This window comes from Salvia hispanica, chromosome 3 (genome assembly GCF_023119035.1).
Source record: "Salvia hispanica cultivar TCC Black 2014 chromosome 3, UniMelb_Shisp_WGS_1.0, whole genome shotgun sequence".
Taxonomy (NCBI): Eukaryota; Viridiplantae; Streptophyta; class Magnoliopsida; order Lamiales; family Lamiaceae; genus Salvia; species Salvia hispanica.
Genome location: NC_062967.1, coordinates 25,791,293 through 26,074,791, shown reverse-complemented (window position 1 = coordinate 26,074,791; position 283,499 = coordinate 25,791,293). Strand labels below are relative to the sequence as shown.

Here is a 283,499-nt window from a genome sequence, read left to right as displayed (position 1 = left end):
GCGTTGAGAAACCGAAGGAGAAAATCAAAATCGCGTTTGGATGACAAATTCCCATTATGCCGGATGACAAATAAATTTCATGTGGCAAAATCTGGACCACTCATTTAATAGAAATGAGTGGCTGATATTGCATCTCATTTCTCATTTATCCTAAAAAATCTCATTTGATCACCACCCTGGAGCAGGAAATTACAATAGGAATTCAATTATCGTTGTTAAGATTCACAATTTATAGTAACTTAAACTGATTTCCAATTCGAAACACATAAAAAACATCTAGCAGCATAATTTTCATGAAACTGCTTCAACCTCTTCCTCACATGAACACGCAAAAATGGTGCAGCAGGCTCGCGGCCTTGTAGCGGACCCCGTTGGCGATCTGGTCGGCGTGAACCGAGATGATGTCGATCATGAAGCCTTGCTTGTGACGCGCCACTCCCGCACTCGAAAGCATCATCGAGATCCTCCCCCTGCTCAAGTTCCCCTCCTTGAACCTCGGCCACTTGGTCCAGAACGTGAACCTTTTCTTGCTCTCCACTCTAAAAGTAATTGTCTCCACTTCAAACCTGATGAAGAATTGGTCGTTCTCGTCTTCGTTGATGCTAGGGTTTGTTTCGTAAATTTCCAGATTTTCGACGTTAAAAGCGAAAGTGGCGCAGTAGTCGTCGGCGTAGCAGATATCCATGGAGGATTTTGGTGTTGGATTGTGATATCAATGGCGAGTTAATGAAGAATGACAGAGCTTTGATAATAGGTTAGGGAGAAGTAATGCTGGTATTTATAGAAGGAAAATCGGTTTGTTAAGGGTTTGAACTAAAATAGGAATTATTTCTATTGCCTTTTGCTACACAAGCTTGAGCTAATTTGGGAATAAAAATTTAGTGGCCCGCTGCCATCAATCCAATTATGAAATTGTGATTAAATCATTGCGTCTGACTGTCAGGCACCGCAAGTCTCTCGACGAGTGGCTCTACCCACTAGCAACGAAAAATTACCATGTCTGCCCCCTCCGTTTCCCTCCGGTGTCGCCCCGAACAACGAAAAAAATAGTCATATTCGTACTAAATCAAGCTAATACTATATATTCCGCCCCCTCCGTTTCCGGATCCTAGATCCGCCAATTGACTGAGTTACTCACTGGAGCGACTGAGTTGGGAAATTTGAAGTGGTTTAGGGTTGCTACTGCTTACTAGTGATTATCACTGAGAAGAGAGTCGTCCCCGAGAGAAATTAAGAAAGAGGGAGAAGAGAGTCGTCCCCGTCTCCATAAAATTGGGCAAGAAGCAATAAAGTTGGTCGGTCATTTAAATTTCCCGAATAAATTGCACTCTCAATTAGTAGCAGTAGCAATCGAACTGGAGCTCTTTCCTTCTTCTGCAACGCCAATAAACTCTTCATCCACGATGGACGGAAATCTGCCGAAAATTGTTTATTTCCTTTGGTATAACTTTTAATTGTGATAAAAGATTTAGGAACGGCGAAGAAGAACAGAGTATAGTAAATTTTTATTTCTGTAGAGGGACAATTGCAGTAGAAATTTAGGCATAAACTTTGAAGAGGAAGAAGAAGATGAATTGCAGCAGAAATTTAGGCGTAAACTTTGAAGAGGAAGAAGAAGATGAGCAGAGGAGAGAGATAATTTCATGAAAAGAAGTGGTGACGTGGAAGGGGGGCGCTCATCTATCCCTCACCACTAGTCCCTCAGCATATCAATTCTTCGATTATAGGTTACTTATCAGGGGATGTGCTTAAAAAGCAATATACTTCCAAACTCGTGCGACCACATAGCACGTAACATGCAATATTGTAATCACAATATACAATATACATTTATGAAGTTGTAGATGGATTTTTGTAGATTGCATTTTAGTTATAGACAGAGTACACTTTTTATTATTGAGTTTTGCAGTTTAACATAGAATGTTTAATTTGCATTATATATATAGACGAATTGCATTTGTATATAGTTTATTTTGCATTGTAGACAATTTATGTCTAAAATGCAAAACTCAACAATAAAATATGCAATTTGTTTATAACTAAAATGCAATCTGTGTAAATCCATTTACAACTTCCACAAATGTATATTCCATATTTGTGTTTACAATGTTGCATGTTACAGTGTAATGTGGCAGCATGAGGTTGGAAGTATATTGTGACTCTAATTAAGGATACGCATTAGTGCTCCCCTGTATCAGTTAACAATCGGTGCATCAAATGGATAAAAAGTCATTTTACTTTTTTTTTTATTAGGCATTTTACAATGCACATTGGACATTGCATAGTCCAAAACTTCTTTAATTAATTCTTTTAATCCTATCTTTAAACTTCTTAGCTCGGCTTCTAGTGACGAGTTCAACGAGAACTTTGACTGACTTTTGAATTGACTATTCATGAGTTGTATCATCTCATCTTCGATGCTTTCTCTTAATTAAATTCAACCCACCACCATTGCTATAACCAACATCTATTAGCTCTCTAAGTCTCTAACACGACCGAGGTTGTCCACTTGTTTGACATTAATAGACTTGTGAGGGTGTCCCAAATCTATGAATATCCACTCATTTAGCAACTGGTCAATGTTTGTTGTCCTTGGATGGATTGATGACTACGATGATAAGATGGTTGTTGAAACCAAGAATATTTATGGCCATTAGCATTAGGTTGATTGAACCAAGGCCAAGGGAATATCCGCCATTCATGATTTCTTTCTTATGCCTTGTTACACCAATGGCCGATTCTTATTGTCGACACAGTTTCACCATGGTCTTTGATTCACGTAAAATCTTATCAGTGTGAGAGTCAAATCCTAATCTCCAGCAGTTGTTTCATAAAATACTTAAGAGCATCCGCAGCGGTCAAGAGGACGGTGCTCGTCCGTCCGCTGATGGAGCTTGTCCGTCCGTACCGCTGAGCAGCACACATGGCGACGCCTAATTCGCCAACGGCATAGCCGTTGGCTTTTAAAAAAAAAAAAAATTTAAAAATGCGAAATTAATTGATAAAAATGATTTTAAATAAAAAAAAATATTTTCCCACTTCTCAAAAAAAATATATCCGTTTTCTTCCCACTTTTAATTTATTTTTCAATTTTTTTTTTCCCTATTTTTATATTTTCTAGGATTTTAATTATGTATTTTTATTATTTAGTATTTTAATTATGTAATTTTTATTTTTTAGGATTTTAATTATGTAATTTTTATTTTTAATGCATTTTTATAATATAGAAATGTTTTTAATAATTGAAGTATTTAAATTGAATAATAGAATGGTAGGACCCTTGAGCTTGTCCTTAGCTAAGAGCACAGATGTGGGTGTTGTGCTCTTAGCTAAGGACAAGGAGTAAAAGTGGATCCGGGCCACGAATAGAAATTCACTTACACCTACTCAATCAAATAATTAAGTTCAAACATGTATGAACTGCATTAATATTTGGTTCCATAAAAATAATATTTTTTCTTTATGATCTATCCTACAAAACTTGTTACACTTTAATTTTAGGCAAGTTTTTCTCTATTAAGAGGTGGCCTATATTTTTCTCCACTTGAAATATTACAATTATATTTTTTTTACTTTCATTGACTGAAATAAAAAAAAGCAGGACTCTTACATGTGGAAGGAGGAGGATAACATGACAATACTTTTTAAAAAAATAATAAAAAATGGTAATTTTAAAGGAAGAAGTCTAGTCTATATTTTAGTGTAAAAATATGGAAAAAAAAATACTAGAGTATTTCGTTGTTGAATAGCAATAGCTCATGGAAAATGTAAGGAAAAGTCTGCGTCAACAAGCAGATTATAATATATACTCCTACATATATGGAGACTCACAGTTTATATCGCAATTGAACGATATCGATGGAATCCTCAAGCCCTAACACTTCAACCTCAAAGAGCAGCCTTATCTCTCATGAAGAAGACGCACACATATTATCATTCCGCCGAAGAAACAAGTTCCTAATCCTCTCACTACTCTTCTTAATCATCTTATTAACACTATCCTTATCCGCCTTAATCATCCACCTCATGCGTCTGCGCCCTAACTATTCCTCCCCTCACAACCAGCCTCACATCAATCAAGCGATGAGTGCATTTTGCTCCGCCAATTCCGACGCTCCGGCGTGTTTTCGCGCCGTTCAGCCCCTCATCCGCCACAAATTAGTCTCAGATCCGAATCAGATCTTCGGTCTCTCTCTCCAAGCAGCAGCCGAAGATCTCCGGCGCTTGATCGGTTCAATTGCGTTCAGCAACTGCTCCGAATGGCTGCGCGATGCGCTGGACCAGATCCGGCGCCCGCTGGCCGTGATCGAGGCCGATCCGTTCGTGCAGACGAGGACCGCCGAGCAGAGGGCGGAGATGATGAAGCGGATTGCGGCGGCGGAGGAGGATGTGGACACGTGTTTGGATGATTTGGGGAAAATTGGAGAGGTGGCGGACCTGGTGAAGGTGAAGGTGTACTTGAACGGCGCCGGGGATTTTCTGATCGACTACGCGAGGGCGGTGCGGGGATTGCTGATTTTGGAGGCGTATAACGATGATTGGTGGAGGACGATAATTATGAATGATTATGTGTTTTTGAGTGTGTTCCAGTGGGTTTTTGTTGTTGGATTGTTTTGCGCTCTATTTAGAATTAAGCCTCGCCCTAAATTTTGATGGTTTATTTTGAAACGTATTATGCATTTCATTTTAGTATGAGAAGAATGTACTTCGAATTGATCTCTCTATTATTATTTGTTACTCCCTCCATTTTACTATATGAGGCATAACTTTTGGAAAATGACTCGACTATGAAGAAACTTCCTAAAATAGTAAAATGACTCAATTATAGTAAAACGGAAGGAGTCTTATTAAAGGTTAGGTATAATTTTATTATTAATTCAAGTGATTTTTTCTTTAAAAAATAATTTCATTTTCATATTATTAATATTATATTGTACTATCACATATCACATATTCTATTTCAGTATTATCTTATCTAATGAATTAAATGTTACCTATATTATTAGAGGGAACATCTTTTTTGGTCCACGAACTTTGCCAAAGTATCATTTTAGGTCCGTGAACTTTGAAAATATCATTTCAGGTCCATCAACTATGGGTTAATATCATTTGAAGTACTTTTTTACTATTTTCAAATTTTTCTAAACAAAAATACCCTTGATACCTTAAAGGGTATATATTTTTAATAAACTTATCCTATACTCAATATTTTTTTATAAATATCTTTGCTATATATTTTTGATGAATTTCCTAAATATAATTTGACCTTCAATATTATCACTTAATTTTGTGACATGCAAGAAAAGATCCTTAATTAAATTTTTTATTATTAGAGAAAAGTTCTTTATTCAATTTTAAAATTCTTTAATATAAAAAATTAAAGAAGCAATTTTACTTGCATGTCACATAATTAAGTGCTAATATTGAAGGTCAAATTATATTTAGAAAATTAAAATCAAAAATATATTGTAAAGATATTTATAAAAAATATGGGTATATGATAAGTTTATTAAAAATATATACCCTTTAAGGTATCGAGGGTATTTTCGTCCAGAAAAATTTGGAAATAGTAAAAAAGTACTTCAAATGATATTAACCCATAGTTGATGGACCTGAAATGATATTTTCTAAGTTCACGGACCATCCAAAGTTCGTGGACTAAAAAAGATGTTCCCTCGTGTTATTATGTCTTAGCCTCTTCAATTTGAATTTCTGAAAATGACTTTGAAATATGTCTAGTATAAAATTGATGTATTTTCAATGTTAGTTGTGCTTAATTATTCTGAAATGTTTTCCGACTCATTTTGTAGTATTTAATATTTTATCCATCTATTAAAAATAATTTTATTGGTGGAAAACTTGAATTTTAATACTAAGTTAGTAAATTACCGAGAGAGAACTAGATAAAATGGATAAAGTATAGTAATAAAATGGATATGAGAGGAAAAATGTGGATAAAAAAGAGAAAAGATGAATATGAGTATAGTAATAATAAAAGAAAATTTGATACATTGCTTTGTAAAAGAAGAGAGTATGAGCTACTACTACTCCCTGTATTCCATAGATGTCAAATTTTTCTTTTTAATTCTCTCACTTAATTACAAAACTAAGGGCCGAATCCATAATTACTTCAAAGTAAATGGTCTTTCCGTAAATATTAAAAGTTGTAACCTATATAAATCTAAAATTCATTCTTCGTTGTAGAAGTATTTAGTGAAGTTTCCTATTGGTTAATTATAGCTTGAACAAGTTAAACATATATCAAAGCAAAGCAGGGTTGGTATGAAATTTAAGAAAATCATGTTTAGTAGATTAAACGAAGATAAAATAGAATATGTATAGTAGCGTTTAACACAATGAATGAAATATACTAGAGCAATGTACGTCCAGTTTGATATATACACACAATTAACATAAAAATAATTGGATAAACTCAATTCGCAACAATTATGGATAAAGAAGCCCAATTGAAAAAAGGGCCGAAACCCTATAATTTAAGATAATGGGGAAAAAAAAGTTGGATAAATATATAATCCTCGATATTTTGTGATCGCTCCATTTGCCAAAACCCTAGACCCCAAAGCTCGGCGAAATGTCAGCTGCCGCCGCCCGCCCCCTCGTCACCGTGCAGTCGTTGGAGAGCGACATGGCCACCGACGCCAACTCCCTTCCCCTCCCCGACGTCATGAAGGCGGCGATCCGGCCGGATATCGTCACCTTCGTCCACGGCCAGATCTCGAAGAACGCCCGCCAGCCCTACGCCGTCTCCAAGCGCGCCGGCCACCAGACCTCCGCCGAATCCTGGGGAACCGGCCGCGCCGTCTCGCGTATCCCCCGCGTCGCCGGCGGCGGAACGCACCGCGCCGGCCAGGGAGCCTTCGGCAACATGTGCCGCGGCGGCCGCATGTTCGCGCCGACCAAGATCTGGCGCCGCTGGCACCGGCAGGTCAACGTCACGCAGAAGCGCCACGCCGTCGTGTCGGCGATCGCCGCGTCCGCAGTTCCGTCGCTCGTGTTGGCTCGCGGCCACAAAATTGAGGAGGTTCCGGAGCTGCCGCTGGTCGTCTCCGACGCCGCCGAGGCTGTGGAGAAGACCAGCGCCGCGCTGAAGGTTTTGAAGCAGATCGGAGCTCATCCAGATGCGGAAAAGGCCAAGGATAGCCAGGCAATTAGGGCTGGAAAGGGCAAAGCTCGTAACCGCAGATACGTTTCCAGAAAAGGTCCGCTTGTTGTGTACGGAAACGAAGGGGCAAAACTCGTCAAAGCTTTCAGAAACATTCCCGGAGTTGAGATTGCTCACGTTTCTCGCCTCAATTTACTGAAATTGGCACCAGGAGGACACATCGGAAGGTTTATCATCTGGACTAAGTCTGCGTTCCAGCAGCTCGATGCTATTTACGGAACCTTTGACAAGGTTTGTGAGAAGAAGAACGGATATGTTCTTCCGAGGGCGAAGATGATCAATGCTGATCTAGCTAGGATCATCAATTCCGATGAGGTTCAGTCTGTAGTGGCACCAATCAAGGAGGAGGTAAAGAGGGCGCCACTGAAGAAGAATCCTCTGAAAAATTTGGGCGTAATGCTCAAGCTGAACCCTTACGCCAAGGCTGCTAAGAGGATGGCACTTTTGGCTGAGGCGCAGAGGGTTAAGGCCAAACAGGATATGATTGACAAGAAGCGGAAACCGATCACTAAGGTAAATCCAATTCTGTGTTTCCATAATTTATATCATAATATTAAATATTTCATCCAGAAACTTGCTATGCTTTTGTCAGTTTTTCAATGAAGCATGATTCTGATCATTTCCTTGCTATATCATCTTTATGCTACATTCTGTTTTGCTATATGCTATTATTTCTGTTTGCCTTCATTTGTTTTAGATATAGCATATTGTTTCTGGTTCTGGGAGTTGGAGATGTGTGTTACAGTTTAGGCGTGTTATCAATTTGATATCACCTTTATTACTTTGTCAAGTATCATTTCTGTTTGCCTTGTTTTAGCGTTAGCATATTGTAGCTTGGTTTGGAGATGTGTTTCAGCTTAGGTTTGTTGTCAGTTTGATATTCACCTTGAAGGAAATATTAGTACTCCATTTGTTTGCTACTTATTTCTGCCTACGTTATTCATTTGTAGTTGTTGTAGTAAATTGTGTCTGGGTCATGCATATTGTAGTAAATTGTAGGAGATGTTTTTCAGCTTATGCTTGATAATATGACATGTAGGTTCCTCTCGTGAATTTTATCACTACATCCGACATCTGAATTTGGTTGCTTGTGGTTTAAGATTGTGATTTCTGTACTAAGTCAGCCTCTATACTCTTCCGTTTTTAGTACTAATTTTCAGAGGCTTTATTGTTTCTAATTGAATGTTTTCTTCAGTGATTGCTTAGTTCTTGTTTGTAGAAGTATAAATCTGAGATCCGGGGTTTATTATTATGGCCCCTTTCTGATTTTGTTGATCATTCTTCTTGCACAAGTTAATCATATTTTAAGCAAAGCATCCTTGATGCAACCTGCCCAGTAACTTACTGTTGTATCTTACTCATTCGGTCATTTGTCTCTTGCAGGAGGAAGCTTCGGCGATCAACTCAGCTTCCAAATCCTGGTACAAGACCATGATATCAGACAGTGACTACACCGAATTCGAGAACTTCACAAAGTGGTTGGGTGCATCTCAGTAATCGAAATATTAATTTCAGTCTGTTATAGTCTTTATGTTAATCTTGAACTCAGTTACTTTCGGGCCCTTGCTGGACATGAATTTGATTGTGTGGGATAAGGATGACTTCTGTAGTAATTGTTCTAGCTCAAGTTCAGTTCTTTATTCCCTTTTTAGTTTGAAAAATTTTGGTTTACATTATTTCAAGTATTTTTACCTTATTACTTACTATCGTGTGATTACTATTATTTGCATCCTTTTATCCTGAATTTTACTAATATTATTATTGCATTCTACTATTGAATTGAATTTTTATGATTTGATAGAGAACTTTAATGTCTGTATTTGTATTAATTTTTATACATACGAATTCAATAATTCATTTTGTAGTAAGATATACAACTATTATACGGAAATAATAATATCCCCTTCGCCTCACAAAAGATTACATTCTTTTCTTTTTAGTTTGTCGATGTCATATTTTCTTTTTTGAAAAAAAATTTCTTTCAAAATAGAGATTTAGATTATAATTTAGAATTTTTTCAAAAATAATTAAATTATTACTAAAAATGAAATGAAATGAATAACATGCTAGAATTAACCTAGAAAAATACCATCCAAACACAATTCTACATAGATGAAAGTTGAATACTATACTCAACTACAACGAATTATAAGTGAAATTAAAATTGTGCAGTGATCATTCGAAATTGAAAATTGGAATATGAGAAAGAGGTTATAAAATTTGAAGTTAGCTCTAGGAACTAAGCCTCCTGTTCTCGGTCTCGGCTACTCAAAGACTTGCAGTCGCAAAACACCGCCTGCGATAGCGACTTACGAAACCGACGAATACGAGAGCTGGCGCTCACTGGCAAGCATGAGCTGCTGACGGCGGCAACCCGAAGAGAGAGGAATTGGATGAACTGAATGAGAGAGAGAAAGAGAGCGCGGGGATGGAGCAGTTGGCGTCGCATGCCGGTGACCGTCCAAGGCAGGCCGAGGCGCTGTCGTTGGCGAAGGCGTCACAATTTTGGGATTCTCTTATTTTTTAAAAAATTTATAATTCTAATTTAAATCTCTAATCCGGTCAAAATTAATTAAACAACTGTGATTGTTACTTTTAAACGGTGCTACTCCAAAAGAACTAAATCCGGTTCATTTTCGAATATATTGGACAGGATAATTCAAAATGTAAAGACCAAAATTATAAAATTAAGGACTACAAAACAACATTTCAAGCTCCCCCTTCTTACATAAATTGATTTGCACTTTGTCAACGTAAATTCAATTTGAGACAACAAAGTTGATTATGAGATAGATAAAAATTAGAGTAAAGACCAAAACTGGTTCTATATACAGTGATGGACGCTAAAATTTTTACTTTGGGAGGGTCCACTTCTAAGATATTTTTTAAATGTCGGTGTTGCCAAAAGTTTCGACATTATAAAGATGTGAAGAAGATGACTAATGAGATAAAAATAATTAAATGATATGAAAACTAGAGAAATTAGATAAAGTATATGACAAAAATAAAAAAATGAACATATGTTCAAAATCAATTTACTCTTAAATATATTTCAAATTTCGTTTAATAGTAAAAATGAATTGAAACTCCATATAGGGACTAAAATAGAAAAGAGAAACCTAAGGAGGGAGTATGAGATAACAATAAATTTTAAAAAAAAATAAAAAATGGTAATTTTCGAGGAAGAAGTCTGGTCTATATTTTAGTGTAAAAATTTGAAAATAAATAGTTTTTGAATAACTCATGGAAAGTGAAAAGAGGAAGAAGTCTGCGTCAACAACAATATTAATGTATACATATATGGATAATATCGCAGTTGATCGACATCGATGGAATCCTCAAGCCCAAACACTTCAAATTCAAAGAGCAGCCTCATCTCTCATGAAGAAGACGCAAACATATTATCATTCCGCCGAAGAAACAAGATCCTAATCCTTTCACTACTCTTCCTAATCATCTTATTAACACTAACCTTATCCTTCTTATTCATCCGCTTCGTGCGCCCTAACGATTCCTCGCCTCATGATAACCCTCGCATCAATCAAGCGCTGAGAGCATTTTGCTACGCCAATTCCGACGCTCCGCCGTGTTATGGCGCCGTTCAGCCCCTCATCCGCCACAAACTAGTCTCAGACCCGAATCAGATCTTCGGTCTCTCTCTCCAAGCAGCAGCAGTCGATCTCCGGCGCTTGATCGGTTCAATTGCGCACAGCAACTGCTCCCAATCGCTGCGCGATGCGCTGGACCAGATCCGGCGCCCTCTGGCCGCGATCGAGGCCGATCCGTTCGTGCAGACGAGGACCGACGAGCAGAGGGCGGAGATGATGAAGCGGATCGCGGCGGCGGAGGAGGATGTGGACACGTGTTTGGATGATTTGGGAAAAATTGGAGCGGCGGCGGAGCTGGTGAAGGTGAAGGTGTACTTGAACGGCGCCGGAGATTTTCTGATCGACTACGCGAGGGCGGTGCGGATGGCCGCGCGATTGCAGATGTTGGAGGCGTATAACGATGATCGGTGGAGGAGGATAATCATGACTGATTATGTGTTTCTGGGTGTATGCCAATGGGTTTTTGTTGTTGGATTGTTTTGCGCTTTCTTTAGTATTAAGCCTCGTCCTTAATTTTGACTAATTTCAATTTTGAAATGTGAATTTGTATTAGTATGTGAATTTTAATTGTTCTCTTCAAATTATTGGAAATTAAGCAGGGAGAGTGTATATATATCATATATGTAATCATGTTGTCAAGAATGTAATCTAAATCATATACTCCTATTTGTGATTATACTAATTTTATTTTTTATGAAAGTTTTATTCTTAAATACTTGGTGTATGTAACAATCTATTTTTAGCTTGTAGTATCTATTATATCAAGATTATATTGTAGCATTTCGAAATTAACTATCTCATCTACTTTATTATAACTAATTTAATCTTAAAAAAATTTAACTTAATTTAATATACATTATAATTATCTCACTGTTATTTTACCTATCAAAATGAATGCCAATTGCCAACTATGTACTGACTACTGATAGTTTACCTAGTCTCTGCTTGCATGGGATTTCGAGACCTTCGCCTCTCCCATTTCCATTTATGTTGTGTCAAAGTGACACTGATAAACACTTTGATTGAAAGATACTTTCTTCCCCATTGAATGCTGATAAACACTTTGATTGAAAGATACTTTCTTCCCCATTGAATGCTGATAAACACTTTGATTGAAAGATACTTTCTTCCCCATTGAATGATCTTCATTTGTGTTGACATGTGTTTTAAAAAGAGCAATGATAAACAATCAAATTTTGTACAACCAAAATAAAGTTATATTAATAATTTGATGTATTAGTTATATATTAAAATTATAAATATAGTAAGTGGATAAGTTAAAAAGACTTATTAGCCTTTAACCTCATTTTTTATATTTATATTTGAATTTTCTTTCTATTATTTTTAAAATTTGAATTAAAGTAGGCACTAGTTACATATATAATTCTAAAAAAATAAAAAAATTATAAAAAATCATAAATATATAACCACAATATTATGCACTTTCCATGTACTATATATGTATCTAATATTTTAATTAAATTCATAAATAAATCTATTTTTTTGTCAAATAAATAAAAATTTAGTTGTACAAAATTTGGTCACATAGATTTATTGTTTAAAATACTCCCTCGGCCCCATAAAGATTGTCTCATTTTTTCATTTTCGTCCGTCCCACAAAGTTTGTCCCATTTCACTTTTACCATTTTTGGTAGTGGACCTCATATTCCACCAACTCATTCCTATTCACATTTTATTATAAAACTAATACTTTAAAAGTAGGACTCACACCCCACCAACTTTTTCAACTCCCTTTTCATTACATTTCTTAAAACCCGTACTGGGTCAAAATGGAACTATCTTTATGGAGGTGAGGATCCGGTGCTGTGGTTAAAACCACAACACCCCATACTGTGCCATAAAACACATAAATTCACTAATGAAACGACATCAATCATTTAATATTCAATTCATCCTACCACCCATACCCCCACTACACCCCTTACCCCTACCCCACGTTTTCTATTAATTCATTTACATTACATTTTGTTTGGAATATATACTTAAAGGTGTGTACTACTAAATTCTTTAATTCTTTATTAAGATTTCTTTATTTTACATTATGTTAAATATAATTTATTTTTGTCTTTATCTTTTTAATTATAAGTCATTTTGATATTTAATTTAGATTTTGTTATTAAAAATATAAAAGATATTCCTTAAAAAATATTAAAAGAAAACAAAAAAGTGTATGTAGTGGTTTAACAGAAATTTACTTCTTTTCCTTAATATTTTACTTACTTTTAAATCAAATGCATGTTATTGAAACTCAATCAATAAATAGTCAATTTACAAAAAGAATTAATAAATATGAAATATTAGTGTAACTAAATATATCTAAAAATATTATAATTATAAAAAGAATTCTCAATAGAATTTGTTACCTAAAAAATAAATGAATTAAAAGAAATAGTTCATCCCAAGTTTCCTGCCAAATTATTAAAAGAATAATGTTAACTGTTAAGTGGAGATTAAAAAAATTGTTTATCAACTTACGGTGAGAGATTAATAGAAAACGTGGGGTAGGGGTAGGGGGTGTAGTGTTGGAATGGGGGTGGGGGGTGGGGGGTGGGGGTGGTAGGATGAATTGAATATTAAATGATCGATGTTGTTTCATTAGTGAATTTATGCGTTTTATGGCACAACATGGGGTGCTGTGGTTTTAACCACAACACGACGGGGGGAGTATAAAAAAGTAAATCGAAAAAATTAATAGTATCTTACTTTTATACTTTCGTCATCTTTAAAAATTATTTCCTTCGTTTCTTATAAATACAACTCTTTTCTTTTTAGTCCGTTTTTTAAAAAGAGCAACTTTCAAGCTTTCTATTTTTAGAAATCTTTACATCCTTATATATCAATTTATTTACCACTTATACCACTATAATTAACAACTTATACCACTACAATTAACAACTTTAAGTGAGCCTCATAATCCACTAATATTAATTCCATTACTTTTTTTTCTTTCTCTCTTACTTTACCAAATTTTTTTCCTCTCTTTTACTTTACCAATTTTTTTTTCTCTCTTACTTTACCAATTTTTCTCTTTCTCTCTCTCACACACTTTGCCAAATTTTGTATTAAAACCCGTGTCATTTCAAATGTCCCTATTTTTAAAAAACAGAGGGAGTAAATAATTTTTGAAACAATACGAATTTTAATACATAATTAGTAAAGTAAAGAAAGAAAAAGTGATTGGATTGTTGTTAATAGAGAATGAGACCCACCTCATTAGAGTGAAACTTTTATTTAAATAGGATTGGTCTAATTTTAAAGAACCTCTTATAATAGTAAATACAGGCTATTATTAAGCTTCAAAGGAAATATAATATTATTGGTTATATATAGTGTATTAATAAAATGCAAACTCTATATTGTTATTTATAGACATTTTCTAAAGATACAGAAAATAATTTTGAATTTGTACAATCTTTAGAATTTGCATTTGATTAATCTAATTGATTATATAAAGAAATGTGACTTAAATGACTTAATAGTATTTGCGATTTATTTGTCACTTATAATAAAAAAGAAAGATTTATTTGTCACTTATAATAAGGGCATCCACAATGGGACGGACTATACGATACCCTAAGCTCCGCCCTATGCACCGCCACATCAGCATTTTATCCTCCGCCTCTTCCACCTGCAATGAGGCGGATTATAGCCCGCCCTAAGCATTTTACTTATTATTTGAATATTTAAACACTACAAAAATTCATTAATCCTATTTTTTATGTTTGCAAATATATCAATTAGTAAGAATAAAAATATAAAAACACCACAAATTAAAGACATGTCCTATTGTCAGTATTTATTTATTTTTTATTTTTTTTATGCTCACAAATATGGAAATCGTCGGAATTCATTATTGAATTTAGAGAGAAATTGAGACGGGGAAGAGAGTAAAGTGAAATGTGTGAAATGAAGTAAAAAAATTGGTGATATATATAGAAGAAAATATAAAAAGAAAAAAGAAAAATGTGGCCATAGTCCGTCCCCCCTGCAATGGGGCGGACTATAGGCCGGACTATGCAAAAATGTGTGCATAGTCCGCGGACTAAGGAATGGGCTTAGAGCGGGTTGCTGCAATGGAGGACTAAGGGGCGGACGATGCATCGTCCGTCGCATCGTCTGCCCCATTATGGATGCTCTAAAAAAGAAAAAATAATAAAAAATACTCCTATGAAATAGTCCAACCAAACACGGCCCACGTCAAAATTAATGAAAAAATATTATTTTAATTAAAAACCAATAATGCATTGAAGGCAGCCATTCTTGACAATCAAATGATACCTTGTGACACGAAATTGCCTCAAGTCTTCCAATCTAATTATTGTATACGTACCATTAATTAATGGTGTGGGTGCCACATCCACTCCGACAGTTGACTTAAAGCTAGCCAAACAAACTTTCCACACGATTTACCAAAAATTCTTTATCCATTTTTAAATCCTTAAATAACCAAAAAAAAAAAAAAAAAATTATCCCCACAAACATGACCGATGAAACAAGCCTGAGCATCTCCACGCAAGAAACCCCTCTTCTCCAAAACAATCCATCACGTGAAGATTCACAACCACACCCCAAAATCAAGAACCTCAAACCCAAAATCTTCTTCCTTTTACGCATCCTTGTCGTCCTCATCCTCGCCATCCTCATCCTCTACTTCATCTATAGCAAGAACCCGAAAAGGCCCTCACCCCTCAGCCCCTACGAATCGGGCCTCTCCGATTTCTACTGCCACCTCACTCCCCACCCCAAACTATGCCGCCGCTCCATGTCCTCCGTCACCAACGCCACGGCCCTCCAGCCCGGCCCGTCCCTCCTCTTCGCGACATCCCTTCAACTCGTCATCACCCAGCTCAACCACACCACAGTTTCAATATCCAGAACCCTCAACGCTTCTCGGGCCGGGCCGGGCCTGTCCACGTGTCAGACTCTGATACGAGACTCGCTGAGCCGGCTCAATGGATCATCGGCAGGGCTTGAATATTTCGCTTACGTGGAGTTCAACGAATTGATCGAGGATGAAGCTGTCCAAGGCGTGATCGAGAGTAACAGTGATGACTGTTTATTGGCGTTGCGTGGGATTGAGGGAGTGGAGGAAGTGAAATTGGGAGTGGAGGAAGGAAGGAAGCTGTGGGACAACTTCATCTCGCTTTTCCATAACAGAGTGGATGTGATTAATGATTTTTACACTCGTTTTATTTATGAAGAAGATGAGGGATATAATTATGTTTTCAGTTACTTTTTTGGTTATAATAGGTTCTACTGGTATGGCATTGATTATGTGTTTTTGGTATGTTTGTACAGCGTGATGTACTTGTTCACAGCGTTGCTCTACTTCTTGTTCTGGCAATAGCTTCAAGTCTTGGCTTTTGAGGTGGGAAGAAATAGTACTTATATACTCCATTTTCTTGTTAATGTTCATGTCCATTTTTTTTAAAGGAGCTTAATTTCATACTAAGATGCTGATAAGTGATTAGTGCCTATATAATATGGAGAATACAACTAATTAATCTCGGAAGTGAGCTCCTGATTCCCATCCATTCGTAAAGATCCATTTTTGGTGTCTGGTTATAGTAAATTTTTTAATTAATTACTATCCACAGGCGGGCACAAACTAGAGAAAATACTCTTTGACTTCGTCAACGCATACACATATGCCTAAATATGCATAGGAAAATTAAATTAAATATTTTTTCAAAAAAAATTAATAATTAAGATGATTATTTCATTTTAAACATGGTTATTAAAGAGTAACTTTTTTAGAATTACATAATGTTACCGTTACTATGCTATATAATTAAAAGTAAAAAACTGTTGGTCAAAGAAAGATTACAATCACACATTGTGATTGGTTAGGAACATTGTGAATTGGGTTGGTGCCGAGAACACTAGCAAATTTTTCTAAGGTTGCCTAATAGGAATAACATAATGTACCACACAAAGATTATGCAAAATGAAGGAAGGCAATGTATGAGCTGACAGTTGCATTAAAAGAGGAGCAAATGCAGCAGACAAAGTCAACTAAAATCCTTATATATATCGTGATAATTAGTTATAGTCAATCCATTCTAACTAAAATAATATCACTAACTTAATCTTAAATGGAGTAATATCTTTTACTATTATTTTATTTAGGAAACTGAATGCCACTATAGAGAATACATGAACTTCAAACAATGGAGACCAATCAAATTGATAGCCATAAAACTCCTTTTGGTATAATTTAAATGAATGTAATTGCGTTCAAATTATCCTGAATAAAAAGCAGTTAGCCATTCTTGAACGCGCGTGTCCAATGTATCCAATGTTTCATTAAGTCTACTAAATTACTACTCCTAATTAATTTGTGTATTTACTGGTGTGCTACATCGCCTAAACACATTTCACACGTTTTACCAACAAATTCTTTTTGCATTTATACTTTTATTGACGACATAAATACCCAAACAAACCACCCAAATAAGCTAAAAACAAGACACATTATTCCCACAAACATGACTCAAGAAACAACCTTGAGCATCTCCACACAAGAAACACCCCTTCTCCAAAACAATCCATCACATTCACAACCCCCAAAATCAAGAACCTCAAACCCAAAATCCTCTTCCTTCTACGCATCCTCGTCGTCCTCATCCTCGCCATCCTCATCCTCTACTACATCTACAACAAGAACCGGAAAAAACCCGAACGGCCCAGCCCTTACGCTTCGGGCCTCTCCGATTTCTACTGCCATCTCACTCCCCACCCCAAACTATGCCGCCACTCCATGTCCGCCACGGCCCACCAGCTCGGCCCGACCCTCCTCTTAGCCACGTCCCTTCAACTCCTCATCACCCAGCTCAACCACACCGCCGCTTCCCTAGCCGAGCCCGGGCTCTCCACGTGCCAAACTCTGATAGGCGGCTCATTGAGTCGCCTCAATGCGTCGTTCGGATCTATATGGCTCGAGCGTCTAGCCATCAGTGATGAAGTTGAAAGTGTGATCAAGAATAGTAGTAGCAATTGTTTATTGGCGTTGAGGGAGATTGATGGAGTGGAGGAAGTGAGAATGGGAGTGGAGAAAGGAAGGAAGCTCTTGGTTAATTACATCTCGCTTTTCAACAAGAGGCAGCTTGTTTTTGATGATTTTTATTCTAGTTTTAATTATTTGGATGATGAGGGTTATAATTATATTTATAGTTATTTTTTCAGTTTAAGTAGGAATCACTTGTATGGTCTTGATTATGGGTTTTTGGTTTGTTTGTATAGTGTGATGTACTTGTTCATTGTGTTGTTATACTTCTTGTTCTGGCAATAGCAATTCATGTCAGCTTCAAGTCTGGCTTTTGAATCAAGAAATGGGGTGGGGAGAAATATATTTTCCTTGTTAACGTTAGTTTATATAAGAACATTTTATTTGTTTTTCGAATATTAACGGTGCAGTCTCGCATATAGTTCATGGATACCTTAATTTTACTACTTGAATTCTGACATAAAGGAAAATGTGATCGTTTCTTTAATAATAATGACAAAAGCACTCTTCATAGTCCACTAAAATCTTATAGTACTACTACTACTACTACTACTTTTAACCTTTACTTAAATTTTTAATATTTTTCTCGAATTCTTTTTTTAATAATGTCAATCCACGCCAACCCTGGCAACTATTCTTTGACCATTCCACTCCAAGAAACTTCTGGGTAGAGTCTCTCACTCGATATATTTTCTTATTTCATTAAATATTTTTCAAAAGAATTAAAATATGATAAATGTAGCTATTTAACAAAAAGAAGTTTGCCTCTATGTGGACAGTTGGAAATTAGATATGTGGTCGTGACTCGTGCATGTAAAGAAAGGTTATTTCTATCTGAAATTAAGGGGATGCTAAAATAGCTCAATAACTTTTGTTTATAAACTGATTTTGATAATTTGTTCATTTTTCATTGGAAAAACTATTTTTAAAATTTTAAATTTCGTGTATTTACTTTGGATGATAGATATGAGAAGTCAAGAGAGAGTTATAATCTAACTACTTTTGGACTTTTGGAGTGTATATAATTTTTTGATAGATTGTTTGATTTGCAATTTTATAATTACATGAATACAGTTTGAGTCTGAGATCATTTTAAGAACTCATCAAAAATTGTGATTTGTTAAATAAACATATTTAAGATTAATATGAAAATATTTTTCTTGACCTAACATGCAAAGTAAACTGACCTTGGGGTTATGGTAGAGTAGATAAAGGACCCAGTCAACCCACTATCTCATTTATACACGTACTTGTAGAAAATAACAAAGTGGATAGGCCAGTAGCAAAAGCCAAAATTTTCAATGATCGGAGTCCACACTGCAATACTTTCACTTTTATGCATCCCTAATTAAGTGGTTATGAGGAAATTGGTTGACGTTGACCAACTTTACAAATCTCAATCAGTCACTCAATCAAATCTAGTACTCCCTCCGTTGTTCCATAGTAGTTGAGACATTTCTTTTCGGCACGGAGATTAAAAAAAAGTTGTGTTAGACGAGTTAAGTAAATGAAGAATAGAGTAGGAAATGAAAAAAGTAGAGAGATGTAGAGAGAATAAAATAAGAGAGAGTAAAGTAGGTGAGAAGAAATGTTTTGACTTTTACCAAAAAATGAAATGACTCTACTATTATGGAACGTACCAAAATATCAAAATGACTCTATTACTATAGAACGGACTACGGAGGGTGTAGTTAGTAGTACTACTACTTTTACTTCCTCTATGTCTAAATTAAATTGAGTTATATTTTTTTTAATATCTTAAATTGAGTATTTTTTATAAAAAAATAAAATTTTTAATCACTATTATTGTATTTCATAACATATTTTACCATCTATTTATCTTTCGTACTTTATTCCTCTTTTCTATTTTCTAAACAATTTCTTAATCTTTATGTTCAATAGTTTTAACTCAATTTCAGAAATAGAGGAAGAGGGTCGATAGATAAAATTGTGCCAATTTCAGAAAAATACCACATTGACCCACGTCTATGAGTAGGCCTGAAAATTTAATCCGTAGGTTTTGGGTATTCCCGACCCAGTCCCAATACCCGACGGGTTTTGGGTACCCGAAACCCGAAATTATGGGTTCGGGTAAGGGTTTGGGTAGTTAATGTTAGGATTTTTCGGATTTAGGGTACCCGACTAATACCCGATTAATTATGTATTTGTAGATCTCATGCCCGATCGTCCGAGATCGAGCTCGGGCGTCGTCGGGCATCCATTGCAAATGTCGGGCACGCCCGAGGACAACCGAACATTCGGCCGCGACCGATCTCTTGCCCGATCCATCGGGCGTGAGATCGGGCGCCCATTGCAACAAAACGCCTGAGCCCGATCTTTTAAAAAAAATTATAAAAAAATTGATTTTTAATTATAAAAACCGATTTTTAATTCTAAAAAATCAATTTTTAAATTAAAAAATCATTTTTTAACTTGAAATAAAAAAACTATAATTTCACAACGATCCATATTAAAAGACGGATCCGTGAATTAGTGAAAGAATATATTTTGTAGAATATAATCCTTCACACTATATGAGCAAGTTTTGCATTACTTGAGTAAACCTTTTATAGATAGGTTTTCAACTCCAACTTTCATTGTGATTTCGATGTGGGACAAATGGTAGTTTTATAGATAGGTTTTCAACTCCAAATTTCTTTGTGATTTCGATGTGGGACAATTAGTTTTACACTTAAAAGAGAGTTTTTTGTTGCTTTACGTAAAAATTTGTTTGATTACAATACATAATCTATGTTTAGCCTAATGGTAAATGTATCTTGTAAAACTATAGAGGTTGTGTGTTCAAGCCCCAAACTCAACATATTCTTTTTACTTCGACCTTTATACTTTTTCCATTTTATTCGATTAATGTAAGTGTTTTATTTAAATTTATTGTGTTCTATAATAGTGTATTTATATTTTTCTATTTTTTATTTGATTAAAATTAAATATGAAATTTATAAATTCTTTTTTTTTAAAATTAAGTAATGCATAATTTTCATTTAATTTAGTATTTAATTTTTCTATTTATAATATGTGAAAATAAAAATAACATTGAAATTGAAATGAAAAATGGATAAGAGATAGAGCATCCACTAGGGCTCCACCATTGCAGAAAGATAGGACATGCTGATGTGGCAACCACTAGGGCTCTCACTAGGCCTCCCACTAGGGCATCCATTGTGGATGCTCTTAGTTTACTAGTTGGATTATGTTTGGTTCATGTTACATTCGTGTTATCTTTACATTCGTGTTCGGTTCATGTTATATTATTTATGTTCTTACTTGTTATCTTTTGAAAATATATAGTTAATTAGTTATGCTTTCTCCATTTTATTTAAATGTTCATTTAATGTCTTAAAAAATTATTTTAATCTCTTTTATGTTTCAAATTGCAAAAAAAAATTTATTTTAAAATTAAGTAGTATCTATTTGTCTAATGTCTATTTTATATAATATAGAATTACAGTCAATAAATAGTATAAATATTGTGTTATTTTTAACAATTTCTATTCTCATCACAATTTAATTTATATAAAAGAATAAATTTTAAATATAACAATTTCGGGTTTATGGGTACCCGAAACTGGGTTCGGGTACCCGCATCGGATATTAGGATACCCTAATTCACATACGAGTCGGATATTAGATATGTCCAGTTTCGGGTACCCGCATCGGATATTAGGATACCCTAATTCACATACGAGTCGGATATTAGATATGATATTTTTGAGATTTCGGGTTCGAGTACCCGAATTTTTGGGTTCGGGTACCGTTACACTCCTATCTATGAGTCAAGTAAATTTATTCACTTTCTATTTTCTAAGTGAAATTGATTACTTCTTCCACTATGATTACGAATCCATTTTAAATTTTACCATCTTAAAAAAATATTCCATTTGTCTTATTTTAAACGGTGTGTTTTCTATTGGATAAAATATTTTATGTATTTTTATTTTGTAAGTTGAGTAGAGAGAATAAAATTGAGACAATGACATTTCTACAGTGACATTTCTACATTAAGAAATGTGTCAATTATGAATAAGATCTCTATAAAAGAAAATGTGGAGTATCACTTAAAGTGAAAGAAATGAATATGAAAACATGTGATTTTAAAAAGTAAGTTAAAGATGATATACATTATTTCACTTTTATAAATTTCTTTTATACTAAATTAAATAAAAATTAAATCAATAAAATGTAAAATATACTTATCATTTACTCCATCCATCCCACATAATTTTATCCAGTATTCCATTTTGGGCCGTCCCACATAATTTTAGGCCATTCGCAACGCTGTCTCTTATCCGTCTCTTAACCGTCTCATCTCTTAACTATTCATGGGCCCCACTGTACTTTTCAGCTCATCCTGCATCCCTTTATCTCTTAACCATCTCTTAACTATTCATTCAATTTCATTTTTTATTTTTAATTCCAACAAATTCAATTAATAAAAACACACTTCATTAAATAAAATAAATATTACAATTTAAAAGCCTAAAAAATAAAAAAAAATACATAATTTAAAATTCTAAAAAATAAAAAAAATACATAATTAAAATACTCTAAATTAAACTATAAAAACTACTCCGCCGGCGAATCATCATCCCCCGAAGTCGGCGGTGCACCCAAGTTCCCTATACCAAGTTGAGCTTTCATATACTCAATTCCGGCCATATGGGCTGAAACTTGGGCAAGAGTCATTTTTGAAAGGTCAGCCATCGTGGCGACCAGGTACATGGACATTAAGGTGTTCGTGCCCATGCCCGTGCCGGAGCCCGAGCCCTCGCCCGCCTGGCTTGATTCGCCGCGGCCCCTCCCTCTCCCCCTCGCTCTAGCCGCCTTCGCCGCCTTGTTCCCTTGCGGCCGACGTCGTGTACCGGAAGAAGACCCCCCTGCATCATCGGTTGGCGTGCCCTCACGTGAGGTGTTGCCTTCGCCGCATCACTAGACGAGTAGTGGCCACGTGCCGTGTGCTTCGTGCGTTTCACGCCCGACTCGACACCGCCCGCCCAGCGCCCTCTCGAGAATATGGCTCAGCAGCTCCATTCACGATCAGTCGCCTCTTACAGCAGCACGTATATCGCGCAAAAAAATTTGACATCTTTGTCGGTATCGGTCCCAATGACCGCGGAGCATCTTCACGTTACGAGCAACGGTCTTCTTCGGCCTTCGTGCATTTGTAAACTTCAGTGACCTTTTGCCAAAAACACTTGTTAGTTTTGTTGATTAAAACTGACGACGGGATCGTACGAGACAGCTGATCCAAGCGTCGTCCTGAGAGCCAGCGTCTCGTCTTGGTTGTATGGATGACGAGTGCCGCCTCCCACAACCCCGGAGCCGCTGGAGTTTCCATCGCCGGACATTTTTTCAACAATTTGAGAGTAGTGTTTGTGTGTAAAATAGAAGAAGAATGAGAGTGTTTGAGTGTAAAATGGTGAATGGAGTATGAAGTATATTTATAGAATAATAAAAGATTTTTTTTTAAAAAAAAAATTCAAATTTTTTCATTTTTTTAAAATTCGTGTCGGGCAAAATGTGTAAAATTATGAGGGACGGAGGGAGTAATAAAATTGAAATGAGATTTTTATAAATGAAGAACACGAAATATTAATAAAAAAAAATCCTAATGGTAACGAGGAAGGAGGAGTAGAATTTAAGGTGCCATTAAATTTAGGTGAACATGAAATGGCATGCGAAATTTCTTAACATCTTCAATACTAATAATATTATCTTCTACTACTGTCATTTTCTCTCACCCATTCTTCCCAACTCTATCTCTCACTCATCAATGGAAGAAGGGAAAAGCACTCAACAGCAATTGGAGTTAGCAGCATACCGCAATAGATACAATAGACTCCTCCTCGCATTCAAATTGTTCTTCATCTCCCTAACCCTAATCACACTCGCCATAATCACCTACTTAATCAAATCAGAGTCCTCTGCATCCTCAGCTTCACATCAAATCCACAATCCAATCGCCGCTAACGAATCCGAAGCGTTCAATCTCAGCCTCCAAAGCGCCGCGCAACAGCTGGAACGCGCCGCTTCCTTAACCAATTCGGCCTCGTGCCGCCAAAGGCTGCAGATCGGAACGCTCAATCTCCGGGAGGCGATCCGGATTTGGCCGAATCCGAGTGGAAAGCAGCGCGTTCAGATGGAGAATTGGATCGTCGCGGCGGAGGAAAGCATCGAATCGTGCCTTGATGGTGATCAATCGGACGACGGGGTGAGGGCGGCGCTGATCGGGGCGGCGGCGGATCTGAGAGACAGGGGCAGCGACAAAATGTGGAGCGGGTTGTGGAAAAGTGTGGGTGATGTGATTCTGGAGAATATGATCGTTGTGTGTGCTTGTGGTTTGCAGATGCTATTCATATTTTTCTTGTATTGGACTATAGTTAAATCCCCTTGATATTTTAATATACGTTGTAGGAATATATTTTGATTTTCGAGAAAAAGCCCTTTCGCTTTTTACCTGCGTAACTGCGTTACTATGTTTACGGTATAATTGTACATCCATCACATCCACAACACCAATACCATAAACCCTTCGGCCTTCGCTACTCCAAACAACATCAGTCCACACAAATTCCGACATCTTCACCGCCTCCCTCGTAGAAGCTACCGAGCAGCTTCAAGACGTGATATCCTTGATTCTGTCGAGCTACTACGTTGGCGTGGAAGAGCTGTGCAACATGTGATGATGGACTCGAGCGAAGGCGTGAGATGAGCCAGATCGTTGCGGCTGAGGGATTTATCGACTCGTGCCTTGTTGATCTGGACAAGGTCGAATCCAAGGCTGCCGGTGAAGTTAGAGCTAAGCTGCTTCTAGCTAAGGTGTACCTCAGCGGCAGAGGAGCCTTTCTCACCACCTACCATGAAGAGATTTGGAACAGAGTAGCATCTCTACTTGGGACATAATTTTGGGAAATCTCATATGGAGTATATATTGTTTGACGTGGGCTGCAGTTGTTTTTTTGGTTGTATATATGTTCCAGAAACTTTTAAATTTCAATAATGATAGTAGACGTTGTTAATTACTAAAAGTTACAGTATAATAGTGCAAAAAGATTGTGAGAACGAACAACAAAGTATCACACCCCTTTCTTTATTTTTTGTGAATGAAATTTACAGGCAATGTGACGTTGAAGTGTCACACTCCTTTCTTGATTTACATAACGCACATAGCGCATAGCAATATGACATTAGTGGCATGTTAATCTGTCTCTTTTATTTGTTTTCGTGATATTGATTCATAACAAGTTGTTGCATTTGTGAGAAGGGCTTGACCATCATAGCATAATCTAAGTCAAAGAATCTGTTCATGGAATTCAAGACATGACAAGTCACAAATTCGATATCATGAAATTCACCAAAAAGAATAACTAATGCAGCTCAAATATCACTGATCATAGCCCCCGTTGCACTTAGTCACTACTAGAAGCCAAGCCAAGAAGTTCAGGAGAGTTTGAATAAATTAATTTAAAAAATGTTAACTTAAGTATGCATAGACCTACTGAACATGCCGGTTTAAGTACATGCAAGTGGGCTATAAATGGAAGATAAATGAAGAGAATAATTTTAGAGCATACAAATATCTGAGGAGGGCAGGTGCTGGCGGTGTCCTGCGAGACAGTCTCGTTAAGTGGATCACATGATTTGAAATAAAGTGTGGACTATGCGGCATTGAAAGGGTAGAGCTCTGGGGAATTCGAACTGGGCTTAGAGTTGCTTGGGGAGAGATTTACCGCCCTTCAGTTGATGTGATTAGAAATGAAGTTAATGCAACATCCTCTGAGAGACTTAATCCATGCGATACATCATATGATGCAATTAGACTGGGAGTGCAATATCAAATACATACCGAGAGAAAAAGAATCAGGTAGCTGTCTGGTTTGCTAAAGAAGCAGATTTTCTTTTATTTCAATTTCCATCTATAAAGGTAGTTAAACTGCTTTTAGGAGATGTAATTAGTGTTTCTTTTCTTAAATTTGTTAGACATTCGTAATTTAATTTAAAGGGCCACGACCCTCTTTAGCACAAAAAAAAGGAAGAGGATTTCGAAAATTACATATATTGAAAAATCCCATTAAATTTTGATATTTTATTTGTTTCCTAGTAGAGTACTTATTTAAAGTTCTTGTAGATATCACAGTTCGGTGGCTATAACTAACCTTATAAAAAATGTTTAAATAATTACTAATATCACAATAACGAGAGGGAACATATTTTTAGGTCCACCAACTTTGCCAAAGTATTATTTTAGATCCGTGAATTTTGAAAATATCATTTTAGGTCCGTGAACTACAAGTTAATATCATTTGAGGTGTTTTGAACTTTTTCCGGACGAAAATGCCTTTAAGGCCTTCAAATGGCAATTTGGACAATTCTTTCGCTACTCATCTTGCGTCAAAGACCTAGAGTTCAACAATTTTTTTACTATTTAATTCAGTTACCATCCAAATTGAATTTAAATATAATTAAAATATGCCGTCAAAAATATGTGTTAGTTTTTCAATTATTAGATGACTAATTATTTAATGATAGTGAATAGGGACTTGATACTTTATTTTATTTTTTCAATCTAAACTGCATTTTAATAACTTGCTATAGGTGATGAGTGAATTCTATTTAGGTTATTTGTTTTGAAATTAGATAACTTGGATTGTCATTCAAAATCAATTAACATCTAAATTGAATTTAAATATAAAAATTTGTCGTTAAAAATTGTTGGATTCTATGTCTCTGACGCAAGATGATTGGCGAAAGAATTATCCGAATTGACCTTTAAAGGTCTTAAAGGCATTTTCATCCTAAAAAAATTCAAAAGACCTCAAGTGATATTAATCCATAGTTGATGGACCTAAAATGATATTTTCAAAGTTTATGAACCTAAAATGATACTTTGATAAAGTTCGTGTAATATTCCCTCCAATAACAAAATAAAAAATTAGTTAGCAGGTAACACGTCTTCAAAATAATTTGTCAGTTCCCAACAAAAAAAAATCCCCTATTTGCAAAACAAACTTCGCCATTAACGAAATTCCCTCTTGAAACCATAAGCATGGAGTCGATCAACTTCGCCAAAGGCTACGGCAAAGTCAACCCCACTGAAGAATCCAACCACATCCCCCCACCAAACCGCCGCCGCCGCCGCATCATCATCGCCGCCCTCCTCACCCTCCTCATCGCCTCTCTCACCACCCTCCTCATCCGCCGCTCCGCCTCCAAATCCAACCCCTCTCAACTCGCCTCCAACTCGGCCGATTCCCTCAAAACCGTCTGCTCCGTAACTCGCTATCCCGACTCATGCCTCTCCTCGATTTCCCCCCTCAATTCGCCGCCCTCGACCGATCCGCTCCGCTTCTTCAACCTCTCCCTCCACGCCAGCCTGCTCGAGGTCACGACCCTCAAATCGCAGCTGATTCCGGAGGCGGCGATGAAGGACTGCGCCGAGCTGTTCGACGACGCGGCGAGTCAACTCGGGAACTCGGCCGAGTCAATCTGCGTGGGGCCAGGTGAGGAGGTGCTGGCGGAGAGGAGGGTCAGCGATTTGCAGACGTGGATAAGCGCGTCGTTGACGGATCTCGACACGTGTCTTGATGAGCTGGCGGAGATGGGATCATCGACGGCTGTGGGGGAGTGGAAGGGGAAGGTGCAGAGGGCTATGGAGTACATCAGCAACACCTTAGCGATTCTCAACAATATACAACGCCTTTTTCAGAAATTTGGTCTCAAGATGCCTTGATTCGTTTATTGACACTGCCAATTCGTCTTTTTCTTCTTTTTTTTTTCCTTTTACGTTGTTTTTTTGTTGGTTTTTTTTTTATATTGTAAATTACTGTATCAAAATGTATTTTTATTCATTGGTCATACTCTGTAAAATTACATATGTATTAAAAGGGGAGTGATCGGTTGTTAACTTATCATTTAATTGTTAATTATAATTAAATTAAGGTTATAAGATTTTAGAAAACGTGTGGTTTATAATTTGCCACATGTAATTTTTATTTTTATTAATAGAATAAAAAAAGATGAAAAAAAAACTTCAAATTAGGATTTTTGATGAAAATGTTAATATAGAGTTTCGAATATATCAACACAATGCTTTGAGAATGTCAACACAATGCTTTAAGAATGTTAATTCATTGCTTATATTGACATTCTACATGTATTATATTGACATATTTTATATAGTATATTGACATTTCTGCTTGTACGAAAAAATTAAAAATTTTCGTTTTTTTTTTCAAATTTTGACGTCGGAATATATGCATGTAGGATATCGTTGGAATCCTTATGAAATTATCTTTAATTTGATATACATTATATGAATTTAAAGTTTTGGGATTTCTTTTAAAAGTTAGTTATAACTAAATATGTAGTTAATTGACATTAATACCCTTATTGATATTTTTTGGAATTAATCCTATAGTTTATTGACGTTTTTCGTTGATCGTATTGACATTTAGGGATTAATGATCTAAACCCTTAATTTGAATATCTAATGGCTATTATTTAATTGTAGTTAGCAAGTAAGTTATGAGTTAACAATATAACAATCTCATGTATCAAAATGTATTTTTATTCACTGATTACTCAGTAAAATTATACTGTGAATTGTTTCCAACTATATTTAACATGGTTTACCTCCCTCCACAAAAATAGTCTAACTTGGACCAATTGAGTTTTAATGAGAAATTGATAAAGCGAATAAAATAAATTCTCTGTACTATTTTTTTTGGAAATTAAGAAATGATAGAATGAAACTTATCTTTTCCTCCACGCAGAGGCCAAGAGTGTATTATATTGAGACAAATAGGGAATAAATTTAACTATGTTGTACATTTCTTTAAAGCAATAATATGAAATCATAGTTTTTTTATGTATCTAGAAAAGATCATCACATACAATTTGATGTTTACATGCAAATGAATTTTTATTATAGTAATCCATATATTATGGCACGAATAATTATTCAAGCTTTTAAAAAATTATAATGAAAAATAAGAGAAGCATAGTAGCGAAGAGAAGGCACAGACATATGGTAAATAAATTAATGCTTTTGGGATTCTTAAATCCATTTGTTATATAATCTTATGATTGATTTATGTGAAAAAAAAAAGGAAAAGAAAAAAAAAAGGAAAAGAAAAAAAAAAGGAAAAATTGCCATTTAATGTGAAAATTGGCAATTTTCTATTCTGCTTCTTTTCTTTAGGGCTACTTATTGGGCTATAAGTTTGGCAACCAGGGCAAACGATCCAAATACTTAAACCCAACAACCAATTATCCTAAAATTTAGAAGAAAATGCTACATATGGACATTCTTGTTTATTCTGTTGAATGATTCTGGTTCCTCTTTTGACTATTCAATTTATTTATAGTTGTTGCATATTAATTTGTTTATCAACTTGATGTTTTTGTGGCTTTCGACATATGAAGTTTGGAGATTTTGGATAGATGCTTGACAACTCATGTTGTTGGTCAAGAAAAGATTCATCAATTGATTACGTTTAATTGTGGAAAGTTTCTATTCTAGAGAGAATTTGGAAATAGAAGACGTGCGAAGAAAAATGAAGAAAATCGTGGAAGAGAAGCCGGAAAGAAATTTAATATAGGATCTTAGAAGAGAAGCCGAAAGAAATTTAATATAGGATCTTAGAAGAGAGGAAAGTGTATGTACAACTAAATTGTCACTCAATGTAAGACGCTCAACATATTAATTCTCTTTAAATGTAATGTCTCATTACGGGCATCACAATGTTTTAACACATTAAATAAAGAATGTTGAAGCAATATATAGTTCAAAAAATGTCAATAATAATTGTTTGTCCTATGTGGATGATATATTGATGTGTTTGTCCTATGTGGATGATAATTACACATAGAATTAGTCTACATACTTATATTAACTCATGACAAATGAATGCAGTTAGTTGAAAATGTTTCAAAGTGTAGTATTGATGCACAAATGTATTGTTCTAATACTCATCCTCTCAACATAAAACAATCACAAACATACAAGAGTATAGATTCCAATCCAATATTAAAGATAGGAGAAATAGATAAGGCTAATTCAACTTTTTAGGTTAAATTGATACTAATAGATGAGGCCGATGTAATACTTTTTAGTAAATTGATAGTATAAGATCAATGCAATACAACTTTTTAGGGTAAATTCATACTAATAGATAAGGCCGATGCAATACTTTTTAGACTAAATCGATAGAAATTATAAATTTTGGTCAAATGGTTCGCCCCATAATTAATTTTGTAAAATCAAATTAAAAATATTCTCATTTCGAAAGTTAGAAAAATTTGTCATATAAAATTTGAGAAAAATATAAAAATACATACTAATTTGTATAGTTATAGGAAGGAGCTTAATTAACGATTTTTATGTGGACTATTGATAATATGTATTTCTAGGATTCTTAGAATCAAACAAAACAATGTGATTAACAAGTCATGGAGAACGACGGACAGAAGCTTTACACTCTGCTGGCCATAGCCAGCTGCATTACATTATCTTCTTATTGTCTTATCCTAATTTTCTTAATTACTTTTGTAATAAAATGTCATTTTCATTATTTATTATAATTGCAAGGATCGCTTTCTTTCTTCAAATAATGCGAATTAATATTGAAATTTCTATATCGGGGGGTAGTATTTTATTTTTGTCAGATTATTAAAAACTCACAACACTGTTTTGAATTAAATGTTTACTATAAAAAGGAAAATGAAATGATTCAGGAGTATTAATTTTTCAGATGAAATAATTACCAATAGACTTATTATCAACACGTATAGTTCAGCCATTAAATGGCGAACCCAATTCGACAACTAAGAAAACAGTGACAAATTAAAAATATTTTGAATTGCCAAAGGTGAAACCTTTTTCGCTCCCTTGTTTTTTTTCCCCCTTCAATCTCTCCTATTCCTGAAGAACAAGTGAGTGAGGCATAAATCTTGGAAGAATTAGCGAAGAATTGTAAAGGGTCGGTCTTGATTCTTGAAAATTTTGTTGCAGTTGATGGTGACGAGTATTGGGATTATGGATGGTGCGTATTTCGTGGGGAGGAATGAGATTCTTGCGTGGATCAACGCTAGGCTTCACCTCAGTCTCTCTCGTGTTGAAGAGGTAACAATAAAATAATCCAATTTTGTTAACTTTTCCCCCCTTTTGGAATTTCAAAATCTTGCATGTGTTCTTGTTTTATGCTTAGCTCTGTTTGATTCTTCAACTTTCTGAAGAGTATAAACTGTGAATTTCATGTTTTATGCGCGAAATGAGAGATCGTTGTGAAAATTTGTCTGTGTGCTTGTAAGGAGGATATATTTCTCAAGAAAAATGGTGGTCTGTTGTTTCCTCTGAATTTTGTAAGATAGAAACAATTCAAGAAAATATGAACTCACCTGCTGATGTGTAAGTGCTTATGTCAAACTTTCTTAGTGTTTCCTTATGTTTTGTAGCATACAAAAAAAATTCAGAAGTATTTGAGCTTCATTAATTTTCTGGTGGCTATATGTGTGGATGGTGAATTTAAACCTTGTAAGTGGAGAAGAAGGACCTTTTAGTGGATCATCAGTATATTTTGGTCCCTTAAGCATAATGTTCGAATGAATTTGATGATTTGTGAGACTATTACTTTAACACATCCTAAGAAGAATAGGAACTAGGAACTTGTATCGGTGATTATGCAAATTCGCTATGAGAATATAGAGTATTGATGCCTTTAATTTTGTGAAAATACTCAATGATGTGGTGTTAGATTTTGGCTTTCAATGAGCATGACTGCAAATATTGGAGTTACGTGAAGACATATATTTGTCTTTTTTAGTTGGTTGCTTCAATTCCCCTTTTATGCTTTCGTGACTTAATCTTTTCACTGAGAACCAAGAGTGATCTGTGTCTGGATAAGTAGCTTGAGTTCTTCATGGTGACTGGTGTGGAAGTAATTTTAGTTGATAAAGTTTCAGCTATCCTTCGTTCGAGTATGATCATGAGGATTTAGCTCCTGTAATATGTTCAATACTTGATTACCCTCTTCTTGTTTTCATTTTCTTTCCAGTTTTGCTTCGTTTCTTGTTTGTGATGGCCTTTTTATGCTGTTCAAGGGCAACATGGCACATCATCTGCCATTTCATTCCTTTCTTTGCTTCCTGAGCATAACGGATTCGCTAATTTGTGTTGACATTTTTACTGTAGGCGGCATCTGGGGCGGTGCAATGTCAGATGATGGATATGGCACATCCCGGAGTAGTTCCCATGCACAAGGTGGTGATAACTTAATTGTGCATATTTTCTTGTTAAATAATGTAATGATTCTTGCATTACTAACATCTGTCTTTTGTAGGTCAATTTCGATGCTAAGACCGAATATGATATGATCCAAAACTACAAAGTACTTCAAGATGTTTTTAACAAACTCAAAATTACCAAGGTGAGTCTTCATATCACATTCAACTCTATACATCCCTTTAGCATGCTAAGATATACCATTCCAACTAAAATGAGCTTGACCAAAATGCTGCTTTGATGTTGCTGATTGTTCTTGCAAATATTCCGGATAAACCCCACAAAAATGTGTTTCAGATGGCTTTCTTTGAGAGTTTTTTAGTTCTGTAAACAAATCAAAATACGGTCAATTATGGTTTGTGCAGCATATCGAGGTCAACAAACTTGTCAAAGGGAGGCCGCTGGACAACTTGGAGTTCCTGCAATGGCTAAAACGTTACTGTGATTCTATCAACGGTGGACTCATGAATGAGTAAATACTCTTTTACATACTTGGTAGTTGAACTATTTTGTTTTTCGGTATCTTGATAGTATAACTTTGTATCATAAACGCACAAATCATGATGCAGGAATTATGATCCGGTAGAGCGCAGAAGCAAAGGCGGAAAGGAAAGAAACCCCAAGGCTTCTCAAAAGAACTCCAAGTCTTTGCAAACAAATAATTCTCTGAGTTCTTCCGCATCATCCAATGGAGTGATTGGCAATAAGATTTCCGGTATATCTTGGACCTCCACGATTCAAACATTTCTTCAGTAGTGCTAGCGTTGTCATGACATCCTTCTCGTTTTCAGTTTCAGGCACGAAACAAGGGAAATCAGGCGATGGGGCTGATGCTTCGTTGGAGCTTCAGAGATTGAAAAACGAGGTAACATTTCTAAGAAACGCAGCATTATTTGTGAGCTGGAACGTATTTTGATCCATGCATGATGTCCAGGTTACGGATCTGAAGCTCTCTGTCGATTCATTGGAGAAAGAAAGGGATTTTTACTTTGCAAAGTTGAGGGACATTGAGTTACTTTGCCAGACACCGGAGTTGGATAATTTTCCGGTAAGAACTTTTTTTGATCACTTGATTTAGTTTGTTGCAAGTTGTGGATTGTTACAAATGTTTTGAACACGAACTGTTGCAGATGGTCGTGGCGGTGAAGAAGATACTATATTCCGCGGATGAGAGCGATTCGGCTCTTGCTGAAGCTCAACAAATTGTGTCCCAGTCAATCATCAATCACCAGGAAATTGATTTTGAGTGATCACTCAATTCCAACTCAATATCTCCTCTGCAACTCTCTTCAGAATCTATAGTTTGTCTTGCTATGGCAGTACTTGCTAATTAGATCTTTATACTTCACAAGACAATATTTCATTTTTGTACCCTAATATTGAATCAATTAACTGCAAATATGGAAACCAAATACAGTATATTGCAGTCATTTATGTATTGGTATAATGTCTTTATGTATCGTAAAATAATAGTAACAAAAATAAATAGAATGTATTTGCGAGGATTTTTAAAAGAACTTAAAAAGAAAATATAACATTCAACTGTTAGGCTATTAATCATTAATTAAGTAGTGGTAGTAATTAAGCTACACTTCATCGTTTAATTTTCAGCTTATTGTCATTTTTGTATAAAAATAACTCTTTTTACAAAATTTTCATAATTTTGTATTAAATTAATTAAAATCTATTTTTAAATTAAAATCGAGTAAAAGTTTTTGATTCATTTACAATCCTAATTTTTGTAATAAAATATCATATTTCTTTGTACTAAATGGGCATTTGGTCTAGTGGTATGATTCTCGCTTAGGGTGCGAGAGGTCCCGAGTTCAATTCTCGGAATGCCCCACTTTATTTTCTTTTTCTTTTTCTTTTTTTTTTTTTATGAAAGGCCAATTATGGCATCAAATTCACTTATATACTCCAACTTACTTACTTTTCTACACCAATAAATAATCATATTTATGAAAAACTACTTTCTTCTTTTTTCTTACACCCAAACACATTGCTTCACGCAACAGCAAATTATAGTACACACCAACAATAAAACAGAGCCTTCTCAATTATCAACAACTAAGTAGCTACATTAGAAGAGTAACATACAGTCAGGATATTACAGATAATAGTAGTATTTCACAAGCCATAACAAAATATCCATCTCCTCCTCTTCTCGGGAAAACAAGACGACGAAACTACCAACCCCGGCCATCTCAGTACCTGTAATCATCTTCGTAGCTTTCGCTATGGAAAGCGTAGTTATTAGTCCTTGGAGTGGTTTCCCTAGCCTGCCCCGAAATGGAAAACCATCATAAAATTGTTCATAATTCCCAGATATCTTTACAACAAAGATTTACGCAAATGGAGTAAAAAGTTGCATATACCTTCTGCATCATCTTTTCAAACGCATCGGATCCGTTTTCACTGATGTACTTCTCTGCTGCAGTGAGGATGTCGTCGGGCTTGCTGAAGACGTCTTTCTTTCTTGGAACGTACCAGATGTTAACTGACTTCTGCCGAGTGACAAGGTAAGGCCTTACATAGTGTTCGTAGACATAGGCAGCTCCACTGAAGTAGGGAATCACCAGCCAGCAGGTGAAGATTAGCTTTGCGTATGACCAGAATGGGAACCTAGAATGAACAAACACGGATGATTAGAAAAATCAACCACGGTTCTATCATGACTTTCAATGTATTAAACTAATCGCTATTCACATCTGGACCGGATTTTAGTCCAAATACTAGGAAAGATGAAGAAAAAATGATGATGGAGATGATGCACATAGCAATTTCTTATTCGATCTCAGGAAACATTATACTTCTACATGATTTGTTGACAGACCTCAAGCTCACATCTAACTAGCTTCAAAGTATTGATCTTGGAGCTAAAACTAGTCCAACGGCATTCAAAATACGATCTCCCATGAACATCTATCGTAATCTCACACAATTAAATGACATAGACTTCCTCCCCATCTCTGAGGAAACATTAAACACCTACATGGTTTGTTGAGAGAGCTCAAGCTCACATTTAACCAGCATCAAACTATTCCAACAGCATTCGAAATACGATCTCCACAATAATCTCAAAGAGGGAATTTCGAAACGAGTATATCATAATAACAGTAGGAGGTCAAGCTATGTCAATCCAAGCCACTAACATCAACATATAGCTAACCTAGAAATCATACGAAACAAAAATCATGTTTCAAAGACTTACCATTCAATAACTTTAGCAAAAGTGAGCTCAAAGAGAGTAATCATAGAGTAAAGAACCCAATAAGTTAGCCATTGCTGATCATCAATAGCCGATTTCGTCTCAATTGCCCTAATCGACGCATATCTGCTCAAAATCGATAATTAATCAGCACAATGCGAAGTAAAACACAATCCAAAATACAGAGAAATGAACATTTCACAGAAATTGAGCACAAAAACATCACAATTGGAGACGATTTAACCACATAAACAAAATTAATTAACAAGAACTTACAGAGGATACAGCAGAGTAACCACAGGCCTGCATAATCATCAGAAACAGAAATATTAATCGATCATCTTTGCCTACCAACACCGCGAAAACCTAGAAAAAGAGGGGAAACATAAAATTGGGGGAGAAGATGGTACTACCCAGCAAGGATGTCTATATTAGTGATGAGCAATTTGAAGAGGCTAGCGGCGCCAGATCCTCCAGATCCACCCATTGATGAAGCTGAAACGAGAGAGGAAAAGATGAATTGGAAAGGGGAGTGTGGTGTGGAAGCTTCGTTGCGTGTTGAATATTGAAATGTTGGGCCTAAAATAGCACTGAACAGTTCACTTACAGAGAGAGAGAATATATAAAAGTGAGTAAAAGAGTGGAGAGAGAGCGACAAAAGGCGATGGACAAGTGTTTGTCGGAAGCCAAGCCACGGAGGAGGTCGGAGGTCGGAGGTCGGTCACTGCCCACTCACCAAAGATTACGACACTTATATTTATAAATTTCAATTATTATGCCAAAAAAAATGTTTTTCTGTGTTAACAAAAGGCAAAAACTACTCCATATTCAAGAAAATTTAATATTCTTGACTTGTATACGTAAAATAATATACAATGAAAAATAAATTATAAAGTTTGAGATTTTCATATTATCTTATTCTTCTCTTTTTTCGGCAAATTAGATGTTAATGTGGTCACGAATTTAAAACAAAATGTTATCCCTTCGTCCCATAAAAATTGTCTCATTTTTCTATTTCCGTCCTCCTATAAAATTTTGTCTCATTTCACTTTTTACTATTTTTAGTAGTGGACCACATATTCACTAACTCATTTCTACTCATATTTTATTATAAAACTACTCCATCCGTTCCATTCAAAATGGTTATCTTTCCTTTTTTATTTATCCCAATTAAGATGGTCACTTTCCAATCTTAGAAATAACCTCATCTCTCTTATCTACTCATTAAAATATTCAACTACATTTTCCCTCACTACTTTATTCCACCTAACAACACATTCTAAAATCTCAAGTCACTCAAAAATGTGGTCATCTTGAGTGGGACGGAGGGAATAATATATAAAAGTAGGACTCACATTCCATTAACTTTTTCAACTCATTTTTCATTACACTTCTTAAAACTCGTGCTCGGTCAAAGTGAGAAAATTTTTATAGGACGGAGGGAGTACTTCAAACTCAATTAGATGTTGTTTTGCCAACGTCGTGTTCTCTTCGTGTCTTAAACCAGCTGTCACACCAACTTACAATTCGTCGGAAAATGGAAGGTTAAGGTAATTGTGAAAATCTCAAACTTCGTAATTTATTTTTTTGATTTTTAAAAAGTGTTGAATGGACCAAAATTTAATCATTGTGACTTATTTATAAATTTACGCTTAAAAGTTTTAGTACTCCCTCAATAAACCTTCGGTAGTATCCAGCCAAACCTAGGAAACTCCGAATCTCATTAGGTGTTGAAGGTGATTTCCATTGCTGTACCGTCTCGACCTTCGCAGGATCCACACGAATTCCTTCTGCTGTCACAATATGTCCAAGGAAATTCACCTCGTTAAGCCAGAACTCGCACTTGTTAAACTTAGCATAGAGTTTCTTGGCTCTTAACGTCTCTAAGGTGATTCTCAGATGTTCTTCGTGCTATTTCTCATTCTTGGAGTTTATGAAGACTAGTACGAATTTATCCAAGGCTTTTTTTACTAGTTGTGAAGTACTCTCTCCGTCCGCCATTAGGAGTCTCGTTGACCATTTTAATCTGTTAGTCCATTATTAGGAGTTTCGGTTGACCATTTTAGTCCATCCGCCATTAGGAGTCTCGATTGACTTTTATCATAAATGGTAGATAACCTCACATTCAACTAATTCATTCTTCTAATATTTTATTATAAAATTAATATATAAAAAAAGTCTCGCATTACACTATATTTTTTCCACCAAATTTCTTTTGTATTTTTTAAAATTCGTGTCGAACTCGAATGAGACTTCTAACGGCAGACCGAGGGACTACTATAAACAAATGAATCACAAGGGGATTTTTTGTATGTTTTGTATTTTTGTGTGCAATGATGAATGCATGTCTTTGATTAGATCTATCTCCAACCAATTACACCAAACTCAAATATATTTTTGAGTATACATCACACCAAAAACTAGTTTTTTTTACAAAATTTTTACAGTAACACCATATTTGGTGTTGTTTCACAAAAACACCAAAAATGGATTTGAGTTTGATGTATGATTAGAAAAAATTTCTATATAAAAGTTCATTTATAGTGTATAATTGGAGATGACCTTAGAAATTTAGAATACCGTCCACTATGCAGTAACAAAATAACAATAGATACGAATTTATCAAACCTATTCTAGTGTAATTTGCAGAGTGTATGAATATTACTCGTAATAACAGCTGTGTAAGAAAGAAACACGATGGAATTAGAATAAATTAAGGAATCCGACTAATTATCGATTGAAACAACAAAACTCACACCGCAAAACGACGCAGTTTGGGCATAAAAAATCCAGACAATCAACCATTAATGGACGAAACATCACGGAGTGTACAATGCAGCAAGAGCTTCGCAGCAGCTTAGGAAGCAACTCCACTCTCTTTTTAACTCCCGCTGCAGGCCTTCTTCCATGGGACTTCCCGAAAACCACCACCACTTTTCGGAAAACCCAAGTTTTCTAACTCAATTCCGATGAGGAACGGAGACGGCCGCCGTCCCGACATGGTGATCGACATCGGGAAGCCGGTGAAGCTGACCGGCGGGCTGGAGTTCTCCGCCCTTACGTACACGGTGATCAAGAAGGCAAAGGACCTCTCCGGCCAGTGGGAGAAGAAGGAGGTTGATCTACTCCATGAGATCACCGGCTACGCCCCGAAAGGCTGCATCACCGCCGTCATGGGCCCCAGCGGCGCCGGTAAGTCCACCTTCCTCGACGCCCTGGCCGGGCGGATTGCGAGCGGGAGCTTGATCGGGAGGGTCTCGTTGGATGGCGCCGACGTTAGCCCTAGCTTGATCAAGCGGACGTCCGCTTACATCATGCAGGAGGACCGCCTCTTCCCGATGCTCACGGTCTACGAGACACTCATGTTCGCTGCCGACTTCCGCCTCGGGTCCATTTCCCGAGACGAAAAGCGGCAGCGCGTGGAGGATTTGATACAACAACTTGGTTTATCTGTAATTACTGTTTGCTGAAAATTTAACTGACTCAGCAGTATATATGGTACGGTGTACTGATTGATATGTTTTGTTTGCTTTGGTGCAGTCTTCGAGGAATACCTACATAGGCGACGAGGGGACGAGGGGGGTTTCGGGCGGGGAGAGGCGGCGCGTGTCGATCGGGGTCGACATCATCCACAAGCCATCTCTGCTTTTCCTGGACGAGCCGACTTCGGGGCTCGACTCGACAAGCGCGCACAGCGTGATCGAGAAGGTGCACGACATAGCGCGGTCCGGGAGCACCGTGATCCTGACGATCCACCAGCCGTCGTCGCGTATTCAGCTCTTCTTGGACCACATGATCATCCTTGCCCGAGGGCAGCTCGTGTACCAGGGCCCGCCGAAAGACGTCGGGCCCCATCTCGAACGGATGGACCGCCAGCTCCCCAAGGGCGAAAATGCCATTGAGTACTTCATCGACGTGGTGCAAGAGTACGATCAGTCGGCCTTCGGAGTCGAGGCCGTGGCGGAGTTCGCGCTTACTGGAGTTAAGCCGCCGCCACTTTCCGGGGGGCACGGAGCTTATCCGCCCCCCGCTTCGACCTGGCCTCCGGTAGTGCACGAGGGGCACGGAAAGAAGACTAATAACAAACGCCTTCATTTGCAAACCGGAACAAATGATAGTTTTGATCATAGTGTGAGAAGCCCTTGGAATAATAACACATCAAGATCATGGAGTAATAGCCAATCAATGATTTACACACCCACCAGAAATTATGCTGATAGAAATCGAGCCAGGTAAACTTCGTGATTTAATATTCCAATTTCGACTTATACGAGACTAATAAATATACCATACCACAGTGCATCTCCGGGCGGATACTACACGAGCTCGAGCGACATCCTACAACACACACCAACGCCGCGCAGCAGCGACTACACCGTCAACGAGGACGACTACATAACTCACAGTAGCATCCACCCGGAAGGCCAAGGAGGGGGCGGTCCCCTCCTCGGCCCCAAGTTCGCCAACTCGTTAATCCCGGAGACATGGATATTGATGCGGCGCAACTTCATCAGCATCCGTCGCACGCCGGAACTGTTCCTGTCCCGGCTCGTCGTCCTGACGGTGATGGGGATTATGATGGCGACGATGTTCTGGAAACCGAAGCATGACCAGCAGGGCATCACCAACACCCTGAGCTTCTTCATCTTCACCGTCTGCCTCTTCTTCTTCTCCTCGAACGACGCCGTCCCGGCCTTCATCCAGGAGCGTTTCATCTTCGTCCGCGAGAGCTCCCACAACGCCTACCGCGCCTCCTCCTACACCGTCGCCGGCCTCATCACCTACCTCCCCTTCCTCGCCCTGCAGGCCGGCGTCTACGCCGCCATCGTCTGGTTCCCGCTCAAGCTCGACGGTCCGTTCGTCTACTTCCTCCTCGTGCTCTACATGTCGCTGCTGTCCACCAACTCGTTCGTTGTCTTCGTCAGCTCCGTCGTGCCAAACTACATCCTCGGGTACGCAGCCGTCATCGCGTTCACGGCGCTCTTCTTCCTCTTCTGTGGCTACTTCCTCGACAACGACGCCATCCCGGGCTACTGGAAGTGGATGCACTACGTCTCCACCATGACCTACCCCTACGAGGGGCTGCTCATGAACGAGTACCGGACCAGCAACGATTTCGGCGGGATCGCCGGTGACACGATCTTGAAGTCGCTCGGGATCAAAACCGACGACGGTTTGAAGTGGCAGAAGGTGTATTGGATGGCAGGGTGGGCTGTTGTTTATAGGGTGCTTTTCTATATTGTTCTGCGTTTCTTCTCTAAGAACCAAAGATCTTAGAGCTATTTCAAATATGCATCTATTGAAGCAATTTATAAAAGTTCATTTGTATAAGTTCTCTATAATAAACTTCATACATTTATTTTTAAAATGAAGCACTAAATCATCATACACAGAGAGCACAGCACAGGCTTCAAACTTCAACAAAAAGTAGCTATATTTCATTTTGTCAATAACAGAAACCAAATCCACCAATCATAGGGCTACATCATGCCATAGTCGACGACCTAAAACGACAACTTCGAGCTTATACAAGGAAGGTATGTGGAGGTACCAACAGAAAGAAAACGTATGGTGATAAAGCCGAATTTCTACTACCTATCTACTACTCTCGGGAAACTATAAAGCCTTCCGCGAAACTATTATAGAAACAAGAAAAACTCCCATGGCCTTGAATTTTCTCGGCCCACTGTCTCAGGCTTCAGTATCTTCCTCTTCGTCGTCATCTTCAGAACCATCGCTGCCCTGCAGGAATATCAAAGATTGTTCTAGAATGAGAAAAGGTTCGATTATATGAAACGATTCAAACCAGAAAATTATCCGAAATGAGGTGTCATTTCATAGCAAGTTCAATGTCTCACATTGCATTGTAAAATAAGCTACACAAATGTGGAGTAGTTTATGCATTTACCTCATCATCTTCGTCATCATCCATTTCAAGATCCTCTTCAGCCTCCTACATAAAATAGAAATAAGCTATATTGAATAACAAGGTATTTATATATGAATAAAATGATTATATCCTACATTTCGAAATCATAGGAAACTGAACTTTCTAGAAATAAATGGAATGCAAGCAAAAAGAGATAGGAGTAATAAATTGCGAAATTTACATTGTTAAAATACGCAAGAGGATTGGGCCACAAATCATCCTTGATTATATCTGCCACCTATTATGAAAGATGAGTAAAAAAATTATCAGCTTGACGAAAAAACTTAAGTGGAAGTACTCGTTTAAACATAAGCCATGATTCGGCATAATTACCTCATCACTAAGTTCGTACATGTCACCTTTAAACTCAGACTCAGTAAACCAGGAAAAGAAGCTACAGGAATTAGAACTGAAGTAAGTAATCATTGCTTCAATAGGATCAGTGAGAGATAATGCCAGACAATTACTAAAGTAGGAGAACAACTTATTCAGAGAAAGAGTACGTATAAGTATCATTATCAAGATGGCACACACGATGAGCTAAACTAAGATGCAAAGAACCTTCCCATGGCAGTAAGGTAATACACAGCCTTTGGCCTCCTTGTTAATGTGGCAATAGAGACCATACTCGTTTACCATATAATATGTGTGTGAGAGAGGGAGGAAGGGGTGGAGGGAAACAAACCTTTCCTCAGCAAGAGATCGCTTGCTTCCTTTCTTCTCCTCAGAAGTACCATTAGGCATGCCCTTCAGAATCCAAATATGCATAGGGAATTTTCAACACACTATACAAAAACATAATCACCTCAAACAACCATTGAGTAAAACTTACCATGCCTTCTTTCCATTTTATATTAGTTGCGGTGATTTTCGTCACCCCCTCCTCTAGGAACCTGAAGGTCTTTGTGAGCTTGGTATCTTCAAAATGTGGATTGGGTTTGAACATCTGAGCAGATATATTTATAAGATTCCAGCATGTTTCCACACTTAACTCTCTTCTAAGGTGGGAGAAAAAGAAAAACTCACGAATGTGATGGAGTAACCGGATTTCACATCTTTGAAATCTTCCACTTCAATATTATCCAGATATTTGAAAATCTAACACAAGAGAAGGTCATAACAGTGAGAAAGATCATATCAAATATTTGTATTAAGTACAGCTAATGCTTAAGAAACATATCCCCTGTGAATGAAGAATACATCAGAAGTTGAAATAATAAGCTCCTCTATTGTCAAACCACACCCATGTTTGAGTCACCATAGAGACAGAGTTCAAATAAGAACAAAAAATGGCTTTTCTTTATCATATTTCTAAATGAATAAATTTATGTTGTCATGTTAAAAGCTTAAACCGAGAGGAGCTCTCTAAAAATTTCCAATTTAGGAAATGTATGATTACTCAGGGAAATCCCAAAACATGAAGTGAAACAGTTGGATGTGGACAGGGGACAAATATGATGCTATCTTCTTCGACAAAGCAAAGGTAGAGATTGGTACCTTTTGGTCTTCTTCAGTCAAGAGTTCAGTGAGGGCAGGATGACTCATAAACTGAAAGATATAAACGTAAGTCAGAACGAAAGTAAGTAGTCGCAAGCCTTCTAGTACCACATAAAATCTCTAAGATAATTAGCTAATAGTACTATAAATTATAAGTACTTACTGCAGTCGACCAGAAATCAGGGATTGACTTGATGACATCATTTCGCTTATCATAGACAGGCTTCCGAATGGCGTTGAACTGCTGCTCCAGCTCCAATACCTTTTCACTTGCTTCTTCATTAATCTAAAAGCAGAACAACAGAAAATACCTTGGTTCATTAGCATCACATCCAGCTCTAATTCTTCCCCACCAAACACTCTCCCCCACTATACAGCTCTCATCATGACAAGAGGCAAATCAACAAACTTACTTTGTGAACCTAATTTGTAGCTAAATATTTGTGAAAAAACACATACAGAGACAATGCAGGTTCAAAGCTAATTTTATTCATTCATTACCTAAAACTAAGTGAACAATTCATCATATTATATGTTAAGGATTTGCAACAATTACAATGGCTTAAGGGTTTCCACCATCAGAAAAATAAATTTGCAACTTGAAGTAAACATCAAAGAAAGTAGAAATACCTTTTCGAGATCCTCTTGAATTGACTGAAGCTTTTCAACACATTGAACGAGCTTTTCATCTATGACCTCCATCCCGTTCCTTTCTTCCTCCACCTCTTCCGATCTCTGCTTCTTTCCCTTCTCTGCTCCCATTTTTGTTCAAATTCAGAAGAATACACCTCAAAATTTTATGTTTTCGGTGTTTTCGACTGCTGTATGGGACCTTTGCTTAAACCCTAAATAAACCCTTCGTGCTGCCCACTGCGATAAAAGGGTTAAGCTGTGCCTCAAATTGCCTAGGGTTTGGGGGGCAAGAAGTGTAATTACAGAAAGTAAAGGGGTATAGCAAAAACTATTTACTTATCTTCTTTATTCTGTCCTTAAACAACATTGGCAGAATAAAAGTCAAATATGGTCCTAAACATATAATGATTTTATGATTTTGGTCCTATACATTATTTTTTGAATTATTACATCCCTGGGCAAAATCAGTTCATTTTGTATGGCTCCGTTGACCGTTACTTTTAGACGGAACCGTCCAAAATGGACTGATTTTGGCACGAGTTGAAATGTTTAGGATGCAAAAATTCAAAACATAATATCTGAGACCAAAATTGCAAAATGATCATATGTTCAGGCCAGTTTTAGTATTTACTCTTGTGAATATTTATTTGTGCCTTTATTTGGTTGATTTTCTTAGGCCTCTCTTGGTATGGTGGAATGGAATGGAATGGAGTGAGGAAAGAAATGACATTCCTACCTCCATTCCATTCCTTTGCTTGGTAAATATTTTTGTTAGAAATCACCATTCCTTTTGGAATGGTCATTCCATTCCACATGGAAATACCCATTCCATCCATTTAGCTAAGGAATGGTCATTCCATTCCATTCCATTTTCCTTCTTTCTTATTTTAAATTTTAACAAAATTATATAAAATTATTTTAATAATTGAAAAATCCACACACACTACACACAACATTTCACGCACTACACATCTCACACATTTCACAAACTACACATATTTTACACACTTCCACGCACTACACACACTACACATTTTCACACACTACACACATTTCAATCACATTTCACACACTATATATACTACACACATTTGACACACTACACGTATTTCTCACAATGAAGTAGAGGGAGAATCTTGGTAGAAACTCACGTTCCTTCCACCCCTCACAGAAGAAGAGTTCTCACAATCTACCACTCTGCAATTCAATAATCCCGTATGTTTTTTTGTTATATAGGTTCTGATTTTTTCCATATTGATTTGGTTGTCTTGAATAAATGTGTTATACCGCATTAGCGTAAAAGAAGATGTTTACTGTGAAGTTTAGAGTTCAAAGCAATAATCTTGTTTTTGAGTGACAATTCGTCCTCTAAAATGGAACTAAGGGTGTCTCCAACGGCGCCCTTTCCGTTCGCCCGTCGGGGACGGGTGACCTGACGGGCGCCATAGTGGGCGGGAAGGGCGCCCACGCCCGTCCCGAGTGCCCCTGCGATGGCCTCGCTCCTCCCGTCGACGGGCGAGTGGGACGGGCGCCACTGTGGCGAAGGTCGCCCGTCCCACTCGGACGTCCGACATTTTAATTTAATTTTTTTAAAAAAAACTCTATAAATAGGGCTCCTCCAATGTCATTTCATTCACACCACTTGTGTTGACAAGTTTATCTCTCTAACCTCTTTTTTCAATTATCTATAATGGCGAGTAGTCGAATGGGAGGGGCGAGTGGGAGGGGCGCCGCCAGAGACACCCTAACTAGAGCATTGAACATTTGACTGAACCACAATGGAATATTTTAAAAGTAAACAATCTCAAGCAGCGGCGGAACTACGTAGGGCCAAGCCCCCGCGCCGGCGGGGGCTTGGCCGGAACCGGAACCCTACCCCGCCTTATACCTCCCTTCTCCCACCGATCTCCGCCCCAATCAAGCCCTGCACTTGGACCGTCTAGATTTCAGGGAAACCGCCGCTGCGCTCTGTGAAATTGATTAATTGTGGGAGAAGATGAGACTTAATTGGGCTTATAAGTTTTTGGGCCATTTATATAATTGTTGGGCTGATTTTTAATTTTTGGAATAAAAATGCATTTGACTTAAGCATGTTCAAATAAAAATTTGAGGGGTATGTAAATGTTTATAATTTTATCAAATAAAATAATCTGAAGTGCATCAATACTGTGCAGTACGTTTTTTATAAGTTTTATATGCCCAAATACCTCCTAATTTACTTGGATTAAGATAATTTGTTTGATAGAATTAGAATTATATTATGCAAGTATCCTAATTTACTTGGTCCTTGGATTAAGATCATTGGTTTGGTAGAATTAGAATTATATTATGCAAGTAGTAGTTAATAAATTTATTAGCATGTGAAACTTGTTAAGGCATATTTGTAAAATAGTGAAACTTGTTAAGGCATATTTGTAAAAGAATAAATTTATTAGTATGTGAAACTTGTTAAGGTATATTTGTAAAATAGTGAAACTTGTTAAGGCATATTTGTAAAAGAATGGGAGATGAATGAATGAATAATATAGTAATTGAATATATTGAGAAACAAATTTTCAAAAAAATCAGAATGGAATTATTTTTAGGTGATTTCAAGACATAGCGATTTATCGAAAACAGTTACTCCCTCTGCCAGCCATTAGAAGTCTTTGTCCATTTTTATTATAAATGGTATGTACTCCTCATTTTCTACTAACTCATTCCACTCACATTCTATTATAAAACTAATACGTAAAAATGAGTCTCACATTCTACTACTCTATTTTTTTTTCATCCACTTTCTTTTACATTTCTTAAATAAAGTTAAATACTTTAATAATGTTATTATTATTTTAAAATTTTCAGCCCCGGCTTATTTAATTTCCTGGTTCCGCCACTGATCTCAAGGCTTCACGCTTATATACAGTGATTTCCAAGATTGAAAGCATGGCATGCGAGTACTAAAGCATGGGAAATGAGTGTCACATACCAAATTCAGTCCCAAACATAACAGGAACAAAAGATAGGCTAACCTTTCCAATCAAAACAGATTTTGCCGCATGTGTAGTGTGTGAAATGTGTATAATGTGTGTAGTATGTGAAATGTGTGGTGCTTTTTTTTGGTAGAATCAACATATTAATTATTCATATTTCATTCCATTCCATTTCTATATTAATCTGTAGTTATCAAACATAGGAATGGAATTAATCAAAGAATAACAATTTCATTCCTTTTACATTCTTGTGCTTGGTAAGCACAAGAATGGACATTCCATTCCATCATACCAAAGAGCCCCTTAGTATCTAAATTCCATTAATGAGAAAATCTGAGCATACAGAATCCGTAAGCCACAAAGGATAATAAACATGCCAAAACAAAATGCAGAAACAGAGTTACAACTCTATTAAATAATAAAATTAAATCTTCATCAATTATAGGAGAGTAGAAGAAAATAAAGTACTACTACTATTAAACAAAATCAAGACCGGTTTTGAACAAATATAAAACGTCATTTTGTGTTTCAATTTCTGATTAATGCACACAAATTAACTTTGAGGTATCATGTTACATGAACTAATTATGTACCAATAACATTGTAGAAAATAATGCTAATGTAAATCTTTTATCTTTTCAAGTATGAAATCCATCACTAAATACGAAATATTTCGTGATTAAACTTTTAGAAAAAATATTTTGTGAATACAAAATACATAAAAAAATATACCCATGAGTAGTGGCGGAGCTAGACATTTTACGTTGAAATCTACTAAAATTGCCTAACCTACTTACGAACATTTCTTTTTAATTTAAAACAAAAATCAATAATAGTACTTCTAGTATTTGAAATCAGATATTTACAGTATAATTTCTTGATATTAATCTTACACGAAAGAGAAACAACAAAAACATAGATATGAATTAGTTCAATAGGGACGTTTTTTGTGACATAGTAGTAATAGATTCGATCTCGAACAGATCCGAGCTGGCATCACTCGCCACGTCATCATCATCATAAGGTTTTGGAATGGCGTCCCACGTTAGGATCGCCTGCAGTTTCCTCTCCATACCCTTGCAGACTGTTTCTCCCTTGGCCTTGATTAATGTTGTTGCATAAACTTGGATGGAGTTTCTGGATTCTTCTAGATCTTTCTCATTAGTCTCCTCCATTCTACTTTGCGGCCGAGGATGCTTTATGCGAACGTCTTTCTTGTCGAAGCAAGTGAATCCGAAGATCATTCTCCTTCCAACGATGGCCCTTTTGGGTTCGCGAGAAAACGAGCCGACTCCATAGCTGGTGTTTGAGGTTGTGATGGCCTTTTGAGTTTCAAAACACTAATGAGGATTTCTTTAGCTGAGATTTTATCATCCATCTCACTTTCTACAAGTGGTAGAGTCTTCTCTAAATAATTAAAGGGAGATGAATAGAATAAAAACACAATAATATAATAGGAGTACTCACTACTTTGTCCTTTAAATAGAGGTGTATGCAATAATTGGAGAATTGTGTAGCTAAGTTTGGTCACACACACACTAGCATGTCGTGCAAGTAACACACGCATAATTTATTGTTGTCATCTTAGGAATGCATAATTCAAGCTAATCTCTAAGAGTTTGCAAATGAACAAGTGGTTGCAAAACAAGATTTAAATTCATCCACCCCCTTGTTATACTACATTTATTATAGAAAGCTCCAAACACGTACTCGCAAATGAGTTCCGTATACATGTAGGCTACTGCTAAGCCCTTACGGTTTTGTTTGAGACACTTCCCAAATGCCTTCGTTGAGATAACTCCTATAATTGCTTACCACTTTCACTTATTCTCCGATGTGGATGTTGCACCCCAACATGCTCTCACCACTTCATATTTATTTATTTATTTATTTTTCTTTGATTTTGTGGGAGACTTATTTGAAATTGGGTGTATTAAAGAGGCTTAATTAAATTGTGGGGACGATTCTTGTCGACTATGACTATCAAAGTACTGTCACATATACGATAATTGATTGGGGCTACTGATTACGAGACCCAACTATAATTCCATACTTTATTTAATTGGAGCTGTGAAATGGTCCTTGATTTGATTTTTCATGGCTAGTGTCGTGTGACTCCACACGTCTTTGTTTGATTCTTGTTGCATAATGCATAATTTAGAAGCTATGCATAGCTCACAAAAGTAGATACATTTCGTTATTGCCCTATTCCTATGATAATAATTATGCACACGCTACCTAATCCTTCACTTAATACTAAGATATTGTGTGTGTGTGTGTGTGTGTGTGAAAGGAGAACAAACTAAATTGACAAAACATATTCAAATTTTTAAATAAAATTTTGCAGTTGATAAGCTTAAGAGAAGCTTAGATCTTAATGCTACAAAAAAGTAAGTTTCAGAGAAAACAGGGGACATGCCTTCTTTTTTCTTCAGCTCACTTTGGGAAACTAGCAAGTGCAAAGAAAGCTATAGCTTCTTGTAGCTAATTTCTCTTCGACTATTTCTTCCAGAGCACGATATCCATGAAACACGGCCCACCAGATCTTCACAGAACATTTAGTTCATTTGGTCCATGCTGTACCCTCCCACTTATCTCCAAGCACAGGCCGGTGGTAACGCCTTTGCTTAAAGTTCTTTCCTTGGGAGTTTTTCTAGGACCTGGGTCGATGAATATTGGTTGAACTTTGAGATGCGGATTTGGTTTGATGCGGATATCTTCTTTTTCAGGTGGCCGGAGTAATATACTGTTTTGCATTTCTTCAGAAGCTTCATCCTCGTTCATAAGCACCTGCAGTCAAAGAAGTAGCACTTCAACATTTTTGCTTGGTCTTTTTCGTATTGATATGAGCTTAAGAGCTAATGGATATGCAGCACCGTGGAATGTGGATGGATAACATAATCAAAATAAAGGATATGCAAACCTTGCGCCCGAGCAGATCAAAGGTCATGACTACTTTACTTCGCTTGGATCGTTCAGCTTCTTCTATCTCCTCCCTTTTCTTTCTCAGAAGTTCCTTCTCCTGAGAGTAAAGTAGTAGCATACAACATTAATGATGTTAATTAAAATTAATTAAGTCATTCCAATATGTCTCTAGATAAATATTGTAGATAAAAACCTCATTCGAGAGCCAAGTATTTCCTTCCATCTCGTAGTAGTCACTCTGGTCATCTATTACCGTGGTACGTGCTGCTGCATTTCGGTCATATTCAACTAGCCTTTTAGCATATGCTTCAGCAGCTGCCTCAGCATCGGTTAAAACAATAAGTCCTTCATCCAAACCAGCATATGTGCTTCCCTCCCTCAGCACAAGGGCACCGCAAAAATTGCAAGGCCCCTCGCCCTCCTGCTCACACACTATCTTTCCACAAGATATACAATTGCTGACCAACCCATGACGGCGGGCTTGGCATGTGCATGGCTTCCCCTTCTGAAACACAATAGATCCTTTCGCAGCCTCAGCCAGAGAAATAACTTTTCCAGATTTTTTCTTTCTCGAACTACCTTGATTCACAGGTTTTTCATTTGTGGACGCCGCATGTTTAGATTGATTGTCCTGACTTGTGGAAGGCTTCGCCTCTTTTGGTGCTCTTTGTGCTTTTTTAGATGTGACAGAGGGACCTTCATCTGGACGTGGTTTGACATAGGCATGTAAACTGGAAGTTGGAGTGTCTTTGCTGGTATCGTACACATTTCTGTGACCTCTTCGTTTTAAGTACTCATCAGTTACACTCTTCCCAGCTTCCTCTCCAATGATATTCTGCAAAAAAAATTATAGATTACGATAATGTTGAACTACAGCTACAGCCTACGAATATAGCAATTAAAAATAATACTCCTACTATAACTTGGAAAGTAACAAATGGAAACATGAAGGTCATATTGTGATAAGAGACAATGGAAACATTGTAAAAGCAACTACTCTGGTGCAAAACAAACAATTTATACTATTCTGATAAACAAATGTAGTTGTAAGGGAGGATGTACTGGATAGTAATATTCAAACCTCGACCCTTTTGAATCAAAATCAAGGATAATAGATATTCATAGGGCCGTTCGGGTTGTCATGTTTACTTGTGACTAAAGACCATGTCTATTCTTATCTCTAGTTCTGTTGGCTTTTCTCAAAAGCTCAACCTGTATCTTCCCGTCGTCCCAGTGCCAAGATTACATTGTATCTAACTAATATTCATCCCACCTCCACCTTTGTGAATAATGTAATCCTACACAAACCCCATATTGTATCTCACTAGTATCTTGTCTAACAAATTGAACGCCACCATAGATGATAAAGCTGTAGTACTCATGCTACTATGGCATCAGTCTAAATTAAATGAAACTAGGCACTTCTGCAAGTATCCAACCACTACTCTCATCATATGGAACACCTAATGCACATAGCCTGTAAAGATGCATGATCTCAATAAGGTGAAACAAATATAAGTATGCAGACTGAATGCAACCTCTTGACAAAATCTACATAAAGCAACATAATTCAACGTTTACTACTAGCATAATCAAGGAGTAATACACGAACACCTTCATCATTAGGAAACATCTGATTGCTCAATACTATTCCAATCCAATTTTGCATACAACTCATCAAACATCTAAATACGCTTACACAGCCTAATCACACAAAATTCAGAAAATACTAAATCCCTAGCAACAAAGAAGAAGATTCCGCATCAACACAGGAACTGGAAGGCATAATCAGAAAAAGGAAAGATGAGGATTGAAGTAAAATTGGGCGTACATCAAGGTATTCCTTTGCATCGAGTGGAGGAGCCATCTCACAGTAGGAAACGAGGCCTGATATGATTTCGCCATCTAATTGGATACCGGTCTCAATTTTCTGGCACAGCTCCGTCAACGCCTTCTCCAACCACTGCCCCGTCGTCTCCACCCCCATTTTCCCCCTTTCTCTCTCGAATAAGGGAGGCTTTTTTCTCTCTCTGGGTTTTACGATCTAAGGGCTTGTTTGGATATCTGTATTTGTAATCGGAAGTGTATTTAATCACTTTTTTTAATCAATACTAATTTTTGTATTTCACCTTTTTAAATAAAAAAAATTATATATTTCAATTCTCATGGAGTAATTTTGAAGACACAAGAACAATAGCCTATACTTCTCTTCACTTCAGAACCATGAGCATGTCTCAGCTCCTTCTTAGGTTCGTTCCGTCTCAACCATCCACGTCCGATCGCATCACGAGCATAGTTCACACGTAGCTCCAACCGGCCTCCTTCCTCCTCACTCCCATCGCTTCTCTAACCTTCAACGCGTGATCCCATTCGCCCGCCTCTGCATAGATGTTCGACACTGAAATGTAGGTTCCGACATCATTAGGCTGCGATTCAAGAATCTTCTCAGCAGCCACCTTCCCTAGCTCGTGATCACCGTGCACTTTGCAAGCAGCGAGCAAAGTCTCCCACACTAAAACGGCCGGTTCCACAGGCATGCTGTCGATAAACCTCTTGGCCTCTTCTAGCCGCCCTGCTCGGCCAAGAAGATCCACCATGCACGCGTAATGCTTCTGACCAGGCTTGATCCCGTGGTCTCTGATCATCGATTGCAAATGGAAATGCCCTTCGTCTACTAAACCAGCGTGGCTACAAGCTGATAGCACACCAACGAAAGTGACACCATCAGGCTCTACTCCTGATCTCTTCATACGGTCAAAGAGCTGCAACGCCTCTGATCCTTTTCCATTGTTAGCGTAGCTTGCTATCATTGTCGTCCAGCCAACCAAATCGAGGTCTGTAATCTGCTGAAATGCCTTGTGACAGTCGCTGATGCTCCCGGATTTTGAGTACATCATCACAAGTGAACTTCCCACCGATGCATCTGTTTCAAAACCAACTTTAATGGTATATCCGTGAAGCTGTTCGCCTAATTCACTTGAAATAGCAAGAGCCCCCAAAATCGACGAACATGTGTAGGCGTCAGAGTTCACACCGGACATAAGCAAGTTGCGGAAAATCTCAAGAGCCTCCTCAACTTGTCCATATCGAGAGTATCCTGAAATCAAGGACGACCACAGTGCTTGATCTTTGATATGCGTCCTATCAAAAACAATCCTAGCTGAATCGAGATCACCACATTTTGTGTACATGTTCACTAGTGCAGAATCAACGATGGCCTGCTCACCACCAGACCAAAACCGAAGAGCAAAGGCGTGAACTTCTCTACCCAACTTCAAGGAACGAAGAGCAGAGCATGAATTCAGAACAGCAGCTAAAATCCTGTCATCGGGTTCGAATCCCATCTCTTGAAACAACCGAATAGCCTTATCTGCATATCCGTTTTCAGCTAAACCAATAATCATAGAGGTCCACGAAACATTATCTTTCCTCTCAAGTTGCTCAAAAGCCTTTAGAGAGTCCTCCAACTTGCGACATTTCGAATACATTGTCAGAATCGAACTGCCTACGCTGACTTCAGACAACATACCGAGTTTTAAAGAGTAACTATGCACCTGTCTCCCCAAAGCTAAACTATCTATCAAGCTTATGACACTAGAAACAATGTACATATTAGGATTAGTACCATTTTCTAACATATCTTGAAAAAAATTGATTGCTTTGTCGTAACTCCCACTTTGAACAAACGCAGATATCATGTTAGCCCAAACACCTACTTCCTTCATCTTCCCATTCTCTACAAAAACTTTCTCAGATAAATAAACCGCTCCTATTCTCGAATATGTACTTATAAGAGATGATTCGACTATAGGATCAATATTAAGCCCAACCTTAAAAGTCCAGCAATGGATCTGTAATGTTCCTTTAAACATATCGGGGTTTGTACACGCTGAAAGCACATTCGGAACAGTGAAACTGCTTAGTTCCTCTCCCGATTTCCTCATCTCATTGAGGACAGAAAAAGCAGAAACACAATCACCCTGCTTCGCAAAGCCGGAGATGATGACATTCCAAGAAACAACATTGAGCATTTTCATTAGTTTAAACTGCTTCACAGCATCAAGCATAGCTCCGGATTTAGCATAAAGATCGACAATGGCAGTTCCGACATAAACATCACCACCAACACCGCGCTTGATGACACACCCATGGATGCATTTCCCCAACTCTAGCTCCTCTACTGCAGCACAAGCAGTTAAAGCACTAGAAAATGTAAAAGAGTTCGGGGAAATACTGCTACGACGGCACATCTCCGCGAAAACATCCAACGCAACCAAATGGTCATTGCTCTTGACTGCGCCTGACACGACATGATTCCAACAAACGACATTCTCACAGTTATCAACATCATGTAACACCCTCAAAGCATCATCAAGATAACCACACTTGGCGAACAAATCTATCGTTGCAGCCCTCACGTACCCGTTAGATACGAACCCGTTTTTCCAAACGAGCCCGTAAACCTGTAAACCAATGGCTGCATTTCCCACATAGCCACAAGCAGAAAGAACACTGCCATAAGTGAACTCATCCATATCCGCGCCAACATTATGAATTTGACAAAAAAGCCTCCAAGAATAACCGTAAAGAGAATTCTTGTTACACCCCAAAATCATCGAATTCAATGTGACCGAGTTCCTCAGAGGAATTTCATCGAACAGCTTGAATGCACAGTCCATGCGACTGCATTCCGAGTAGGAAATGATCAGACTGTTGGCGGCGTAGAGATTTGAGCTTAATTCGTGGGTTTTGAAGAGAAGGGCGTGTGCTGCTTTGGCTTGTGCGAGTGTTAGATCCTTCAAATTTGTTGGGTTGCTGAGCAAGAGACGAGTGTCAAGCTCGATTCGACCACTACCTTCCAGTAGAGCGGCAGAGGAGCTGTATTTGCGGAATAGAAACAATATTTTCTTGCTGAGCATGATGATCTCTCGTGGAAATTTGGAGTGAAGCGCCATTAGTTTCAGTTTTCGGCTCTAGACAGAAGATGAACTAATTAGTTAAAAATAATATATTCACATTCAGTCAAGATGGCCGAGCGGTCTAAGGCGCCAGTTTCAGGTACTGGTCCGAAAGGGCGTGGGTTCAAATCCCACTCTTGACATTTCTTATTTTTTTTTTAACTATTTCTTGACATTTGTTATTTAAAGGTTTTTTTACGATTTGCTCAATTCGGGTTTAGCTTCGAGCCTAAGCCTAGATTGATTACATATTTTGTAATACGCTCCCTATATATAAGGTGATATATCATTGAGAAAAGATAATCAAGTCATCATCACAATGTAGACTTCAAACCTTTCATGATTCTGTCAATTAGCTTAACATTACTTATTTAATCCATCACTCATGTTAATTTACTATAAAATTTTTAATGTGTCGAGACTGTGTGATATGGGTTGATATGATTCGATTATATTTATAATGTTTGTAAAAGTATAACTACATAGTTATTTTATTTCTATGCAAATAAATTAGGGAGTATACAACTAGGGGCACTTGTATGGCCAATTGCGACATCGTTAGTGATTACAATTCAAAATATGGGAAAAATAAATGGCATCCAATCCCAATCATTCGTCAATTATACAAGTGTGCATGTTTAATTTTGATGTAACATCTATATACACGTGTCGCCTATTCGTTTGCCAGAATGCACCCTATTTGCTAATGCTCTTAATTGCATAAGAAACAGCGGATTATAACCACTACTGTAACGAAACATGAGGACTTAGTAGGTTTGACTCTGGAAACACAATTATCAACATTGAATGTCATTAATTATATGACCAAGTCAACCCCTGCTAGTAACACAGGTTATTTTAAACTATAGTACATAGGTTATTTTAAATAAAAATCTAATTAATTATAGAAATGAGTCATTCACCCTTTTCAAAAATTATATAAGATAAAGATCAATTATTATTAAGTTTATGTGGGATACAAATGCTGGTTTGCAACATGCTCTTGCACGTTTGCAACGTAATGCACATCGAAATTTAACACATGCAACAAAGAGATCCACGTTGACTTGGTCCTGAAAGGGTTATCCAAGAAGACACATATGAGACATTATTATTACCAAGTTGACACGTCTCAAGAATATACAAATGAGATAGTATCATTACTAAGTCTACACATATCAAGTGTGCTAAGACATGTCTTCAACTTTATGAAATTCAATAAGAATTATATAGTCGCTCGCATCTCAAACTATGAAAAGAGATTTTACTATCCATATAATGATACTCATTGATTTCTTTAAATTGTGACAATTATTTTTAAACATAAGCGACTATATATAATGCTTAAATATGACAATTTATTGGTAATGGTTCTCACCATAAAGCTCCCCAAGCCAAAATTCTACTTCACCTCTATTTCGTAAAAATAGAAATTTTTTTCTTTTAAGTCCATTTCCTAAAAATACAAAACTCTCTACATTAGAAAATGGACCTCAGAATCCACTAACACTAATTCAATTATTTTTGTTTCTTCTCTTACTTTATTAATTTTACATTAATACTCGTGTCGTTTCAAATTTTTTTTTAAGAAATAGAGAGTATACTATTTATTAATCAGAGGTAAAATTTTCACATTATCATCAAATTAAATATTTATCAAGCCAGTTCAATTTGATTTAATTAATTGAAACCATTCTTAAATTACAAGCAAACCCATATTAATTAAGATAAATCGTTTTTATTAGTGGGCCTTGGACAGATGTTAGCCCAATCATTTGTCTTCTTGTCTACGTGTTAATGGACAATAAATGTGCTTCCACGTGGTGTACGCTCAGCCTCACATGTAGTACTCCTGAGCCCAATGGGCCTACTTTCTTGACATTCGGGGCACCGCAAAACCGAATTTAATTCAAATGAGATATACAAATATGCTTCATTGTCACACTGTACTATCCCTTTCAATTTACTGTTTTTTTTGTCTCATCGAAAAGAAAAAAGAATGTTCATTATATAATTATTTAATGGTGTGTCATAATAAAACTTTTTACTATAATAATTATAACTTTATATTATAAGATCAAATTTGAACTTGGTTATATCGAAAGATTTTAGTCATTTGAAAGATTTCTCCACGGAACAAATTAAACTACAAGAAGTGTAAACATTAATTTAATTATGGCTATAAGCATTATTTTACTTACATTCGGATTTGGAAAGTTTTTTATCATTAACAGGGATGCAAAATGATGAATAGTTTATCATACACGTTTCTACTTATATTTTCTCCCTCAGGATGAAGATATAGACCGTTGTAAATTGTAATTATATTGTAACGCTATGAAATAAGATTTAAATATTATGAGAGCGAAGACATCTTAATTGAAACTCACTATATTTTATGGTACAAAAGTTAAATTTTGACACAAGGAGTTTCCTTTAAGTATATTCACACAATTATTTATTTATTGTAAATATAATTTAATTGACCAGTTAGTATCGTTTAAAATAAATTAATTTTTTTTGCCAATTTATGGTTATACATATTAATTCTACTTCAAAATTAAGTAACAAATTTGACGTCAGGAGCTATGTACATTCTCAGAATAATTTATTGTGACAATTGTGAAGATAACAAAAAAATGTATGTATGCGTCACATGGTTTGACAATATATATAGATTGAGTTTCAGATGCTATAAAATGGTCTACACACGCCCCACAAAATATAATTATTTAAGAATTATATTTGACACAAATGTCGCTTTATATTAATAAAACAACACATCCTATCTATATTGAAATAATTTAGTTCAAAGATATAGTGTGAAGATGTGATAAAATAGAAGAATAAGGAAGAAATGGCCAAAATAGAGAGTTATTTGAAAGCCTCCAAGAATGACACATGGTTTTAAAACTTTATCTATAAAATTCTCATTTGAATTGAACACTTCTTCACTGATCTCACCACACTCATCACTTGGTCACAACAAATTTAGTCTCATGTTTGACTTATAGTCTTATTATAACAAAACTATACAATAAATTATGCATATTTTTTTTGTCTCTTTTAGTACTTTTATGATGAAATATATCAATAAAATATCACACAAGGATAATCTATTTTTTTCAATATTTTTTCTTCTGAACTTTGTATCCGATTCATTCTCAATTGTTGCAAAACACCTCGTTTTTATAATTGCAATTACAACACAATTTTTAAATGTTTCCACCAAACCAAGTACTCCATAATTTTCTTTAATTAAAATGGTTTAAATAGGTTTTGCTAAGTAGCCGAACTACCGAATTTGATTCACGTGCTAATTCGAAATAATAATTATATAACAAGATCTTAATTAAATATATAAAAAAACAAATGTGAAGTTTAATTCTACTTCCATTGCAAGCTTGCGATTAGAAGCCGGATACGACTCTAATTAAGAATAATTATTATGTTCCTTTAATAAGACACACAATAAGTCGAGAAGTCATAATGTGTAATTGATTATATATGGTAGCAAAGCCATATGAAAGTAATTGAGGATAAAAAAGGTTATAGTTAATTGGTATGTATGGGAATATTTTTTAAGAGGTTAAATTTCTTTTAAGGATAAATGTTTGATTTTAATAATTTTATAAATTAAAAATAAGATAAATATAATGTGTAAAATTCAGTCAAACTTTAGCATTAGTTCTTTAATATTTTTTAAAGAATTCTTTACTAATTTTTTGAATATGCATGATTCTGATCGTTTGTCATTTGTCAGCATAGCATGTAGACAAAATTATATCGTCTATGGTCAAATATTATCTAACAAAGTACTAAATAGATAAAATAAAATACTATTTTCGAATAATATTTTAGTAAGGATCCGTTGGCCACGATGAATCGGCTGAAATTCCGGCCCTAATGAGAACTAAACTAATTGTGCCCGAACACGAACTATATATACTGTGCAGAAGCTTGTAATTTTCAGGCACGGCAATGATTGACCTACGCAGAGTTGAAGGTCGAAGATTATAACGTCATGGCGCACAACCCATTAGCTTGAACCTCCCTCGTTGCACTTGCCAACTTATCCTCATACCTTGAAATCACAAATTTATGCACTGCATGGGCAGACGCAGAAAAAAAAAATACCGTTAGGAGCTGTGATTCTAAATTTTGTTCTGAAATTATATTTTTGGGTGTTTTAAGTTATTTGTACGGCTTTTATACAATAATTTACATGAAACTTGGATATATTTCAAAAATATATAAAAGCAAAATGTTCAAAAAATATTTTTATTGAGGGCTTTAGCCCCACCCGACTTTCACATGGGTCCGCTCATGATGCATTGTATAGTTCTGTTGCTAAGATTCAATTCTCAGTATCAGTCGATTCTCAGTACAAAGAGACTTCTCTTTTCTGCTGTGTGTGTAGACTTTGTTTGAATTTGTTGTGTGTTGCGAATTCAATACCTTTGCTAAAAGAGATAGGCAAACTTGATTTCAACATGGAGTTTTTCTATTTGTCAACTAGTTTTTAGTTTTTGTTAGCTTCTTGTTTCGACTTTGGTTTTATGCATAGATTTTTTTGTTGTTTGTATTGTCCGAAATTTAATTGCAAAATAAAAATTGTAATCATGTGAAAAATTAGAAGTATGTGTCTACATAATTAAATGTTTGAGTAACTTTATAAATAAATAAACTGACTTCAATGGACGGTCCCAATTTTAGTACCCATCTCAGTATTATTGAAGAATCCCCGGTGACGAAAATTGACAAGCAAACCACCTACAAGATTGGCCACGGTTTTGACTAAGTCTTATATTAACAAGTAGATAATTATTAATCAATACATGAATGGTCGTTTTCTACTTCACAAATTTCATTCCTATCACACCGTATATTTCTGAATCTACCTAAAGTTGTTCTAGATTAATTTCAATTTTGTCATATTCTACTGTATAGGGATTATATCTGAAAGTGAGCTAACACCAATTTGACAACATAATTCGATTTGAAGCCAAGCAATTATTTTTCCAGTAATATTTTCTAATTTAGTGATGTAATAAAAGAGTGAAAACATCTTAAAAAGAACCCCTAAGGTTATTTTAAATTTTTGTAATGAGTTGAGGGCCTTTTGGTTCTAAAAAAGTGAAAAAATGACTCCATATGTGATTATACTCTAAGTTTAGAAATTAAATTTTAAATAAGGGATCGTACGTATTTGAGCAAACTCAATAATTTATGGACTCTATCGAAGTTCATTCAAAATAAAAAGAAAAAAGGATTACGGGAGATCCTCATTGATTAACATGTATAGGGTTAGGGTTCATTCTCTTCCGTTGAGCCCCAAAATTCAATTAAAGTTATGAAATCTCTGTGTTAAGTCGTGTTAATTATTGCACTACTTTTTTTTGGACGTGATTATGGTTTAGTTTCAAAGCGATAAATGGTCATTAATCTCAAATAAATGCAATAAAAGACTTTAATTGATTTTTAATTATGCGGACCATGCTCAAGTGAGTTGAGTGAGCCAAATTAAGCCAAAGACTTTTTCATTTTTTTCATTTTTATCTTGAATTGATTATCAGATTACATATGAAACATATACTAGGCATACTTGCCTATGCTCTAGCATAAGCACACAGGTCAACCCGAGTGGCCGAACCTGACCAGTCTGGGTCAGACCCTTCTTATTAGTAAATTTTATTCGCTAACACAAACACTTATACATAGGAATAATTATATGGAGTATATAACAATCAATTTTATTTATAACGTACAACGATAACTCAATTATACAACCATTACTTTAATTTGTCACGGGCATTACTTCTGAAAAATAGGCCATGCATCTAAATCATAGAATGTGTTTGAGTCGGGAACGGGACGAGTTCTGCCCGACTCAACCGACACACACAACCGTACCGGAGTGTTTGTCAACCTTTATTAGTACTCATATATAGCCATAATTTTCTCCGGAAGTAATTAAATGAAGAATATTGGTACAATTTGATATCTTCTTCCATTATATTCAAGAGGCCTATAACCTCACTAAAAGTGATACACTCACTCTTCATTAGTCCAAATGGTTGAAAAAAATGGTTCAATATTTATTTCAGATGACATCCACATTTTGGACTAATTAATTTCCACTACTTTTCTGAAAAATTGAAAAATGATGAATCTATCTTTAAAGAGCGATCCCGCCTATGATTTAGGGATGTACACATTAAAAAACTATTCACTCCAACCCAATAATTTCTCCTTCGTATCAAATCAATAATGAACAATCCATTTATTACAACAAAGTTATGTGATTTCGTATTCTTATTAATTCATTTTTAATTTTTAATTTTTTACATTGATTGCCACGCGGTTTTATGAGGGGCGCAGTGATTAATGGATACCCTTAACCACAAGAGAGAGAAGCTGACTTTTTGCAAGCAAAGGAGTAAATGATCTTTGCTGTCCTCTTTTGACTATTTCGAAGATTAAATAGCCTTTTTTTTTTTTTTTTTTTTTTCTCATAGTCAGCCTATGCAGTCATTCTCTATATATTTCCTAAGACAAATCTCTTCCCCTCAGTTAGACTCTTGTCTCTACACTCTCTCTCTGCAATTTCAACACCTAAAAAAAGAAAAAAAAAAAGGAAAAAACCCTTTTTTTCTTTTTTCTTCTTAAACACACACAAATACACTGATTTTGTGTAGTTTTAGTATTGAAATGGGGAGGCCACCTTGCTGTGATAAAGTGGGAATGAAGAAAGGGCCATGGACTCCCGAGGAAGACATCGTCCTCGTCTCGTACATTCAACAACACGGTCCGGGAAATTGGAGGGCTGTTCCTGCTAACACAGGTACTAATCTGATCAAATAAGTTGATCCAATTTTTGTCAAATCTTGTTTAATTTTTTTTGGAGTTGTTGAAATCATTTAATGTTGAGTAATATATCAAAGTGTAATTATTTGTAGCGCCTTTAGCCTTTGCATATGTGCTGGATAGAAATAAGCTCTAATATATGTACTTTCTCTACCATTTGGTTATATTAATTTATAATGAGATGTTGGAATTAGGGTTTTACCTTAATTAATTTAGATGGTTTGCAAATTAGGAAGAAATGGCCTTGATATCATCTAATATGACTGACTTAGTTGCCTATTCTGAACCATAAAATTCTTTATGGTTAGTTTAAATTAAAGATATGCATGCCTACACGAGATTTTGCCATTTCTGTTGGTGACAGTATGTAACTTTATGAGCTGGGATATTAATGAATTATCTTCTGAGTATGAATTTTGGATTTTGATTTCTTTTTTTCTAATGATCAACATCTATCTTTCGTTTTCCTAGTTACCATTGTCTCTCTACATAAGAAGCTTAACAAATTGTCAACTTTTAAAATTCAATCTCAAAGTAAATTAAATTACATCTCCTTTACCATATTTTTGGTAATTTATCTCAGCTTTACACTAACACAAATTCTCTTTTACATACTGGCAACTGCATTTAATTTCTTCATTAGATTCCTAATTTCCTTCTCCGATCTTAAAAAAACAAAAGTAGAAAAAGAAAAGATCAAAAGGCAGTTAGTTTCGAGAAATGGGGTGGGAGTATTTAAGACACAATTTACGTTATGTGACGCGAGTTTTTTTTAAAAATATCTTTTTACGAGAATCAATAATATTTATTTATTGATAATTGAAACCTTCGACTATTAAACTAAAAAGAAATATCTTTCCACATGTGTGAGTCGACCAAATTAGTACTTAAATGGCATCATTCCTTATATATTTACTTGTGCTCACATCGACCAAACTAAAATAACCACGATTTAGGATGAAAAAAAATATAGATGCATTTACTTGTCTTGAAATTCTTTGAAAAATAATCTCGATTTAGGATGCAAAATTTTTAAACCGAAGACAAATTTGTTAATATTTTCTTTTCTTGAGCGCTTCCATTGCATCCTCTAATTTTAGAATGATATATTTAGAAACAAAAATTAATATTTTGTTGCAATAAAAATATTTATAATCATTTTTTCGGTGATTGATAAATTCTAGTATAACTCAAATCCGAAGGCCGTTGACTTATAATTCATTACATTTTGAAATTTTAAAGTCAACAACAGTGACGTTTAATTTGTGCTCACATCAATTAACACAGTTGTTTCATAGGTTGACTTACACAACTAAGAAATTTTTGTAAACGTGAAACGACTTAGTCATGGATTTTCGTAGTTCTAGAATTGAATACACGCATGTATGTATAGATGTGCGTTAGGTAATGTGATCAAATATTGCAAACTCTAAATATTATACAAACTCCAAATTATGATCTGCACCGTTAAAAAATATCAACAAATGATAAAATAATTGCAATAAAAAATGTCAACACAATGTCAACAGTTGATGTTGTGTTGAAATTGTGTTGACATTAAAATCTTGACATTTACACTGTGTTGACGTTATATTGATACTATGTTGAAAAATTTGGAATTTGTATAATATATGAGTTTGCATTTTATTACTACCCTGTGTGTTAGAGTATAACTAAATCCTTGACACTAAACAAAGATAGTAGTACATAAAATGTTAGTAATATCGAAACAGTATGTGTGTTAGAGTATAACTAAATCCTTGACACTAAACAAAGATAGTAGTACATAAAATGTTAGTAATATCGAAACAGTATTAAGATAGAGAAAATAATTATAAGTGTAAAATTTAAGGTGGTAAATCTGTCTCCACTAAATCATAGTAATAAAAAAAATTATTATGCTAAAATTTGATCATCACAGTATCATAACTTTCTCATCACAATTTACACATGATTATCATTATTTTTATATAAATAACACATCAAAGTATAAACATATATACAAGCATAACACTTTTCATGATTTCGATTTTAATATATACACTCCTACATGTATATATGATACAATAAAAGTCTATTTTTCTATAATACTAAGACATAATTTTCGTGAAGAACTATGATGATAAGAATTCATTAATTTGTTGAAAAATTTCATTGTCTTGAATTAGCATCCATCCCCCTAGGAACAATATTTCATATATATAGTACTACTTAATTCTTCCATGTTCTATAGTAAATTCACATGGTTCATAATTCCTATTTTAAAATCGAAAATAAAAACATCCGAGAGAGTGATTAATCACCGTAAATTTTCAAGATCTAAAAATGAAAAATGATCTAAGTATTTAATTTTAAATTAGTGTGTATTTTAGCCAATCTCTTGAGTCTAAATTAAAACTTATCGATCATCGCTATATATTCATTACTTCATAAAAAAAATTGTCAATCACAAATTCAAAATACAATGTTAATCAAAACAAACACATCTTAGCCACCTAAATCTCAAAGAGTTAGTTGAAACAAAATTATTAAAAAACTAAGGTGCAATTAATTAAACCAAAGTAACAAACGACAATGCTTTAAATTACTGTTCCATGCAGGAGTCTATGAAGTCAAAGGTAGTGAAATCACAAGTCATCTATTCCCATCCACAAATATTTTATTTATTCTAAATTTCAAATGAAAACTCAACAATTAAATACCAGGTCAAGAACCAAATCTGCATTGGAAATATTGCAATTGCCATTCTTAAATGCACATGCAAAAAAGGTTTGACTTCTCTCAAATTTTTTACAACCTAAACTCCTCTGTCCAAACACATGAAACCCTCACCCTAAAAGCAACAAAAAAAGTCCAATTCCCCTCATGAATTCTAACATCATCATCAACTATCAAGGCAAGAAAAAAATACCCTCCTTTAATATTTGGTTGTTATTATATATAGCTTGCATCCATTAATAAGTTATTACAGAGAAGAAAGTCATGGGATTGGCATCTACATAGGAAGTTTCCTTTCTATTTCAGACATAAACATTTATGACTGTGATGGATCAAACATGGAGAGTGCAATTAAGCTGGCATGGAGGTGGTCATGAGAGCCCATTTCTCCCACAGATGTAGAATCAAAAATGGAAAGCTAAATGTATAATACTAATATATGTCACCTCTAATATAATTTGCATCATGTTTGTTTATATGATAAAGATATGTTAATTAATTATGGGCATGGACCATCAAGATATATAGCCAGCTAGTTGCAATCTCAAAATTGATTGAGACCAAAATTACAATGACTATATCTGGTCAAAGTTTAATTAGTCTCTTATCTTCTTCTTCTTATCATTAATATTAGGGGTGACTGAGAATATAAAATAAGTAAAAGAAAAATTACAATATAATAGGAAGCTAGGCATTGTCTATTGTTATTTTACAATAGTGAACAACTCATATGTGAATGTCTGAATGTCTCGTCAAACGAGTCAACCGAGAGAGGATACTGGCAGACCAAAAGCTCAAGAACACCCTCAACAGCCTTGTCAAAACTTTCCAAGGAAAAGTATTCTATTGTTTCATTCTTCAAATTTTGTTTAATAATTTGTGTGCTTGAGGAAAATACTACTCCATCTTTGTAGTCCACTTTCGTCATTTTGGTCCATCCCAAAGTCCACTTTAATTTTTTTATAACTTTTATTTTTTATGGCGGCACCACGCACTATTCATTTTCCACTAACAATACTTCGATTACTTTTTTCTTTTGATCTATTTCCTAATTTATTAACTTCGCATTAAACCCGTGTCATTTCCAAATTCTCTAAATATAAGAGACAAATGGAGTATATACATGCATTATGAGGGTGCATGCTCGAGTGAAAGGGTCCATAAATAAAAATAATACTCCGTACAGACTCATTCATCACATATTTGATGGATTAATTAATAATTTTGAGTTATCCTTATATTCAAAAGGCGATTCTCTCGCCCCAAGCCCCCATACTCCGACCCGACTGAATAGTGAGGAGGTCTATCACGGTTTGATCTCAATCTGCTCCTGGACCCAAAAGCTATATAATACCCCAGGGTGTCGCTTTGTGCGAAATGACTAATTTAGCCATGCACATTTATGTAATTAACATGTGTAGATTGATCTAATTTTCTCATAGTAATTTTTAGGTAAGACTGATCCAGCTGGTTTCTTTTTTCTAAGTTGAACCACAATTGACAACATCATGTGCATTGAAGGAGGGTCTCCCATTTTTTTATGTATCAAAACTGTTTCCAGTATTTATTTAGGTCATGTGATTCTGAAATATTTATTATATACATGTTGAAAAAGTCTTTGGCAGAGACAACAGAGGTCGGCTGTGCACCCAAATTCGAAAGGATAAAACCCTTTAATATAGAATTATTTTTAAAAATTCTAAAGTCGTTAAGCTTCGAATAAAACTCGTTAGCCTTCATAAATATTGTTGGTAAGTAAATATAAAATGTATCCATACTATACGGTATAATTCAATCACGCAAACATTTCCAAGGTTAGATCTCAAATTATATTGATCAAGTAAAAATTTTGAAAGAAAAAAAGGCATACCAAATTCGAAGAAATATTGGTTAGATGGTATTTGTGAGTTTTGGCTTTTGAGGAGATCTTTGTTTATATGACTGTAGGACCCATGTTCCCATAACTTTCCATCCGCTTTTCTTTACATTTTTTATAACCCGAATAAGACATTTAATCCCAGACAGAAGAAGGGAGTACAAGCCATCTCTTTAATCAACACAAAGCAATCCAAGAATCAGGAACTGAACAGTGGCATGACATTGAATGGCATATAGCATAACTTTCTTCTACTTAGCTAATTCCTGTGAAATTAGAGTTTCTACAGCATATGAACAAAGTTATCCAGTTTCAACAAAAATGTGGTTAGGACTAAACTAATGCAAGGAACAATCTCATTAGCAGAAAAGAGCTGTAGACTGTAGTCAACCTAAACTTGGAGCTATGCGAAATAATGGTGACGACTACTTTATACATGTACCGATTCTGAATATGATTACCTCGTTCAACACCTCACCGATGGTTAATATTCTGGTAAACCCCCCTCTCTTGCAGAGCTATCCATGTATTGCTTTATCGCTTTACGGTTTGTCTCAAAGACAAAGCTCAATCCCCTAACCTGGAATATAGAAATAGGAAGTCGTGTTCTTCCCCATTATACGCAAGATGGAACAATGAGCCTAATGACGATTAGAATGTGATATATACCTCGATGAGACAGCCAGAAATAAGGCCTAGGCTCTGCCCAGGGGAAACTTCTTTTCCATTCACGTAAACTGGAGTTCTTCCGAGGTTCGTTAAATGGAAAGTTCCATACATGTCCATCTTCATCGTGGCCTACCCAAAAAAAAGAAAAAAAACAACAATTATGATTTCTACTCACATAACGTAAGTTTTAAGGGTTAGTATACCTGTCTTCGAGAAATTTTTCCACCATTTTTTTCTCTTCCCAAGTCGATATCAACTTTATTATCATCTGTTGCCCTTCCCATTAACACCTGAAAACCGTATGATTCATATGTAAAGCAAAATCCAGACAGTAGATTGTACATAAAATACCTCAAAATTCACAATATTTCCATTACTTATAACTTTATATGTGTTCTAATTCATGAGTTAACATCAACGAGCAAAGTGTCAAATCCAAGTTGGCTCGTTTAACTTAACAAACCTCAATAAACAAGCTCGAACAAGCTTTAAAAAATCAAGCTCTGAGTCTCACGAAAAACTTGGCCCATCTACAGACCTAAATGTGGTGTTTATGTTGTTTGTGCTTTAGTATAGAGCCCTTTTAGTTTGTACCTTAACAGCCACAGCTGAGCCCCTTACAATTTAAACGATGACCTGACCTAATAATAGTGTTATCAAATAGCAGATATGGCGGTGCCATGGCGTTTGGTGGTGGAAACGCCATAGCACCATGGCGCTGCCATAGCACCGCCATATCCATCATTTGACAACATTGCGTGTGCACTGCATTTAGGAATGGGGCATTATGCTAGAAACATGGAGGTTAGAGTTGTATTTTATGCTTTATTAATTGTTTTAAGAGTTTTAGATGTTATATTTTTATTATTTTCTAATTTTTGAATTATATATAAATATATAAGTATTATTTTATTTATTTAATTATTGACTGCCATATCCGCCATACTAATACGCCATATCCCTGTGGCGGTTTTTAGGCAAACCGCCATAAACCGCCTACAAGATTGATAACATTGCCTAATATTTGCTTAATGACAAGGCAGAGGTTTGAACTCCACCTCATAGCATTGATACATAATAAAAGAAAACAACAGAGAAAGCTCGTTCCAGATTTTTATATATTGCAGGCAGCACGGTTCTCTACTGGCTGAGTAATCATGAAACTGCTTGTATTGGCAGAGGTAAGCAGCATTTTGATGAAAAATTTTAAACTTGGATGAGAAGACATACCTCAGGTTTCTTTATTAAATGTCTTGAGCACCAGCCATATAAAACTGCAAAGGCGCCCTGGGCCGTAATGGCTCTCTGTCTGAAAGCATCAGCTGACTGCTCCAGCCTTATGATTGTTCGCTTGGTTTCTTCAAGTTGATATCTCTGGACTGCAAGGGTTTCATTGTGCATAATGTGAAATACTAGAAAACAATCGCTAAAAGCCAAATAGCTAGGGAGTTGGAAGCCAAGTTCTTTTCTGGTACCAACTGAGACTAGGTAGATGTGAAAATAGAAGGTTAAGCTTTCTACAAGCACCTCTAGCGAAACACATTTAAGATTATAATTACAAACATATAATCAACTTAAAGTGTAGTTATCTAAGAGCAACCTTTTGACTGAGAGTTTGGAACAATTACAAGTCAATATGTAGGAAAGTGGATAAATACCTTCAGGATTGGTGTATAAATCTAAGTCATCTGGATCTAAATCCATACCTAGGATCTGCAGGAAATAATCAAGCAGATGCTGAAATTAATGAAAACAAAGCAGAGGAAACTAACAAATTACGATAACACAGATGTTATACCATTGCTTCCACATCAGAAAAATATGGCACGTCAGATTCATTTTCAGACAAAAGCTCCTCATGATCTGACAGAAGGTTTTGACGAATATCCAAATTACTTTCATGCTCGTCTCTGCGAGGGTTGAGGGGTGTATGGCCAATATTCTTACCATGTCCCATCTCTGTCGGACCTCCCTTAACTCCATTGATTACATTGTTGGTATTCACACTTGCTAAACTGACATTATTTGGGTTGTCACTGTTCCAAGCTTCTCTAGGTGCTGCATGCTGGACACTACTTTCAGGCAACTCAAATTTAACTCGATGATCTTTTCGGCATCTTAAGCCCGCATCTGATGGATGGAATTGTCCCATCCTGCCAGAAGGAAGAGATGAATATGTGTGGGTGTTTTTCATCACAACGTGTCCTCCATTTGCATTGCTAGTGCTTGAGAAATTCTTAACCGATGAGGACCCTAAATAGCTAGGGTCATGTAATGCCCAGTGAGACCCCGAGGAATCAGTTGGAGAAGGGAAGCGATAGGGAAGAAAAACATCATCATTGCTAGGAATATCTGGGTCTTCGGTGTTTAATGTGCACCAAATGACTCCATTACAATATTCAGGGCCTACTTTTAGGGTAACTCCAGAGGCTGACACTTGAACATCCGCAACTTCCTGCTGATCATGGAGGTCCTCGTTATATGACCCTCCATCACGTGTATCACTTCTATCACCTAAATGTCCATCTGCAACCACTGCAGCCTCGCCTAGACCTGAACCAGACAAATCACACTGACTGGAAGAATCCAATAGAAGCGAACTCAAACCATCAAGATAAGATTTTTCTATATCCTCTTTTCCATCATTGTCCATGTAGAGTAGCCCTTCATCATTAGAAAGGTCAAACAGTTCCTCAAGGTAGTCTTGTGTTCTAGAAGTCAAATCTATCGCGCCATCACGAGAGAGTGGAGTTTCAAATTCAAGGTTTGAGGGGCCATCACCATATCCTAATGCATCTGACTCATTTGCAGTCTGGGGAACCAGAAACGCATCACTTAGCTGCAGGTCTGCATCTGCAATTTCAGTGAGCAGTTCTGCTGCAGAAATGTCATGGGAACTATTCGTAGTTGGCATGTGAGGCAAAGGAGGTGAACACCCAAAACTGCGAAATGACGGGTCACCAAATTCTGTACACGCACTTGCCTGGTTCACTAAACCCTCAGCTTCAAACAAGTTACAAGGAGGCAAATCTTCTGATTGGACGAATCCAGGAATCTCACTGCAATCACCAGTTAATGAGATATTCTCTTCATATCGATAGGGAAGGTCGTTTGACACATTTTCCCCACCAAGGTCTTCTTGCTCATGATTTTGAACACCACTGAAAGCAGGCATAATACCATTTCCAGTGGACTCAGCAGCATGCGGCCTAAATTCAGCTGAGGGATGAGGCGTGATGCTATAACCCGGGCCTTGAGCTCCGAGAATGGTTGAAGCTGAATTGCCAACTTTGCAATCTGCATACGAGAATTCATTACCATCTCTAAAGTTAGAATAACCAGGCCCGGGAGCAAGATTGCTATCCATCATATACAGCGGTTCAATGCAGATTCTTTTACGCATGGCATAGTAATGTTTCCGGACACTTTCAGCTCTTCTCTTCACTGAACTGCAAGCTACATCTTTTACTCCGTCAAACTTATTAGGTCTCAATTGATTTATTACAGCAGAACGTTCAAGCTCAAACATGTGTGCTGATGCCTCTTCAGAAACAAGAGGATCATAGAGAATAGATACCCAGCGATCTTGCAGCTCATGTACAGTATATCGCCGAGAGAATTGCACAGCACCTTTAGCTAGAGATTCCAAAGAAGCACCAGCCTAGAGTCAAAAGAAGAAACAGAGGAATAGATGGAAATTCAAGGTCACCATTCTAGGGCATTTAAGTACAAATGATTGGGTTATGAAGGATATTCGAACATGATTTATAACATGAAAAGTAGCAAATAATCTCCCAAAAAGATACTCAAATTTCATTGCAAAAATCAACACCAAGCAGACAAACAATGAACCAAGAACACATAAAAAAGCAAAATTAAAGCTTTTCAGGCGTGGCATTATACATAAATCTAGATAGAATTATTTACGATATAGGAGAAAAATCACATGAGCAAATCAAAATTTGAACTCCATAAAAGATGAGCACTTTTCTAATTCCATCTTAAACAACTCGAAATCAGTAAAATCATCCAAAACAGCAGATGAAATTTAACGAAATAACTTAGTCAGGCAAAAAAGAAGATGAAAATTGAAGGTAATTGGAGATGTACCTCAACGGATTGTTTGAGCAAAACGTCGTCTTCGGGAATCCAATTTGGAGGCGGAGCCATAGCTCCCTTCTTCCCCTCCGCTTCACTACTTCAGTTACTGCTTGTTATTTTATGGAGTATTCCATTTTTCTTCCTTATAATTAATGTCGATATATATGAATAATGAATTGTTTTTTGGGCTGTCGGCCCATTTTGTTACTATTATTATTAATTATTTTCAGAGATTTTGGTCTCTAAAATCATAAATTTTGGCCAAAATTAGGTACTTCCACAAACTTAAAGAAAATTGTGATGCGCTAAGACGCCTAAGAAAATTGCCACCTGTTCTTCGATGCCCAAACATTTCCCTATTTTCAAACCTCCCCGTTCACGAAACGCGACACAACTTCCCAAACGTGTTGCGATCCATTCTTAAGTTATCTATGCAATCCACATCAGTGACATGTACGAGTCTTTCCAAGTGTATCAACTGCTGAGGGACCTTACTTATCAAGCTGTACTGCCTCGCCTGTTCAACGATTCTACGCCTAGCACGTTTTGTGCGGGCTCTGATGTAGCGATGTACGATAATTGTGCTCTCTACCCGGTATAATAGCATGATGTCTTCGAGCATCATCAGTATTTGAGTGGAATTAATAGGAGTTCTCATTGTGGCTATGGCTTAATGGTCGGCTAAAACGTGGTGAGCAGATCATCAATTAAAAGGCTTCCACTAATCAGTCAATGTGATACATATGCAAACCCCCTCACAAAAAAGCACCATTGGTACACAATATTCATTAAAAATTTTGGAGAATTGTAGAAAAAAAATACAAAAGTGGGTGTAAATCAGGCTCCTATTCCGGAAGACATAATATCACAACACCACACATAATCAACTTAGCACACCAAGGAGGCGGGTTATAAATACCAATTGAAGCTAAAATGCCCACCAAACTTGTCACCAAGAAAGGGCAGTATGTACCTTTGTAAGTGATCCGAATTATGCTCTCCTCTAGATGCTGCCGAGTTGAGATTTTCCAGCCACCTGAAAACATACCAACATCCCTAGTGACGGATAAAATAGATAACTCTCGACGTTGCAGACGATGAGATCCAGCAATTAGTACCCGATTCAACCCAAACTCGAAATAAACAAAAAAAAACCCCTTTTACATACCGATCGCCGACTTATTGCTTCAAGTTGATGAAACCCGTCGCTTCGGCTCGGAAATTTTTTACCAGTAGCGGAATGCTTGGAAGCAGACTGAGAGCTAAGACACCACCGTTGCACCGCTGGCTAGGGCTTCCAGAGATTTCAAATTTGTGGAAGTGCAAAATGTGTGGTGAGAAAGGAGGGAAAGAATAATTACACGGGTTAATTTTGGAATTGCAGTGATAATATTTTGTGTTTTTTTATTTCCAAATTTTAATAAGTCGGCGTTTATTTAGAATTGAAAATTGACATTTAGGCTTCAAACAGTGCACTACATATTTAAAACAGAAACACCGAATGGCTGAAACTTAAAATGTCAAAAAGCCATTTTTGACCATATCGGAAACACCGAACGCACCCTTAAAATAGTCGCAAAAACTATCAACTTATGTTTTATAGTCAATTTCCCATGAAATGTCTTTTAAGTTCATGATTTTTGTGACAAACTTTTAAGTTCATGGAAGATATCAAATTATGTCAAAGTTTATGATATTATGGATTAATTAATTTTACTAAGCCTCATATTTAAATAATGAGAAAAGATAAATTTACATAAACTGGATACACAGAGTACCATTTATTTTAGTTCTACTTTTAGGATATAATTTATGACTAATTTATCTGTACTATATAATTTGGATATTTTTTAATAGTATCATTTTAGGGAAACAGTCATTGACTGATAATTAATTAATTATAATAGTATTAACTAACACACTATATAGTTGAATTTGTTAGTATTAAAAGATACTACCTCCGTCCACGAAAATTTGTCCCATTTTTCCATTTCCGTCTGTCTCCCAAAATTTGTCCCATTTCACTTTTACCATTTTCGATAGTGAACCTCATATTCCACTAAATCATTCCTACTCACATTTTATTATAAACCTAATATATAAAAGTAGGACCCACAACCCACTAACTTTTTCAACTCACTTTCTATTACATTTCTTAAAACCCGTGTCCCGATCAAATCGGGACGAAATTTCGTGAACGGAGGTAGTAATTAATTTTTTTTTTTTAAACTGTACTCTGTGAAGAAGAAAAAAAATGAAATATTATTTCAAAATAAACAGTCCACATAAATTGCAATAACGTTTTCCATAAACTCCAATTTTTTTTTTAAAATAAAGCTATTGGTCAATAATATCATAAACTTTGGCCTAATTTTCTAGTATTTCTAATGAACTTAAAATTTGATCTCTAAAATTTTAAGAACTTATAAATTGTGGAGTAATGAATTTCGCATGAGTTTAGTAAAAAAATATGATTTTATGGGAAATTAACTACAAGAAGTATGTTTATAATTTTTGCGATAAACTTTAATGTTCATGGAAAATATACCAAAATTCAGCCAAAAATTTAGAAATATTTTAGGGACCAATATTCCTTATTATTATTAATATTTTTATCTGCGTTATTTTACGAACAATTATAAATCATAAATTATAAAGTATAGGTAACACACGATTCGGATTTATTCGGTTGTGGAATACACCAATCCAAATTGATTCGAAAATAAAATATTTAGAAAACAGACAATTCAATTCGAACAACATCCACGGATTCAACATTTAAATTTCAGTTTCCTTTAGTTTGGTGGGGTTTCCTACATTCAAATTAATTTGTCATATTTTGATCACTTCTTCCACCTAAAAAAAGTTTAAAATAATAGATTTCTTTCAGTAATGAAGTATTTTTGAAATTGCGTTTAGTACTAATGTAGATGTAACAAAAATAAAAACTTAATAAATGAATTAAAATATGAGCTACCAAAATAGAGTTGTCAAATGGATGTGGTCGACCAAAATAGGGCGGACTGAAATAGAGGCTATCAGACCAGAATAAAATCTAGGGGTGGAGAAAAATACCAAAACACCTCATTACCGTAACGAAAAATATATAAAATATCGATTTTTTGGTACATAGCAATTTCCGGTACGATGACCGTATCAATTTTCATACATACTATGGGATGCCGAATTTTTGGTTTATACAATATTAACCACAAAAATCACTTGGAAGCTCCCCGGACATCTTACACTATTTGAGGCCACTTCCCATCAAACATTAATTTAGAGCTAATATTCTGAATTTCCTATTTTGTCATACTCAAAAGATTGGTCGAAGAATGTGCTATTCTTAGGACCACTCCAAGTTTACTACTACAATGGTGGGCTGGATTTGCCAAATTTAGTATAATGGTAGGCAAGATTTTTATTGCCCTCGTTGATTTCATAATCTATGACTCCAATCTGTTACGTCTGACATGGCTAGACCTAAATTAATAACTGTGCATAGCTTCGAATGTGAAAACCACTTTATGATTTTGAAACGATGTAAACCAAAGGAAATCATATTACTATCATATTATGAACCGAAATCAATGGAGTATAACTTATTTGAATATGGGTAATTAATATAAAAATAATATACTACTGCGAAACTCATATCATGTACTCCATTTAAAATTCTGTTAGTCTTCCTTTAAAAAAATGCAGTTTCTATTTTTAAAAGATTTTTTCATCCTAGTAAGGTAAAACTCATTTTTCATTTTGCAATACTTTAATAACTGTTATAGAATATGAGTTATCCTACATTAGTTATGTCACATAATCTAGCTAGCTTAGTCTTTTCTTTACTATGTCTATATATTTTACCATATTCCTACTCCTTTTGTCCCGCAAAATACATGCTCTTTCTTTTTTAGTAAAAATATGCATTTTCTAGTTTTGGTAACTATTTTCCCTCTAATGAGGTAGGACCCATTTTTTTTAATAATTTTTTCTCTCTATTTCTCTCTTAATTTACCAATTTTTCATTAAAACTCGTGCATAACCCATAGTGTATATTCTTTTAGGACGGGGGGAGTATATTTTAGTTGTTCTATATGGTATTAGAATGGATTCAAATTTATCTCTAGAAAATTAGGGTTCCCAAAAAAATAAATAAAAAAATTTCTATTTTTCTCTTACTTTATCAATTATGCATTAAAACTTAAGTTACTTTAAAACATCATATTTTAAAGGATAGAAAGAGTATAAGCCAATTATAAATCTAAGTGGTATTTATCTTCTCTTCTAGACCATGACTAAGCAAAGTACCAACTTCATTGCACATCTCTAGTTAAGGTAGAAAATTAGAAAATCATATCAACGCCGTCCCGCTTAAGATGACATGTTTTCCTTTTTAGTTTGTCTCAACTAAGATGACACATTTCCTTTTTTGGAAACTTTCTCTCTCCAATTAATACACTCAACCACTTTTTCTCACTCCTATTAAAATATTCATCTTTCTTTATCTCTCTACTTTAATATTTGCACCCACATTTTCTCTCCCCAATTAAACACTTAAAACAATAACTCCTAAATCCTGTGCCGGCTAAGTAATGTGTCATCTTAGCCGAGATGGAGGGAGTAGAAACAATAGTATGATAGGAAAGATAAATAAACAAAACACGATAAGCACACATATTTTAGTTCATATAATTTCAAGATAGATGCTATCAAACAACGAAAGCTCCAATAAACTGCGAGTCACGTTCCATCGCCTTCAACATTTCGGGTGCCAAGCAAACCTCGACGTCGATGCCGCCACCTTCCGGCGCAGGAAAGAGAGTCATCTTCCCATCAGACTTCTGCCCAGGCCCACTTCTTACCGCAACCGGTTTCCCCAACCCAAAATCACATCCGTACACATTGTGCCGCGGCGAACTTGGTATGATCAAAGAGTAATAAGTCCCTCTCCGCAGCAGCGTCGGACATTTCTCCCAATCTTCCATGATTTTGAGTATCGCCTCCTTACTATGCTGCGCCACAAGCTCATTGATCCTCGCCGCCACGTGGCCGATTCCCTTCCCCACCAGCTCGGCGGCGCTCATCGTCATCATAGCATTAATCGCTGCGCCCCCGAAATAGCCATCCGGCAGCGGGATTCGTGGCCTCGAACCAACCAGCGTATCCAACGGCTCTTCCCGGCCGCTCAGATCGTCGAGGCTGATCCCCGGATGCCGTTGGCGGGAAGCGCCCCGCCAGAGATGAGCTGACATTGCTTGCAGAGATGAGATTTTGTCGGTGGGGCTTCGGAATTGGCCTTGGCTTTGAGATGGGATAGGGTTTGTTTGCTGAAATGGAAGACCCTCTGGAGGAGAGGGGGAAGTGGTGGAACGGAGCTGCTTTTCTCCAGCGGCGGGAGACGGAGGGGGCGAACATTGCTGGTGTTGGCAAATGAAACAAAAATAATCTATATCGCCAATTCATTTTATCGTTGTATTGGACTATGAGCTGAATTTAACTAATCCAACATTAACATACATAGCTAATAAAATATATGTAGGCTGATAAATGAAACAAAAATGACTATTCCCTGCGTCTCATTAAATACGCAACATTTGAAAATCAACACAGAATTTTGTGTGTTAATGAAGAGAGAACAAAGTAAAAGAAATAAAAAATAGAGATAGATTTGTTTACATTTTAGAAAACGTTTCATTTTTAATGGGACAGAGGGAGTACTACTCCCTCCGCTCCGTAGTAGTGAAGGCGTTCTTTTCGGCACGTGATTTAAGAAAAATTAGGTCAAGTGAGTTAAGTAAAGAGAGAATAAAGTAGGAAATGATAAATTTAGAGAGATAAAAAAGGTAGAGAGATGAAGAGGAAATAAAGTAAGAGACAGTAAAGTAAGTGAGAAGAAATGTGTTGACTTTTTACTAAAAAGGGAAATGACTTTACTACTATGGAACGTATCAGAATGCCAAAATGACTCTACTACTATAGAACGGATGGAGTATTTTAGAATCTCCTTAATTTAAAGTGTCACTCACTTTTTTCTATTTTAAGTAGTGGACCATGAATTCTGCGTCATGTTCCATCGCCTGCAACGTCTGCGCCTCCAAGCAAACTTCGACGTTGATGCCGCCTTTTTCCGGAGCAGGAAAGAGAGTCAACTTCCCATCAAACTTCTGCCCGGCCCCACTCCTAACCGCAACCGGTTTCCCCCACCCAAAATCATTTCCGTACACATTGTGCCGCGGCGAACTTGATATGACGAAAGAGTAAGCCCCTCTCCGCAGCAGCGTCGGACAATTCTCCCAATCTTCCATTATTTTGAGTATCGCCTCCTTATTATGCTGCGCCACCAGCTCATTAATCCTCGCTGCCACGTGCCCGATTCCCTTCCCCACCAGCTCGGCGGCGCTCATGTTCAATTTAGCATTAATCACAGCGCCCCCGAAATAGCCATCCGGCAATGGGACTCGCGCCCTTGTGCCGACTGCCAGCACCAGTGGATCTTCGCGGCCGCTCAGATCGTCGAGGCTGATCCCGGAATACCGGTGGCGGGAAACGGCGCGCCAGATATGAGCTGAAATTGCTTGCAGAGATGAGATTTTGTCGGTGCTGGCTTCGGAATTGGCCTTGGCTTTGAGATTGGATAGGGTTTGTTTGCTGAAATGGAACACCCTTTGGAGGAGAGGGGGAAGTGGTGGAACGGAGCTGCTTTTCTCCAACGGCGCAAGACGGAGGGGGCGAACATTGCTGGTGTAGGAAAAGAAACAAAAATAACTGTAATAACAACTAAAATCAATATGATATAGATTTTCTCGGTCCCATTGAAATAGGCTAATTGAATTAAAATAATATAGTGTATGATAAATCCATAAATAAAAATTAAAAGAGAATGAGAAAACGTTTTCATAAATGGGTATGAATTATTTCAGTAGGACAAACCAAAAGAGTAATTAAGCCTTTTTTTTATGGAACGAAGGGAAGTATAAATCTAATATCACCAATTGAATTTAAGGATGAAACTCTATGAATTTTTATCATGGTATTAGTGTAGTCGTCGACTATAACCTAAATTTAACTGATCCAGACACTAACACAACAATATATTTCGACTAACAAAATCAAACAAAATTAACAACGTAGGGGTAAGCATTTGGGGTTCGGTTCGGTTTTTTGGTCAAACCGAATCAAAACCGAAAAACTGAATTTAGTTCAAAACCCAAACCGAACCGAACCGAACCCGAAAAACTGAAAACCGAACTTCAAAAACCTAACAAAACCGAATAAGCCGAAAACCCGAAAAACCAAAAAAAAAGCATATATATATATATGTAATTTATCTATTTTATATATACTAAATTACTAATATATTATATTTAGTACTTGAATATATTAAAAGAATATGTATACTATATAGTATAATATATTATATTAAATTAATAGAATATATTTATATATATATAATACTCCGGCACGAGAGTTTATGCAGTGTTGTTTTGTGAGTTAATGAAGAGAGAGTAAAGTAATAGAGAAGAAAAAGTAGAGATAGTGTTGTTTCCATTTTAGGAAACGTTTCATTTTTATTCGGATAACCTAAAAAGGAAACGTTTCATTTCTAATTAGACAGAAATGAGACAGATGGAGTATTATTTAAAATATAGTAGTAATTTGGTTTTTCGGTTTTATTTTTTCTGCCCGAACCGGAAAACCAAAAATTTTGTATTTTCAAAACTGAATCTAACTGAAACATCGAAAAAACCGAACCGAATTTCAAAATTTCGGTTTGGTTCGGTTCGGATATTCGGTTTTCGATATTTTTCTCACCTTACGGCTACGAACCTTATTTAATTGAACCAACATTATATCTAGACTGAAACTGAAACTAGAACTTTAAATCCACAGAGCTAATAATATATATGGGCCGGCAAATGAAACAAAAATAACTACCAGCGTTCGAAAACTGGGGTTTTCGAAACGGTGTTGGAACCGCGGGATATCTCTGACCAAGAGTTGAAAAAATGCCAAAAAGAGACACCGTCGACGACGACATGGTTGGCGGTTAAGGCTATGAAGACGCCGTCGATGAGCTCCGTGACTTGCACCGCCAGCAAAGGCTTCGAAATGCCCTCCGAATTTGGGGAGCCTATCCCTGCGAAGAGAGAAGTTACTATTTTAGGAATGTATTTTGGTTCCAAGATGTCCGACACCGATGTCGCTGCGGCGATGGCGTGGACGAACTTGACTCCGGCATTGTTGCAGTTGAGGAAGTAGCTGATCGTGCCGTCGTCGTGGGCGGTGGTGGAAAGGCGGCCGGCGAGCGGAGGGAAGAAGTCGAGAGCGCGGGAGAGTGAGGCTTTGAGATGAGGGATTAGGGTGTGTTTGGATTGAGGGTTTTTAAAGAGAATCCCTTTTTGAATGGGATCGAGTGAGAGCCATTGCAAATCCCATAGAGTTAGGTCTAATCTTGAAATGGGATTTGTGTTATTTCCTTCCATCCTAATAACACATGACGATATTACATTAACATTTGCCATTTTCTCTGCAACTTCCAATTCTTTTCTCATGTGCTCAATTTCAAACGTTTATAGCTAATGAAAGAAAGATAAATGAATACTTGACGGGTCTAGCCAAGTTTCTATCAAAGTAGTTGTTGGCAATTGAAACTAAAATATAGTAGCGTATAACTATCTCATATCGGTGTCAAGAGAAAACTGAAACTAGTATATAAATCTCATGAATTACTCCTCCTATCACTAATTAATTTTAGGATGGAATCCATGGATTTCTATCAATAGTGCATCAAAATTTTGATAATTTTGAACATGTGAAAAATGATACTACTAGATTATATGAGAGTTATTAATTAAGTGATGATTTGTGTCGGTTGTTGCACTAATTACGTTTTATTACGAAAACGTAGTATACCAAAATATATGCTGTCAGATGTTTCTCTTTATGATCCATTCAAAATGAATTTCATGTTCATTTTCCTTTGTTCTTAATTTTTTATAATCACGTCATTTCACTTAATTTTAATCGTTAACTTTAACTGTGCCTTATCTTACTATTTAATGACAATTTTAAAGTTAAGCTAGATAGTACCATATAAAGTTTTAATTCATTAAAGATACAAATATTTCAGTTTTCTGTGTAATATTTCTCAAAAGTTACAGCCATAAAAATTTAATTTTTAAATTTCAAGTCTGTTTCATTCAACAAGTCACGTCAATATTTCGATGAGGAAATTGGCCCCTATGATTTTTGTGAAAATCTTTACGTGTCATTCTTTTAATCAATCTTGACTGTTCATAAATTACTTCTATATCCTTTAAAAATATGATGTTTGGAAGGCCACACTTTTAAAGTATACAAGGAGTACATGATACAGAATTTTTTTGGCTGTGAAATATACGAATCCAAATTCATGACTCGAAAATAAAAAATTTAGAGAACAGAAATTTCAATTCGATTATTCGAACAAAAGAATCGGATTAAATTTCAATTTAGTTTAGTGTACTGTGGTTCCTGCATTCAGATTTCCCATATTTTAATCACTTCCCCCTGAAACAAAGTTTAAAAAAATAGACTTTTCTTTCGATATTGAAATACTTTTGGAATCACGATTGAAAATATAAAAAAGTTGTCAATACTGAATTAGACAAACTTTATTCCTAAATCACTATCCCAGATTAAAAAGAAAATAGGGCCCTAAGCCCATTTGAATAGAACTTTATTTGTCTCAAATGCAGCCGATGGAATCGAATAAATAGTTTAGCATTTTGGGCCACTTTCATACGGCCCAAATTTGGGTTTATTATCTATATAATTAAGATGTTTGATTTTATTCCGGAGTCTTTCAAAGATTCAAAAAACTAAAAACTAACCCTTAATATCATATTGGAATGACCAACTCCATCTTCATGCATGTGTATGCATTCCTTCATAAATATTGATTAAAAATCATACCAATCAAAGGATTGCGAATGCGACCATTCCATTCTATTTCATCATGTTCTCATTTCATTTCATTATGTTCCTACGGAATATGATCAAATGCAAACTCTAAATATTATACAAACTCCAAACTATGATCTGGATCGTTAGAAAATATCAACAGATAATAAAACAATAGCAACAAAAAATGTCAATACAATGTCAACGGTTGATGTTGTATTGAAATTGGGTTGACATCAAAATCTTTAAATTTTACACTATATTGATATTGTATTGACGTTATGTTGATACTGTGTTGAAAAGTTTTGAATTTATATAATATATGAGTTTGTATTTATCACTATCCCACATTAAAGTTATTAACCGTGCCTTTATAGCATACAAACTAGCATGAAATTGATACCGAGAAGATATAGCTTAATTACCAAAATATATAGATGGTGGAGTTAATTGAAATTAAAGTGATATAACCCATATAATAATTAAAACTTGAAATCATGATTAGGATATTGAAGTCAAATTATATTAGATTACAAAGCACGTGATGATTGATGAAGATAGATGGTTAGTTGAAGTATTCAAATCCCCGCATTCTAAATGATTGATTTTAGTCATAAATAATACGAAGGCACATGATATACAAGTATACAACCACAATTTTTTTATCTACATTCTTAAATAACGTGCCAAAATGAAATGCCAAATAAAAAAAGAATGGATGTTGTGTCAAACCTAGGGAAACTTTATTTTTAAAATTTTATAAACAAAATAAAAAAATTAAATTTTTAGATTAGTCGCAGACTCATGCGCAAACAACATGGATGATAGGGACGGATCTATAGTAGACACACAAGGGGCAAATACCCCACCTTAAAAAAATCATCTATACTATTTTGATCATAATTTTAAAATTTTTGGAAATATCTCTTATATTTGCCCCTTCTCTAATCCTAAAAATATCTTCATGTGTATTTTTTTCCATCTATATAGAAATTCTGACTCCGTCCGTGATGGACGATGTTGATTCTCCTAAGAGAGAGAGAGTGCATCTCATCGGTTCCTGGCGTGCTTCCTTGCACATTTATACTTTGTCGTGTGTTAACACGTCATGATCTGTTCTCATGCCTCTGTATGCGCACGACGTTTAGTGCGTCGTGCCGTGGTACATTACAATCGTCATGGCCTATTGACTACTATCTCAAGCCTCCCTATCCGCACGACGTATAGTGCATCGTGTCGTGGTACATTACTAATGCCTAATATCCTAACATATCTCTATGAAAGTGTGTTAATATTGGTATGTGGCCAATAGACAATGGGTATGTCTTTCCAAGTCAGATAACATTTTTTACGTAGCCTTTTGTCGTAGGGTTATAATATATTGATAGGGTAATATAGGGGGTGCGGTTGTTGAGAAACATAATGTGGAATCTATGTATATTTAAATCAATTCAATCATTCTTGTCCCAAGTCTCAATCAGCTTTTTTTATTGCTTTTTAATATGAATCCAATTACTTATTTGTATTGGCCTCTCCCTTTGAAAATTCCTGGCCAATGGTTTTTGTTAATATTCATTTTTCCTTTCTTATAAAGTATATGGGCTGATATTGTTAATATCAAGTGTGATACTATCATCAATGATAAACAAACTACGTGGGGTCGACCGATTCCATCGTTGGTTGTAATACTATCACCAACGATAAACAAACTAGGTGGGGTCGACCAATTCCATCATTGGCCAACCAGTGCGGGAAAACTTTAATAATCGACCTTTTAAGTTCAGTCTGATGCAAGTCTACTTGAACCCAATCTTTCATCATTTTTTTGGGATATAAGAAGAGAATGGAGGTTCAAACAATTTTATGTTTAGTTGAAGGAAAAGAAGATCGTTCATTCTCTTATTTTGTTTATTTCATTAGTTAAATGGGCTAAATATTTCGGCCCTAATTTATTAAAATTATTTGGGCACTTGAACTAAAATATCAGTGGATTTATTTACTTAAATAATCTGGATTGGTAATAGATTTATTTTAAATTAAAGTATGAAACTTTTATATAGTAGTATCTTTTAAGATTTTACTTTATTTAGTAATTTTTAAAATTTGATCATATAGTTAATACTCCTAAGACATAAAATAAACATGGAGTAACTTTTAGTATTAAAATTTTTCAGATATTTAAATTGAAATCTCTTAATAAAAGTACGCCTCACTCACCTTGCATATAAAAGATGATTCAATACATCATAATGTAAAAAAGTTGCAGAGGCACACGTGAACAAGTTGCAATGTACAACTCAAGTACAATTGAAAAATGCCAATTTAGGGCAGTGAATATGTAGTCAAGGGATGGTCGATCGTGACTTACTTTTTGAGCTGAAATCTCTGCATTTTACTCAACTTTCATCCCCTACCTACGTGTCACATTTTATCAGTTCATAGTTTAACTGATATGATCATTCACAAAAGGATATTATGTCTATAAAACTAAAATTCGAATTGTACAGTAATAACATTAAAGGATAATATGTCTATAAGTTTACTAATATGTTAATATCATATAAATAAACAAATAATTTTATCATAAATAGTATTTGAAATATAACAGTAAATCAAAAATTATAAACCTAAAAGCATCATAAAAATAACCATCTATTTCACTCTTATTAGCATCTTGAAGATCATTTTTTTAATGATGATCACTCGTGATTCCCAACATGACAACTTAAATTCAGACATATCAGTTGAAAAAGAAGAAGCGTTTAATCAACTATAAGTTAGCATTTCATCATCGTCAAAGTCATTTTCGGTACTACTGTAAGTTTATTTTATTAAAAAAATTATTTGTTTTCATAAAAATGGTGTCACGGTCGAATACACTATTATAAAGTTGAAGTGCCATACAGAATATCTTTGAATAAAAAATTCAAGATCTAAACTATAAAAAAATGCATGTCTGAATTCGTTGACTTCTTTATCGAGGCATTATTCATGTTTTAATAAATCTGACAATTGGTTCTACCTAGATTGTGAATTTTGAGAAGGCTTAGGTGGGGTCACGCGATCCCTGTCTCTTATCTGTCTTTTAACCGTTTCATCTCTTCACTATTTATGGACTCCACTATACTTTTCACATCATCTCTTAACTAAGAGACAACACTTGCATCCCTCCATCTCTTAACCATCTCATCCCTCAACTATTCATTCAATTTTCATTTTTTATTTTTAATTCCAACAATAGAATAGATGTTCGGCGACGGACCGAGAGTACCCAAAAAGTTGTACATACTCGCCCAATCGTCAAACGAGTTCAAGTCGAACCCGCTGGACCGTCGCAAGCCACCGCCACCGCCGCCGCCGGAGTTTCCATCGCCGAACATTTTTTCAACAATTGGAGAGAAAAGAATAGATAAGTGTAGTGTTTGTGTGTAAAATGGAGAATGAAAGAGGAATGGAGTATTTATAGAATAATAAAAGAAAAAAAAAATTGAAAAAATTCGACCGTTGCTGTAACGGTCATTTGACCGTTAAAATTTGTTTTTTCGAAAATTTGATTTAAAAAAATAAAATAAAATTATGACGTCATTCTTACGACGCCCACTCGCGGGCCGGCGAGTGGGCGTGACGCCGCGCGCCAGCGTGCGTCACGTGACGCCGCGTGGCGAGCCAGCTCGAGGCCGGCCTCTTCCGCGCGCGATGCGCGACGAGATGGCTCGTCTGATCGAGACGAGATGCATGCCGCATCGCCGTCTCGTTGCCAGCTCGTCTCGTCGAGACGAGACCGAGCCAGCATCGAGCCGCGATGCGGATGCTCTTACTGTCCAAAAATGATTAATCAATAGTAGTACTCCGTATTTGATTTGATTGGTGATCGGATCAGCGGATTAGGTAGGGATGTCAATATAGCCCGAAACTCATGGGTCGACCCGAATTACCCGGTAAAATCATAGGGTTAGGACCAAAAAATCACAACCCATATTCAGAAGCAGGCTACACGGGCTAACCCCGTTCGGGTCGGCAGATTATGTGGGCTGGCCCGAGTGGGTTGCGGGTTAGCCCACGGGGTTGAGCATTTAATATAAAAATATAATTAAAATTTTGGATTATATACTTATAGGAGTGCGTTAAAATGACAACATCTCTTAAAGTAATATCATTCCACCATTCTTAGCCAATCATTTGTACACGTGGACGAATAATGTGGCAATCATAAAAAATGCTCAAGGGTAAATTTTTTCGGCCAACAATATCTAATACACTAGACAACAATTTACAAGATTTTTTCTCGACCAACAATATCCAATTGTCTAGCGTTTATACTATTGTTGTGTAGCGTTTATAATATTAGTGGATATGTGGTGTCATGGTGTCACTTTAAGAGGTGTTGTCATTTTAAAATAAGGGAATGGATCCCCTGCTGTGCTTTTACCACAGCAGGGTGTGCTGTGCACTCACAACTCATTATTATATTTATAAAATCAAATATTAAAATACTAAGTATATTACATTTTAATATTGTGTTGTGAGTGCACAGCACACTCTGCTGTGGTGGGAGCACAACAGGTACTCCATTCCCTTAAAATAAACCTATACTTATATGAAGTATATTTGGTAATATCATTATTAAATACTACAACATTGATATGAAGAATATATGGTAATTATGTCTTCTCTCTCAAATTCAAAGTTAGGGTTATATGAAATGCATGATTTCTAGTTAATTGTAGTTAGATGCATGTGTGCTATTAATTAAACGATATGCTTATCTATTTTGTTTCAATTTTAAATTGCTATTATTTTTTTATTTTGATCACTTTGATAATACTTTACTATTTGCGACGATCAACTTTTTAATAATTTAGAATATTGGATTGGATAGAAAGTAACATATAAGATTACTATTGACCCGAATTGCCTGTGGGTTAGCTTGAAACCAGTGGCGGACACATGATTTTTCTAGTGGGGGGTCCAAATTATTGTTAACAATTGTCGCATATGGTATTATTGGCGTCACCGAAATAATTAAGAAATAGATTTATTTTAAAATAAAAAATCTAATTTTCAAATTAAATTTACTAATATTAATATATGAACTCTAAAGAATTACTCCCTTCGTTCCATGTTAATAGATGCATATATTTTCGGCATAGAGATTACTAAATACATATTTAATATGTGAAGTGGAAATACTAAAGTAAGAGAAATGGAGAGAGAATAAAGTAAGAGAGGTGAAAAAGTATGAGATAGAATGCATTGCATTTTGCAAAATAAGAAATTACTTTATTATGTTGGAAGGTCCCAAAAAAGAAAATATTAATCTATTTACATGAAACGGAGAGAGTATTATTTTTATTTTAAGTTATAAATATCATTACTTAATATTTATACAAATGATGAAGTAAAAAAATTTATTAGCATCAAAAACCCACAAACAATGTCCTACTATAAATTCGAACATTAGACCTCATGTTTCCAAGTTACAGTAGCCAACCAACTCTTCTACATCATGGGTTAGTATTTTCTTCTATGAATATATCATACATAGTAATAATGAAAATAGTTGGGGGTTCCAAGGATCCCCCATGACACCACTTATGTCCGCCCCTGCTTGAAACCCAAAGATTTAGGGTAAGGGCCGAAAATTTATAACCTGAAAAATTCACAGCCCAAATAACCCGTACCCAAATAGCCCGAAAATCCGAGTGGATTGACCCGAACCCGAGCGGTTTAGCCCAATTGGAATTGGGTTCTATTTATGGGTTTGTATGGAAATCAAATCCATAATCCATGGTCAACCTAAATACAATAATCCCGTCTTTAATTAATTGGCATCATTTAACTTAGTACGGATTTTATAAAATGTTTGAAAGTTGATGGAAAAAGGTAATGCAAGTGTATTCTACTTTAATATGTTAATAGTAGTCTAACAAAATAAGAGTGAAATAAGTTAGTAGAACGTGAAGTCTATTACCAAAAGTAGTAAAAAGTAAAAGTGTCAATTAATTAGGAACAAATGAAAAAAGAAAATTAGTGGCAATTATTAGGGGACGAGGGAGTATACTCTTTTCATTATAATTGAAATGTCTCACTTAATTATAAGATGACACGATATTTTAAAAGTTAATGTTTAATATGTTTAAATAAAAAGAGAAAATGAAGTTGAATATATTAATTAGAATTATTGTCCAAATGGATATATGTTAAAAAGTAAAACTGCAGTATATATTAAATTATTAGTCTTTTTTAGATATGATACTCCTGATTAGTTCAGTTATATTACGTACGTTTGAGGGCTGTCACATGGATATTAAGAACTTAAAGTTTGTTCTTGGCTAAAGGTATCTGGATCTCGAACATTTTCAATTTGTTCTTGCTAAAGGTCTTTATTCTATTTGGTGTGCATTTGTTTATTGCATTTTTTACACGCAAAATATATTCATATATGAACAGAAAATATTCACACATATAGCGGCGAAATCAGGATTTTTATATTGGGGGCTTAAATTATTGTTAACGTTTGTTGATATTTTTGGTGTCGCCATAGTTAGAAGTATCTTGAACATATGAGAGAAACATGGATCATAAGGAATAAATATTTATTTCTTTTTTCCATTGACTGAACAAGTACAATCTTATTTTTTCTAATTATTTACATCATAGAATAAAATCAATGTAAATGATAAATAAAACAATAAAAATATATTAAAAATGAAGAGTAGATCTTTAAATTTGAGTTTAATACTAATATACATATATTTACACTTACAAATCTAAAGAATAAATTTTTATTACTACTAGATAACAAATTACACTACAAAAATTTCGCGATTTAGCAACGGAATTTAGCAGCGGACTCTGATCTGACACTATTAGTATCAGAATTTGTAACGGAATGTCCGTTGCAATCATTAGTAGCGGATTTAGTAGCGGATTTTCATTAATATTTGGCAGTTGAACAATGCGCCACATTTAGTGGCGGATCATGCCTGCTAGTAATTAGTAGCCGACAATCCGTTACTAATAATTATTTATTTATTAATAAAAATCTAAATTACGAAATTTGATGAATATAGCAACGCATTTACATCCGCTAGAAAATTGTAGCAGACATATCCGCTGCTATTATTAATTATTATGTATTAAAAAAATAAAAATTTTGAAGATAAATATTAGCAACGGATTCCTATCCGTTAGTAGGTTACAGCGGGAAAATATCCGCTACTATTCCGCTGCTAGAATAATACCCCTTAATTTTAAATTTAATTGAATTATTTATGAATTATTACTACGTTATATTTTTTGAATTATATTAGTATGTTTTACTTAAATTTATGAAACTAAAACGACAATAAAATATAAAATGGAACTGAAAAATCAAACATCCAACACTGAGAATCGAACTTTATAGGCAGCCAAATTCATGGGGAACCATGGGCACCCTTGCCCCATATGTGGCTTCGCCACTGCGTACATAGACATTTTATTATGTATGTAAGTGTAATACTCTCTTCGTCATATTCTAAGTGGAACATTGCTTATTCGGCACGAGATTTTATGTGATAGTTTTATGAATTACTCCATCCTCTCCCACTTTAGGATTTCCATTTGAATTCGGCACGGATTTTAAGAAATATAAAAGAAAGTTGGTGAAAAAGATTGTGGAATGTGGATCCTACTTTTTTATATTACACCCCTCGTTCCATAGTAATGGAGGCGTTTCTTTTCGACACGGAGATTAAGAAAAATTGTGTTGGGTGAGTTAAGTAAAGGGAGAATAAAGTGGAAAACGAAAAAGGTAAAGAGATAAAAAGAGCAAAAAGTAAGAGAGAGTAAAGAGGTGTGGAAAAATGTGTTGACTTTTACTAAAAAGGGAAATGACTCTATTATTATGGAACGTACCTAAATGACAAAATGACTCTATTACTATGGAACGGGGGGAATAGTTTATAATAAAATGTGAGTCAAAAAAAGGTTAGTAGAATGTGGGGCCTATTATCATTTATGGAATATTTCAACCGAGACTCCTAAAGTGGGACACCTTAAGATGATAAACCGGGACCCCTAAAGTGATGAGCCGGAGGGTGTGAATAGAAAGAAAATAAAATAAGTGAGAGAAAATGATAGAGCATGAGATTTACTATATTTTAAGAAATGTGTCAATTAGAGTAAGACAATTTAAAAGTAAAAATTTGTCACTTAGAATGAGACGAGAGAATAACTATTATTTATACTATTCACGACTTATGTCACACGGCAAGAGCAAAATAGTGACAAAAGCTACTATTTTCGCATTCTTATGTAAAATGAATTATGATGACGCGTTAATTAACTCCATTATTAATTTCTTGGAATGAAGAATAAATGTTTGGCCGTCACGTCTGTTTTGTTGCCGGATTGCACTTTCAATGGAGAATGTTAGAATGAAATGTAACGTAATATTGCTGATATATATATATATATAGGGGTGCGAGCATATCATAACTCATATTTATGTGATAACCTAATAATCCTATCATTTTATGGGTCAAAAGTATCATTTTTACTAAAAATGATATTTATATACGGTAAAATGATATTTTTTCAGCATGCATAAAATGATACTCCCTCCGTCCGCCATTAGGAGTCCCATTCATGGGCGGCACGGGTTTTAAGAAATGTTATGAAAAGTGGGTGAAAAAAAGTTAGTGGAATATGGGTCCCACTTATATATATTAGTTTGAAATGAAATGTGAGTGGAATGAGTTAGTGGAAGGTGGGACCCTATTACCATTTATGGTAAAAGTGAACCGGGACTCTTATTCGCGGACGGACTAAAATGGAAAAACGGGACTCCTATTCGCGGACGGAGGGAGTACTTTTATTCCGTAAAATGATATTCTGTTCCATAAAATGATATTTTTCGTACATAAAATGAGAGTTATTAGGTTATCACCATAAATATGAGTTATGATATGATCACATCCATATATATATATATATATATATATATAACCCCAATTTGCGTGATAACCCTATAATTAAATCTCCACCACACATTTTTAAAATATGTGGTCTAGATTTAATCTAACAAAACTATCATTTTATCAAATAAAACTATCATTTTCGGATATATTAAGGGCAAAATTGTCATTTCATTTTAAAATTTGGTGGGAAAGAAGAAAACTTGACTCAAACGCCCCATTCAATTTCTCTCACACTCAAACCCTGCATCAATTTCTCTCACAATCAAACCCTCTGAATCGCGTTTCAAAGCCTTTGAATCGAAGGAAAAATCATCCGATTCTGGAAAATGTCGAAGGAAAACGATCAAGCATCATCGAAGAAAGGTTGGATGAAGTTTATTACTTATTTCACTTTTGATTTTGCTCGATTTATCATTTTGCTGGAGATTTTCTCGATTTTTTTTAGATTCTGTAGTTTTTTAGTGTAGATATTTCTTATATTTATACAATATCATTCATGCATAACAATATTGAGAACAATCTATATATTTAGATTTACATTTTGTTGTGTGTGCTGCTGGCGTGTGTTTTTCTGTGTTTGTGTGTGTGTTTTGCTTTGTTTATGTGTGTTTTGCTGTGTGTGTGTGTTGCTATGTGTTTGGATGATCTGTTTAAATGTAGAAATTGTGCTTTTGCTTGATAAAATGATACTTTGGGTGCATAAAATGATAGTTTCTGAAAATGATAAAATGATACTTTGTGACTGGTGTTTTGTTCTACTTAAGTGACAAGTTATGCCCTCTCTGCTTTTTTTGAACTCATTGAAATTTAGAAAATGATAGTTTCAGAAGATAAAATGATAATTGCCCTTGATAAAATGATAGTTTCAAGATAAAATGATAGTTTCATGGGATAAAATGATAGTTTCAGATTATAAAATGATAGTTGATAAAATGATAATTGCCCTTGATAAAATGATAGTTTCAAGATAAAATGATAGTTTCATGGGATAAAATGATAGTTTCATGGGATAATATGATACTTTATGTTTGTGTGTGTGTGTGTCCTGAGGCTACTGCTGTTGTGTTTGTGTGTGTTGTTGTGTGTGTCTCTGTGTTTTTGTGTGTGTGTGTGTTGCTATGTGTTTGGATGATCTGTTTAAATGTAGAAATTGTTTTTTTGCTTGATAAAATGATACTTTGGGTGCATAAAATGATAGTTTCTGAAAATGATAAAATGATAATTTGTGAATACTTTGACTTTATATAATTACATAAACTGTTTAACACACTGAAATCTTTTGTTTATTAGTTAAGAACATTCGTGATGTTGAATTCTTCTTTCTAGATTTTTCTGCTTCCTGAATATTTTGGTGCTTATTGCTTCCGCAGCCTTCGAAGAGTCCTGCGGCTCAAACGAGAAAGAAGTCCGCCACAAAGCGGAAGAAAACAGAAGTTGTTGTCGCTGACAATGAACAGCCAGCGCCTGCTGTTAATGGCGCCCAGGAAGATGCCGCCTAACAGGCATGAAGTGCGTAGATGGTGAAGCCAAGCGCAAGCATGATAGGATCTCTAACTGAAACTCAGCGCTTGTTTTAATTACCATACTTCAGCATAGATTTTGTTGGTAGACATTTACTTATGTAGGCTTTAAACATTATTTTGCCATTGTTTGTGGTTCAATTTGAACTAGATTAGACTTTTCATTTGTAGGTCTGTGCAATGTGAAGAGAACTCTTCTGTATTGTTCAATTGAAATTATTTTGGAAGCCTTCTTCAAAGATAGTTTGTCATAGAAGTTTCCTTGTAGATGTAAACCGTTGTAGAAACTCTATTCCAAGGTTGCTCATTATGATCAGCCAGAAAAGTATCGTAATCCATTAAGTATCATGTTATCAGCCAAAAGTATTCATTTTATCAACTACTATGACTATCATTTTTATCATGATATGATCACATCTATATATATATATATATATATATATATATATATATATATATATATATATATATACTAATTGTTGTTCCAAGTTAGTTTATGCATTTTTTATATATGAGATTGAAAATTTTGATGTTTAAAAGTTAGAATTCAGAGAGAATAAATAGGAGAGATACTAAAGTGGGAGACAAGCAATGAAAGGGATATATTTTTTTTCATAAAAATTATTCAACTATCTTAGAACGAAAAGAAATATATAACTCAACTTACTTGGAACTAAGAGAGTACATATTTATTCTATCTTTAGCCATTGAAAGCCAAGTTTGTATTGGTTACAAATTAAATACTACTCATTCCGTCCATTAAATAATTGTCATGCATGGGACGTCAGACGTCACATACAATTTAAAAATCAATATATTTTTCTTTTCATTTTTAACAAGTGGATCTTCAGTAAATCATCATACTATAAAAGTGAGATTCACGTTTCACTAATTTAATCCATTCATTTTTTTCACCGAACCAAACAATTTTTTAAAATCTACACTATATTATAACTAATCTTTAAAACGTACGTGAACCAAGGGAGTAGTTAATGGTGAAGCTATGTGAATGGAATCAACCACACCACACAAGCTTCTCTATTCCCCCATGTCGGTCCTACATGGCTCACATGTGGTATAAAAAACACCCCAAGTAAGGTAACTTTGAAGTGGTCGGAACCTTACTAATTAGAAATTGAAATTTACCTCCTCAAATAGGACTACCATTGAGTACCAACATATAACCCAAATTACTACTTGTTCATATATTTGACGATTATATCATACTTGTCTGCCATTATCCTATTGTGTGTCTTCTTTCCCACCTTTCACTCATGGACCAATTGAATATTTAGCCAATGGATGCGTACCTTCAAAATATTAAACAATTTATTTGAATAAACAAAAAGAGTATATAGATTAATAATCGAAAGATCGCTCTAATCTATAGAGGCGCTGGTGTAATTCGAATTCGAGACATTTGACTTTAATAATACAAATTTATTCGAAAACCACTAATCCAAAAGTATATACTGTATATTAATAACTAAACATGAGTATCGCTCAAATTTATAGAGATGTTGGTGTAATTTGAACTCGAGACATTTGACTTTAATAATACAGTACATGGTTGTGGACATCCCTAAGGAGCTAGCTAGACTATACTCCTACATTATATTCTTAATGACACATTCGGTCACATTTCCTTAAACAGAACAAATATGAGTCAGATAAAATTAGATAAAATATGGGATCAGTGAGCTAGCTATATAGGTAACTAGACAAAAATTTTGATGACATGATTTGAAGGCCATGTTCAACTTGTCATTAAGGACCCACAAATTTAGAATTAGATGCCATTTTAAAGGCTAAATCAATCACTTTAAACACATCCAAAGCAAAATTATGCTTTCCCATCAAGAATTAGATTGTTGGCCTAATTCACCTTTTCAAGGCAGTTGGGAGATCATTTCTCAAGACCCTTCTACTCATTTCTTCAATCCATTTTCTTCCTTAATAATTTTGATTTGAATAAGTGCTCATTGACTACATTATATGCAAATAATTCAGACAATACCCCTCATGTCTTACAAAGAAAATTAAACAAAAGATATTAATATTGTTGACCTAAATTTCATGATTTGCTGTGGGAAAAAAGAAAATTGAAATGACACTCTGTATGTACGTGGCGTTTTGTTAGTGGATAAAATTTCTATGGGCAGAATCTTTATTAAACTCAATAGTGATAAATCTATTGCCACAACAAAGGGTATATATTTAAAGTAATAATAATTAAAAAAAAAATGGCAACTGCCCCAACCTTCACTTTTCAAGTGGGAAAAATAGGATCTTTGCCCATATAAATATACCCTCTTGCTAGGGTTAGGTTAAGGTGCTCTCACTTCAAATTAGTATTTTTGGCATTTTACCTTTATCTTCATCCCCTCCCTTGATTCCATTGTTGAAACCAAATTCTTCCCCAATTTAATCTACAAAGATCCAATTTTTTTTTTTTTTTTTTGAATTTTAATCAATTTTTTCCAAACAATTCTTGAAATTAGGGTTCTAGAAAAATGAAGAAGAGGCAAGTGGTGATGAGAAAAGAATCGGTTCGTCGAAGCTCAAGCAATCAAGTGAGATACGGCGAATGCCAGAAGAACCATGCAGCGAATATCGGGGGATATGCGGTGGATGGGTGCCGGGAGTTCATGGCAGGCGGCGCAGAAGGGACGGCCGCTGCCCTCAGCTGCGCCGCCTGCGGCTGCCACAGGAACTTCCACCGCCGCGAGGTCGACCGCGAAGACAGCTCCTCCCCTTCTTGATCCATTATTTTGATTTTCAAGATTCAAGAAAATCAACCTGCCTTAATTAAACGGTCTGTTTTTTTTTTTCCTTCCAAAAATATATTGGAAACTGGGATTGTTGTAATTATACAATTTTACTCGGAAATTTGACCAATTAAATATTTGATCAAAGTCAATTCTCTTAAGTTGAGCTTTAATTTATTCAATTCCAATCAGTGCTATCATAAAGAAATTCAGAAATTTAAGCTTTGATTTATTCAATTCTCTGTTTATTTTAGTTGTAAATCGATAGTGTTATTTATTTATCTATCAGTTTTTTACTAATTAAATGTGATAGAAGTTTTGTAGTAGTTGATAAGTATTCCGTCTCTGCTGCTCATTTTTTGCTGTTTTTTTATTCATTAGTTATAGAGAGCAAATAAAATAAGGGCAAAAATAGAGAGCTAAAATGGACTATCTTCAGACAATAATCAATCTAAGTGATGAAGATCTCAGACAGAGGATCCAACATGGAAATTTACAAAATTGAATTGCTATTAATTAAAAACAGGTGTGATAGGCTGTTGTTGAACAGGCTGCATATATCAATGGAATCATCCAGTTAAGAGGAAGAATAAAATAGGGTGATCGGATTTGGATCTTTTTGGGAGAGTGAGGAACCAAAAGACAGGATATGTAAGAATTCCAACTGTTCAACTAGTTGTTTTTTCATTTTTTTTTCACCAAACAAATAGGAAGGAAGCTTTATATAATTAATTTGATATTGTTATTATTGTTTTTCTTGATTAATCAACAAGATAAGGCCCACGTATCCAGTCATGTTTCCTGTCGATAATGCAGATTTCCAATTTGTTTACTCACGTAAAGTTGACTAAAGTTGAAGTATTTAATTAATATAACTCCTAGTAGAGATCATCTTCTTAATTTTTTTCACTAGTGGGACTTATAATAGATATAGAGATAGGTACATATATTTTATTGAAATGGGAGACAATAGGTGGATTCAAATCAATTACTTTTTTTTCACATAAAATAATGAAATTGATTATGTTGTAAACCCTTCGTGAAGATCCACTGGTGTGAGATATATACTTATTTAATATGGTGCATTCGAAATTAATGGTACTTTAAGCACCCGTTTGATTTTTCACTATTTTTCATGATTAGAAACTATGTTTATCTTTATCTTCTCATGTCCCGTTGCCCAAGAAAATTTTGGCATATCTTATATTGTATCTTGTCTAACAAACTGAGTCATCCAAGAATACTTAGATTTGTAAATGAGCGGATATTCACGAATTACTTGAATCACCTTCAAATATGAATCCGTAGGAGTGTTTTGTTTGGTGAGACAAAAGAAAATATGAATCAAACTCAAGGATAATTTATTTAGTTTGTTAGTTTTCGAATTCGAGCAAACCATACATCTTACGATGAAACATTATACTAATGCACGGTTGATTTCTCTAAAGATCTTATGCAGAATGACATAAACTTGTAATATGTTCATATGATTTCTCTAAGGCACGGATCCTTATAAATTTAATAATTCATTCTGATTCAACTAAAAAATAATCAAAATTCAAAAGTAGTGATAAATTTTTACAAAGAAAATATTTACCATTAATTAAACAGATTTGATTACTTATAATTAATTACCACAAACACGTGCCGATTTTTTAAAAAATAGATAGCAACTAGGTATCATTAATAATGCTTAAAATAGAACAGTTCTTCTCAAAGGTTTTGATGATGAATGAAAAGCTCGATATATATGTAGAGAGATCTCAAATAAAAATAATTTTTGTTTCATGTAAAATCTGGTCCTTGAATAGGCGTTTAAGTTTGATAGTACTTATTTGATAAATGTTTATTTGCATAAATATTTTTAATCAATAGTTGCGAATTTCGAGAAACAGACATAAAAATTTTTATTAGGGTATCTTGCAGTGGAGAACTCTTTAAAAAGAAGCAATAAAAACTAGAAGACAAAGTTCATCACATTATTAAAATAAACCGTCTGTCGGAATGAACTAGAAAGTCTTTAAATTCAAGCAAAAGTTTTATAGAAAGAGACTTACTTTTTCACAAAATTACCGCAGTTAGAAAGGTAATTTTTCAATTGGGTGAGCATTCGGGTTTCAGTTCGGTTTCAGTTAGAAAGGTAATTTTGCCAAAACCGAACCAAACCCGTAAAACTAAATTTAGTTCAAAATCCAAACCGAACTGAACCGAAAAACCGAAAATCGAACTTCAAAAACCGAACAAAATCGAAAAACCGAAAAAAATAGTATATATTAATATATATATATATAATTTATTTTATTTTATATATACTAATAAAATATAAATATATATAATATAAAATTAATAGAATATATATAATACATATTATATAAAATATATTAAAAGAATATAAATTATATATATGATATAATATATTAAATTAATAGAATAAATATAAATAATATTATATTTAAAATATTCGATTTTTCGTTTTTTTCCCCCAAAACCGAACCGAACCGAAAAATCGAAATTTTTTGTATATTTAAAACCGAACCGAAAAACCGAAAAAACCGAACCGAATTTTAAAATTTCGGTTTAGTTCGGTTCGGATATTCGATTTTTTTTCTCACCCCTACAGTGCAGTCAAGTTTTCTTATTTGTTTTTGTATTATTTTTGGAGGAATCAAATTTCTTATATAAAACTGATGCAGTCCTTCATTTTAAACAACAATGTATATGTGCATAGTTTGGCTAAGTTTAACGAAAAATTTGAAGAGGTTTAGTTGGGAAATTTGTGACTAACAAAAGTTTGTGATTTTTGTTGGCAATTAGTTGACCTTAAACAAACATAGTAGCCTTGAGGTAGAATATATTAATGAGATGATAATCAATCCACATGTTCTTAATGTGAAATTCATAGGGATGAGCGACGAATATTACAAAGAAATCACCAATATATAAATACGAAATTACAATATGCAATCAAACTCACCATAGCACTAAGAAGCTTGTGATATATATATGGAACTTTCTCGCATTACCCACTTTCACAAATTTCATCATGGAATCAACCATAAGTTCCTAGCATAAAGAGAAAATCCGATGATGTATAAATGTGGGAAAAAAAAATACAAAATTAATAGTGAGTCATATGAAATAAATTTAAAAGTAAAAAATAGGTGGAAAGTTTTTAACTAAATGGGAACTTTGAGAATAAAATACTTATCCGGTGGTTTGCTAAGTCTAATTGGGTTAGAATTCGGTGTCCACTCTACTCCTCAAAGAGCGTAATGAATGAAGAATATCTTGACAATAATGATTGAAATGAAAATTGATGAAACGTCGTTATTGTGTGGTGGAGACTAAGATTCATAAGGCAATGATCCAGAATGCGCCTCAGTTGATTAGAGCCTATTTATGTTATAGACAAACCTCATATATACCACAATTCACTTTTCAATATTCCAAACCACAAATGTTCACTTACAATTTATGTCAATATTCACTATTTACTATTTCATGTCAATATTCACAAATTTATACCACAACACTTACAATTTATACCCTTGATCATATCACAATTTACTATTCCTTTTGACCATGAAATAATATCCATATTTGTCATTTTGGTTCATCCACAAAATAATATCTATATTACGTTTTCCATTTTTTATAAATGGACTTCATTTTCCACTAACTCATTACACTCACATTCTATTATAAAACCAAAATGAGACTTTAAATCGTGGACGGAGGGAGTATATTTATTTATCATATATCATTTATCAATTTTCAGTTATTCTCCAATTTCACATCTTATAATTTTCGTAACATAGAACCTAAATAGTTAAAAGTTCATCTACTATTAAATAGCATAATTTCAAATTCTTGATATTACATTAAATAAATGTAAAATGAACTCCAATTATAAAATGTATTAATGCATGACCAAATTTATTTATCAAAATCTTATTGAGGGCAACTGTAAGAGCTTGTTATCCTCGAAACTGGAACTGTCATTTTCTCCGTAGGGAACCATCGAAATTTTGAAATGAAGATGAATTGTAAATCGGCGTAAAATATAAACTAAAATAATAAAAAAAATGTTTTTTAATATAAAATATTGGTTTGCGATTAAAAAAAATGATTGAAATTATTGGACATAAAAAAAATTATAAATCCCAAAGATACTTTTAGATAAAAAAAGGTTGGGGAAAATAGTAAATCTCCAATGTCATGTATTACAAGTAAATAACAAGAAAGAGTGTCTTGTTTCATTTCACGGCGTAGATGATAATTAATGTGCCATGTCACCATTAAATTAGTAAAAAATTAAAAATTCATATACTCCCCCGTCCTCTATTAAGAGTCACTCTTTGACCGAGCACGAGTTTTAAGAAATATAAAAAAAATTGGTGGAATGTGGGACCCATTTATATTGGTTTTATAATAAAATGTAAGTGAATTGAGTTAGTGGAATGTGAGACTTACTTACTATTTATGGTAAAAATGAAGTGTGACTCTTAATTGAGGACAGACCAATATGAAAAAATGTGACTCTTAATGGAGGACGGGGGAAGTACTATTTAGAAATAGATTATCAATGTCGAAATGATATAATATCGTGAGTTGTCGATCGCTGCAAACTTCATATAGAGATCGATCATATATATTCTCTACATATATTGAGAGCTTTCACATCGAATACCCAAACCATGTGACTCAATTATTGATCCAATTCCCAATGTAACTAAACTATTTACAACTACCATGTTGAAAACAACATTTTAATTTCCATCGTTTATTTATCTTCAATATATATTACTCCACTACTCCATAGTCTCCTACAAAATAAAGTTATTTGGCTAGAAAATCTGATCAGGTTTTGATCCATATGACGAAAGTAAATCTACAATCAAAAGATATTTATTATCCATATGAGCATGTCTAAAACTCTTTTATTTTAGATATAATAGTATAATTCTAGCATATAATAATTCTATTTAAAGTATTTGAACTTTAGTAAGATCCTCGAATGGAATTGAATCAGAGCCCAATCATAAAAGGGCTGAGTTTTGCATAATTTGGGCCCAATTCATAAATTATCTAGTTCCATTTTGTATAGTTACTAGTTAGATTTGGTCAGATTATGAAAATTTCTAGGCCATGTTGAAGTTGAGATGGTTATTCGATTGACCGGCTATACTCAAATCGATTAAGTTGGTTAATCGATCCGAGTTATAATTCGATTCACTAATTAATCGAAAAATTACTGCAAATATAATTTTTAAACTAGTTTTAAATCTTCTCCTGGGCCTTAGGTCCATACGAATTAGGCCCCATTTACAGATTTTGAAAATAGTCACAAAATTTATTGACTCAAACAAGATCCAAAGAGACTGGCTGTTTAGGCTGTGAGTTCTTAATTTAGTGTGTACAGTCTTTTGATTTGCCCTTATAGTGCTTATTTCAGATGTGATTTTTCAATATATTTTGGTGGAAATCAAACACACAATACTAAAAAAAAATCAAACTCTGTATTCATTTTTAGGATTGACTACATATTAACAAGAAACATAAACAACCATTGAAAGCTAAAAGATATAACTAAACTGTTTGAAGTATATATGGTTAGAGCCTAAAACTATACTTTGCTTCTTGCTCTTTCTAGCCTCAATTTTGCAGGTCAAAACTCATTGATGTGAAACAAATAAAACAATCAAAACAAAACAAACCTATACTTGAAAACTCAAAAGAAGCAAATATTAAGGCTGTTCATCTCCCACCACTATTTCGTTGTGAATGGGATCCTCTCCGCGTCGAACTCTTCTCTTCTGAGACTCGTTCGGGTCAACAACCATCGCAGGGGAAGGCGCGATATCCAATTGCGTGCTCGTGTCTTGCAATGCATCATCACCACCCCTTCTTAGAGCAAGATCCACCCTTCTCAGCCCCGAGACAGTTTCCACATCGACAGACAGAAACGCAACGAAGAAGACTGCAACGACGGCCACTCTGTAGATCAAGCAGCCCATTTCTTGCAGGGTGAGGCTCAAGGGGGATTTGTTGTTGTTGAGACAATATATGTTGTCATTATTATATGTGTTGTGAGGTTAAATAAAGAAATAAAGTAGAAAAAAGGGAAGGCCTAAGACATGAAGAGAAGTTGGATTCACCCCAATCATAAGCAAATATCTAAGGCTGTTTTAGAAGACTGACATGTTTGAATAAAAGTTAGTTGGAATGAAGCCAAGAATATGTGGATTTGTTTTAGACCAACGCTCAATCAATCCCTTTTATTATGCCTCTTCCGATTTTCCATGTCATATATCGCGCTCTTGTATTTTCCACGTTGGATATTCTTCATCCCCTATAAAGGGAGTTGTGGAATGGCTGCAAGAATTGAGACAGAAGCCATTGAAAGCAAAGATTTGTACAGTTGGAATAAAGTGGGAATAACCAAAAATGCCAAGTGAATTTTGCTTTATTTGTTGCTCTTATTTGATTTTGCACTTTAGAATTCTAAGCTCTCCTCTCTATGCACAGTCTTGTGTTTAATGAGTGTCTCTTTATGCTTTTCTTTTGCTTCTTCTTTAGTTAGATTATTCAGTTTCAATTTTAAACCCTCCATTTCAAATTTCTTTAGGGATGAAATTACTCTTCTATAAATGGAAATATAAAAAGTTGGATTGTAGTAATTGCTTTCGTGCATGTAAAACTTTCAAGTTTTAAAATGGAGGGGTAGGATTCATTTCATCTAAATAAGATAGCATAGATAATAAAATTTACACTTTTATTGTTTTATATAAAGGGTAATTATACAAGTTTCCTTAGCTTGCAAGTTTATGGGATAAGCGGTAGGATTGTTTTAATTTTTTTTCCACATTAAATGTTATGGTATTTGAGTACTATTGGTATAGAGTAGTCGTCGTAAGTTTTATGTCTCACATATGTGACATATGATAGAATCCTAAATAGAATTAGATTTTTAATATAATACATTAATTGGTATTAGATACATTTTTCCCTAATTAATTAACTGTCAATTGTATATATTGATTTATGTAAGACGTTTCCTAATTAGTCATTAAGTTTGACTAAATATATGTTCCTCTACTAATAAGGAAAATGAAGAATATATTAACATAATTATAAGTATATGTATGCGTTATCATTAAGAGAAAGGAATAGTATTTTATTCCTCTGATTATTAAGGGAAGAAAAGGACGCATATATATAATTATGGTTTGATATATTATTGGCTAACAAAATCAAATCAAATTATTATGTTCAATTATTTAATATGATTTTGGTATTACTTGGTCAAAAAGAAACGTCCTAATTAAAAAGCCACTTTGATGGAAAGAGCTTTAAGGTTCTAAAATTAGGGTTTGTCCTCTCTCTACCCTATAAATACAAGTGTGGTGATCCCATCAAATCACACACATTACAGAGAACACATAAACGAGGGAAAGAGAGAGAAACAAATCCTTGGAGTTTGCAGCTGCGCTACTACGCCAAAGAAAGTCCGAGGAAGTTCTATCCGTGTCCGAGGAAGTTCTATCTTTCTTCCCCAATCGCTTCCGCTATGGATCATAAAGGTAAGTTTTCGATCCATTATGTTTATGATTAATGCGTGAAATACATGTTGTTCGAAGATCTTGCTTTATTTATATTCAATTATGTATTCTTGAATATATGATAATAAAATAATGTCCAACAATCGTTTCTAGTGTTATTAATGGTGGTACACAATCGATGTACGCAGTAATTAGGATTTTTATAATAATGTTTTTTCTTTTATCTCTCTCTATCATATCTTATAAAACCAGGTTGGTGTACACTTACATCCAAAATGAAAACAGAGCATTTTTTTGGTTCAAAAATGTTGAGTTTCGTCTCTTAAAAAAAAGATTTGTATGAAATTCTCAAGTTGTTGATATTTATGGGATAAGAAGTATTTCTCAAAAGTAAAATGTAACGAGAACTACGAAGGCCGAGCCCAAAATAAACTCGTAACTTTTGAGCCCAATATCACATTGTTATTGGGCGTAGCCCATCTGACCATCAGGCCTTTATCTTTTTAAAAAAACAAGCCCATAGTATCAATTTTATATTGCTCTGGAGGCCATTAACAACCTCGTTTCTTATCCATCTCTTAACTATCTTTTACCTATAATATTCATGGGCTCACACCACTTTTTATCTCTTATTCAAGAGACAACACCTGCTACCACTTTTAACTATCTCTTCTCTTTACTATTTATGAGTCGACCGTTTCATTTCATCAATTTAAAATGCAACTAATTAAATTGTTTATTAAAAATACGTAATGAAGAGAATGTGCTCCACATCATTAGTAATGTAGTGTAATTGTATAAATTGTAGTAAATAAAATGATGTGTATGAGTAATGTGTTATTTAAATATTCTAAAATTAGAAAGTCCATACTTTTCAGGGACAGATGGAGTATATTATTTTGACGCGTTAGGTTTTGGGTTAATTAATTAAACAAGACAGAAATAAATAAACATATAAAAGAAAGCATAAAAACAAATAATACAAAGCAGAAGAAATATATAGAGATTTGGTTTCAAGTTACAATGACGTAGTAATAATGTAATAATTAGTCTCACAAACCATTTACCTTTATGTCTCTCCAAAATTATGCAATAGAATAAGGTCTCTCTCGAGTGTACCTACCAGTTGGCCATTAAGGTATCCCCTCTTTCGAGTACATTTGGTAAGCCCCTCATACCAAAGCCCGCATTAAGGTATCAATCCCCTCTTTCAAATATAACTCCTATAACTTTCGAGTGCACCTACCCAGTTAGCCATTAAGTTGCCAATCCCCTTTTTTCCGTCCATCTCCAATTAATTGACACCTTTACTTTTGACTACTTTTGGTGATAAACTCCACATTCTACCATCCATTCCTCTCACATTTTATTACAAAATTAATATTCCTCCGTTCTCTCATAGTTGAGTCACTTTTCCATGTTGAGAAGTTTCCTCATAATTGGGTCATTCTTCCATGTTGAGAAGTTTCATTTTTCCATTTTGAGAAATTTATTCATAGTTTAATCATTTTCATATATAGTACTAATAATTAACATTTTTTCTCACTCTTACTTTACTCTGTCTGACTTTATTCTTTCTACTTTTTTCATTTTCTACTCTATTATTTTTACTTTTTTTCTCTCTCTTACTTTTTTATTTATCTACTTAACACACTAAACATCTATTTCTTAAACTTCGTGTAGAAGTTCCGCTTCAACTATAAGGGAACAAGATAATATATAAAAGTAGGACACACATCCCACTAACTATTTCCACCCATTTTCACTATATTTCTTAAAATCCGTGCCAAGTCAGTTAGTGCCAACTAATCAGGGATGGAGGCAGTGGCGGATACATGTAAGAACAAAGGTGTACGAATGTATCCCAAAACTGCAAGTGACCTAGTGGTAAAATGCTCTTGTTTCGTAGTGACAACCCAGGTTTGATTCCCTCAAGGCGCGGTTTTGGCTGTTATTTGTTCTAGCGCATTTTTTTGCTATTATTTGTTCAGCTTTCTAATGTTTGAATAAATATAACTATTTATTGCTTGTTCTCTCATTTGTTTCATACGCAAAAAATCATATACAGTGGAATATAACCTTTATTTTTTGTGTATTATTTGATTTAAATATTTAAAATTTTCTTCAAACTAAAATGAATTCTTATATAAATATTTAAGAACCTCTATTTTTTATAATTTAAAATTTTCTAAGTAATGATAGCGGAGAATGAGTCTCGTCCCAGTAAAAATGCACATATCATGAATTCGAATATTTACTTGCTAGGTGTTGTTCCATTTGAGGTCGTTGGTAGATTTATGCATTAGTTATGGACCTATGGTACAATGAAATATTAAAGATGGAATAAAACAGGCGGACATAAATATTCTTTTTCATTAACTGAATAAATTAGCAACAAACCAAAAATCTACTTTTACAAATTATTTTCCACCTAAGATATTATTCTTAATTTGGGATGAAGTTGACTATCACACAACAACCGAATTAATGGTGGCCAAAATTTAATACAAATGACTTTTATATATCCACAATCTTCAAGAGTACTCCCTCTGTCCCCTATTAGGAGTCACTCTTTGACCGGACACGAGTTTTAAGAAATGTAAAGAAAAATTGGTTGAAAAAGTTAGTGGAATGTGAGACCCATTTTTTTATATTGGTTTTATAATAAAATGTGAGTGAATTGAGTTAGTGGAATGTGGGACCTACTTACTATTTATGGTAAAAATGAAGTGTGACTCTTAATTGGTGACGGACCGAAATGGAAAAGTGTGATTCTTAATTGGGGATGGAGGAAGTAATAAACAGAGATAAAAAGTGGTTGAAGTTTTATTAGTATAAAATAGGATTCACTTTGTAAAAGAAAGAAATTTATCATAAATAGATATTACCTCATAATAGACTAGTTTTGTAGACGGAGGCAGTGGAAACAAATTTTGATGGAAAGACTAAAAATGAAAAAATATGTCTATTTTTTCTGGCCAGATATAGTATAATAGAGATGTAGTGTAAACACTCAATTTCCAAGCCTGCCTTCACAATGAAATCAAATGCAGAGTGATGCAAATCGGCGTGAAGACTAAAGGGGAAAAGGGAGGGCGGTGCGAAGACCTCCACCAAGATTGAAGAATGTGTCACTGTGAATAATTAACAACATAAATCTCAAAAAGGCAAAAAAAAAAAAAAAACGAAAAAAGAATACAGCTAACAAAGACCTGTTTATTTTGTCTTCGCTCCAAATTTAAATTGTGATTGGGTTTCATAAATACTATTTACAAAATTGAATGCATGTTAATTCTAACTATTCTTTGCTTTTTATATTAAGTTGAAATTAAAGTTACCCTTAAAATTAAATATCATGATTTTGAGTTACATAGTGTCTTATGCCTTTCGCCTACCATGCACACGGGTTTCTTTTAATATTTTACCTCAATGTGCAAAGTTAACAGTTTATCCTTTACCTATATTTAAAGTCATTTTAATTTAATTTGAGCTTTTTTCTAAGAAAAACCCATCGAAAATTAATTTAGTCCTCAGGGCTTGTTTGGTTAGGTGGTTTGTGAATTACATGATACTCATATCAGTATGATTTTCTTAGCTTGGTCCCAAAACTAGGAGCTTGAAAAGGAATATTGAATTGTTTGATATATCATGGCATCTGTTATGTTGGATATGCTAGACGAAATGACGTATATAGCCCCCCGTGTTCACTTCTAGTCCTTATCTTTGTCGCCTCCCATAAATACATTGTTGGGTCATAGTTGCGATTTGAATGAGCAAAAAAGTGGACCGGTAGCTCTCTATCCCGCATGCAACCAGTGAGTGTCCATATAACCATCATCGATCTCCACAATTCTGGGAATGTCGCTGACCAACATGTATCGTATTTACCACAAGTGATACAGTTTTCGTCGATACAAATATGGTGATGGGAGGATTCAATACGACCGTGACTAACCACTTACTATGTATGAACAATTAAAATTGACGTATATAGCCCCTAACACATGAAAATTGGTTGTGCAATTGTAAAAATATTCTAAAATACATTAGTTCAAATTCAAAATCTGAAATCTTCACACAAGAATCCTAACACATGACAAGATCCCATTTGTAAATTTATTATGAATATATGAAAACGACTTGGGCACGCATGTTATTAAGTAGTAATAAATGATACACTCAAATCTTATGCATACGACATATAATCCCAAATTATCCCAAAGGTTAATAATTCATAGGAAATTAATAATAACCACACAACATTGACCTCTATAAATAGTTACTGAATTTTAAACATTTCACAAGTATCTCACACTTATAAACAGAATAAAGATGGCCATTGTTTGGAGAAAGAGTTCAGTTGTGGAGGAAGACCTCATGCTGGCGCCTGGTTGGCGATTCGATCCAACCGACGAAGAGCTGGTCCAGTTCTATCTGTCAAAAATAGTGGGCTCCGAACCTCTCCCGGCTAAGGTCATGAAGGAGATTGATGCTCACCACTTCTACCAGCACCATCCCAAGAATCTTGGTAAGGAGTTCGATTCATTCGTTCATTTATCATATTCAGAATCATATATACCTCTAATCATTTTGAATTCTTCGCAGTGCATGGCTCGGAGTGGCTATTCATGGAATATTTCTTGATCCATGGAGATGAATATTTCCATGGAAAAATCGACAAGATGAAACTTGTTGGCGAAGGCAATGTCGGATACTGGCGTTCTCTAGGAAAAGAAGAGGAAATCGTGGACGAGAATAGAAATGTTATCGCCTTCAAGTTCCATTCTACCTTTTTCTCTCCCAAATCCAAAAGAACAAACTGGAGAATGGACCTCTACCGTTTGCCTATGCCCAACAATCAGGAGGTTTTCCATCTACTAATTATATTAACTAGGAAATAAATAAAACCAAAAATATAACTCTTCCAATACTGCATCATAGTAACTATATTAGCATAATTCTATTAACTTTTTAAAAATTTTGTTCTTCAATTTGAATTCAGGATTCAAGTAGAGAAGAATGGGTGGTGGCAAGGATCCAAGGAGAACAACAATTTTAAAGGTTGACAAATAATATATATTAATTCTTTGTTTCAATTTAGTAACAAGTTGTTGTTACTAATGAACAAAATTTTGTGTTGACAATAATAACAAACCCCATCCCTACATTAAAGGGTTTTATTTTCACCGAGTACACTGTTTATTTTCTTGATTTTACAATACTAGTAATAAGATTCTCCGAACCACCTTTATAAAATTTAAATAATGAAAATTATTCCTGAGTAGTGGAGTATTAGATATTGTACTAGACAATTCTATAGAATTTTCCACTCCTTTTGTTAGCCATTAATCATCTCAATTTGCCATTTCTGTCTATCGTGAAAAATGGTCTCTTTTGCTTCAATACAATATTAATTCCTTGTTTCAATGGAGTATACACCAATGTTTATAGTGTATGGAAAAAAGTTTAGTGAAGATAATAACAAACCCTATCCCCACAATAAAGGGTTTTACTTTCACTTAGTACTCTATTTTTTTTACATTAGTGATAAGATTCTCTATAATTACATTTAGATAAATATACATAATTGTACGTACACAATTAAACTTTTTTAAATATTTTACTTTGAAAATTGCTTTATAAACATTAACTGATTTAAAATAAATTTCATACAATCATTTCGCAAAACTTCAAAAAAAAATATTAAAGTTTTAACTTAAATATTTATATATTTAAAAAAAATCTTTACTAAATATTGTATAATTAATTCGAATCAAGCTCGAAATCATGTTACGATTGACATAAAATTTCTATTTCACTTCTTTCTTATTGCTACATATAATACAATAAATAAATAAAAATTAATTTTTGATTAATTTATATACATTTATCTTTTCTCTTAATTAAAAAATGATCCTATACTTAACTAATTAAAGTTAATCTTGCCATCAAAACTCATCCCAAATCGCAAATTGGCTCAATCTCTTGGATGATTGAGCCATCACTAGCAGTCACCTAAAAAGATAGGCTCTTTCCGATGTCTATTTGTAATCGTTGTCATGAAAGTTTGGTGTCATTTTTATCAGGTGAACTGACTTTGTATTGCCAAATTATATCCTTGAAATTTAACTAATTGATGAGTGTGAACTTGTAAGATTTGATTAATATTGACATTTGATGGAATTTAAATAATTGGATTCTGCCTTTGTTCAAGTTAGTAATGTAGTAGTAATATTTAAACAGAATTAAATAGGCCTCTTTTTTTATTAATTGAAAATGAAATAATATATTTGCTATATTAAATAATACTAATAGATATGATAAGTATAAAATATTTACTTGGCTTTTCAATCTCGTCTTCACTCGGTCCTGTTCTTAGCTCCTAACAGCCACAATCTTGATGTCATGCATACAAGTGAAAAATATTTGTGTGAGTATTTGCGGCACATTGTTGGATTTAGACAGCAAGGGCCGTCACTCTGTACTTACCAAGCAATGTGCGACAGTTCACTGAGCAAAGAAAATTTACGAGCTATATGCGAACAACAATAAAAGTTAAAATTACGATATGATTTTTAATAAGGTATACTTATCGAGCAAAAATGTGTTTGTTGAGGTACTGAATCCACGCGTACTCGGTAAACACCCCAATGCCCGAGCAAGAGTAGGAGATCACACTCACAATAAGGGCTATAATAAAAATTTGATAATATTTTTTCTGTTACCGTTAACAAAACAAGTCACAATAAAGAATTTTAAATACAAAATAATTTTTGCTTTAAATCAAAATTTTGAAAAGACAAAATAAGCATGTTCATACATAAATTCTTAAATATCTACTAAAATTAATGGATGAAGTTCTTTAAAGAGAAAATTAGAGAAATATTAAAATGATGAATAATTGGTCATCTATATGCGTGTTGTTATTAATAGTGTGGGGCTCATAAATCCAATTTATATTGCAAAAGCGTATGTAAAAAAATAAATAATAAGGATGTTTCGGACCGTAGGAAAACTGACGTATAATTGGTAAAGTAGGATAGATGAAGAAGAGGATAATTAAATATAGTGTTAGTGGATAATGAAATTTACATTATTATTAGTGTTTAATGATGGGCTTGTGGTATAAGTTGTACTCCCTCCGTATTAAAAAAAAATAGAAACATTTGAAATAGCACGAGTTTTAATGCATAATTGGTAAAGTACGTAAGAAAAATTGGTTAACTAAGAAAGATGAAAAGAAAAATGAGTAAAGTAAGAGAGAGAAAGAGAAAAAATAGTGAACGTAGAGTTAGTGGATTGCGGGGTCCATGTCCTAAATAGAAAGATTTTAAAGTTTCTATTTTTAAGGAACGACCTCAACCCCTTGACAATGAAAAGTAGCCACATACTCGCCAGAAACTGAAACCCCCGAACTCCTTCCCCTCCCCCCAAAGATTGAACACGAAGCCGAAGTACTTCGCCTATCATCCCCCGAACCCCCCAACCCTGTCGGCCCCAACCAACTCAAAATCGCAACATTTGAGTCCAAATCCCAAAATTTTGAGTTCCGCTATGGGAAGAATCCTTTTTGCAGCTCCAAAATGTTGACTTTTAGTAAAAAGGGGAAACCCATACCAACGGCAAAGGAAATAGGCCTCGTAGTGTTAAATAAATCAAACCCCCAAACTAGACCCCGAAAGCTTCCCGGCTTCCCCCGTACCATCTTTGATTTGAATTTTTCATTCTATTCATGGGATCGCAGCTAGAATTCGTCTTTGAAGCGTTTAGAAGATCCTGGGCATATTTTTTTGGGAAACGAACACTCCATCTTCCCTTGTTTAAATTTTCCCAACCCGAAAATAATTAAGCAAACCCAAAATCGTCATCTCAAACATATTCATCATACTCTTTTTAAAAAAAGAGTTGAAGACCCCATATATATTATATCATCAACATATAAAAAACCGGAGCAAGCTCCCGTTATTTCCCCTTCTTTCATACGTAGGCTCGTTAGCATTCGTTCAAATCCTCCGGAAAACGAATCCAACCCCACCACGCTCGGGCCCTTTAAGCCATATAAAGCTTTCTTCAACCCTAGACCTTAATTCCATGCCCAACAACGAATCCTTTTTCCGACATAGATTCCTCCTCCGTCTGGTTCGAAAGCAGATTTGACATAAAGTTGATAGATAGGCCACTTAAGATGTGCGCCAAACCCAAAGAACTTTCTCACGGTTTGGCGAGCACCGGAGAAACGTTTCCTCATAGTCGATGCCCCTTCCGCTAGCCCTTGACAAAAAAACAGCCTTGTGTTTGCACCCCCATCGCATTATCGCCTTGAACCCCCCTTAAGAATTGCCTCTTTTTTTCCCGGGCAAGTTTTCCCCGCCCCAAGTTCCTTTTTTTAAATTTTTCCCAATCCCCCATTCATTGCATCCCTTCTCTTCTCCGAAGATCATGGAACCGATTTGGACCCGCAACCTAAGAGCAAAAGTACATCTTTCAAAAAATTCGTTAGAGACCTATAGCCTCGTGGAGGGGGTGTTTCAAAGATGAACAACTACTTAATGAAGGTGGTGTATTTAATTTTGGGAGGATTTATGGGGCTGGTATAGGCGTATTTGGAGGAGTAGTATTTGGTGAGTTTATGGGGTTTTTTTGTGGTGTCGGAGGGTCGGCAACACGGAAACCATCACTGTGCCCAAAGGGGAAGAGAGTTTTGGGTATCTTGCTTTCTCCCAATCCCAGCCGCATCTTCATGAAAAACAACGTCTCGGAAAATCTTTTCCACTAAGAGGTTTATATTTTTTCTTTAGTTTGAGAAAGTACCCAAATGAAGATACACTTTTGATTTCCGTCTTTTGGGAGTGTTGAGAGCTCACCAAAGCATAAGCTACGCATCCAAAAAACCCTTTTGATTGCTCACCGCGGCTTCTACCTCCCCAAACTTCATATGGTGTCGATTTTTAACATTTTTTTAGGAGATAAATTCGAAGAATACCGGCGGAAAAAAACCCCCGCCCAGGAGTTGGGGAGATGCTTCGCCTTCAACATGCTTTCGCCATCTCTACAACGGTGCGATTTTTTTCCCCTCCCCACACCATTCCCCCGGGGATATGGTGTTGTCAATCTGCATTCCATTAGTCTCAAAAATGATTAAATTTTAGAGCAAAAATCCCCCCCCTTTTTCTCAAGAACCTTGATCTCTTTCACTTTGTTTCTCCACCATACCGAAATTCTTGAAGTTCTCAAAGACTTGGTTTTTTTTTCATAAAAAAAACCCAAATCATGCGACTATAATCATCGGGTTTTAAAAAATCCCTTCAAACGACTCGTTTTAAAACCCGCCAAATCAGATGAATGAGCTCAAGACAATTAGAAGCTCTCCCCGATACACCCAGGAAAGGATTTCCCTCCTTTTCCCCTAGATACATCCTTCACATAAACAAAATCATCAATTTTGGCCCCATGAACCATACCTTTCTCACAAGAAGCTTTAAACCATTGGTGTTGAGATGCCCAAAGTAAAAGCCCCTTTTGCCCTTGGGGAGAAACAAAGGGATTTTTCCACATTTTATATTAGGGAAAAATTTATTTCCCCCCATGCAAACCCTTTTAAAAAGATTTTCCCATTTTTTTTTTTTGATGACATAAAGATCTCAAAAACCCCAAAAATCCTAGATATCAATTGCCCAACACTCATAAATTATGTGCCAAATGTGGAATAAAATAGAATCATAAATGAGTTTGGTGTTACCATATCCTTTCCCCTGATTTCCCCCTAAATTGAAAAGATTTGTATCACAGCCACTTGAATCTTGGGGAAATTTATAGCTCTTTTTAAAATCTCCTTGTTGGAACACATGTGATTGACAACCCATCCCCCCAAAAACATCATTGGACATCCCGCCTTCCCCAAACCCCATGAATAACTTGTTATCATTGCCTCTTCTTACGAATGTTGTTTTTTCCTTGACCAACAACGCTTTCACGGCCCATATTTGCCGCAATTATGACCCGAATTTTGGGTCTTGCGCCTTGCGTCCACCAAAATATTGCTTTGCATCGATCGCCGCCACGATTCGCCTTGGGCCCCGCCCCCGCCTCGGGAAAACCCCCTGCCTCGTCCTCTTTCCGTAGAGAACTCCTTGATTGGGAATTCCCCTTTTACTTGGCTTTTTCATCGGGCTTTTCAAACGATCGGTTAATCCGACCATGAGCTTTAAGGTCCCTGTTCTTAAATGAAAAAAAGATGGTCCTTTGATTTTCAATTCCTACAACATGATCAAACTTTGAGTCAACCCGGCACCTTCTCACGATGGTTATCCCGTGATCTTATTCCAAAAACGCTTTATTTTGCCATTGCCCTCGACAAACTAGATGCCACAAATGTTGGAAACAGAGAGTAGAGTAAAGCAAGAAGAAGGAAATAAACGTAGCCTTTGTGTATTAGAAGAATGACTCAAAAGACTTATTTATTCCATTGAAATGAGGTGCTATTTATAGGCACTCTACACAATAAAATTGCAACTGCTAAACTGAATATAGCTAAGAAATAGGACCACTACGAAAACAGAAAATAGCTAAACATTAGGAATTTTGAAAACTAACAAAGACTAAGTCTAGATAAGTCTTGAGCTGTGAATTAATGAGTCAACGATCTTCATTCAACATAGGATGGAGGGAATTGACGGTGAAATTGGTTAAAAATAATGGTGGCCAATTTTGCTTTTGATAAGGGGCATGTTTTAAAATTCGGCAGATCACTTGTTCTTTTGTACTGCACCACATTTATCTTCATCCACATTCTCTATTCCTATACACATTTGAGCACAAAAGAAAATGGAAAAGTTGCAGAAAAAATGGCAAATTTGATGTAATATCCTCATGTGTTATTAGGATGGAAGGAAGTAAAACAAATCCCATTTCAAGATTAGACCTAACTCCATTGGATTTGCAGCTTCTCTCACTCGACCCCATTCAGAAAGGGATTCTCTTTCAAAACCCACAATCCAAACAAGCCCTAATCCCTCACCTCAAAGCCTCACTCTCCCGCGCTCTCGGCTTCTTCCCTCCGCTCGCCGGCCGCCTCGCCACCACCACCCACGACGACGGCACGATCAGCTACTTCCTCAGCTGCAACAACGCCGGAGTCGAGTTCGTTCATGCAATCGCCGCCGCGACACCGATGTCGGACATCTTGGAACCAAAATACATACCTAAAATAGTAACTTGTCTCTTCGCAGATATCGGCTCCCCCAATTCCGAGGGCGTTTCGAAGCCTTTGCTGGCGGTGCAGGTCACGGAGCTCATCGACGGCCTCTTCATAGCCTTCACTGCCAACCATGTAGCCATCGACGGTGTCTCTTTCTGGCATTTCTTCAACTCTTGGTCGGAGATATCCCGCGGTTCTGACACCATTTCCAAAACCCCAGTTTTCGAGCACAGGTAAGTCATACTCCATCCGTTTCCTAAAAATAGAAACTTTGGAAAGACATGGATTTTAATTCAAAATTAGTAAAATAAGAGAGATAGCAGCATAATTTTTTGTTTTATTTACCATTTCCACTTTACTATTTATACTCCATCCGTCTCTAATAATTCGTCACCATTTGACCTGACACGAATTTTAAGAAATGTAATAGAAAGTGAGTTGAAAAAATTGGTGGCATATGGGTCCTACTTTTATATACCATCTCCGTCCATCAAAATTTGTCCCACTTTGACCAGGCACGGATTTTAAGAAATGTAATGAAAAGTGAGTTGAAAAAGTTAGTGGATTATGAGTCCTACTTTTATATATTAGTTTTATAATAAAATGTGAGTAGAAATGAGTTAGTGGAATATGAGGTCCACTGTCAAAAATGGTAAAAGTGAAATGAGACAAATTTTGGGGGACAGACGAAAATGAAAAAATGAGACAAATTTTGGTGGACGGAGGTAGTATTAGTTTTATAATAAAATGTGAGTATGAATGAGTTAGTTGAACATAGGGACTCACTACCAAAAATGGTAAAAGTGAAATGTGACAAATTTTTAGGGACGGACGGAAAATGAAATAAGTACTAACACATTTTCAGGGACGGATGGAGCAGTAGTATATATATTTTGGCTCAAAATTAAAGATTTTATAGGTATGCTGGACCAATTAAATTCAGCTTTCAGTTTCAATTCAGATATATTATCGGATCGGTTAAATTTATAGTCAACAACTTACTCTTATACACAATTATAGAATTTCATAAGGTTAGCATGATAGAAATTCATTGGATATCATCATCTTAATAAAAGGAGAGATTCAATTCATTAGATTTATGAATCATCTTAATAAAAGGAGAGATTCAATTCATTAGATTTATGAAGTGTAATTTTGTTATATTTATTTTTGTTTCTTTTGCCAACACCGAGCAGTTTTCGTAATGGCCTCCTCCGTTTCCCCTGCAGTTTTTGTAATGGCCTCTCCTGGAGAGGGTCTTCCATTTCAGCAGACAAAGCCTATCCAATCTCAAAGCCAAGGCCAATTCCGAAGCCGGCACCGACAAAATCTCGTCTCTGCAAGCAATGTCAGCTCATCTCTGGCGGGGCGCTTCCCGCCAACGCTATTCCGGGATCAGCCTCGACCGGGAAGATCAGCTGGTGATGCTGGTTGGTTTAAGGCCACGAACGCGGCGATTGGTGCGAAAATGTGGATGAGCGCCGCCGAGCTGGTGCAGAAGGGAATCGGGCACGTGGCCGCGAGGATCAATGAGCTGGTGGCGCGGCAAACGAAGGAGGCGATAGCTGAAATTATGGAAGATTGGGTGAATTCTACGGCGCTGCAGCGGAGAGGCCGGACTTCCTCCTCTATTGTGATAACCAGCTCGCCGCGGCACAATGTGTACGGAAATGATTTCGGGTGGGGGAAACCGGTTGCAGTGACGCAGAATTTATGCACGCTTTCGATGATTGACACCACGATTAATGGATTAGTAAAACTCGTTCAAATAATATTTTTGGGCGTGATAATTTAGAATAGAGTGTTAAGTGGATGATGAATAAAGTAAGACTGAATAAAATAAGAGCGGTGAAGAGAACAAAGAGACCATATTACATTTTGCCAAAAGTAAAAATGATTCAATTATCTTGAAACTCCTCAAAATTACGAACGACCAATTAACAAGGAATCGAAGTGAGTTTTTTTTTATAGTGATACAAGTACCACTGATTATGAGCTTGGCCTTGTGATTTCAATTTCACATTAGTAGTATACTCCCTCCGTCCGCCATTAGAAGTCTCGGTTTACAATTTAGTTTGTCCTATATAAGAAGTCTCGATTCACTTTTACTAAAAATGGTAGGTAGACCTTACATTCCACTAACTCATTCAAATTATATTTTATTATAATACTAATACTCATATATTCCCCTATCTTTTTCATCAACTTTCCTTTATATTTTTAATAATTCGTGTTGAACTCAAATGAGACTCCTAATGGCAGATGAAGGGAATATATATTTTTGAACATGTATATTATATATTTTTTCAATCATGTATATCTATCCATATTTATAATAAATTATACATCCTCGGTTCCTAAAAATAGAATTTTTTTTCTTTTTACTTAGTTTTCTAAAAATAGTTATCATTTAATGAAATAGACTCTATAATCCACTGACAATAATATGACAATAATTTCAGTTCTTTTTCTCTTTTTCACTTTCTTACGTTATTCATATTTTTTATCCCTCTTTTATTTTATTAATTTTAAATTAAAACTGATGCTATTTCTAAAGTTTTTATTTTTATGAAATAGTATTGACATTTCCTGTTGATATAATATGATTTCTTTGCACCATTAGGTGTGACGGATTCGATAGCCATAGATGTTTTAGGGAATATTTAGCCATATGGAGTACTTTTGAATTTATAAATATTCAGTGAACAACTAGTTCCATGTAAAAGATAATTCACCTTTAAAAGTTTAGTGGACATCTCATTGCTACTTGAGCCGAAACCCAAATTTCAGTTCTTATTTTTGCGAGCCGATATAATTTAGCTCACGCAGTCAGTGACATTTAGTTCAAATCCAGATATATTGTTAGATCATTAACTTTTCAGGTTCAATCCAGATATATTGCTAACTCAATTAAATTTAGTTTACAGTTTCAATTTAGATATATCGTTGGATTGGTTAAATTTAAGTCCAAGGCCCAAAAAGGCCCAAAACTTTGAAGCCCAAATTCTTTTTAACTCACTTTACGTGTCTGGACTTCTCTCCACATAATAATGCCCCAGATTGTTAGATCATGTAAAAATAAAAGATGAAACATCAAATTCTGACCCAATTAAACAATGCACATATCATAAATTTGAATATTTCTTACATTTGAGGATTGAGGTGGCTTGTAAAATTATGCATTAATTATCATCCGGTGAAATATTGAAGATGGAATTATTGAATTGTATTGGGGAGAAGTATCAATTGTATTGAATGAATAATTATGTTTACAGTGATCACCCTTTATAGAGGGGATTGAGTAGTGAGCAAGAAATACACAATATACACCTAAAAATATACACACTCTATATGGAAATAAATCACATGATATCCTCCTAATTTAATCGTATATTCTAACACTCCCCCTCAAGTTAAGTAACGGGATTTCCAAAACTTAACTTGCCCAATGCTTCTGCAAAATTCTTGGATCCCACTGCCTTTGTCAGGATGTCTGCCAATTGATTTTGAGATCGAACAAATGGAAACTCAACAATTCCATCTTCAATTTTTTCCTTTATAAAGTGTCTATCGACTTCCACATGTTTTGTCCGGTCATGTTGGACGGGGTTCTCAGAGATACTTATCGCGGCCTTGTTATCACAGAATATCTCTCTATGACTTCATCAAATATGTCTATATTAGTAGTCACGGGAATCTCGGTAAGATTGTTTACCTCGGATACCGAAGAGGATGATCTTTGGGTGGACACTTGATTCCACAGTGAGTAGTGGTTGAGCAAGCTCGGCGACGGATGTAGGCTGGCTCGGGTGGCCCATCGGCGAGTATGATTATGGGACACGGGTAACCAACTTAGCATGTCATCGGTTATAAGATCATTTATTCCCTCTCCCCAGGTAAGTTGGGTGTTATAGAAGATTCGGTTTCGAGAAAGGTGCGGTTCATTGTGGTTATAACTTGTCGGGTTTTGGATCATAACATCGATATCCCTTCGATTGAACCCATACCGATAAAGACACATTTAATAGCGCATGGGGACGGTTTCGATCGCTCATGTTTCGGGACATGAACGAAGACGAGCAACCAAATATCGAGGTCAAGGGACGGTGAAGGTGGGACTTTTGTTAGGGTGGACAAAACTTGGAGGGATTTTTCGGTCGAAGTATTTTTGTTGGTAGACGGTTTAAAAGGTAGACGAAGTGGCGTGCTTCGGACCGAGAAAAAATTTGGGACTTTTGAATCAAAGAGAATCGCTCTAGTCATTTCGAGAATGATACGATTTTACGCTCGGCTACCCGTTTTGCTCGGGAGTGTAGGCACATGAAGTTTGGTGCACTAGACCCTTTTCCACACAAAATTCTTTCATCCTAGAGTTGACATACTCTCCCCATTATCGGATCGTAGAATCTTTATTTTTTGTGTTAAAGCGAGTAAGAATCATAGTATAAAACTTTGTAAACTTAGAGAAGACATCAGACTTATTTTTTAAAAAATACACCCATGCCATACGTGTGCAATCATCAATGAACGACACAAAATATCGAAATCCATTTCCCCCAAGAACAGGTGAAGGTCCCCAAACATCCGAATGAATCAAAGAAAAAACAGAATCAACTCTAATATTACTGGGTTTAAATGATTGTCTGTGGCTCGAGATAATGACGGAACATAAAGACAATTTGAAATTTTCAGAGTAGGTGAAATCTGAACAGTTCCCGCCCCTTCAACAATTGCAAGATCTCCCCCAGTAGTCTCAACATGTGTTCGTTTTGTTCGAAATAATTCCCCAAAGTCAGATCTATCATATGTCATTGTATCAGTTGCCCCACAATCGAATATCCAACCCCTATCATCTTCTACACAATTGTCCTTAGCTAGACATGCAGTTCCTATTTCAGATTCATCAAATTCCTTTTCTAAAATAGAAAAACGATTTTTACACATAACTGGAGGGTTATTATGTAAATAATTAAATTTCTGTGGGCCAATTTCATATTTGGTGGGTTTTTTGGGGTCAATTCTCGGCTCCTTAGGTTTTTGGGGGTCAAATTGTTGTTTCAACAAAGTAGGGAGCTGATCTTCAATTAAATGGGGTCTTTTACATGATAAAGGCAAAGTTTGTGGGTCTAGGGATAAATCCCCAAACCCAATACCTCCAAATTGGGCAAAGTGAGCCTTCGCAGCTTCATCCTTCTTCCCCTCCGCTTGTCCCGTCGCCCACCAGCTGCCAGCAGCTGCCGGTGCATCAGCCGGTCTGCCGCCGTCGACCTCAGCGCCGGCGGTCTCATGGTTGCCCGCTGGGGCGATTAATCGGTCACCCCCTTCATCTCCTTCTCTTCCAATCGCCGACCTCCCCTTCGCCGTCTGGTTTCTATTGAGTTTGTGGCCATCTTCCCACCACTCCGGGTAGCCGATCACTTGAAAGCAGGTCTCTTTTGTGTGTTTCGTCATTCCACACACGGTGCAAAAAAGTTTCGATTTGTCTACGGTTCGCCGATTGGAGGGGTTGTTCCGGTGTGGTGGTAGCGGCTGCTGTTGTCCTCGGCTCGGCGGCGTTGGCGGTGGCCTGGATTGTCGATTGAATTGAAGCGGCGCTCCTGTTCTAGCTCCGAAACCCGCCCCGATTCCTGAATCTGGGGTTGGTTTCCATACTCCAATTCTTCCTTCTTCTTGTTTTACAATACTGAGTGCATCCTCTGCGGTCGGTTCAGGTCTCTCCTTCAAAATCTCTCTCCGGAGAGCATCATATCTATCATCCAATCCCCTCAAAAATTGGTACAAGCGCTTTACCTCTGTTTCCTTTCTGTATGTTTTAACTGCTTCGTCACAACATTGGTAAGGGCATGGTTTTCGGGAATCCATTGCCACCCACAAATTTTGGAGTTCACTCCAGTATGCTTCAAGTGAATCGCCCCCTTGAGAGCATCTGTCGAGTCTGAGGTCAAGGTCATAGACCTGAACTGGATCGGCTCGCACCCCAAACGTCGTAGCAAGGCTCCGCCACATCGCCTTTGCGGTCTGGTGTTGAGCGAATTGCACAACGAGTCGTTCCTCCATGTTTTGGATGAGCCAGGAGAACACTGTGAAATCTGCCGTCTGCCATTCTTGGAATTTTGGATCTTCTGGTTTTGGGGGATCCTTCTCCCCCTCAAGGTGGTCAAGCTTCTCTCGACTGCCAATATTGACCCGCATCAGCTTTGACCAAACTGGGAAGTTTTTCCCGTCTAGTTTGATTCCGATTGATATTGATTCGACTGGTTTTGTCATTGGAAACCTATAGTTCCAACAACCGTTTTTTGATTTTTGGATTTAGGATCGAACTCTTGCTCGTGATACCATATTGAATTGTATTGGGGAGAAGTATCAATTGTATTGAATGAATAATTATGTTTACAGTGATCATGATCACCCTTTATAGAGGGGATTGAGTAGTGAGCAAGAAATACACAATATACACCTAAAAATATACACACTCTATATGGAAATAAATCACATGATATCCTCCTAATTTAATCGTATATTCTAACAGGAATAAAGCATATCGAGGAGATAACTATACTTTTTGAAAGATTGAATAAAGCATTAGCAACACATCAAAAATCTACTGTTACAGATTATTTTCCACCTCAAATATTTTTAATATGGAGTTGACTATCACACACAACTGAAATGGTGGGCAATATTCAATACACATGATCTTTTATATATCCAAAATCTTCCAAAACTAATAAAAAATGATTGAGATAAAAAAGTTATTGAAATGTTAGTAGTAGAATATAAGACCAGTGTTGACAAGGAAATGTAACATAAATTTATAGAGACTAATTTAGTAGACATACTAAATGGAAAATATAACTATTTTTTTGGATAGATATAATATAATTGAGATGTAGTGTAGGCAGCAATTTCTAATCTCGCCTTCACAGTGAAATCAAATGCAGCGTGACGATTAAGAGGAAAAGAGGATGTAGCGCGAATACATCGACTAAAAGGTGAGATGCAGCTGTGAATACAACTAATGAAAACCTATTTATTTGGTCTTTCACTCCACAAAGTTAAGTTGGGATTGGGTTTTATAGATACTATTTTACAAAATTGAATGCATATTAATTCTACCTATTCTTTGCTTTTTAATTAATTATTGATTTTGTGTTATCTATTGTTATATCCCTTTAACCTACCAGCACATATTCATTTTAGAGTGAACTACAAAAATGGTTCTTGGACTATGGGTTTATCTCGCCCATAGTCCCTGGACTTTAAAAATATCGTCAGTAGTCCCTGGACTAAGGGTTTATCTCGAAATTGGTCCTTTTGGCTTTTTTTGGTACGAAAATACCCTTTGATATTATTTTGGGGGTTTGGGCAATTTGGTCCTTTTACACTTTTAACATTTTAAATCTGATATTATTTCAGTTTATGTACTAACTTTGATATTATTTCAAATTTATCATCCTTTTTCCCTTTTGTCATCCTTCACTTTGTTTCTTTATTTCAATATTAGATTTAATTTTACAAAATTTTAAATTTTAATTTTTAAATTTCAATAATTTTTTTTAATTATAAAAATTATTAAATAACAAAAATTAATAGTTATAATCAATAGTTGATAGTGTATAATACTATGTAATCAATAAGGTATGACAACGCCTTAGTTTTAATCAATATTTAATACAATAGCTTTAATCATAAATAGATTATATAACACAATTTTTTCTGAAATAAATATGCATCTAATATAAGACTAATATAATTTTCGTTTATTAATTTGAAAATAATCAAAATTTACTAGAAAATTTCAACAAAAATACTCATATATAAAATTTTTAGTAGGATAAAATTTTTAGTCAACTTCATAATATTTAATAACAAGCAATTATAACAACCGAACGGAGGCTAAATAGAATAACTCTTATTTTTCCATCATGATTAATATTATTTTCCTGTACTTCTTCAATTCAATTGAATATTATATTGAATAACAAAAATTAATAGTTTTTAATCAATATTTATAGTGTCCATGAATTAATAGTTTTCATTAAAAAAATTTATTGATATTTAAAAATCTAAATATTAAATTTAATTTTATAGAATTAAATCTAATATTGAAATAAAGAAACAAAGTGAAGGATGACAAAAGGGAAAAAGGATGATAAATTTGAAATAATATCAAAGTTAGTACATAACTAAAATAATACCAGATTTAAAATGTTAAAAATGTAAAAAGACCAAATTGCCCAAACCCCAAAATAATATCAAAGGGTATTTTCGTACCAAAAAAAGCCAAAAGGACCAATTTCGAGATAAACCCTTAGTCCAGGGACTACTGGCGATATTTTTAAAGTCCAGGGACTATGAGCGAGATAAACCCATAGTCCAGGGACCATTTTTGTAGTTCACTCTTCATTTTAATATTTTGACTCAATGCAAAAGTTAACTGATTTATCCTTTGTTATATTGTTATATTAGTGCAAAGGATAGTGATAAAATGCAAACTCCAAATATTGTACAAACTTCAATCCTCAACTTAGTATCAACACAGTATAATATTTCAAGATTTTGATGTCAACACAGTGTCAAGACAATGTCAACACAACCGTTGATATTTTCTAACGGTCTAGATCATTTTTTAGAGTTTGTACAATATATAGAGTTTGCATTTGATCACATCCCTTAGCACTTAGGGCTAGACAAAATGACATATATAGCCCCCGTCAAATTTTATTTACTTATGTGCCGACTTCCAACCCTAATTTTTGTCGCCTCCCATAAACACACGGTTGATTCATTCTTGCAATTTGAATGAGCATAATAGAGGACCAGTAGCTCCCTTTCCCGCATACAACCAGTCAGTGCCCATATAGCCATAATCGATCTCCTCCACTTCCAGGACTATCGCCAACCAATATCGTATTTATTACCCACAAGTGATACAATTTTTATCGATACAAATATGGCATCCTGGTGATGCGTGGACTGAATACGATCTTTACTCAACCACTTGTTCTAAACAATTAAAACTAGGATTAATTCAACGACGGAATATTAAATCCTCAAAATTATGCAGACGAGAAAAAGTGCGATTTCATGCATTCTGCAACTTACCATACAAACCCTTAATCAGACACTTGTTTTAGTGAAGTCTATACCGAAAATATGCCGTGCATTTGTAAAAACTCTAGATATACATATTTTCAAATCAAAATCTAAAATCTTAACACAAGGCACACACATACACTAGAAATATGCCGTCCATTCTTTTTTCTACTTATTTTAGATTTTAACAAAATTATATACAATATATTATATCATATGAGTATTATATTTCAATCCAATATCATCTCAATTTTATAATTTTTAAATTTTATAGTAGAACTAAATTATTAGAATTTATAATAATTGAAAAAAAAAATTCAAACACCACACATGCACACACATAAACTCTGCATGCGCACACACTGCACACACACATTTACCACACTTTGTGTGCGCGCACACATATACACACACACACTAAACACAGACAGCATGCACACTCACAAATTGCACACACACACACACACACACACACCTCCCTTTCCCCCATGCAACTAGTGAGTGCCCATATATCCATAATCGATCTCCTCACTTCCGAGACTATCGCCAACCAACATGTATCGTATTTTTTACCCACAAGTGATAAGTACAAATTTTATCGATACAAATATGGCATCCTAGTGATGCGTGGAGTCAATAAAGATCTTTACTCAACCACTTACTCTAAACAATTAAAATAGGATTAATTCAACGACGGAATGACGAGAAAAGGCGCGATTTCATGCATTCTGCAACTAACCATACGAACCCTTAATCAGACACTTGTTTTAGTGAAGTCTATACCGAAAATATGTCGTGCATTTGTAAAAACTCCAGAAATACATATTTTCAAATCAAAATCTAAAATCTTAACACAAGGCATCTAACACATTATAGGATCCTATTTGTTAATTTATTATGAATATACAAAATTTAAAATAGTAAATAGGATTTGAGTAGTATATAGGATTTGAGTAGTAATAAAATAGTAAATAGGATTTGTCAACGATCATGTATCGTATTTCTTACCCACACGGCGATGCATTCTTCACTTACACAAATATGGTATCCATGGTGATGCGATGATTGAATACGATCGTACTCACACACTTACTCTGAACAATAAAATTTAACATATATAGCCCCTATCAGTTTTTATTTTCCCATTGTCCCCTTCCAACCCTAATCTTTGTCGCCTAATTCTCGCTCTTTAAAGAAGCATAATAGAGGGTTGGTAGCTCCATTCCCCGCACATTCAGTCGGTGAGTGTCCATATAGTCATCATCGATATCCTCACTCTCAGGATATCCTCAGGCTTCCGGCCGGTTGGCAATTCGATCCAACTGAGGTAGAGTTGATCCAGTTCTATCTCTCAAAAATAGTGGGCCGTGAACCCCTCCCGGCTAGAGTCATGGAGGAGATTGATGCTCACCATATCTACGAGAACCTTCCCAGGAATCTTGGTATGGATTTCGATTCAATCATTCATTTATCATATTCAGAATCATATATACCTCTCTAATCATTTTAAATTCTTCGCAGTTCATGGCTTGATGCGGGTATTTGGGGAGTACTGTTTAATCCTTGGAGATGAATATTTCCATGGAAGAATCGAAAACATGAAACTTGTCGGAGAAGGAAATGTTGGATCATGGAGAACTCTTGGAAGAGAAGAGGAAATCTTGGACAAGAATAGAAACGTTATCGCCTTCAAGTCTGCCTTTTTTCTCTCCCAACTCCATATTACAAATTGGAGAATGGAGCTCTACCGTTTGCCTGTGCTCAACAATCATGAGGTACTATATTAACATTTTTTCATTTAATTTTTTTTATTTTTTTTTATTTATTTTCTTTTTAAATTTGTGTTCGGGTAGAGAAGAGTGGGTGGTCGGGCGGATCTAGCCTTGTAGCAAATGGGGCAAATTGGAATTAAAATGGAACTATAGCGACTGTATTAACAACGCGGATTACACAATGTCGAAGCACACCCTACAAGTTGTGACGTCGTTGAAGAGGTTCGTGCTTAGAGCCGTCGTCTCCTGCGCATACCCTTGTCAATACATGCGTGTATACACGTGCGTATAATAATAGAACCATTTTCAGTTACACTTTATGCAGAAAAATTCCTTTTCCATTGAAAACAAAAAATTAAACAACTTTACAAAATTTCCAAAAAACTAAGTATGTTTTTAGAACTACGTGTTTAGTCCCTGAATATTACACCGGATTGTTAGATCAAGTAAAATTAAAATGATGAAACATCAAATATTAAATAATAGATGCACATATCACGAACATTTGAAGTAGATTTATGCGTTAATTATGGGGCGGTGAAATATTAAAGATGGAATAAAGCAGGAGGAGATAACTACTCTTTTTCAACCACTGAATAAAGAATTTTCTAAACACCAAAAAACTACTTTTACATATTATTTTCCACCAAAATATTCTTAATTTGAGATGCAGATGACTATCACACAATAACCGAAATGGAGGCCAAAATTCAATACAGATGACCTTTAACATGTCCACAATCTTCCAAGACTACACGCAAATATTTTGGTAGGCTAGATGACCTTTCATAGAATTCCATCCGTTATCTATCCTACCAAACATGTGCTTATAATATAGAAAGTGATTGAGATAAAGAGTTGTTTAAGTGTTATTAGTGGAATTTGGGACCACCTTATTAAAGAGTGAAATTTTTCATAAATAGATAGAGACTAATTTTGCGAGCATGTAGAAATGAAAAACATGACTACATGTTGTGGACACAAATAGTATAATAGACTAAAGAGGAAAAAGGGGCACAAAGACCTCGACTGAAAAGCGAGAATGAAGAGTGCAAGATTGTGAATACAACTAAAAGAGACTTGTTTAATATATTTTGTCTTTCCCTCCAAAATGTTAAGTTGGGACTCACTTTTAATTTTGTAGATGTTGTTTACAAAATTGGATGAATGTTCAATCTATTCTTTTGACTATTATATAAAGTCGAAATTGGATGAATGAATGGTCATGCTTGGTATTATGGAATGGAATGCAGGAATGAAATGGTTTTCCTGCTTCCAAGCGCACACACATCACGCAGTATTGAGTCGTAACCTTCCACCTCCTAGCACATACTAACAAAACCTCAAGCCAAAATGTTAAAGGTTCCAAATTCGGTTGAATTTAATCCCATTTGTTCCTACCTATTTTTCATTAGGAATCACCGTTCCTTTGAAAATTACTGTTCTATTCTCAATGGAAATATTCGTTCCTTCTATTTAGCCAAATAAGGATCATTCTATTCCATTCTCTTTTCTGTTTATTTCAGATTTAACAAAATTATAAAACGTATTATACCATATGAGTAATATATTTGAATCCAATATCATCTCAATTTTTTAATTTTTAAATTTTATAGTAAAACTAAAATATTAGAATTTGTAATAATTGAAAAAAAAAATTCAAACACTGCACACACACTCTGCATGCACACACACTGCACACACACATTTATCACACTTTGCGTGCGCACACACACACATATACACACACACTAAACACAGACAGCACACACACTCACAAACTGCACATACACACACACACTGCACACACACTTATTAATGAAATCAATCAAGGATTTTGGGTGTTTGGTTAAAAAACTAGTTTCAGACGGATTTTGCATTGTTTGACATATCATGGTATCCGTTAGATATGCTAGTCCAAAATTACATACTAGTAATATAGCCCCCTCCAATTTTATTGATTCACGTGTCCCCTTATTGATTAATTGTTTGAAGGAGCGCAATAGAGGTCTGCTAGCTCCCCTTCCCGCACGTTCAGTCGATGAGTGTCGCAATAGTCATAGTCAATCTCGTCACTTTCAGGACGGCCACCAGCAAAAAACAAGTATTGTATTCACTACCCACAAGCGGTACATTCTTTATTGATACAAATATGGAATCCATGTACGATCGTTACTCAACCACTTAGTAAGGAGTAGTAATTAATGATACACTCACATATCATATAAACATCCCGAATTATCCCAACGGTTAACAACTCATAGTAATAACCACACGGCATTGACCTCCATAAATAGTGGCTGAATTTCGAACATTTCATGTATCTCACTATAAACTGAATAAAGATGGCCATTGTTTGGAGAAAGAGTTAAAACATGACTACATGTTGTAGACAGAAATACTATAATAGCCCAAAGAGGAAAAAGGGATGCGGCACGAAGACCTCGACCGAAAGGCAAGAATGAAGATTGTAACATTGTGAATACAACTAACGGAGACCTGTTTATTTTGTCTTTCGCTCCAAAAAGTTATGTTGGTACTGAGTTTTTATTTCCCTCTTATTTTACCAATTTTAAATTAAAACTCATGATATTTCTAAAATTTTCATTTTTATGAAACGGAAGTAGCATTGACATTTTCTGTAACATGATATGATTTCTTTACACCATTAGGTGAAGGATTCGATAGCCATAGATGTTTTAGGGAAAATTTAGTCATACTTTTTTTAATTTATAAATATTCAGTGAACAGTTCCATTTAAAAGAGAATTCACCTTTAAAAGTTAAGTGGACATCTCATTGCTATTTGAGCCGATACCCAAATTTCAGTTTTTATTTTTGCGATCTGATCTGAAAATCCAAATTCTACTAAAAGAAATTCGAAAATCAAATAATCAAAAATCAGAAATGAGAAATTCATAAATATATAAAATATTCTTAAAAACCAAAAATCATAAAATCTAAAAACAAAATATTATACTGGTAGTACTTTGTAACATTATATGTATATATATACCCTTGTCACAGAATGAGTTTATTGCTTAGCTTTCATTGGTTTAATATACACTAAAGCGCAATCAATGAATCAATAATGACCCAAGTAAAATAATTGTTTTCACATAGTTTGCACAAACGATTATTCAGCATTAATATGAATATTCAAAAGGCCCAAAACTTTAATGCCCGAATTCTTTTTTCTCACTTTACATGTCTGGACTTCTCTCCACATAATAATGCCCTAGATTATTAGATCATGTAAAATTAAAAGATGAAACATCAAATAATGACCCAATTAAACAATGCACAAATCATGAATTTGAATATTTACATGCTTGGTGTTCTTACATTTGAGGATTGAGGTGGTTGGTAAAATTATGCATTAATTATCATTCGGTAAAATTATGCATTAACTATTCTTTTTCAATGATTAAATAAAGCATTAGCAACAAACCAAAAATCTACTGTTATAGATTATTGTCCACCTAAACTATTTTTAATATGGAGTTGACTTTCACATAACAATTGAAATGGTGGGGAATATTCAACACAAATGACCTTTTATATATCCAAAATCTTCCAAAACTAATAAAAAATGATTGAGATAAAAAATTATTGAAATGTTATTAATAGAACATAAGACCAGTGTTGAAAAGGAAATGTAACATAAATTTATAGAGACTAATTTTTGTAGACACACTAAATGGAAAATATCACTATTTTTTATGGATAGATGTAGTGTAGAGTGTAGACACCCAATTTCCAAGCTAGCCTTCACAGTTAAATCAAACGCGGTGTGACGATTCAGAGGAAAAGAGGATGTAATGAAAACCTATTTATTTGGTTTTTCACTCCACAAAGTTAAGTTGGGATTGCCGGATTGGGTTTTATAGATACTATTATTTTACAAAATTGAATGCATATTAATTCTACCTATTCTTTGCTTTTTAATTAATTATTGATTTTGTGTTATCTATTGTTATATCCCTTTAACCTACCATGCACATATTCCTTTTAATATTTTACCTCAATGCAAAAGTTAACTAATTTATTCTTTGTTATATTAATTATTAGCACAAAGGATAGTGATAAAATGCAAAACTCCAGATTTTGTACAAACTCCAAACTCCTCAACATAGTATCAACACAGTGTAATATTTTAAGATTTTGATGTCAATACAGTATCAACACAATGTCAATACAATGTCAACACGATGTCAACACAACATCAACCGTTGACACTGTGTTGATAATTTATGTTGCTATTATTTTATAATCTGTTGATATTTTCTAACGGTTCAGATGATAGATTTTGATCCCTTAGCACAAAAAGTCATTTTAATTTAGTTAGGGCTAGACAAAATGACATATATAGCCCTCGTCAAACAATTACCTATGTGCCGACTTCCAACCCTAATTTTTGTCGCCTTCTATAAATACACTGTTCGTTCATTCTTGCGATTTGAATGAGCATAATAGAAGACCGGTATCTCCCTTTCCTGTATGCAACTAGTGAGTGCCCATATATCCATAATCAATCTCCTCACTTCCGGGACTATCGCCAACCAACATGTATCATATTTATTACCCACAAGTGATAAGTACAATTTTTATCGATACAAATATGGCATCCTGGTGATGCGTGGATTCAATAAGATACATATTTTCAAATCAAAATCAAAAATCTTAACACAAGGCATCTAACACATGACAGGATCCTATTTGTAAATTTATTATGAATATACGAAATTTAAAATAGTAAATAGGATTTGAGTAGTAATAAAATCCCATCGGTTGACAATCCATAGTATTAATAACCAATACACGGCATTGGCCTCTATAAATAGTGGCTGGATTTTATACATTTCATATATCTCACATTCTCACTTATAAACTGAATTAAAATGGCCATCGTTTGGAGAGAGAGTTCCGTTGTGGAGGAAGACCTCAGGATGGCGCCCGGTTTGCAATTCGATCCAACGGAAGATGAACTGATCCAGTTCTATCTGTCTAAAATAGTGGCCTCCGAACCTCTCCCCGTTAAGGTAATGAAGGAGATCGATGCTCAACACTTCTACCAGCATCATCCCAAGAATCTAGGTACGGATTTCGATTAATTCATTCATTTATCATATTCAGAATCATATATATATCTCTAATCATTTTGAATTCTTTGCAGTTGATGGCTCAGAGAATCTTTCAAGACAATATTTCTTAGTTCATGGAGATGAATATTTCCATGGAAGAATCGACAAGGTGAAACTTGTCGGTGAAGGCAATGTCGGATCCTGGAGTTCTTTAGGAAAAGAAGAAGAAGTAGTCGATGACAATGGAAACGTAATCGGCTTCAAAATCCATTCTACATTTTTATCATCCAAATCCAAGAAAACAAATTGGAGAATGAAGCTCTACCGTTTGCCTCTGCCCAACAATAATGAGGTACCATATTATTATTAACATTTTTCATTTAATTCATAATTATATTTTTAAAATTTTCTTCTTAAATTTGTATTCAGGATTCCAGTGGAGAAAAATGGGTGATAGCAAGGATCCGAGGAGCACAACAATTTTAAAGGGTTGACAATAATATACAATATCAATTCTTTGTTTCAATATAGTATACACCAATGTTTAGAGTGTAGTGAGCATTTGTTTCTACTGTAATGAACAAAGTAATAACCAACCCTATCCATACAATAAAGAGGATTTTTCATTTTCACCGATTACACTGTTTATTTTGATTTCTTGATTTTTACATAAATAAGATTCTCCGAACCACCTCTAAAATTCAATTAATTCATTAAATTTAACTAATAAAAATTACTCTGGAATACATGGATATTCTACTACACAGTTCTAGAGAATTCTACTACTCCTTCCGTCCATCTTTAATCATCTCAATTTTACATTTTTTTATCTCATTTACTTCAATACAATATTAATTCCTTGTTCCAATATAGTATACAGCAATGTTTCTAGTGTACTTGAAAAAAGTTTCATGAAGATAATAACAAACCCTATCCCTACAATAAAGGGTTTTACTTTCACTGAGTATATTGTTTATAATTTTTATTTCAAAATACTTTAATTTTGATAGATTAGGAGTAGTACTTTGCATAAAATAATTTAGAAATTATTACTATTAATTAAGTAAATTAAATAACAAATGACATACAATATCTAATACTCTCTCGTAACGGGGTTTGTGATCAATTGAGATTTTTTAGCCTAACTGAGAATTGAAAACGAGACACATTTTATTAAAGAAAATTTTATAATAGATCAAAGTATATTAATTTTGGTGGACATACCAAAATAGCGAATATGACTATTTTTCGTAGATGTAGGTAGTATAATAGAGATGTCATGTAGACACTCAATTTCCAAGCTCACGTTCTTAATGAAATCAAACGCAAAGTGACGTAAAACGGCTTGAAGACTAAAGAGGAAAATTGGACGCGTTCCGAAGACCTCAGCCAAAAGGCGGGAGTGAAGATTGTGAAACTATGAATACACCTAATGAAAACCTGTTTATTTTGTCTTTCACTCGAAAAAGTTGAGTTGGGATTGAGTTTTATAAATGTTGTTAGAGAAATTGAAATTGAAATTGAAATTGAAATTCTACCTTTTCTTTGCTTATCATATGAAATTGAAATTGATATTCCCCTCAAAATTAAATCAAGTAATTTTCAGTTATATCTTGTCTTATCTCTTCATCCTATCATGCGCATATGGTTCTTTTAATATTTTACCTCAATGATTTATCTTTGTTCTATAAAGTCATTTTAGTTGTGTAAGAGTCAGTATAGCCAGTGCCTAAAGAAAGCTATGTGGATCTAGTTTATGGTGTTTTGATTCTAAACCAAGATAATTAAGGCTAGCTTAATTACATCATACAAGGAGAGTGTCACAAATCAACTGGATCCTTGGTATATTCTAATTAGTCTGCCTTAATTTCCTCTGGATAGCAAAAAATTTCTTCCATTATTTCCAACATTAAATAGAATTTTCTATTTAGCTAAAATGGTAATATTTGTTATATATGAACCCGCTCGGTTCACAAGATTATATTTCATGATTAAATATGTATTATGTTAGGTTCATGAGATTTAATATCACAATTTAACTTATACGAATACTAATCATAGTCACCCCCTCCAAACTATCCACAACTTAACTGTAGATGGATTATCATATGATAATTAGTTATTGCACCGAACGTCACCTATATATACAAGAAAGTTATTGGTGGTTGAGTTAGGGCTCGATGACCAGTGGTTGTGCATCACTGCACCATCAAATATCAATAATCAAACAATCCCAGCTCCAGAAACTGCGATATCCATATGTTCCACCTACGTACAAAATGAGTACCATTTTCAGTTATTCGATTAAATTTATGTACTCCCTCAATCTTTTAAAATAGAAATTCTAAAACGGCACGGGTGTCAATCCACAAGTATTAAAGTAAGAGAAAGATATTATAAAAAGATAAAAAATGATAATAGAGAATGAGTCTCACCTGTTTAAAGATGGAATAAAGTAGGAAGAGATAACTATTCTTTTCCAAAGATTAAATAAATCATTAGCAACACACCAAAAATCTACTTTTACAGTTTATTTTACAGTTTATTTTCCAACTAAAATATTCTTACTGTGGGATGCTGTTGACTATCTCAAAACAACTTTAAGGGCCAATATTCAATATAAAAAAAATAAAAATAAAAAGTTACTTGAAGTGTTATTAATAGCAAATAGGACCCATGTTATAAGAGAATGAATTTTATCATAAATATATAGAGACTAACTTTAGTGGACATATCAAAATGGAAAATATGACTATTTTTCGTGGATAGATATAATATACTAATTGAGATGTAGGGTAGTTCTCAATTTCCAAGCCCGCCTTCATAGTAAAGAGGAACATGGGACGCGGCGCGAAGATCTCAACCGAAGGGTGAGAATGAAAAGTGTGAAAATGTGAATACAACTAATAAAGACCAATTTATTTTGTCTTTCGCTCTGAAAAGTTAAGTTGGGATGGGGTTTCATAAATGCTCTTTACAAATTGAATGCATATTAATTCTACCTATTCATGGCTTATTATAGGAAATTGAAATTAAAGTTCTTATCTCTTTAACCTACCATGCACATGGGTTTCTTTTAATATTTTACCCCAATGCCAAAGTTACCGATGCATCCTTTGTTCACTATATAAATTCATTTTAGTTTAGTTAAGGCTAGTTTGGTTTGGTGGTTTGTGAATTACATGATACTCACATTACTATGTTTTCCTTAGGGCTATGGAAAGTATTGTTGGGTGTTTGTTTACAAAACAAGAAGCTTGAAATGGAATTTTGTTCTCTTTTATACATCATGGCATCAATTGGATATGCTAGACAAAATGACATATATAACCCCTGTCAAATTTTATTTACCTAATCTTTGTCGTCACCCATGAATACACTATTGGCTCATTCTCGCAATTTGAATGAGCAGAGTAGAGGACCGATAGCTCCCTTTCTCGCATGCAATCAGTGAGTGTACATATACCCATCATCTATCTCCTCACTTACGGGACTGTCGCTGACCAACATGTATCGTATTTATTACCACATGTGATACAATTTTCGTGGATACAAATGTGGCATCCATTGTGATGCGAGGATTTAATACGGTTGTTACTTAACTACTTACTCTAAACAATTAAAATTGATGTATATAGCCCCAGCCAAATTTCATTTACCCATGTGTCGCTTCCAACCCTAATCTTTATCGCCTCCCATAAATACATTGTTGGCTCATTTCCGTCATTTAGAGGATCGATGTCTTCTTTTCCCCGCATGCAGCTGCTGAGTGTCCTTGTAGTCATCTACGAACATTTATCGTATTTCTTGCCCACAAGGCGATACATTCTTCACTTACACATATATGGCATCCATGGTGATGTGATGATTGAATACGATCGCTACTCGCACACTTACTCTAAACAATAAAAATTGACATATATAGCCCTTATCAGTTTTTATTTTCCCATTGTACCCTTCCAACCCTAATCTTTGTCGCCTCGTTCCCGCTATTTAAAGAAGCATAATAGAGGGTTGGTAGCTCCCTTCCCCGCACGTTCAGTCGGTGAGTGTCCCTATAGTCATCATCGATATCCTCAGTCTCAGGAATGCTCCGGCCAACATGTAAGGTATTAATAACCCGCTAGCGATACAATTTTCATTGATACAAACACGGCATCCATGGCGATGCGAGGATTGAATACGACCGTAACTCAACCAATTACTCAAAAATTAAAATGGATGTAGAATAGGATTAATTCGGTGGAATACTAAACCCTCATATAAGAAAAAACACAGTTTCTTCCATTCTACAACTAACCAAACAAGCTCTTAGTCAGATATCTATGAAAATCAAACCAAAAATCAGGCCGTGTATTTGTAAAAATTCCAAATAAATCTCTTTTACAAATCAAAATAAAAAATCTTCACACAAGACTCCTACATAATTCATAAATCATCCTACATTATCCCAACGGACCAGTATTAATAACCACATGCCAATGGCCCTCTATAAATAATGGATGAATATCGAAAATTTCATATATCTCAGTCTCACTTATAAACTGACGAAAGATGGCAAATTTTTGGAGAGGGAGTTCAGTTGTGGAGGAGCCGACAGGTTGGCGATTCGATCCAACCGAGGTAGAGCTGATCCAGTTCTATCTCTCAAAAATAGTGGACCGTGAACCTCTCCCGGCTAGAGTCATGGAGGAGATTGATGCTCATCACTTCTACGAGAACCATCCTAGGAATCTTGGTACGGATTTCGATTCAATCATTCATTTATCATATTCAGAATCATATATACCTCTAATCAGTTTAATTTCTTCGCAGTTCATGGCACGGTGCCCCTATTTGGGGAATACTTTTTAATCCTTGGAGATGAATATTTCCATGGAAGAATCGACAACACGAAACTTGTCGGAGAAGGAAATGTTGGATCATGGAGAACTCTAGGAAGAGAAGAGGAAATCTTGGACGAGAACAGAAACGTTATCGCCTTCAAGATCCGTTCTACCTTTTTCTCTCCCAGATCGGAAGGAACAAATTGGAGAATGGAGCTCTACCGTTTGCCTCTGCCAAACAATCATGAGGTACTTTATTACTAATATTTTTCATTTAATTTATAATTTATTTTATTAATTTTCTTCTTAAATTTGTGTTCAGGATTCAAGTAGAGAAGAGTGGGTGGTCGCAAGGATCAGAAGAGCCCAGCAATTTTAAACCATAGTTTAGTGTTTGACAAAAATCTACAATATAAATTCTTTGCTTCAATTTACTGTAATGAACAAAGTTTTGTGTTGACAATTATAACAAACCCTATCTGCCATTAATTGTCCCAAACCACTTTTAAATTTTCAAATTTTTTTATAAAATTTAACTGATGAAAATTATTCTTCTAGAGAATTCTACTACAGCCCCATCCGTCATTAATTGTCCCAATTTGCCATTTTTGGTAGTCCATCAATAATTATCTCATCTGCTGTAATACAATATTAATTGCTTGTCTCAGTATAGTATACACCAATTTTTCTAGTGTAGTGAGGAGTTGTTTGTTACTATAATTTACAAAGTTCAGTGAAGATAATAACAAACCCTATAAAAACTTTTACATTAGTACACTGCTTTTTTAACTTAAATGATACTAAGATTTTCTACACTTAACTAATTAAAATTATTCTTGCCCTCTAACATCTTTCCGATGTCTATTTGTATTTTGTAATCGTCGCCATGAAAGGTTGCTATAGATATTTATCGTGTTAACTGACTTTGTATTGCCAAAATATATACTACTCCCTCCGTCCATGAAAATTCGTCCCGGTAATTAAGTTTTAAATATGTATGGGAGTCCTATTTTATACTGTAGTTGTACTACACTATACACAGATGATTTTCTTTCAAATTATTTTAATTTTATAGTTAGGATTGGGTTTTATAAATGTTGTTTACGAAACTGAATGCACATTGCTTATTATACGCAGTAGAAATAAAGTTCCCCTCAAAATTAAATCTCGTGATTTTGATTTATATCTTGTCTAATCCCTTTATCCTATCATGCACATGTTTCTTTTAACATTTTAGCTCAATGCCCAAGTTACTGATTTATCCTTTGTTCTATAAAGTCATTTTAGTTTAATATGAGTCAGTAAAGCCAGTGCCAAAAGAAAGCCAATATGGATTGGGGTCTAAGCCAAGATATTAGGGCTAGTTTGGTAAGTTCGCATGTGAATTACATGAAACTACTAGTATGATTTTCTTAAAACTATACTCCCTCTGTCCCATTTAAAATGAAACGTTTTTCTTTTTTGACTGTCCCATTAAAAATGATACGTTTCCTAAAATGAAAACAACTTTCTCTCTACTTTTTCATCTCTCTTACTTTACTCTCTTTTTATTAACTCACAAAACAATACTACATAAAATCCCGTGCCAATTCCCAAATGTTTCATTTTAAGTGGGACGGAGGGAGTATATATATGGAAATTAATGTCGGGTGTTTGGCTACAAAACTAGGAGCTTCAAAAGGAATTTTGCATTGTTTGATATATCATCATTATTCATTAATGGAATTATTTGGAAATGCTAGACGAAATGACATATATAGTCCCCGTTAAAAACTAAATCATTTCGCCTTCCATAAGTACATTGTTGGCGCGTTCTCTTGATTTGAAGAAGCAGAATAGAGGGCAATTGCCTTTCCCTCGTGCAACCAATGACTGTACTGATAGTCATCATCGATCTCCTCACTTTCGGGACTGACACAAGCCAATAGGTATCGTATTTATTATCCACAAGCGATACAGTCTTCATCGATACGAGGACTAAAAGCAAAGTTTCTCAACCACTTACTTTGAACAATTAAAGTTGACATATATAGCCCCTGTCAATTTTTATTTACCCGTGTCTCTTTCCAGCCCTAATCCTTGTCGTCTCCCATAAATACATTGTTGGCCTATTACCATGATTTAAGGAGTATTTATTACCCACGAGTGATACATTCTTCATCAATACAAATATGGCATCCATGATGATGCAAGGATTGAATACAATCGTTACTCAACCACTTACTCAGAACAATTAAAATGGATGCAGTATAGGATTAATTCAACAACGAAATATTAAACCTCGAAAATTGTGAAAATAACCAAACAAGCCCTTAATCAGACACACTTGATTTACGCAATGGATCACGAGTGCAGTGAGGAGTTATTACTATAAAGATAATAAAGCCTTATTGTTATTCACCAAGTACAATATTTATTTTACTTAGCTTACATAAATGATATTGATACCTCAAATATGAAAATTGATCCCATACTTAACTAATCAAAATTATGTTTGCCCTCAAAACTCATCCCAAATTGCCAATTGGATGGAACCACATCAGTCTCTTGAATGACTGAGCCATCACTAGCGGTCACCTCAAAAGAGAGCCACTTTCCGAGTAGGCTCTCAGTGACCTCCCAGTTTTGGCCCCAGTTCCGGTTCATCGGAACCCAGTCAGATGAGCCGGAGCATCGGACCCTCACGGACGTGACATCCCCAACGCCCCCGACGTTGTACACGAGGACGATCGTCCAGTAGTTGTTCCCACCCATCACAAACTTGACCCCGCCCTTTTTCCAGCACTTGACGCGGCGGTACAAGACCGGGACGACCCCGGCCTTGTACTCCGCGATCTTGAGGTACATCGGCCGGGCTAGGTCGAAATGCTTCTGAGGAGGATTGAACCATATGTCATGGTCCTTGGTGTAGTCCGGAGGGCAGAAGTTGGTGGCGGTCACGCGGATCGTGCCACTCTTGCAGGCCTGCGGGGCGTTCACGCACATGATTTGGAAGCACGCCCCGCAGGCCGCCCCGCCGTTGAAGAGGGCGGCGCTTAGAGCCGTCGTCTCCTCGTTGTACCCATGCTCGATTACGTTCGTGTATCCACATGCCGCACCTATGTACCATAACAGAATCATTTTTAGTCATTCAATCACGATGTTTTTGACTAAGTTTTCAAAACTGCAAAATAAACCAGATTTTGACCAAACTTTATAAGTTTTTTATAATTTAAACTTTATAAGTTTTTTATAATTTAAACATAAATTTACTAAAATACCCATTCCATCAATGGCATCGGATGGGCCGTAGAAGGTTGCACGGGCGGACTCCCATCCACTATTGGCATTTGCAACACCAAAAATTACTGAAATAGCTACTAAACTATACAACATCGTTCCACCAAAAGCCATCATCAAACTAATATCACAATGTTATATTGAAATATTACTTATGTTTCTTGAGACGTTAAGCTTGTCTATTTATAATCGTCGTCATGAAATTTTGCTATAATTATTATCATCTTGTTGACTGACTTTGTATTGCCAAAATATATATAAGTACATAAAAGGAAACGACATTTGATGGAATTTAAGAGAATTTGCATTTGCTGAAACAATTTCTATCCTTACGAATTATTTGCTATTTCAAGAATAATACTAGCAAAGTACATCGAAGGATTTCAAGAACAATTTTCTATTTTTAAACAATTTAATGATTAGTGTGACATGTGCTTGAATAATTGGATTACAATATCTAAAAGTAAAACTATTTTTTTTGTTATCATTTTATATATAGTTTTCATGTGGGTTACACGCATATCAGTATACATCAAATTGCATTAAATTTTATTTGCATCATTATAGAGATTGGTTATTACTTTCAACAAATTTATTTTTATTTATAATAATATAAGCACGCTGTATTCAAAACATAAAATCTAAAGTGTATAGTATAAAATTCATTTGCATTTTATCAATTCATTAATTTGTGTCATTTACATGCCTTGAAAAGGCTAGCTTAATCAGTAAATTTTCTATTTAGCTAATAATGAGCTAGCTAGGAGCTCTCTCGATGAGACGATGACCACTGAGTGCACTATCATTCCCAGCTCCATAACCTGCAAGATCGATCGTTCAATTCAAATTTGAAAGAGAACAAATTAAGACAATGACAAAGGACAAAGAAAATGTTACATTGAAAATTTAGAACCAATAACATCAAGGTTAAATGTAAGTTGAATAAACGTACTTGTCTCAGAGAATATCCAGTGGCGTAAACAAGTGCAATGCTGTATAAAGCAGTTACATGCTTGCGGAGTGTTGACAAACACGATATATTGAAGCACACGCCCCAGAGACCGCACCATCGTTAAAGAGGGCAGTGCTTGGAGGAGTTACTAATATCTCTTTCCCGAACCTTTGCTCGAATACAAAAGGAGTACCATTTTCAGTTATTCGATGAAATTTATAATAGTACTACTCCATAACTTATTAACTTAATTGGTCGTAAATAGTCATAGTGTTATTGTGATATACTCCCTCCGTCCCAATAAATATGAAACATTTGATTATTGGCACGGGATTTTATGCAGTGTTGTTTTGTGAGTTAATGAAGAGAGAGTAAAGTATGAGAGAGGGAAAAGTAGAGAGGGTGTTGTTTCCATTTTAGGTAACGTTTCATTTTTAGTGGGACTGTAGGGATCAAACCAACAGGTTGAGCTATTTTTGCAAGAAAAAATTGCAAGAACACAGGAAGCAAGACAGAAACACACAACCTTACACACCAGAAAGCACAGAGACATACACCAGCAATACAAGAACAGACCAAGAGCTTTCACACAATAGAAAGGGACTCAAATCCTTGACTGTCACGAGTAAGACTGGCCAAGACTATCGCAGCTCGCAATCACTCATTACTGGAGGGCGCAGGGGGTCACTTAGGCAGTGCAAGATGCTTGGTGGTCAAGTAACTTGAGATCACAGATCACAGAGCACAAGAACCAGCGGAAGCAACACAGAGAAAAGACAGAGAAAGGAAGCACGGAAGTCCTAAGTCCTTGTCAGAGACTGTCTACCAGAAACAAAAGCTCAAGCCTATATTTGGCACTAAACAGAAAACATAAACAAGAAGGATAAAGCCAATTTACCAGAGTGAATCCCCTCTCGAAGGAGGATTCCACTTGCCCACCTCCTTAAGCGATCGGCATGCTAGACTAATCCCCCCGTGGCTCTGATACCACTGTAGGGATCAGATTAGTCTAGATTCACTAATTACCGAGACCTCTTTGTTCTTGTACAAGAGAGCTCAGCCAAACTCTCACCCACGCGGCTGATTTACACAAGTAATATAAACTAAGATTACAACGAATCTAGTTCTAACTATTACTAGGTCTTGAAGCTGTCAACCTAGCTCCACTGGTACTCGCTTGCACCTGCACACTCAAGAACCAAGTTAGTAACACTAAGAAAGATCCTCTCGGATCTGAACACTAGAACTCAACTAAGAACAGAGAGTAAAACAAGAGATCGAAGAATCTTGGCTCAGAACCCGCCACAACAACACTGATCTATTCTTCCAGAACTAGATGCAAGGGAGCACCAATGGATTGGATAGAGTTAACCCTCAGACCACCAAAGCCTCCACTAATGAAACCCCTCACACCAGATCCAGTTCCACCGAACAAATTTCCACACACGGCCTTCTAGTTCTCACAAACCCTAGTTCCACTCCAGTAACAAGCAATCGTTGAGATTGCTTCACACCAGCACTCACAAAAGATCTACCACTCAAAGAACCATGAAAGATCACCAAGAGATGGCCGGAAGATCATCGGAGAAGAAGGGAGAGAAGAGAGAAAAGCTCTGAGTCGAAGAGTAGAGAGAGATAGAGTGAAGATGAATAAAATGAGAACGGCTTACCACACCCATTCTCACTTAACACACACAACCCAACATCCAACAGCTGGAAGGCATCAACAAGTAAGAGGGGCACGTGGCAGCATCTGGTGTGAGGAGGTAAGTTATTGGGCTTAGCCCAATTAATACCATCCGGGCTTAACAAATAACACAGCCCAAATAAGAGTCCATCCAAAAAATCTAACAGGGACAATCCAAAAAGGAAAACGTTTCATATCTAATGGGACAGAGAGAGTATTTAAGAAGATATTTCACAGTTTCTCTTGACCAAGGATATTTTAAAACTACAAAATAAAATTAAACCAAACTTATATTTGACAAATTTCCAAAAAAATTTATAATTTCTTGATATTAGTTAGGCATGTGATTAAAGTTTTAGCTAGAAACAAATTCCAAATTCTCGTCATATAATTAATACTCCAATATAATAATATTTTGAAATTAATAAAATTAATTCTCATTCCATCACCGTATGAAATGCCATGTAACTAATATCTCAGCAAGGGATAAGTAAAATATATATGTAAAAATTTAGATATTCTGTTCAAGTTTAGGTAATTTTTTAAAAAATCAGTTATCCATATATAACTACTCATTTAACCGAAATAGCTAATGAAAGTATGAAATAAAAATTTAAATTAAATATTAAATATTAGTATAAAATTAGAGTACTTTTTTGTTTTCAACTATTAATTGGGCCAATCTATCAACCCAAATAAGAGATCATAAATAAAAGCCCAAAAAATGTATAAATTAAATCCTGCTTATCCTCCATACTCTATGATTCAACAAGAAATAAAGGTCTCAAATCTACCCACAATCAAGTAGTGATTAGAATACTTCACAGCGCCACATGGGGTTTTTAGAGATGTTTTAGATGTTTTTAGGCAGTTAAGTCTTTAGTTCTCTTACTAGTTTGATCTTCATATTTTATCCCAAATGTGTGGAAATTAAGAAAAGAGTAAGTATGTGTTACAAAAGAAAGTTTTATTGAAGATATATACACATCACATAGGGACAAACCAAAATCTAAAATTGTCCATAATTTATTATCATCCACCGGCACAAATTAAAATAAGTGAATATATAATTAAATACGTCTCCCTCAGAGGAGACTTGTAACTAATCATTATCAATTTTGAATGTTTAAATTTGAGTAGCCCAATTAAAATTTAGGAAATATATTTAAACTACTTGCTTACTACTAATATTTTAAAGTAATACAAAGTAGCATGACTTTACACCGAAAGAGGTTAAGGGAAAAAGTTGTTGGCATCACTTTTCTTTTCTTTCTCTTTATTTATCTTCTTTAAATATTGAAGATATTATACGAGGTGTTAAATAAGTCTAATCGTGATTTACACGTGTAATCCAAATAATATTCTGCCTTTCATAAACCAAGTCACATTTCTAGTCTCAATTCATAAGAGACTCGAGGTTTATTTGCTTGGCGAACAACAGAAAAATATATCGATCGTAACTGAGATTTCTAAATTTTGTTTTAAAGTTTATATTTGATTAATTTAAATAATTTGTAGGAATTTTTATACTATAATTTATATTAAATTTGAATAAATTTTTAAAACAATTAATAGAAAAAAAATCATTGAGGACTTAAGTCCTTCTCCCAATACACTTGGATCCGCTCATGGCTGGTTCAATGGGCCGCAGACCGTGTCACTGTCTGCACACATGGTCCAAACTTGGATCCACAATGGACAGTGGCAGCATCAGAAATTTTGAATATGATCGAACGAGATAATATTTAATTCTAAAGATGACACAAAATTCTTTTATTAGGAATATTAGTAGGAGTAATTAATTATGGAGACTTCTAAGATTTAGATATTTGAGAAATCATTCAATTAGTAAGATAGATTTTTGATATCTAATTATTTCTTTAAAATCATCCATTGCTGCAAATAATATAAAATAAAACGATATTAATATTAATAATTTTACGATCCCCAAAATTCTTTTATTAGGAATATTAGTAGGAGTAATTAATTATGGAGACTTCTAAGATTTAGATATTTGAGAAATCATTCAATTAGTAAGATAGATTTTTGATATCTAATTATTTCTTTAAAATCATCCATTGCTGCAAATAATATAAAATAAAACGATATTAATATTAATAATTTTACGATCCCCAAAATTCTTTTATTAGGAATATTAGTAGGAGTAATTAATTATGGAGACTTCTAAGATTTAGATATTTGAGAAATCATTCAATTAGTAAGATAGATTTTTGATATCTAATTATTTCTTTAAAATCATCCATTGCTGCAAATAATATAAAATAAAACGATATTAATATTAATAACTTTACGATCCCCAAAAGGTACTCCATTTTTTAAAAATTTAATTCAAGCATTGCATAAAAAAAGACTTTACGTTCGAACTTTATGCGTGTATTATATTGTTTTTAAATTATTTTTTTTCTACAATTTAAAAGCTATTTGTCGATGTAGCATTATATTATTGAATTTAATATCAGTGTTAGTTATCATACGTGTTTATGCACCGCCCTCCAATAGCGACTTTTGTCCACTTCACAAAATTTTAATTCCACGAAATAGACTTTATATATTCAATGTTGATTGTTGACCCTTCACATAAAGAAAAATAGACATTTTAATTAGTTATGTGGATTCGACATATGATTAATTTTTTATAAGGGCAAATATAATTTTAAGATTTTATGAAAAAAGTGACTGGTGAGTCCACAGCTTAGATAGAAAAGCTTTTTCCCAATTAATAAATATATGAATATAGAGTCCCATTATCTACAAATTCACTCTTAAAGATCGAATCACCGAACCCTACCAAATTAGGGCTTTTAGATCTAGTTTTTTATGGATAAGATACAGAAATTTATAAATTATTTTCGGTCTTTATAGGCCATTTCTAACCATAAAAGATGTGATTGCACATCACATAATAATCTAATTAACTTTATCAAGTAAATTATTGTGTTAAAATAAATAAAATATCTGAAACAGGACAAATAAAGTTGGGTGACCATCAGTTGAATTGTTGCAGCTCCTGCTATTTAAACTCAATGTATTTTCGATATAGTATATGTAAATTGTACTATTGTAGTAATACCAAAGATCTTATACTTTTGTTTTTTTTTAGTTGGGTGACCATCAGTTGAATTGTTGCAGCTCCTACTACCCAAACTCGATGTATTTTCGATATTATATTATGTAAATTGTACTATTGTAGTAATACCAAGATCTTATACTTTTTTTTTTAATTACCAAAGGTATCCACTGGCGGGTCGGCTGATTTGTAGGCACCGGGTATCTACCGGCGGGCCCAGTGACTATACACTGGCTTGATTTGTAGGCACCTCAATGGGTGGGACAGCTGGCCCAAGGATTTAAAGCTGCTCCATACCCAAAGGCAGGGATCGATCCCCTGACCATTTGATTAAAGATGGACGAGTCTCATGCCACTCGACCACACCTTTGGGTTATCTTATACTCCCTCCGTCCCGCGTTACTTGCACTAGTTTCCTTTTTGGGCGTCCCAAGTTATTTGCACTCTTTCCTTTTTTTAACAAAAGACAAAACATCTAATCAATCTTTTTTTATTCTATCATTTACTTTACCTCTCTCTTATCTTTCCTACTTTTTTCATCTCTCCTATTTATTTAATATAATTTCTTAACCTCTGTGCCCAAAAGTAAACGTGCGACTAACCCAGGACGGAGGGAGTACTTTTATTTATAACTAGTCTGAATAAAAATTCTAAATGAAGATCTCTTTCTATAGAATATCTGTGCATAATAAATGCAATATCTTTTCGGAATTTTTTTAATTCATTTTTATGGCTTTATTTATTTATATATTTTTTTTCATTCGCTTTAGTCACCTAACCTATGTCTGCGCCAACATGTTAGTAGTACAGTTGTACACATGATATTTTTAAAACTAATTATTTATTTAAAAATGGAAATATCAACTTTGGAAATATAAGTATTTAATTAAGTAATATTCAGACAGGAATGAACCAATAATAATAAGTGGGGTTGAAAGCTTTAAAAACAATTTAACACTGCCATGTGCATATATGACGAATGGTGTTGCTTATTGCATTTTCTCACTCTTATTATTAAATATTATATTTCTTTTCTTTTTTATTTTTGTTTTTGTTTTTTTCTTCTAAAATAAAATGTATTCTTTTCCAAAAATTATATAATTAAATTCGCTATCGCATGTCATTTTTTAGTTTTTGACTTCTATCGAATTATTTCGGATATACAATGCCCAAAATTATCTAGAAAATAAAATTAATGACTAATACCCAACTATATTTTCTATTCAATTAATAAATTGAGAGTTCAAACCACACATACACAACCATGTACTATTAATTAAAGCTACCTATTCGACAGGAACCTAAATCTATCGTGTATGTGAAAATTATATTTATAATATCCTATTATTACAAAGGGTACAATTTAAATAAATATATGTAGATTTTTTTAATTGGATGCGACCAATTCGGTTTAGACAGACATCAGATTTATGCAGAAAAGGTAGGGGAAAAAGTTAAGAGAAAAAGTTTAAAAATCGGCCTAAAACAAAAGTACAAAGCGATAAATAGAAAAATTAAAAGATGCCTTGAAATATCATTAATAATCTGGGCCGTCAAAAGTCTCGCAGCTTTTTGATGATTGGCCAAGATTCAGTTTCTCAATCACCTGAAAAAATCCAAATATAAAACCCAATCCACTTTCAACTAATCATGTCCTTCCACGTCATCGGCAGTTAAGGGTTTAACGGAAATCACGTTCACCCATAATCAAAGGTAGCACCAAAATTTCCGTGCATCTATTAGTTCAGACTTCAGTGGGGCCTGTTTCGTATTAAAACAAATGAATGCACAATATGGGATACTATTTGGCGGAATATACCCAAACTGGCTCATCTTTGTGAAGACGATCAAACATGCGGTCGGACCAAAGAAGTCCTACTTTGCGAGCCGTCAGGAGGCAGCGTGCAAGGATGTTGAGCGGGCATTTGGTGTGCTCCAGAGTCGATGGGCGATGGTGAATGGTCCTTCACGGATGTGGTATATTCCCAACATCGGCGACATCGAAAGTGAAGGTGACGAACTGACTTAGTGGACCAACGAATATGATACGGGTACCGGTCTAAGCCACGGCGTGGCCAGCGCGAATGTGAACATGGGGGTACCTCATGGAGAGGTTGAGCGGTTGCGCGCATTTGCCAACATGCGGCAAAGAGATGTCCATATTCGACTTCAGGAGGATATCATCGAAGAGGTTTGGACGCGGAGGGGTGGACGTTGATGTGGTTAATTTTTTTGATTGACTATGTAATTTATTTTTTCGAATAATGTATGTTTTTTTTAATGAAATATTCGCTTTTCCCCGTTCGTATTCGTGTCGAAATTTTAATTCCGTAAATTTTTAATTCCGTAAATTGAATAATTGTAAATTTAATTTTATTGTGGGAAGTCCTAGTGAAATGGGAAGTCCTAGTGATGACGTGACAGGAATTTTTTGTGGGAAGTCCTAGTGGGAAGGGCGCCACCGGAGATGCTCTAAGTTGAATAAAAAATTTTGGACATGTATATTACTCCCTCCGTCCCACTTTAGGAGTCCCGGTTGAGTTCGACACGAATTTTTAGAAATATAAAGAAAAGTTGGTGAAAAAGATAGTGGGATGTGAGTCCTACTTTTATATATTAGTATTAGTATTATAATAAAATGTGAGTGGAAAAAGGTGAGTGGAATATGGGGCCTATTACCAACTATGGAATATTCCAACCGAGACTCCTAAAGTGGGACACTCAAAAGTAGTAAACCGAGACTCCTAAAGTGGGACGGGAGGAGTAAAAAATTTTGTTAAAAGTGGAAGAGACGAATATTGTAGGAAAGATAAATAAAGAGTAAATTAAATGATGAAATAAAATTACAGTACGATTTTTGTTTTATTGTCAAAAAATGAAATGACTTAATTTAATTGGGACATCCCAAAAAAACGGACTCAATTTAGTTGGAAAGGGGGGAATGTATTTTAATAAACTCTGATTTTTTTTACTAATAATTTTGAAGAATAAAATTTAACATGATTGTGCAATCAAACAAAATGTCATTATGACACTATTATAGAAGGGCAAATTGCCAGATAAATTATACTTCGTCTCATTATAGTTGGAACGTTTCGTATTTTACTGTATTTTCGAATTAAGTGAAGAGATAATAAAGTAAGAGAAAAAGAAAGTAAAGAAGCTGATATTTGCGGAGGGAATAAAGTTTGTCAAATTCATGTGTCCCAAATTACGTGTTGATATGGCAGCCGGCTTTTCACAAATGGATAAAACGTTGTTCCGAACCTAGTTAGACGTTGTTGTTATGCCCAAAGTTATTTTATCCACATGTTTAACCATGTGCCACATCAGCCCATACTAATCAGATACTCCCCTCGTCCCGCAATAATAGTCATATTTTGTCATTTCTGTCTGTGCTAGAATAGAGTGATATTTTACTTTTAACCATAAATGGTAAGTAGAGCTCACATTCCACCAACTTATTCCATTCATTTTCCAAATATTTCATTAACTTATTCAATCCAATTTTTTATATTTCTTAAAATTTGTGCCCAAATCATACTACACCTTTTGTAGCGTAGAGGGAGTAATATTTTCAAATTTTTAAAAATGTAGGACATTCCTGAAATAATCTTTCCTAACTTATTTCACAATTCTTCCTCTGTATAACGTTTTTAAATCAAAACTTTAAAAATAATTTTTTTTTTTAATTGTGATCTATTTCTCACGATTAAAGTGAATGAATGGACGCATATATAAACTATAGATTATAATGAAATCTAATACTACTCCCTCCGTTCATCATTAGAAGTCTCAGTTTATCACTTTAGACCTTTTGTCATTAGGAATTTTGGTTCACTTTTACTATAAATAGTAGGTAGACCACACGTTCCACCAATTTATCCAAATTCTATTATAAACTTAATATATAAAAATGAGTCATATTCATTATTTTTATCCACATACTTTATTTTATACTCCCTTCGTTCCCTCATAGTTGAGGCGGAACTTTTCAGTACGGAGTTTAAGAAATGAATGTTGAGTGTGTTAAATAAATAGATAAAAAAGTAAGAAAGAGAAAAGGGTAGAGAAAATAAAGTAAAAAGTGAATAAAGTAGAGAGAATAAAGTAAGAGAGAGTAAAGTAAGAAAGAGAAAAAAGTTACTATATATGGAAATGACTCAACTATGAGGGAACTTCCCAAAATGGAAAAATGACTCAACTATGAAGGAACGGAAGGAATACATTTCTTAAAACGCGTATTGAACATAAAAGAAACTTCTAATGGCGGACAGATGGAGTATTAAAAACTCCATAAAAGTAGCATTGACAATAACCCAAAATTATGGGGCACAAATGAAACCATAAATTTATCTGGGCCCACCTCAAAAAACTTGTGGCTCAGAAACAAGATATGTAATGACGTGGCATCAACATCGTTAAAATCCCACTTGAGCGCAGATTAAATTCAATTTTTCTACAAAGATATCAAAATCATTCCATTCAGCCTTGCCAACGAAGCTTTTTTTCCTTTTCACACAATCTTTTTTCGAATTACTCTTCATTTTATTCATTTCTCACTCCCAGATTAATACCAAACACAAAATGAAGATGCTCAAGGAGCCGGAGATAAAGCTGTTCGGCCGGAAGATCTACTTCCCCGACAACGCCGCCGCCGGAGAGTGCTCCGGCGAGAGCACTGATTGCGATCGCTTATTGGAAAATAGCAGAGATGAAGCTGAAACCAAAAAGCAGGAGCAGAGAGATGAGGTAGATTTTTCAAAGACTTTCCTTTTCTGGAATTGTGAATCTGGATTTTTTTGGGGGGTTCTTTAGTTCATGTTTGGTTTGATTTGGAAATTGAAAGATGCTTATTTATTTACTTTTTTTTGTGTAATTTTTAATTGCAAAATGATCTATGTTTATTTTTTTTCAGTTTGATTTGATAAGATTTGGTAATTGAAAGATGTTTATTTATTTAGTTTTTTTTTTGTGTCATTTTTAATTGCAAAATGATCCATGAATTTCGATTTGAGATAGTCAAATCGTCTAATTTTTGCTCTTAATTTCCTGTTTTAGCATTTCCCTTTGACTATTCCCTGTTTAAAAGATTTAAAGCAAATTGACATTTTAGAAGTATTGATACCCTTTCTCTGCTCTGTTTTCCTTTAACCATTGGTTTGTAGAAAAGGGGATGTTAGTTCTTGTCGGGGTGCAAATCATATCCCAAATCGAGGAATAAATAAAACTGCAAATAATATATAAAAAGTCTACTCCAACTCTATTAGTATGACTGTATGATGCCTTTCGGGAAGCATATGAAAGAATAAAATTGTGAGATTTGTTAATTCCAAAGCGAACAATATCAAACTAACTAATGTATAGTTAATATGAATTGTTTCTTGGAAAATTTAGGAGGTAGCAGAAGGAGAAACAAGTGCTGAAAATTCGGAATCACAGATTACGGATGCTCCATCAGAGTCCGAGAAGGGCCCGAAAGCACCCCCAGCCGACGAAGACAGCAAGTCGGAAAAAGAGAAGAAGAGCGAGACAACCAATTCGGAGCAAAAAACACTAAAGAAGCCGGACAAAATCATCCCGTGCCCACGGTGCAACAGCATGGACACCAAGTTTTGCTACTACAACAACTACAACGTCAACCAGCCGCGCCACTTCTGCAAGAGCTGCCAGAGGTACTGGACGGCCGGGGGCACAATGCGGAACGTCCCAGTGGGCGCCGGCCGACGCAAGACCAAGAACTTCCGCCACCTCACCATCTCTGAAGCTCTCCACGCGGACGGATTCCACGGCCTCAAATTCAAGCCGAATGGAACCGTCCTCTGCTTCGCCCAGGACTCGCCCCAAATGCCCTCTGCTGAGAAAAAGAGCGAAGAAAGTACTAATGCGCCGCGGAATCCGGCCATGGATGGTTTCCATCACCGCACGAATGGATTCCCATGGCCGTTTCCGTGGAATCCGGCCGCTCTCCCTCCAATGCAGATGCCAATGCCAATGCCAATGCCGATGCCGATGCCATACTATTTATGGAATTCCGGAAATTGGAATTTGGCAACGGCTAGCCCTGAGTCGCCGTTGGGGAAGCATTCGAGGAGCGGGGAGGTTGTGGAGCCGGAAGGGCAGAGGAAGAAGAGCTCGGTTGTGGTGCCAAAGACGCTGAGGATGGATGATCCGGAAGAGGCTGCTAGGAGCTCTATATGGTCGACGCTCGGGATCAAGTACGATGCCGTTAGTAGGGAAGGACTTTTCAAGTCCTTGCAAGCCAAGGGCGGCGACAAGAAACCGGGGATGGCTGCAGCAGCGTCGCCGCTGATGCAAGCCAATCCGGCGGCTCTGTCGCGGTCCCTGGCGTTCCAAGAGGGTGCTTGATTTGTTGTTGTAGCTTTGGTGAATGTAGATAAGTTTTGTACAAGTTGTATAGTAGTATGAATTATAGAACTTAGATGCTTGTAATCATACTCATTAACCGCTTTCAATCTAGTTTGAATGTGCCGAAACGGTGAAATGAGATATTATATGTGCGGATGTATATAGTAGTAGTACCTCTTATAGTTGGAAATTTTCAATTTTAATTTTCCAAAAACTATTTGCTTGCGACCATCACAAAGGGCATTCACAATAAGAACCAGAAAATTGACCATAACTCATTAATCACATGACACATAAATATTTTTAATTTCTACCACAACAGCTACAATAACCCAGTCATAAAGTAGGATAAGTATTTAACGATAGAATAATATATTAAAATTAAAAAAGAAAAAAAAAATTTGACCTCGCTGGAATGGAGCGCAATAGCGTCGGAAATCCCACCGCAAGCAGTCGGCGCCCGGTGCTCCCCCATTTCCTACTTGCGATAGAGCCCCAAAAACTGTCACACTCGGCGGGCTGGTGTTGGGCACTATTGTGGATACCTTAAGTAAGAATACGAGTGTAATAAGCTAATAGTACTAAATTTTTATAATGCGGCAATTATAACATTGGGAAATTAAAAATGACCAAAAAGAAAATCTATAGATTGAATATATATGGTCAACTTATAATAAAATTATACAATTGTCATCTCCAACTGTGTACGTTTTTAAACAATGAACATTTGGCCACTTACTTGCATCTGTCTTTTATTTGAGATGGTAAGATTAAATGTTATTTTAAGCAGGTGACTAAATTCTTACAGAGGCTAATATAAGATTGAGTTTGCTAGATCTAAACATGGGATCTTTGCATTGCTTGGCTTAGATTTAAAGAAATATTGGTGTGAACTCTAGTAATACCTCATACCATCATATTATTTAGAAACAACATATGATATGGACTTTATAGATAATAATTAATAGATTTAGATTTTTGTCTCAAAAAAGAAAAGAAAAATAGAGTATGATAAGACAGCAAAAGTATGTGTACAATATAATCTTGACCAGGAACTGAGATATTTTGTGAGTGCAAATGCTAGCCACATCTATACTATTATTAATACATTAATTAGTTGTCACCCCATTAATGGCTTTTGCCTATTTCCAACTTTCTTTTTGCCTTTTTGTGCCCTCTCACTTTTTCTCCCATTTATCACAATTTTCCTTGTCACACGTACCAAATTTAGCCTTTTCTATATCAACCGATTTCATCCACATGTTACAAAGTGAGTTATCGATTTATGAATTGGATTTGGGATATTATAATCTTCATATCTGAAGATCCGTTGTAGTTATCTATTGAAAGGTTCTGGTCAATTTCATTATGGTTCGGGGTTTTTTTGTTGAGAGGATTTTTAATTATAAGTATTATTTTGTTTAATAATATTTAATAGTAATTAATGTAAAATAATACTCTCTCCGTCCGCGAATAAGAGTCTCATTTATTTTCGGTACAGATTTTAAGAAATGTTAAGAAAAGTGAGTGGAAGAAAGTTAGTGGAATAGATGTCTCACTTGTATATAATAATTTTAAATGATATGTGAGTGGAATGAGTTGGTGGAATGTGAGGCTCTTTAGCATTTATAATAATTATGAACCAGGATTCCTATTCGCGGACCGACCAAAATGGAAAAATGAGACTCCTATTCGCGGACAAAGGGAGTAGTAATTTTCTTTGAAAATAAAAATATATCAATCATATAAATGAAAAATAAATATTAATAGTAAAAAAAACAAGATATAAAACTCAAAATATTGTAACTCAATTTTACATTTAAATATTTTTATGATACTAAATATATAAATCAAAACGAACGACGTTAAACATGCATCAAACGAGAGTGATATTCAGATAAAAAGCTTATATAGAATGTAGCGTATCATTCTTCGTATTTAAAATATATGTCTAAGTTAGTGGTAGAAAAGAATATCACTTGGCATAGATTATATTGAATTATTTGGTAATGTCACGGTCGGCCAAGAAACCTTCTTTTTGCACATATAAAGTTTCTAAGTTGTGTCACATAATGCAGACGAGTAAAAAGTCAGTCTCCCACTTCAACATTTCTTTTCTTTTTCTAGAGCACCACCAATAATTTACATCAAATCTATATTTATTTTAAATAAAATATTGTTAATAATAATTTTACTTCACTTATTTACACTAAATTTAAATTTTAAATATAATCCCCTATTCATCTTTTTGTAACTTTTCAGGTATACTTATATATTTTATTTAAATTACATGTTAATCAACAACATTTTACGATTGCTAAATTTTATTTAAATTTTTCTAATTGAAACGTTGTTTTCCTTTGCTAATCGTATGTGACGTCAATAGTATACAAAAATGAAAAGAAAAAGATAAATGAAATGAAATGCTTTTAAAGTAGTGGACCTTTGATTGATTTGATTCCACTACTAGGGATATATAAAAAATTGACCACTTCAAATCAAATTAATTAAACTATTCAAGGTTATATAATATTCCTCCGTCCCCTTTGTAATTGGTGCATTTTTGTTGGGCAAAGAGATTAATGAAAGAGTATTTAGTTAATAAAATGGAGAGATAATAAAATAAATGAAAGAATAAAGTAGATAAATAAAAATAAGATAAAGTGTGAAAAATATTAGTAAATAAATAATTAAAAAAATAAAGTAAGAATATTAAGTGTGTTATTTTTTAATATAAAAAATTATACAACTATAATAAAACAGTCTGAAAATAAATATGATTAAATATATCAAGACAGAGGGAGTAACAAATTTAAGCTATCAACTCACGAAGCCTTGTGACGACCATAATTTAAGGTTTCACTTAGAGATGATACGCAGTGCAAAATATATTGAATGTTTTAGATTTGACTTTTTTTATTTATTGTATGGCTGAAATTTATGTTTGAATTAGATCCAGCAAGACTGACTATGTATGTGTGTGATGATAATCGTTTGTTACATACTATCATAGAAAATATGTCAACTTTCTATTTTTGAAAATGGTAAATTGTCATTAATACATTCCGTTACGCCTTTGTTTGTTATTGATTGTCACGCTTTAATTTGTTACGCCTTTGTTTGTTTAGAACAGATTATAAGACTTAAGAAATAACGACGGACGGAGAAAATACTATTTCTTTCTCTTTATTACAACTATTATTTTAATTGCATGGCCTATATCATTCGATTCAAATATCTTTTCTCTCTATTCAATACATTACCCCAAATTTCCTAAAATGTCGTACCAATATTTATGTGTGAATGGAAGGAATATTATAACTACACAGAAAGTCAACCATAACAACTTTTATTAGATTTTTCTTCTTCTTTTCTTTTATAAAAGTGGCGTGAAGGTGCCTTAAGAAAAGGCACAATGACAGAAAATAAATTATATGTGGATGATAAAGTCTCATTGAGGGAGAAAGTGCAGATAAAAAGGCTATCACTTTCTATAAAAAAAAAAAAGAAATATATGATAAATTAAAGAGAAGTTGCCTCTATACCGGAAACCACCATCAACAACCTAAAAAGTCAAATCCCATTTGCTCAAACTAAACAAAAATCTAACAAGATTTTGGTATCTATCTAATCGATTTACTTTCCCATTCTAGATTAACAATTTCAGTAGAGTAGACAATTGGAGTAATAAATCAAGAATGCTCTTTGTCGCATTTTGCTTTCTCCATATAAGAAAACCGTAGTTCTCTTTTTTACATGAAAAAAACCATGGCACATTTATTTATCATGAAAAAATATTGGGAGATATGATTCATGGAAATAGAAATATGATTCTTATAAATTAGTATTTATCATTTGAATAAAAAATGTTAAGTAAACTTTTCCAATTCAAAACTTATAATATTGATTGGTTATATTAAAGGGTTTTTGGCTTTTTAAACCAAAACCTTTCCCCGAATTCCGGTTTTTCCCATGAACTATGAGATTTGTTTTTAAAACCACGAACTTTCATTTCGTTAGGATTTTCCCCTGGCGGGTCAACGACGAAACCCGGGTTGTCTACATGTCAATTTTAATCCTATTTGTCACTAAATTCATTACTTGGATACTATTTGGCACAATAATACATACAATCACAATTATTACATAACAAATGACAACTTTTGAATAAACAAAGCACAATTTTAACATTTTGAATTATGCTATTCGGGTCGGAAATGTGCTATTCGGGTCGGGTTGGGAAAATCCTAACGAAATGAAAGTTCGTGGTTTTAAAAACAAATCTCATAGTTCATGGGAAAAACCAGAATTCGGGAAAAGATTTTGGTTTAAAAAGCCAAAAACCCTAAATTAAATTATAAATTGATATAGAGTAAAGACCAAAACTGTGTCTGAACAAATGTCTATTTTATGATTTTGGTCCTATACTTTATCTTTTGAATTTTTGCATCCTTAACATTTCAACTCGGATCACAATTGGTCCTACACTAACAATTCCGTCAATTTTTAAACGGTTCTAACCCGATTTTGACCGATTTTTAAACGGTTTTAACCCGAATGGGACTGTTAAAACCATTGATAAGGTTAATTTCATGCATTGGTTATAGGGATAAATTTTGTGATTTCCTGGGTCTAACAAGGTTTTGTAAGCCAGGTGTGTAGAGAAATCGTCAGCCCCAGGAAGAAGACGAAGATTGCCTGGAAAAAGAAGCTGGCGAGAAAAATGAGCGGAAGAAGGAAGAGTTACTAGACTGAGGAACATCCAATTGGAGGGCAAAATGGGAATCACAAGAATAGTCTAGAAGCTCTGCCTCCTATAAATAAGAGCACGTGATCAACATGAAGATATCTCTAATTCCATTTTCGGCTCTTAGCTTAGTTTTTCCACTTTTCTCTACACACACTTGAGGGGAATCATTCTGGGGAGTTCACGTTTCAGATTTGGTTGTGGTGTAACACCGTCTCTACGGAGGCGAAGATTCAATTGTTTACTGCTTTTCTGTTTACATTCCGTATTTCCCCGAGTCTTCGTTGTTCGAAGCTCGGATGTGCTTTGTTATTGTCCCGTTGGATATTTCGTATTTTGCTATGGAGATTTCTATTTTGGTTTCAGTTATGGTATTATCTTTTTATTCGTTTGCTTTGGTGGATATTGTTGGTTGATTTGAGTTTGGAGTTTGAATTGCATGGAGATTTGTAGTTGATCGGTTGAATCTAGTTAAATCTGTGAAGATCGTAGATGGAAATGGTGTTTGATTGTTGTGGATGGCTTGGATCCGGAGTGGATGAAGCATCCAACGTATAGATCTGTCGCATTTGCATGGTTATGATGTTTTGAATTCTATTTTCGTGCTTGCCTCGTCTAGTAGTCATGGATCTGTGTTAGTTTTAGTCGTTCTTTGTGTCCATCGGTTTAATTTCGTCTGTCCTGTTTTGATCTTTGTTTGCTATGTTTTTCGCCGGTTGTTTCGTGATAAAAGTTAGAGAAGATGATGTCGCTGTTAGTTAATCCTTAGGTTAGTTAATTTGCAGCTTTTCCAGTCGTACTATGCCGTTTTAGGAAATGGTCCCCACGTTTCTCTTTTCCCTTGTCTAGGTTAGCTTAGGAAGTTGTTTACCCAGTCAAGTAGTCATTTCAAATACTTTTAGTCATTATGCATGTCCCTGCCTAGATCTAGCTGTTAGAGTAGAATATTTCATTTACCAAGTCTAGGAATTAAATCTCAACCCCGAAAATTGCGTGGCAGCAGCCAAAAATAGTTTCCAGGTCTTTGAACATGTTTACTTGCACATCTGTCTCTGTGGATTCGATCCCTGGTTTCCTGTACTAACTTTTTTTAGCTATAGCGGGTTGAGGGTTTTGAAGGGCGAAGGAAGTGATTGTGTGCCCAACGACAGGTTACCCAAGGATTCTCTGAGTTCCTAGACCCGGTGTCAAGTGGATTCTCTGGATCGGAAAATTTAATTTTAAACACACCTCGCTGACTCTTCGACCACTCTTCAACCATCAAAATCGGGTTAAAACAGTTTAAAATTTGACGGAATTATTAGTGTAGGACCAATTGTGATTCGAGTTGAAATGTTCAGGATGCAAAAATTCAAAAGATAAAGTATAGGACCAAAATCGTAAGATGGGCATATGTTCAAGACCAGTTTTGGCATTTACTCATTGATATAACAATAATTAGATCTAGCACTGGGAACTCGGTCGGACCGACATCACGATTAACCGAGACCAAAAGTAACCGAGATAGAAGCACCGGAACCGAAACCGAATTGGCCTCGGTTCGGTTCGGTTCCTAACTGAATAGGGTCGATTTGGTTCCAGTTAATCGAACCGGAACCGAACTTTAAAAAAAATAAATTATGCGGTTCATTATCGATCCTTGGACATTGCATACGAAACATTCTCACCCTAGCCACCACTTGCAATACATTGCAATTTTGGTTTTTCAATTTGTAGAAAGAATATGTACATCGTGTTTTGAATCTGAGTTTATAATTCATATTTTATAATTGACAATACCAATTTGTGGGAATAAATCGATCTCGACATTAAATTATAATCAACTAAAATTAGATAATAGTTATTGATAATAGTTAGTAGTAAATTACGGAATCTTAGTCTAACTTAAGTTTTCAATCTTATAAAAACATAAATGTAAATTATTATATTTTTAATTAATTCTAATATGATTAAATGAATTTTGATCAACTCAGATTTTAAGCAGCTATGTCAATACGGTATTGTACTAATCTTTTATAAAAATGAATAAAAGAAAAAGATTAGTTTTTAATAAAAATAATTATATAAACATGAAATTAATCGGTTCTCTCGGTTCTAACCGATCGGAACCGAACTGAACCGATAACCGATCGATGCCTTGCTGCCGGAATCGAACCGATTTTCGGTCATCGGTTAACCGAGATTCAACATTTTCGGTTCGGTCATCGGTTAACCGAATAACCGATGACCGAATTCCGAGACCTAAGTAGATCGTACTACAACGTAAACTGTGATTCATAATTTCAAAAATGACATTAAAATTAACTTAATAAAGTTATTAATCAATAACATAATAAAAATAATAATATGTAATACGGTGTGCCACTATAGAATTTATATTAGAAGATTTTTATGATCGTGATTGGGCCATAATATATATTTGTTGTGTTCATATAATGTCAAATGGGCCATCAAGTAAAAAAAAACTACTAGTATTTGGGCAGACTACACATCTTTGGACAGTGAAATCAGCCCAAATTCTTGGTACTCGGGTAGTAATTTTAGTATTCAATATTCACAGTAAATTTCCCTCAATTTATAAACAAAACATTAATTTTGTATTCTTTCCTTGGTTTTATAATAAAAAATAAAAAAGATTAGGTCCGTACGCGCATCTAGTGAAGGCAGGTTCGGTTATCGTTTTAACTGCCGAAATCATAGTACAACCTGTTGTCTGCTTCTCCTTCTCCTTAGACTTCTCCCTCTTTCTCTCTCTCATTGCATCCCTCCCTTCAAATCATTCACTCCTCCTCCTTCCCCTGTTTTCCCCTTTTTTATTTTCCTCAACCATTACAGCTTGCATCATTCGGATATTCCATTTTTAGGTCATTTTTCCATTTGCATTTTTCTGCATAATGTTTCCCTAATGCCACCAATGCCGAAATGGGGATGAGACTGTCTCACACTGCCCTCTATATTTTGATTTGTTTCTTTATTTTCTGATCCTTTATTTGTGAATATACAGGATTTGCACTTGTGTGGAGGATTGTGCATCAAGGTGCTTGCTTCTTTTTATGTACTATTAGGAAACATTGCTTTTTTATAATCTCAAATGTGTGATTTTGATTCTCACAATGTGAAACTCATGTAATGTTAATCTCCATTTTGATGTTTTTTACTTATTGGTTGTAGGATGGGAAGGGTAAAGCTGAAGATTCAGAGATTAGAGACTCTGAATAGCCGGCAGGTTACGTATGGAAAACGAAGGGCTGGAATCTTGAAAAAAGCCCAAGAAATTTCTGTTTTATGTGACATTCCCATTGTACTTATCATGTTCTCTCCATCTGGGAAGCCATCTATATTCTGCGGCCAACGAAGGTATTACATCTTTAAACGAGGTTATCATTCGTTTATTCTGTAACAAGGTTGATGTAGAATAATAAGATCTTGTAGTATTTGAGACTGCATGTTTTTAGACAATCAGGAACCTGCTGCTTCTTGTGTACATTCCATCGAACTGGCTTTAGCATGGCCATTTCGTGATTCGTCTTCTTTTTGGTTTCAGCAACATCGATGAAATGATAGCAAAATACGCGCAGCTTACACCAAAAGAGAGGGCAAAGAGGTACTGATAATTGTTGCACATGGTTATCTGTCAATTCTTTTATAGGCCTATCATAATAACTCGGTTTCGTTTCCTTCTTCTTAAATTCAAACAGGAGGTTGGAGAGCCTTGAAGTAAGTATTATACGAACCATGCATGTTTAGCTTTATGTTGTTCTTGAAATGTAAGTGAAGATGTTATGATGTGATAGACTTTAAAAAGAAACTTTAAGAAGCTTGACCAAGATGTTGATATAGAAGAGTTTCTTGATACAAGGTAAACTATTTCCTCTGTGGACAATTTTAACTGCTTAAGCCCTATGTATTTTCTGATATTTTTTTCGTTTTCTGATTTTCGTTTGGCAGTACTCCGTCTATTGAGGTACACTCGCTAGCCATAAGCCATATGAGAGTTGAGTTGATTCAACTCTTGAAATGCCTAATGTGTTCTAATACTTGTTAGGAAATGCAAAACCGAGTAATGTCTCTTCGACTTCAACTCGATGAAGCACGTGAAAGAGTAAGGTAAAAAATCATGATTCAAATCAATGTCTATGATTTTCATTCTAAGCTGTCATGATCTAGATAACAAGTTGGCTCTTTGTTGAATTGCTTGTAGATATTTGAAGTGTTTCATTTGTATTCAGATGGTGGAGTAATCCAGACACTATTGAAGACGTCGAACACCTGAATCAGATGGAAGATTCTCTCCGGGAATCGCTGAACAGGACTCAAGCAACTAAGGTACCTAAGTATGTTCAAGAAGTTGAAGCTCCATCAAAACACAAGGTCAAATAGAGTCGAAAAAGTAGACGCTAACGCAAAGCATGTAGGCGAACTGTGATGAATATAAGCTCACTGATATCATTTTCCTTCAACAGGAGAAGTTTTTTAAGGAACCACTCATTCAGTTTGATTGCACAAGCCAAGTGTGTGGAGACTTTGGCAGAGTTTACGAGCAAGAACTTCCCAAACCGCAGTTCCCAAACACCATGCCTTTTCCCTTAGCCACAACCAGTGATCGGGACTGCGCGAACCAGTCGTGGCTTCCTGGTGGAGAGGCTCAACACATGATGCTACCGGGGGAGCCCCAATTCTTGGGAAGCCGGTAACCTTATCTTTGTTTTATCACACTTGTTTTTTCACATAAGTCCATGTTTATAGACTTATCTTGATGTAACTTCACTTAAATTTGTGTAACCAGAGATATGGAATGCTCGAGAGATGCATCCTTCCCGACCTGCTCGGGCTACTTTGCTGATGTGAAAGAGCAGGAGCTTGAGAATTCAAGACAGATGAAAACTGAAAGACTAGAAGAGGGCTTGACAGTTGATGATTACACATATTCTGCTAACTTGAGGCTTCCTCTAAGCGATCAATATCCCTATAATTCGTTTGGAAATATAAGTTTTCCGGACTTGATGGAGACCGGAAAGGATGCAAACTTTCAACTGAGTAGCTTGGACTACCAGATAAACGGGAATTTCGACCTTCCAAGATCTGTCTGCAACAACTTCCCACCTAGTTTGGTTCCTGCAGCTGGCTCGTGCGCCATTTCCATGCTAAACGATCACTCTTATCCTCAGGTGAGGACGTCTCGACTTTGTGATGTGTAAGAAAATTTCAAATTGTGACTAACTAATTAGCTAGCTAACTTGATGCAAACACTTGTGATTTTTTGCAGCCTCCAAACTGATCTAGTGGCTCACTCGAAGTCTGGTTCGTACACAGCTTGCTCGAGTTTGCTGGAGTTGAGAAACTATATACATAATACATGTAGCTGAGTTCATCAAGCAAAGAGGATTATGAACAAGTTGGTGCATAGAGAATTTTGGTTTAGTTTTGTAGGAATGCAGAGATAAGGAAGGTGCATGTGTTTGTGGAGTTTTTTCATTGATGATGAGTGAGAATGAGATAAATGTAGCACTATGTATCAAATTTTAGACATATACAGCTTAAATTTCAGACAAAATCCACCTCACCCCATATATTAAATCCTTAAGTCTTGATTTTAGCTCTTGAATGTCTGTTTGATTGTGTTGTGCCATGGGTCTGAAAGGTCCTTTTCCGGTGACGTTGTGCTGGATGATGAACGCCAAGAAGGCCTTTCATCATCGAAAATCTCGATATATTGAAAATTTCTAATTCCCAAATATATCTCGTAGGATGACTTTCGAAAATTGATTAACAGATGGATTCATTAAAATTACTATAATTCTTAAAGTAAATGTGTGATACATGCTTGATTTTTATAGGCAAAACACATTCTACTTTGATTGTTTATTTCAATAGATCCTTATACAATTTTTTCGTTTCAGTAAGTCCTTGTACTTTTATATTCGATATATTTCAATCCTTATTTAACGAAACCGTTAAACTTTTCCGTTATAAAATAACGCATCATATATTAATTATTTGAATATATTCCACCTAATATTCTAGTTAGAAAATATAAACAAAACATAAATAAAAAAAAAAGATAAAAACAAAAAACAAAAAGACTAAAGAATTCTAAACGAAATGAATATTGGGAACAAGAAATTTCGTAAGAGAAATAATTATTACGGCTAATTTATTCAAAGAATGTTCAAGTGTAGGTAGGGTTATGGTAAATTATCAATTCTTTTGTAAAAATATGGTGGAGATTATATGCGTACGTTATATTGTTAATCAAATATTTAGTTCCAATGATATATAAATCTGGAATTCTTTTTACCATGGAATTCTAAGTTTTTTCTCGTTTTTATCTCTTTCTTCATGTTAATGACAGTCGCAGAATTGACCGTCAACCTAGGGCTGCTCCGGCTCCGACCTCACGCTATGGATGCTTCGTCGACATGGAAGAGAGAAGAGAAAGAGAATTAGAAGAATAAGGGGGAGGTGAAATAGTTTCACTAAAGAGAATAAGCTTCTTGAAAAAATGAAAAAGAAGAGAAGAGAGGATAATGGAGAAGAAGTCTCTAATTTTGATTAGTAAACATAAATTATGTAAACAAAATGTAAACATAAATTATAACCACAAACATTAATTTGATATATATGTATATGCACACACCTAAAAAAATTTACTAATAAATTGAAGATTAATTATTACCTCAGAGATAGAATCAACTTCAATTAAGAGGAACATTATTTGGAGTTGGTTAGCGGATGCAACATGGCATTTTAGTAAGGAACTCATTAAGCAATTCCGGAAAAAAATCATCTTCAAAATAGAGTTCAGTAAGCTTCGGTGTATTGCTAAGTTGCACGGAGCATCCACGGCTCAAGCTATACAACGTCAAAGAAATGAGGCTAATAGCATCACGGATCACAATGGAGTCAACTCTGAACTCAGACAAGTACAAATGCTTCAGTTTATAGTGTGGCCAACAATTGAGACATTTTTCAACTCTACGGGATAACCCAATTTCAAGGATTCAAGAGCAGTGCAATTGGAGAGCAAAAGCTCGAAGTCTTGATCAGTCATTCTAGCGTTAGATAGTTGCAAATCTCTAAGGCATTCAAATCCATTATTCGTTTTTGGAAGTCTAAGAAATAGGCCCTCGTAATCAATATCATGGTAACTACTTAAATGAATTGTTTCGGCTTTCTTAGATAGGGAAAACTCGAACCACTTCTCAAAATTGCCACCTGCATTCGTGCTCAATTTGAACTCTTTAATCCAAGTGCCTCTGTGTGAATTCAAGACATGGTCAACTAATTTTGAGTAAGTTGAATCCGGATCATCCCAACATTTATATATGGAGAAATTGAGATGAGTGACGTAGGTGTGTATTAGAAATGGGCCACTCACCCCTTAAAAGGCCTCATAAGGGGGAGGTTAACACGCCCCCTCATGTGTGGGCCGGAATGACACATCGGACTTCCACATCACATGGGTAGGCAAGAGAAGAGACAAAGAGATAAACCATCATCGACTTGGGCCCTGCTCTTATACCATATTAGAAATGGGCCACTCATCCCTTAAAAGGCATCATAAGGGGAGGGTTATCCACACTTATATAGAGAAGCTAGGACCATCACCAAACCGATGTGGGACAAGGGTTTGGAGAATTTAACAGTGTGGAGATGTCACCAAGATTTTGAAAATATACAAGTAGAAGTAGCTTCTTGGAGCGTGAGTCGACATATTATAGATATCAGAGTATCACTAGCTAGGCAAGTTGCTAATTCAATCTTCATCCACCATCTTCAAATCACATATTATAATTACTTTGTGTATCAATATCACTAGACATGAGTATAAATCTTCATCAATTGATTCATCTAAAGATCATGCATAACATAAGCAGTGTAATCTACATCAAAAATTGAAATATCACCCTTTTTTTTTATAGTTTTACTAAATTTGGGCCGAGCTTTAGAAATTGTTGGGATTTAAAGCAATCTCAACTATTTAAGTCTATTGATTTGAATAGATTTATTTCTCTTTGATACTGAATGAATTTATACGCGTTGGTTCACTAAAATAAGGGAGGTAAACATGCTTACAATGGAAAGAATAATTCAACTAAATTAACACATATTCAATAAGGTAAAATATTATGTATGATCTCCTGTGATATTCTGTGCAATCTTCTGCTCCCTCCGTTCCATAGTAATAGGGGCGTTTTTCCATTTCCGTCCATTCCATAGTAATAGAGTCATTTCCTTTTTTTAGTAACAGTCAACACATTTTACTCTCTCTTACTTTTTTCTTTCTTCATCTCTCTACCTTTTCCATTTTCCACTTTATTTTCTCTTTACTTAACTCACCTAACACAATTTTTCTTAATCTCCGTGCCGAAAAGTTTTGCCTCCATTACTATGGAACGGAGGGAGTACTTTATTCAACACTCCTCTTCTAGTTATATAACACGATTTTCAAATTCCCGATACTTAACTTACGCAAGAACATCTAGAAAATTCTTCGTGCGCACTACCTTCTTCATTCTTCTTCTTTGTTTAAGTATATACTACCAATCTATTTTGGCTATGAATCAATAGCAACGCAACAGCGGAACAATAAATTTAAAGGAAGGTATGAAAAATTATTAATAATAAATATAAATAATACAAATAATGTCGAAACAATTGCTGCATTTTGAAATAAAACAAGTTAACAATATTTTGAAAGTATGCTAGTACAAGTCGCTTCTTGAAGGGTCAGTCAAGAGATAATATATCAGAATATCTCTCGCTTCTTGAAGGGTCAGTCGAGAGATTATATATCAGAATATCTCTCAGTAATTTGCTTATTCTATCCTTTTCAAAAATAACACAAAATGATATCACTAGAGATATGTATAAATCTTCATCTAAACCAAATCTCTGTAATAGCATTTCACAAATTCAGTTTTAGTGTTTCTACTTCTACTATAACACATTTCCTCTTGGAAAACTGAATTAGCTTGATTAAGAAAGGAAACAATTTGAAAAATTGAAGGTCTGAAAAAAGTATTAAAAATAAATAGTACAGTAACAATTTCAAAACTGTAGTTGCATTTTGAAATAAACAAGGAGTAGAAAACACACTACAACAGTTACATAGTAACTAAAATACTAGCAGATGTAATATGTCGAAAATCACGGCGTGCACGAGCTAATGCCTCTTCATCAGTAGCCACCACAGTCACTTTTTTAAGAGATCTAGCATTATCAATTAGATATAAACTGAAAGCCAACTGTGATGGAGTACCCGAATATCGTGTTATTTCCAAATACTCCGGAGGCAACTCGCATCTAGGTCCATCATATGTTTTTAACATGTTTCTTTTATGAGGCCGCGGCATAGGTGGTAGCTGCAACACAAATTATAAACATGAGTCAAATTAATGTAATGACTAATTAATACATCAACATTTATCATATACCCAAATTAATGCGTACCTGTATCACAAGTTTGTCTAAACAGCTACATGCTTCAACAGAACGAACCAAATTGGGTGACAAATTCAGCCAGGGACAATCAAATATTTCATAAATGCTCAACCGTAGATATTTTACATTTACCAGACCAACCCATGAAAAATTCTCAAACCTCTGCAAATTAAAATCACAAACATTAATATATATGTATATACACACACCTAAATAGATATAATAAATTGAAAGATAAATTATTACCTGAGACATGTTACTAATTTCAATTGAAAGGTGCATTATTTGGAGTTGGTCGCGCACGCAAGATGGCATTCCAGTAAGGAGCTTATAAAGCAATTTTAGAAAAATATCATCTCCAACATAGAGTCCAGTAAGGTTCGGAGTATTATTAATTTGCACGGAGCATTCACTGTGCAAGCCATACATCGTCAAAGAAACGAGGCTAATAGCATCACGAATCACAATGGAGTCAACTCTCGAGTAAGACAAGTCCAAATGCTTCAGTTTATTGTGGCCGACAATTGAGACATTTTTCATGTCGATAGGAAACTCAAATTTCAAGGATTCAAGAGCGATGCAATTGGAGAGCAAAAGCTCAAAATCTTGCTCGGTCATTCTAGAGTGATATAGATACAAATCTTTAAGGCATTCAAATCCATTATTTGTGTTTGGAAGTCTAAGAAATAGGGCCTTGTAATCAATACGATGGTAACCACGTAAATGAATTGATTCGGCTTTCTTAGACAGGGCAAACTCAAACCACCTCTCAAAATTGCGACCTTTAGACATTAACAAACTGAACTCTTTTATCTTAGTGCCTCTATGTGAATTCAAGACATGGTCGACCATTTTAGAGTAAATTGAGTCGGTGCCAACCCCATATCTATATCTTTGGAAAATGAGACTAGTGACGTAAGTATGGAGATACCGCCAACGAGTTGAAAGTATGCAAGTAGAAGTGGCTTCCTTGAGAGTGAGACGAGAGATTATAGATATCAGAAGATCGCTGGACAAGTTGCTGATTCTATCTTCATCCACCATCTACAATTCAAATATTATAATTACTCTGTCAATCGATATCACTAGACATGCGTATAAATCTTCATTAATTTTTTATTCATCAAAAGATGATAAAATATTAATTAAAAGATCTACATACATACAAAACTGAAACACTATCATACACTAATACATACCTTCAGAGCTGTAGATTATCCAATAAATAAAGGGAAAATAAGTGATACGGCGAAGCAACGGCGGAGGCAGCAGGAGACTTCCCGACGGCGAGCAGAAGACCTATTCCATTTCCACCCTATTCCTTTTCAGTATATTTTGGGACAACTCATACTACATTAATGCCGAGCATTTGTAATTGTTGGGATTTAAATTATTTAAAGGCCTGGGCTTGGTTTATTTCCTAGCGCTGGGTTTATTTTTATTTACAGATTGGGGTGACCTGATTGACATCCCTAAGTACTCCCTCCGTCCCACTTTAGCAGTCCCATTGATTTTTCTGTCATTTTTTTATAAAAATGATAAAAAAATAGTTAAAGTGGAGAAATGGTAAAGTAAGAAAGACAATAATGTAGATAAGATTGTTCTCTATATTATTCTCTCTCTTAATTTACCATTTCTCCTCTTTAACTATTTTTTATCATTTTTACAAAAAAGAGGGCAGAAAAGTCAATGAGATGCTAAAGCGGGACGGAGGGAATACTATTCAGCAATGATTTCAGTTATTTAATACAAATGTGTTACAAGTATATCTTGTAATTTAGTTTTAAGAAATATATATATATATATATATATATATATATATATATATATATATATATATATATATATATATATATAGGGATGTGATCATATCCATAAGTGAAATTCTGTCAAAAATCAAAGCAAATCTCAACCATTGGATCCTGTAATGTAACCGTTAGATTAATGCCACGTGTCACCTAATAATGTAGATCGTGTAGTCTAATAATGTAGCTCGGCTAATAATGTAACACGTTGTAGTCTAATAATGTAGATTGTGCAGTCTAATAATGTAGCCTAGTTAATAATGTAACGCTTTTAGTGTAATAATGTATCTCGGGTATTATGATCACAACCATCGAATCTGAGGATCCAAGGGCTGAGATTTGCTTTGATTTTTGACCGAATTTGCCTTATGGACCATAGTGCGCCCCTATATATATATAGAGAGAGAGAGAGTTGTGATCAATGTCGAACCAATTTTAAAGACCGAACTAGAGACCAAATCTAGGCCATTAGATCTAGTTTTTTTGAAGAGATGTGCTGCTGCGAAAAATTTTTCTGCTTCATTACTAGTCCATTTTACTTCATTGTATAGGTTTATTACTTCATTCTGTACCTAATACCTTGAACCTACAACATGTTTTTACTTGCTTCCAGTAGGTTTTGAAATGATTCAACATATGTTTCATTCAAATTCATTGACGTGGGTTTTTGCTTGATTAACATTTAAAAATGCAATTTATTCAAGTGAGTTTATTACTTCATTCAGAAACGTTATTACTTCATTGGATAAGATTTTTACTTCATTCCAGTAGGACTTCAAATGCTTCTACACATACTTCATTCCAATAATTTATTACATTATTCCATGTGTTTATTAAACCAATATTAGTGCCATGGCGGTGGTGATAGATATTGTAGAGAGAAAGAACGGCACGCGACGGCGAAACCACATTTACGTACTGGAATGAAGTAAAAACCTACTGGAATGAAGTAAAAACCTACTAGAATGAAGTAAAAACCTACTAGAATGAAGTAATATATTCTGGAACGAAGTTAAATCTTCGTAACATGTTAGTATGACTTATTTACCTTCGGATGAATTAAAATAGGCTCGTGATGAAGGCGAAAATAATTTATAAATTTCTGTATCTTATCCATAAAAAAACTAGATCTAAAAGCCCTAATTTGGTAGGGTTCGGTGGTTCGGTCTTTAAGAGTGGATTTGTGGATAATGGGACTCTCTCTATATATATATATAGGGACGTGTTCAGATCAATAAGTGAAATTCTGTCAAAAATTAAAACAAATCTCAGTCATTGGATCTTGTAATGTAACCGTTAGATTATTGCCACGTGTCATCTAGTAATGTAGATTACTAGTCAAATAATGTAACTTAGCTAATAATGTACTATTTTAGTACAATAATGTAGCATTTTAGTCTAATAATGATAATGTAGCATTTTGGGCTAATAATGTAACTTATCATATCCATCCAATTTCAGGATCCAAGGGCTGAGATTTGTTTTGATTTTTAACAGAATTTCACTTATTGACCATAATGCGCCCCTATATATATATATATATTTTGGCTATGGCATGTATACTAATTGAATTCGAATCCAAATGAGGCAATATATATCATACTCGAACTAGTGTACACAAATGAAAATGGATTGGGTGCCTCCCTAAAGTTGGCCAGTGAAATGTCCCTATAAGGTGGTCATCTTCTCAATACACATATGTTCGCATATGATAGTTTCTAAAAGCGTATAAGTCAATTTTGGTTCTTTACATATGGAATATGGATGATTTAAGATTTTTGTCCGAAATATTCACTTTTTGAACATCGGATTCAAAACATATGAAAACGTTGTCGATTTAGTAGTTTTACTCTTTTTATAATTAATGAGGCGTTATTTTTATTTTTTTTATATTTACATGTTATGTTCATATTTTTCAACTAGGATATTAGGTGGAATATATTTAAATAATTAATATATGATATGTTATTTTATAACGGAAAGGTTAACGGTTCAGTCAAATAAGGATTGGAATATATCAAATATAAAAGTACAAGAACTTATTAAAACGAAAATATTGTATAAGAATCTATTGAAATAAACAATCAAAGTATGAGTACCATGTGTTTTGCCATTTTTATAAAATGGGTTGATATAATGGTGGTATAGTTATTGAAAATGTAATAGGCAATTTTAAGGAAATTGACTAGAATAGTAAAATGGAAAATGTTTGATGGAATCGAAGGAATAAGCAAAGTAATTAATTTATAAATGTATATGAATTTGATAGATATACTACTAAAAATTAAGAAATTTTATTGAAAGCTTCAAAAGTTCAAATATTCAATGTCACAAAAAGTTTTGGGCCAAATTTATTTAAGTTGCATTTTTGTAGCCCAAATTTGGTGGCCCAACCCTAGCTATACCGAAGCGCCGAAATTTCACGAATTTAGATACAATCATCTATATATACGGCCCCTAAATTCATTGTCCTACATCATAAACCCTAATTCCCAATTTGTAAACCCTAGCAAAATCTTGATTCGCCGTTTCCATTCTTGGGCAATTGCTTTTTTCCAAAATCATCTTCTTAATTTTCGATTTCAGATCCTTTTCGTAGATCTGATGTAAGCGATTGGTTTTATTTGATTTAAGTTTGATGCAAGTGATGACTTTGAAAATCTATCTTACTCCGAATCGGAGAAAGATGATACTTTTAAACGGAAATCAGAATCTCTGATGCATTTTTTTCGTTTTTTGAAGTTATTTTGTTAGAAATTGATAAGTTTGTTGGAATGCCCTTGCGCCGATGATGGTGTTAAATATACTTTGAGTGAATTCTTCATTATGAAAAAAACTTATACAGCTGAGGCTTTGAGGCATTTATTTTTCATTTTAAATCAGAGATTTATTTCCTTTTTGATGTGAATTTGAAGCAAGTGATGATAAAAAAGACAGGGACATCAGAACTCCTTTATGGAGTGGAGATGACTTAGTCTAATGGGAATCTCTCTGATGCTTAAAATTTTCTGTTTTTTACTTTGTCTAATTAGATTGCTCTTGTGATCATCTACTGTCAAAATTAATTTTTGTTTGTCGTTATTATATGATGATTTAGTAAGATATGAAGATGGAAGCAAGTGATGATAGAAAAGACAGGGACATCAGAATTCCTTTTGGAGTAATGATAGACTTAGTCTAATGGGAATCTCTCTGATGCTCAAAATTCTTTAGTTTTTGTAACTTAATTGTCAAATTCGATTAATGTTTATTAAGTTTTGAATGGGATGGCCTATGATGCATAACATTGTTTATTATTGAGTTTTACAACTTTGATTGTTTCTATGAATCATCGTAGCTGAGGCCTAATTGGTTCTTATAAGTTCTTTTATTCGTAGATTGTTTTTTTGTTGTGTGAAGTAAAAAGGATATTAGAAGGTTTGCCAATGATGCATTTTCTATAAATATATTACCAGAATGAGGATGTTGATATTTTGAATTGTCACTACCTCTGAGGCAAATCATCAATTTATCATGTTTTAATGAAAATGGTGCAATTGTGTTGAGTGAATTTGACGTGATCAAGTTTATAACCATCAAAAGAATCAGTCACCCGATTTAATGTTGTGGTGGTAATACTCATTATAGGATTTCACTGGACCATGATAATGTTCAATCTATGTTTAGTTAAAGTGTTTACAGATTATGGACAATATGTTTGGTTAAAGTGTTTACAGATTATGAAGGGCAGCACCAGAATCACTAAAAAAAGCACGAAAAACGTGGTCCCTCACTGTTGCATTGGTGCAGCTTCTAAAGAAGGGCAGCACTTGGATATTGAGGGCATCACACATTTCCTTGTAATTTGGAGAAAAGGGGAATTAGGGTTCATTTCAGTAAATTGACATATCTGTTCAAGATTAGGCAATAGTCAGTAATCAATAATAGGATTAAAAAAAAGAGAGATTAAAGATTGTACCTTTGGATGCAAATTATCAGTTCAAGACGGCAATTATCAATAATCAATGATTGGAATTGAAAAAAAAGGATTAAAGATTGTACCTTTGGATGCAAAGTTCTACAACCTCCACAAGCAGGGTAGTAGAAACCTAATACAAGTTATCTCTCACCACCATACAACAATGAATCAACAAGTTCTTGAGCTGATTCAGTCTCTTATCATATTCTGATGTGGAATTATATCCCACCATCTCACAGCCTAAAATCATTAATGCTCATCAAAACTGACAATTTTCACAAAGCTAAATGCAATACACAAATTAGGAGATAGATACTTACATTGACAAAATTGATAGCAGGTTTCTGATCTAACAAATGAAGGGTTTTGCCTAAACATTCTCTGGGATTTGATGACTCCTTAAAATGAAGAGTCTGAATTGAAGAACAAACCCTAAAACACCCATAAACAGAGCATCCAGCCTTCAAACAACAAGACATATCTCCAAGATTTCAACTTTTTATTTCAACAAACGGACCCTTCTTGATTAAACGAGCAAACAAGAAAGCCCACCTAGAAAATCAAGAGTAATTTGCTAGGAACCAAGGGGAAGAAAATAGGCTGTTTGTTGAGTAGAAATAGGTGTCTGTGGTTTTGTCTTTGTTGAAACATCTTTAAGAGGAGCATAAAAATAATCCAAAATGTATTGCAAAAGGGTGTAGTGTGGGGCAAGAGATTTACCCTTATCCAGATTATTTCTGCAAGTTGTGGTTTTTGATTCATTTAAGGAAATTAAGGTTGCCTAAATCTATGATACTGAATTATGGATAGAGGGGAAAGTGATGATTAATTCGGATAATGTGATAATAAAATGGGATGGTGCTGAGCTTATGGAGGCTTGTTTATAGGATTGATTCTCTTCTTGATTTCATGATTTTGTTTTGGGATCAGCTAGCCTGCAGATCTTTTTTTATTCTACTACATTTTCTATTTTGAGTCATATTTTAATATTGGAGTTTATAAGTTGTTTGCTAATAAATGCATGATAGTAATTCAGTTTATTTTCTTGCAAAATAGGAGTAAAATAATTTCCTTGGAAATGAGACCTTTTTTCTTAAAAATAATGAGACAACGGATAATGTAATTGTGGGTCCCACCAATGCCCGAAAGTGGTTCAAGAAAAAGAAAATGATTTGTGTACGAAAGAAAAGTGGTGATTTACTACACAGTGATAGAACATGTCCAACGCTATTTTGAAGTATAGAAATACGAAAAAACATAAATAAAAATATAAAAAATTGGGTTTTATTTTATAGATTTTCTATATTTACGTACATAACTTACTACACACATACATAATGCAATACGTGTATGAGCTTGAATGTGTGCAGTGTGTGTGATTGTGTGCAGTGTGTGAGTGTGTGTGTAAGTGCATCCAGTGTGTGTGATTGTGTGCAGTGTGTGAATGTGTGTGTAAGTTCGTGCAATATGTGTGTGATTGTGTGCAGTGTGTGATTGATGTATGTGTAAGTGTGTGCAATGTGTGTGCAGTGCGTGTGAATGTGTGTGCCAGTGTGTGTGATTGTGTGTGTAAGTTCGTGCAATATGTGTGTGATTGTGTGCAGTGTGTGATTAATGTATGTGTAAGTGTGTGCAATGTGTGTGCAGTGCGTGTGAATGTGTGTGCACTATGTGTGAATATGTGCAGTGCGTGTGTAATTTAATAAATAATTTGGAATCCCACTATTTTTTATATGGAATTCAAATTTTTTAATATGATGATTTAGATTGTAATTCAATTCCTAATCCAAGAATTTATACGATACCAAACACTTGATTTGGAATTGAAACTACAATTTTAATTCCGCACATCCAATTCCATGTACCAAACGGAACATTATAAGATTAAGTTCAATTTCAATAAAATATTATAATTATTTTTTCATTATATATTTTTTAAAGTTTATAGTATTAAAATTTGTGTCACTTCTTATTAACACTATTTTTAAGGATAAAATGAATATTAATTTTATAGTAATAAATATTTATATCAATAAATTAATTAAATATCAGAATTAAATACCATTAATAGGAAATTATAAATGGTAAATACGACTGTTTTAGCGCATTTTCGTTTCAATAACTCTCCACACTCGTTTAATTCATATTTAAACAAAATATGGCGTTTAACAATTGAAATCACCAAGTTCTAATATTATGTAACATTTAAACTATATAGCAATCGTATCTGGCATAATTATTGATATATAGTCGTTAATTGGGACATAGTGGTTAAAGAAATAAATTAAATTTCATAAACAAGTATGCCAACTCGAATCCAGTGTTGTGGGCTCCAAACAAGGTGAGTTAATAGTTTATACAATCTGTCACGTGTGATCCGATTCATCCAATTTAATTTGACACAATTAATTAGGGGTTAGTTTTCGATTTCAGCACAAGTTTTCACTAAATTTGGAATTGTGAGAGAGACTTTTCAATCATAATGTAATTTTTGGGTGGTAATGAAGATGTTATTAAGCTAGTTTTATTTATTTCATATTCCATTAAAAATATGCAATTGGAAAAGCAAGGATAAAAATACCTGCATATCTTTTCCATTATGAAAATAAGTAATTTTTATAGCACTTAATGGTGTATAATTACGAAAAAAAAAATCATGTTATATCTAAAGCATTCAAAAAATTATAATATAATTAAAAATTTCTCATAATATTGATTAGTTTTACCATTTTGAATCGTCTACCAAAACTAAATCAGTTTCTAAATATAGAAAGTTTTAAACAATTAAATACTAGTATTAATAAAATGGATCCCACAATGTACTAACATTACTTTTACCACATTTTCCCTTTTCTCTCTTACTTTACTAATTGTGTATTAAAATTCGTGTCATTCACAACTAAGTCTATTTTTGTGGACGAAGATAGTATTTTTTTTCTCAAATTTAATTACTGATCTCTCTAAAATTGAATGCGACCTAAACTATTTATCTACATTTTAGCAGTAGATAAATATATATTAATTGTTCTGTGAGTTTCGGGTCCATGAGCGAGTACTCTTTTATGGAGTATAAAATTAACTAATGATCTATTTTATTAATAATTAATAAAATATATTAATTGTTCTATATATTGCATTTTAATTATTAATAAAATAGATCATTAGTTAATTTTATACTCCATAAAAGAATACTCGCTCATGGACCCAAACCTCACGGAACAATTAATATATACTATTTATCTATTGCTGAAAAGTAGATAAATAGTTTAGGTCGCATTCAATTTGAGAGAGATTGATAAAATTAATTTATTTGATCAAACAATGACGCACACTTTGGTATGGATTTCCTAACTTTCTCTATCAAAAGTTGTACAATGAATTGTTCATTTGTCGCATACACCTAAATATCAAAATTAATGGACGCGCATGCGGGATCCGTTGAAACGCTGAAAACTAATAATGCAATAAATATTTTTGTCGTTTATGTTTAATTTCTTAACACACAATCTCAAATCATCAATTCCGAATCTAGATCTTGTTCTCGTCGTTATTTTCCGTACTACTATATTGTAACATCCAACGTTGGAAGCAAAAGTATTGTTACCATTGATTTGTAAATTTAGTAGGTGAATACGTATAACAAGATTTTTAGCTTAAGTGGCAAAGCTAAAGTGCTTGACTAGAAGATTTGAGGATTGATGTTCTACGTTAGCCTTTATCAAAGACAAAATTTGACTGCGCCCACCTCGCATTATCAGACTAGTGCAGGTGGGTTTTTATCCTACTTGACATAACTAAATTAAAGTGACTATCTACTTGACTTTTATTCTCCTTGGCACAAATTTAAAATTGATCTAAAATATCTCAAAATGATTCACGATTGCCCATGTAGAGTAAATTTTCACCAAAAATATATTATTTGGGCCGGGTTGGAAAATAATACACAGAATGTAAAATTTGTACTCCCTCCGTCCCGGAGTATTAGACTCACTTCTTTTGGGCACATGATTTAAGGAATTGATATTTAAATAGTTAAAGTGGAGAGAGTAAAGTATGAGAGAGGGAAAAAGTAGGAGAGATAAGAGAGAAAAAAGTAGGTGGAGAATAAAATAAGATAGATGTTTTTTGCAAAAAAAGAAAATGAGTCTAATATGTTGGGACATCCCAAAAAGGAAAGTTGGTCTAATACCTTAGGACGGAGGGAGTAATATTTTAGGCTAATTCGAAGTTAATGGAAAATACCAAAATTTTGTCATTATTGTGACTTTAAGAACTAATATGCCAATGATAAATCTCCTATTATTTCAATGATTTTTTTAATAGATAGATTATATTTAAATTCTATGTATATCTATTTTCACAATTTACATAATAAAAGAAAATATGAATCTCAGGTCTTAGCTCAAATTCAGATAATGAAAAATCTCAACCAAAATAATTAGGTCCATAAAAGATTTAGACACTCAGAGCCTAAATAAAAAATACGATACATAAGAGGATCATATTACTTCTGTTCCAATTTAAGTGAGTCATTTATTTTACACAAAAATTAAAATAAAAAGGAGTATATTTTAAGTTTATAAACTAAGACATAATAAAGTAAGAGATGAAATAAAGTAGTAAAGATAAGAAAGAATAAAGTAGAAAATAGAATAAAGTAAATAAAAGATAATAGAGAATAAAAAAAGTAAAGTAATTAGATAATATAAAAGTTAGTTTTTTCAAAAATAGAAATAAATCATTTAACATTTAGACATTTTAAAAAAGAAATATGGATATAACATCACTAGTATTTTTTGAAACTCTTTTTCTACAAGAGTATTTTACATCAAAATTAAGTTGATTGAAAGAGACTAAAAGAGTAAAACTAGAATTGAAAAACGTGATAAAGATTTTTCCCACACAGGTATTTTGACTTATTAGCTAATGTCAAACACCATACACATCCAATTTTGTTTTATATGTCAAAGTCTACTAGGCTGCTGTGTGCATGTACTAAATTAAATGATGATAAAAGGGATTTTTTTTATTATTATTGAAAGCATGAAGGGATTAGAGATTCAAACAAGTACTGTACTAAAGAAAGTTATTTACTTATCTATACATATATAAAAGCAAGTTTTGGGCCTTTTTTGAAATATTCATAAATTGTGAGCTTCAAATTTGAATATTTATAAAAATGCATAATCAATGTATCATTATAAAAATAAATAAAAAATGTTATTTGTGATTCAACATTTAAATTCCACAATTAATATTACACTACCTACTTTATAATGAAAAAGTGTCATTATAGCTTTGACCACTAATCTATTTTTAAATTTAATTTTCAGTTTTGTAACTTATTTATCACATTTAAATGGGACATTTTTAAGTTTTGAATTTGGAAGGTAAAATGCATTTTTCATTATAAATGGAGAAAGTGAAAAGTCATGGAAAGAATCTATTTTGGGCCTTTTTTGAAATATTTATAAATTGTGAGCTTCAAATTTGAATATTTATAAAAGTGCATAATCAATGTATCATTATAAGAAAGAAAAAAAAAACGTCATTTGTGATTCAACATTTAAATTCAACAATTAATATTACCCTACCTACATTATAATGAAAAAGTGTCATTATAACTTTGACCACTAATCTATTTTTAAATTTAATTTTCAGTTTTGTAACTTATTTATCACATTTAAATGGGACATTTTTAAGTTTAGAATTTGGAAGGTAAAATGCATTTTTCATTATAAATGGAGAAAGTTAAAAGTCATGGAAAGGCATCTATTTTTTACTATAAATATGTTGTTAGCTAGATTTTAATCCTCACATTCCTATCATTTTTTCATCATATTCTTTGTTGAACGTTTTGTAGAAATTTGAATGGATTTTAGGTATTTTTCTTACTCTTCGTCAATATTGCTTTAACATGAAATCAGTTTTCTATATGATGATTTTTTTTTATTTGTTTAACATGAAATCAGTTGAAGTTGTGCATACTTTGAATTGATTTTAGGTAATTTTCTTACTCTTCGTCAATATTGCTTTAACATGAAATCAGTTTTCTATATGATGATTTTTTTTTATTTGTGTATTAATAATGTTTGTTTTGCAACCCCAATCCACCAATTTTTTCTATTTTTTTTGGTTGGAGAATTGTTTTTTTTTTCTCTTTTGTTTTATTAATATGATTTTTGCTATTATAAATTCACATGTCGCCTTTAATTTCCCATGACTTTATGCACTCTTCACTTTTTTTTAATAATGTATTTGATGTTGCTGAAAATTTTGATCTTATATCTTTAAATCTACTAATTTTGAGGATTTTGATTTTTTTAAAAATATTTTTTAAACCTACTAATTTTAGTAGGTTATAATTAATATAGTCTATGAATTTCTTCTTTCTATTTTCCTTGATAATTGCAGAACTATTACTATGTTTTATCTTACAAGAATTTGAAAGTTTTTTATATATGTAAGTTTTAATGGTGGGTTATGGTGTAAAATATCATTATATGTTCTGTAATCTTTACTCTCTTCTATTTCAGGAACAAAAATCAGACCTCCAAGAAATGGTATACAAAAGACTTGAAGAAGCGAAAAAAATCTAACCTACTGCGCGAAGAAGAAAAGCAAACGTGGATATAGGAAAACAAAAATATAGCATAAAACATTTAGTTTATTATTAGTTTATATTTCTTTATTTAAGTGTAGTGAGCTAAGGTTATAATTTTTTTTAGCTTTAACAATATGCTTAGATATAAAATATTGTTATATTCTTATTGATTTTTTTATAACATTAATTTGTGATTTATTTTGACTATTTTAGCATCCATCACTAATTTAAGTTTGACATGTTAATTTTAACTTTAATTTCATTGATTTTGCGTTCTTAGCTTGAAGTTCGCTTGGAATTTTTACTAATTAACTACTATTTTTTTATACTGATAAGTAGCTTACGAAATAAAGTAATTTTGAAGTAAATGACTAATTTTCCTGTCCAGTGTTTAATTGTGTTCATTTGTTTCATTACTATCATATTTACATATTTTATGATATTTTTGGAACTCTCATGAGCCATCTAATTTGTTTTCTAATACAAGAATATTATAATAATATATCACTGAATATTTCAATGTGTAAAATAAAACTTAGGAGCTCCTACAATAAAATTTAGGAGCTCAACAATTATATTTCTTATATCTTGATGTGGTGTTTTACTATTTATTGAACTAAATATGTTCAGAGTGTATGTTAACTGTATGTTAACTTTGTTAACATAATTTAATTATAATTATTAAAATAAAATATATATTTGTTTATATATGATAACTTTATTTATAATAGAGATCTAACAATGTTCTAATTAATCCATTCTACTTTATTTCAAAACTTATTTAATTTTGTTCATTAGACAATTTAAAATTAAAGTGAATAAAATAAAATGTCGTGCATCGCACGGGTGTGAAACTAGTTCTCATTAAAATGATAGAAGGGATCTTTTATTTATTGAAAGCACGAAGGGATAAAAGATTTAACCAAGTAAGAAGGCTATTTACTTATTCTCATTAAACAATTTATAACTTTCTATAACCAACCAACAATATTGAATGATATACCTGTATTTTAATTATTTAAAAATGAATTATTAATTAATGTAGATAAATGAATATTCGTTTATGGACCCGAGACTCACTGAACAATATATACATTAGAAAAAAAATGAATTGTTTAGATATTTGAGAGGGTGTGATAAAATTAATTTCTTTTGTCAAACAAATATGCACACTTTAACATGAATTTTCTACCTTTCTCTATCAAAAAGGTTGTACAAGGTTGTTCCTTTGTCGCATACACCTTATGAATACCAAAACTAACGGACTCACCCGCAGATCTGATCAAACGCTAGAAATAAATAGCGAAATAAATATTGTTATGATTTGTGTTTAATTTTTCAATACACAATCTCAAATCCTCAATTGCGAATCTAGATCTTGTTCTTGTCGGTATTTTCCGCACTGTATTATTACATGACGACAATAATTGACTAGATATTCAATTTAGGAGCTATAAGAATAATATAATTAATTGACTATTATTTCAATTATATTTTTAATGTACAGATTATTATTAAATTCTATGTATAAATATTTTCACAATTTGCGTAATAAAAGAACATTGTGAATCTTAAATCCCAGACAAAATCCAGGTTAAAAATAAAAAAATAAAAATTAGGTCAAAAAAAGATTTATAATTCTAGCCCATGAAAAAGTGATACTCATTTTTTCCTAAGTTAAGTGGGATAGTTAATTGTCAAAAGAATTAAGAAAAAAGCTTTTAGTGACTTAAATTGAGAGATAATAAAGTATGGCATAAGATAAAGTTATAAGATAAGAAGGAATAGAATAGAAGGGATAAGAGAGAAACAAGAGGGATAAGAGAGAATAAAGTAAAATACAGAATAGTTGTATTAATTTATTTAGGAAGAGCAATATTTTAAAACTCTTTTTTTAAAGAGAAATACTTTGAAAGTTGATTATAAGAAAACTAAAAAAAGTAAAAATATTAGCATAAAGAATAGAAGTGATAAAGATTTCAAAGTGTACTCTAACTTATAAATTGGTGTCAAATTGTCAATCTAACACATCCAATTTGTTTTATTTGTCTAATCTTTTAGAGTTGATTTGTTGTGTGCATGTCCTAAAAAATGAATAAAATTGAAGAATTAAGAGAAGAGTGTGAATCGTAAAGGAATTTTTTTATTGAAACATGAAGGCATAAAAAGGTTTTCATAAGTAAGAGGGTTATTTATTTATTTCATTAAAATGAAAAGGTTAGAATTATTTTAGTGAATAATATTTGAATAGTTTAGACCTTCCCAAAATCAACAATCAATTTCAAAAGATATAGGGATTAAGCAGAAATATTGCCTTTTAATTAATTAATCATTATAATGTAGATAAAATTTACTCGCTCATGAACCCGGAACTCGCGGAACAATTAATATATATTTATCTAATGGAGAAAAATAGACAAATTAATGGTTTGATCGCATTCAATTTGAAAGAACGTCATCAAATTGATTTCTTTTGTCAAACAAATACACACACTTCAATATGGATTTCAGAACTTTCTTCATTAACAAGTTATCTTTGTCGCATACACCTAAATTCCAAAACTAACAGACTCACTGGCAGATCTGATCAAACGCTAGAACAAATAATAAAGCGACAAATATCTTTATCATTTGTATTTAATTTCTCAACACTTAATCTGAAATCATCAATTCCAAATCTGATTCTTGTCGGTATTCTCCGACTGTTTTATTATATGACGACAATAATTCAAAATAACTTGTTTCCCAATATGAAAAAGGGAAGATATTAAAATGCATAATGTCACGAAAACACAAAAATAGGAAAACAGAAACAAGAGACAGTTTATTACAAAACATCGGAATTGCAAGAGTTGCATTGTCTTAGAAAGATGCACTATGAGGCACTCCCTTCTCCCACACTTGCAAGTAGCTTATCACTCTACAAGAAAGGTGCTCGGTGCGGCACTCCCTTCCTCCCCCGCTTACGATTGGGGTTCTGCACAACCTCTGGCTTTCGCACATAGGGCTCAACCATGCCTTCTCCTATATCACTTTGAACCTACACACAACATCAAAATCACAATCAAAATCAATAATCACATATTGTATAATTAATGTCTTTTTAAATGAGAATTAAATTAGAAAACAAACCTTGCATGCAATAGAGCAAAATCGAAAGCGATGGTCAGTGAGCTTCCTTTTGCAAAGGTAGCAAGCCCCGTCGCCCTCAATCAGCAAACCCGACCCGTTATGCGGCAGAGGAGTCAAAGACACGACCCATTTCTTGTTGCACTTGTAGGGCTTCAAATATATATAAATACAATCACAATTATTTTACATTGACACAAAATAATTTCAAAAAAATAAAATTAAAATTATACCTGAATCTTGTCACAGTCAATGTACATTTGCATCTCACATAGAGGGACAACATTTTGGTAAACATGCCTGTAAATAGTGAGAATGCTATGGTTGCAGTGCTCCCCACTTATGATGCAATACCTGCAAATTGGTGCATCACAACTTATGCAATACCGATTCAGTTCACTCTTTTGCATATCATCATGGCACTCACATCTCTCAAAAAATATTTTTTCCAAAAAGGAATCCACCCAATTTTGGAAGTTGCTCTCGTCCTACACATTCAAAAACATCAATTAATTCAACAATATCAACTAATCCAATTCAAATTTCTTACCCACAATTCATGAAAAAGTATGGACAATGATACATATGTAACATGCAAAATTATATGGAATAATTAACCAAGAAGAAGATATGGAAACCTTTCATAAACAAGATTTGCATCTTATTTTCAAACAAACAATACAATGAAGCAAAAAAAAAAATCTATTTCATAATATATTGTATAACTAGAGAGTGAATATGCAATACCTGAAGCATAATTCCACTGCTTGAAGAAGTGCTCATCTCAGTCAATTTTTTTTTTTGATGAAACAACACTCACTAAGTTGAGAATTATATTGCACCAAAAATATTGTTAAGATGGGTTTATTTTATAGTAGTTGGGCGATTTGTTGTTGACTCTATGTGAAATAAATTGTCACATAATTAATTGGCCATAATCGATTCATATTTGTAATAAGGTGGAATACTCAAAGGAAAATACAAAACACATTAATGACCAGAAAATATGTATTTTCAAAAAATCCATTTCACCATTCTCCACTCACAATGTCGAACTTGAGTTCCATTTTAAAATCCTATTCTATAAATTTTGGAATTAAATTGTAGATATATATTTTTATTATTTAAAGTGCTTCAGCATTAATAGCAATTGTCCATGAATAACAAAAAAATCCATAGTATTTGCTTCATAGGATGTACTATATTTATTGAATATAATTTAAACAATTAATTCCATGTATAAATTGGCTTACAATTAAGAGTTACATTGGTGATTCTGTTGTAAATCAAAAAGGCATAACTGACATTTATTGAAACACCAGGGTATGAATGCGCTGTATTAAACCATTTTTTTTTTGGTAAATTATTAAACCAAATTTTGATAATGAAAAAAAACAAATTGTTGTCTGATTCATGTATAATCATTGCTATTGCCATTTTTAGATTTTGTATCTGCCTTTGGTGTTGTTAGATTTCGTTCATTATTTCATGTGCAACATTTCAAATACTAAAAGAGAGGGTCCCGTTACTCCCGTACATACAAAACTTATATGAATTACAATAATTAACTGATTAATTGTGGAAATTTTATTACAGCCAAAAATGAAATAAAAATTTACTAGAAATCTAATTTGAATTAAATTTCATCTACTTAAATATGATTATTAGATGAAGTTTATTGATTGGCCTATTAGCTCAGTTGGTTAGAGCGTCGTGCTAATAACGCGGTTCGAAACCTGCATGGGCCAAATTTTTAAGTTTTTGTTAAATGGGCCAATTTTTTTCTGTTTGGATAATCATTAAGTACTGGATTACTCGGCCCACTCAATTTGGGCTTCAGGATTGTTTTGAAAGCATATCATTTCTAGAATAAATTATTTGGCTCAGGAGCACGATGCTCTAAACACGGTATACTTTTACAATATTACAGTACTTTCTCCGTCCGTAATTAGAAGTTTTTTTTTTTTGGTCCATTCATAAATAAAATTTTCGATTCATTATTATTATAAATGGTAAAGAGATCTCATATTTATTCACATATCAATTAAAATTAATATATATAAGTTGAACCTATATTTTATTAACTTTCTTTCATTCATTTTTATTAATATATCTTAAAACACGTACCGAAAAGAAATGGTCCCTCCAAATGTAGATCCGAGTGATTGAAAAAAATAAACTGAAATTAAAAACTTTAATTCAAAGAAAAAATAGAGTTGACTTCTGTTTTGGATTCTCCTTCTTCAGCCACTTTGACCTACGCTTCAGGGATATTCTTAACATCTAATGCTCAAAACATTCAAACTGAAAGTTGACCTTCATGTGTATTAACAACTTCAAATTGAAGAAAAAAAAGACAAATTGCAAATTTTAATTCGAATTTGGTTTCTTCCGCCATTTTGACCTACATTTAAAGAGACCTTCTCAGCTACCCAATGACCAAAACATTCAAGTGAGGGTCGTTGTGATTTCAACAAGTATTCACAACTTAAAATTAAATCACTTTAATTCGAACTTATCTTCTTTAACCACCTGGACCTACATTTAAAAAGACATTCCCAACAACCCCATGACCAAAACATAAACAAGAGTCATAAGTTGTGATCTTAATATGTACTCGCAACTTAAATTAAACATTTTAATTTAAAAAAAAAAAAAACAATTTGAAGATTTTAATTTGGATTTTATTTTTTCAACTTGGACCGATATTTAAAGGGACATCCTCAACAACTCAAGTGAGAGTCACAAGTGATCTCAGCGTCATAACTTAAAATTTAAACATTTCAATTTGGATTTATCTTCTTCAACCACCTAAACCTACATTTAAAGAGACATTTCCAACGATCCATTGCCCATGACATTTAAGTGAGGGTCATAAGTTGTAAACTCAATGCATTTCACCATTTAAAATTAAACACTTCAATTTGGCTTCATCTTCTCAGCCACTTAAACCTACATTTAAGACACCTTCTCAACAACTAATTAGTCAAAACATTTAAGTGAGATACATAAATTTCCAACTTAAAAATTAAACATCTCAATTTAAAGAAAACAAACAAATTTTAAAAAATTTCAATTCAAATTTTTACACCTAGACATATAATTAAAGGAAACTTCTCAACAACTCAATGCCAAAAATAACAAGGACGACTTATATAAGTTTTGGTCTCAAATACTCACAACTTACTTCATTTTTTATATTTCTAGCGACTAAGTGTGATCTCAGTTTAGTACACATAAAAGTGGATAAATATTCATATAATCTCATCGTACCAACTACCAAGCATGAGGGAAGTATTTTTCGACTTGCATTACTAATATAGCGTGAATACATCATGTTTGATACAATGTAAAAATGGCCCATGCAGGTTTCGAACCTGCGACCTTCGCGTTATTAGCACGACGCTCTAACCAACTGAGCTAATAGGCCACTTGAAAAATTTGTCCTAATTTTCTAACTTGTAGTATTGATATCATTTCGAAATTAATTCTTGATATCTACTTGGCAAGGATAAAAATATCCATCACGCAAAATGGGTTGAAAGTCTACTAGGCTAAGATAAAAATATCCATCACGCAAAATGGGTTGAAAGTCTACTAGGCTAAGATAACTTTGTTAGCGTATGGACGTAGCCCAGTTTTGGGTAAACCACATTAATTTTGGAGTACTATATTTTTTATCAATTAAATGTTGGTATCATGGAGCATTCCATGATTCCATTTGTAAGAGGGGAGATTTGTTGAGAAATCGACATTAAAATCTTTAATTTGAAGAGAATAACGGTTGTGCTCTTCTTCAACCACTTGGACCTATATTTTGAAGGGATATTCTCAACAATCCAATACTCATAACATTTAAATGAGGATCATAAGTTGTGATCTCAGCGTGTATTCACAACTTAAAATTAAACACTTCAATTTGAATTTCTCTTCTTCACCTATTTGTATTTTGTACCTACATTTATGAGGAACCTTTTCAACAACTCAATTACAAGACATTCAAGTGAGAGTCCTTTAAATATAGACTCACAATTTAAACACTTCAATTCGAAGAAAACAAACCAATTAAAATTTTCAATTCAAAATTTTCTTCTTCAACTAATTAGAAGGGCTAACAAATTGTGTGAATTGGTTAGCTATCAGTTCAACCCAATATCGACCCATCGGACAACTCAATAACTTCGTGCATGTTCGTGCAGATAATCATGTCTTGTAAAAAAATGACAGTCATACCGTTAAAGATAGTAAGCTACTAAAAATTTAGCTTGACAAGACATGACCAGAACATGATATTACACGAATAAAATATGATATTTCACGATAAAATATGCTATTGAAACTAAATAGTAAAAGTAGAGTTCTCTATTTAATTAATAAAAATAATAGATTTATTTCTTAATGGATAACTTAAATCCAACCATAATCCAACCTGATATCGGGTTCTTATTCGATCAATCCTATAAGGATTGAAACCAAAAAATACGTTTTCGTGTCAAATTAACTTTATGCATATTCGTGTCATATTACTGTATCAGTTATCGAGTGAAAAAATTGTCAGTCCATGATGTCCTCGACAACCCAATGCCAAAATATTCAAATGTGAGTCAAAAGTGGGAGAAAAAAAATTCTCCATAGTTGACAAAGCATCAAAGTGAGTTCTAACTATTCATACAATCTCAATTGCAAAAATAGCCGCATATGTTTATAAGAATGTATATTACGATAAAGATTGTTTTAACTTTAGGAAACCTAGTTTTTATCTTCATTTTTTTTTCAAATAAACGTTTTTCAAGAAAATAAACAAATAGCGCTCCGCATAGAGCAATAGACCATAGAAATCAACGGCATCCCAATCAACATGTTATTAAATCAATTTCTGATTGCAGAAAAGAGAGAAAGAAGCAAACTTTGGAGATGGGCATGTTTGATTTGGAGGAGCAGTTTAGTTTCTACGGAGCTTACCACAACAACCCCATCAACATAGCTCTGCACATGGTCTTTGTTTGGCCAATTCTCTTCACAGCTCTGCTTCTTTTGAATTTCACACCGCCTTTATTCTCTCAATCCCCAATTCTTTTGCTGGGCCAGAGTTTCTTGGTCCTCAATTACGGCTTCTTGTCCACTCTTATCTATGCTCTGTATTATGTGAGTTTGGACAAAAAAGCTGGTTCTTTGGCTGCTTTCCTGTGTTTCCTGTGTTGGGCTGGAAGCAGTTTTCTCGGTCATCGCCTCGGCTTTGCTTTGGCTTGGAAGGTAATTTCCTCGAATTTGGATCCTATTATTGCTTCCAATTGATTTGTTATGCTTGTGGAAAGTGGGAATAAGTTATTGAGAAAAGGGGTTAGGGTTTGACTTTGAATATGAGATGGTATTTGAGTTTTGGCTGAAGGTTGTTGAGAGATAAAAATACAATCTTGATTGATAGAAAAGGATATGAAGTTAATTCAGTTGGTACCACTTGTTAGTTATTGGTATGTGGAAACTGGAAATATGTTATTGAGAAAAGGGATTAGGGTTTTACTTTGAATATGAGATGATATTTGAGTTTTGGCTGAAGATAGTTGAAAGATAAAAATGCAATCTTGATTGATAGAAAAGGATCAGTTGGTATTACTTGTTAGTAATTGGCTCTTAATTTGGTCTTTTATTTTGTTAATCTAAATTCTTACTAATTTACTATGGCTTTTCAATATGCAGCAATTTGGATAATTTCTGTTGAGTTCTTATCATTGGGTGCAGTACTTAATCTGCTTAAACAAAATGTGATGCCTTTCATTTGGTTTCCAGCATTCGCCTCTTCGAGCAATTATAGAAAGCTAAAAGATTACTGGCAGTGTTTATTGTTAAGTGGCACCTTTAAGAAGATAAATCTAACCGATTAATAACATTTGGCCGTTTGTGTTTATAACTTTATATACTTCTCTGTGCTGAGTTCTAAGTATGATGCTGAACAGATAGGATCTGTAATTATTAATCTCTTGTTTTCATGTCATGGATTTGGAATGATTTAGTTAGTCTGTGTATTAACTTGTCATTACTGCATTCTATAAATATGTGACGGGCATTGGTAAGATGTTACCCCCAAGTTGATCTGCCACATCATTTCCTAGTTTTGTCGAAGAGATTTGATAGCAATGATACCGCATACCTGTAATAAATGTTGTGGAATAGGCATTTTTGGTCTCTTGACTATGAGGGCCTTATTGGTAGCATTTTTTAGTCACGTATGTCGCAACTAGGGGTGACAATTTTAACTTGAAAAATCCTTTTAGCCATCATCTCACCTCTTCTAGTTTATCGATAAGAGTCATTAAATGCAAAAGATATAAATAAAAACAATTTTTTTTTGACTTATGTGTCAAGAGTGATTTTCCACTACATTACTGCTGTTGCTGCTTACACTGAAACATGACCTTGACTGTAAATCTTTGCTATGCCCACGTGCCAAAATAACTTTCATCAATGCTTTCTCGACGTTTCTTTCACATATTTTTCCAGTTCCCTGCAATTTACTATACTAATGAAAGTCTTAAAGACATTCAATCAGTTGTTTAGGTTATTACAAGGTTAATCCCTTGTCGTGTTATTCTTCTCCATGATAGGGGGCTCTTTAGAAGGTCTACTCGGATTTGCAAGAAAGAGACTGCAATATTTAGAAATTGCTAGACTAACGACTCTTCTGTGTGCAACATGCCTCTTTTATGATATGAAAATTTGTGCCCTTCTATGATAAAAAGAATTGTGATAGGCTCTTAATCTATATGGGAGGCTGAGTTTCGTGCTGATTCTTGCATCGTTTGAGCAGGTGGTTCTGGCATCTCAGCTACTCTGCTGGACCGGACAGTTCATAGGGCATGGCGTGTTTGAGGTGAGTTGAGATTAATCGTCGTGCTTTTTAGTATCTTGAGCTAGGAGATAATATAATATATGGCACGGGTTTCTGCAGAAGCGAGCGCCTGCACTGTTGGACAACCTCGCCCAAGCATTCCTCATGGCACCATTCTTTGTACTGCTAGAGGTATGTGAATATCTATCACCACCAGATAATCACATTGCATAAATTGTCAATTATAAAAAAATTAAAATGATGATGTTTTGTTGAATGGTGATAGGCTTTGCAGCATGCATTCGGTTATGAGCCTTGCCCGGGCTTTCACGCTAGAGTCCAGGCGAGAGTCGATGCTGAAATCAGGGCTTGGAAGGAATCCAAAAATAAGAAAATTTCTTAGGCTTGATTTGCTTGATCCAACATATTTATATTTCTATCCAGAAATATGGTGATTTCTAATCTCACATACTGAAAATATGACCAAAGTATGTGTATGTATTTATGTCAGACACACCCAATAATTTGATATGTTGTGCTTTAGCTATTAAATTGTGCCCCTAATGATAAATAAATTAAGTTAATACTAATATACTATCCATTTCATGAGGCTTTTGACTGAAAATTCTGAAGGAAGATAGAATCAATTTAGATGTTTTCCCTATGAGTGTTTGTATTAAATAAATTGGTTATTTAGTCATGACATCACGCTACAGTTACCTACCCTACTAATTCTCATTGGTCAACTATATAAACTCAAAATTCTATCAAAAATGTTTTATCACCACACTGAATTCTTGAGCTTGATGCCTATAAATATAATGGATGAAAGGGAGAATAGTCAAAAGGCAAAAGCATTAGTTTCAGTTTAGAAAACCATGTATATAGGCCGGCATATAGTATATTAGTACTTTATTAGCATACTAGCATGGCATATCTATTAGTAGATGCTTATTATAGTCTTTTAATTAATACCTACTATGTTAATACTATTACTGCTATCCAAGCTACCAAAATAATTGGGAAGTGAATTATTTTTTGAGTTGACCGTCTTAAAAAAAAAATTACAGTAACTTGCATTTTTTTGCAATCTTGACAGACTATTGGCAAAAAATCACAAACCAACTTTTAGCCCTACGGAGTAGTTTAATTATAATTACAATAGTCCAATATTTTTACTATGAGATTTTATCCAATGTGTACGTGTACATTCAAATACATCTATCTTAACGTGAAATTTTGCATAAATAGAAGAATTAAAATTCCCCCTTTTCTCCAATTTTAATACTCCGTCTGTCCGTGAAAAGTATGAACTTTCTAATTTGGGAAACTCATTTCTCTCTAATGAGGTGTGACTCATTCTCCACTAACCATACTTTAAAAACTTTTTATATTCCATCCCTTTCTTATTTTTCCAGTTATTCATTAAAATATGTGCCGAACTAAATGTTCATACTTTTCAGGAATAGAGGGAGTATCATATCTTGATTATGTTTTTGAATCCAAGTTCAAAAGAAGTGGGTGCAAATGAAAGCAACTTCTAAAAGTTGAGTATAAGTTAAAACTTATGCGTGAAATGAAACTATTGAATAATTGGGATTTTTCAGCATCATAAGGAACATTTGAAATGCCAAGGCCACTCTACCCAAAAAGTCGACAATCAATTTAAACCTCGTTAGTCCACTCTAAATCTATATTACTTATACAAATAGAATTAATATGTGTTCGTGCGCCTTTAAAAGAAAATGACGGGTCTCAACATTTCATCATTTTCAAATAGTATTGCATCCCTCTCTACGAATACAAAGAAATTTCTGTAATCATACAATTTTAAATCCCTTTGTCCGGCAATAAAAATCTCATTTTTTATATTTTTTGTCTGTTCGTCAATATGAATTTTATCTATATAAGAATACAAGTAGACACACTTTCTCTTTTTCAACCCATATTTAATTATAGTGTTTCTTAAAATTTATGCTGAGAAGAAATGGGACACTTAATGGTATACAAAGGAAACATACATTACGAGTGATGTGTGATCCATATACAAGTATATATTATTATTACGATTAGTAATGTGTGATCCATATACAAGTATATATTATTATTTTTATGGAATATTAATACTCCATCCTAGCCCGACGACAGAGTAATGTGAAGATAAATCATTGTTTAATATGCTATTATCAAGATTCGAACCAATAACTTTGTACTCAATTATCTCATTGGAAACAATATGAGCTACCGGGCATCTCCAATTCTAACAAAAAAAATGAAGATAAGTAGATAACTCAAGGTGTATAATCCATATGTTATGAACAATTGGACACGATACTACTCCAAATTAGTAAGATATAACTACGACAATTACAAAATTCCTTAAATTGATAATGAGAAAACGTCAATGACATAAATCTTAATTTATTAATAGCCAAAAGGTGGTTTTGTATCATCCACACAGATTCACTAATATATTAGTCATGAAGCCACGTATTTATATACAATCATACTATAGTACTATTACTATATACCTATGCTAATTTAATAATTGGTCACATAACTTGACAACATACAGAAAATAATGAAAAGATGATCTCAAAGTTTGTGACCCAAAGTTAGGCAGAACAATAAAATAGTCAATGATTGAACTTTGCTAATAAAAATATGAGTATTCAAGAAAATCCTAAAGCGAATCGTAGAAGAATTTCTTAAAAATTGACCAATGCATTATTCTATAAATCATAGTCGGCTTATTGGCGAATCAAGCGATGCCACATGGACCTGTCGCTTTTCGTGGTACATGCTGGAACAAAAGAAACATGGCCCACTTAATTGGCTTAATCCAATAATTAGTGGTCAACTCTTGGGTTAATTGGGTTTAATTCTCTGGTTTGGTTATGTTCGTGGCCAATTATTATTTGAATTAGGCGGTGAAAGATTTTTTTTATTGATTTAATGTGGCGGCAGTGTCAATTTTTCGATAAGTTGATGATTTGGATTTTTGACTTTGTTATTAGAGTTTTGAACGTGCATTATATTATAAACTTAAATAGGAGTATAAAATTTGATCTGATCGTATCGATCTACCATGTGTCACACGCTTAATCATTGAATAAATTTTACTAAAAAAAAAATGCAAGTCCATACTTTTGAGAAAGATAGGTGTGTGGTACCGCTCTTATTTTGAGTTCATAGTGTTTTTGTAAATTAATTATTTGGAGTATCTAAGGAATAAGGATCTACCAATAAATATGTTGATTTAGTTTTTTTTTATAGAGATGTGATATTTAATGCAATTACAATGAAATATAGTTGATGTGAATATGTTGATCACAGTGAATTTAGTTCTGTTTTCTGATCGTAATAAATAATTAGATGATAACAAGAATTTCTTATATACAAATCATCACTTATTTATATTATTCATCATTTTCGTTCCATAGTAGTGGAAATATTTCTTTTCGGCACGAAATTTAAGAAAAAATGTGTTAAGTGGGTTAGGTAAAGAAAGAATAAAATACTTCATCCGTTCCATAGTAATAGAGTCATTTTTCAATTTTGGTACGCTCCATAGTAATAGAGTCATTTCCCCTTTTAGTAAAAGTCAACACGATTTTCCACATCTACTTTACTGTCTCTTACTTTTTTCTCTCTTCATCTCTCTATCTTTTTTCATTTTTCACTTTATTCTCCCTTTACTTAACCACCTAACATAATTTTTCTTAATCTCCATGCTGAAAAGAAATGTCTCAATTACTATGGAATGGAGGGAGTTATAAATGAAAAAGGTAGAGAAATGAAGAGAGAATAAAGTAAGAAAGAGGAAAAAACAAGTGAGAAGAAATGTGCTAACTTTTACTATGGAATGGAGGGACCGAGGGAGTACATGTTCATATAGCTATAGCCTATATGTTGATAAGATATCCAGATATTAGTACTACATATACTCAATCACATGCATGAGTTTGTAATAAGGAAACTTTATTCTTGATATATGTTTCATCATGATGAATTCAGATAACCCAAAGGTTATCATTAATTGATGGAGTAGTATTTTACCATTAACATACCTAAAACGTTTGTATTAAAAATTTAAAACAGTACACCTTAATTATTAGAAATCAAATCAAATCAAACAAGCTAAAGAGTCGTGGTTCTCAAAATGAAAGCAAACAGTCATACACTGTAGACTCATTTAAGTTGAATGGATTACAACTGTTTGTTCATGATAAGTGTGACCTAAATATTACTCCAGCATTGAGTATTCCAATCATAATATACTATATTGCATACCGAACTTGAGAAACATGCTATATTAGAGCACCCGCTATAGTGCACAACAGTGAAAAAGTTTGCATTGTGAAACCATAGTGAGGAATTGATGGCTAAGCTTTCATGTTAATATCAGGTCCATGAGTACGGATATCCAATTGTCAATCATCTAATTAATTATTTGTATGAGTGTTAAAATATATGATGTCCATTAATCATTTAAATAAGCCGTTGCTTCGCTTCAATACACAAAATATTATACTGGAATTAAATTCTAGCTTTCCATAAAATAGATATGTAGTTACAACTTACAAGAATGTAATTTGATGTTAGATTGCAATATGAACATGCATTTAAATTGTCAACTTAGCACTATATCACATAGTTGATGTACTCTACAAACACCATTCATTGTTATCCCAACGAATCACATAATTATTTATCTAATCCAAGTTGGGTTGAATAATAAAAAAAATCCAAGTTGGGTTGACATCACTCGATTGCTTTTCATTCTAACTAATTCACCCAAATCAAGCTGTATTCTGATCCAGATGTCGAAGTTATGAAATTTTGTCTATAATTTGCTCATTAATAAAATAGAGAGTTGAATGCTAATTTAAGAAGCAAGAAAGTACGATTTAACACCCCATCATTTGACTTTGTTACAGTTTACATCTATTATGTGAATACTAACAATAACCGATTTATATTCATAAACAGAACCTACTAAGTTTTTTTTTTCTATTTCAAAATTTATGCAAATTATCAAAAAATATCATTGACTCTTATCTACTCGATGTCTTAAAAGTTATGAATATAATTGAGTCTTCTAGATAAAATATTACTCCAATCGTAGGATTGCGCCTGAAAGGTTATGGCAATGGCCGCCACGAGTGGAGGTACATATATGACTCCCAATAATTTTGAAATTTTTATGGTAATTTTTATTAGGATACTTTCATTACACGAAATTGAAATTGGAATTAGAATTCTTTGTCCACAATCTTTGTTTGGAAAAAATGATGTATGGAATTGAATTCGAAGAAATTAATATGCATTGTGTATGCAGCGTGTGTATATGTATGTGTGTACAATGTGTAGTGTGTATCGTGTGAAGTGCTCAATTTTATTATTATTTGGAATTCTAATTATCTACTTTTGATATAAAATTCAAATTGTGTAACTGAGAGAAATTGAAGTTGTAATTTAATTCGGAAGCTAAATATTTCGTAGTACTATTTGGAGTTGCTTAGACAAAACGTTTGTTTAATTCCCCCTTAAGCCTATATATTCAACGGGCTTAAGCTCATCATGCTGTTTCCTTCCTTCCAATTCCATAGCTTCTTTCTACCTGAATTCTGTTTCTCCCATTCCTCTTTCTCCTTCGCTTCCTCTGCTTGCTTCTTCGATTCATTTCATACAAATTCTCAACTGTTTTCCTTTGATCGCAGAATTTTGATTAAGCTCATCCAAATTGTTACAGAGGCTGAAAATCCCCTGTTTCGTTGCTTTTGATGGAAAACAGTTTTGGAATCGTTAAAAGTGATGAATTGATAGACCTCCCTCCCGGATTTCGATTCCACCCCACCGATGAAGAGCTGATCACTCATTATCTCTGCAGAAAGGCCATCGACGGAAGCTTCTCCGCCATAGCCATCGGTGAGGTTGATATGAACAAGGTTGAGCCCTGGGAATTGCCTTGTGAGTTTTTTTCCCCAATTTTTTTTGCCTTTTTTAGAAAACATTTATTTGTTGCTTGCTTGCGTTATTCAATTTGTGGTGGTGGTGGTGATGATTAGGGAGAGCGAAATTGGGGGAAAAGGAGTGGTACTTTTTCTGTATGAGGGACAAGAAATACCCGACCGGGCTGCGGACGAACAGAGCCACCGCCGCCGGCTACTGGAAAGCCACCGGAAAAGATAAACAGATTTTTCGCGGGAAAATCCTAATCGGGATGAAGAAAACCCTAGTTTTCTACCGCGGGAGAGCTCCCAAGGGCCACAAATCCGATTGGGTGTGCCACGAATACAGATTGGAAGGCAATTTCACTCTCGACAAATCAACCAAGGTGAATTAAACAATTTAATTTGATGAATTGAAAGGAAATTTGAAAAAGAAAAAAACGGCTTTCTCGATTTGTGTGCAGAACGATTGGGTGATCAGCAGGGTGTTTCAAAAGGCGAGTGGAGGGAAAAAGGTCCATATTTCCGGTCTGGTTAGGATGGGCTCCGCCGCCGCCGCGCTGATGGAGACGGAATCTGGCCACGTGCACTGCTTCTCCAATGCCGATGTTGTTCGTGCTCCGATCAACGATGATTTTTCCATTCCCTCCTCGATTCCGTGGGGGCAGTTGGCCTCGGTTCCGGTGCCCGATCCGGCGATTCTCCGGCAATTTCTCGCGAGCTATGGACACAACGTGTCGCAGGAGACTGCGTTGAGTGCTGAGAACTCCTCCGGCGTCTCGAATCTCGACACCGGGAAGAGGCCGTTTGAGGAACAGGATAGTGCAGTTGAGCCTCAGGATTTGGAATGCATTTGGAGTTACTCATCACTTTAGATTTAACAAATTAATGGATCATATTATTGGTTTTAGGGCAAAGGGTTGATCTTGTTCCATCGTCTGGGACGTTCCGTGTCGGTAATTACCATTAGTATCCATCGTTTCATTTTTTAGAATAAAATGGCCTGTAAAAATTTATGACGATCGAAATATTGACACGACAATTGAAATTACACGTCAATTATCCAAAATTACACATCATCGACAAGTAATTTCGGTTGTCACGTCTATATTCCGATAGCTATAAATTTTTCATGTGCCATTTTATTCCTAAAAATAAAACGGGAAATACCAAAAATCAACAAACATAAAGAAGAAGAAGTAATGTTCTAGTTTAGTACTCCGTACTACTATAGTCTTGATTTTGTGTAAATTGTTTGGATTGAATATTCGTATAGTGGGAATGATTCCAAAGTCACATCATGAATATATGATCCCTATCATATCTGTAGTCAGCATATTTTAACTGATCCAAATTTGATTTTGGATTAAAAAACTATAATGTGGGGGCTTAAGTCAATTTCTTAAACCCTATATGGTGCTCTACGGCTCTACCTCACTAAGGTCAAATTTTCTATTTGATTTGGTGATTAAAATAATTAATGTAGTTGTTTATTTTCTTCGGTATACAATAATTTATTAATATAAGTACATCCCTATACCCATTAGCTTTAATATAAATAATCACAAAATCAAAACTAGGATGTATAGAGGATCTTTTATCTTGTTTTATTTGAGGGCCATTCTATGAATGTTCATATTTATATGCACACACAAATGATGTGTAAACACCTCCCTCGTAGGATGAGACATTTGATCAAACGATTTAAAATTGATGTATATTCAAAATCATGATTAATTATCCAATCTTTAGGTAAGGATGACTGAGTCATTGTTATTTATAGTTGCGAACCATATCCTCAAATACTATAAAACACTATAACACATCAAATTCTAAAGCTTAAAGATCAAATATTTTTTGGAATGGGTTGATTAGTTGAATGACAACCTTAGCTAAATGATCATAATTTTTAAAAATTTAGAGTCGAAATAATAACCATACAATAAATATTCAAAACTAGGTACGAAGCACGTGTTATTGCGCAAACTAGTACAAAATGTCCAAGTGCTAAATTGGCCCAACACAAGTATTCCACTTTTGATTAATATCACTCTCTACATCAACGTTATGTTAATTTTTTAAGAAATGGACCAGACTTTTGATATCAACACAATAATAGTATATCATAAATTGAGTTTATTTCCAAATATAAACCGCATCCACTCTTTTATTGAGGATAGTTGCACTGGTAATCGAAAACCATACAAATAATTCGTATAATTTTTGTTAAAATTTACGATGTCTGTTTAGCTTTTTTTGGACGTAAGAATTCAGTATCGAAAACATGCATTGGCCTTCTCTAAATTTGAAAACGACATCAAATAATAAGTACTCCATTTTAGATTGGCCCTCAAATACTTTGTATAAGTATCATGAATGTGACAATAATAGAAAGGGGGGAAACTTTGGTAGTAACACTTTTCTTAAATGCTACTCCAACATTAAGACGTGGATGGAAAAAACAGAACTCGTGAAGTTGGACACAATAAATAAAGTTTGTCATTGGAGTTGAAGGAAAGACGTAGCGTGACTACTATCGTGATAGACAAAAATCGGAAGTGAGCATACACCCCAAAGTTTGATTTAAGACGGAGTTGTAGCACCGTGAAATCGGCAACAACTCCAAGTACTCCCTCCGTCCCACAAAAGATGTCACACTTGTGGGACGGCATGAGATTTTATGAGGTTTTAGTTTGTGTGTTAAATGGAGAGAGAAAATATAATTTTTATATTAATGTGAGAGAGAACTTTTTCCAAAATGGGAAATGTGACATCTTTTGTGGGACAAACTAAAAAGGAAAATGTGACATTTTTATGGGACGGGGGAAGTACCTAATTTAATGAGTTTTTAGACCTTCATAGACAGACGGTGGGGTTGGTCGACCCCAACACCACCCACTATTTATATCTTGGATTTGCAGCAACATCAAATTATATGACAAAAAGGTGCAAGTCTTGATTTTGGTAATATGCCAATTATTTACACGCTCAAGTAAAACTAACGTGTGCTGAGTTATGGTGATTGCACATACTGTGAGACTTAGGTGTTGCGTTTATTGAGTTTGGAAAATTAGTTAATTTTGTAAGGAATTATCTTATGAAGATTTTTTTACTGAAGTTGTATCTAATACAACAGGCGAAAAATTATACGTGGCACTGATACGTTAAACTGTCATAAAGAAAGTAATATCGATTGGTTGAAAAGTATCCACAGTATATTGCATATATATGATCAGATTTTTTCGATATGCAATAATTGTTAACAAATTCAATTTTTTTATTTTTGCCTGGATTTAAAATTGCAAAGCGTACCATAATCTGATGATGATTTTCCAAGAATTTGCTACTTTATACTTTCATAATTCCTAAAAATTTATCACTTATTTTCATTTTAGTTCATCCTTAAAAATTTATCACCTTTCACTTTTACCATTTTTGATATTGTATCCCACATTCCACTAACTCATTCACAAATCACACTCATATTTTTATTATAAAATTAATATATAAAAGTACGACTTACATGTCACTAACTTTTTCAACTCCCTTTCTATTATATTTCTTTAAACTCGTGTAAGGCCAAATAGTGACAAATTATTAGGGACGGAAGTAGTACATTGCATACAATAGATTGTATAATTATATACACCATATAAATCCTAAATCTAACTGGTGTGAATGGAATATTTGTGAAAACAGTGAATATTATGCAACACACCTCAATTACTCATTCATTTCCGCCACCAACAAATATTCTAAGCCTAACAGGCTAACACTTTGTTCATATCCTAAAACAATTGAATCCTACAAGAAATAAACTTCTCATATTTTTTCCATTTTATCGCAATGCTTAAAGTTCAAGAAAAATTGGATTCCCCACGATATAAAAATGTTTTTTTCTAAATTTAGTTCATTAATTTCTGTAGTCCCATCATTTTGTTACCCCTAATCTATATTTGTTTTGTCTCTTTGTTTGAATTAGTATGTTAATTAAATTAATGAAATGGAGTAATAATTAATTACGTCTGTATGATTCCTTATCTACTTTCCCTTATTGGAGAGTTTGGCCACCAATAAACACTACCTTTTGTAATTAATTACATGATTTTTATCTCAAGTGATATACCATTTCGCCCTCATTTTGGACGAAAGAAACTAATGAAAAAAAAAAAAACCACCAACTCATGCGACCATGGCCATTTCATATATTCGATAAATTAAGCGGGCTTAGTTAATTTTGTTTGAGTGAGTGTTGTATAGGGCGGGCTTAGTTAATTTTGTTTGAGTGAGTGTTGTATAAGGCAGTGATAAAATAAAAACTCATATATTGTACAAACTCCAAACTTTGATCTGGACCATTAAAAAATATCAATAGATAATAAAATAGTAGCAACAGAAAATGTCAACATAGTGTCAACACAGTATCAATCGTTGATACTGTGTTGACATAATCTGTTGGTACTATTTTGTCATCTGTTGACATTTTCTAATTGTCCATATTATAGTTTGGAGTTTGTAAAATATTTAGACTTTGCATTTGATCACATTCCGTGTTGTATAAATATAAAAAGTATTTTTTTAAGAATGTTTAATTATTAAATAGGGTAATTTTTCATGAGTGTGTGGGTAGGGTAACCCAATTACTCAATATTGGGTTGGATATTACCCGATAATCACCACACTCAATAAGATACTACCAACTCCCGACCTGGATCCTAATTTTTGCTGATATCGGATATTCAATTCATGTCCAGGTGTCACGCGTGCGTCTGTTCTATTCTAGAATGGGAAGGTTTTATGTCATTGAAAGATGCATGAGCCTCATGCGTCTCTTTGAAAAACGCATGCGTCTTTTAAAAAAACGTGTTTTTACCAGCGACGCATGACCAAGATACGTCTTAGTGTAAAAACACATGTTAGTCGTGTGTTTCATTAACAAAAACGCATGTCCGTCATGCGTCACTCCCTTTGTGGGAATTACACAACAAAATAATGTTTAATGTTCCCTAGAACAAAAAAAAATCACCATATGAGATAAAATCTTGATGTATCAGATATAATTTAAATAAAGATGTAAGATTGCTAAAGCATCATTTCGAAAAAAGAATATTTTTTTTAGTTACTTATATCTCCTTGTTCCTGAAAACTGTGGTTCATGGTTGTGAATATGTCAATGATTTAACATGTTCTGCCCACGTTATAATGAGATTATTTAGTCTGTGTAAAACAACTTTGTTGTTCGTGATAAAACAAGAAATTGTTCTTCCTCATAGGTCTCTAACTAGATATTGCATTTGACATTTCCATTGTATATGTCAAAATTATCTAACTAGATGTTCCATTGGACATTTTCATTATATATTAAGGGTTGTTTGTTTCCAAGGAAAGTCTAGGATAGAGTTTGTTTTCCAGCTTTGTCTCATTGTTACTCTTTTTAACTTCCTCATAGATCCAGGATACATACACTGACCCAAAAAAATTTTTAGTTTGTAACCCAATATTTCATGTTAACTCTAACCCTCAATTTTTTCAAGATAGTTGTTTTCCAACTCTTATTTTTCTTTGGGACCCACGTCAATTTCTTATTTGCCCCTCCATTCAAAGACCAAATTCAACTCGTCTCTCTTCTCTCTCTTCTTTGGCCAAATCTTTTGAAAATCACTCTTCTCCATCTCTCTTCTTTGGCCAAATCTTTTGAAAACTCGCTCAGCCGCCCAGGTAAGGTTTATAAATCTCGTGGCATCGAACAAATTCAACTGTCTCTCTTCTCAATCTCTCTTTTTCAACTAATTCTTTTGAAATTCCGCTCAGGTATCTTCATTTCAAAAGGATAGTGTATCACACATGCAGTACACAAGTATATATATAAGCATTATTCATTTTTAGAACTTTTTACTTTTTTTTCTTTTATATTCTAATTATCTAGATAATTCCCTATACATATTTAGATGTTTTACTTCATGATTATAGATACTTTCTTTATAAATATTAAGATATTTCACTAAATAATTCTAGACAAATATTTATTCCAATATAAATTTATGTGTTATAATATCAACTATACAATTCAATCCGAATAGTATGGATTGAGTGGCTTCTTAAGGAACGATTCAATCCGAATAGTATGGATTGAGTGACTTCTTGAGGAACGCAGAAAGATATACTCCCTCCATCCCATTAAATATATAAAAATATTTATTTTTTAATACATAATTTTATATAATGTTATTTTGTGAGTTAATGAAAAAATAGTAATAAAAATGAAAAATAAGTAGATATGATTTTGTTTCCATTTTAGAAAACATTTCATTGTTAATGAAATAATTAAAAAAAAAGAAAATATTTCAATATTAATAATATGAGTTGTGATCAATGTCGAACCCTTCTTAAAGACCGAACTAGAGACCAAATTTGAGCCATCCATTTTTCTTAATATCGTGGTTAGGATTAATTTACAATTGATTTAATATTTTATTCAATAAATACTTTTTTAAAAAAAAATTTTTTTAAAAATAATTATTATTTTTTCAATAAAAACTTTTCGAAGTAAATAATGAACTATATTCACTAAATAATGAACTAAATGAAGTATGTTATGAACTAATTTTGACATGTTATTGAAATACATTAATGATACAACAAATTTAGTGTTAAACGTTAAGCGGTAGTAATGAATTATATTCAATAAATATGACATTTTACTGAAATACAATGTTAAATGTGTTAAATGTCAAGCAGTAGTAATGAACTTATTACTCCATTCCATTAGTTTATTACCTCATTCCGTTAGTTTATTACTTCATTCCGTTAGTTTATTAGTACGTCATAATATGTTATGACATAATTATCTTTCAGTTGAAGTAAATTCAGTATGTAATGAATGCGAAAAATTACTTCATAACATACGTTCATTTAGTCCATTATGTAGTGAATATAGTTCATTATTTACTCCAATAATTTTTATTGAATAAAAAAATTAAAAAGAAAATTTTAGAAAAAAATGAAAAAAATTTGAAAAAATTAAAAATATATAAATTAAAATAAAAATTTTGTATTGAATAAAATATTAAATTAATTATAAATCAATCCTAACCATGGATGGCCCTAATTTGGTCTCTAGTTCGATCTTTAAGACTGGATTTGTGGATTATGAGACTCTTAATAATATAATCTCTTTTAAACCATTATTTAAATATTTATGTGGAGTTTATTTTATAATCCGACCCAAGAAGATGAAATTCTATATCCACTACTAGTAGTGATGTCAATATAGCCCGCAACCCGTGGGCTGGCCCGAATAGCCCAACAAATTTATAAGGTTAGGGTTGAAAATTTTTAGCCCGATTAGCCCGCATTCGATTAACCCGCAACCTGTTAGGGCCAGACCTAAAAACCCGATAAAATTTCTATTGTTAATTTATTTGACTCCTAATTAGACACTTCAAATCCACTAAAAAATATTTTAGACAATTCAATTTTATTGTTAATTTATTTGACTCCTTATTAGACAATTCAATTTTATGTTTTAAACATATTAAGCATGTATCTCAAATTTTTTATAATTAAATATTTTACATTTTATAAATATAACTAATTTTCATCATTATTTATTGGATTGATTGCATGTTAATTTTATCTGTAGCAACCTAATTAACCCGTTGGGCTACCCCGAAACTGAGTTTTTAGGGTTAGGGTTGAACTTTTATAACTCAAAAAAATCACAAGTCGATTAACCCGCAACCCGCTAGGCTAGCTCGATTGACATCCCTAATCACTAGTCTTACCACCCAAAAATAATCGATGTAATCAAAAGGGTTTTTTAGACCCGAGTTTGTATAATATTAGTATTATTTAGAATTTGTATTTGATTGCGTAAATTATTATTCTAATCCTTTTAGATATCTAAAAAATTTGATATGAATATTTATAAAAAATTGTTGTGATTTAAATATATCCTCCGACATATAATCAAATTCAATACTATATCGAAGTCATCGCTATCTTCTTGTTATTCATAAATCAGCCCCTAATTTGCACCAATAAATTCAATCGAAGATTCTCTGCAATGTGTAGGGATCTCCATCGAGGTTTTAGTACAAAAATATTCTATTACAAACAACTATAAAAACAGTCTCTCTTCACTCTCCAATCAAGAATCTAGCTTTCATGGCAACTCCAGGCCGGCAAAACCTTCCCAACAATCCACCCACAATTTCTTCCATCAAACACTATTACATCCCTCTTCTACTCCTCGCCACCTCTGTTTTCTTCCAGCTCGTCGTCTTGCCTCGCAGTTTTCCCCCATCTCACTACGATGGTACGCCATCACACCCTTTAATTCAGCCCCTATTTAAGTTTAATTTTTGTTGGGTTTTTTTCCAATTTGCTTTTTTTGTTTGAATTTTCAGTTTTGGGGATTCCCAAGTATAGCTCTATCGAAGAAGTCACTCAGGCCTACGAGAAGATCACCTCTAGATGGTAAAATTTGATTGCAAGTTCAAAAATTTCACTTTTATTTTGATTTGATTTTTCCTGAATATGGTAAATTTGATTGCAAGTTCACATTTTTCACCTTTGTTTGGTTTGAATTTTCCTGAATATGCATCCCTTAGTGCGGTTGCCTTTTTTCTGTTGCTTCATTTGGAAGCAAGTTCAGTTTGTGTGGTTCTTTACAAATGTATCCATAGAAAAAATTGCACAATTGACTTGTCTATATGTAGCAAGATATCCCATATAATGAAGTTGAAGAGCTAATATTTTTGGCATTGTTGATTATAAGAAGTAATCAAGCATCTTAAAGTAATTTGATGTAATCATGAATGTTGGAGATAAGTCATGTGAATGTTTCTCACAATATGTTTTGTTGTAAAATTATGACATCATTGAGTGTCGTAGTTGAACTGGCATTGTGTTAAATTAGCATCCCCTGCATAATTTGATGATGTAGTTGAACTTGCCTTATCATTGATTCAGGAACTCAAGTGTAACAGTTCCTCCAGAAGTCGATCTTGTCAAGGTATGCAGCATTAATGTTGCTTTAGTTTAAGTATAATTGACAAAGCTTTTGAAACTTGAATTTAGTTGACATTGCTTCTTAATGCGGCTGGTTTTGTAGGTTCAATATGCCTATGAGTTGCTAACAAATCAGTTGTTGAAGAGAGACTATGACATATTTAGCATCGATGAATATATTGTATGGTTTCGTTCTTTAGTCTTCAAATTGTTGGATCTTCTTTGTTGTATATTGTTATATTTAAAGACTGTAACTTCCCCATTTCTGCTTAAACTATTTTTCCTATGTACTCTTATCATATTTTTACAGAATGCTCAGCTTGATTCTATCACCTTTATTCCGATATGTAGGATGTTGTTGACAAAGTCAAGGAGCAGCATTCTGGGAAACATTTATCTGAAATTGACCTTCCACTTATTGAGGCTGCTTCCTTTGGTTGGTTGAAATCTTTTTACTATATGATCTTTGTCTTGCTTTATCTCACTTTCAAAGTAAATATGGTTTTACCTTGCTTTTCATAATCTTGCATGTTATATACCGGTAAAAATGCCTTTTTCTTATATTTGTGCTATTCATCTTAGATCCTGTCGATCAAGATCTGGAAGTCATCAAATCCGAGAACTTCTCGTCCATATTTGAAGATGACAAGCCACTCCTCCTGCAGGTATGACTAGCATATCTTGCAAACAGATTTGTCTGAATTTCACGATCCCCAACTCACACATTTTATGGTTAGCTTCTCAGAACAACATTAGAAGTATAGTATTTGTTTATCCTGGCACACAATATCTGGTCATTTTAATTTCTTTCCCTTCTCCAATTTCTATTTTGAAGCTGGATGTTGATGTATTCCATTTTTACTTTATTCTGACTGTGGATTCCCATATTTGTTTGTGCTTGCATCTAGCACTGGCTCCATTCATCCCTTCATAAGTAGTTGAAATTTTAGTATTAAACTATTACTTTATCTCTATTTGCAGATCTGTGCATGTCTGATATTCTAAAATTTCTACTGATATTATTTGTGTGCTCTATCATTTGATCTGGTTCAGATAATTTCTACCGGAAGCAAGCGCTCGTTGGAGTTTTCGGCTACTTGGAAGCGAATTGGCAAGTTTCCCTAGTTTTATACCTCAATTCTATTTTAAGCTGCGTGTTTTTTTATTTTCCTTTCTCACTCTTTTTTTGTTTTGTTTGAACAATTTAGTCAGTTTACTGGATGGGGTTGCAAATACCGGAGTGGTTGAACTTAGTGATGTTAAGCTTGCTGCATATCTAGCTGAAAAAAAGTCCAATGGTCAACCTTTTTTTAGAAATGGTAAGACTAGTTGACCACTTTATCACTGTTGTAGGTTAAATTATGTGCAAATTTTAGATAGAATTGGGAATTATCAACTTTTTGGACAGATTCATTGCTTATGCATATCCATACTTAAATTTGAATGACATCATATTATATGGCTTTGTATGAAACCTCCAATTGACATTTGGTATGAAAGAAGCTTAATTTATTATAGTAGTATATTATAAATCTTAGCAATGAGGATAAAAATACTCAATCATGAATCTTATCAACCATGAAAAGTAAAGCTCCCTTCGTATTTTGATTTCGTGTACAACAATGTGCAGGACTTCCAACAATTTTGGGTTTTCCACCTGGGTGTAAAAGTTCCAGCTGTCTTTATAGGTGTGGATCCTCTTCAAAAATGATTTCTTTATGCAAACTGTTGACTTTCTGTTGCCTTAATGTGTATTCTTGCTTAGGTATGAGGATGAGCTTTCTGTTGATGCAGTAACAAATTGGTTGGCTACAAGCATCCTAAATTTACCTCGTATTCCATATCACTCAAAGGAGTCACTGGTAATCCATCAGATTTACATGAACCACATTAGTAGTGTAAATTTAAAATCCTTTTTAAATTTGTTTTTCACCCCTATCCGGATTCTCCCTGTTTAGTTATACATCTCACTTAGGTGAAAGTTATTTGATTGGCCATATTGTGGTGCAATACTTTCTAAGTTTGCATATCTTTTTTTTACTTATGTGGCATTTTCCAAATTGTCACTATGTTGTTCAATTGTGTTTTCAAGATTTTGATTTCTGTTTCCACCAACTTTTTTCAAATCTTGGGTAAAACATCTGCATTGTATTTCAAACTATCATTACAAGATAATGTTGTTTAGATTTCCCCTTCTGATAATCAGCTTTAATATGAATTTTAATTTTTTTTCAGGTGCAAAATTTTCTGGTTAAGAGTAAACCTCATCAGGTATTGTCAAGTCACTTATTTTAGGAACATTACATTATTTATGGGCACAGGTTAATTCTTATGAGGGCTTTTTCCTTGTAGGTTAAGGTGATTCTCATCTCAAAAACGGGTGAGCGTGCTACTCCATTCATTCGCCAGGCTACCAGAACTTACTCACCATATGCCACCTTCGCCTTTGCTATGTGGAGACAAGAGGAGTCCGCTTTCTGGTGGAATATGTATGTATACTCTTTTCTGTTTTCTCCTTCTCCTGCATATATATTTGTAGTTGTTTCATATTTCTCAGCAAACAGGTTTGGTGTGGAGTCCGCTCCCGCAATAGTATTTGTGAAAGATCCAGGAGTCGAACCTGTGGTGCATGAAGGTACGTACCAGCTCGTCTTTCATCCTTGCTGAGTTGGACAATTCTGTTCAAATTTAATTTAAAAGATCTATAATTTTCAGGATATGTCAACAGTTCGACGTTTATAGATCTCATGGAGAAAAACAAGTATCACGGTACATGTTTCGTTTCTTTAGTTGAGATTCTTTCTATAGCAATGTAATCAGTCACAGTAGGCAAGTTTCTGAACCTTGTGTTGCTTGCTTGCAGTACTTCCCCAGTTGAGAAGCCTGACCTCGATGGAGTTGGGTTGCGATGTCAATGGTCATTCACGTGCCGGGAAAGATACCAAGATATGGTATTGTGCCCTTGTTGCTGGAAGGCCGAGCCCTGAACTCAGTAAAATGCGCCAAGTGAGGATACTTTGTGATTGAGTATTTTCTTCCCTTTTCCATTATCGGTAGACTATGGCGTAAAGTGACTTTTTTTTACAGACCATGCGCAAAGTGCAAGATAAACTTACGGAAACGACAGGCACAGCTGATCAAGAACCCGCATCTGCTCCCGCTGCGTCAGCACTTGAACAAAAGCGACTAACATTTGCCTGGCTAGACGGGGAGGCCCAGAATGTGAGCCTCGATCCTTCTCTTTTCACTTTGATCATTTTGTATTCGGGGATGATTTTGTAGTTGAGTAATTACACGATTGCGCTTTTTTTGCATCACATGCTGTCATTTTAAGGGAAGGTGATATTTTCTTGCAGAAATATTGTTTCTTCAATCTCCATTCAGAAGATAGCTTTGAGACGTGTGGGCCTAGACGCAGTATGGTGGACGCAGCTCGTTTGTTCATAGTGCGTTACGAGAGGTTCCCTAGGGATGAGAAGCTAGACGCGAAGAGACAGGAGCACATCTTGCATTCTTGGTATCAGACTGAGTCTGATCCGGTGTCGACACTGGTTGCCAAGTACAATGGCTCAAGCGAAACATCCGAGGTTTGTATCTCTTTCGAAGTCTAAGCTTAATTCACATGATCTGCATCAGATGATGAGCCCATGCGAAAACAACAATGCCTATGTTACTATCTTCAAATTTACTTGGCCTCAGATCATAAGCTGGATTTCTCGAATAATTTATGATGGCGACTCCAGAGAGATCCCTCCTTTTGTAAGTCGATTCCTCCCTCGCGTGAAAGGATGAGGTCGAATTTGTGTTGCTCAAATGTGCTTTGTGTTTCCGTAGAGAACAAAATCTCCGGAGCTGGTGCCTGAGGAGGCCGATCAGAGCTGGGCGCAGAACACCAAAAGGCTCGTCCCTTCAGGAGGCAACATCAAACACTTGGCCAGCAGCTTCAGATCCCGTTTCACTGATCACCTCGGTGATCCAAGAATCGGACCATCTCTGCTTCTGCTAGCTTTGATGTCGTCCGGCTACATTTGGCTAATTAAAAACCGATCAGCTCAAACTCAAACTCAAACTCAATCCAACGACAGCCAAAACGAGTCCGATCAAACAAAGGTCGGGTAACTTCTACCTACAGGCTCTATTTTAGCGTTTAATAAAAGACTAACGCGTAACTAAACATAATCTTGTGTCGGCTGCTCGAACTGGTTGCAGGAAGAGGAGATACGTAGGCGAGAAGAGGAGAAACGAAGGCGAATGAGGGGTAAAAGAGGAAGTGTGTCCAACCAGCTTATCCCTCCCTCGATTACTGATTTTGATCCCAAAAATGCAGAGCAAGTGGCGTTTTCGGACTCTGATTCCGAATAGTAGGATTCAAGAATCGCCTTTCACGGATATTTACACAAGAAGCGCTGTTCAGAAACACGCTAATTGGCCTCACTTTTTTGTTTTTCTATTTTCTTGCAACGTTAGATTTTGAGATGTAGCATAGGTTGATCTTATTTGTCAAATCATTTGAATTATAGAAATGAGTTTTAATGTACTATATTTTGCATGAATCCTTTATTTACAATAATTTCATTTGATACATGAAATTAGTATGAAATTAAATCTGAAGAATGTGTGCTTATCGCAATGTGTTTGTATATGTATTTGAAGTACACACTACACACACATAATACACATTAAACAAATGCATGGTGTGTTTGTATATGCATGTGCAGTGCGTGTAGTGTGCATTTAATTGTAATTCAATTTTATATCCAAATACTCTCTCCATCCAATAAGAGTATATAATTTTTTTTAGTCCGTCTCATAAAAGTATTCTTATAAGTACTGATTTGAAATTGAAGACTACAATTCCAATTTCACACCTCAAATTCTATGAAATATAGTCTCATCTTCTTCATTTTTGTTCTTTCACTAAAATTAGTACTAATACTTTACTAAAATTGGAAAGTTACCATCAATTTATTACGGTACTCATTTTTTTTTATCTATTCCTCTTCTATTTTATCAATATTTCTTTTTTCTCTCCTAATTTACCCACTATCTCTTGCACATTTTTATTTTTTCAATTATGGATCAAAATTAGTGCAGTCCACCCTAGGACACGCATTTCATTAATTTTTTCAATTTACATTTCATTATATTTCTTAAAACTCATATTTGGTGAATATAGTTTATGAACAAATCAAATCAAATCAATAACGGTCAAGGGTTTTACCTATGAAGGGGTAAAGTCGTCAAATCAGTCACGCAAAAATCCACTACTTGAAGAAGAAATGGAGATTTTTCTGCTTCATCTCTCCGCAACTCTAAAATATTCACTTCCGAGGTACGATTCTATGCTTCTCAATTTGCATTTATTGTTGATTTTTTCTGCTAATACTCGTGATTGCTTAATCCATTGCGCATACTTCATCTGATTTAGCTCGGAGAAGAAAGATTTTTCTTTCCGTGTGGAATTTATTTTCAGTGGGTGAGATGACTGGAATTCGTTTGCTGTATAATTATTTTTGCCTCAATCGAGTTTCAAATGCTGTAGAGAATTACAGACAGTTTTTTAGTTCATTAGCTGCGTGATCTCTTATATTATATGAGATTGGATTAGTACTTGATGAATTGATGAAGTCTGCATATGAAATAATGAGAGAAAATTGTCAATTTTGCTATCCTTAAATCAAAAGGGGTGTGGATTTGGTGTATCCTTCGTTTAATCTGTCGTATTTTTTTGGGCGTCTTGTCGTGCCTTGTATGCGTGTGTGCAGTGATGGGGAAGGATTCCAAGTCGGCGGGAAAAGGCAAGGCAAAGGCAGCCGGGGGCAGTGACGATGCTGGATCGAAGGGCAAAGCAAAAGGAGGGAAATCGGATGGTTTAGGAACTTGCACATATGTTAAAGGTTCCTCCTTACGCCCAACTACAACTTTAGTAGTGTAGTGTGTTAGATTTATTGTGTGTTTAATGATCATTTCTTGGCATCTGTTGTTAACTTTTATTAGCTAGACATGTCTTGTGTGAGAAGCAAGGAAAGATCAATGAAGCCTATAAGAAGCTACAGGATGGCTGGCTCAGTAACGGAGACAAAGTTCCACCCGCTGAGTTTGCTAAGGTATTGATTTCTGATGTTATGTCTTGTTTTCAATGGTTAGGAACAATTGCATGATTGTAAATTTTCATTTGCAAGTGTCTTAGGAGCAAGATATGCTCTTTGTTGATAATCAAGCATTAACCTTTAGACTTTGAATCTTGATTGATTTCTTCTATCTTTAGAAAGAACTGAAATACTAAATTGATGAGGTCATTTGTTAGCATGAGAGACTGAGGCGAAGCTCACATTTACAACTTTGTTTCTTTATCTCTCTTCTTCAGATAGCTGCAGAATATTCGGAATGCCCATCGGGGAAGAAAGGTGGGGATCTAGGATGGTTCCCACGTGGTAAGATGGCTGGTCCGTTTCAGGAGGTGGCGTTTAACACACCTGTAGGGGTGACCAGTGCGCCATTTAAATCAACGTGGGTTTTCTTTCATAGCATATTTCGTTACGATGAAATTGCCCCTGATCTCTACTCTATAATCGTTAATTGCACATACTAATTCATTTCAAATTTCGGAAATTCAGGCATGGCTACCACATTATCTTGTCTGAAGGGAGGAAAAACTGAGATGCAGCTGAATCATATGCTGATCATTAAACTTTAGCTTTTAGGCAGAAACTAGTGAACTGCAGTTGTTTCTGCCAAGTACAATTTGTTCACTTTATGGCAAACTGTGGATCATTATGTAAACGCTCTTTTGGTTTGTGAGTTTTGCCTTTTTAGGGCAACAACATTTACCATGGTTAAATAAACTCTCTTTTTGGTTTGTGTGCAAGATTAAGTCAAGCAGTTTACAAAAGTGTCAAGTCTCCAAGAATGAAATAAATAATTTTATTTACTGTGATTTTGAAATAGCTTTAAACCCCAGCTCATATCCTCACAATGCCTAACATGAGGCACCACAGTGCCTGGGTCGATCCCTCTCCTCGTCTTGCAGTCGTAGAACGGGGGAGCATGGAAGCACGGCTCCATCGACATGGCTCGTCTGCACGGTGGATCTGGTGCCGTCTGGTTCTCAGGCTTGTAGAGTATCCACGGCTTCACCCCTCCAAGCCCCTGGGCCACATAGCCAAACGTCGACCAAGAACTCGTCACCAGTTTGTCCGTTAGGCTCAGCAGATACATCTCCGCCCACGCCTTCCGGTTGTGGTTCTGCTTCTCCGACTGCTGAAGCATTTCATTACTCGGTTGGAACACTGCAACCACCTCCCCGGCCGTGGTTGGATTCTCCCAATACACGTCTCTTATTTGCTCAAAGTAGCCAGAGCTCAGAGAGGTGATCAGCACTGATACTCGAGTCTTCTGCTTAGTGGATGAGCCGACAAAGCCTCCTTCTTGCTGGCTGATCTCCGGGAGTATATTCTCCCTCGTCGTGCAAGACAGAATCTGATCTAATATGTGCTTGTATGGACCAGGTGAAACATTAAATACCCTTACTTGAATTCCTACTGTGACATCAGCCTTCGACAGATAAGCTTCATGGTATCGGCTTATAAGCCCCCACACTGCGTTTGTCGGGTGGAAGAGATAACGCCCCAAGAAGTGGAACACAGTTTCCTTGTCCGGGAAGAGGCTGTGGAGCTCCTGCTGAAACGAGGGCATCAGGAAAAGGTATGGAACGAAGTAAGTATCCGATTTCATAAACAACCACGGGATACTCGGCAGACGTGCTTGATCTTTATCGCAGAAAAAAAGCTTGTCTTGGTCATCATAGTCATAAGCCAGATGGAGATACATATACTGCCGTTGCACTAAATCCGTAGAGTTGCTCTTCACCACGCTCCCGTAGCTCTGGTGCGAGCTCTGATTGAAGCTACTGATCTCGTTGATCAGGGGAAAGTCCAACGGAAGTAGCCATGAGGCCTTGGGGAATGGCTCACAGAAAAGATCATCAATACCGACTCCCCTGTCAACGAGGAGGACTCTATCGGTCAGGAGAGCATACAGGAAAGCAGAGGTGATCGTCAAGATCTTGTTCCCCAAACCACTGAAGGATATCCATATGAGGTAGCTGCACTCTGGTGTGCTAGAGTATCTGCCAGATTTGAGATCTTCGACCGTTTTGTTGTATGCGCTCGTGTATGGTCCACATTTTCTGTGTCGGGCTTCATAGCTTCGTAGCTTGGATATGAGGTAAGAGGATGCTTTCTGAGGTACTCCCTGGCGATACAGGAGGGACTGATACCGACTCTGGCAAGACCTTTCGTCAAATCCGGTCGGGAGAAGGTCGCCGAGCAGCTTATCCTTAGGCACCTCAATAGGCTGAGCATGACTGCGTTCCTCTATTATGGCTGCCAAAAAAGAGTAACTAAAAGTTATGTTGTGACATAATACAACAATTTTGTAATCGAGATAAGTAGAAACGTAAAGAGACACAGAATTTACGTGGTTCATCAACGTTGCGTTGACTATGTCCACGGGCAGAAACAGAGAACAGAGTGTATTAAGATTGTTTTCAGATTACAGAGTTTTGTGCGCTACTCCTATATAAATAGGCACACAGACGACAGGCCTAAAACAGAAACAGCGAGACCTCCCTTCGGCTAGCGGCAAACTATACAGATTCAACATACTAACAAGTTACCACAACAATATACCTTAACTCTTGCTGTGAAACAGTTCTTGCAAAACAGAGCAAATTTCAATGCAAATAGTTGGTCAAATCCACCAAGTTCACCATAACATTTTCACCATCTCAAAGTAGCAACTCACCAAAGCAAAAACCATAACCAAAACAAGATCAGTCTACACTGAAAGATGATACAGGATTCCACAATATAGATACAACCTTTTTGAGGGGTAAGATCATGATTCCGGTGTCCAACGAGGGTCGGTGGCAGTACATAGACGTAGAATGAAACGGAGAAGCCCATCACCAAACCGAGAAGCACAGCCATGAGATTGAGCCCACATCCCCGCTCGGGGCCGCAGCCGAGGTTAGCAGCCATGGCTCAGTCGTTGAGCCTATTCATTGGTCTGGTTTAGAGATCAATCTCTCTCCTATTTATTCTAATCTTCAGCCTCTTCTCCATTGCTGCAATAATTTATTCCTATAAATTTATATCACCACGTTAGTGCTTGTGTTGTGCGTGCTTAAAAATTTGAAAATATCCAGCACTCAAGTCAACTGTTATGGGAAAAAAAATTTCGAATTCAACAGCAAAGAGGTGAGAGATTTCAGCAACATGCTAGCATTTTTCATTCCTACCTTTATTACTAACATTATTATTAACACATTCTAGCTTTCTACACACGCATGCGTTACATCTTGTAGTTTGTAATTCATAATTCATAATTCATAATTCATAATTCATTCATATAATAAATTTCTTTTATAATACTCCTATCTTGCTTTCTCTAGTTTCTTTTGTCTCTATTTCTATATTTTTTTAGTTTCTACAACATACACCATATACATTCATTTTAGGTTTGTAAATATCTCGCTCAAAAATCCTAATTCGAATAGCCTGATGGACATGCCAAAATGATGATCACAAAAATTATAAAATGATGCATTCACCATTATCAATTTACAAACAGTTACTCATTGACTGTGGTGCTGAAACAGCTTCAAACCCCAGCTCATATCCTCACAATGCCTAACATGAGGCACCACAGCGCCCGTATCGATCCCTCTCCTCGTCTTGCAGTCGTAGAACGGGGGAGCATGGAAGCACGGCTCCATCGACATGGCTCGTCTACACGGTGGATCAGGCACCGTATGGTTGTCAGACTTGTGGAGTATCCACGGCTTCACCCCTCCAAGCCCCTGAGCCACATAGCCAAACGTCGACCAAGAACTCGTCACCAGTTTGTCCGTTAGGCTCAGCAGATACATCTCAGCCCACGCCTTCCGGTTGTGGTTCTGCTTCTCCGACTGCTGAAGCATTTCATTACTCGGTTGGAACACTGCAACCACCTCCCCGGCCGTGGTTGGATTCTCCCAATACAGGTCTCTTATTTGCTCAAAGTAGCCGGATGTCAGAGAGGTGATCAGCACTGATACTCGAGTCTTCTGCTTAGTGGATGAGCCAACGACGCCTCCTTCTTGCTGGCTGACCTCCGGGAGTATATTCTCCCTCGTCGTGCAAGACAGAACCTGATCTAATATGTGCTTGAATGGACCAGGTGAGACATCAAATACCCTTACTTGAATTCCTACTGTGACATCAGCCTTTGACAGATAAGCTTCATGGTATCGGCTTATAAGCCCCCACACTGTGTTTGTCGGGTGGAAGAGATAACGCCCCAAGAAGTGGAACACGCTATCCTTATCCGGAAAGAGGCTGTGGAGCTCCTGCGCGAACGAGGGCATCAGGAAAAGGGATGGAACGAAGTAGTTATCGGACTTCATTACCAACCATGGGATCCTCTGCAGGTGTGCTTGATCTTGATCGCAGAAGAAAAGCTTGTCTTGATCGTCGTAGTCATGAAGCAGATGGAGATACATATACGGCCTTGGCGCTGATTCAGTGGAGTTGCTCTTCACCACGCTCCCGTAGCTCTGATGCGTGCCCTGGTTGAAGCTACTGAACTCGTTTGTCAGGGGAAAGTCCAATGGCAGTAGCCAGGAGGCCTCTGGGAAGGGCTCGCAGAAAAGATCGTGAATGTCGACTCCCCTGTCAACGAGGAGGACTCTGTCAGTCAGGAGAGCGTAAAGGAAAGCAGAGGCGAGCGTCAAGATCCTATTCCCCAATCCACTGAAGGATATCCAGACGAGGTAGTTGCATTCTGGTGTGCTCGAGTGTCTGCCAGATTTGAGATCTTCGACTGTTTTGTTGTATGAGCTCGTGTAAGGTCCACATTTCTTATGTCGGGCTTCATAGCTTCTTAGCTTGGATATGAGGTAAGAAGACGCTTTCTGAGGCACTCCCCTGCGATACAGGAGGGACTGGTACCGGCTCTGGCAAGACCTTTCGTCAAATCCGGAAGGGAGAAGGTCGCCGAGCAGCTTATCCTTAGGCACCTCAACAGGCTGAGCATGACTGTTTTCCTCTAGTATGGCTGCCAAAAAGAGCAACTAAAATTTCAACAGCAACACACTACTTGTTTAGAACATTCTCTCTCCAAGATAAATATAAATGGATAAATAATTTATATGAAACTCACTGATTCACAACCCAAAAATGTACTGATTCCTAATGATGTTATTTATATGAAATTCATAAGTTGAATAGGATATGCAACTTTGTAAAGATGAAAATATGGCATTTATCTTAACTAAGTACAGTAGTTCATACATTTTGGACTTCTTTGACTGATCCTCCAAATAAAGTAATGCTGCAATTAACAAGTAAAAAAACATAATTATGCCACCTTCTGCTAAAGTTGATGCTCAAACTTACTTTAAGCAGCCCAGCTTCAGTTCATATAAATATTTTCCCAAAAATTCCAAAAAATCTAGTCTTTAAAAGATTGCTACTAGTACTAAATAGAGCCAAGCTAGACTCTTGCTGTTAAACAGTTCAATGCAACTAGTTAATCAAATCCACCAAGTTCATCATCACTAATATTGCTCAAGATATACAATCAAATCTAAAACAAACAAATTTATTCCATGAATTTGCTGAATTTTTTTTAAAAATGCCTTGAAATTTGAACCTTATTGACTAAGAGAGGGTCATGAAGATGAATTCACTGTTCTGTGACTGAAATTAATGTGATGCTGAATTCAAGAACAACACATAAGTTCAGAAACCAGTTCATCTTCCTCCCACCTTGACTGTGAGGCTGAATTCAAGAACAACACATTGTAAAAAAAGAAAAAGTAATGTGGACCATACATTTGAATAAAGGAAGGAACTTGAAAGCTAAAGCAGCCAAAATCACATTGCAAGGACCACTCAATGGTTATTAAAAAAAAAAAAAAAAAACTAAAAACAACTCCACTTCTAACAACATTGAACAATCCATCAACCTCATCTTAAGATCTTAACATTCCACTCCCTCATCATCACTAGAATAAGAACAATTCCACTATCTCCAATTATTAACTCCACAAAAAAACAACAAACATATCAAAAAGAAAAGGTTTTTATGTTTCCAATAAAGACAAGAACAGTATATACTAGTCCACAACTGAAAGATGAGACAAGGAGTCAAAGATCCCACTAAAAAAGATACCTTTTTGATGATGGGCAAAATCAAGATTCCGGGCTTCGACGACGGTCCAGAGCCCGTCCGACGGCGGGTCGCGGAGCACGACGGAGACCGAGAACAAGACGGAGAGGGCCATCACCAAGGCGGCCAACACACCCATCAGATTCATGGGGTTGAAGCCGCATTTCCGCTCTGGGGCGGAGGTGGCGCCGCCGTTAGCGGAAATGGCTCTGCCGTTGGGCCTCTTCATTTTCAACAGTTTGTTGCGAAAAATGAGGTCTTTGACATATGGGAGTTTCTGGGATGATGCTAGAGAGAGGCCAATCACCGTGGTTTTATGAGTGATCTTCTATGAGTTTTGCTGCACTTCATGTATTGGTGTGTGTGTTTTTAGGATTTTTACTCTGCTTTGCTGCTGAGGTTAAAACTTAAAACCTAAAATGCTATGATGTCGGTTAGGATTTAATTTGCATTATTAACTTTAAATTATTTACAATTATTTAACAGTTAAAACTTTTATTTTAATTTATTCACAATATCCTAGGATGTAATTTTTCATAAAATTGTACTCCTTAACCCCATCTTAGTTGAGAAATTTTTTTAAGATTAATAACTATTAACAATTTAAGGACTCGTTTGATAAAAAATATGGGATAGAAGAATATATGTAAAATAAGATAAGAAATACGAGTTTCGTGTCAAAATATGCAAAGATATGGATTTTTTTCGTTGTTGTTTGATTGAAAAGAAATTATCTAAATTTGTATAGTATATTATATAACATGGTTTAACTTGACAAATTGGTGGGTTACATAAACATGGTTAAAGTTATAATTATGATAAGGTTGGGTAGGACCCTTGTCTTATATTGGGCTTTGAGTTATATTGGGCTTTGAGTTAAGCTTAACTATGATATCAAACAATTAGAAATGTTTATATATAATTCTATATCTTGGTTATTAAATGGAGCGAACATAAAAGTAGGAAAGAGAATACAATTTTTACTAAAAAGAAAACGATTCAATCATTTTGGGACAACCGAAAAAGAATAGTATGACTCAAACATAATGAAAAGCAGAGAGTATATGATATAACAGTTTTGACTTCATCGCCAGTAAAAATGATGTGATCTATTCATATAGAAAATATTGTCGATTAGTTGGAGACATTAGCAATATATTACATTATCAAACTTTTTAGTCTTGCGATAATCGAAAACAAATTCAAATTTTGTACTCCCTTTGTTCCATAGTAATAGAGTCATTTTGTTATTTTGATATGTTTCATAGAGTGTCCACTATAGTTGGCCGGGCCAAGCCACAAAACGTGGCTAAGCCATAAAATCGTGGTCGGGCCACCAATGCCCATGTTTTACACTATAGTGGACATGCCCAAGCCACTAAATAATTTATTTTTTTCATTTTGTGTATATTTTAATTAAAAATGACTATATTTATAGAATTTGTGTAGGAATGAGGTAAAAAAATGTGTATACTTATAGAATTAAAAAAAAAAAATCAGAAAATAGAGAGAGCCGCGGCCCGTGGCCGCTGCAATAGGAGAGCCACGGCTCCCGCCCAAGAGCCGCGGCCGGGCCACGATTGTGGCGCTCCCGTGGGCCCCCCCCCCCCACGGCTCCCATCCCCGGTCACTATAAGGAGCCGCGGCTCACCTATAGTGGATGCTCTAATAGATTCATTTCTCTTTTCAATAACAGTCAACACATTTTTTCACACCTACTTTACTTTCTCTTACTTTATTCTCTCTTCATCTCTCCACCTTTTCATTTTCCACGTTACTATCTCCTCTTTACTTAACTCACCTAATACAAATTTTTCTTAATCTAGAAACCGCCACTATTACTATAGAACGGAGGGAGTAGTATCTTTTACTAGTTACTGTTCTAAAGAGAGAATAAAACCTGACCAAATATCACCTTTATTGGAATTTTCATTGTTTAGATTTTTAATTTTAAACAAAACGAAAAGGAAAAAAAAAGCAGTTAGCCCCTTCCGTAGTTTAGTCTTTTTTTGGGCGGGTTTCACTCTTTTGTGTCTAAACAAACCTTATAAAGTTGTGCACTACTAATTTGAAATCTAAATGGAATCTAATAATGATTAGTATAAAATGCTATTATAATGTTAATCTTGTGAAACTCGCGTAGACAATTATTCCTAATTTCTTATATAAAACTTACTCCTCTGTCCGCATAGGAGTCTCATTTTTCATTTTAGTCTGTCCGAAAATAGGAGTCCTGGTTCATTATCATTATAAATGGTAAAGAGACTCCACATTTCACCAACGCATTCCCCTCACATATCATTTAAAACTAACATATACAAGTGAGATTCATATCACACTAACTTTCTTCCACTCACTTTTCTTAACACTTCTTAAAACTCGTGTCGAAATGAAATGAGACTTTTATTCATGGACGGAGGGAGTAGTATCTAAATCTTAAAGAATTTTTTTTTTAAGTCAATGTTAATCCCAAAAAGGATAACTCAAAACGAGGGAATTTTTAATTTCCTTTGATCTTTGTATACATGACCTATCTAAATTCTCCTCTACGAATTCTCCTCAAGTGAGTAATATTTACTTATATATGTAAAAAGAAATTTCTTCTTAATGCTATTAAACCAATGCAATTACGTGGATAAAGCCCATAAATACGTTAACAACATGCATTAAATGGAAGTCAATTTTGCTAGATTCATTATATGAGTAACATAGTACAGAAAATAGATGAGGCATTATTAATTAGTAGTGGGGTTGGGGATCATGATTCATAACTATTGTTGTCGTTGCATTTCAATTTATTTGATGCCTACCAATATAAATTCATTAATAAATGGACCCTAATCTCATCAATGACAGTGACCAACTAATTCTCAATTATTTTGTAAATACATATCACTAAAAATAATTATTTATTTTTATGGAAATTACTACATTAAAGAAATGCATCCATCACAAATTTTTACAATTGAATAATTACAATAATTAACATTTCATATTTATACATTTTTCCTATATATTCATTGCATGTGTGAATAAACACAGTTTCTTAATGATGAACGAATTCACAAATTGATCGAATTAACTAGTTCATAATAGTAAATTGATATGCTAAAGTCCATATTTTTGGCTGTAAAATAAGATATTTTATAGGAAGAAAAGTTAAAAACATAGAAAGTGATAATGTTTAGATTTTATCAAAATAGCGTATGGTATGGCACGCACATTATCATATACACATAAAATAATATTATTATATTTTGTGATGTTACATGTTTCCATATTGGGATGTCAGCGCACATGGTGGTATTTAATACTTGTGCCAAATTCCAATATGAATCTTTTATTCTTCAATCACATCTCATACTCATATATCTCGAGTAACTATTAACTTAGTGTACATAGACTAGTGTATAGTGTAATAGAAATAACAGCATTGCTAACAGCTTTAGGCCAACCACAAGCCTGCTACATTCTTTTTCTGCTATGTTATCAACATTAAAATTCCACTTGTCACATCATCATTTTATTCAAATAGGCTAGCCTAAGGCCAGCCACAGGCTAATTGCAATAAAAATAATTCAAAAACAACTACATATACGCAATTAAATTTACGATAAATTACGAAATTAAATTTACGAGACATATACGGAAAAATGCATTCATTTCATTTAAATAAAAAAAAGTACATAATAAAAAAAAATCGGGCTTCCACACACGAGCCCCGCCACAGAAATTTAGAGAGAGAGAAAACTCGTTAAAACAAGTGGTGCAAATGAAAATGAAACTAAAATCGCGTATATATACTTTTTCAATCATTTTTAAAAAATAAAACATAAAAAATAGCGCTGGCCGATCGCTGGCCGATCGGCACGCCACAATGGCGGCCAGCGCATCGGCCAGCGCTCACAAATCGGCGTGCGCTCGCCTATTCTCTCGCCGAAAACGCACTGGCCGATTCCAATGGTTCGGCTAGCCGGTGGGCTAGTCGCTATTGAAGATGCTCTAAGAGTAAACAATTCGACATTTTGCTTAAGTGCAGGTTCAAACTTAAATTTATAATTGGGTCTACTATTAAATGACAACAGTTTATAGCATGTCGTCCAAATTTGTAGGTTGTTATTATCTAACACTTTCATTGATACCTTATTCTAAAATATTGTATACTACAACTTCAGGTTTATTTTGATGATGAGTATGAAAATTTTCTTTTGTAGTTGGTAAGAAAAGTTAGGTTGATACGGGTTATATCTGTCTTTGTTATATAGATCTCGATTGTCTTTAAGCTATCTGTCTATGTAATAAATACGTTCGATTACAGCATGACAGACTACTTCTTTCGGCTGGTATCAGTTGTCTCCGTGTGAACTCAATCTCAATTGTTTTCTTCGCAGTTGAACATCGAAGTGATTATGGAACTATCATATTTCGTTGTTAGTATGTTTTATCTATGTTCGTATAAATCAAAATAACATAAGCTCCCTCGCATTAAGCTACCGACTTAAAGCATCAATTAACCAACACGTGTAAGAAATGTTATAATCTCCAAAAGAAATTCCAAATATGGAGTAAAAATGTCGTTCTACACTTGAGAATTTCAATAAAGCACTTAGAAACGAGCAAATGAAACACTCTACTACCATCATTCTCTCTCATGCTATTTTTTCAAATCGACTATATTTACTACTCTCTTAGTCCTAACAAAATATGTACATTTAAAATTACATGAAAATTAATGGTGTTAGTGAATAATGCTATTTATATTATTTTTAGTATTTAATGGTGGATCAAGTGATTTAAATTGTAAGCAAATTGATTTATATTAGTAATAAGTTGGACAACTTTTCATAAATAGAAATGTTTATACAAATTAATAAAAAATTAACTTTTTTTTTGGGCGAAGAAAGTATTTTAAAACGAGACCAAATGTCAAATGTCAAATGTCACTATAGTTTAATTTTCGGGTAAATTGTGTACGTGTCAAAACAAAACATATTTGCAATCCTAATAAATGCAAATTGTGTCAATATAAATTGGTTTAGCCCATAAGCATTGGCCCGTTACAACCTAGACAATTTATTCTAACAGCCCATGATTCACACAAAATAATAAATGGGCTATTTATTAGAAAGAATTTGATCCATAGACTAATAACTTGCTTAATTTATCAATATAAATTTTATGTGACATACAAATATTTACCAATTCTAATATATGGAAATGAGAAATCAAGATTAATTCATTAAAACTAGAAACTCGGCATGTCGTCATTAATGTTATATCGATTTATTCCTTTGAGAACAAACAATTTAATGGAAAACACAACGAATACCAATGCTAAATAGTTTTATTTGAATTGTGACTTCCCACATTAATGCCCATTACTTTTGTAACTATATAAACAAAATTCATATTTTAATATTTCATATTATCGTATCTAAGAATGCGTTTGATACTTGAACTGGGTATTGGACTAATCACTAATGGCAATGTACTGAAGTGAAGTTAAAAAAAATACTTCTGCTATCTCAAATTAATGATATAGCTCTATTTTACACGAAATATTAAAATTTTAGTATCTCATATATTAAACAGAGATTAAATAAACTAGAAAATATAACAAGAGTAAAAAGTAAGAAAGAATATCGTCCCAAATTACTTGAGTTGTATTTCATTTTAGTTTGTCCCAAGTTATCGAAATCATTTTTATTTATAGATAAAAATAAAATATATAATCTCACTTATTTTTTTAGGCACTTTATTTCTTTTTTATTTTATTATCTCTATTTAATGCACTGAACACATTATCTTCTCTATTTTATTATCTTCATTCAACTCTATAAACACAATTTTCTTTAACACCTCAAATAGAAAACATAAAAAAAAATCAAATAATTCAGTAGTCGAACTAAAAAATGAAATCAAGTAATTAGGGTCAGCTTTAGAAGTGCATTTGAATGAAATGATTATGAATCTGGCATGGAATGATCCTGATGAATCTGAAGTGGAATGATCCCGAGGTGCTTTCTGCAATCCAAAATCAAATCAAAATACCCATGAAAACCAAGCAGCCAACCATTGGAGATAACACAATACCCCACCATCACGCCACGTGTCACCCCAATATCTCCTCCTCAACAACCCCATTCTATTCCAATTCTGCTTATTTTCCCCCAAGGCCTAAACCCAAAGGAAGGAGGGAAAAAGCAACCGTTTTCCCCGATTCCCTTTACAAGACTTCCCATTGATTGCCCGAAAAGGAGCAATCTTTAAAGCAATAAAGAACATGATGGCGTCGGCAGCTGCTTCTTTGGGTTCTTCACCTTTAATTCAGTCAGTTTCCGGTGGAATTAAAGGTCAAACGCTCTCTCTTGCAACCCCAACTTCTCTCATTTCTACAAGGTATTACTCTGATGCACATGCACCCCCTTTTGATTGTTTATTGGTCAAATTTCTTCAATTTTTACAACTAGGCATTGACTTGCTCTCCCATGTTTCCACCGGTTCGATGATTAATGTGGGTATTTTGCCTCATGGGTTTTGAAAATTATTAAAAATCATTTCTTGATGAACTCGAATTTTGGGATTAGCATAACCTGTTTGTGAATATGCTTCTGTGGAGAAATTCAACCAATTATGAATCATTGGACTTGAAATGTTGAGGTCCCTTCTTATATTTCTTACATTTTGGTAACAGGAGAAGATCTAGAGCTGTAGTAAAGGCAACTGCTCGAGTTGATAAGTTCTCCAAGAGCGACATAATTGTGTCTCCATCGATTCTTTCGGCTAATTTTGCCAAATTAGGAGAGCAGGTATATTCAAATGGCATCTGTTTACAAACAATTTAAGCATCAATTTGGCTCTTTAATAGAGGTACTGCTTCCTCACTCTTTTATCATACAACTAGGTGAAAGCAGTGGAGGTGGCAGGTTGTGATTGGATTCACGTTGATGTGATGGATGGACGGTTTGTGCCAAATATTACAATTGGCCCCCTCGTAGTAGATGCTCTGCGCCCTGTCACTGATCTCCCCTTGGATGTGCATTTGGTAATCCGATACTTGAGTTTGTTGTCCTTAAACTAAGAAATGCCTTGAATCAACCTTTCCTTAACATTATCAAAGCACGGCAGATGATTGTGGAGCCTGAGCAAAGAGTACCAGACTTCATCAAGGCTGGAGCTGACATAGTTAGTGTTCATTGCGAACTAGCTTCAACCATTCATTTGCATCGTACAGTGAATCAAGTAAGATTTGAACTAGTGTTCTCATTTGATGTATGTTGTGCAATCTTTTTACTTGCTTCAACATTAGCAACATAGTACTGAGTATCGAATATTTGAAGTACGTTAAGCCTCTGGTATTTCAGTTCATTCTTCGGAAATTACCTATAGACTGTACATAGAGTAACTAAGACATCATTGGGAAATTCGAGCCTCTGGTATTTCAGTTCATTCTTCGGAAATGACCTATAGACTTTACATAGAGTAACTAAGACATTATTGGGAAATTCAAGTTAAGCATGTTCAATAGGAGTTGTTTTATCTGTCATGTTAATGAAGCTTCGACACTTCTATCTATAACATGTAGATTAAATTTCAGATGAACAAATGATACTCACTCACTTGGTTTTTTTTTTCAGATTAAGAGCTTGGGTGCTAAAGCCGGAGTTGTCCTGAACCCTGGGACTCCATTGAGTACCATAGAGTATGTTCTAGATGGTAAGATTCAGTGTGTCCTTAAATTGAGAATCTATTACGAAAAATTGCAAAGAGGATAATGTCAGTAAAGAGCCATAACTTGCCATAGTAGTAGCTTAAACGACCACCGGATTAGAGCTAACTCAATAAAGAGCCATAACTGTAGTTTGAACTTTGAACAGTGCTTAATGGTCACTTTCTTATTCATAAAAGACATGTTATTTTTATGAAAACAATTTCACTTTCCCTCTATTTTTGTGTGGCTAGAGGCTGGGAGATGTGAATTTAACACAAATTAATTGAATTTTGAATCTGAGCAGATGGTAGGGTTCTCATACTGAGCAGTTGAGCTGCTGTCTCCAGCAGTGTGCTCGGTTGAGTGAATTAATGCCTTCTCTTTTTTTCTTATCCACAGTGATTGATTTAGTACTGATCATGTCTGTAAATCCCGGGTTTGGTGGGCAAAGCTTCATAGAGAGCCAAGTAAAGAAAATATCCGACTTGAGAAAATTGTGCGCTGAGAAGGTAGCGTGAATATGGCTGTTTACTTCCTCCCTTGCTTTCTTTGTGCAATGCTTGTAGATTTCCCTTACTCTTTTAAAACATTTCGTCACAGGGAGTGAACCCATGGATTGAGGTAGACGGTGGAGTCGGTCCAAAAAATGCTTACAAGGTCACTACACTGTCTCTCTTCTCTTATCAATTACTAAAGATTATGGCGAACTCTGTGAACTGTGTGTTCTCAAAATCTCGAACTTCCATACACATCCTCATCTTTGAGGAGGATCGATCAAATGCATATGATACTGCTATTAGCCCATAAGTTTTTTTTTTTTTTTTTTTAGCCCATAAGTTAAGGCTAGATATGGTCTTGAAAATTGAAATTTTCAGTATACCATTGTTTCTCCATGTGACCTTCTTGTTGATCCTTGATAGACTATATAATTGGATAGGACATCATTTGCTTCTGTTTTTTCCTAGTTGGGCCGTTCAATTGAAGCAGTGATTTTACTTGAGGAAGAATGAACTTATGTGCAATCTATTGAGATTCTTTGAACAGAAAACTCAAGTTTTACCACAGTCCACTGAGAAACGAAATGTAGATCCTAGGACATCTGAAAATAACTACTGTCTTTACCTATCTTTTCACTATTATTTGTTTATTTTACTTTTGTCTTAGTATACGCTGCTCATGTTATAAGTCATTATTATAATATCTTGGCACAGGTAATTGAGGCTGGAGCCAACGCGTTGGTTGCTGGCTCAGCTGTGTTTGGAGCTCCTGATTATGCTGAAGGCAAGGATACAGCTGCTTCATCCGGTGTTTATTGAAAAATTGGTACTGAGCGATAAATCTAAATTTCGTTTTTTTGTGTCTGCACTGCAGCTATCAAAGGGATCAAAACCAGCAAAAGGCCTGTAGCAGTTGCAGTATAAACTTTTCATTCTCTGTATTTCAAGGTAGGATCTTATTATGTTTTTTGCTTCGAAATATCTCAATCTTGTCGCCTTATTCGCTCTAATCATCTCAGAATTGCACTAGTTTATCGTTTGGAAACGTTATTATCAGCAATGAGCAATGTGATTTTATACTTTTATATGTTTGCAGACGAGAAGCAGAACCAGACGATGACCAAATAATTACAACGAGATGAGTGATTTAGATGTATCATGGGAGTATTGTTTGTTATCTCATATGATTTTGAGTTGTAGAAATGCATTCTACAATAGCTACTCTGTCCCAATACTTTCTTCTTTACAAAATGTACATTACACCATTGATATTAAAGAAATGAGCTCATTGTAATCCGCTTGTCTCAGTTCAAATTGCTAAAACAGCAAAACAAGACGCATTCTTTTAAAAATATACACCTACTCCTCCGTCTCACAAGAATATGCACTTTTTCCTTTTTAATACGTTCCACAAGAATATGCACTATTTCCTTTTTAATTCGTCTCACAAGAATATGCACGTTTCAATTTTAGAAACTTTTTTTCTTTCTAATGAGGTGGGACTCATTCCCCACTAACAATACTTTAATTACTTTTTCTATTTATCTCTCTCTTATTTTACCAATTTTGCATTAAAACCTGTGCCGAAGCCAAAGTGCATACTCTTTGGGGACGGAGGGAGTAATATAGTACTCCTTCCGTTCGCTATCAGGAGTCCCATTTATGGGCAGCACGGGATTTAAGAGATATAAAGAAAAGTGAGTGGAAAAAAGTTAATAGAATAGGAGTCTCACTTGTATATATTAGTTTTAAATGAAATATGAGTGGAATGAGTTAATGAAAGGTGTGACTCTATTACTATTTATGATAAAAGTGAATCAGGACTCCTATTTGTGGATGAACTAAAATTAAAAAATAGGACTCCTCTTCGAGGATTGAGGGAGTATAACACAGGTGAAATGAAAATTTACGATATGGAAATGTAAGAATTAATACACACAAAATCCGCATGTATCAAATCCGTCAAACTAAAACACAAATTTCAAGAAAAAACATAGTACCTGAGAATTTACATTTAATTCAGATAAAAAGGTTCAAACCCATGCTTATAAATTTGCAAGACATATTAATCATTAAAAATTCACAACTTTCTTGTCGATTTTGTTGTCATGTCAAATATAGTGTTTTCATATTAATTTCGATTTTGATAGAATATACTCCCTCCGTCCCAGATTTATAGTGACATTTAGTTATGGTATGGGTTTTAAGGAATTAGTGGAGTGTGTAATTAACGAAGTGAGGGGTGGAGTGTATAATAAATTAAATGAGATGGTGGAGTGAGATGATGGAGTGTATAATAAATGAAGTGAGATGATGAAGTGTGTAATAAATGGAGTGAGTTGGTTGAAGGTGGGTCCCTTTTTAACTTTTTGGTTTTTTATTTTTGTTTTGATTTATTTTAATGTAGTTAATGGCATTTGGGTGTAATTTTAGTGAATAATGGGGTAAAACATTATGTCTAAATATAAATTCTAAATGTGACTATAAATGTGGGACGGACTTTTATGGCAAAATGTGACTATAAATCTGGAACGGATGGAGTAATAACTATACAAAATTAAAAAATTAGACAAGAACAGAAAATTGTGATTTAAAAAGTAATTTCTTAATTAATGAAAAGATTATGATTTAAAGACATAACACTGCATAATTTCTTATTTTGTAGTAATACAGTGGTATTTTTTTTTGTGTGTGTGATTAATTTTGAAAACCTTCTTATTTTCTTAGAAATAGTCAAAATAAACTGTGATTTTAGAGCATCTCTAATAGTCATAGGCTAGCCACAAACTCCTCCTGTCACATGATCAGCACTAAAATTCCTCATGCCACATCATCAGGACAAGCAATAGGCTAGCCACAACAAGCAAAAAAAAAAAAAAAACCAACTAAATTTACGTAACTAAACGCAAAATACAGAACTAAACGTACGACACATATACGGAAAAATTCATTAATTTCATTTAAATAAAAAAAAGTACATTAATTAAAGAAAAAAATTACATAATAAAAAAAACGGGCTTCCACACACGAGCCCCCACCTCACTCTACTTCTCGCCGCCGTCCTAACCACTGGAGTAGACTCGTTGTTGTTATCCATTTCGCGTATTGCTCTTATACAGAAATTCAGAGAGAGAGAAAGCTCGTTAAAACAAGCGGTGCAAATGAAAATGACGTTCAAATCGCGCATATATAGTATTTCGGAAATTAAATTAAAAAAAAAATGTGATGGCCTATCGCTCAGCGATTGCTGGCCTACAATGGCGGCGAGCGCTTCGGCCAGCGCCCGGGAATCGGCGAGCGCTCGCCGATTCCACGCTCGCCGCTTACAATGGTTTGGCGAGCGGACCGACCAGCGCCGGGAATCGGCTAGCCGGTCGCTCGCCGACCATTGGAGATGCTCTTAGAATCCAAAAAATATTTTATCATTATACTTTTATTTTAAAAATCAATATAATTGATTTATTAATTCACTGTATCTCTCGAACACATAATAAAATTACCACAAATCAGAAAAAAAAAAATCATATACTATAAATTCAAAATTTGATACTTTCAATTATTTTACATATGAGAATTCAATGAAACTTGATTTTTCCAAAATAACACAAACTACTCCTAGTATATAATATTAATTAAAACATAAAATATAAATATGAAATAAAATACTCACATTATCTAAATGTAGGGTACAAGTAAGGGATAATTCTTTGTGTAGTAGGGGCATTATAGTAACACCGCACGCATCCTTGTTTCGTGTGACTCTTTCACACGCATTCCATTTTCTCTCTAAAAAAACCCAAAATCCTTAATCCTTCTTCTTCCTCCTCCTCTATAAGATATTTACATGCTCGTAATCGTTGATGCAAAATATTCCATTTCCCTCCAAACAACCAAAATCAGTGAAAAAAATGGCCGAAGAAAGCTCCGAGATAGTCTTCTTCGACGTGGAGACAACAATCCCCACCCGAACGGGGCAGGGATACGCCCTTTTGGAATTCGGCGCCATTGTGGTTTGCCCCATGAGGATGGTGGAGCTCCGGAGCTACTCCACGCTTATCCGACCCGCTGACCTCTCACTAATCACCTCCCTCTCCGTCCGCTGCAATGGCATCACCAAGGACACCGTCGTTCCTGCTCCGAGTTTCGCTGATGTCGCAGATCAAGTGTACGATCTGCTTCACGGTAATTTCTCGTTTTCCTCCGGAATTAGGGATTCAGCTGTGTGTTGTGTTCCACTTGATTGAATTTTTTGCGTCATTTGCTGTTGCCGTTTGTCATAATTGCGGTTCAATTTGGGAAATAGGGTTTATGTTTGTTGGTGTGGTGTTATGCCTTTTCGAATACGTGATTTTGTGTATTTGATGAATCGTGAAATAATCTCAAAGATGAATGGGATATTAATTCATTTGATTGGAATTCGTGGTCAGTGATAATTTATTGTTCTGACCAAGTCTTAACAAATTTATAGTGATTAAGTTGATTTACAATGGATTGGTTTTATTCACTCTTTTTCTTCAGATTTTTGAGTTCTGAAAATATTTTACTATTTCAATGTTTTGCACACCAGGAAGAATATGGGCTGGCCATAACATATTGCGTTTTGATTGTCCTCGTGTACGAGAGGCATTTTCCGAGATAAACAGGCCAGCTCCAGAGCCTAAAGGAGCTATAGATACGCTACAATTGCTAACACAAAAGTTTGGAAGAAGAGCTGGTGATATGAAGGTATATATTTTCTATAGTTGGAACAGTTAGAGCTTCCATCATCTTTCGAAAAGATAAATCATAGCTCTAGTTTTAAAATACACATCACAGCAATTCTTTTATATAGAAAATCAAGCATAATTCGTATTTATGTATGCTTGTCCAGTTCTTTTTGCCCTTTTCCATTTGCTGAAGAGAGGAAAACCAAGGATTGTTAGCCAATACTCCCTCCGTCCCGGCTAAGATGACACATTGCTTAGCCGGCACGGGGTTTTAGGAGTTATTGGTTAAAGTGTTTAATTGGAGAGAGAGAAGGTGAATATTTTAATAGGAGTGAGAAAAAGTGGTTGAGTGTATTAATTGGAGAGAGAAAGTTACCAAAAAAGAAATGTGTCATCTTAGTTGGGACAAACTAAAAAGGAAAACGTGTCATCTTAAGCGGGACGGAGGGAGTATTTTCTACAAGAATCCCATCTTGATTTTGGTTCTGTACAAGTCGGCCTCATACATCATAGTATAGCTTAAAATTAAATTTAGGTGCATGCTTCATATGTTAATTGAGTAATGATGCTGAGATTTGCTTTCAGATGGCAACTCTTGCATCATATTTTGGGCTTGGAAAGCAAACACATAGGTGAGTGTGATCTCTTTATTTTCGTGTCATCTTCTTATCCGTAACTTTAAAGATCATAAAGATCAATGGATTTATCTATCTGAGTTGCAAATGCTTTTATTTGTCTTCAAATGTTATTCAACAATATATTACTATAATTTGTGGCATGTTTGATAACTACCTATTCATTTGATTACGCATAAACAGATTTCTTAATTCTAAGGAAGCCAAGTAATTGAGAGTTTATTTTCTCGTGGATAATTACTAATTAAAATGCTCAAATAATAAAATCAGAACACATAAACACATTGTTTCTTAAAATTTCAAGATCGTAGAGATTTGCGATTTTGACTCTCTGTTGAAATTTTACTTTGCTGACAATTTGATGCAATTCTCCAGGAGTCTGGATGATGTACGCATGAATCTTGAAGTCCTTAAGTACTGTGCAACAGTCCTGTTTTTGGTAATTTCTCAAATTTGTAGCTTTTATGGGGATTCTCGAGCTCTGTGGAATGAGTTTTATTGTCTATTATTTTTACACCGTTCGGCTGCATCTTTTTCCACATAAAATGACATTATCCAATGGCATCATTTCTTATTTTTCTGAAGAGTTGGTAAAGGGAAATATGGTGATAGCTGGAAGGTTGTGTTTTGCTAATTTGTGTGTAACTACGAACTGGAATTTCGTCACCCAAAAACACGAGTTCTACTTTTATGAAATGATTTTTACAGGAGACCCATTTTTTCCGTATCAGCTTGTTTATGTGACAATGTGAGGGCTAAAATGCTACTCCCTCCGTCCACAAAAAATAGTCCCATTTGTGGACGGCAAGGATTTTAATGAGAAATTGGTAAAGTAAAAGAGATGGGAGAAAAAGCAGATAAAGTAAGAGAGATATGGAGAAAAAGTACGTAAATTATGGGAGAGAGGAGAAAAAGTGAGTAAAGTTTGAGAGAGCAACTTCCTATTTTTAGAAATGGGTCTATTTTTGTTGGACATCCCAACATGGCAAAATGGGACTATATTTTCATGGACAGAGGGAGTACTATATTTTATTTCTTCAAGGGGTGATTATGACAGATATAGTCTCAAACCAATAGTTTTGTAATATGAAATGGAAATGCTTACTTTTGTCAAACTCTAACTGAGCAATTCATCTACTCTCCCTATACCCTGCTTTAGTTCTTTTTTGCAGCTGTCAAATGTTCGATTGAGTCAAATGTTCGATTGAAGTGTTGAATCAGCTATGATATTGGCTTTCACTTTACTGCAGGAATCCACCCTTCCAGACATATTAATTGAGAACAGCGAGGTTTCTCCCATTGTCACCACAAGAAGACGAACTAATGGAAAAAATTCTACACAGCAGATTGGGAAGGATGAAATTATCGAAACACGTAGCGACAGGTTTGCATGTCCATCAACATCGTCGCCATCTCCAATGAAGATTGAATTTCCATCAACATTATCTCCATCTTCAGTAGATATGCTTAAGGCACGTACGGTTGGAGAAGCGAATGTGTCAGCTGAACCCAATGCAGCCAGTGTTGGCCCATTTGACTTGGGTGGGATGCGTGCTGGAATGGAGGATCCTCTTCCTGAGGACAGTATGGAAGAAGAAGAAGAAGATAAAGCTGCTATACCATCTCAAGAGTCTTCAACTTCAGTAGTGGATGGATGTTTCGACAGCTTTAATGACTTCTTGGAGCCTGATGGTGTTTCAATACCTTCAATATCTGTTACTCTTGCACCCTTTTACCCTGGAACTCAAAGAATACAAATATTACACCAAAACTTCCCATTGCAACTGAAATGTGCAAGCTTGAAAGTTCGTTTTGGGATCAGCACGAAGTTTGTTGATCATGCTGGTCGGCCACGTTTGAATTTTGTTGTGGATGCATCACCAAATATGTGCAATATTCTAGATGGAGCTGATAGGTTAGCGCAGAAGCTGTCCACTGATTCTGGTAGCTCCTCCGAGTGGCATCATGTAGTAGCTAGGAAGCAAGGGTTCTTCAACTCTCCCACTGTCCGATTGCAGTAAGTTCTTTCCTCTTTTCTTTCTAGACCAAGAAAGGAATGATGTTACTGTCAAATTAGAAGATAATCGAATGTTGTTGCTTTTGATTAATGCTGGGATATAATTGAATATCTAACTTTACTTTATGTTACACAGCCTACCCACTTTAGCAGACGGTGAAATCAACCGATGGACAACAGAGATATACCAGAAGGAGAGTTCAACCACGCACAAGCTTGTGTTTAGCAGATACGATGTTGCTGAACTGAATTTGTTGTTCACTCCGGGGCATGTTGTTGATGCCTATTTCGCTTTGGTTGCCTATGATTTTCAGCAAAATGCCGGCATCCGATTAGTGGCAAAGAAACTGATTATTCATCCAAGTTCATGGTAATTGCAAGTTTAATAACGCCCTAACTGCTGGATAGGTTACCCTTTGGATAGTCATGTAAGAATTCAGTACTGATGCTGTATATGAAGTAATTTCATATTTATTCATTTCTCTTAGAAAGTTATATATTTGTAATCAAGTTTCAAGCTACAAGTTTTATAGATGTTAAATACTTTCATCTGAGTAGCATTTCTTGTATTTTAACATTTCACCAGGAATAAAAGGAATTACATACAATGTCTGTGATTTTGAATTTAGACTTTCCAGTATCTTGCCTTTCAATTGATCGAAGCATTATCATATTACAGTTACCATAATATTTTGAGATACAAATTAAGTCCAACAAAATAAAGAAAGCGACAATCACACATCATAAAAAATGGTGCATTGTAAGACATCTACATTTGGGAGTGGAAAAATAAAACAGGATGTTCAATCATCAGAGCTGATGATCTAATGGATCAGCTTGAAGTAAAGAATGAGAAGAATAGCAATAATCAAGACTGCAATAACTGTTCCAATCATCCACTTATTTCTGTTCATCCTTCTTGACATGTTGGTGAGAATCTTTTTGCTCCGGCCTACGTTGTCATCCACCCCGTGAAGCTGCAGAACATAAGTCCGTCAATAAATCAACCTTTTGAACTCAAACAGTATCACGCTTCATCGCTTACTGCTGAAGGTATTCATTTTAGTAGCAGAATTGAACCTTATGTGAAGATTTTGGCTCAGCAAAACTATACCAAAATGATGGACAAGTCTTGAGAGTTGAAACCACAACATTAGAGAGAGTGGGACTTACAGTGCCATGTGCATGCAGAAGCGATTGACGTTGCTGATGCAGATCTTGAAGAATTGAGACACCAAGCTCCTCAGTTTCGAGCATTGTTTTTCTACTTTCTCTGACCCTTTCGCCTGTCTTGTTTAGTCTTTCAGTTGACATCAACAGCCTTGCTCTTTGATCAGCTGATACCTGCACAAAGGGTATACTTGAAATTTTTCAATAAATAATGCTATGCAAAATTTGGGCCAGTAACTGATGATATATAATGCAATAATAATAGAAGTATCTCTTGCATGAAAAAAAGAAAAGAAAAGTGAAACTGTTCCAGCTTTTATTTTTATAAAACTTAAAAAATTGAAATTTCACAAAATCTTGCTTATCCTTTTTTTAGGATCTTAGATTTTCTAATGTTGTTTTATCCCGGTGACAAGAACTAATTTATTATGGAGTGCACTGAATGAACTCGACTCTCATGCCCACAAACCACATGTGAAGAGCCAACTGCACTAGGCAAGCCTGCTACAAGAATCAATATCAACTAAAGAAGTGTTAGCAAGGGAGTAGAGTTTGAGCCCTAGAACTGCTGCCTTCACTTGCCCCGAAATCTTAGTTACCCATGAGGGGCATCAAAGGAAACTGTTCCAGCTTTTATTTTTATAAAACAAAAAAAAATGAAATTTCACAAACTCTTGCTTATCCTTTTTTAGGATCTTCGATTTTCTAAAGTTGTTTTATCCCGGATTGACAAGAACTCATTTATTATGAAGGAGTGCACTGAATGAACTCGACTCTCATGCCGACAAACCACATGTGAAGAGCAAACTGCACTAGGCAAGCCTGCTACAAGAATCAAGATAAACTAAAGAAGTATTAGCAAGGGAGTAGAGTTTGAGTCCTACAACTGCTGCCTTCACTTGCCCCAAAATCTTAGTTACCCATGAGGGAAGTTTCCCAATATGAAAAGTTAATCAAAACGGAAGTTTCCAATTATTAGGGATTACTCTTGGAAAGGCAAATACAAATGCAACTGAACTATATGATTTATTGATAATTTCTGTTTAACAGGATGTCTCAAATTGTAAATTAACAATCATCCAGCATAAAGTATCATTTCTGCAATAAGAATAGGAAAAAAGGAGACAATACCGCCATCGTATCTTGCAATCCAGATTCCAACAACTCATCCCTTGCAGCTTGATTGGCATTAGGTGATGTGATTCTCTTCACTTCCGATTTCAAATTGCTCAAATCATTTTTATATTCTCTTAGTTTGGCAAGAAGCATGGCCTTCACACTCGGTGGCAAGCTCCTTGCTTCAAGATCCATTTTACGTATCTAGACATTAAGCTCAAAGTGTAAGTTTACATTTTAAGAAGTCATTATCTGTCATTTTTACTTGTTTGAAATACAATACCAATGCCTCAGCATCCCCTAATCGTGTCTGTACTTCAAACACTTTCTGTTTCTTCTGTTCTGCATCAATAACCGGGTTGTGTATTCAGCAAAGCCAGCAGTGCACAAAGGCAGATAAAATACATAAATACATGAAGAACTCTGCTAATAAACGTTTCTCATGACTCGTGAGCTATCAGTTCAATTCTATCTGCTGCTCAAGTACATAAAAAGTCCAAAGTTATGGTGTTCGTGTATAAATTCCTCCAGCTATTTTAACCTTGATTGCAGTATGCAATACTCCCTCCGTCCCCGATTAAGAGTCACACTATTCCATTTTGGTCCGTCCCCCATTAAGAGTCACACTTCTCCATTTCGGTCCGTCCCCCATTAAGAGTCACACTTCCTACTTACTATATTTGTTACACACAAAAAGTCAAAGAGGGTCCACATTCCACTACTTAACTCCATTTATTTTACACATTCAAACACTTCCTTAAAACCCGTGTCCGGCCAAAGTGTGACTCTTAATAGGGGACGGAGGGAGTATCATACTATCATGTTAACAAGTTTACTGCAGTTGTAGTAAGAAAGCAAGTCCAAGCTCCTGGTCTAATCTTAGCACCAATGTCAAAATTAATTCTCTTACAATGGGGATGCAAAATTGAAAAACCTAATGTCAAGAACATATAATTGAATAATGAACTTAATTCAGCTACTGCAATCGAATCAAAAACTCTTTATCGAATAACAAAATGTATAAAATAGCACATCCGCCTCACCTCCATCAAGGAGACTCGCTGAAGTGATCTTTTTGGATAGGTTAGCAGACAGCTCGCAGTACTGCCGCTCATAACCTTCGAACGCTTGACTCATCTTTTCCCCCCAATTCTGCAATGACAAATCGAAATCAAGACCAATTGAATCAACGCTAGTTTGTTAGAACTTCGATCGATTAAGAACTACTGCAACAAGGAATTAATTTAAAAAAAAAAAATCGAAAAATCAAAACGCAATCGATGAAATTTTTGAGAGGATCGGAGAACAAAGTCCACGCACCTTGAAATTGTAGGGATTGGCGGTTGATCGGGATGCCGAGAATGATCTGATTTGGTTGAACAACCGATGCGTTGAAAAGGGCTTTGTAGGTGTAGTCTGAATGTTTTTTGAAGTTTCAACAGATGATTTGTGACATTACTTTTGAAAAGAAAATTTCCAATAATTGTTTACATTTTCTACGACGAGTAAAGCAGACTTAGAGTATCATTTTGGAATTACCAAAATCCCTCAAATCACGCCACTATTGATTCATGTATCCTCTTAAATCATCCACAATAGTGTAGTTAGCCAGCGCCCGCTTAGTCCACTATTACAAGCGGCTAACACAGCGGACAAAACGATAACTCCCGAGAGATCGGGCGTGGACAAGGTCGGCTAGTCCACCCATTTTCAATTATGTGTTCAATCAAGGATTCATACTTATTAATCATTTGAATCCAAATTGAGTTCAGGCTGCTTCACATTTTATTTTGACTACACACCAAAATTAGTCCTACTTTTCCTCTTTCTCATTTCTACTCCACCTACTTAAATTATTTCTTTTATCCATAAGAATTAAAATATATTAAAGAATAAAGTAGAGATAACAAAATAAAATAAACAAAGAGAAAGTAAAATATAATAATAAATAATTATTTTTGTCAAAAAAAGAAGAAGAATGATTCATCTATTTGGAACAAACAAAACGAAGTACCCTGTTCAATTCAACTATCTTGGGACAACTCATTCCGTCCTCTAAATATAGGAATTTTTGAAACAATACGAATTTTAATGCAAAGTTGATAAAGTAAAATCGACAAAAATAACAGTGTGTAATGTATTAGCGGAAAATGGGTCTCACCTCAATAGAAAGAAATAAATTTCCTTAAATATAAAATTTTTAATTTTAGGAAACAGACCAAAATGAAAAGATTTTCTGTTTTTAGGGGATTGAAAAATTATTCGAGTAACAATTATAAAACGGTAGTTGATGCCTAATATCGCCAGATTTGGATGCACATTGAGAGTGCTGTTATACAAACTTTAATATTTTATTTTTAAATTATAATATTAAAAAAATTATAAAATATTAGAATGCGTGTGACAGAAATCTCCCTGTGGATTCCACCAAACTAAGCGATCCCACAAACTTCCACAGTTGTTATATCGGGAATGTTGTTCACTACTATAACGACCGACACTTCTTGTATGACGCGGTCATAATGAGTGACACATTACCAAACAATTGCGCTCCTCATGTCTCGTTTGCAGCATGCCGTCGGCACTGCCAGAAGAGTAACTTTTTATTTTTTTAACTATGAATTTAAATAATGCAATTTTTAATGTGATTTTTAATTTTTAAGATTTAAATTATGGACTAGATTTTTTTTGGCACGTGATTTTATGTAGTGTTGTTTTGTGAGGTAAGTGAAGAGAATAAAATAAGAGATGAAAAAAAGTAGAAAGAGAGAGGGAGTACTTTTTCATTTTTAGGATTTTACATATGTAATTTTTCATTTTTAGGATTTTACATATATGTAATTTTTTATTTTTAGGAATTTGTAACATTTATATTTTTAAAATTGGTGTATTGAAAAGATGGGACCTATAAATAGTTAAAAAAAATGGAATGGTTTGTTGGAAATATTGTCTCTTAGTGATGAAAAAATGGATAAAAGCTTTGTGGGGCTATAAATAATTGAGAGCAGTCCTTAGTTAAGGGAACACCATTCTCTTAAGGCCACTTTCAAAATTTGTGAGTAATATTAGAATTTGTCGAAAGTATATGGAGTGACTTTTTAGACCAATATGAATTAAAAAAATTACAGTTTTCATGTGGCAGAATGAAGACAAAGCAAATTCTCCATAATTGGATTCAACCCAATGCAATATTTCCGACCTTAAAAAACAAAATAATCCAAAAACACATTGGAAAGTTTCATACGTTTCAATTACTATCATCAAAATGTTGTGTTTAACCTAATATGTAAATAAAATTAGTCATCAATAACTTACCAACCCAACTACACGTATTCTCAACAACCAATCTTTCAATGTATCTCGATTTTACATGTTACATTGAATTGAACAGCAATAATTCAGTTCATTAAGGTCCATCCTCATGTTAAACAAAATGTGTATTGAATATACTAATAATTTAGATAAGAAAGATATGGACAGTGGTGCACCAAACGTGACAAGAGTAAATGGCCACACATGGAATGATCCCCACACAATTCGGCCACACCTAACACTATTATATTTTTCAAATCACATGTCATTTGCATCTACTGTGGCTGCTCACATTTTAATCTTACCTTCATAATTCCAATCTACTTACATTTACATATATTTTGGGGTTAAATTAGAACCGTCAATTTGGCCCTGAATTGGATCGACGAGTTCATTTTTCAGAAATATAACCACTTTTCATCGGCAGAATATGAACGGACAGATTCTATGATTTTTTGAATCATAACCGAATAACTGTTTGTTCTGATCCAAAATTGAAAATTTTGAAGTGACAACCAACGGTCAAAAAATTGTAGCACTATAACCGATCTTGTATAATTAGTGGTATGTCGGTTCTGATTCAACTTAGACTGCCAATCCTATTCGGACCCAAATTGATGGTTCCGATTTAACCATATAAGTAAAGTCAGTCGTTATAGAAAGCATGTCTTCTTAATCGAACTATAAAGCAATGGAAAAATTCCGATCACGCGAATATCGTTTCCTGAATTCGTCACCGTCAAATTGAGCAGCCCTCAGACCCAATGTGGCTAACCAAGAAATTCAAACAAATCAAAATAAAGAAACAAACGTCGCACAGACGCGTGAAATCCAGCCCATAGATAGCGCCTTTGTCGCCTTAATTAAACATCGTCGTCATATTTTTTATTATAATAATTAATTTTCAAACTGACCCACTAATTATAATTAAAAAATTAAAAACCGCGCATTAAATTAATCTAAGATGCCACCAAAAAAGAAAAGAAGAAAGAAAATCGCAGTCGGTGCTTTGCTTGCTTGCTTGCCTCCTCCTTCGTCTCCACTTCCTCTTCTCCACATTCATCCCAATTTTTTCCACTAAAGAGAGGGGAGAGGAAGATCGAGGTGTGAAATGTGTGCATACTGATTTTTCTGACTTGCTAAACCCACACTCTTCCTGCTCATAAACCCTACCTTTTTTCTCACTTTAGCAGCTTGAATCGGAGTAGATGGGATCGGAGGGAGCTTTCTCCGCTCAGAAGCGGAGCTCCGGCGCCCTACCGACGGCCAACGCCGCCGTGAACGGAGGAGCGCGGGGCCGCGCCGCAGCTCTGCTGCCGCGGGGGCGGCAGATGCAAAAGACGTTCAACAACATCAAGATCACAATCCTCTGCGGCTTCGTCACGATTCTGGTGCTGCGAGGCACGATTGGGCTGAACCTCGTCTCCTCCGAAGCCGACGCGGAGAATTATCATCTGACGGAGGAAACGGATAAGATCCTCGATGAGATCCGATCCGACAGGGATCCGAGCGACCCGGACGAGGCGCCTGAGCGATATCTCAGCCTCAATGATACCTTCAGCTTAGGGCCGAGGATCAGCACTTGGGACGAAGATCGGAAGGTATGGCTTGAGAAAAACCCCCAATTTCCGAGTTATGTTAAGGGAAAACCTAGGATTCTGCTTGTGACTGGTTCGAAGCCGGGGCCTTGTGACAATGCGATTGGTGATCATTACTTGCTGAAGTCTCTGAAAAACAAGATTGATTACTGTAGGATTCATGGAATTGAGATCCTGTATAATATGGCTCATTTGGATAAGGAAATGGCGGGGTTTTGGGCCAAATTGCCGCTGCTGCGGCGATTGATGTTGTCGCATCCGGATGTGGAGTGGATTTGGTGGATGGATAGTGATGCTTTGTTTACAGATATGGTGTTTGATATTCCTATTGACAAGTATAAGGATTATAACATGGTGATCCACGGTTTTCCTGATTTGTTGTTCAATAAGAAGTCGTGGATTGCGTTGAATACAGGAAGTTTCCTGTTCCGGAACTGCCAGTGGTCGTTGGATTTGTTGGATGCTTGGGCGCCTATGGGACCCAAGGGCCCGATGCGTGAGGAGGCTGGAAAGGTCTTGACGGCCTATCTGAAGGGGCGTCCGGACTTTGAGGCGGATGACCAGTCTGCTTTGATATACTTGTTGCTTTCGCAGCAGCAGTGGCTGAGCAAGGTGTTTGTGGAGAACTCCTTTTACTTGCACGGATATTGGGAGCTTGTGGTGGATAGGTATGAGGAGATGATTGAGAAGAACCACGCGGGAATGGGAGATGAGAGGTGGCCGCTTGTGACACATTTTGTGGGTTGCAAGCCCTGTTCTAAGTCTGGGGATTATTCAGTGGAGAGGTGTTTGAGGGGTATGGAGAGAGCTTTCAACTTCGCAGATAATCAAGTTCTCAACTTGTATGGGTTTAGGCATAAGGGATTGGTTAGCCCAAATCTTAAGCGGATCAGGAATGAAACGGCTGCTCCTTTGGTGAATGTAGATCAGTTTGATATTCGGCATGCAGCTGCTCACCACACCACTGAACCTCGGAGCTAGCTATCCTGCTGGAACCTTTGAGAACATCTTGCAGGTAAATTACTACTTGGCTTTTGAGTTTGATGATCGTCTCTGATTTGATTGCTTGATTTGGTTATATTTACTGATCTTGGAACTGTTGTTTTGGGGTACTTGATTTGGAATGCATTCAACTATTACTGTATCTTGAATTCATAATGAGTTTGGTTTGTAAATTGTAGATCATGCTTTTAACCTTGTGCTGCTATTTATTGCTACCAGATCATGTGCTCGGTACTAATGATTGCAATCTCTTTAGCTCTATCCATCCATTGCCTTAATGTTAAAAAAAATTTCGTCAAAAGTTTGAATTGGTTCAAAATCTTAGTTACTGTCGACTTTCAACTGTGATCTCCTTAGGCTATACTGATAAACTTTGCTCCACCAACCTAAGATTAATTAATTGATAATGGCTGTGATTTGCTCCAATATTTATTATGAAGAGTGGAGACTTTCCTAAGCTTCAATTCATTTCCCCTGATTTTGTTTTTACTATTTACCTGTATAAACATGAAACATACTTCCATTTTCCTTGCCAAATGTTAGCTTTCCTATAATTTAAACTACATAACTCTAATTGCTCTAGTTCCAACCTATAGTCATCCTTTGCTATCAGACTCTGCATGATACATCTATTAGGAAAAGTACACTATTGTCACTAATGTTCAATGTACATTGATTTAAAGTAAATATAATTTCTCCAAAAAACTAAATAAAATTGATTGATTCAGTGATAGATTTTTTCTTGCTATCCAAAGCAGGTAACTAACTGTAAACATATTTTGCATCCCAACTTATGTCAGATTGAAGGAATATAAAGAAAGTAAGGTGACACAAAAAGTATATTCTATTTGTGGAGATATGTATTTATTATTTTGTCTCAGTTCACTACACATTAATTTCTCTCAGCCTTCATCATATTTAATATTTCCATCATGCAAGTTGACATCTTTGTAGTGTTAATGCACCCACATTTTCATCATGTATCATTTGAAATTTCCTCGACGCTCTGCCTTATGATAAATGTGCTGTAACTGGAAATTTTACCGAATGACTATGTGTCGGTGAATTGATATTGTTCTGCATGACGTGTTGTAGTTTACAGCTTCCGTTCGCAGGGGATGGATCAAAGACATTGTGAGTTCATGACCATAGGGAGGTGGTGCAGGATCTCATCTGGATGTACTGTTCTGTAAAGCCAGAAAACATGGAGAGAAAAAAACCTTTGTGATATTTTTTTGTTTTTGGGGGCTGATTAAAATAGCTGTTGTTTAAGTTCTAGTTTTTTTCATTGGTTTAGGTTAAAGTTTGGGTTCTAATTCGATCACGTGTACTAGTATTTACACATTATGAAATGTTTGTTATAAAGAGAGAACATTTATTTAACTGGCAGAAGTTGCTAGTTCTACAAATTCAAAGATTGATTTCTTTTTATGAGTATAATAATATGATTGCCGTGTTTGTTACTCCATTATTGTCATATTCTTTAAAGTAATTTGAATAAATGAGACAAAACAGTTTGTACAGGCTTTTACGTTACTTGTTGTCTATGGTTACTTCAAATTTCTGCATCCAATCGTCTAAGAAGTGGGAGTTTTTTTTAAAGGAAAACTGTCAAATAAATCTTGAAAGATGATCAAAACTCCAGTTTATTGTACACAATTTTTCAAATTCTAACAAATTAATAATAAAGTTTGAGTTTGTTGCAAATATCATATCCTTCCTTCTTCCGGTAAATTACGAGCTAATGTGGCAGTTGATTTAAAATGTGTTGCCAAAACGACATCTAATAAAGTTTGAAATAATCAAATAATGCTTTGTCCACGTGTTTTAAATTGACTATCACATTGCTAGCTGGAAAAAGAAAGAAGGATGAGATACTTGCCAAAAACACAATAATACACAATACACAATAATGGGTTACTCAAATTGAAACTCCAATTAATTAATGGGTTACTCAAATTAAAAATCCACAATAATGGGTCATTGTATAACTGCAGCCCATGAAAAAACTGGATGGGATTTCATCATTTTATATCAACATAACCCATTAACAAAAGACTTGAGTCCCATAAGCCCATTTATCGAAATGCCTAGATATTTTTTTATTTGAGATTTATACTAAAAATTACTACATAAATTTTAGTTTTAAGAGCATTCACAATTCAGCCCTATTCACGGCGGCTGCCCGACGAGGCTGCATTGCCTCTCCTCGAAACCATGCGGCCGTCCGGCCTCTGCCTCCTTCGGGGCTGAATCACCAGCCGCCAAGCGGTGCTTGCGGCCGCATGATCAATTTATTGTCATTTTTATTTTTTTTAATTTAATAAATATTACTAGTATTTCTCTATGAATACACATATTTCCTTCTCATTTTCACACCTCTCACTCTCTTCCCATTTCCAACTTTTTTGACTTCAAATTTGTGGAATATGCATACGCAAAAGGGATGGAATTCGTACAATCCGGAAACCTCGGACACTTCCCATTAGTCCGAGGTTGAGCGCCTCCGCCTGATGACCAACACGGTGGAGGAGCTCATGAAAAATATTGAAATTTAAAATGTAATTTTTAGATTTAAATCAATGTAATTTTTGTTTTAAAATTTCCTTTTTTATATGATGATTGCGAAATTGAATTGGGTTGAAAATTGAAACTAAGGCTGACTACATTGCAAGTGTTAGGACTGAAATGAGGAAAACTAACGTGTCAATTGGAAAAATAGTTTTTCATAACCCAGTGTGAATGCTCTAACCACCACATAAAGCATGTTTAGTATTACTACTACCAACTTTCAATTAAATAAAGGATACCTCCAACTCTTGGATACGGCTACTAATGTGAAATGATAGTTCTTAATTAAAAATACATCATGTGTTACCAATATTTAATCAAATTAGATAGATTCCAATTCGGCTTTTCGTTTTTAATCAAATTAGGTGGATTCCAAATCGGCCTTCCGTTGGCACTACGTGACAATTCATTGCCTATACCATACATACCGGCTGTAATATTCCTCAATTTGTGACAAAAATAGTTGAACTTAGATTTTAGGATAATTGGAGGCCCACGGCAGGGTTGGTGTTTGGAGCCTACCATCCAAGTCATGACAAAGTGCAATTAATTAATAAGTCAAGAATTTGATTCATTTTGGCACTGTGTTTGATTTGATCACATAGAGAATGTGTGATTGTAGTAATTGTAGGGTTTTGAATTTGTACAAGAATTATATACGAACCGTGAGTGAACTTTATATGAACGATATATTCATATATCTGTTGAAATAGATATATCAATGGGTGTAATTTTTTTCATTAAATAAAAAGACTCGAGGCGACAAAGGGTCATCAAAACCAAGACCTAAGAAGTTTCAGCAACTTACACCACGCTATATGCAATACTTAAAACCAACAGATTGAGAATTTTAAAGACAACAGAGCTAGCACTAAAACACAATGACAAAACAACAGATAATGAATAACTGAAAAGTAATAGATCAAGACTAATATAAGTGTTGGGTACAAACCCATCCCACATCGGATGAGTGAGGGAAGTTGGATTAGTATATAAGTGCTATCCATCCCTAATTAGTTTGAGGCCTTTTGGGAGTGACCAAAAAACAAATCCGTGCGGGCTGGTTCCAATATCAAACTAATGTGCAGTCTCTGATCCCAACAAAGGTGGCTTTGGGTTGGGCCCTGGATGACTCTAGTTTGAGTCGGGCCCGTAATGTCTCGATGTATCGACTATGTGTTCTCCGTTTGAAGGGAAGTTGGATGAGTATATAAGTGCTATCCATCCCTAATTAATTTGAGCTCTTTTAGGGGTGACCCAAAAATAAATCTGTGCGGGCTTGGCTCCATCTAAAGCAGACAATATCAAACTAATCCCAACAATTGGTATCAGAGCCAAGGTAGCTTTCGGTTAGGGCCTGGATGACTCTAGTTTGAGTCGGGCCCGTAATGTCTCGATGTATCGACTATGTGTTCCCGATGTAGTCTCGGTTTGAGGGGAGGTTTGTTGGGTACAAACCCATCCCATATCGGATGAGTGAGAGAAGTTGAATTAGTATATAAGTGCTATCCATCCTTAATTAGTTTGAGCCCTTTTGGGGGTGACCCAAAACAAATCTATACGAACTTGACTTAATCTAAAGCAGACAATATCAAACTAATGTGTAGTCGTTGATCCAACAATAAGTAAGGAAGCATTCAAACTCGCTAAAGATGAAAGCAATTGGGTTAAAAGGGGGACCAGATATCATCAAATCTGGCATCAACATCTATTTATAAATTAATTAATTTTAATTTTATTTAACCATATCTTTTAAATAAAATATCATATATTGTCATCAATACTCTAAGTTCCACCTTGGCACCTTCCATTTGCTGGTTATAAAATTCTGTCAAGTCTCAAAGTGACAATTTTTAAGGCAAACGACCCATACTATGTCCTAACTACTAGTAATTAGTATCTTTGAAATTTCGGTACATCCTTAAACCATTATAAATGCACTTTGGAATTAATTTAGAATTATTTTGTAATTTGTTACGAAATTAACCAAATATCGGCAGTCATTATAGTATCATTTGAGATAAACAGTTGATAAAGAAAAATATAGTTGACAATTTGACATTCAAGTAAAGCTCAAATTATTCCATTTGTTGATGATTCACTATAGAACTTTTGATGTCTTTTAATATTTTGGAATGTTCGTAAAACGTAAATGCATACATGTAATGTGTTTTGGAACAAATCTTATGATGTTTTGTCTTTAATTTTTGTTGGAATGTGTTAATAATATACCCTTCAATTTGTTTCTTTCTCTAAATAGGTCGGCTTAACAAGATCCATTTCACCAACCTATTATAATACTACCCATTATCTAAATATTTACATACATATTATTGCCATAATGCATCTATGTATATAGTGTATTTTATAGGTTACGATAATGCATGACAGCCATATACTTATATAAAGATTAAATACTCAAATTAGTTCATAGTAACGAAAGAAGTTTTAATTTCAATCCCACTTTAATTAGGTTAGGTTAGAAGCGTCATGACTCATGAATGCTTTTCTCTATATATTAATATATAAAAATTTAAAGTAAACGTAATGGCCTAATCCGTGGAGTGACTAATTATAAATCAACCAACCTCATTTAAATGAAAATATATTTATTCAAATCATAGCAAAACTTTGACTCTAGGACTAGGATAATTGATACTAATTTTAAAATATTAAGAATATTATTGTTAACAAAATAACTTAAATAATTTGAGAAAAAATTCATTGAAGACATATCAATTCGTAGTGTTTTTTACAGTACAAATTTGAGTAAAATTTTTTTTATTGAAAACTTACCAACTCAAATTGGTTAATTTCCCACTAATATCAATACACAAATATAAACTCAGGGCTTATATTCTGCCACGTGCAGAGTGAAAAACAGTGAAGCAAGATAGTAAAACAATTTTCAACGGCGGTAAAAAAAATTGGGCAAAATTTTGATGAAGAAGAAAAGCTTGCAACGAAATCCACACAAAATTACGATTGGTGAGAGAAATTTCAATGGTGTTACATGCAATACTCAACACTGTAGCAGCCTACATTTTGTGTATATATATATGGATAGTTAGAGTAGAGCGATAGAGAAGAGAAGACACGTAAACGAATTGAGTCCAAGTGTGGAACGAAGGATACAGGGGCGAACACGCCGCACTACCGCCACAATCTCATTTCTCATTCATCGATCAATTAAACGACTTTCCTATTGGCTACACGTCGCCCTCTTTCATTTGGACACACATAGGCCACCACTTTTGTTCTTTCAAGGACTCTATAGCTGATTTAGTTTGTACCCTTATTCCCAAAATGGAGTCTTCTCCAGCTACCCGATTCAGCTTGGAAGGGATTGATGATGTTTACGACTTTCCATGGGTCTGAAATCTGAATATGCTCTTTCTCTCTGTGTGTGTATGTGTTGGGAGCATAATTAAATTGGGTGATGTTGTTAATTGGTGCAGCAGAATGAGGAAGGATCATCAATGTCGTTGGAGAGGTATGCCCATCTCTACGACCTCATGCAAAGGGGAAACACTGCATTTCGTGAAGATCGATTGGATCAGGTTATCTGCCCTCCTAATTATATTATTTTATTGGATAAGTTTTTTATATGTGATTTTCTTTCAAAAATTGGACTTCTTTTCTGTTCTTATTGTGTGGAATTGGAAGAATGCTACTTAGTTGGTGGTTTAGTTTAGTTGGATTCTTTGTTCTTTATCCTATGAGCATGAGGTGTGCATTGGCGGTTAGAGGACTTGACCTTATGCTTTAGGCTGTTGCAGCGTTGCCATGGATGAGCTCCTTAATGGTTTTTTCTACTTTTGGTCTGGTTGAAGCCTAAGCGTTTACCTTCTCTTTTGGTGCAAATCATGTCTATAAGTGTCAGGATAATCTCGATAATGCAAGAGGCGTCATTTTGGTTTGAATTATTGCCGCAAATCTTCATGGGATGGTGCTCCATGCTTCTTGAATCTGTTTGACCCCAATCAGAGGGTAATGTGAAGAACTTTCATGGCAAGCTAAAGCCTTAGAAAGTTTACATATACATAAAGCAGTAGATGATAAGCAATTCACTCTCGGGGAATAAGCAACACTGTATTTGGAGAACTAGGTGTTAGCCTTGGGAACATTAGATATCAGCACTGAAGGGTCATTGACATTGGTGGCTCAAAAACTGTTTATTGGTTATGGTTTGGGTCTCATGGAACATGAACAAAGTAGTTCCTTTAGGACTTCAGGAATATTATTCAATTCTTGCTGCTTGTTGAAGATCTGTTTGGGTCGCATGGGTATATAGTTACATATTCTATTTTTGATGCTCCAAGATTGCAATTTTATTACTATGACTGAGACAACATAAGTAAGGGAATGATGGCTCAAATAGTAGGAGCCTAGTCATGTTCATTCGATAATCATTGTTCTCTTTGATGCTGAGAAAGTACCAATAATTCCCATATTCATACATTTTTCATTTTCATCTGCCACTTCTAGGTTTCTGATATTAGAGGCCAGATTAGTAGGTACGCTGGTATGGATTGTTCTGAGAGAATATCTCTAATTATACCAAGTCCCTGATTTTCTTTAGTTATCCACCTACATTATGAAGGGAGTAATGCACACATAAGTAGTTGAAGTTTCATTTTTTTTTTGTATTTGGGTCCTCAGAACATTCTTGGCATCAGAAATGACATCTGTTTGCGGTTGCTACTTGTGAAGTTATTGCTAGTCAACTTTAGCAACACCATCAAAATTTTTGTCAAATTTCTTAGGTTTAAGCTCATCAGGTTAGCAATGCCAGTTGATGCTAGCCTAGTAAGTTTAATTAGTGCTCTATGTATAGATTACAGAAATTGTCTGGACCACGCATCTACTCTGTCTAGTTTTTATATTTGTTAGTGTTTGGTATAGTAAGTGGGCAAATCTTTCTGGACAGTATGCATGATTTTGTCATCAACTTATCATCTTAATGTTGAATTTAATCAGGCAATTGAATTATACTCAAGAGCTAACCACATTAAGCCTGGTGATTCTATTATTCTGAGCAACCGATGTGCTGCCTATCTCCGGTATGAGGTCCTTAACCATGATTTATCATGACAGTGTTTTTGGCAATTTGTCCAATTAATTTGATTGGTATGATTAGGTATCTGAATTCTTATTTTTTTAATTTGAATTGTTCCCCAGGATTAGCCAATTCCTCAGAAGCAGGTCTCCTTCGGCTTCAGAATATAGGCCATTGAATGGGTTGGATCCAACAACCCATGCTGGGGTGTGTTCCCATATCTTAGTGTTCCTCCCAATTTTTGCTCCATCTTTTCTTGAGATGTCCTATCAAATTCATGTTTAAAATGTATTTTAGCTTGCACTGAATGATGCGGAGAAGGTGATGAATCTACATTGTAATTCAGCAGCCTCCTACATTCTTAAGGCTAATGCTCTTATTCTGGTAAGAATTCCTTTTTGCTTCAGTTTTCTTCCATCTCAATATGCTGTGGTTGGTAATGGGTAATTTGGTATCAACTTTTATCAGCTTAATAGTAACTGAAAAATACATGATACAAATGAAAAGTTCTTTCATGATAAGGTTTACATTTTCCTCAAGAGTTCACAATTGGTAGACAATCAGACATTTATGGGCTTGGTAGAAACTCAAAAAATGATATTATACTCAGGAAAATATCTGTCATGATTAGGTTTACAACAGTTAGCTGTGATAGATCTCTGCATCTAAAGTTGTGTACGTACAATTTTGTAATGTAGGCAATTTGCATTCTACTGTGTTTTTGTATTTATTCTCATATACACCTCTATGGTTTTTCTGGGTGCTGCATCTTGCTTGTAATGCCATTTCTTATTCTCTTTCTTTCAGTTGGAAAAGTATGAGCTGGCTCAAGATGTTATTCGCTCAGGCCTTCAGATTGATCCCCAAAGGTAATGTAGAGGTTCCTTCTCAACATGCATAGGTATCATACCACCTATTTTTTTCCTATTTATAAACTTGTGAATAATAACATTAACTTATAATATTTCTGTCTGCAGCAACGCTCTTTCAAATTTAGAGAAGAAAATAGCCAATACTTTTTTGAGGAGAATCAATTCCAATCCTCAACGAACAGATGATTATGATTGCACTTTATGCTTGAAGTTACTGTTCGAACCAATCACAACTCCTTGTGGGCATTCTTTCTGTCGGTCATGCCTGTTTCAGACTATGGACCGAGGTGTTATCTCCTGTCTCCATCTCTTTATTTGCCTTTCTTCATTTTCTACATTGATATTGTTTCAATAACATCTATGATTCTTTTATTGTTTCAATGATACATTTTTTATTCATATCTTGCATTCTTATTTTCAGGCAACAGATGTCCTCTGTGTCGTACTATTTTGTTTATTAGTCCCAGAACATGTGCAATCAGGTTCGTTTTCTACCGCTATAGTTGCACTCATGGGCATAACCAAACTGGACTGAGCATTTGGAAGTTTAAGTTGGCCCATTTATTATCAAGCTGAGTAAATTTTAAATATTTAAACATAAGGCTCGTGAGCTAGCCAAATTGTGTGATTTAGATGCATATTATACCCAAAAAATGTTTTTAAGTTCAAGCTCAAGCTTGAACCATTTATGTTAACAAGGCCTACACGAGCTCAAACAAATTTGTAGTTTAAAATCTGATCTGTGGTTAGCGTTGCTCATATAAAGTCTAAATTGGTCTTGCTCAAATCTTCTTTGAACATTTCATCTAAGGAACATCTTTTTTCTTATCCCCAGTTAACCCCCATGAATGTAGTATATTAACATAGAGATCAAATTGAGGTTTATGTATGGCCTGGCCTTTCTTAGTGTTAAGTGTTATTTGGATCTTGGTTTTAGATTTTACAGAACCTTACTATCAGCAAGTACATAGAAGCACATAGCTATGACAGTTTGACAGATATAAAATGTCAGTTGATTGGCATTTGCAGTGTCACATTAAACAACATCATAGAGAAGAGCTTTCCGGAGGAATATGCAGAGAGGAAGTTGGAGCAACTCAGTTTGACAAACCCTGGTCCTGATTTGTTGCCTCTTTTTGCCATGGATGTTATCCTACCGTGCCAGAAGTTACAGCTTAACATTTTTGAACCACGTTATAGACTTATGGTGAGCAGATCAATTGCCTCCACATTTCATTATCTCAGACGGATTTTAGCTCTAAAAATCTGAATTCCCTCTTTATATTTTGTCTTATCTATTGGAAAATCCTCAAGGGAGTATTTATAGTACGTCTTGTTGTTTTTCCATTCTAAGACGTAAGAAATAGGTCGAACCGCACGCATATTGTTTGTAACTTACCTTTCACAATCCCATTTCAAGTGGTGATCAGCTTCTCCTGCCACCATAATATGCAAACATGATCTCCTTAACCTAGCTAAACGAGAATTCTGCTGCTTGTATCTGAAAGAATATAAATGATGATTATACGTTCCCACAATTTTTGTCAATTTAATATAGTGACGATATTTGGTAGTTTTGGGCACCAAAAGTTGTTCTAATAGTGATCTTGTGGGTTTATTAAATGCGTACAGGTTTAATACATATCTTATTGCTGGCTGATTTTAAGTCCCACGTTTTGTGCCACAACAGGTGAGGAGGATAATGGAAGGAAATCGCCGGATGGGAATGGTATGATGTTACTTGAGTTGTTTCTTCATTCTTGTATTATAACAACTGTCAGGGTCCAATGTATATGCTCACTCTTTCTCTTGCTTGTATGGTGTAGGTTGTGATTGACCCCTCAACTGGTTCAGTCGTTGATTATGCATGTGAGGTGGAGATTACTGAGTAGGTGGTTGCTAATAGTTGGACCATACTTCTATAATTTCGTGTTCTTTTTTGGTATTTTGTTTTGTTTGATCCCCCCCTTTTACTCTTTCATGGGGAATATGGATTTGCTTTTATCGACACTGCACTTCCTTAATGCATATGGTCACTTGTTCTGTTATTAATGCAGCTGTGAGCCTCTTCCAGATGGACGTTTCTTTTTAGAGGTAAAATTATAAGTAAGCTACATGTTTATGTGCATTTTTTTCTACTTTATTTGCTATATGAACAACTAATGGACGCAGGTTGAAAGCCGGAGGAGATGTCGTATCATTCGAAATTGGGATCAAGATGGGTAATATTCAGTTTTCCACTACTTTCTAGTGACCATATCATACACAAGTATAGCTTCTAAAACTGATTCACTCTATTTTGTCATTGGATCTGAAGATACCGTGTCGCTGAGGTTGAGTGGGTGAACGACACATATCCGCCAGAGGGAAATGAGAGGAATGATGTGAGTACTGACTGATATTTGGATTTCCTTGCACATTTATCACATGATCACTCAAAATTTGAGGGATGTGCTTGAATTGTCACCATCTTCTCGGTTTTCCATTTTCTCTAAAGAAGTTTGTTCGTCTCATCCTACAGTTGCTGGAGATGACAAATAAGGCAGCAGTTTTTGTTCGCCAATGGATAAAGGAGGCACAAGAAGCCGCACAAGGGGGTAACTGTGTGAAACTGTTTACTGGATACTCAGTCATGTTTCCTAAATCCAAATCTTCTTATTAACAAATTGCCCCCTACAGATAGAATAAGGCTCGCGGAGCTTTTTAAAGCAGAAGGATTGATGCCATCCACAAGTGATCCCGAGCGCTTCAGTTTTTGGGTATGCTAATGCACATTTTGGTTGAATCATAACTGGAAAAACTTGTTTTGCTCCGCGACATTTGATAGCATGCCCGATTATGCAGCTTGCTACATTGACAAACCGTAGGCCATCAGAGAGACTAGAGCTTCTTCGGCTTAGAGATACTCGGGAGGTACCAACGACGTTTATTTTCTTTATTTAATACTTCCATGTGTCTCATTGCAACGCAACTGAACTGTGTTGGCTTCGTTGTTGCAGAGAATTACAAGGTCTCTTCTTTTTATGAAGGCGGAAGAGCAAGGATGTAGGTTGATTTGGCAGTGAGAGGCAATTCAACATTGTGTGACATTGTATTATTTCACAATTTGATTGTTGGCATTCTTTCTATTTAGAGGCTTACTCATATTATTCATTGATGATCCACATATCAGTGGATCTTACTCACCTTTAAAGTTTAAAGTTTAAACTATGGGAAATGGTATACTGTAAAAATCAAAGACTAGTTATCAACATACAGTAAATAGTATAGCAATTCAAATTTTGGTATGTGTATTCTTTTTCCCCTTTTTTTTCAGTAGCATTCACTCAGTTTATCAAAATTAGTATTCCCTCCGTCCGGGAATAGGAGCTACCTCAAGTGATCAATTTCTTTTTAACAAAAAATTTATAAAAGGATATTTATTGAGTTGAATTGAGATAGAATAAAACAGAAAATAGAGTAAAGCATGCGTGAAAGTGAAGGGCTTGTGTTTGTTAAAAAAGAAATTAATTACTTGCAATGAGCCATTGAAAAAGGAATATCAATCACTTTATAATTGCTGGAATATAGTACTACAATTTTATACTAATAAAATATGAATAAAATAAATTACTAAAACGTAAAACCTAGTTTTAGTTACAGTAAAAGTGAAAAGGGTCTCTTTTTGTGAGACGGATGAAAAACAAAAAAAGACTTATTGTGACGGAGGGAGTAATAAATAATAGTCGTCCCAAATATATACAAACTCAAGCCACTAAAATGTGCAAATAATCACGTAACTAAGTAGAGACCTCTAATCAAACCAAAGCTGCTAGTGGTATACAAAATTATGTGGAAATATATACAAAGCCCAGTTAAAATTTTCGTAATTCCAACACAATTTAATCCTAACAAGTGGTCTTACTCTACCATTGAAAATAGAAATATTTACATGGAGGTTACAAACTTATTGTCGGAAGTAAACATACTAATGAACTCAAGCCGCGTCATGAAATAGGCACAAAAATCCAAGAAGAGGAACACAGGGCCACTGAGTCTCTGTAGATCAAGCACGTACTCCACTTCGCTGGTTTTGTAAAGCTATCATTGCATCAAATTAAAACGGTATTATTATTGGGTTATGCATCAAATTTAAACGGTATTCTGCATCCTGGTATATGAAATATAAGTCTAACCTGTATTTCAAACTTCACAGCAGAACTTTGTTGTGACCCATTTGTGCCGGTGGAAGTTATGCCATTAACATAATGGTTGTCATTCATGTGGTTAGTAATGGCCATGCTGTCTAGGTTTTGAATGCCACGAGTGAAGAGGCATTTCATATTATAGTGCCCGACCTTCTTCCACCTGACATTTAATCCTTGCAAGGCTCCGAGAATCTTGGTCATTATCTCACCTGGACGTGCTGGGGACTGGTAAAGTAGCAAGCATGAGAAACTATGGCACATGCCCAAATGCACTGCTAGAGCTATATATGCTACTCAATATCAGCAATTCTTGTTACTAAACTTTTGAAGATATTTGGCATATGCAAGTTTCATATATACGGCTGTTCCAAAGCCCGAGAAAGAAAAACATTGAATTTCACAATTTTAACCTGAATTCCGACAGCCCATTGCTTCTTTCTTAGTATCCAGGGTGATGAATTTAAGTCAATTGGAAAGGCTTGAACATTAGGATCTGGACTAGGTGCTGCTGAATAAATTTCCTGCAGGAAGACAAACCAAATTTCACTAAATGTTTAGCAAGTGCAATTTTTTACTCATCCATCTGGAAGCAAAAGGTATAAGCATCGCCATATATGATATGCAAAAGATAAAAACCAGGCAGCATATCTTGGAAAACATATTGATGCATATTACTAAAAACTGGTGTTTGAAATTATTCAAACAGACTATCTTATACAGAACTGGATGATTTTGTTCTTCAAAACTTTAAGGAGGTGTTTGGTACATGATGGAATGGAAGAGGGTATGGAACTGTGATTCCTAGCTCCATCACATTCCTTTACTTAGTACTAGTCTTTCTTAGGAATCAGTAGTCCATATGGAATGACCATTCCCACTAGATAAGGCGTAGCCATTCCTTCCTCAACCCATGGGATTAGCCATTAGTTCCTAGTTCCATTCCATTCCCCCCTAATAGTATTCCGTCATACCAAGTACCTCCTTACTGTATTAATGTTATGCATGAAATACTCAAAAATCTTTCACTCATGTCCAGCTCATTGAAATAGGTTCTTAACCTAGTAATCTCATTATTATTTTATGGTTTTGATCCTACATTGGTCAACAAAGAAAGACCAAGGACACTATTCTACTTTGCATATGAGGATAAGCTTTTATAGGAATGGATTATGCCCATATCCAACATATGATAACTCATGACCATAGCTGATATGTGCCACACACATCCAAATCATCAATGTAGGCACTTGACAAGAAACTAATCAAGAATGGATATCAAGGGTTAGTTACTGCAATGGGAAGAAAGGGGATGGTTGTTGGAGCCCATTTTTAAAGTTCCCAAAAGCCTAACTACACTGTCATCATAAGATGGTGAAGGGCTTTCACCACTTTATGTGTGGTTGTCGTCCCTTGTAAAAAAACACATCTAATATAGAATTATAGATAGTTATGAGAATCAGAGAATGTAAACTTTGAAAAACATTTGAAGAGAATAATAAGTTCCATTTATGAATGGCAATAAAGATATGCATACCGGTGACTCTTGAATGTTAGCAGTGAGGTAGCCATTTGAAATGGGGGACCGCTTGTCCAACAGAAGATAGTATGCAACAGTAGCCTGCAGCAAAGGCCATAATATTAACAATCCATAAGGTTTAGAACTAAACTACTGCTGATATTTATGCAATTGTTTACATCATTTTGTAGCCTGCTCTGCAGTGAGTCAATAAGCTGACCCCTCTCAAATCCCAACCTAAGAACTTGTTGAATGATTTCTTCATCAAGCTGCAACAATAATAAAATCAAACTGCATCAGTATTATCCCTGCACGTGAATTTGGAAACTTGATCCGTGGTTGGTGTTTGGAAGCATAATGAGAAATCAACTCCAAACGTTTCTTGGTAAATGAGATGTTATATGCTGTCACTTGTAAATTGATTGCTTAAGCAAACTAAATTCTAGTTGGCAAACAAGATGTTTCACATAGACAATGCATATAAAAGTTCTCAACGGGAAAAAAGAAGAAGCTAGACAAAGATCGGCTGAAGGACAAAATACTTTTAAATGTTAGAATCACAAGAATGATTCATCTCGCTGTTCATAAGATCAGACCAATGAGCATTAGATAACAGTTACCGTTTTTAGATGTTCCATTGCATTGGGTGGCGTGACAGCTAAATAGCGAGGAAGATTTTTTTTGAACCAAGGATGTTGTCGTATCTCATGCGTGGTTATCCTCTTCATAGGGTCCACTAGTAGCAATCTTGGAATCAAATCACGAGCTCCAGCAGACAAGTGGCTTGGAAGAGTGTACATTCCACTCTAAGATATATCAAAGTTACTTACTTTGATGATCTGTGTCAAACATTACAAGTTCCAGGAAACATTTAGTACATATACCTTTATTTTCTTGAAGAGGCTGGGAATATTTTCATCATCAAAAGGAAGAGCCCCACAAAGAAGAGCATACAAAATAACACCGCAGCTCCAAATATCCACTTCAGGCCCAGCATAAAGTTTTCCAGAAACAACCTGCAATGAGCTCCATCTAACTAACTTAGCCATAATAGAAAGCCTCGTGGCACATATTACAGACACTATTATCATCAGAACAATAGTATTCTACTATGTTTCAAAGTATGCTGACTGTACAACCTCAGGGGCAGCATAGTTTGGGCTTCCACAACTTGTCCTTAAAAAGTGCCCATCCCTCATAATGTTGCTTAATCCAAAATCAATTATCTTCACATTGCCTTTTCCATCTAGAAGTAAGTTCTCCGGCTTAAGGTCACGATGCACTATCATGTTCCTATGGCAATACTCCACTCCCGAAATAACCTGCCCAAAACACAAATTTGTTCATCATGTGGGCAAGACAGCAACCAGAGACGAAGAAAACACACAAATGATATTACCTGCTGGAAAATGTGTCTAGCTTCATCTTCTTGCAGCCTGCCCCTTTCCACAATATAATCAAAGAGCTCTCCTCGCGTCACGTGCTCCATGATAACAAATATATCTGTTGGTGTCTCTATGACCTCATAGAGGCGGATCACATGTGGATGCACAAACATTCGGCATATTGTTATTTCTCTTTTCACTGCATAACACCATTAACTCTTAGAAAACTATAAAACACTTTTGCTAATAAAATGAAAGGGTAATGCCAAAGATGCAAACATGATAGCACCAAACTCGAGAAACTAGAATATACATATCCTCCGCCATGCAACTAGAAATTCTTGAATCTCATTTATTGTTCTCAACGAAGCAAATCTTCTTACCCTTTTCTTCCATTTCAGGACCCCCCATCAACCGCCGATTGATGATTTTAACGGCCACCTTATGCCCGGTCTGTACATGTTCCGCAAGTTTGACCTTCCCAAAGGAACCATGCCCAAGAGTTTTCCCGAGTCTATAGTTCCTCAGAAATGAATCTGCTGCCGCACCTCCAGCCTCCATCTTTCTATAGAAAAAACTACAATTCAATGGACGTCAGAAAACTGCAGAGTCCTAATGCAATTATGTTCACCGAAATTATAACTGGCAGAAACCATTGTATGATTGAGCTAAATGTTTGGGATGCTAAACAATTACCGGAGTTGACAAAAACCTCATCGAGCTAAATAAGTCTGCTGAAAATCTATTTTCTTCTTACTTGTGTAATCTATCAATAAACCCCTCAACCGATTTATCCAATACGTGTCAAATTGGCATAGCTATGGCAGCTGAGAGCAACCTAATTTTTAAAAAATCAATTCATTCATACAAATCAAACTAAAACCCCAGTCTTTAAAGATGTCTGCTGTACTCCGCTTCTAGTATCAGACATAAAAACCCTAATTAATCACAAAATCGACCTACAAAATCATTTGGTTTTTTCACACTAGGCATACACCTAAATAGCACGATGAATAAACGAGTGCAAATGCATTTTCAGGATAATTGAGAGGCAGATCAAGTGTAAAACCTCGATTTTGGAGCTGATGAAGCAGTTGGATTACATGCAAAAGAATCTCCTTCTGAATTTGAGGAGAGAAAGAGGGAACAGTTTTAGTGATGAGAGATTGAAGAGATCAGTAAAATACTCCAAGTTAGCGCAATAAGTAAATTGGGTTTTATAGTAAAAATATAATATTAAGAGATAAATATGGTTGGGGTGCTGACTCAGCATCTCGTGTGTCCTTTATTTTCATTGCGATTTACGTACGTAATTAATTAAGTACTATTAATTAAGCTTTCAATTGATTGTTTGTTTTTTAGTGTGACATAATTCTGCGATTGATTGAATGGTGAAAACGAAAGTTTGGGTATGATCGCTACATGCCAAAGAATCGACATTCTTGAAAAGCACAATAAGAGTATTATATATTGCGTCGTAGAATAACTTTGGACAAACATATTCAGTACGTAATATACACATATAAATTATGATATTGAATTCGATACACAATGAATCTGAATTCACTATACAGCTATGCAGTCTATATATGGTCTTAGTTCAATAATAAGAATATCTTTGGACAAAATCATAAAAAAATGTTTGGTAAATGGTATGGAAAATATTGACAAAAATGTGTCGTTATCAAATTTCGTAGATAGCTACATGACAGTGACTTACTTTTCGCGTTTATATCATATGTTAAGTTTATCAACATTTTATCTTTTCCTATATATTACTCCATCCAACCATAAAAAATAGACCAAATTTACTATTTTGGAGTGTCTACCAAAATTAGACTAGGTTTAAAAATGGAAAATTTTCAACCAATACTAACTCAATATATCATTCTAAATATGAACCTCACACTCTACTAACACTCATTTCACTACCTTTTTCCTTCCTCTCTCATACTCTTTCCTATATCTCATTTACTTTATTAATTATACATTAAAAATTATGGCATTCATTCATAATTTCGTCTATTTTTGGTGGACAAAAAGTAGAATTTATGCATTTCTTGATTCAATAGATAAAAAATGGTGAAGCCTAAGTAGCCAATACCGATGTTAATATTGATAATGGGAGGATTTAAATTTATTTGTAAGATTTCACGTATTTTTTTTTCCAAGTTCACATAAATAGTTGTTGAATGATTTTACAAGTACATAAATTGAAAGAAAGGGAAGTTGGAGAAGATATAAATGGTTAGAAATAATTAGGATTGAAATAAATAAAATTATGTTAAAATTAGGATATAAATAATTAAAGTATAGGGTTCATAGTAATAAGTCATATTTGACTCACCCGTGTCCGAACCAATTGAAAAGTCTAATGTTGGTTAACCGTATAGATATTAGTGATTTTTAGATAGTTATATTTATTCTTTTTAGCATTCAACCAATGCGAATATTGCCATACTAAAACAGTTTTTGATAGCTCTTCAATGTAAATTGATAGAGAATACAATAATGAATAAGTTCATGTATGGATCTATCAATCTCGCATGCGAATTTATTTCTTCACATTTACTTTATCCTTTTTAAAGTTTTATGTTGTTGAGCTTAACTACAGTATTAAACTAAAATCAAATTAGCCTCATCATATAATCGCCAAGATTTCCCGGTAGATAATATTTCAAATAATTTGAGTGATCTTATAAGTGTCATTACTCTTCACGAGTTTTATTGGTGCAAAACATAATCCGAAGTTACTTTTTAATTATTATTTCGTCATTTTTCTATGAAATAGTAACCAAGCTGTCAAAAATCTTAAAAACATAATAAAGTAGGTTATGCAATATTTATAATAACATAGAATAAAAGACAAATAGTAATTCTGATATTTTCTCCGCCCCCTTGTAATATTTGTGTAAATTTACTCAGACACATATCTTTTATGCTAAATTTCATGCGATTAAGTAATGAAATCTTTAAGTTTGTATCCATTTTCACCAAAAAATAACAATAAAACAAAGCTCATATTAGAAAGCATTAATTATTTTAGCTGCGAATAAATAAGCGAAAATGATTTCACATTAATAGCCACCGTTTTAAATAAATGTTGTGCACCATTATAGTTTTTTAGCTCCTCTAACAAATGAATTAAATTAAACATAAGTTACACCTGTTTCTAAATTGATTAAAAAGCTACTCCATGTAAGTATTAATGTAGGATGAGGCCGACTATCAAGTTTTAACCATATCTGTTTATCGATTAATCGGATGATAATAACAAAATCAATAATCAATTAGGTCGGCAGTCAACTTCTTGTATCCACATAATTATTTTGTGAGTTACTACTCAACTCGTGTGTGGATTAGGTTCATGCTCACTTCATGGTTTCTGCATGAAAAATACAGTCTTTATTTTCTTGATGAGTAGCTCTCCTAATTTGACTTGGAACTTCTGCTTTCGAAAGAAGATGGTTTCACATTTATCATGGGCGAACAATTTTTGACACAACATGAAAACCCATCATAAGCATACACAAAATTAATGAATTTGGATAAAGTCTTATTAAGCATGAGTTCTTTATCGGGTCGACCCAATAAGAACCCAATGATTTCGAGTTGGGTCGGGAGATTTGGGTTATTCGTTAAGAAATAAAATTATAGTTTAATTGTTGTTAATAATAAAAATATTAATATTTATATTTAAATCGTGATAAAGTTTATCATGTTATAGCAATTTTTATTATGTAATATCACATTTTATCATGCAATTAGGTCATTATTATGTCGTGTCAAACCAAATTGTATGTTAACTTACTAGCGTTAACGTTAGAGGTCACAATTTTTGACATAACACGAAAATCCAACACGAAAACAATTTCTGTTACATTAACTCATTCCCTTTTCCATCACTGCCGTTTAAACGCCGTCCCTCACACCATTTGCACATGCCACGTCGGATGCTACACATGCTTTATTCTTATCCGGATCTCAACTTATTCTCCCACGTCAAATTGTTGCATGCACCCATTCATCTCTTCTAGCTCAGCATGCAACAATACTCCCCCTTAAGGTTCCTTGTCCTCAAGGAACCAAGGAAACCTCTCTTTAATCACATCGGCAAACTCCCATGAAGCTTCTGCCGGCGACCAATCCTTCCAATGAATGAGCCACTAGGTCACGGCTTCGTTGTGTTGCTTCACCATTTTTCGATCAAGAATCGCTTGAGGCACAACGTCCCGAATGTGTGAGATCACTGGGAGGTCAAGAATGGGACCAGTCGGAACTGACGCAAGTCGGAGAAGCGAAACGTGGAACACATTGTGTATGGCTGTTGTGGCCGACAGATTCAACCTGTGAGCCACTAGGTCACGGCTTCGTTGTGTCGCTTCACCATTTTTCGATCAAGAATCGCTTGAGGCACAACGTCCCGAATGTGTGAGATCACTGGGAGGTCAAGAATGGGACCAGTCGGAACTGACGCAAGTCGGAGAAGCGAAACGTGGAACACATTGTGTATGGCTGTTGTGGCCGACAGATTCAACCTGTAAGCCACCTGCCCAATCCGATCCACGGTCTGATATGGACCAAAGTACTTCGGCTCGAACTTGTGATGTTTTCCCCGGATTGATTTCTGTCGGTATTTCTGTAACTGCAGCCAAACCCATTCACCAATGGCGTACTCACAATCAACTCTGTTCTTGTTAGCTTGGTTCTGCATTCTCACTACAGCCCGCTCCAGATTTGCCTTCAACAAGGCAATCGTTTCTTCCCTATCACGAAGAGCTATATCCACGGCCTCAATGTTCGAGTCACCGGGCAGATAAGGTGTAACACCCTGACTTCTTCTATCATTTTTCTCGAAATAATATTTATTCTCAAGCCGAACTTTTTTTCGTTTAATCTTTGTCTCTTTTCGAGGCTTAAAAGAGTTTTGGACTTTTACAGTCAATCATGAAGAATCCATTTTAGTCTATTCAAGCCCAACTTAATTTTTGAGAAGCCTTTTCACCAATTATTTTATTCTTCTAGGTTTCTATTTATTACGAGAGTTGGGGCATCCTAAATTGTTTATGCAAAAGTATGTTGAGCCCAATACATCAATTAATTTATGCAAGCCCAAATCTTATATTCCTTTACAAAGAATGGTGTCTCTTCATCTCTATTGTGACTCTTCTACTCCCCCTCAAATTGAAATCAAAAGTCACCATTTAACCTCTAATAAGTATGAACCCTCCATCTTCCAAAGTAAGGAGCGTTGCTACAATCTCCTCACCAAAATTCACAACCATAAGCTTGTATATATTAGAGAAGAGAACTATGGTTTTCGTTCGGTCCAATCCAAGAAATTGAGAGAGAGGTCGATAGACGATGAGATGAGCGGCGGTGGCGTTCCTCGATCGAACATCGATGAAAAAGGAGACACAGAGGCGGCGCTGCATCTACCGGACAGCAGCGGCAGCGCTGAATGATCAGCAACGACGATGGATGGCGATGACGACGTGGCTCCGAGAAAACCAGAGCAGCGGCGTGAGTGGATCTCGGCAACGGCGCTGAAGCCACCGTGTTTTCGACGGAGACAGAAGGAGGACGATAGTGCAAGCATCGGGTGCGAACAGCAGCGCTGCACCATGACAGCAGCGGCGCTGCGTTGTGACCGAGGGAAAAGAGAGAGGATGCGAGGCGGCAGAAGTGCAGCAGCGGCGAAGGACCTGACGACGGCTGTGCTGCGATGGCGGCGATCTACAGTACGGGGCTGTACTTGGCAGCAGCAGCAGCCACGGCTGCTTATCAGGACAGCAACAACCGCGGCGGGTGGAGTTAGCCGATGAGAGCTACGGCGATGTCTATAACAGAAGATGAGACGCAGTGATAAGTGTTGAAGGAGAACCGGCGGTGAAGCGGCAGTTTGGGCAGAAGGCAGCGATGGCAGGCACTCACCGGAGAGGACAGCAGTAGCGCTGTATGAGGCTATGCAGCGAGAAAGAAGGCAGAGATGAGAAAGAGAATTTGGAGACAGCACTGCTAAAGTTAGTTTTCAATTAGAGAGAGATGAGAGACGGGAGAGAGAGATGGAGAAGCAAAGAGAAAGAGATGGGAGTTGTTGCTCAAATTTTGGGGAGGTCACCGTTTATGTAAGGTGAGAAAATATTGAAGTTGTTTTGGGCTTTGTTTTGTTTAATGTTTTGGGCCAAATGAATTTTAATTTAAAGTTTTGGGCCTTCTATTTTAATCAAGGTTGGATTGGAATTTATTTGGTTTGGGCCAAATTAAATTAAAATTGAAGATTGAGCCGGAGTATATTAAATCAATGGGTGACTTCACGCACGTTTTTCGAGGGCGGAACGAAACACGAGTTAAAGCTTTAAACGAACGAGGTGGGCTTTCTCTTTAAATATTCTGAATTATTTTGCCAAAATGATGAATGATGTATATACTTTGTAAATGCGTAATGTCTTGCCATACTTTGATTTTTGATGGAGCTGCCAATCTGATTGTCTATTGTGTTTGATTCCCTCTGGACCTTGATAGTTAACGAATTCGGGTCTGACTAGGGGGTGAGCCCTTACTCAGACTAGTGTACACAGATAGGGATCGTGAGCCGTCTTTCGGGTCGGCCGGTCCAGTGATCGAGTTTGTGGCCACATTCTCGTTTCACATGATGGTTCAGATTTGGTATGTGATAGTTGAAGATGATAGTAGATCGGCCGATCGCCATTTTAAAGATGAAAGTATTTTAGTGTTTCTCGGCAGATTTTAAAGTAAAACCCGAGTACACTTAAAGATGGCATGACATGACTTTATGAAAATGTTTTTGGCATAAGTTCACTGAGTGCATTAAGTACTCAGCCCTGCATGTGTTTTCCCTGTGTGCAGGTTGAGCTGTGACGAGCGCGGAGGATGTTGAACATGAAAGTAAAGAAGATAGAAAATAAATAGTTCCTAATATATATTATGTCCTCATACATAATATTATTCTACTCTCGAATGCTTCCGCTAAACATAATTTCTTTTGATTTCATGTATTATTGTGATAATATTCATTTCGAGTTGTTGATTGTCGAAATGACACTGATTTTATTCGAGCTATTCCCATTTATTTCGAGCTTGTATTGCTTTCCCCTTTCTTCCCCGCTTCTTCAATCCCCCATTAGTCGCGATCAACCGTGTTTTCTATCCTTAGGAAGTGCGGTCATGACATAAGGGACGTGCAACGGAGGCTCATACCCATATAGGGCTTCGAATGGAGTCATCTTGATGGTCGAATGGAAGGAGGTATTATAGCAGTACTCCGCCAACCCCAGCCATTGCGCCCACGTGTGTGGCTTCTCCCTTACCGAGCAGCGCAAGTAACTTTGTATGCACTGATTAACAACCTCGGATTGGTCATCCGTTTCTGGGTGATATGTCATCGACAGGGGCGGTGCCAGAAAATTGTACGAGAGGGGGCAAAAATATAAATATATACAAATAAATGAATAAACATAAAACGACAAAGATACTAAAATATATTAAGCATGAACTAAACAATTACAATTGTTCCCGACGAGGTCTCATAACTTGAAAACTATGCAAAATTCTTTCAGCATCAATCTTACAAAATATCTCTCTCTCAATATAGGTAACCAAACAATCATTCATCTAAGAGTCTCCCATCTTATTATGAAGACGGCTTTTCACAATTTTCATAGCCGAAAAATACCTCTCAACCGATGCGGTCGCAACAGGTAGAACCAAAGCCAACTTCACAAGCAAATAAACCCATGGATAGACAATATGTCTTCCTGTAGCAACTAACCTTTGAGAGAGATATCCAATACTTTCAAGATTTGAGAACTCTTCATGTGATCTCTTGTCGCGGATATAAGTCTCGAGCTGTTTGTCAAGCAACCGAAAACTAACTTCAGAGAACTCCAAAGGATAACAATTAGCAAGTTGAATCATTTTGGATTTGTTAAAAGTAAGAAAGGAACTCTTTGGGCTTAAGCAAGACACGCAAAGAAGCAAATTTGTGTTAGCTTCTTTGAAGCGATTGTTGAGTTCTTGTAGTTGCCAATCGATCACACCATTAAAAAGCTCAAACCTGAAATAATTCAAGTTCGTCAAAACTACACCTTTCCTTCGAGGTCGACCAGGAGGCTTATACATGTCCTTCATATCTAAGATTTCAATATCATTTTTCTCAGAAAATATAGATACTTCGCTGATCAGAGACTCTCATCCTTCATCCCGCATATCTTGTAGATGTTGTTTTGCTACTTCAACTAAGGTCATCGCATTCACAATATCCTGATCCTTCCTTTGCAATGCCAAAGATAATTCATTCGTGATTGCTAAGATTGTCGTCGTCAAGTGCAAAATGAATGCAAACTCAAAAGTTGGCACAACACCTAATAACAAACATGCGTCACCACTTTATTCTCCAGTACCATCTTCCTCAACGATTTGGAGAACCTCAATAACCGGAGTGAACACCATCGACAAATTTATCAATGACCTATAATGAGACCCCCAACGTGTATCACCAGCTCTTTGAAGACTTCTTTCTTGATTAGAACCTGTGCCCGTCTCGAGTTCACCATAATCAAATGCTCCCAAAAGTCTTTCTATTTGCTTCTCCTGAAGTAAATCTTTGCGCTTGCATGAAGCTCCAACTATAGTAGTTATATTGTTCACCAAGTTAAAAAAGGCAGCAACTTGTGGTTTTTTCTTTGCCACAACAACAAGAGCTAGTTGTAATTGATGAGCAAAACAATGAACATAATAGGCAGAAGAGTTCTCTTGCAGGATCAATTCCTTGAGTCCATTAAATTCACCTCGCATGTTACTTGCTTCATCATAACCTTGCCCTCGCACTTTAGACAAGCTCAAATTATGCTTAAAAAACAAAACTTCTATAGCCGCTTTTAATGAGGAAGCTTTGGTGTCTCTTACATGAACAATACCAATAAATCTTTCAACCACACATCCTTTTGAATTGACAAATCTTATAGCAAGCGCCATTTGTTCCTTGACTGATATATCACAAGATTCATCAACTAATATAGAAAAGTATTCATCACCGACCTCATGGAGAATAGCATTAGTGGTCTCCATAGCACAAGCACGGACAAGATCCTTTTGAATATCAGGAGCTATCATTTTCAGATTTCCCGGAGCATTATTCAAGACAACCTTCTCTATATCATCATTATGACCAGTAAGAAAACGCAGGAGCACACGAAAATTGCCTTGATTTGTAGACTCTATTGATTCTTCATGATCACGGAATGCCATACCTTGAGATAGAAGAAAACGGATACAGTCAAGTGAAGCCGTCAAGCGAATGCGATAATCCTTCCGTGCTTGTGTTGATTGCTTGGCAAAAGCAAATTAGATATGTTGTTGTTGCTTCATCAAATCCTCACAACTTCTCCATGCTCTATTGTGGGCACTATCTGGACCTCCAACGTGCTCATTGAATTTTTCTTTTTTCTTCCAATTAGTATATCCATCTGATACAAACACTTCACCACTTGATTGTGCTCTAGTATTAGGCCTATAAAGATAGCAACACAAACAAAATTCAGCATCTTTTGAAACACTATATTCCAACCAATTTCCATGTTCCTCAAACCATTTTGGAACAAAGCGTCGATATATGTTTCCAATTTTTTTCTGAGGAAAATCGTGTCCATTCGGTTGACACGGGCCTTGTTGCTGATAATGCCTTCTAATTCTATCACGGTCATTAGGATGATATCTGAAAATATTCTTTCTAAGCCCGAGATCAGAAGGAAGGTCTTCCAAATTGATTTCCACATGTTTTCTTTTAGAGTGATCATCACTTGCTCCTTCTCCAATTGATGGTATTCCTTCTACTATTAAATTAAATTTATCCATCTGTTACTTGAAAATCAAATTTTTAAATTGATTTAGTCATAGTGTTTTAATCAAATGATGAATATTACTAATAACTAATACTCTAATAGAAGAACATGAAAAGTTAGAATTTAGGATTGTAAAGTGTACACAAATATGATAAAGTATGATAAATTAGATACAACAATTAAACTACATAAAAGAGATGGTATTCCTCGATCTTACCGTATTCATCATATTTTGGAGCGTCGCGGGAGCATTTGTTAGCCCAAACGACATAACAAGGAACTCATAGTGCCCCATATGTGAATTGAATGTCGTCTTTGGTACATCCTCGGGGGCCATACGAACTTGCCAATGCCCCGACCTCAAATCGGTTTTTGAGAACCAACAAGCCGATCCCAATTCATCCAACAACTCCTCTATAATGGCAATCGGGTATTTGTCCGTGACAGTCACGGCATTGAGCGCTCTATAGTCCACACTTAAGCGCCACGTGGAGTCCTTCTTGACTAACATGATAGGACTCGGGAAGGAGCTGTGGTTGTGTTGTATCAAGCGCGCGTCCAACATCTCCCGTATCATCAGCTCAATGACACCGGGAGCACCCACAATTTCCTCACGACAGCCATTGCAGTGAAGGTGTAGGAGTCTCTGGAGGAGGTTACCCCAAAGGCGGTGGAGGTGGCTAATGAGCTTTGACACTGAGGTTTATATTTTACAGTTGGAGTCCTACGATCTCATTCTTGGGGTGCAATGGTTGTCGACCTTGGGGGATATCCGTTGGAATTTTAGCAGTTTGAGTATGGTTTTCATGGTGGATGGTGTGGAGTATAGGCTACATGGAGAGGAAGGAATGGAGCGGGGTAACCAACTCCACTACATGCATTTTCGTGACAATGTCGGGCTGCAGAGTAATGATCAAAAGCTAAGTCAGATCATGGCCATAATTGAGGGTCTACCATGGGCTTGTTACATCCTTACGCAAGAGGAATTGTGACCTGACCTTTCGGCCTTACTCGAGGCATTCGCCCATATCTTTGAAGAGCCCAGAGGGCTGCCCCCACCTCGAGCGCATGATCATCAGATTGTCTTAAAAGATGGAGCGAAACCTGTAAACATCCGACCTTACTGTTGGAAAAAGAAAGAAGAATAAATGGTGTTGGAAAAAGAAAGAAGAATAAATGGCTGCCCATATTTATTTTGTGTAGAGTTCCTAGTTGTAGTGTGTTTCCAATACTCTTTTATTGGTGTATTTAACGAGACTTAAATCTCCTTATAAATACTAGGGAGATGAGCATATCAAAAACATCAAGAAATACAATCTCTTCACTTTCTATAGCAATATGCCTATCCAATCTTTCTATATCTCTCTCGATTACCATCTTTAAGATGGTATCAGAGCAGGAAATCAACAAAAAACCTCAAATGGAGGAAAGCCAAATATACACTCTTGAGCTATTGTTCGAGACAATCTCAAATCTAATTGATTTGTACAAAGTCAACACAAATGAAAACCAAAATTCCTACTAGCCGAAGAACTTCGGCGTAGATACCAATCATCTTCCGTCACAGCCACTCTCTCAACTCATTCACACCCAAAAATAATGCAGCGGCACAGCTTTACCACTAAGTCCAACCAGCACCTTGTCATCAAGGCTGCCAATGCAGCAACAGCCACGAGCCTTCCTAAGAAATCCCCAAATGTTTCTAGTAAAGAAAAAGGAAATCAATTCTGTTAATGACTCTAACTCGGCCCCCAACGAAGAAAGTAGCGACAATGTTGAATCGGGAGACGCAAATGACCAAGAAGGTGAAGAAACTCTCGATATAAAGCTTGAGATTGCACCAACAAACTTTCGTTTCCCTACTCTGAAGAAGACGTACGCAGCAGCGGCAACTGAAGAGAGTCATCGGCGGCGGCTGCTCCACCCGTCACAGACAACAGTGTCGACGGCGGGATACGCAACACCACTCGGCAGCAGGATCCGTCGCAGGCTGAAGCAGCATCGGCGGCGGCAGAGGCCGTGCACCAAGGAAGAAAGAAGAAGCGGAGGAGGCACGAGATTTGGGCGAGAGGCGAGGACCGATCAACCACCGCCGACAAGGGAGCCGCGGGGAGGAAGGCCGGCAGCCAGTTTCTCGTCAGAAATCACAAATTTGAAGAAGTTTTGTTGGAGGCAGAAGCTACTACGATTGAGTGGGAAAGATGGGGGTGTTTTAACCCTCATCAAAAATTGCCAAATGCCCCCCCAAGTCCAAGCCCCTCTAAAAAAATACCCCACTCACATCTCACGTTGCAAAATGGTCCCCAGACTCCCAGACACTCTCAAAATATACCCCATAACACCCCAGCTATCCAAAAATATAAAAAAACACCCCAGATATCCAAAACATATCATAAAAGCCCCCCAATGGTAAAAAATTCTGAAAAAATGCCTCCATCTTTCGAAAATTCGAAAATTACGTCCCATATTTTTGAATTTAAGCCATCCATTCCGTGTATAAATTCTTTCCAGCCTCTTGCGTACTCATCATCCTCCCACATAGGACCTAAAGACTACCACTGGATTTTTGACTATGAGGCAACTGATACCATGTCCTTCGATGCTTCCGATTTCCTTGATATCTCACAGTCCACAAAAACTTATGTTCAAACTGCCAGTGGGGAGTTAGCACAAGTGAAAGGGGCGTGCACGATCACTATCTTACCAACCCTTCATCTCTTGAACTGCCTTTATGTTCCGTCATTGTCGCACAAACTGTTGTTTGTTAGTGATAAGGCTCGTTTCATGCATCGGTTTAGGGTTAAAATTCTGTGCATTTGGGGCGCTAATGTGCGTTATTGAGTTCAGGTGCGTAGTAAATCTGTCGGACCCAGGAGTTGTTGTTACCTGACCTGGCAGATGCAAAAGAGATGAAATTGAAGCAAAAATCAGAAGTCGTCGTTCGGACCTGGGAGAATCAAAAGTTGGCGACAGGAGCAGAATGGAGCGAGAGCAAATTATTTTAAAGATTCTTACTCAAGGGCAGGAGCGTAAAATCACCAGAGGGGATACCCTAGGGATCAGAGCCTCACATATATAAAGAGCTCAACCTTGAAGAAGAAGAGAATCCGTGAACAGCCACTTCGACGCTCTCCTAGCTCTAGTTCTAGTTTCCTACTTAAAATTTTCATCTTCGACTGCTGCGCACTTGGACATGGAGGATTCTGGCCACCGTGGTTCTCATCGTCATCGTTGTTATTTTGCTGTGTAACACCGCCTTGTGGAGGCGAAGAAACAATTTTATTTGCTTTCGTTTAGTACCTTGTTGATTTCTAAGTTTCGCAACTCTAGTTTCTTGCTTTGATCTACTGGATTCAGACCTATTTCTAGTTATTATGGAAGTTTATGTTTGCTTTTGGTTGAATATCTCTGAGTTTATGTTCATCTCTTGTTTTTAGCTTTCGTTTGTGTTTGTTGTTGGATGTTTGGAGCTGAGATCTGTGTTTGTTGTTGGAGGTTGGGAATTTGCATATGAAGATGTTTGGATTTGTTGAATCTTGGTGTTTCGGAGTTGGAGTTTCGCATATTTGGTGCTTGATGTTTACGTTATGCATGATTATGGCTATTTACTTTCTGTTTCTGCATCCTTTAGGTCCAATAGCGTAGATTTGTTAGTTTAGGCTTTAATTTCTCGTTTTAAGTCTAGATCTAAAGTTTGCTCTGTTTTCATGGTGTTTAAAACTCTGTTTTATCTGCTATTCTCGTTTGATTCCTGAAGAAGATGAAGTTGTTGGTAGTTAGAACAGATCTGCTTTATGTCAGTACTTTTCTGCATGTACTTTACTTTTTTCTCGCATATCTGCTAGACCTGTCAGTACGATCTAATTTGTCTCTTGCTTTTCGCTTTATGCTTGTCTGTCCAAATTAGGAAAGTCTGTCTAGTTAAGTTTACTCCAGTTGTCTTAGAACTTAAAAATATCTCATTCTCTCTGAGTCATGTATGTTCCGTACGCTTTCATTTCTTAGGTCCAGTAGGTAGAGTAAAGTTCTCCCGATCCATTAGACCCGATAGTTAGATTAAAACTTCACTTATTTCTCAGACCCAGTAGTTTAAGTTCTCGACCCACAAAAATTGCGTGGCAGCAGCCAACCCTTTCCCAAAACATCCTCAAATGCAGTTCCGTAACACCTACTTCCTCGTGGGATCGATCCTTTACTTCCCTGTGCTAAGTTATAGTATAGTGGGTTGAGGTTTTTGAAAGGACAGAGTGCACCCAACGACCCCTTTCTGATAGTTCCACGATCTTCTAGCCTTCGAAGTCTAGTCGAATCCTCTGGACCTGTTAGATCGAGTGACACATATCACAGTACAAACCTGCACTGCACTCTTTGGACCTGTTCAGTTAGTCATGTAACAAGAGATCTCAACTGCAAATTGCTAATGCAACCTCGTTTTTGTATGTTACAGGATATCAAGACGGGGACGATAGTTGGGCGTGGCACTGAGCAACATGGACTGTACTACGTGGATGAGATAGCCCAACAGAGTACTGCGATGCTGACTCACGGACTGACTGACAGACAGATTTGGCTCTTGCATCGCCGGTTATGACACCTATCTATAGGATATCTTCGCCTACTCTTTCATGAGTTAGTTTCTTCTACGCATGTTTTGAATTGTGAAACTTGTGTTTTGGAAAAAAGTCACAGACATTCCTTCAAATCAAACAATACTAGAGAAAAATCACCTTTTGCTTTGATTCACTCTGATGTGTGGGGTCCTGCCCCAGTTACCGGAGGACAAGGTTTTAGATATTTTTTGCTATTTATTGATGATTTTTAACGTATAACTTGGATTTATTTTTTGAAAACAAAATCATAGGTTTTTGAGAAATTTACCGAGTTCTATCGTCTTGTCCAAACCCAGTATAACTCAAAAATTCAAATCCTTGGTTCAGATAACGGGATGGAATACGTGAACTCTAAGATGATATCTTTCTTTACTGAAAATGGCCTTGTCCACCAAACTTCGTGTGCTTATACGCCCGAACAGAATGAGGTAGCCGAGTGAAAAAACCGATACATCCTTGAGATCACCCGTGCGCTCCTTATAGAATCTAACATCCTTAAATCCTTTTGGCCGGAAGCCATCGCAACAACTATTTACCTCCTCAATCGTCTTCCCACAGGAATCTTAAACTTCAAAACCCCCTTAGAAGTCTTCTCTTCCCAAAACTCGATCCCATCATCTGTCATCCTCGAACCCAAAATTTTTGGGTGCACAGTTTTTGTTCACATACCCAAACATGACCGTGATAAATTCTCACCATGTGCAGTCAAATGTGTCTTTTTGGGTTATGGGAAAAATAAAAAAGGGTATAGATGCTATGATCCGTCGACAGATCGCATGAACGTTACTATGAACTGTGACTTTGTTGAGAATGAATACTTCTATAGCCAATCTAGCGGCTAGGGGGAGAGTGAGACATGAAACCTAAACAGTGACGCACTAAATTGGCTACCTTTGTGGGGAGAAACCATATCAGGGAGAGCATATTCAAAGGGAAAACAACCAACCTAGCCTACCATAGCCAAATCCTGTCACAGAAATCGGTCCAACAGAGGAAGTTAACAGTAACACCGGGCAGTCAGATTCCCAAGAACAACACATGCCACCTCAGGGCACTACCAAGCTATCTGACCAGTCATTGAATCTTGAGGTAAATACTTCTGATCCCAATATTGGTACCTCATCTGAAACCACTAACAGTGATAGGGAAATCAGAAGTAATACAGATACAGATGAGCCACCTACAGAAGGAGAAACAGGGCACGACAGATTGCCTCACAGAAGTACAAGGGGCATTCCTCCTTGAAGATACTCACTAGACTGGAAGGGGCGGAAATCTAAATACTCTGTGGCAAATCTTACTCAGGGCCACGTCACTGAAATGGCTAGGGCATTCGAAGCTGCAATTTATGAAGAAGAAGAGATTCCGCAGTCCTTCGAAGAGGCAATGAAACAAAAACACTGGAGGGAAGGCATGAAGAAGGAGATTGATGCCTTTAAAAAAAATTGAAACATGGGAGAAGTGTACTTTACCTCCGGGAAAGAAACCAGTTGGATGTCGTTGGATCTTCACCATAAAAAGACGTGCAAATGGTTCAATCGAGAGATACAAGGCAAGATTGGTTGCTAAGGGATATACTCAGGTATATGGAGTAGACTAGGCCAAGCTTAATACAGTAAGAACTCTTCTATCTGTAGCTGCATGTAAAGATTGGCTGTTATACCAGTTCGATGTTACAAATGCATTCATTCATGGAGAACTTGAGAAAAATAAGGAAGTCTACATGGAAGTTCCCCCAGGGTTTTATGAAGAATTTGGAAAAGGGCAGGTGTGCAGACTAAGAAAAACCCTTTATGGGTTAAAGCAGTCCCCCAGAGTATGGTTTGAAAGATTTTGCCAGGCAATGTTCAAACATGGCTTCGAAGAGAGCCATTCAGATCACACACTATTCCTAAAGAAGAGGAACGGAAAAATGACATGTCTAATCATATATGTTGACGACATGATCATAACAGGAGATGATACCGAAGAGATCCAAAATCTGAAGGAAAATTTGTTTAAGGAGTTCGAAATGAAGGACTTGGGAGCATTGAAGTACTTTCTAGGAATTGAAGTGTTGAGATCTAAACACGGGATATTCCTAAGACAGAAAAAGTATGTACTTGACATGCTAGTCGAAACGGACCTACTGAACTGCAAGCCTGCGGAAACCCCAATGATACCTAACCATGGGTTGAAAATTGTGGATGGAGCTAAACCTACAGATCGTGAAAGGTATCAACGGTTAGTAGGAAAACTTATCTATCTTGCTCATACCCGGCCCGATATCTCATATGCAGTTGGCATTGTGAGTCAATTCATGCATCAGCCTCAGGAAGATCATATGAATGTTGTCATGAGAATTGTGAGGTATTTAAAAGGAACACTTGGTTATGGGGTATTCTTATAAAAGAAAGAAGATCTGCAAATCGATGGATACACCGATGCCGATTGGGCAAGCAATTCAGTCGATAGAAAATCAACTGGAGGTTTTTTTTACCTTTGTTGGTGGTAACTTAGTCACTTGGAGGAGCAAGAAACAGAAAGTCGTAGTCCTATCAAGTGCAGAAGCCGAATTTCGAGGGATTAGAAGTGGTCTTATAGAGATACTTTGGCTTAGAAGATTGTTAACAGAAATTGGCTTTCCATCGACACGGAGAAGTCAACTTTCTTGTGACAATAAAGCAGCAATCGGCATTTAAGAGAATCCTATTCAGCATGACAGAACAAAACATGTCGAAGTCGATCGTCACTTCATAAAAAAAAACTCGAAGGCGACATCATCGAATTTCCATTTGTTCGATCCGAGGAACAACTCGCAGACATATTGACCAAGGCGTTGTGTCCTAAAGTCTTCAAAGAATTTCTGGGCAAGTTGAGTATCGGCGATACCGTTGCTAAACTTGAGGGGGAGTGTTGAAAAAAGAAAGAAGAATAAATGGTGTTGGAAAAAGAAAGAAGAATAAATGGCCGCCCATATTTATTTTGTGTAGAGTTCCTAGTTGTAGTGTGTTTCCAATACTCTTTTATTGGTGTATTTAACGAGACTCAAATCTCCTATAAATACTAGGGAGATGAGCATATCAAAAACATCAAGAAATAAAATCTCTTCACTTTCTACAGCAATATGCCTATCCAATCTTTCTATATCTCTCTCGATTACCATCTTTAAGACAAATACGCCGCACATCAAAATGATGCCATCGAGCTGATGATACGGGAGATGTTGACGTGGGCGTGATACAACACGACCACAGCTCCTTCGCGAGTCCTATCGTGTAGAGCTGCCAAACACACCTTCTCCTTCTCTTGTATCTATGCTATCTCGAAAAAAAAAACTTCGACCTCATCGCCCATCCTTCGAATCCATTGCCGCCGAATTTTGGGAACTCGTAGCGAGTAGAGCGCCCCCAATCCCCTTTTGCACCATCCGGCTCCGGTCTTCCTCCTCTCGGGTCACCGATCAGCACACCTTCTGGTTCTGGCCTTCCTTCCGGGTCACCAATCCCCACTTTCTCCTTCAGTTTGAGATCCTGATTCTGACGCGTGAGTACCGTAAGAGCAGCCATTATCTCCTCAAGCTTCTCCTCCGTCCGCGCCTGCTTCTGCGTCAACTCACCCAAAATTGCTATGGTGCGTTGCTCTGACTCCATCACCCTTCGATCTACCTCAGCTGCCTTCATTTCCGAGGAACAATGGCTCTGGATACCACTTGTTACGCCTCCGCTACCAACTCCAACTGAAACGCAACAACTCCCTGTTTATCACAAAACAGAGACCAGAAACACACCAAATGACACCCAAGGGAATCGATTTTCTATTGATAATGAAATAACGAAGAACAACAAGAACTCTCTGTTACACTAGGCACAAAATGAAAGATAAGAAGCCTCGGATCGCAATCCTAGCTCAGTGAACAATCACAAACATTGCATGAATAAAATGGAGTGGTCCTCTTTCCCTAAATAGATGACAACTCATTCTCTTTTCCGTCACTGCCGTTTAAGCACCGTCCCCTCACACCATTTTCACACCCCACGTCAGATGCTACACCTGCTTTATTCTTATCCAGATCTCAACTTATTCTCCAACGTCAAATTGTTGCATGCACCCATTCATCTCTTCTAGCTCAACATGCAACACCCAAACCATCCTCTCCTCCACTCTCTCCCTTCCCTTCTCCCTCTCCTCCCTCCTCCTCGCCAAGGCCGCAGTCATCAGAATCCTCCACTCCCTCGCCTCCACTCACATATGCAACTCGCTCCTCATCCTCTCCGCCACCGCCGCCTCCTTCTCCCTCCTCGCCGCCATGCTAAGCCTCTCCTCTCCAAGATTCCGGCTGCTTTTCTCGGCCGCAGGCGTTATAGCCTATTCAATCACCCTCGCCAGCGTCTACAGTCTACACCGTCTGCCGCCTCGCGCTGATCATCGCCGCTGCGGCGGAGGGTTTAGCTGGACTGTGGAAGCGTGCGTGCTTATCCGCGGCTGGAGCTCCGCCGCGTTGTCACTGGCGGCGGCTATGAATGTGGCTCTTGCCGCAGTGGAAGCGCTATTTCAGTACCGCGTGATTAATGCTTAAGGCCGTGGAGTTGCGGTGACTCCGGCTGTGGTTTTGGAGGCGTCGGTGATCGCCTATATCTACGCGATGGTTGTGATTGTCGACACCATTGTTTGTTACGTAATTACGTTTTCTTGAAAAATTGCAGAGAAGAGCAGCATGAGCTCTGTTTTTGTAATCAGGTGAAGCCGTGAAGGCATTAGATTTGGTGGTTTGAATTTCTTCAGTCTTTTTTAGTCTGTAATACTCCTTCCGTCCCAGATAATTTGGGACACTTTGTCCCGGCACGGGTTTTAAGAAATCTAATGGAATGTGAGCTGAAAAAGTTGATGGGATGTGGGTCCTACTTTTAAAGTATTAGTTTTATAATAAAATATGAGTAGGAATGAGTTAATGAAATTATGTGGGACGGCCCGAAATGGAATACTGAGTCGAATTATCTGGGACGGAGGGAGTAAGTTAGAATAAATGATGAATGAAAAAAAAATAAGAGTATGCAAATTTTAACAGGGATATAGATATTGGGTGGTAGAAGAAATTATAATGTATGTGGTTTTCATAGAAAGATAGGTTTCAAGAGATCATACAATGGAATATAGGTCAAATTGACGAAAAAAATCATGATTTTGGTATAATTTGGTCTAGCTACTTTAAATTTCGGCCATAAAAACTTGAATATATTTTTTTCTCATTTTTTCCACGAGATCTAATTTAGGTGAAATTGCATTTAATGTGGTATCCAATTTTTTTTTCAAGAACGAGACAATTGGATTTTATAATTTTTCTCAACAAGCTTAACAAATAATTCAACTATATAATCAATTTAAAACACACACGAGGCAAATTATCAACATGCTATATATTATAAATAGAAAATCTTGATATTTGAAAAATCAAAATATTATAGCTGATTTTTAAAGTTGCAAAACTGAGCATAATTAGACCAAAATTCATGATTTATACGATAATTTACCCAATAAAGGAAGCATAGTTATAAATAGTTGAACTGCAATATTATTATTGGCCCAGTGAGAAGTTCATGCAGTCAAAAGGCTTTTACATCTTCCTATGCTTACAATGCAAGTGGATTTATATTTTCAGCAAACAAATACATGTAGAATCAGATTCATCACCAACATCCTATACAAAAGATGTACTCAGTAATATAAAATACGAGATCGAAACACAAATTTAGCTCGTAACTGCGTGTCAAGAGCTATGAAACAGAAGTAAGGAAAAAAAACCATCAGAGCTGGAAAAATGTTCACTAATGAATGAATCTATCCAATCTCCAGAAACCGAAATGGTCAAGACAAAAAAAAAAAACCTATGCTTCTATCTACGTATCTTAGACTATATTCGTCTATATATCCTCTCGACTGGGTAACTATTCAAGGGCGCATTTCATCAAAGGTTCCACACGAGGAACCAAATCGAATTCTAGAACTACACCAAAGAATTAGTGTTGATTCTAAGTAGAGGGTTAGCATTTATGTACAGGTTTCATCTGGCGATGAGCATATTTCTCAGTAGTCCAACCTGCCAGCATCCAACGGAGTTTCAAGACTCAACACGTACCTCTGATGAAGAAATCTCCGATGAGATCAGCACCCAATGGCCACCAGGCTTTCTCATATTTCCTGATGGCTCGACAGCACTCTCTGCCCCGCATTTCCAGCAAAGCTGAGGGATCGTTGGATGCATCCTCCAGCGTAAACTATATGGACCCATTAAAAAGCATTCAACTCAGTTTCTCGCTCTCTTTGACCGAGTTAATCCTTGGGTGTTCTCCACTTCAGCTTCTTTCCGAGCTTTCTTCTTTTCTAGTTCGGCTTGTTTGCAGTTTTCTTCATGAGCTTTGCGGAACATTCTGACAAAGTTCAAGAGGGTTGCAATGACTGCATAAATGATAAGGCATGTGATCAGCAACGTGCAATGTGAAATATCACCAAGGAAGAGAGCGTATCTTAATGTTACCTTGTTCGAAAGGGCATCGTGCAGGGTCCTCACCAAAATATAGAGCTAGTGCATCTGCATTTCTCCCCTGCAAACAACGATCAATGACATCACCAACAGCAAGCAGAAAATTATCTCAGACATTTGTTTAAGAGAAATTTACCGCATGAGAATAGAGATGCGTCACGGATGCAACGTCGGTCTCAGCAACAGTGACGAATTCCTTCAATGTCTGTCCAACAGAATAAGCTTCTCTTGTTAAGAAAAAAACACAGAATTTCGGAATCCCTTGGTAAGGAACAGACAAGATGCAACCACGGTCTCAATGACGAGAAGTTCAAAATTACGAATTATACAGCACAAGGGTAAGAATGCATGTAATCAATAGAAACTGAAAATATATTGAATACCAGAATACCTTGCGAAAAGTTTCAGATACGGGACCATCGTTTTCCGAAGCAGCCAATTCCTGCTTCACCTTCTCTATGCCTTTGAGAATGGCTTGCATCTCTTCTGCCAAAGATTTCAATTGTATCTGCACGAGGAAACTCATTATTATTTCAAGAACTCAAGGGATTTTGAAATCTATCCAACAGAAAGAGGATAAATATGAACCTTAGAGCCAGCCTCTAAGCTAACAAGATCTTCATGAAAGTCTAAAAGTGCTGGTGTCTTTGCAGCAAGCACCTGAGAAAAAAAGGGGTTACTCAATAACCTGATTCCAGATTTTACTGGGTGTGCACAGCCTCCGGAAATAAACAGACACGTCAAGAGAAAGCTTTAACACATGCTGTAACAGCAAAGAGGAAATGTGACATTTCTAACTAGCTGCAGAGTCATCATTTGGGCATTATAATAGACTCAATTAGGATAAAGCACATTGACCCATTGATAACTTTTTGATGCATGAGAGAAATTGAAGGAGCAGCATATAGAAATATTCAAAATAAATAAACATGGTACAGAGACAATACCTTACAAAGATAATGCATGAGCGTCATCTTGTTGTTGGATGCACGCGTATCTGTGAGTTTCAAGAGACTGTCTAATTTGAACCCAAGAGCAGAACCTAAAAACAGAAAGTAAATATTAAGTTGAATATGCTTTTAGAACTGAAAATAAGTTTTTCACATAATATATGAACAGTAAGACTAGGACTCATAGGGATAAAAGTAGATTTATGATATCGACAACAAAAAGCAAAATTATGCAATATTTCAAAAAATTTAAAGAACAAGGGTAACATGGATTTTTAGCCTCACAACTATGAAGGGTTTTCAGTCCTGCAAATTAAAGGGGTAGCAGAAGTAGTCCAAAAGACTTTCAAAAGTGCATTACTTTCGACCTTTTGCACGCATTTCAATGAAAACCTTGAAATTTGGACCAAAGAGAGGTCCTGAGAAAAATCCTGCAGTTTAATATCTTTATCATGTTTTATAAAAAGGTCCATACCTCTAGCAGTTCCTTGGTTTAATGTATTTCCAAGATGTAAAATCATTTTCATAATTTCTTTCAGTTTGAAGGACCCCCGAACCTAGCACGAGTGAAGTTATGTCAGTGAGATGGTTCTGATAAATACACGTTGGATATTTTTCAAAAGAAAGTTAGTGTACCTCATCACATGCTGAATTCACAGTTTTCAAGCTTCTCGTGAAATCAGAAGCCTGAGAGATGAATTGGATCTTGAATAAGAAAACCCGTAACTTAGATTCAACTCGCGGAACCTTCATCAGCTCCAGGAAAAACTGAGAGAAATAAGAAACACGAGATCCGTTAGTGATCATAGAGCACCAATACAAATAGGATTGCATGGGAGAAAGGGGAATCAGAAATTGAGGCAAAAAGGGTGAAAAAATAAATGTGCATACGTAAATGAGCCAAACCCTGTTAGTATTCATGCTATATTGCTATGCTAGAAAAAATTAAGGCTATGTGCAAAAGGGAGGCAAAAAGGAAACAGGAAATGAATATGATTCTATGCGAGAATTTTGTCACAACAATACACTGTACTCATCCTCAAATGTTATACCAAAATTCAGCAACTGATCAAGAACGGAAGAACCTATGAGGAACCTTAGAGTTTTTCTCTGAAAATCATCTAGTCCACGAATAATGACTTGAAACATGCAAGAATGAGAAATTACATGATCTTTCAGAAAAATAGGTGGACAAATTTCAAATTGTACTAGCACGGGTATCATTAAACCAGCTTAAGATCTACTAACAATATATTATCAGCAAAAAAGATTGACTAGACTAATCTTACAAGTAAAAAAACATCATAATACAGTACTAACATAATAGATTAAATAAAGCAATCAGGCTAGAGTTAACAAACCAGTTCGCACTTCCCCAGAGTCTCCCTGTTTCCTGTGTAGCCCTAAACAGTTACAATTCATTATCAGTTTAAAGAAATCATGTATGCTTTATTCATTAGTGCAAAGTGCAGAATTGCAACAATGCAGAATATATGCACTATAAAACTTCACCTTAAGAAGGTCCATCTCTTCTTTAGTTGGACAAAATTTAATGAGATTTTCGACTTGATCAGCATCCAAAATTGAATCATCCATTGCAAGTGCTGCAGCCTATCAAGGTCATCCATCAATAATGGTATAATACTTCCCAAAAGAAATAGTAGACTGGATATAGATGCTAGGAATACATATTTCTACAGAACCCTACATGAGCAAGAAGGAAGCTTATCCTAACAATTTGCAATCAAGTAACTGAATTCCTAACTAGTTTGGCCTTAATATCCATAAAATTGAAATCCTAAGAATCATATTGTAACTGTTAAATAAAAAGTGATAATTAGGAAATCCATTTATACTTTCCCATTCGTCAATGTCAAAGAGGAATAACGCATCAATTATTAATTAACTTATATATAACTGCAATGCTTAACAAGTTAGGAAAGGGTACTGTTTGAATTTCAAATATTCATTATGAGATATTCGAAGAATTTATTAGAATCCTTAATCTGTAGAGAAAATATGATGTCAATCTTCTTAACATGCACTTCGTACTTCTAAAATAGCTTTATGCTATTTTTTATGCATTTGTTATCTTCTATTGTATCTATTAAACAACTTATTAGAAATACAAGACAGCCCATTTGAAATGTCACGAAATCCCCCGGATGAAACAAGTGTCTCTGGAAAATAGTTTGCTCCTAACAAACATTATTTTCATTCATAGTTCTTCAGTGCTGCTTAAATGTCATTTTCTCATTCTCAGGAATTTACAGAAGGCATCTTTCTTGTATTAACACACATGCATGTCAATCTAAATCATGCAAACTCAAAAGTACAAAACTATGAAAGGCAATAAATAAAAATGAACACAGAAGGCATCAAATATTGGTTCTGAAAATTAACTAAAATTATTATCTCAAGCTACACATATTAAAGAGATATACTTGTAGAAACAAGTTGAAATACAAAAACACAGCTTACCATCATGTCCGGAAGGGGCATTTTCACTTTTGTGAGCATAATTTCAGTGTTGTTGGCTCTCCTCAAATCAATCTACAAAACAGAATCAGTATGATTGAGAAACGAGTTGAAGAAAAGATTGACTAAGTAAATCTAGTCCAATATATGTTTCCAATCCTGCACTAGTAAAGCCCCAATGTCATGTTGTTCAGCATTTTTACTCATCATCTTTTTCATGAATAAGCCGCAATGCATCATATCTAACTGCAGCATATACTTGTTAGCAATGTAGCAACCAGGCACCTGTGAGAGATCAATGCTTCGCATTAATCTGGCAGACTGGCACAGATGGGACCCTAAAGATTACTCCCTCCCTCCCATAAAAATAGGGACACTTTCCTTTTCCGTCCGTCCCATAAAAATAGCCCATTCCCATTTATGGAAAGTTCTCCCCAACTCATTACTCATATACATCAATTTATTTACAACTTATATCACTAGTCCACCATCAAACACTAATAATAATGTGGGTCCACTATCCACTAACACTATTTTAACTACTCTTCTCCTCCTCTCTCTTACTTTATCAATTATGCATTAATTTCTGTCCCGTCCCAAATGTGCCTATTTTTATGGGACGAGGGAGTATATTGATCACTATGTGCACCTACATGACACTATGAACAAATTTAATGATCTGTAGCTATTTGAGACTCATTACAAGCAATTAGACACAATTTGGAGAAGGCATTGGTCATTAAATCATTTATACCCCTAAAATTGAAAAAAAAAAATTGATTAGTTTGACATTACCAGATGGACTTTTTCAGTCTTAGATCCAGTGGAATATCTGCGGCTCCCAGCGTTTCCTCCTGCACTTGACTTCGGTACTGTGGCAGAGAAAAGGGCCTCGAGTTCTGAAACGTCAAATTCTGGTGAACTAGAGTAAGAGAGAAGCATATCAGTTATAAAAATGTGACAAAAGAGAAAGGAATTGGAATAAATTGGACAAATAATCATTTCACGTAGAGATATAAAAGTGACTTACTTTCTTTTCCAAGGGAAAAAGAAGCCTAGTGATGCAAAATAGATTACATAGATTAATTTAATTTAAACAACTAAACCAGTAGAGAGAGAGAAATACACTTGAGGATCCCCGAATCTCTGTAGTTCTTCCCACAAGCTTCCTTGTAATACCCTGGTTACCTTGCTCCAATGAAGTGGCTTTAAGGTAGATCTTCGAGCTGCTGTTGCCATTGGACGTGGAAGCCCACGCCCTCTACCAACAAGCAACCCTTTACTATCTGTTGCAGGTCCTTTTGCACCAAATGGGGGAGGTGGGGGTGGTGCACCTCCTGAAGGTCCTGGAGGTGCTGGTGGACCAAGCACACGACCTGCAGGAGGTGCTGGTGGATGTGGTACTCCTCCTATGGGTGGAGGTGGTGGAGGGCCACGAGTTGAAGGTGGGGGAGGTGGGATTGGGGCACCACGGGTAGGAGGAGGTGGAGGTTTCGGAGCTCCATGAGGGGGAGGTGGCGGTGGTGGTGGCGCAGGCCGTCCTAGAGGTGGTGGAGCAGGCTGTCCCAGAGGTGATGGTGGAGGCGGTGGAGCAGGCATTTCCTGTCCAGGCGGTGGTGGAGGTGCTGGTACACCAGATGCACCAGGAGGAGGAAGCGGTGGTGCAGGTGGAGCACTGCACAAAGGAGGACGAGGTGGTAGAGTCCTATGGTTCTGAGGAGGAACATAATTTCCAAAAGTTGGAGGTGGTGGAGGTGGGGGTACACCACGTGAAAGAGGAGGTGGCGGCGGAGGAGGTGGGACTGAGGGAAGAGGCAAATCTCTATGTGATTGAATAGAAGGAAGCCCATTCATTGGAGGTGGTGGCGGAGGAGGAGGTGGTGGAGGTGGGGAGGGCTTTCTTATGCTAGAAGATCTTTCAGGGTATGAAGAAATAAGGAGTGGAGTTGGCGGCGGTGGTGGTGGAGTTGGCGATTGCTGGGGTATATCTGAAGGTGGTGGAGATTCTATACTATGTTCAGCTTCACCTCCCACCTCTGAGAGTAAAGGTAGAGACGGGGCAGAAGCCAGTGATGCGTCTAATGATGATGGGCTAGATGCATGCTTGGAACGGCCTGATGCAGTACCTCTGTCAGTTGTAGCAGATGGTGAAGATGAAGTGACAAAGGGAGGCTTTGATTTCCCTCCCGGCGTAGAATCTTTGCCAAGAGTTAGTGATGCCGGAGCACTGTTATTTCTTGATGGAGGATAATAAACATGCATTGAGCTAGTGTAAGAACCTTTATTAGTAGGTATCCACTTCGATACAGCATTTGGTTTTGCCACCCTAGCTGGAGTGCTCTGCGACTCCGGCAGCTTAGATTTGTTATTGGTAGTGACTGCATCAGAAGCAGATCGTGAAATTGGCGGCTTTCTATCAAACTTTGGCTTATTACTATCAGACATAGGCTTCTGTTCATGGGCCTGCTCTTTGAGATACTTCAGTACCCGAGGAGCTTCTTCCCTTTGCTCGTCTTCTTCTTCTTCATCTTCACACTCATCACCCGTTCCACCATTAATAGATTTTGTTTCAGCACTAGTATCTTCTTTATCAGTCTGAAGTCCAGACTCTACTTTAGCATTCCCATTACGCTGCATGCTATCATTGCGTTCACGCCTCTGAATTCCCTCATCAGACACACAATCTTCAAATGCATGATGACCCAAATCGCCCTTCACAGCTACCTCCTGAGTACTCTGGTTGACCTCAGAACTTGTGATAACTGCGTAGTCATCAGATTCTGACTCCGACTCCACCTTGCCATCATGAGCATCTACTGCACTGCTGAATATCTCTTCTGCCTCGAAGAATTCCTCAGCTCCGGCATTTTCTGTTTCATTTCCATCGTCACTTTCAGCTTCTTCTGTGTTTACAACGGAATGAACAGAATCTGCATCCGAAAAGAGTACCTGCACAAAGGATGGGGAGTTCAACTCCTAATCCTAAAGCTTCAAAAATCAACAAACAAAGCACGAACAACGTTAAATCTTACCTCTGCTCTGAATTCCCTAGAGAACTGGTCCTTGGCATCCCAAAGAACATCAGCTTCATCGCGGTTTAGCGTCAAAATGTTTGATCGGACAAATGCTGTATGGAACATCACTCTAAAAATCATCTCTTCTCTCACCAAGTCATCCTCCAAGTGGATGCACTCAAGAACAATGTCTCCTTTAACACGACAGCGGATATTAATTTTTACTAGCTCACACTCTTCCTGCATCCACAAGATATAAGGACACTAAAATCCGCAATCTTTCCATCTATTTGATGTGAATTTAAGGATTGAGGCATTACCTGTTGATAGAGGCGGATTTTCTTTTTGACTTTCGAGGTTGAGAACAAAAGCTTCGAACTTCTAGTAGATGTTTTTGAAGTAGGATCCTGACCATATACACGGAATACGGGTCGGCATCCTCTTCCACCGTCATATAAAGGAAGGAATCTAAGAATAATACAATCCAGAGCCAGAGGTGTATCTGCCGGTGGCCAGTTGGACCCATTATTCCTTGTAGAGATGTACTGAAGATATCTGAGCTGAGACGGATGTGGATTTAAAGGAGACAAGAGATGAAGAAGTTCCCTCGGTGCTTGTTTGTACACCATTTCAAGTGTCTTCTGCTCGCCCGTGTACTGTTTCCTGTACAGAAGAAGGCCTGCAAGCATAAAGGCGAGGACAGGCCATCCTCCCCTTTCGCAGTGCATTAGAAGCACATTCTGTTGGCCCTCAAGCGACAGCCAGCTCTCACTCGAACGCAGGAAATGGTTAATCATCTCCAGTGGTAACAACGGACACCCTTCATACTGCCGAGGGTAATCCATTACTGTCATGTCATACTGAGATAACACATCGGATAATTGGCCCCTTTTTTCGCCTTCTTTGAAATTGAAAACCATAAAAGCAGCATCGGGATAGTGGTCCTGTAACTGAGCAACAATTCCATTCATGTACGTTCTGTACTCATCTTCGTCAAGTACATTGGTGGAGAAGCAACTATCAAACACTGCGGTAAAAAAAATATCAAATGGCATCAGCATACGGCACAATACACAAGTGTGACAAGCATATATAAAACTATAATCACCAAAATCAACATCATTTTTCCAATCATCCATAGTTTCCAGTCTCCAATGCTTAAATAACTTGCCAAACTACAAAGTCTACAGTAAAAAACTCTAGGGACGAATCACAATAACAGAATTCATGCGACAAATCCAAGATAAAACTCTAAAGCTGTCTTGCTGTTCAGTGCAATAGGATACTACATATGGCTCGCAGTTTAATGATACCTAAACACTCAGGAAAACTCAAACCGCTAGTCGACAAAATATCCTCTAGCTATTCAAAACAATCATACATACGACCTTTTTGCACCATATGGAGTCATAGGTTTCCTTGAACATGTACATTGAGCTTCACCTAATACCTAAGATTGACTAATACTATATCCAAGGCTCCAAGCTCAACGATTCCAACAGCTATTTTCGAATTCCACAATATAACAAGTACTCCTATATCACATTTCCACATTCGATCTAATATACAACATCCACGAAAAAAGCTTCATCAAACCAACCAAGCTACATACCAAGAGAAAGCCATGAACAGTTGAGCTAGAGCAAGAGGTTGACACACATTGAATTGATTGACCAAAGAAAGAAAACTCCCAACAATAAGTCAAAACCTTAAAGCCTAATCCACTTGAACATTCTTCGAAATTAAAGAATTCTCACTATGCTGAAGAACTACAACACATCAAAATCAGAAAATGAAGCAATAGCTGAAAATGCCATACCATAGACCCTCTCTGAAATCTCAAGAAGCCGGTCAGGCGGCTTCCGGTAGAACAACCTTCTGAATAGCGCCATCTAACGGCGCCGTTTCGGATTCAAAACCCCAATTCACACCAGACCAATCACCGCCACAATGCAACTCAATCAGGCTGAACAAAACCCTGATCAAAACACCACCAACCACCGCAATTCAGCTCCGGATTTCCACCTCCCACCAATCCAAACAGTTCAATCACTGAACTAGAAACGGAAATGGCCGAGAAAAAGGTTCAAGAAACGGAAGAAATTTGAGCACAAAATCAGTCAAACTCAAAGGGGTGAATTCGCAAACAGCTGGCGTTCAATCGAGTGCGAGCATAAGTGATAATGAATCAACGATACACAATTGTTGGTAGCATGAAAAACACTAGGACCGTTTGGTGATTGCAAAAAGGGGGACTTGATCACATGGGGGTGTAGAGAGAGAGGGGGAAACGTAGTGGGACCAAATGAGAAAGGTTATCCAACCCGGATAAACGGTAAAAGATACACGACTTTGCGTTTGTCGATTTCTTGAAAATGTTGTTTTCTTCTCCAACTCTGATTCTTTTGATTTTGGAGTGATTGCTGCTTTGGCGGGATGTTGAACTCACGTGCGTGGATATATGGTGACAACGATCAAGACACAAATATACTCATCTACCTCGAATCCATATATTGATTCTGACCATTTTCAATATTTAAAATTCCATTAAAAACCTTTTCTTGTAAAACGTTTGTTTTGCAGCAAAGTTTTTTCCTACTTGACTTCTTTCTCCAAGACTCAATTTTTATTTAGTTTGACTTCAACGTATAGTTTTTAAACATGATAAATTACCAAATAAATCACGATAATAATCAAATTCTGATCAGTCTTATATTTTTAAAAAATAAAAATTAAATTATTAAATATAGAAACTTTGTTATTATCTCGTGTATCTCATTTTTGGTTAAATATGTAATGTTGTGTCCGATTATAAACACGCTACCCATAATATAAATGTTAGATTAAAGAAGTGAGTTAATATAGTCATAACACTTCCATATGTTTACTATCGGTTTCCACATCATTGCACATTACATAAGAATATAATTCATTTGAAGATTTTACTCCTTTTTCAGCATAATATTTGTTGCCTACTTTACCAAGTAGTCCTTTTCAAATTCTTGTTTTAGACAAAAACATGTAATTATATAATGATAGCCTCCGATCCCCTAAACAAATCTAACCAATATAAGAAATTCGAATCTATGGAGTATTTGTTGTCTAAAAGCATGACATTTTCAATTGATCATAAATGTTGCAGTCTTAGTTGATCAATCATAATCGAAACAAAAGTACTGTATTAGTGGATTTTTAAAAATAAATGAACATACTTGTTTGGGACCATATCACTAATTAAAGGGTAAACATTACATACCAAGAACTTTAACTAACAATAATTATATTGTGATTTTGTAACATATATAACGGGAATCAATTTCAAAACGGTCACGTGAGAAAAAAAAAATGTAACCGTCGCATTTGATAAATTGCTTAATTTACGATATTTATGGTGGAAATTTACACTTATTCTAAACTAAGAAAATTTTATATTTATAAAAAGATAACCCTGTTTTTTCGAAACCTATGGTGGGTCAGAGCATTTTAATGATGGTGTCAGTTGTGGTTTGACGTTGTGCATTTGTTTTGCATTATCATTTGGATAGAGCTTGAGAATATTGACATATCATCAAAAACTAGTGTTCCTTTGTTTTACTCCATTTTTCATCTTTTCCAAATGAAATGTATTCTCTTTAACTGTGGAGTGTTTGTCTATTATCCAAAGCTACCATTTATTGTATGAATAAAAATTACTCGTTTTGGGGGCCGCTAAGGCGACAGAATCGCCTTTTTTTTTGCTACAATAAAATTGACTCGAAATTTGTAGCCTACCTCTCTGGAACCATGATCTTCAAACTGCCTGGCGGATACAACACTCGTGTTTCTCCAAGAGTTCGTCAATTTTCTTCGATTGAGATAGCAAGGTTTCGCCACAATATGAAAATTAATTCTTATCAGCTAACAATGCACTTACCCTATTATCAGTAGAGTAATCAACTGGAAAACTATTAACTGGAGTTCCAGAGTCAGATTTTTCTTAAACAAATGATGTCTAATAAGCATTAAGAGCATCCGCAATGGTACTTAGGCCAGCCATAGGTCAGCCATTCTCTCCCCTGCCACGTCAGCAACATTAAAAAATCCACCTGCCACATCAGATTTAGGCCAGCCATAGGCCAGCCGCAATAAAAATAATTCAAAATATACTACATTTACTGAATTAAAATTACGATTAAATTACGGAATTAAATTTACGACACATATACGGGAAAATTCATTAATTAAAAAAGTTACATAGATAAAAAAAATTACATGCATAATAAAGAAAAAAAACTATCGTTGTGCAATCCTCCGTGCCCACAACTCTTCAATTATATCCTTTTGGAGTTGAATATGAGCATCCACTTGGCGCATGTTGGCAAATTCCTAAAGGCGGTCGGCTTCATCGAGAGGTACCCCACGTCGTACATTAGGGGTGGCCGTTCCGTGGCTTGGACCGGCT

At 35.4% G+C, this 283,499-nt stretch overlaps 31 protein-coding genes, 1 long non-coding RNA gene, 6 other non-coding genes and 1 pseudogene across 52 annotated transcripts; 24 read left to right on the top strand and 15 right to left on the bottom strand.

The window, feature by feature from the left end:
• Window positions 1–6,545: 6,545 nt before the first annotated feature.
• LOC125213678 (60S ribosomal protein L4-like) lies at window positions 6,546–8,886 on the top strand. The gene is made up of 2 exons (XM_048114348.1): window positions 6,546–7,696; window positions 8,567–8,886. The coding sequence occupies exons 1-2, from the start codon at window positions 6,593–6,595 to the stop codon at window positions 8,678–8,680; spliced, it is 1,218 nt and encodes a 405-aa protein (XP_047970305.1). The 5' UTR covers window positions 6,546–6,592; the 3' UTR covers window positions 8,681–8,886.
• Window positions 8,887–10,512: 1,626 nt separating this feature from the next.
• Window positions 10,513–11,304, top strand: LOC125209701. The gene has a single exon (XM_048109287.1). The coding sequence runs from the start codon at window positions 10,513–10,515 to the stop codon at window positions 11,302–11,304; it is 792 nt and encodes a 263-aa protein (XP_047965244.1).
• A 15,489-nt stretch (window positions 11,305–26,793) lies between these two features.
• Window positions 26,794–27,747, top strand: LOC125212812 (pectinesterase 3). Its single transcript, XM_048113074.1, has one exon. The coding sequence runs from the start codon at window positions 26,883–26,885 to the stop codon at window positions 27,564–27,566; it is 684 nt and encodes a 227-aa protein (XP_047969031.1). The 5' UTR covers window positions 26,794–26,882; the 3' UTR covers window positions 27,567–27,747.
• Window positions 27,748–30,602: 2,855 nt separating this feature from the next.
• On the top strand, window positions 30,603–33,547 carry LOC125212159 (microtubule-associated protein RP/EB family member 1B). The gene is made up of 9 exons (XM_048112247.1): window positions 30,603–30,769; window positions 30,849–30,959; window positions 32,028–32,096; window positions 32,176–32,262; window positions 32,483–32,589; window positions 32,687–32,832; window positions 32,909–32,982; window positions 33,052–33,165; window positions 33,248–33,547. The coding sequence occupies exons 2-9, from the start codon at window positions 30,852–30,854 to the stop codon at window positions 33,365–33,367; spliced, it is 825 nt and encodes a 274-aa protein (XP_047968204.1). The 5' UTR covers window positions 30,603–30,769; window positions 30,849–30,851; the 3' UTR covers window positions 33,368–33,547.
• A 343-nt stretch (window positions 33,548–33,890) lies between these two features.
• Window positions 33,891–33,962, top strand: TRNAP-AGG. Its single transcript has one exon. It is a non-coding gene; the product is annotated as a tRNA-Pro (tRNA).
• Window positions 33,963–34,158: 196 nt separating this feature from the next.
• LOC125216605 (HVA22-like protein a) lies at window positions 34,159–36,050 on the bottom strand. The gene is made up of 6 exons (XM_048118357.1): window positions 35,936–36,050; window positions 35,742–35,823; window positions 35,605–35,631; window positions 35,332–35,454; window positions 34,496–34,742; window positions 34,159–34,399 (listed from the first exon to the last, which is right to left on the bottom strand). Exons 2-6 carry the CDS (start codon window positions 35,813–35,815, stop codon window positions 34,325–34,327), a joined length of 546 nt encoding a protein of 181 aa, XP_047974314.1. The 5' UTR covers window positions 35,816–35,823; window positions 35,936–36,050; the 3' UTR covers window positions 34,159–34,324.
• Window positions 36,051–38,297: 2,247 nt separating this feature from the next.
• Window positions 38,298–40,605, top strand: LOC125216604 (ABC transporter G family member STR2-like). The gene is made up of 3 exons (XM_048118356.1): window positions 38,298–38,780; window positions 38,869–39,560; window positions 39,627–40,605. Exons 1-3 carry the CDS (start codon window positions 38,298–38,300, stop codon window positions 40,603–40,605), a joined length of 2,154 nt encoding a protein of 717 aa, XP_047974313.1.
• A 139-nt stretch (window positions 40,606–40,744) lies between these two features.
• Window positions 40,745–43,663, bottom strand: LOC125211469 (NAP1-related protein 2-like). The gene is made up of 10 exons (XM_048111275.1): window positions 43,385–43,663; window positions 42,918–43,040; window positions 42,755–42,805; window positions 42,284–42,355; window positions 42,090–42,203; window positions 41,943–42,004; window positions 41,591–41,651; window positions 41,439–41,495; window positions 41,237–41,281; window positions 40,745–41,070 (listed from the first exon to the last, which is right to left on the bottom strand). The coding sequence occupies exons 1-10, from the start codon at window positions 43,514–43,516 to the stop codon at window positions 41,020–41,022; spliced, it is 768 nt and encodes a 255-aa protein (XP_047967232.1). The 5' UTR covers window positions 43,517–43,663; the 3' UTR covers window positions 40,745–41,019.
• Window positions 43,664–48,666: 5,003 nt separating this feature from the next.
• Window positions 48,667–51,342, bottom strand: LOC125215462 (activating signal cointegrator 1). Its single transcript, XM_048116885.1, has 4 exons — window positions 51,116–51,342; window positions 49,478–50,119; window positions 49,283–49,381; window positions 48,667–49,149 (listed from the first exon to the last, which is right to left on the bottom strand). The coding sequence occupies exons 1-4, from the start codon at window positions 51,269–51,271 to the stop codon at window positions 48,907–48,909; spliced, it is 1,140 nt and encodes a 379-aa protein (XP_047972842.1). The 5' UTR covers window positions 51,272–51,342; the 3' UTR covers window positions 48,667–48,906.
• Window positions 51,343–51,416: 74 nt separating this feature from the next.
• LOC125215461 (pentatricopeptide repeat-containing protein At1g74600, chloroplastic-like) lies at window positions 51,417–54,203 on the bottom strand. The gene has a single exon (XM_048116882.1). It carries the CDS (start codon window positions 54,201–54,203, stop codon window positions 51,582–51,584), a length of 2,622 nt encoding a protein of 873 aa, XP_047972839.1. The 3' UTR covers window positions 51,417–51,581.
• A 102-nt stretch (window positions 54,204–54,305) lies between these two features.
• TRNAL-CAG lies at window positions 54,306–54,385 on the top strand. Its single transcript has one exon. It is a non-coding gene; the product is annotated as a tRNA-Leu (tRNA).
• Window positions 54,386–65,875: 11,490 nt separating this feature from the next.
• LOC125209708 lies at window positions 65,876–70,605 on the bottom strand. Of its 2 annotated transcripts, none has more exons than XM_048109290.1 (7): window positions 70,483–70,605; window positions 68,171–70,033; window positions 68,031–68,085; window positions 67,603–67,751; window positions 66,576–66,662; window positions 66,373–66,501; window positions 65,876–66,283 (listed from the first exon to the last, which is right to left on the bottom strand). In XM_048109290.1, the coding sequence occupies exons 1-7, from the start codon at window positions 70,540–70,542 to the stop codon at window positions 66,188–66,190; spliced, it is 2,439 nt and encodes an 812-aa protein (XP_047965247.1). In that variant the 5' UTR covers window positions 70,543–70,605; the 3' UTR covers window positions 65,876–66,187. The 2 variants fall into 2 exon arrangements, with proteins under 2 accessions (XP_047965247.1, XP_047965249.1); XM_048109292.1 differs by having other exon boundaries at window positions 68,171–70,008; window positions 70,483–70,593.
• A 4,577-nt stretch (window positions 70,606–75,182) lies between these two features.
• LOC125209700 (uncharacterized acetyltransferase At3g50280-like) lies at window positions 75,183–78,995 on the bottom strand. Its single transcript, XM_048109286.1, has 3 exons — window positions 78,406–78,995; window positions 76,524–77,211; window positions 75,183–75,890 (listed from the first exon to the last, which is right to left on the bottom strand). Exons 1-3 carry the CDS (start codon window positions 78,993–78,995, stop codon window positions 75,183–75,185), a joined length of 1,986 nt encoding a protein of 661 aa, XP_047965243.1.
• Window positions 78,996–93,179: 14,184 nt separating this feature from the next.
• LOC125216275 (mini zinc finger protein 2-like) lies at window positions 93,180–94,451 on the top strand. Its single transcript, XM_048117948.1, has 2 exons — window positions 93,180–93,713; window positions 94,217–94,451. Exon 1 carries the CDS (start codon window positions 93,412–93,414, stop codon window positions 93,658–93,660), a length of 249 nt encoding a protein of 82 aa, XP_047973905.1. The 5' UTR covers window positions 93,180–93,411; the 3' UTR covers window positions 93,661–93,713; window positions 94,217–94,451.
• Window positions 94,452–128,193: 33,742 nt separating this feature from the next.
• Window positions 128,194–128,862, top strand: LOC125209698 (NAC domain-containing protein 83-like). Its single transcript, XM_048109283.1, has 3 exons — window positions 128,194–128,389; window positions 128,469–128,728; window positions 128,806–128,862. The coding sequence occupies exons 1-3, from the start codon at window positions 128,194–128,196 to the stop codon at window positions 128,860–128,862; spliced, it is 513 nt and encodes a 170-aa protein (XP_047965240.1).
• A 4,068-nt stretch (window positions 128,863–132,930) lies between these two features.
• On the top strand, window positions 132,931–133,607 carry LOC125209697 (NAC domain-containing protein 20-like). Its single transcript, XM_048109282.1, has 3 exons — window positions 132,931–133,114; window positions 133,192–133,451; window positions 133,525–133,607. Exons 1-3 carry the CDS (start codon window positions 132,931–132,933, stop codon window positions 133,579–133,581), a joined length of 501 nt encoding a protein of 166 aa, XP_047965239.1. The 3' UTR covers window positions 133,582–133,607.
• Window positions 133,608–135,680: 2,073 nt separating this feature from the next.
• On the bottom strand, window positions 135,681–136,597 carry LOC125209696 (expansin-A23-like). Its single transcript, XM_048109281.1, has 2 exons — window positions 136,463–136,597; window positions 135,681–136,300 (listed from the first exon to the last, which is right to left on the bottom strand). The coding sequence occupies exons 1-2, from the start codon at window positions 136,593–136,595 to the stop codon at window positions 135,681–135,683; spliced, it is 753 nt and encodes a 250-aa protein (XP_047965238.1). The 5' UTR covers window positions 136,596–136,597.
• A 10,082-nt stretch (window positions 136,598–146,679) lies between these two features.
• On the top strand, window positions 146,680–148,774 carry LOC125215892 (cyclic dof factor 1-like). Its single transcript, XM_048117475.1, has 2 exons — window positions 146,680–146,960; window positions 147,606–148,774. The coding sequence occupies exons 1-2, from the start codon at window positions 146,796–146,798 to the stop codon at window positions 148,575–148,577; spliced, it is 1,137 nt and encodes a 378-aa protein (XP_047973432.1). The 5' UTR covers window positions 146,680–146,795; the 3' UTR covers window positions 148,578–148,774.
• Window positions 148,775–156,122: 7,348 nt separating this feature from the next.
• On the top strand, window positions 156,123–158,909 carry LOC125216748 (agamous-like MADS-box protein AGL65). 2 transcript variants are annotated; one of them, XM_048118515.1, is made up of 12 exons: window positions 156,123–156,188; window positions 156,329–156,361; window positions 156,496–156,681; window positions 156,869–156,928; window positions 157,023–157,041; window positions 157,119–157,183; window positions 157,273–157,288; window positions 157,370–157,431; window positions 157,554–157,650; window positions 157,788–158,014; window positions 158,111–158,492; window positions 158,591–158,909. In XM_048118515.1, exons 3-12 carry the CDS (start codon window positions 156,497–156,499, stop codon window positions 158,600–158,602), a joined length of 1,125 nt encoding a protein of 374 aa, XP_047974472.1. In that variant the 5' UTR covers window positions 156,123–156,188; window positions 156,329–156,361; window position 156,496; the 3' UTR covers window positions 158,603–158,909. The 2 variants fall into 2 exon arrangements, with proteins under 2 accessions (XP_047974472.1, XP_047974471.1); XM_048118514.1 differs by having other exon boundaries at window positions 157,554–157,695.
• An 8,444-nt stretch (window positions 158,910–167,353) lies between these two features.
• On the top strand, window positions 167,354–167,428 carry LOC125217214. Its single transcript, XR_007175633.1, has one exon. It is a non-coding gene; the product is annotated as a small nucleolar RNA Z267 (small nucleolar RNA).
• Window positions 167,429–167,484: 56 nt separating this feature from the next.
• On the top strand, window positions 167,485–167,574 carry LOC125217215. The gene has a single exon (XR_007175634.1). It is a non-coding gene; the product is annotated as a small nucleolar RNA R44/J54/Z268 family (small nucleolar RNA).
• Window positions 167,575–167,685: 111 nt separating this feature from the next.
• Window positions 167,686–167,775, top strand: LOC125217218. The gene has a single exon (XR_007175636.1). It is a non-coding gene; the product is annotated as a small nucleolar RNA R44/J54/Z268 family (small nucleolar RNA).
• Window positions 167,776–168,182: 407 nt separating this feature from the next.
• On the bottom strand, window positions 168,183–169,111 carry LOC125212602. Its single transcript, XR_007174759.1, has 3 exons — window positions 168,852–169,111; window positions 168,615–168,771; window positions 168,183–168,462 (listed from the first exon to the last, which is right to left on the bottom strand). It is a non-coding gene; the product is annotated as an uncharacterized LOC125212602 (long non-coding RNA).
• Window positions 169,112–178,055: 8,944 nt separating this feature from the next.
• Window positions 178,056–179,093, bottom strand: LOC125209695. The gene is made up of 4 exons (XM_048109280.1): window positions 179,012–179,093; window positions 178,498–178,752; window positions 178,268–178,417; window positions 178,056–178,175 (listed from the first exon to the last, which is right to left on the bottom strand). The coding sequence occupies exons 1-4, from the start codon at window positions 179,045–179,047 to the stop codon at window positions 178,056–178,058; spliced, it is 561 nt and encodes a 186-aa protein (XP_047965237.1). The 5' UTR covers window positions 179,048–179,093.
• A 2,527-nt stretch (window positions 179,094–181,620) lies between these two features.
• On the bottom strand, window positions 181,621–181,694 carry TRNAI-AAU. The gene has a single exon. It is a non-coding gene; the product is annotated as a tRNA-Ile (tRNA).
• Window positions 181,695–183,089: 1,395 nt separating this feature from the next.
• LOC125211894 (2-hydroxy-palmitic acid dioxygenase mpo1) lies at window positions 183,090–185,642 on the top strand. The gene is made up of 4 exons (XM_048111855.1): window positions 183,090–183,517; window positions 185,070–185,132; window positions 185,211–185,282; window positions 185,377–185,642. Exons 1-4 carry the CDS (start codon window positions 183,179–183,181, stop codon window positions 185,491–185,493), a joined length of 591 nt encoding a protein of 196 aa, XP_047967812.1. The 5' UTR covers window positions 183,090–183,178; the 3' UTR covers window positions 185,494–185,642.
• Window positions 185,643–190,648: 5,006 nt separating this feature from the next.
• Window positions 190,649–192,351, top strand: LOC125212089 (NAC domain-containing protein 100-like). 2 transcript variants are annotated; one of them, XM_048112131.1, is made up of 3 exons: window positions 190,649–191,063; window positions 191,162–191,430; window positions 191,479–192,351. In XM_048112131.1, the coding sequence occupies exons 1-3, from the start codon at window positions 190,877–190,879 to the stop codon at window positions 191,917–191,919; spliced, it is 897 nt and encodes a 298-aa protein (XP_047968088.1). In that variant the 5' UTR covers window positions 190,649–190,876; the 3' UTR covers window positions 191,920–192,351. The 2 variants fall into 2 exon arrangements, with proteins under 2 accessions (XP_047968088.1, XP_047968089.1); XM_048112132.1 differs by having other exon boundaries at window positions 190,652–191,063; window positions 191,509–192,351.
• A 6,750-nt stretch (window positions 192,352–199,101) lies between these two features.
• On the top strand, window positions 199,102–204,609 carry LOC125217015. Its single transcript, XM_048118833.1, has 20 exons — window positions 199,102–199,361; window positions 199,453–199,522; window positions 200,018–200,060; window positions 200,160–200,237; window positions 200,408–200,492; window positions 200,639–200,721; window positions 201,110–201,167; window positions 201,265–201,375; window positions 201,687–201,744; window positions 201,822–201,918; window positions 202,292–202,327; window positions 202,409–202,545; window positions 202,621–202,691; window positions 202,772–202,825; window positions 202,920–203,062; window positions 203,144–203,278; window positions 203,413–203,643; window positions 203,756–203,815; window positions 203,891–204,166; window positions 204,266–204,609. The coding sequence occupies exons 1-20, from the start codon at window positions 199,211–199,213 to the stop codon at window positions 204,416–204,418; spliced, it is 2,130 nt and encodes a 709-aa protein (XP_047974790.1). The 5' UTR covers window positions 199,102–199,210; the 3' UTR covers window positions 204,419–204,609.
• A 658-nt stretch (window positions 204,610–205,267) lies between these two features.
• Window positions 205,268–206,924, top strand: LOC125213237 (peptidyl-prolyl cis-trans isomerase NIMA-interacting 4). 2 transcript variants are annotated; one of them, XM_048113664.1, is made up of 5 exons: window positions 205,268–205,388; window positions 205,822–205,953; window positions 206,054–206,163; window positions 206,424–206,566; window positions 206,674–206,924. In XM_048113664.1, the coding sequence occupies exons 2-5, from the start codon at window positions 205,824–205,826 to the stop codon at window positions 206,714–206,716; spliced, it is 426 nt and encodes a 141-aa protein (XP_047969621.1). In that variant the 5' UTR covers window positions 205,268–205,388; window positions 205,822–205,823; the 3' UTR covers window positions 206,717–206,924. The 2 variants fall into 2 exon arrangements, with proteins under 2 accessions (XP_047969621.1, XP_047969620.1); XM_048113663.1 differs by lacking the exon at window positions 205,268–205,388 and adding an exon at window positions 205,422–205,532.
• A 34-nt stretch (window positions 206,925–206,958) lies between these two features.
• On the bottom strand, window positions 206,959–209,189 carry LOC125213236 (galactoside 2-alpha-L-fucosyltransferase-like). Its single transcript, XM_048113662.1, has 2 exons — window positions 208,938–209,189; window positions 206,959–208,440 (listed from the first exon to the last, which is right to left on the bottom strand). Exons 1-2 carry the CDS (start codon window positions 209,095–209,097, stop codon window positions 206,981–206,983), a joined length of 1,620 nt encoding a protein of 539 aa, XP_047969619.1. The 5' UTR covers window positions 209,098–209,189; the 3' UTR covers window positions 206,959–206,980.
• On the bottom strand, window positions 209,140–212,635 carry LOC125213235 (galactoside 2-alpha-L-fucosyltransferase-like). 2 transcript variants are annotated; one of them, XM_048113660.1, is made up of 3 exons: window positions 212,273–212,635; window positions 209,670–211,153; window positions 209,140–209,199 (listed from the first exon to the last, which is right to left on the bottom strand). In XM_048113660.1, exons 1-2 carry the CDS (start codon window positions 212,496–212,498, stop codon window positions 209,694–209,696), a joined length of 1,686 nt encoding a protein of 561 aa, XP_047969617.1. In that variant the 5' UTR covers window positions 212,499–212,635; the 3' UTR covers window positions 209,140–209,199; window positions 209,670–209,693. The 2 variants fall into 2 exon arrangements, with proteins under 2 accessions (XP_047969617.1, XP_047969616.1); XM_048113659.1 differs by lacking the exon at window positions 209,140–209,199 and having other exon boundaries at window positions 209,638–211,153.
• A 5,787-nt stretch (window positions 212,636–218,422) lies between these two features.
• LOC125216876 (ribulose-phosphate 3-epimerase, chloroplastic-like) lies at window positions 218,423–221,771 on the top strand. Its single transcript, XM_048118657.1, has 10 exons — window positions 218,423–218,668; window positions 218,964–219,078; window positions 219,174–219,314; window positions 219,398–219,511; window positions 219,907–219,985; window positions 220,380–220,489; window positions 220,581–220,637; window positions 221,192–221,261; window positions 221,352–221,425; window positions 221,574–221,771. Exons 1-9 carry the CDS (start codon window positions 218,553–218,555, stop codon window positions 221,399–221,401), a joined length of 852 nt encoding a protein of 283 aa, XP_047974614.1. The 5' UTR covers window positions 218,423–218,552; the 3' UTR covers window positions 221,402–221,425; window positions 221,574–221,771.
• A 2,475-nt stretch (window positions 221,772–224,246) lies between these two features.
• Window positions 224,247–228,330, top strand: LOC125212827 (protein NEN1-like). Its single transcript, XM_048113093.1, has 6 exons — window positions 224,247–224,659; window positions 225,045–225,202; window positions 225,769–225,815; window positions 226,194–226,257; window positions 227,069–227,835; window positions 227,972–228,330. Exons 1-6 carry the CDS (start codon window positions 224,338–224,340, stop codon window positions 228,207–228,209), a joined length of 1,596 nt encoding a protein of 531 aa, XP_047969050.1. The 5' UTR covers window positions 224,247–224,337; the 3' UTR covers window positions 228,210–228,330.
• Window positions 228,331–228,449: 119 nt separating this feature from the next.
• On the bottom strand, window positions 228,450–231,812 carry LOC125212828 (vesicle transport v-SNARE 13-like). The gene is made up of 6 exons (XM_048113094.1): window positions 231,442–231,812; window positions 231,165–231,273; window positions 230,405–230,463; window positions 230,137–230,325; window positions 229,009–229,179; window positions 228,450–228,812 (listed from the first exon to the last, which is right to left on the bottom strand). The coding sequence occupies exons 2-6, from the start codon at window positions 231,256–231,258 to the stop codon at window positions 228,660–228,662; spliced, it is 666 nt and encodes a 221-aa protein (XP_047969051.1). The 5' UTR covers window positions 231,259–231,273; window positions 231,442–231,812; the 3' UTR covers window positions 228,450–228,659.
• A 2,591-nt stretch (window positions 231,813–234,403) lies between these two features.
• On the top strand, window positions 234,404–237,501 carry LOC125213345 (probable xyloglucan 6-xylosyltransferase 5). 4 transcript variants are annotated; one of them, XM_048113837.1, is made up of 3 exons: window positions 234,408–234,537; window positions 234,624–236,046; window positions 237,129–237,501. In XM_048113837.1, the coding sequence occupies exon 2, from the start codon at window positions 234,642–234,644 to the stop codon at window positions 236,010–236,012; it is 1,371 nt and encodes a 456-aa protein (XP_047969794.1). In that variant the 5' UTR covers window positions 234,408–234,537; window positions 234,624–234,641; the 3' UTR covers window positions 236,013–236,046; window positions 237,129–237,501. The 4 variants fall into 4 exon arrangements, with proteins under 4 accessions (XP_047969796.1, XP_047969795.1, XP_047969793.1 ...); XM_048113839.1 differs by having other exon boundaries at window positions 234,404–236,046; window positions 237,149–237,501; XM_048113838.1 differs by having other exon boundaries at window positions 234,404–236,046; window positions 237,136–237,501.
• Window positions 237,502–241,670: 4,169 nt separating this feature from the next.
• Window positions 241,671–247,822, top strand: LOC125210596 (LON peptidase N-terminal domain and RING finger protein 1). 3 transcript variants are annotated; one of them, XM_048110133.1, is made up of 18 exons: window positions 241,671–241,976; window positions 242,066–242,164; window positions 243,585–243,667; window positions 243,786–243,870; window positions 243,961–244,047; window positions 244,471–244,532; window positions 244,641–244,822; window positions 244,957–245,017; window positions 245,565–245,742; window positions 246,226–246,264; window positions 246,362–246,423; window positions 246,593–246,629; window positions 246,708–246,757; window positions 246,853–246,919; window positions 247,057–247,138; window positions 247,215–247,294; window positions 247,380–247,448; window positions 247,535–247,822. In XM_048110133.1, exons 1-18 carry the CDS (start codon window positions 241,911–241,913, stop codon window positions 247,598–247,600), a joined length of 1,455 nt encoding a protein of 484 aa, XP_047966090.1. In that variant the 5' UTR covers window positions 241,671–241,910; the 3' UTR covers window positions 247,601–247,822. The 3 variants fall into 3 exon arrangements, with proteins under 3 accessions (XP_047966090.1, XP_047966089.1, XP_047966091.1); XM_048110132.1 differs by having other exon boundaries at window positions 241,672–241,976; window positions 242,063–242,164; XM_048110134.1 differs by having other exon boundaries at window positions 241,675–241,976; window positions 242,063–242,164; window positions 247,057–247,132.
• Window positions 247,823–248,329: 507 nt separating this feature from the next.
• On the bottom strand, window positions 248,330–252,826 carry LOC125215578 (SNF1-related protein kinase catalytic subunit alpha KIN10-like). Of its 2 annotated transcripts, none has more exons than XM_048117032.1 (11): window positions 252,693–252,826; window positions 252,007–252,200; window positions 251,638–251,822; window positions 251,378–251,560; window positions 251,123–251,254; window positions 250,859–251,044; window positions 250,418–250,507; window positions 250,257–250,340; window positions 249,133–249,243; window positions 248,711–248,947; window positions 248,330–248,615 (listed from the first exon to the last, which is right to left on the bottom strand). In XM_048117032.1, exons 2-11 carry the CDS (start codon window positions 252,182–252,184, stop codon window positions 248,463–248,465), a joined length of 1,539 nt encoding a protein of 512 aa, XP_047972989.1. In that variant the 5' UTR covers window positions 252,185–252,200; window positions 252,693–252,826; the 3' UTR covers window positions 248,330–248,462. The 2 variants fall into 2 exon arrangements, with proteins under 2 accessions (XP_047972989.1, XP_047972990.1); XM_048117033.1 differs by having other exon boundaries at window positions 252,007–252,188; window positions 252,693–252,800.
• Window positions 252,827–270,180: 17,354 nt separating this feature from the next.
• LOC125209692 lies at window positions 270,181–270,771 on the top strand (annotated as a pseudogene).
• Window positions 270,772–271,882: 1,111 nt separating this feature from the next.
• On the bottom strand, window positions 271,883–281,474 carry LOC125210811 (formin-like protein 20). Of its 4 annotated transcripts, XM_048110406.1 has the most exons (17): window positions 280,878–281,474; window positions 279,379–280,085; window positions 279,077–279,298; window positions 278,324–278,993; window positions 277,171–278,158; window positions 276,840–276,966; window positions 276,048–276,119; window positions 275,079–275,177; window positions 274,928–274,969; window positions 274,203–274,334; window positions 274,042–274,123; window positions 273,564–273,658; window positions 273,205–273,276; window positions 273,008–273,124; window positions 272,753–272,821; window positions 272,611–272,677; window positions 271,883–272,531 (listed from the first exon to the last, which is right to left on the bottom strand). In XM_048110406.1, the coding sequence occupies exons 1-17, from the start codon at window positions 280,948–280,950 to the stop codon at window positions 272,380–272,382; spliced, it is 3,786 nt and encodes a 1,261-aa protein (XP_047966363.1). In that variant the 5' UTR covers window positions 280,951–281,474; the 3' UTR covers window positions 271,883–272,379. The 4 variants fall into 4 exon arrangements, 3 of the variants coding, with proteins under 3 accessions (XP_047966363.1, XP_047966362.1, XP_047966364.1); XM_048110405.1 differs by having other exon boundaries at window positions 277,171–278,993; XM_048110407.1 differs by lacking the exons at window positions 271,883–272,531; window positions 272,611–272,677; window positions 272,753–272,821 and having other exon boundaries at window positions 273,569–273,658; window positions 277,171–278,993.
• Window positions 281,475–283,499: the final 2,025 nt, after the last annotated feature.

Excerpts from the sequence above, each read along its gene's own strand:
- LOC125213678 (XM_048114348.1), top strand. The coding sequence starts at position 6,593 with ATGTCAGCTGCCGCCGCCCGCCCCCTCGTCACCGTGCAGTCGTTGGAG. Across the intron at positions 7,697-8,566 it reads AGCGGAAACCGATCACTAAG|GAGGAAGCTTCGGCGATCAA; the intron begins GTAAATCCAATT and ends TGTCTCTTGCAG.
- LOC125209701 (XM_048109287.1), top strand. The coding sequence starts at position 10,513 with ATGGAATCCTCAAGCCCAAACACTTCAAATTCAAAGAGCAGCCTCATC.
- LOC125212812 (XM_048113074.1), top strand. The coding sequence starts at position 26,883 with ATGGAGTCGATCAACTTCGCCAAAGGCTACGGCAAAGTCAACCCCACT.
- LOC125212159 (XM_048112247.1), top strand. The coding sequence starts at position 30,852 with ATGGTGACGAGTATTGGGATTATGGATGGTGCGTATTTCGTGGGGAGG. Across the intron at positions 30,960-32,027 it reads GTCTCTCTCGTGTTGAAGAG|GCGGCATCTGGGGCGGTGCA; the intron begins GTAACAATAAAA and ends TTTTTACTGTAG. Across the intron at positions 32,833-32,908 it reads GATTGGCAATAAGATTTCCG|TTTCAGGCACGAAACAAGGG; the intron begins GTATATCTTGGA and ends TCTCGTTTTCAG.
- LOC125216605 (XM_048118357.1), bottom strand. The coding sequence starts at position 35,815 with ATGGGTGGATCTGGAGGATCTGGCGCCGCTAGCCTCTTCAAATTGCTC. Across the intron at positions 35,455-35,604 it reads GTTACTCTGCTGTATCCTCT|ATATGCGTCGATTAGGGCAA; the intron begins GTAAGTTCTTGT and ends GATTTTGAGCAG. Across the intron at positions 34,400-34,495 it reads TTGAAAAGATGATGCAGAAG|GCTAGGGAAACCACTCCAAG; the intron begins GTATATGCAACT and ends ATTTCGGGGCAG.
- LOC125216604 (XM_048118356.1), top strand. The coding sequence starts at position 38,298 with ATGAGGAACGGAGACGGCCGCCGTCCCGACATGGTGATCGACATCGGG. Across the intron at positions 38,781-38,868 it reads TACAACAACTTGGTTTATCT|TCTTCGAGGAATACCTACAT; the intron begins GTAATTACTGTT and ends GCTTTGGTGCAG. Across the intron at positions 39,561-39,626 it reads GCTGATAGAAATCGAGCCAG|TGCATCTCCGGGCGGATACT; the intron begins GTAAACTTCGTG and ends ACCATACCACAG.
- LOC125211469 (XM_048111275.1), bottom strand. The coding sequence starts at position 43,516 with ATGGGAGCAGAGAAGGGAAAGAAGCAGAGATCGGAAGAGGTGGAGGAA. Across the intron at positions 42,204-42,283 it reads CCGGTTACTCCATCACATTC|ATGTTCAAACCCAATCCACA; the intron begins GTGAGTTTTTCT and ends ATATCTGCTCAG. Across the intron at positions 41,496-41,590 it reads TGTACGAACTTAGTGATGAG|GTGGCAGATATAATCAAGGA; the intron begins GTAATTATGCCG and ends CTTTCATAATAG.
- LOC125215462 (XM_048116885.1), bottom strand. The coding sequence starts at position 51,271 with ATGGGGGTGGAGACGACGGGGCAGTGGTTGGAGAAGGCGTTGACGGAG. Across the intron at positions 49,382-49,477 it reads ATACTTGGCTCTCGAATGAG|GAGAAGGAACTTCTGAGAAA; the intron begins GTTTTTATCTAC and ends CTTTACTCTCAG. Across the intron at positions 49,150-49,282 it reads TTGATCTGCTCGGGCGCAAG|GTGCTTATGAACGAGGATGA; the intron begins GTTTGCATATCC and ends CTTTGACTGCAG.
- LOC125215461 (XM_048116882.1), bottom strand. The coding sequence starts at position 54,203 with ATGCTCAGCAAGAAAATATTGTTTCTATTCCGCAAATACAGCTCCTCT.
- LOC125209708 (XM_048109290.1), bottom strand. The coding sequence starts at position 70,542 with ATGGCTCCGCCTCCAAATTGGATTCCCGAAGACGACGTTTTGCTCAAA. Across the intron at positions 70,034-70,482 it reads TGCTCAAACAATCCGTTGAG|GCTGGTGCTTCTTTGGAATC; the intron begins GTACATCTCCAA and ends TTTTGACTCTAG. Across the intron at positions 67,752-68,030 it reads TTTATACACCAATCCTGAAG|TCCAGAGATATCAACTTGAA; the intron begins GTATTTATCCAC and ends AAACCCTTGCAG.
- LOC125209700 (XM_048109286.1), bottom strand. The coding sequence starts at position 78,995 with ATGGCAAATGTTAATGTAATATCGTCATGTGTTATTAGGATGGAAGGA. Across the intron at positions 77,212-78,405 it reads CCAGTTTTCGAACGCTGGTA|CAATGTTCGCCCCCTCCGTC; the intron begins GTTATTTTTGTT and ends TTCCTACACCAG. Across the intron at positions 75,891-76,523 it reads AACATGACGCAGAATTCATG|CAATGTTCGCCCCCTCCGTC; the intron begins GTCCACTACTTA and ends TGCCAACACCAG.
- LOC125216275 (XM_048117948.1), top strand. The coding sequence starts at position 93,412 with ATGAAGAAGAGGCAAGTGGTGATGAGAAAAGAATCGGTTCGTCGAAGC.
- LOC125209698 (XM_048109283.1), top strand. The coding sequence starts at position 128,194 with ATGGCCATCGTTTGGAGAGAGAGTTCCGTTGTGGAGGAAGACCTCAGG. Across the intron at positions 128,390-128,468 it reads GCATCATCCCAAGAATCTAG|TTGATGGCTCAGAGAATCTT; the intron begins GTACGGATTTCG and ends AATTCTTTGCAG. Across the intron at positions 128,729-128,805 it reads CTCTGCCCAACAATAATGAG|GATTCCAGTGGAGAAAAATG; the intron begins GTACCATATTAT and ends ATTTGTATTCAG.
- LOC125209697 (XM_048109282.1), top strand. The coding sequence starts at position 132,931 with ATGGCAAATTTTTGGAGAGGGAGTTCAGTTGTGGAGGAGCCGACAGGT. Across the intron at positions 133,115-133,191 it reads GAACCATCCTAGGAATCTTG|TTCATGGCACGGTGCCCCTA; the intron begins GTACGGATTTCG and ends ATTTCTTCGCAG. Across the intron at positions 133,452-133,524 it reads CTCTGCCAAACAATCATGAG|GATTCAAGTAGAGAAGAGTG; the intron begins GTACTTTATTAC and ends ATTTGTGTTCAG.
- LOC125209696 (XM_048109281.1), bottom strand. The coding sequence starts at position 136,595 with ATGGCTTTTGGTGGAACGATGTTGTATAGTTTAGTAGCTATTTCAGTA. Across the intron at positions 136,301-136,462 it reads CGATGCCATTGATGGAATGG|GTGCGGCATGTGGATACACG; the intron begins GTATTTTAGTAA and ends TATGGTACATAG.
- LOC125215892 (XM_048117475.1), top strand. The coding sequence starts at position 146,796 with ATGAAGATGCTCAAGGAGCCGGAGATAAAGCTGTTCGGCCGGAAGATC. Across the intron at positions 146,961-147,605 it reads AGCAGGAGCAGAGAGATGAG|GAGGTAGCAGAAGGAGAAAC; the intron begins GTAGATTTTTCA and ends TGGAAAATTTAG.
- LOC125216748 (XM_048118514.1), top strand. The coding sequence starts at position 156,497 with ATGGGAAGGGTAAAGCTGAAGATTCAGAGATTAGAGACTCTGAATAGC. Across the intron at positions 156,682-156,868 it reads ATATTCTGCGGCCAACGAAG|CAACATCGATGAAATGATAG; the intron begins GTATTACATCTT and ends TTTTGGTTTCAG. Across the intron at positions 157,432-157,553 it reads GAAGCACGTGAAAGAGTAAG|ATGGTGGAGTAATCCAGACA; the intron begins GTAAAAAATCAT and ends ATTTGTATTCAG.
- LOC125209695 (XM_048109280.1), bottom strand. The coding sequence starts at position 179,047 with ATGAGCACTTCTTCAAGCAGTGGAATTATGCTTCAG. Across the intron at positions 178,418-178,497 it reads TTGACTGTGACAAGATTCAG|CCCTACAAGTGCAACAAGAA; the intron begins GTATAATTTTAA and ends ATATATTTGAAG. Across the intron at positions 178,176-178,267 it reads TTTGCTCTATTGCATGCAAG|GTTCAAAGTGATATAGGAGA; the intron begins GTTTGTTTTCTA and ends TGTTGTGTGTAG.
- LOC125211894 (XM_048111855.1), top strand. The coding sequence starts at position 183,179 with ATGGGCATGTTTGATTTGGAGGAGCAGTTTAGTTTCTACGGAGCTTAC. Across the intron at positions 183,518-185,069 it reads GCTTTGCTTTGGCTTGGAAG|GTGGTTCTGGCATCTCAGCT; the intron begins GTAATTTCCTCG and ends TCGTTTGAGCAG. Across the intron at positions 185,283-185,376 it reads CATTCTTTGTACTGCTAGAG|GCTTTGCAGCATGCATTCGG; the intron begins GTATGTGAATAT and ends GAATGGTGATAG.
- LOC125212089 (XM_048112131.1), top strand. The coding sequence starts at position 190,877 with ATGGAAAACAGTTTTGGAATCGTTAAAAGTGATGAATTGATAGACCTC. Across the intron at positions 191,064-191,161 it reads TGAGCCCTGGGAATTGCCTT|GGAGAGCGAAATTGGGGGAA; the intron begins GTGAGTTTTTTT and ends GGTGATGATTAG. Across the intron at positions 191,431-191,478 it reads CTCTCGACAAATCAACCAAG|AAAAAAACGGCTTTCTCGAT; the intron begins GTGAATTAAACA and ends AATTTGAAAAAG.
- LOC125217015 (XM_048118833.1), top strand. The coding sequence starts at position 199,211 with ATGGCAACTCCAGGCCGGCAAAACCTTCCCAACAATCCACCCACAATT. Across the intron at positions 202,328-202,408 it reads TTAAGAGTAAACCTCATCAG|GTTAAGGTGATTCTCATCTC; the intron begins GTATTGTCAAGT and ends TTTTCCTTGTAG. Across the intron at positions 203,063-203,143 it reads AACTCAGTAAAATGCGCCAA|ACCATGCGCAAAGTGCAAGA; the intron begins GTGAGGATACTT and ends TTTTTTTTACAG.
- LOC125213237 (XM_048113664.1), top strand. The coding sequence starts at position 205,824 with ATGGGGAAGGATTCCAAGTCGGCGGGAAAAGGCAAGGCAAAGGCAGCC. Across the intron at positions 205,954-206,053 it reads AACTTGCACATATGTTAAAG|CTAGACATGTCTTGTGTGAG; the intron begins GTTCCTCCTTAC and ends AACTTTTATTAG. Across the intron at positions 206,164-206,423 it reads CACCCGCTGAGTTTGCTAAG|ATAGCTGCAGAATATTCGGA; the intron begins GTATTGATTTCT and ends TCTCTTCTTCAG.
- LOC125213236 (XM_048113662.1), bottom strand. The coding sequence starts at position 209,097 with ATGGCTGCTAACCTCGGCTGCGGCCCCGAGCGGGGATGTGGGCTCAAT. Across the intron at positions 208,441-208,937 it reads TGATCTTACCCCTCAAAAAG|CCATAATAGAGGAACGCAGT; the intron begins GTTGTATCTATA and ends CTTTTTTGGCAG.
- LOC125213235 (XM_048113660.1), bottom strand. The coding sequence starts at position 212,498 with ATGAAGAGGCCCAACGGCAGAGCCATTTCCGCTAACGGCGGCGCCACC. Across the intron at positions 211,154-212,272 it reads TTTTGCCCATCATCAAAAAG|CCATACTAGAGGAAAACAGT; the intron begins GTATCTTTTTTA and ends TCTTTTTGGCAG.
- LOC125216876 (XM_048118657.1), top strand. The coding sequence starts at position 218,553 with ATGATGGCGTCGGCAGCTGCTTCTTTGGGTTCTTCACCTTTAATTCAG. Across the intron at positions 219,079-219,173 it reads TTGCCAAATTAGGAGAGCAG|GTGAAAGCAGTGGAGGTGGC; the intron begins GTATATTCAAAT and ends TCATACAACTAG. Across the intron at positions 220,490-220,580 it reads GAAAATTGTGCGCTGAGAAG|GGAGTGAACCCATGGATTGA; the intron begins GTAGCGTGAATA and ends ATTTCGTCACAG.
- LOC125212827 (XM_048113093.1), top strand. The coding sequence starts at position 224,338 with ATGCAAAATATTCCATTTCCCTCCAAACAACCAAAATCAGTGAAAAAA. Across the intron at positions 225,816-226,193 it reads CTTGGAAAGCAAACACATAG|GAGTCTGGATGATGTACGCA; the intron begins GTGAGTGTGATC and ends GCAATTCTCCAG. Across the intron at positions 227,836-227,971 it reads TCTCCCACTGTCCGATTGCA|CCTACCCACTTTAGCAGACG; the intron begins GTAAGTTCTTTC and ends TATGTTACACAG.
- LOC125212828 (XM_048113094.1), bottom strand. The coding sequence starts at position 231,258 with ATGAGTCAAGCGTTCGAAGGTTATGAGCGGCAGTACTGCGAGCTGTCT. Across the intron at positions 229,180-230,136 it reads GATTGCAAGATACGATGGCG|GTATCAGCTGATCAAAGAGC; the intron begins GTATTGTCTCCT and ends CCCTTTGTGCAG. Across the intron at positions 228,813-229,008 it reads TTCTGCATGCACATGGCACT|CTTCACGGGGTGGATGACAA; the intron begins GTAAGTCCCACT and ends TATGTTCTGCAG.
- LOC125213345 (XM_048113839.1), top strand. The coding sequence starts at position 234,642 with ATGGGATCGGAGGGAGCTTTCTCCGCTCAGAAGCGGAGCTCCGGCGCC.
- LOC125210596 (XM_048110132.1), top strand. The coding sequence starts at position 241,911 with ATGGAGTCTTCTCCAGCTACCCGATTCAGCTTGGAAGGGATTGATGAT. Across the intron at positions 245,743-246,225 it reads AACCACGTTATAGACTTATG|GTGAGGAGGATAATGGAAGG; the intron begins GTGAGCAGATCA and ends GTGCCACAACAG. Across the intron at positions 246,424-246,592 it reads TGTGAGGTGGAGATTACTGA|CTGTGAGCCTCTTCCAGATG; the intron begins GTAGGTGGTTGC and ends TTATTAATGCAG.
- LOC125215578 (XM_048117032.1), bottom strand. The coding sequence starts at position 252,184 with ATGGAGGCTGGAGGTGCGGCAGCAGATTCATTTCTGAGGAACTATAGA. Across the intron at positions 251,045-251,122 it reads GCCTCTTCAAGAAAATAAAG|AGTGGAATGTACACTCTTCC; the intron begins GTATATGTACTA and ends GATATATCTTAG. Across the intron at positions 250,508-250,858 it reads CAATGGAACATCTAAAAACG|CTTGATGAAGAAATCATTCA; the intron begins GTAACTGTTATC and ends TTATTGTTGCAG.
- LOC125210811 (XM_048110405.1), bottom strand. The coding sequence starts at position 280,950 with ATGGCGCTATTCAGAAGGTTGTTCTACCGGAAGCCGCCTGACCGGCTT. Across the intron at positions 275,178-276,047 it reads TGCCCCTTCCGGACATGATG|GCTGCAGCACTTGCAATGGA; the intron begins GTAAGCTGTGTT and ends TGACCTTGATAG. Across the intron at positions 274,970-275,078 it reads AAGAGATGGACCTTCTTAAG|GGCTACACAGGAAACAGGGA; the intron begins GTGAAGTTTTAT and ends GTAACTGTTTAG.